We start from the raw sequence: 216,701 nt of genomic DNA on the forward strand, positions 1-216,701 counted from the left end.
TATTTATTGAGCGCTTACTATGTGCAGACCACTGTACTAAGCGCTTGGGAAGTACAAATTGGCAACATATAGAGACAGTCCCTACCCAACAATGGGCTCACAGTCTAAAAGGGGGGAGACAGAGAACAAAACCAAACATACTAACAAAGTAAAATAAATAGAATAGATATGTACAAGTAAAATAAATAAATAAATAAATAGAGTAATAAATATGTGCAAACATATATACATATATGCAGGTGCTGTGGGGAAGGGAAGGAGGTAAGATGGGGGGATGGAGAGGGGGAGGGCAGAGAAACTGAGGTGGGAGAGGTGAGAAGCTGAGGTGGGAGAGCTGAGAAATTGCTCCCCTTTTCTTCTACTCCCCCTCCTCTCCCCATTGTCCTAACCCACTCTCTTGCTCTCCCCCCCCTTCCCCGCCCCACAGCATTTGGGTATATATGTACATATTTCTATTTATAATTCTATTATTTTTATTAATGATGTGCATATATCTATAATTCTATTTATTTATAATGCTGCTACTGACGCCTGTTTACTTGTTTTGATGTCTGTCTCCCCCCTCTAGACTGTGAGCTGGGTGTGGGCAGGGACTGTCTCTCTTTATTGCTGAATTGTGCTTCCCAAGCACTTAGTACAGTGCTCTGCACGCAGAAAGCACTCAATAAAAACGATTGAATGAATGAAGGAAAAACTGAAGTAGAAGAGCTGAGGAACTGAGGTAGAAGAGAGCTGAGAATGAGGTGGGAGAGCTGAGAAACTGAGGTAGGAGAAAAGAGAAACTGAGGTGGGAGAGGTGAGAAATTGAGGTAGGAGAGCTGAGAAACTAGTAGAAGAGCTGAGGAATTGAGGTAAGGAGAGAGCTGAGAATGAGGTGGGAGAGCAGAGAAACTGAGGCAGGAGAGAGGAGAAACTGAGGTAGGAGAGCTGAGAAACTGAAATAGGAGACCTGAGGTGGGACAGCTAAGAAACTGAGGTGGGAGAGGTGAGAAATTGAGGTAAGAGAGCAAAGAAACTAAGGCAGGGAAGCTGAGAAGTTGAGGTGGGAGAGCTGAGAAACTGAGGTAGGAGAACTGAGAAACAGAGGTAGGAGAGTTAAGGAATGGAGGTGGGGAGTGTCACAGAGGGAGAAAGAAAATCATCATCATCATCATCATCATCATCATCATCATCATCAATCGTATTTATTGAGCGCTTACTATGTGCAGAGCACTGTCCTAAGCGCTTGGGAAGTACAAATTGGCAACATATAGAGGCAGTCCCTACCCAACAGTGGGCTCACAGTCTAAAAGGGGGAGACAGAGAACGAAACCAAACATACTAACAAAATAAAATAAATGGAATAGATATGTACAAGTAAAATAAATAAATAAATAGAGTAATAAATATGTACAAACATATATACATATAAACAGGTGCTGTGGGGAAGGGAAGGAAGGAAGATGGGGGGATGGAGAGGGGGACGAGGGGGAGAGGGGGAAATCTCACTTGGAAAGAAGAAAAATGGATAGAAATTAGAAAATTAGCAGACTGTCAGCTTCTTGAGGGCAGAGACTGTGTCTACTATGTCCACTGTCCTCTTGCCAGCGCTCAGTACAGTGCTCTGCACAGAGAAGACTGAAATCTCCTCCAGGGCGAGAATGTGTCTACTCTACTGTTCTCTCCCAAGCGTTCATTCATTCAATCATATTTATTGAGTGCTTACTGTGTGCAGAGCACTGTACTAAGTGCTTGGGAAGTACAAGTCGGCAACATAGAGAGACGGTCCCTACCCAACAACGGTCAAGCGTTCGGAACAGCGCTCTGCACATAGTAGACTGGAAGCTCCTTAAGGGCAGAGATCGAGTCTACTAACTCTACTGTCCCCTCTCAAGCGCTGAGCACAGTGCTTTGCACACAGCAAGTGCTCAATAAGTACCTTGAATTGACTGAGGAGAGAAAACCTTTTCTGCCCCCTGGTTTCACTCTGCACCTCCAGCTGGCCACCACCTGAACAGTAGCGCAACCCCTACCCGTCTTTTTTTTAATAGTATTTGTTCAGGTTTTTAAAATAAGTTTTATGATATTTGGTAAGTGGCTTCTATAGATCACCCGTCTCCATGTTTTGTTTTATAATAATAATAATAATGGCATTTATTAAGCGCTTACTATGTGCAAAGCACTGTTCTAAGTGCTGGAGAGGTTACAAGATGATCAGGTTGTCCCACAGGGGGGCTCACAGTCTTCACCCGTCTCCATGTTTTGTAATAATAATAATAATAATGGCATTTATTAAGCGCTTACTATGTGCAAAGCACTGTTCTAAGTGCTGGAGAGGTTACAAGATGATCAGGTTGTCCCACAGGGGGGCTCACAGTCTTCCTCCCCATTTTTACAGATGAGGTAACTGAGGCCCAGAGAAGTTAAGTGACTTGCCCAAAGTCACACAGCTAATTGGCAGAGCCGGGATATGAACCCATGACCTCTGACTCCAAAGCCCATGCTCTTTCCCACTGAGCCACGCTGCTTCCCTGTTGTCTTGTTGTCTTGTTTTGTTGTCTGTCTCCCCCTTCTAGACTGTGAGCCTGTTTTTGGGTAGGGACCGTCTCTATATGTTGCCGACTTGTACTTCCCAAGCGCTTAGTACAGTGCACTGCACACAGTAAGCGCTCAATAAATATGAATGAATGAATGAATGAATGAATGATGACAATGTGGCAGGAGAGTTTGCGTACGCTGACGAAGTTTAGAGCTACGCCATAAACTGAAGCGTCGAAGTTCATTCAATGCTGTAACCTCCCCAGCGCTTAGAACAGTGCTTTGCACATAGTAAGCGCTTAATCAATACCATCATTATTAGTATTATTACTATTCAACGACATGGGCAACAATGGCATGGGAAAGAGTCAAATGTGGATAATAATAATAATAATAACTATATTATTATATTAACTAATAACTCATTATTATTATGGTATTTGTTAAGCACTTACTAGGTGCCAAGCCCCGTACTAAGCGCTGTAGTGGATACAAGCAAGTCCCATGTGGGGCTCACAGTCATTCATTCATTCATGCAATCATATTTAATAATAATAATGATGGCATTTATTAAGCACTTACTATGTGCCAAACGCTGTTTTAAGTGCTGGGGAGGTTACAAGGTGATCAGGTTGCCCCACGGGGGGGCTCACAGTCTTCATCCCCATTTTACAGATGAGGTCACTGAGACCCAGAGAAGTTAAGTGACTTGCCCAAAGTGACACAGCTGACAAGTGGCAGAGCTGGGATTTGAACCCACGACCTCTGACTCCAAAGCCCAGGCTCTTTCCGAGCCATGCTGCTTCTCTAAGAGCTTACTAAGCTTATTAAGCGCTTACTGTGTTAAGAGAAATGTACTAAGCACTTGAGAAATTACAATAGAGCAATAAAGAGTGACAATCCCTGTCCACAGTGAGCTCATCATCATCATCACCAATCGTATTTACTGAGCGCTTACTATGTGCAGAGCACTGTACTAAGCGCTTGGGAAGTACAAATTGGCAACATCTAGAGACAGTCCCTACCCAACAGTGGGCTCACAGTCTAAAAGGGGGAGACAGAGAACAAAACCAAACACACTAACAAAATAAAATAAATAGAATAGATATGTACAAGTAAAATAAATAAATAAATAAATAGAGTAATAAATATGTACAAACATATATACATATATACAGCTCACATTCATTCAATCGTATTTATTGAGCACTTACTGTGTACAGAGCACTGGACTAAGCGCTTGGGAAGTACAAGTTGGCAACATAGTCACACACAGTCCAGAGGCGGGGAGACAGACATCAATACAAATACACGGAAGTCAATGCAAATAAATAAAATGACGGATCTATACAAATGTGCTGTGGGGCGGGGAGAGGGGGGAATCAATCAATCAATCAATCAATCGTATTTATTGAGCGCTTACTATGTGCAGAGCACTGTACTAAGCGCTTGGGAAGTACCAAGCGCTTGGGGAAGAGGAAAGAGGGCAAGTCAGGGTGACCGGGAAGGGAGTGGGAGAGAAGGAAAAGTGGGGCTTAGTCTGGGAAGGCCTCTTGGTGGAGATGTGCTTTCAATAAGGCTTTAAAGTGGGGGAGCGTCATTGTCTGTGGGATTTGAGGAGGGAAGGCATTCCGGACGGGACTTGGGCCAGGGGTCGGCGGTGAGAGAGGCAAGATAGAGGCCCAGTGAGAAGATTAGCACCAGAGAAGCAAAGTATCCCCACTTTCCAGATGAGAAAATTAGGGCCCAGAGAAGTGAAGTGAGTTGCCCAAGGTCGCACAGCAAAGTGGCAGAACCAGGATTAGAACTCATGACCTTCTGATTTCCAGGCCAGGGCTCTATCTACTACGCCATGCTGCTTCTCAAGTGATCAAAACGTTCATCAAAGACAAGGGCAGAGACTCAAGTTTTTACTGCATGGTAGAAGGCAGTGGTAAACCACTTCCGTATCTATACCTTATAACAATAATAATAGCATTTATTAAGCACTTCCTATGTGCAAAACACTGTTCTAAGTGCTGGGGAGGTTACAAGGTGTTCAGATTGTCCCACGGGGGGCTCACAATCTTAATCCCCATTTTACAGATGAGGTAACTGAGGCCCAGAGAAGTGAAGTGACTTGCCCAAAATCACACAGCTGACACTTGGCAGAGTCAAGATTTGAACCCATGACCTCTGACTCCAAAGCCCGTGCTCTTTTCCACTGAGCCATGCTGCTTCCCTAATCTATTCTGCATCTATCCCCCTGTTTCCTCTGCCCCTCTCCCCCTCCCCATCTCCCCCACCCTACCTCCTTCCCCTCCCCACAGCACCTGTAAATATGTTTGTACAGGTTTATTACTCTATTTTACTTGTACATATTTATTATTCTATTTATTTTATTTTGTTAATATGTGTTGTTTTGTTGTCTGCCTCCCCCTTCTAGACTGTGAGCCCACTATTGTGTAGGGACCATCTCTATATGTTACCAACTTGTTCTTCGCAAGCACTTAGTACAGTGCTCTACACACAGTTAGTGCTCAATAAATATGATTGAATGAATGAATATACCAAGAAAATTCTCTGGATCCACATACCAGAATGACTTTATGGCAGAAGATGGGGCGTTCTGAAGAGGGGGTGTTCATGGAGTCACTATGGATTGGAAACGACTCAACGGCATTTGAATCAATCAATCAATCAATCGTATTTATTGAGAGCTTACTGTGTGCAGAGCACTGTACTAAGCGCTTGGGAAGTACAAGTTGGCAGCATATAGAGATGGTCCCTACCCAACAGTGGGCTCACAGTCTAGAAGGGGGAGACAGAGAACAAAACCAAACATATTAACAAAATAAAATAAATAGAATAGATATGTACAAGTAAAATAAATAAATAGAGTAATAAATATGTACAAACGTATATACATATATACAGGTGCTGTGGGGAAGGGAAGGAGGTAAGATGGGGGGATGGAGAGGGGGACGAGGGAGAGAGGAAGGAGGGGGCTCAGTCTGGGAAGGCCTCCTGGTGGAGGTGAGCTCTCAGTAGGGCCTTGGAGGGAGGAAGAGAGCGAGCTTGGCGGAGGGGCAGAGGGAGGCCATTCCAGGCCCGGGGGATGACGTGGGCCGGGGGTCGATGGCGGGACAGGCGAGAACGAGGTACGGTGAGGAGATTAGCGGCAGAGGAGCGGAGGGTGCGGGCTGGGCTGGAGAAGGAGAGAAGGGAGGTGAGGTAGGAGGGGGCCAGGGGATGGACAGCTTTGAAGCCGAGGGTGAGGAGTTTCTGCCTGATGCGCAGATTGATTGGTAGCCACTGGAGATTTTTGAGGAGGGGAGTAACATGCCCAGAGCGTTTCTGGACAAAGACAATCCGGGCAGCGGCGTGAAGTATGGATTAAAGTGGGGAGAGACACGAGGATGGGAGATCGGAGAGGAGGCCGATACAGTAGGAGAAGGAGAAGAAGATTTGATAAGCGCTTACTATGTGCCAGGCGCTGTTCTAAAAGCTGGGGTTGGGCTGGGGCAAGCTAACTGGGTTGGACTCAGTCCATGTCCCCAGTGGAGCTCACAGTCTTAATCCCCATTTTACAGATGAGGTCACTGAGGCCCAGAGAAGTGAAGTGACTTGCCTAAGGTCACACAGCATACAAGATGCGGCGCTGGGATTAGAACCCAGGTCCTCTGACTCCAAGGCCTGGGCTCGATTCACTAGGCCTCACTGCTTCTCTTTGATTCCCAGCCCCTTGCTTCATCCACTAAGCCTCTCTGCTTCTGAGCATCTACTGTGTGTGGGGCACTGTACTAAGCACTTAGGGAGAATCTATGATCGTGGATTAGTAGACATGATCCCTGCTCTCAAGTCTCCTCTGTGCAGAGCACTGAGCTGAGCACTTGGGAGAGGACAGTAGAGTTGGAAGACCCCTTCTTAAAGCCTCGTCCCACCTTCAGACTCTTATTGAACGTTCTGTACTCTTCGCGTATGAAATATCTCACGGCGTAGTGGAGAGACTATGGGTCTGGGAGCCGGGTCACGGGTTCTAATCCCAACTCTGCCACTTTTCTGCTGGGTGACCTTGGGCAAGACAGCGTGGCTCAGCGGAAAGAGCACGGGTTTGGGAGTCAGAGGTCATGGGTTCAAATTCCAGCTCTGCCACGTGTCAGGTGTGTGGCTTCGGGCAAGTCCCTTAACTTCCCTGTGCCTCAGTTACTTCACCTGTCAAATTGGGATTAAGACCGTGAACCCCATGTAGGACAACCTGATTACCTTGTACCCCCCACCCCAGAGCTTAGAACAGTGCTTGGAACATAGTGAGCACTTAAATGCTATTATTATTATTATTATTATTATTATTATTATTATTATTATTACTTCACTTCTCTGGGCCTCAGTTCCCTCATCTGTAAAACGGGGATTAAGACTGTGAGCCCTATGTGGGACAGGGGCTGTGTCTACCCGAGCGTCCAGGCTTAGAACTGTGCCTGGCACGTAGTAAACACTTAACTAATACTATTATTATTATTATTTTCCTGGCCCGGGGGTCTTACGACCCTGGTCCCTCTTGTCGTGAGACCCTCCGCTGTTCCTCAAATAGCCACCAGAGGGCAGCAAACAAAGGGCCCAGCAGGGAACCACTCCAATCAATCAATCAATCAGTCGTATTTATTGAGCGCTTACTGTGTGCAGAGCACTGTACTACCACCTCTTCCAGGAATTAATTAATCACACAATCAATCGTATTTATTGAGCCTGCTCCGTATTTATTGATCCTGCAGAGACGCCGGGCTGGCTGAGAGACAGAGACTCACAGAAAGACAGAGGGAGAGAGATATGAGCTAACAATCAATGGTATATATTGAGCACTTCATTCATTCATTCATTCATTCATTCATTCAATCGTATTTATTGAGCGCTTACTGTGTGCAGAGCACTGGACTAAGCGCTTGGGAAGTACAATTTGGCAACATATAGAGACGGTCCCTACCCAACAGTGGGCTCACAGTCTAGGAAGGGGAGGCAGAGAACAAAACAAAACATATTAACAGAATAAAATAAATAGAATAAACATGTACAAGTAAAATAAATAGAGTAATAAATACGTACAAACATATATACATATATACAGGTGCTGTGGGGAAGGGAAGGAGGTAAGGTGGGGGGGTGGAGAGGGAGAAGAAGGGGAGAGGAAGGAGGGGGCTCATTGTGGGAAGGCCTCAATCAATCAATCAATCAATCATATTTATTGAGCGCTTACTGTGTGCTCCTGGAGGAGGTGAGCTCTCAGTAGGGCCTTGAAGGGAGGAAGAGAGCTAGCTTGGCGGAGGTGGGGAAGGAGGGGATTCCAGGCCAGGGGGATGACATGGGCCGCTCGGGTGGTCGCGTAACTAGTTAGCATGCCAGAGTCTTGTTCGTTATCGGAATTAACCAGACAAATCACTCCACCAACTAAGAACGGCCATGCACCACCACCCACAGAATCGAGAAAGAGCTATCGATCTGTCAATCCTTTCCGTGTCCGGGCCGGGTGAGGTTTCCCGTGTTGAGTCAAATTAAGCCACAGGCTCCACTTCCTTTGGACAGAGTAATAATAATAATGATGATGGTATTTGTTAGGTGCTTACTATGTGTAAAGCACTGTTCTAAGCGCTGGGGAGATTACAAGGTGATCAGGGTGTCCCATGTGGGACTCACAGTCTTAATCCCCATTTTACAGATGAGGTAGCTGAGGCACAGAGAAGTTAAGTGACTTGCCCAAGTCACACAGCTGACAGTTGGAGGAGCCGGAATTTGAACCCATGACCTCTGACTCTAAAGCCCGTTCTCTTTCCATTGAGCCACAGAGTTTGTAGTCACTATCCCTCCCCTCAAGCAGTATACAGATAAGGGGAGACAGACAATACAATACAATAATTGTATTTATTAATAATAATAATGATGGTATTTGTTAAACACTATGTGCCAATCACTGTTCTAAGCACTGGGGTAGATACAAGGTAATGAGGTTGTCGCACATGGGGCTCACAGTCTTAATCCCCATTTTACAGATGAGGTAACTGAGGCACAGAGAACTATTGAGCACTTACTGTGTGCAGAGCACTGTACTAAATGCTTGGGAGTACTATGTATTTATTTATATTACTTTCTGTCTCCCCTCTGTAATCTCTTTGTGGGCAGGGAACACATCTACCAACTCTGTTATATTGTACTCTCTCAAGTGCTTAGTACAGTCCTCTGCACTTAGAAAGCACTTAATAAATACAGTTGATTGATATGGAGAGCTGAAATGCAAGGCGGGGCAGAGAAAACCCTTCAAGGGTTTAGATTTTTTATGGTATTTGTTAAGCACTTACTATGCCAGGCAATGTACTAAGCGCTGGGGTAGATAGACGCTAATGAGGTTGGATGCAGTCCCTGTCCTGCTTAATAATAATAATAAGAAGAAGAACAAGAAGAATTAAGTGCTTACTATGTGCCAGGAACTATACAAGGTGCTGGGTTGGAAACAAGGAAATTGGGTTGGACACAGTCCCTGTCCCACATAAGGCTCACAGTTTTAATCCTCATCTTACAAATGACGGAAAGGAAATTGGGTTGTACGCAGTCCCTGTCCCACATAGGGCTCACAGTCAATCAATCAATCAATCAATCAATTGTATTTATTGTGTGCTTACTGTGTGCAGAGCACTGTACTAAGCCACTGTGTGCAGAGCACTGTACTAAGCGCTTGGGAAGTACAAGTTGGCAACATATAGAGACAGTCCCTACCCAACAGTGGGCTCACAGTCTAAAAGGGAGAGACAGAGAACAAAACCAAACATACTAACAAAATAAAATAAATAGACTAGATATGGACAAGTAAAATAAATAAATAAATAAATAAATAGAGTAATAAATATGTACAAATATATACATATATGTCTCATCTATTCACTGTGGCATTTCTGTACTCAATCATCTCACTTTGTAAATATTTTTTTTTTTGCAGAACATGACCCCCTTGGTGGAAGTCACAGAGACACCATCCCTAGTTTCAGAGGTTTATAATGGAGGCTTCTGCAACTGTCAAGAGACCTGGGGACTGGACTCCTTGGGTGAGGTTTCCTAGCGCTGGGACATAGTAAGCGCTTAACAAATACCATTAAAAACAAAACAGATTCGCTTTGGCCCCAGAAGCAACTTAGTCAAACTAGAAATTAGTTCTCCAGGGGAGGAGGGAACAGGCCTCTCACAGCCCCATTGATCAGGAAAGGTCAGATGGGGGACAATCAATCCATCATTCAATCAATCAATGGTATTTATTGAGCGCTTACTGTGATCAGAGCCCTGTACTAAGCACGAGGGAGAGTCCAATACAACAGTCTTAATCCTCATCTTACAAATGAGGAAACTGAGGCCCAGAGAAGTGAAGTGACTTGCCCAGGGTCACACAGCAGACAAGCGAGAGAAGCGGCATTAGAACCAGGGAGTCAGAAGGACTCCCAGGCCGATGCTCTAACCATTAGGCCACTATGCATAATATCAGGAAAGCGATTTAACATTAATAGTATTTTCTCATCTACTGTATGAAGAGCACTGAACTACGCACACAAAGAACAAATAAAAGTAGCAAGAGACAATGATCTCTGCCATGAAGGAGAGGCGCTTACAATCTACCATTGAGATGTGAGGAGCTCCCATCTCCTCTTGCCTTCAAGACATCTCTTCTTGGGTGTCAATCAATCAATCAATCGTATTTATTGAGCACTTACTGTGTGCAGAGCACTGTACTAAGTGCTTGGGAAGTACAAGTTGGCAACATATAGAGACAGTCCCTACCCGACAGTGGGCTCACAGTCTAGAACGGGGAGACAGAGAACAAAACCAAACATATTAACAAAATAAAATAAATAGAATAGATATGTACAAGTAAAATAAATAAATAAATAAATAGAGTAATAAATATGTACAAACATACATACATATATACAGGTGCTGTGGGGAAGGGAAGGAGGTAAGACATGGGGGATGGAGAGGGGGACGAGGGGGAGAGCGGGAGAGAGCAGATGGGGGAGGTGTCCTTCCATCACCTCAAAATTGTCCAACATAGAGCTCCTTATCTTTCCTCCCAAACCCTGTCCTCTCCCGAACTTTCCCGTTACTGTAGATGGCACCACCATCATCATCATCATCATCATCAATCGCATTTATTGAGCGCTTACTATGTGCAGAGCACTGTACTAAGTGCTTGGGAAGTACAAATTGGCAACATATAGAGACAGTCCCTACCCAACAGTGGGCTCACAGTCTAAAAGGGGGAGACAGAGAACAAAACCAAACATACTAACAAAATAAAATAAATAGAATAGATATACCACCATCCTTTCTGTCTCATAAGCCCCCAGCCTTGGTGTCATCCTTAACTCCTCTCTCTCATTCAACCCACATACCCAATCCATCACCAATTGCTGTTGGACTCACCTTCACAACATCACTAAAATATGCCCTTTCCCCTCAATCCAAACCGCCACCACGTTAGTACAATCACTCATCCTATCCCAACTAGATTATTGCATCAGCCACCTTGCTGTCCTCCCAACCTCCTGCCTCTCCCCACTCCAGTCCATACTTCATTCACCCTGCTGCCTGAATTATCCTTCTACAGATAAAAATCTCCAGTGATTGCCTATCCACCTCCATATCAAATACAATTTCTCAGCATTGACTTTAAAGCCCTCCATCATCTTGCCCCCTCCTACCTCCCTTCCCTTATTTCCTTCTCCAACCCATCCCACATACTCCGCTCCTCTGGTGCTGCTAACCTTCTCACTAGGCCTCCATCTCGCCTGTCTCGCCCACGTCCCGGCTCCGGCCTGGAAAACACCCTCTCTCCTCAGATCCTACAATGACTCTTCCCCCCTTCAAAGCTTTACTGAAGGCACATCTCCTCCAAGAGGTCTTCTCAGATTAAGCCCTACTTTTCCTCCTCTCCCACTCCCTTCCCCATCACCCTGACTTGCTCCCTTTGCTCCTCCCCCCTCCCCCTGTCCCACAGCACATATGTATAGATCTGTCATTTTATTTATTCATTCATTCATCAATTCATTCAATCGTATTTATTGAGTGTTTACTGTGTGCAGAGCATTTCACTAAGCGCTGGGAAAGTACAATTCAGCAATAAAGAGAGACAATCCCCACCCACACCGGTCTTACAGTCTAGAAGGGGGAAGACAGACATCAAAACAAGTAAACAAGCATCAATATAAATAAGATTATAGATATAAACTCATCAAAACAAGTAAACAGGCATCAATATAAATAAATAGGATTATAGATATAAACTCATCAAAACAAGTAAACAGGCATCACTGATGTCTGTTTACCTGTAGTAATTTCTGTCTCCCCTGCCCAGACTGTGAGGTCGTTGTGGGCAGATATTGACTCTCTTTATTACTGTATTGTACTTTGCCAAGAGCTTAGTACAGTGCTCTGCATATAATAATCACTCAATAAATCAGATTGAATGAAGTAAAAGTCGGCTATCCTATCATGAAACTACTGTGACTTGAATAAATACTGAATTCATTCATTCATTACCCAATTTTTTTTTTTACAACCCCAAAACAAGAAAGAGTTTTCTTATGGTATTTCTTAAGCATGTGCTTTGTCTTACCCTGCCGAGTCGCCTCTGAACCATATCGACACCAAGGACACATCTCTCCCAGAACGCTCCACCTCCATCTGCAATTGTTCTGGTAGTGGATTCAGAGAGTTTTTTTGGGAAAAATCCAAAAGTGGTTGACCATTGCCTCCTTCCACGTTGTTAGCTTGAGTCTCCGCCCTTGACTTTCTGTCATGCCGCTGCTGCCCAGCACTGGGGAGTTTTGGCTTGTAGCAGATTGCCTGCCCCTCGCTAGCCACTGGTCATGCTAGGAATGTAATGGGTAGGCCTCTGCTTCACTCTCCCTCCCATAGTCGAGACTGGTAGAGTACTGGAAACTATTCTGTGGTAAACACTGTTGTAAGCACTGGGGAAGGTACAAGTGAATTAGGTTGGGCACAGTCCCTGTCCCATGTGGGGCTCACAGTCTAAGTAATAGGGAGAACAGAAGTTAGGCACAGAGTAAAGTGACCTAAGTGACACTCAATCACCTTGCCCCCTCCTACCTCCCCTCCCTCAACCCACAGACTTCGCTCCTCTAATGCCAACCTACTCACTGCCCCTTGATCTCATCTATCTCGCCACCCACGTCTCACCCACGTCCTGCCTCTGGCCTAGAATGTCCTCCCTGTTCACATCTGACAGACCACAACTTTCCCCACTTTCAAAGCCTTATTGAAGGAGCATCTCCTCCAAGAGGTCTTCCCTGACTAAACTCCCATTCTTCTTTACCCTCGCCCTTCTGTTTTGCCCTGATTTGCTCCCTTTATTCATCCCTCCCTCAGCCCCACAGCACTTATGTACATATCTATAATTTATTTATTTATATTGATGTCTGCTTCCCCTCTACACTGCAAGCTCCTTGTGGGCAGGGAATGTGTCTACCAATTCTGTTAAAGTGTACTTTCCCAAGGACTTAATACAGTGCTATGCACATGGCAAGCACTCAATGAATATGGTTTATTGATTGAGGGAATAAATTATGGACATGGACATAAGTGCTGTGGTGAATAAAGGGGGCAAATCCAAGTGCCAGGGTGACGCAGAAGGGAGTGGGAGTAGAGGAAATGAGGGCCTAGTCAGTGAAGGCTTCTTGGAGGAGATGGGCCTCTGCAGCCCTTTTCCCAGATTTTGCTTCTGCATCCTTCCCAATGTCCTCCCACCATCCTTCCCAACATCTTTCTAATAATGGCATTTATTAAGCACTTACTATGTGCAAAGCGCTGTTCTAAGCACCGGGGAGGTTACAAGGTGATCAGGTTGTCCCACGGGGGGCTCACAGTCTTAATCCCCATTTTACAGATGAGGTACCTGAGGCACAGAGAAGTGAAGGGACTTGCCCAAAGTCACACAGCTGACAATTGGCAGAGCCAGGATTTGAACCCATGACCTCTGACTCCAAAGCCCGGGCTCTTTCCACTGAGCCACGCTGCTTCTCTAACCGTCCTTCCCACGGTCCACCCAAACTGTCCTCCCCACCATCCACCCAAACTGTCCTCTTCATCGTCCTCCCCACTGTGCTCTTCATCCACACCCACCCTGGGCTGGGGCAGCCTGGAGACCCCCGGGGGTCTCTGCTCTCCATGGGGGTCTCTGCTCTCCACGGTCTCAGGGGACACAGATGCTCTCCAGTCCAGCCCGCACCCTCTGCTCCTCTGCTGCTAACCTCCTCACTGTACCACGTTTTCGCCTGTCCCACCGTCGACCCCCGGCCCATGTCCTCCCCCTGGCATGGAATGCCCTCCCTCTGCACATCCGCCAAGCTAGCTCTCTTCCTCTCTTCAAAAGCCCTACTGAGAGCTCACCTCCTCCAAGAGGCCTTCCCAGCCTGAGCCCTCTTTATCCTCTTCTCCTCCCCATCCCACCCGCCTTATCTCCTTCCCCTCCCCACAGCACCTGTATATATGTTTGTACAGGTTGATTACTCTATTTATTTTACTTGTACATATTTACTATCCTATTTATTTTGTTAATGATGTGCATATGACTTTATTTCTATTTGTTCTGACGACTTGACACCCATCCACATGTTTTGTTTCGTTGTCTCTCTCCCCCTTTCTAGACTGTGAACCCGTTGTTGGGTAGGGACCGTCTCTATCTGTTGCCAACTTGTACTTCCCAAGCGCTTAGTACAGTGCTCTGCACACAGTAATCGCTCAATAAATACAACTGAATAAATGAATGAATGCCATGTCCCTGAATCTGCCAGGATCCCCTGCGCCATGACTGTTCAGAGACCCTCTCGCGCCTCCTCCACCAGCCCCCTTCTGGGGTTCAGCCCTCACCGCCCACCTCCCAGACCCCCACTCGCTGACCCTTCCAACCCTTTTCTGGGATTCACCCCTCATTCTCCGCCCCGGACCCCCATCCCTGGAATGTGGGGGCGGGGGGCTGGCAGACAAACACGAGCCATCAGTTTGGATTGAAGTATTTATAGGGAAGGCAGCGAGAAGAGGCTTCTGGTGGAGGGTGGGAGTGGGGAAGGGGGCTAAGGGAGGGACCTGTTGCGATGGAATGGTCTTCGAGCCCTGGGTGGGTCTTGCCAATGGTTCGGCGGGCAGCGGGGGTCACGGGGCCGACCCTTCTCTGGAATTACCACTGGCAGGGAAGGGAGGAGAGACACAGCACAATAGAGTTACAGGAACGTTTCCGGACATGTCACCCCCCACACACTCAAAAATCTCCAGTGGTTGCCTATCCACTTCTGTATCGAACAAAAACTCCCCACCCTTGGTTTCAAAGCCCTCCATCCCCTTGCCCCCTCCTACCTCATCTCGCTTCTCTCCTTCTCCACCCCAGCGTGCACACTGTTCCTCTGGTGCTGCTAACCTAACTGTGCCTCCATCTCTTCTATCTCACCACCGGCGCCTGGCCCAAGTCATCATCATCATCATCATCAATCGTATTTATTGAGCACTTACTGTGTGCAGAGCACTGTACTAAGCACTTGGGAAGTCCTACCTCCGGCCTGGAACGCCCTCCCTCCTCAAATCCAACACACAGTGACTCACCCCCTCTTCAAAGCCTTACTGAAGGCCCATCTCCTCCAAGAGGCCTTCCCAGACTAAGCCCCACTTTTCCTCATCTCCCACTCCCTTCTGTGTCGCCCAAACTTGCTCCCTTTGCTCTACCCTCCCCTCCAGCCCCACAGCACTTATCATCATCATCATCATCAATCATATTTATTAAGCGCTTACTGTGTGCGGAGCACTGTACTAAGCGCTTGGGAAGTACAAGTTGGCAACATATAGAGACAGTCCCTACCCAACAGTGGGCTCACAGTCTTAAAGGGGAGACAGAGAACAAAACCAAACATGCAAACAAAATAAAATAAATAGAATAGATATGTACAAGTAAAATAAATAAATAAATAAATAAATAGAGTAATAAATATGTACAAACATATATAACTTATGTACATATCTGTCATTTTATTTATTCATATTGATGTCTGTCTATTTGTATTGATGTCTGTCTCCCCACCTTCTGGACTGAGCTCACTGTGGGCAGGGATTGTCACTCTTATTGCTATACTGTACCTTCCCCAGCGCTTAGTCCAGTGCTCTGCACACAGTAATCGCTTAATAAATACTAATGAATGAATGAATGAATGAATGAATAGAGTTAGGGTTGGGGGCCACAGGCAGGGTGGGGTGTCCTGGGGGAGACCTCAAGGGGGGCAACACAGAACCAGGGGAAGCCCTGGTAATAATAATAATAATAATAATAATAATAATTTTGGTATTTGTTAAGAACTTACTATGTGCCAAGCACTGTTCTAAGCACTGGGGGAGATACAAGGTAATCAGGTTGTCCCACATGGGGCTCACAGTCTTAATCCCCAGATGAGGTAACTGAGGCACAGAGAAGTTAAATGACTTGCCCGAAGTCACACAGCTGATAAGTGGAGGAGCCGGGATTAGAACCCATGACCTCTGACTCCAAAGCCCGTGCTCTTTCCACTGACCCACGCTGCTTCTCTAATAGACACCCCAAGAGATGCCCCCAGCTCACCCCTCCATTCATCTGGACCAGGGGCTGGTAGATCCTGGAAGCAGCGTGGCTCAGTGGAAAAGAGCCTGGGCTTTGGAGTCAGAGGTCATGGGTTCAAATGCCGACTCCGCCAACTGTCAGCTGTGTGACTTTGGGCAAGTCGCTTAACTTCTCTGTGCCTCGGTTACCTCATCTGTAAAATGGGGATTAAGACTGTGAGCCCCCCGTGGGACAATCTGATCACCTTGTAACCTTCCCAGCGCTTAGAACAGTGCTTTGCACATAGTAAGTGCTTAATAAATGTCATTATTATTATTATTATTATTATTATTATTATTATTATTATTATTATTATTATCCTCTGGGCCTTCATGGATGGACCATCACAAATTCCCAGATCTCCCCTCTCCATCCCTGACTCTCCTCCCTTGACCAAGCATGTACTGACTAACCTCCCCTGACTCTCCTCAGTGACCCCCATGGACTATCCAACCCCCCCCCCCAACTCTCCCCTCTCCATCCCTGACTCTCCCCCAGTGACCCAGCATGAAGCCTTCAACCCCCCTGACTCTAATAATAATAATAATAATTATGGGAAGTACTTAGTACAGCGCTCTGCACACCGTAAGCACTCAATAAATACAATTGAATTAAGTGTTTACCATGTGCCAGGCACTGTATTAAGCGCTGGGGTGGATACAGATGCAGCGAGGCTCAGTGGAAAGAGCACGGGCTTTGGAGTCAGAGGTCATGGGTTCAAATCCCAACTCCGCCAACTGTCAGCTGTGTGACTTTGGGGAAGTCACTTAACTTCTCTGTGCCTCAGTTACCTCATTTGTAAAATGGGGATCATCATCATCATCATCAATTGTATTTATTGAGCGCTTACTATGTGCAGAGCACTGTACTAAACGCTTGGGAAGTACAAATTGGCAACATATAGAGACAGTCCCTACCCAACAGTGGGCTCACAGTCTAAAAGGTGGAGACAGAGAACAAAACCAAATGTACTAACAAAATAAAATAAATAGAATAGATATGTACAAATAAAATAAATAAATAAATAAATAGAGTAATAAATATGTCCAAACATATATACATATATACAGGTGCTGTGGGGAAGGGAAGGAGGTAAGATGGGGGGAAGGAGAGGGGGACGAAGGAGAGAGGAAGGAAGGGGCTCAGTCTGAGAAGGCCTCCTGGAGGAGGTGAGCTCTCAGCAGGGGATTAAAACTGTGAGCCCCCTGTGGGACAACCTGATCACCTTGTAACCTCCCCAGTGCTTAGAACAGTGCTTTGCACATAGTAAGCGCTTAATAAATGCCATCATTATTATTATACAAGCAAATCGGGTTCAACGCAGCTCCTCGTCCCACACGAGGCTCACAGTCTTAATCCCCATTCTCCAAATGAGGTGACTGGGGCATAGAGAAGTGAAGTGATTTGCCCAAGGCCACACAGCAGCCAAGTGGTGGAGGTGGGATTAGAACCCATGACCTTCTGATTCCCAGGCCTGTGCTGTACACATCTATTCTACTTATTTTATTTTGTTAGTATGTTTGGTTTTGTTCTCTGTCTTCCCCTTTTAGACTGTGAGCCCACTGTTGGGTAGGGACTGTCTCTATATGTTGCTAACTTGTACTTCCCAAGCGCGTAGTACAGTGCTCTGCACATGGTAAGTGCTCAATAAATATGATTGATTGATTGATTGATTGATTATCCACTCTGCCATGCTGACTCTCCCCTCTCCATCCTTGACTCCTGGTCCCCCAGTGACCCAGCACAGAGCCTCCCACCCCCCTGACTCTCCCCTGTCCCCCTCTGACTCTCCCCCACTGACCCCGGATGCTCGGCTCCCATCTCCTCCTCCAGGAGGCCTTCCCAGACTGAGCCCCCTTTTTCCTCTCCCCCTCCCCATCCCCCCGCCCTACCGCCTTCCCCTCCCCACTGCACCTGTATATATGTTTGTACCGATCTATTACTCTATTTATTTTGCTTGTACATAATTACTATTCTACTTATTTTATTAATGATGTGCATGTTTGTACATATTTATCACTCTATTTATTTATTTATTTATTTTACTTGTACCTACCTATTCTATTTATTTTATTTTGTTAGTATGTTTGGTTTTGTCCTCTGTCTCCCCCTTCTAGACTGTGAGCCCACTGTTGGGTAGGGACTGTCTCTAGATGTTGCCAGCTTGTACTTCCCAAGCGCTCAGTACAGTGCTCTGCACACAGCAAGCGCTCAATAAATACGATTGATTGATTGATCTAGATTTATTTCTATTGGTTCTGACGACTTGACACCCGTCCACACGTTTTGTTTTGTCGTCTGTCTCCCCCTTCTAGACGGTGAGCCCGTTGGTGGGTAGGGACCATCTCTATATTTTGTGAGCCCGTTGGTGGATAGGGACCCTCTCTATATGTTGCCAACTTGTACTTCCCAAGCGCTTAGTACAGTGCTCTGCACACAGTAAGTGCTCAATAAATACGACCGAATGAATGACTGAATGAATCTCTGACCCTAGCAGGCCATTGGGACACGGTAAGCGCTCAATAAATACGATTGATTGATTGATTGGGGTCATCGCCTGACCTCAGCCATGTCGTAGTCGTGGACCGGAGCGGGTCGTCGTCCCATGGGGTCGTGTCCGTAGGGATTGTGGGGGGCTGAGGCAGAGGAGGAGGGGGCAGATCCGACCCTGGGGATGTGGAAGGCCCCGGGGGGACTCCCGGCTAACGGGTTGCTGAAGCCCGTCGTCTCCAGCTTCATGTTGTTATTGATCAGACGTTCCCGCTCCGAGTCCTTCCCACCGCTCCGGGACCTGGGAAGGAAGCCATACGTGAACCTTCCCCCGTCCCTCATCCCGCAAGGCCCCTGGCGCAACGCTCCGCACACAGTAGGCACCCGCAAAATGCTCTGCATGCAGTAATAATAACTGTGGTATCTGTTAAGCACTTACTATGTGCCAGGCACTGTACTAAGCGCTGGGGTGAATACAAGCAAATTGGGCTGGCCACAGTCCCTGTCCCACGTGGGGCTCATAGTCTCAATCCTTATTTTACAGAAGAGGAAACTGAGGCTCAGAGAAGTGAAGTGACTTGCCCCAGGCCACACAGCAGAAAACAATAATAATAACGATGGCATTTATTAAGCGCTTCCTATGTGCAAAGCACTGTTCTCAGCGCTGGGGAGGTTACAAGGTAATCAGGTTGTCCCACGTGGGGCTCACAGTCTTCATCCCCATTTGACAGATGAGGGAACTGAGGCCCAGAGAAGTGAAGTGACTTGCCCCAGGCCACACAGTAGACAATAATAATAATAACAATGGCATTTATTAAGCACTTCCTATGTGCAAAGCACTGTTCTAAGTGCTGGGGAGGCTACAAGGTAATCAGGTTGTCCCACGTGGGGCTCACAGTCTTCATCCCCATTTGACAGATAAGGGAACTGAGGCCCAGAGAAGTGAAGTGACTTGCCCCAGGCCACACAGCAGACAATAATAATAATAACGGTGGCATTTATTAAGCGCTTACTATGTGCAAAGCACTGTTCTAAGCGCTGGGGAGGCTACAAGGTAATCAGGTTGTCCCACGTGGGGCTCACAGTCTTCATCCCCATTTGACAGATGAGGGAGCTGAGGCCCAGAGAAGTGAAGTGACTTGCCCAAAGTCACACAGCTGACAATTTCAGACCTATGCTGTTTCCACTAGGCCACGCAGCGCAGCGCTCTGGACACCGTAGGCGCTCAGCACAGCATTCTGGACACACTAGGTGCCCAAGACAGCGTTCTGGATATTGTAGGGGCCCAGCGCAACATTTTGCACACAGTGAGCGCCAGCCCAGGGTTCGGCACGGAGCAGATGGCCTGACTTTTTCAGGCCCCCCGACCCTGCGGCTGCGGGGTCTGAGCCCTGGGCGTCCCCCCCCAGCCCCCCAGCCACTACCTAATGGCCAGCACGACCAAGGCCACGATGGTGCCCAGGAGGAGAGCTCCGCCAACAGAGCCCACGATGGTCAGCACCAGCAGATGGTCTGCAAGAAAGACCCCCGGGAATCAATCAATCAATCAATCAATCAATCGTATTTATTGAGCGCTTACTATGTGCAGAGCACTGTACTAAGCGCTTGGGAAGTCCAAATTGGCAACACATAGACACAGTCCCTGCCCAACAGTGGGCTCACAGTCTAAAAGGGGGAGACAGAGAACAGAACCAAACATACCAACAAAATAAAATAAATAGGATAGAAATGTACAAGTAAAATAAATAAATAAATAAGTAAATAAATAGAGTAATAAATATGTACAACCATATATACATATAGACAGGTGCTGTGGGGAAGGGAAGGAGGTAAGATGGGGGGATGAAGAGGGGGACGAGGGGGAGAGGAAGGAAGGGGCTCAGTCTAGGAAGGCCTCCTGGAGGAGGGCTCGGGGGGTCGCGTAACTAGAAAATCGAGTCCTGCTCCCCGGAGCCCCCTCCCCTCTCCCACCCCCTCTTGGGGGGTCCGGGGGGTGTCGGAGAGCCAGCCCCGGTCTTCATTCATCCATTCAATCGTATTTATTGAGCGCAGAACACTGTACTAAGCGCTTGGAAAGTACAGGTCCAGCGCTCAGAACAGTGCTTCGCACATAGTTTAGACTGTGAGCCCACTCTTTTAGACTGTGAGCCCACTGTTGGGTAGGGACTGTCTCTAGATGTTGCCAATTTGTACTTCCCAAGCGCTTAGTACAGTGCTCAGCAAATAGTAAGCGCTCAATAAATACGATTGATGATAGTAAGCGCTTAACAAATACCAAATTATTATTCTTATTATTACAGTTCGGCAACAGAGACAATCCCTACCCACCCCCAGCTCATCCGTGTCTCCTGCAGCCCCCTGCCCGCCCCCAGCCCCCAGCCCTGACATCACTGCTAGGAGGGGGCTGGGGGAGACCCCCAATTCCCACCACGCCTGGGGGGCTGGGAATGATAATAATAATAATAATTGTGATGGAGAAGGCTTCTCGGCCTTTTGGCTAAGATCAAGTGTAGTATCTGTTCTTATCAGTTTAATATCTGCTTCTAGACTGTGAGCCCGCTGTTGGGTAGGGACCGTCTCTATATGTTGCCAACTTGGACTTCCCAAGCGCTTAGTACAGTGCTCTGCACACAATAAGCGCTCAATAAATACGATTGATTGATTGATTGTACTTCCCAAGCGCTTAGTACAGTGCTCTGCACACAGTAAGCGCTCAATAAATACGATTGAATGAAAGCAGCATGGCTCAATGGAAAAAGCCTGGGCTTTGGAGTCAGAGGTCGTGGGTTCAAATTCCGCCTCCGCCAATTGTGAGCTGGGTGACTTTGGGCAAGTCACTTCACTTCTCCGGGCATCAGTTCCCTCATCTGTAAAATGGGGATGAACCCTGTGAGCCCTCCGTGGGACAACCTGATTACCTTGTACCCCCCCCCACCTCACCAGCGCTTAGAATAGTTCTTTGCACATAATAAGTGCTTAATAAATGCTATTATTATTATTATATAGCTATAATTCTATTTGTTATTACGATTTTGACACCTGTCTACATGTTTTGTTTTGTTGTCTGTCTCCTCCTAGACACTGTGAGCCTGTTGTTGGGTAGGGACCGTCTCTATATGTTGCCGACTTGCATTTCCCAAGCGCTTAGCCCAGTGCTCTGCACACAGTAGGCGCTCAATAAATACGATTGAATGAATGAATGAATGAAGTGACGTCCAAGGTCACGCAGCAGACAAGTGGAGGGGGCAGGATTAGAACCCAGGTCCCCCCCGAATCCCAAGCTCCTGTCCGGCCTCCCCCGCCCCTATAGGCCCGCCCCTATAGGCCCCGCCTCGCTGCACACTCACTTTCTGCGCAGTTGATCCCGGAGTAGCCAAAGTCACACCTGGCGGGACGAAGACCAAAGACCCCAATGAAATAATAATAATAATAATAATAATAATAATGGCATTTGTTAAGCGCTTACTATGTGCAAAGCACTGTTCTAAGCGCTGGGAAGCGGCTGCAGATCCCTCGGCCTCCCTCGGCCTCCCTCAGGGTCAGGGTCAGGGGTCAGGGTCGGAGTCGGGGCCCGGGGGGCTTCGGGCCGAGGGGCCGGTCCGGAGGTGAAGGGCCGGGGTTTGGGGGACGGGCAGAAGGGCTGAGGTGGGGAGTTTTGTTACTATGTTTGGTTTTGTTCTCTGTCTAGTAAGCGCTCAATAAATACAATTGATGATGATGATGATGATGTCTCCCCTTTTAGACTGTGAGCCCACTGTTGGGTAGGGACTGTCTCTATATGTTGCCAACTTGTACTTCCCAAGAGCTTAGTACAGTGCTCTGCACACAGTAAGCGCTCAATAAATACGATTGATTGATTGATTGATTGGGGGGATGCCAGAGTTAACAGCCCCCAAACCTCTGGTTTTGGTCTCAGATCTAGTGCAGCCCAATCCCCAACCAGAACCTGGGGACCCCGGCCCCCCACAACCTAAACCCGAGGACTCCAGTCCCATCACCCCACAACCGTGAACTTCTCTACCCCATCTATCGGTCTGCAAAGTGGTCAGTACGGTGCTTTGCATGTTGTAAGTGCTCAATAAATACGATTGAATGAATGAATGAATAATAATAATAATGATAATAACGGTATTTGTTAAGCACTTACTATGTGCCGTGCACTGTTCTAAGCGCTGGGGTGGATTCAAGCAAATCAGGTCGAACACAGTCCCTGTCCCACATAAGTCTCGATCCCCATTTGCTTTGCACATAGTAAGCACTTAATAAATGCCATCCTTATTATTATCTTTTAGACTGTGAGCCCACTGTTGGGTAGGGACTGTCTCTATATGTTGCCAATTTGTACTTCCCAAGCCCTTAGTACAGTGCTGTGCACATAGTAAGCGCTCAATAAATACGATTGATGATGATGATGAGGTAACTGAGGCCCAGAAAAGTAAAGTGACTTGCCCGAGGCCACACAGCAGACACGTGCAAAGCCGGAATTAGAACCTATGACCTTCTGATTTTGTCTGTACAGATCTTTAAACTCTGCTGTTATTAATTTCAGTCTCTGTCTCCCCACTAGATTACAAACCTCTTGTGGGTAGAGATTGTGACTATCCACTCTATCAATCAATCAATCAATCAATCGTATTTATTGAGCGCTTACTATGTGCAGAGCACTGTACTAAGCGCTTGGGAAGTACAAATTGGCAACACATAGAGACAGTCCCTACCCAACAGTGGGCTCACAGTCACACTCTACTGAACTGGACTCGCTAAGTGCTTAGTATAGTGCTCTGTATCTCAATCAGTGATATTAATTCTCCAGACTGTAAGCTCCTTGTGGGACAGAAACATTTCTAGCAACTCTGTTGTACTGGACTCTCCTAGTGCTTAGTACAGTGCTCTGTATATCAATCAGTGATATTTATTCTCTGGACTATAAACTCCTCATGGGCAGGGAATGTGTCAACTAACTCTGTCGTAGGGGACTTTCCTAAGTGCTTAGTAGAGTGCTCTGTTTATCAATTAGTGATATTTATTCTCTGGACTTTAAGTTCATCTCTGGGCTGTCAGCTCCCTGCGGGCAGGGAACCTGTCTACTAACTCTGCTGTACTCTCTCAAGCACTTAATAGTGCTCTACACACAGTAAGCGCTCAATAGCAGCATAACTCAGTGGAAAGAGCCCAGGCTTGGGAGTCAGAGGTTGTGGGTTCTAATACCGACTCCGCCACTTATCCTCCAAGCTAGCTCTCTTCCTCCCTTCAAGGCCCTACTGAGAACTCACCTCCTCCAGGAGGCCTTCCCAGACTGAGCCCCTTCCTTCCTCTCCCCCTCGTCCCCCTCTCCATCCCCCCATCTTACCTCCTTCCCTCTATTAAATAGATTAATAAATAAATATTACTCTATTTATTTATTTTACTTGTACATCTCTATTCTATTTATTTTATTTTGTTAGTATGTTTGGCTTTGTTCTCTGTCTCCCCCTTTTAGACTGTGAGCCCACTGTTGGGTAGGGACTGTCTCTATATGTTGCCAACTTGGACTTCCCAAGTGCTTAGTCCAGTGCTCTGCACACAGTAAGCGCTCAATAAATACAATTGATTGATTGATTGATTGATTCCTTTCCCCACAGCACCTGTGTATATGTATATATGTTTGTATATATTTATTAGTCTATTTATTTATTTATTTATTTTACTTGTACATATCTGTTCTATTTATTTTATTTTGTTAGTATGTTTGGTTTTCTTCTCTGTCTCCCCCTTTTAGACTGTGAGCCCACTGTTGGGTAGGGACTGTCTCTATATGTTGCCAACTTGTACTTCCCAAGCGCTTAGTCCAGTGCTCTGCACACAGTAAGCGTTCAATAAATATGATTGATTGATTGTCAACGGTGTGACTTTGGGCAAGTCACTTCACTTCTCTGGGCCTCAGTTCCCTCATCTGGAAAATGGGGATTAAGACCCTGAGCCCCACGTGGGACAACCTGATAACCTTGTATTTACCCCAGCGCTTAGAGCAGTGTTTGGCACATAGTAAGTTCTTAACAAATACCATTATCATCATCAGCAGCAAATACCATTGATTGACTGGCTGATTAAGGTCTGCCCATTCTCCCTTCCGAGTCACCTGTGCACTTTGCTCATCCCACCTCCACCGCTTGTCAACTGGGTGACTTTGGGCAAGTCACTTAACTTCTCTGTGCCTCAGTTCCCTCATCTGTAAAATGGGGATTAAGACTGTAAGCCCCACGTGGGACAACCTGATCACCTTGTATCCTCTCCAGCGCTTAGAACAGTGCCTTGCACATAGTAAGCGCTTAACACATGCCATTATTATTATTATTTATTATAAAAACTTCTATTCTCAACCCAGCCTTACAGCATTTATGTCCAAATCCTTGCACTCTGCTCTTTCTGCTCCCTGTAGATCATTTTAATGTGTCTCCCCATTTAAACTGTGAGTTCCCTGTGGGACGGGATCATGTCTACCAACTCTGATGTACTGTATTTTCCCAAGTGCTTAGGTACAGTGCTCCACACGCAGCAGAAGAAGCAGTGTGGCATAATGGTTAGAGCCCAGGCCTGGGTGTCAGAGGGCCTGGCTTCTAGTCCCAGCTCTGCCACTTGTCTGCTAGGTGAACCTGGGCAAATTACTTCATTTCTCTGTGCCTCAGTTCCCTCATCTGTAAAATGGGGATTGAGACTCTGAGCCCCATGTAAGACACGGACTATGTCCAACCTGGTTATCTTATATGTACTCCAGTGCTTAGAACAGGGCCTGGCATATAGTAAGCACTTAAGAAATACCAGGAAAAAAGTAAGGGCTCAATAAATACCACGGATTGATTGAGCCCCTACTACATGCAGAGAACCACATTAAGAGCTTGGGAGACTAAAATACAACAGAGGAGATAGCCACATTCTCTGCCATCCGATTAATCAATCAGTTGTATTTATTGAGCACTTTCTGGGCACACAACACTGTACTAAGTGCTTGGAAGAGTACAAAATAGCAGAGTTGGTAGACATGCTTCCTACCCACAAAGAGTTTACGGTATAGAGGGAGAGACAGACATTAAAATAAATTATGGATGCGGGCTTAACCAGTGGTATTTATTGAGCCCTTACTGAGTGCCGAGCACTGTACTAAGTGCTTGGGAGAGTTCAATGGGGTAGGTAAATACAATCTCTACCCTCAACAAACCTGCCACCTAATCATCAATCGTATTTATTGAGCGCTTACTGTGTGCAGAGCACTGTACTAAGCGTTAGTAAGCAAGCCCTCAGTGAGTACTACTGGCTGACGTTGTGTGTGTTCTATGTGTATTGTTTGTGTGAGTGAGTGTGTGAGTGTGTGTGCATGTGTGTACATCTGTGTGTACGCCTGTGTGTGTGTGTGTGTGTATGTGTGTGTTTGATCTTCCTCTGGCTTTCACTGTCTGGAATGAATCTGGAGAAGCCATGTGGCTTAGCGGATAGAGCACGGGCCTCGGAATCAGAAGGACCTGGGTTCTAAGCCTGACTCCACCACATGTCTGCTGTGCGACCTTGGGCAAGTCACTTCACTTCTCTGTGCCTCGGTTACCTCATCTACAAACTGGGGACAAGACTGTGAGCCCCATGTGGGACAGGGACTGTGTCCAACCCGATTAACTTGTATCTACCCCAGCACTTAGGCCGGTGCTTGGCACAAAGTAAGCACTTAACAAGAATCATCATTACTGGGGATGAAGACTGTGAGCCCCCCGTGGGACAACCTGATCACCTTGTAACCTCCCCAGTGCTTAGAGCGGTGCCCTGCACATAGTAAGCGCTTAACAAATGCCATTATTATTAATATTATTATTATTATTCTCTGTGCCTCAGGTACCTCATCTGTAAATTGGAGTTTAGGATGTGGGATGAGCCCCCGTGGGACAACCAGATCACCTTGTAACCTCCCCAGCGCTTAGAACAGTGCTTTGCACATAGTAAGCGGTTAATAAATGCCATTATTATTATTATTATTATTGTAATTATGATTGTTAGAGTGACAGCTCTCTGAGGGCAGGAAGGGTGTGTGCGTGTCATTGTCTCTGTCGACCGACAACACTCAGTCCAGCCCGGAGAGCTCAGTGGTCGGCTGTGGGTTGGTGGGCTGCTTGGAGTGGGGGTCCCCGGGGTCCTCGGGGCGACTCACGGGCGGCAGTCTAAGCCCTGGAACCTGTAGCCGGGCTGGCAGTGACACACGGGGATCTGACTGTTGTTCTTCGCGCAGTACTTGTTGTTCGCTTCAATACAGTCACTGGAACAGGCTGCAGGAAGAGGGGCAACCATGGGTCGGGTGATGGGGCCACTGGCCCCTACCCTGCCCGACCCCCACGCCCCCACCCCAATCTCCATCCAGGAAAGGTCCATGGCAGGGGGTGAGGAAGACACCAGGGCTGGTGAGGGGAGGTCGGGGGGAAAGGGAGGCAGGGGGGCTCCTGACCTGTGCAGGAGGTGATGTAGGGGTTGGGGGAACTGAGGCCCAGTTTGCATCGGCACGAAGGCCAGCCTTGGTAGTCCTTGCAGATGGTGGTGGCTCTGTCACACATCGAGTTGTCACAGGCCGACAATCCTGGACGGAGAAGCAGAAAGTCAGTCGGTCCCCTCCTTACTGCCCTGCCCCTGCCCCTGTACTCGTCTCTGTGTGTGTGTGTGTGTGTGTGTGTGCGTGTGAGAGACAGAGCTTGTTGTGTGAGTCAGAGGTCATGGGTTCGAATCCCCGCTCCGCCACTCGTCAGCTGTGTGACTGGGCAAGTCACTTCATAATAATAATAATAATAATCATGATGGCACTTATTAAGCGCTTACTATCATCATCATCAATCGCATTTATTGAGCGCTTACTATGTGCAGAGCACATAAGCGCTTGGGAAGTACAAATTGGCAACTATGTGCAAAGCACTGTTCTAAGCGCTGGGGCGGGTACAGGATGATTAGGTTGTCCCACATGGGGCTCACAGTCTTCATCCCCATTTTACAGATGAGGGAACTGAGGCAGAGAGAAGCTAAGTGACTTGCCCGAAGTCACACAGCTGACAACTTAGAACTGAGCAGTTCACAGCTTAGAACTGCTTCACGCTGCTTCTCCACTTCATCATCAATCATCAATCGTATTTATTGAGCGCTTACTATGTGCAGAGCACTGTACTAAGCGCTTAATAATAATGGCATTTATTAAGCGCTTACTATGTGCAAAGCACTGTTCTAAACTCTGGGGAGGTTACAAGCTGATGATGGCATTTGTTAAGTGCTTACTATGTGCAAAGCACTGTTCTAAGCGCTGGGGGGGATACAAGGTGATCAGGTTGTCCCACGTAGGGCTCACAGTTTTAATCCCCATTTTACAGATGAGGTAACTGAGGCCCAGAGAAGTTAAGTGACTTGCCCAAGGTCACACAGCTGACAATTGGCGGAGCTGGGATTTGAACCCATGACCACTGACTCCAAAGCCCGGGCTCTTTCCACTGAGCCACGCTGCTTCTCTATACTCTACTGCACTTCTCTGGGCCTCAGTTCCCTCATCTGTCAAATGGGGATGAAGACTGTGAGCCCCACATGGGACAACTTGATCACCTTGTATCCCCCCAGCGCTTAGAACAGTGCTTCACACATATTATTATTATTACTATTATTATTATTACGGCTTCCTGAGGGTGTGCAAGGGCATATGTGTGCATGTGCAGTTGTGTGGGCGGGTGTCTGCATGTGGGTGTGCTTGTATGTACGTGCACATGTATATAGGCGTGTTCTTGCATGTACGTGTATATGTAGAGAAGCAACATGGTGTAGTGGATAGACCACAGGCTTGGGAGTCAGAAGGTCATGGGTTCTAATCCTGGCTCCCCCACTTGTCTGCTGGGTGACTTGGGGCAAGTCACTGCACTTCTCTGGACCTCAGTTCCCTCATCTGGAAAATGGGGATTGAGACTGTGAGCCCAATGTGGGGCAAGGGACTGCGTCCAATCCAATTTGCTTGGATCCACCCTAGTGCATAGTACGGTGCCTGGCACATAGTAAGTGCTTAATAAATACTATTATTAGTATGTATGCATATACCACAGATTAATTGATTGGTTGATGTGGTGTGTGTGTGTGTGTGTGTTTTTGTGTGTGTGTTTCTAGACTCTGAGACCTTTGTTGGGTAGAGATTGTCTCTATTTGTTGCCAAATTGTCCTTTCCAAGCACTTACTACAGTGCTCTGCACACAGTAAGCACTCAATAAATACAATTGAATGAATGAATGTGCATGTGTTGTGGGGGTTTTGTTACTTTATCTAATCATCACCATCAATGGCATTTATTGAGCACTTACTAGGTCCTTGGGAGTTCTAGACTGATGTTCCTCTAGACTTTAAGCTCCTAAGGGCAGGGAACACGTCCGTCAACTCTGTTATAGTGAACTCTTCCAAGCACATAGTAAAGTGCTCAATAAATATGACTGATTGATAGGTAGTCTTTCGACACTGACCAACTCTTTCACCTGGCTTCTAATTGGCTGTTTTGGCCCTTTTTCTCTCCCCTTACACTGTCCCTACTAACTTTAATATTCTCTCCCAAGCACTCAGTACAGGGCTCTGCACACAGTAGACTGGACTGGAAGCTCCTTGAGGGCAGGGATTGTGTCTACTTACTCTACTGCCCTCTCCCAAGCACACGGTACTGTGCTGGGCACACAGTAAGCGCTCAGTAGATACCGTTGATTTGTGGCCACCCCCTTCTCCTGGGAATGTTGTCCAACCTTGTTTTCACAGACACTCTCTTCTTCTGCTGCTCCTCCTAGCTCTCTGGCCGGTCCCTCTCAATGTCCTTCACAGGCTCCTCCTTTGTCTCCCACCTTCTAACTTTGGGGGTCCCTCAAGGCTCAGTTCTGGGCCCCCTTCTGTTCTCTGTCTGTGCCCATTCCCTGGAGAACTCATTTGCTCCCACAGCTTCAGTTGAAGTTCCCATCTCTATGCGGGTGATTCATTCATTCAGTTGTATTTACTGAACGCTTACTGTGTGCAGAGCACTGTGTTTAGCGCTTGGAAAGTGCAATTCAGCAACAAATAGAGACAATCTCCACCCACCAATGGGCTCACAGTCTAGAAAGGGGGAGGCAGACATCAAAACGAATGAACGGACATCAATAGCATCAATATAAATAAATAGAATAATAATAATAATAATAATGGTATATTAAGCGCTTATTATGTGCAAAGCACTGTTCTAAGTGCTGGTGATCAGGTTGTCCCACGGGGGGGCTCATAGTCTTAATCCCCATTTTATAGATGAGGTAACTGAGGCCCAGAGAAGTTAGGTGATTTTTACAGATGAGGTAACTGAAGCCCAGAGAAGTTAAGTGACTTGCCCAAAGTCACACAGCTGACAACTGGCGGAGCCGGGATTTGAACCCCTGACCTCTGACTCCAAAGCCCGGGCTCTTTCCAATGAGCCACGCTGCTTCCATTAATAAAATAAATAGAATAATAAATTCGTACATAGAGAAGCAGCGCGGCTCAGTGGAAAAAGCACGGGCTTTGGAGTCAGAGGTCATGGGTCCGAATCCCGCCTCTGCCACATGTCTGCTCTGTGACCTTGGGCAAGTCACTTAACTTCTCTGAGCCTTAGTTACCTCATCTGTAAAATGGGGATTAAGACTGTGAGCCCCATGTGGGACAACTTGATCACCTTGTATCCCCCCAGCGCTTAGAACAGTGCTTTGCACATAGTAAGCGCTTAACAAATGCCATCATCGTCAATCATCATCATCATTCACAAGTGCTGTGCGGCAGGGAGGGGGTAGAGAGGAGGGAGGGAGACGGGGCGATGGGGTTGGAAGGAGGAGCAGAGGAAAAGGGAGGCTTAGTCTGGAAAGGCCTCCTGGAGGAGGTGAGCTTTCAGTGGGGCTTTGAAGGGGGGAAGTGTCCTAGTTTGGCGGATGTGATTTTATTTTGTTAGTATGTTTGGTTTTTTTCTCTGTCTCCCCCTTTTAGACTGTGAGCCCACTGTTGGGTAGGGACTGTCTCTATATGTTGCCAATTTGTGCTTCCCAAGCGCTTAGTACAGTGCTCTGCACATAGTAAGCGCTCAATAAATACGATTGATTGATTGATTGATTGAGGAGGGAGGGTATTCCAGGCCAGAGGTAGGATGTGGGCCAGGGATTGACGGTGGGACAGGCGAGAAAGAGGCACAGTGAGAAGGTTAGCGGCAGCAGAGGAGCCGAATCTGCGGGCTGGGACGGAGAAGGAGAGAAAGGAGGTGAGGTAGGAGGGTGCAAGATGATGGACAGCTTTAAAGCCAATAATGAGGAGTTTTTCTTGATATGGAGGTTGATTGGCAACCACTGGAGATTTTTGAGGAGGAGCATGACATGCCTCTCCAGTACTGATCTGCATTTTCGCATCTCCTCCTGCCTTCAGGACAGCTCTTCCTGGATGTCCCTCCCACGTCTCAAGCTTAACATGTCCAAAACAGAGCTCTTGACCTTCCCACCCAAATCGTGTCCTACCCCTGTCTTTCCCATCACTGTAGGCAACACCACTATCCTTCCTGTTTCACAAGCCCGTAATCTTGGTGTAGTCCTTGACTCCTCTCATTTATCCCGGCTCCGCCACTTGTCAGCTGTGTGACTTTGGGCAAGTCACTTCTCTTCTCTGGGCCTCAGTGGCCTCATCTGTAAAATGGGGATTAAGACTGTGAGCCCCCCGTGGAACAACCTGATCACCTTGTAACCTCCCCAGTGCTTAGAACAGTGCTTTGCACATAGTAAGTGCTTAATAAATGCCATTATTATTATTATTCAACCCACATATTCAGCCCATTACTAAATCCTGTCAGTCTGACCTTCACAACACTGCTTAAATCCACCCTTTCATCTCCATCCAAACTGCTACCATGTTAATCCAAGCACTCAGCCTTGACTCTTGCATTAGCCTCCTTTCTGACCTCCCTGCCTCCTGTCTCTCCCCGTTCCAATCCTTATTTCACTCTGCTGCATGGATCATTTTTCTACAAAACCATTCAGTCCACGTTTCCCCACTCCTCCAGACCCTCCAGTAGACTGTGAGCCCACTGTTGGGTAGGGACTGTCTCTATATGTTGCCAACTTGTACTTCCCAAGTGCTTAGTACAGTGCTCTGCACACAGTAAGCACTCAATAAATACGATTGATTGATTGTTCGTCCCCCTCCTCATCAAACCGAAACTCATCACCATCAGCTATAAAACCTTCAATCAGCTTGCCCCCTCCTACCTCACCTCACTGCTCTCCTCCTCCAGCCCAGCCCGTACACTCCACTCCTCTAATGACAAACTTCTCACTGCACCTCCATCTCCTCTATCTCACTGCTGACCTTTCAACCATATCCTGCCTCTGGCCTGGAATGCCCTCCCTTTTTATATCCAACAGACGATCACCCCACCTTCAATCAATCCATCCATCAATCAAAACATTATTAAAAGTCTACTTCCTCCAAGAAGCCTTCCCTAATTAGGCTCTCATGTTCCTCCCCTCCCACTCCCTTCTGCGTCTCCCTTGCACTTAGATTTGCTCCCTTTATTCACCTCTTCCTCAGCCCCACAGCACTTATGTCCATATCCCTCATTCATTTATTTCTATTAATGTCTGTCTCCCCCACCATCATCATCATCAATAGTATTTATTGAGCGCTTACTGTGTGCAGAGCACTGTAGTAAGCGCTTGGGAAGTATAAGTTGGCAACATATACAGACAGTCCCTACCCAACAGTGGGCTCACAGCCTAAAAGACCAGACTGTAAGCTTGATGTGGGCAAGGAATGTATCTACCAACTCTGTTATATTATACTCTCTCAAATACCTAGTACAGTGCTCTGCACACAGTAAGTGTTCAAAAAATACCACTGATTGGTTGATTGATCGATTAACCCTGGTTTCATATGAAACAGTGCAGTGTTCTGGGTTAGCCTGAACATTTTACCTGTATAATCCTTAATATTAGGATTACTTGCTGAGTTTTGTATCATGTCAGCCACAGACTGATTATTGAGTTGTGTGTCGCTAGAAAATATGTTCAGAAACGTGACACTGACAGTGACTGTTTGAGAGGCTCGAAACAGGGCAGCAGACACAGCCTTTCTGAAAAGAAAGAGGACATTGTCAGTATGTTTTGAGGGGAGACAGTACAGTTCCAAGGGACAGGACCTCTAGATTGTAAACTCGTTGTGGGCAGGGAATGTGTCTGTTTATTGTTGTATTGCATTCTCCCAAGTTTTTAGTACAGTGCTTTGCACACAGTAAGCACTCAATAAATATGACAGAATCAATGAATAACCACAAGGGAAGAATACTAGGGAATCCTGAGAAGCAACACTGCCTAATGGTTAGAGTCAGAGGACCTGTGTTCTTATCCTCGCTCCTCCACACATCTGCTGTGTGATCTTGGGCAAGTCCCTTTTTCAGTCAGTCAACTGTATTTGTCAATTGCATTGAGCACTTAGTGTGTGCAGAGCGCTGTACTAAGCACCTGGGAGAAAACAGCGTAACAATAGGCCTACACATTCCCTGTCCACAATGAGCCTACTGTATAGAGGACTTCAATTCACTTCTCTGACCTTCGGTTTCCTTACCTGCACAATAGGGATTCAATCTCTGTTCTCCCTCCCCCTTGGAATGTGAGTCTCATGCGGGACATTCATTCATTCAACTGTATTTATTGAGCACTTACTGTGTGCAGAGCACTGTACTAAGCGCTTGGTAAGTACAAGTCGGCAACATGTAGAGATGGTCCCTATCCAACAACGGGTTTACAGTCTAGAAGTGCCCAACTCAATTATCTTGTATCTACCCCAGCTTTTTGGAAGAAGACAGTGGTAAATCACATCCATATTTTTTTTTACACCAAGCTGGTATATTCTGGAGATGTGTCCTTGGAGTCGCCATGGGTCAGAAATGACAGGACGGCATTTGGCAACAAAAACCTCAGTGCTTAGTAAGGTGCCTAGCACACAGTAAGCACTTAAATGCCATTAAAGAACAACGATAAAAAGCTTTTCTGTGTCTCAGTTTCCTCATCTGTAAAGTGAGGATTCATTCATTCATTCAATCACATTTATTGAGCGCTTACTGTGTGCGGAGCACTGTACTAAGCGCTTGGGAAGTCCAAGTCGGCAACATATAGAGGTTATCCCTATCGAACAACTGGCTCACAGTCTAGAAGGGGGAGACAGACAACAAAACAAAACATGTAGACAGGTGTCAAAATCGTCAGAACGAATAGAATTAAAGCTATATAATAATAATAATAATGGCATTTATCAAGCGCTTACTATGTGCAGAGCACTGTTCTAAGTGCTGGGGAGGATAAAAGGTGATCAGGTTGTCCCACCTGGGGCTCACAGTCTTAATCCCCATTTTACAGATGAGGGAACTGAGGCCCAGAGAAGTGAAGTGACTTGCCCAAAGTCACACAGCTGACAAGTGGCGGAGCCGGGATTAGAACCCATGACCTCTGACTCCCAAGCCCGTGCTCTTTCCACTGAGTCACACTGCTTCTCACATCATTAACAAAATAAATAGAATAGTAAATATGTACAAGTAAAATAAATAGAGTAATCAATCTGTACAAACATATATAAAGGTGCTGTGGGGAGGGGAAGGAGGTAGGGCGGAGGGGGGATGGGGAGGAGGAGAGGAAAAAGGGGGCTCAGTCTGGGAAGGCCTCCTGGAGGAGGTGAGCTCTCAGTAGGGCTTTGAAGGGAGGAATAGAGCTAGTTTGGCGGATGTGGGGAGGGAGGGTCATTCCGGGCCAGGGGAAGGATGTGGGCCGGGGGTCGATGGCGGGACAGGCGAGAACGAGGTACAGTGAGGAGGTTAGCGGCACAGGAGCGGAGGGTGCGGGCTGGGCTGGAGAAGGAGAGAAGGGAGGTGAGGTAGGAGGGGGCGAGGGGATGGACAGCCTTGAAGCCGAGAGTGAGGAGTTTTTGCTTGTTGCGTAGGTTGACAGGCAGCCACTGGAGATTTTTGAGGAGGTGGGGTAACATGCCCGGAGTATTTCTGCACAAAGATAATCCGGGCAGCAGAGTGAAGTATAGACTGAAGTGGGGAGAGACAGGAGGATGGGAGATCAGAGAGGAGGCTGATGCAGAGAGGATTAAATAACTACCTGTTCTACCAACTATTCAGGCTGTGAGCCCCATATGTGACAGGGACTGTGTCTTGACCTGATGATTTTGTATCTACCTCAGCGCTTAACACAATGCTTGTCACATAGTAAGCATTTTACAAATTCCACAATTATTATTATTACAACCTGGACTGCTTGCACACTTACCTGACAACACCTCCCCTTGGCCACCCCAACACGCACACAATACTACCTGCATTCACCTGACCCCTCCACACCCCTACAGACATGCTCAGGCCTGTTTGCACACTGATCGGACACCCCACCGACACTCCCAGACCTAGTCGCACACTTCCACAGACACTCCCAGACCTGCTGGCACACTCCCCTGACACCCCCACAGTCCCTCAAACACTCCCAAGATCTGCTTGCACACTTACCTGACACCCCACACCCCCTCAAACCCTCCCAGACCTGCTTGCACACTCACCTGACTGTTTCCACCTTCACAATCACTGTCTGTCCATAATCACTCTCATTTTTGAACGCAGCAACAAACTGTGAGAGATGAAAAATGGCATTCACTGTAGAAACCCCTCTGGACTCCCCACCTTCACTCCCAAGGACCCCTTGCTTTCACTCCCGCTGCCCCCCAAACCCACGACCTTCAGGCCCCCATGTCCCTCACCTTCAGTCTCTCCCTCTCCCCTGGCCCCTTTCCTTTTGCCCTGGGCCCCTCGATACAACTCACTCCCTTCCTTTGCCCTGGTCCCCCTCCTTCGCCTCTGGCCCCCTTCCTTTGCCTCGGGTCCCCCTCCTTCATTCTTTAGCCCCCCACTTTCATCCCCTGGACAGTTGTCCCCCCTCCTTTGCCCCTGGACCCACCTTTGACCACAGAACTCTCACTTTGGCTCATAGGGCCCCCTGCCTAACTCATTCATTCATTCATTCAACTGTATTTATTGAGCACTTACCGTGTGCAGAGCACTGTACTAAGCACTTGGGAATTACAAATCGGCAACATATAGAGACGGTCCTTACCCAACAACGGGCTCACAAGAGCCTTAATTTCATACCTCTGGACCCCTCCACACCTTCAGGCCCCCCATGTCCCCCCAACTTCAACCACCGAAACTGTCACTTCCCCCATCTTTCAGCCCCCCAGAACCCTCTCCTTCATCCCTGGGTCCCCTCCTTAAGCTCTGGGTCCCCTGCCTTCACATCCTGACAGTTTGTCCCCCTTTTCTTTTTAAAATGGTATTTGTTAAGCACTTATTATGTGTCAGGCACTGTTCTAAGCTCTGCGGTAGATACAAAGTAATCAGGCCGGACACGGTCCACGTCCCACATGGGGCTCACAGTCTCAGTCCCCATTTTAGGGATGAGGTAACTGAGGTCCAGAGAAGTGAAGTGACTTTCCCCAGGTCACATAGCAGGCAAATGATGGAGAGGGATGAGAATCTAAGCCCTTCTGACTTCCAGGCCTGTGGTCTATCTACTAGGCCATCCCTGACCTTTGACCTCACAGAACCCCCACGTTTGGCTCACAGGGCCCCTGCTTTAATACCTCAAAAGCCCTTGCTTTTATTCCTCTTGACCCCTCACCTTCAACTCAACTGGAACCCCACCTTCAGCCCCCTACCTTCACCCCCAGGTCAGATTGCCCTCCTTCTTTGTCCCCAGCTCACCAACCTTCAGGCCCCCACATCCCCCACCTTCAGCCCCCCAGAACCTTCTCCTTCCACCCCAGACTCGTTGCCTCCACTCCCTAGACAGCTCACCCTCATCTTTGGCCCCCGGGCCCCTCTGCCTCCCGCTTTCCTGTCATACAAGCCTCTCAGAGTCCAAGTTTGGAAGGAGAGCAGCGGTCTGATCTCTACTGAGAAGCAGTGGAAAGAGCACGGGTTTTGGAGTCAGAGGTCATGGGTTCAAATTCTAGCTCCGCCACTTGCCAGCTGTGTGACTTTGGGTAAGTCACTTAACTCCTCTATGCCTCAGTTACCTCATCTGTAAAATGGGGATTAAGACTGTGAGCCCCACATGGGACAACCTGATCACCTTGTAACCTCCCCAGTGCTTAGAACAGTGCTTTGCACATAGTAAGCGCTTAATACATGCCATTATTATTATTATTATTATTATTGTTACTGAGAATATGTCTGCCAATTCTGTAATATTACACTCCTTCAAGCACTTGGTACAATGCTCTGCACACAGAAAGTGCTCAGTAAATACCATGGGTTGTTAGATTTTACAGATGAGGGAACTGAAGCAGAGAGAAGTTATGTGACCTGTCCAAGATTATACAAGAGGCAAGGGGCCAAGCCAGGATTAGAATACAGGTTCTCTGACATTCAGTCTTGTGCTGGGTCACTGGAGAGAGTCAGGGATGGACAGGGGAGAGTCAGGGATGTTGGATGGTCTGTGCTGGGTCACTGAGGAGCGTCAGGGTTGGAGAGGGGAGAGTCAGGTCTGTTGGATGGTCTGCGTTGGGTAACTGGAGAGAATCAGGGATGGAGAGGGAAGAGTCAGGGGGGTTAGATGGTCTGTTCTGGGTCACTGGGGAGAGACAGAGATGGAGAGGGGAGAGGCAGGGGGGTCCATGCTGGGTCCCGGAGGAGAGTCAGGGATGGAGAAAGGAGAATAAGGGCGATTGGACAGTCCACCCCTGACCATAAGTGTTGGTGTCCTGATGCCCTATTGGTGACGGAGCCCAGGGTGGTCTGGGCCAATGGACCACTTTCCGAGCACAGCCCAGCCCTGCTGATCCTGTTCTAACCACCAACGCTGCCCCAAACCTGAAAATTCCACAGGAAAACTTACAAACTCCATCAGAGTGTTAAAGAGATCTTGATATTCCTTGCTCTCTTTATTGTGGATCTTGGGGTCATAATTTGATTCCATGTTGACCATTCCAGAGAAACTTCTACCTGAAAACGGAGCAGATAATAACAGTAATTATGGTACTTGTTAAGCACTTAACATGTACCAAGCACTGTTCTAAGCACTGGGGTAGCTACAAGTTAATCAGGTCGGACACAATCCCTGCCCCACATAGGGCTCACACTCTTTATCTCTTTTTTACAGATGAGCCATCTGATGCACAGGGAAGTTAAGTAATTTGCCCAAGGTCACACAGCAGATATGTAATGGAACCAAAATTAGAACCCAGGTCCTTCTGACTCTCAGGCCAGTGCTCCATTCACTAAACCATGCTGCTTCTCCTCCATATCCAGCCTGCCCCATCCTGGCTCCCCCTTCCCCACCCCTGGCTTTCCCTTTTTTTCCCCACAGTATTTGTTGAGCACTTACTATGTTCCAGACACTGTACTAAGCTCTGGGGGTAGATACAAACTAATAATAACAATAATAATAATAATGACATTTATTAAGTGCTTACTATGTGCAAAGCACTGTTCTAAGTGCTGGGGAGGACGCAAGGTAATCACGTTGTTCCCGTGGGGGGCTTACAGTCTTAACCCCCGTTTTACAGATGAGGTAGCTGAGGCCCAGAGAAGTGAAGTGACTTGCCCAAAGTCACACAGCTGATAATTGGCGGAGCCGGGATTTGAATCCATGACCTCTGACTCCAAAGCCCGTGCTCTTTCCACTGAGCCACGCTGCTTCTCTAAACAGGCTGGACACAGTCCATGTCTCATGTAGGGCTCACAATCTTAATCCCTGTTTAACAGATGAGGTAGCTGAGGCCCAGAGAAGTGAAGTGCCTTGCCCAAAGTCACACAGCTGATAATTGGCGGAGCCGGGATTTGAATCCATGACCTCGATTTGAATCCATGACCTCTGACTCCAAAGCCCGTGCTCTTTCCACTGAGCCACGCTGCTTCTCTAAACAGGCTGGACACAGTCCATGTCTCATGTAGGGCTCACAGTCTTAATCCCTGTTTGACAGTTGAGGGAACTGAGGCCCAAAGAAGTATCTCGCCCGAGATCACAGAGCAGACAAGTTGATACTCGTCTCTAGACTGTAAGCTCGTTGTGGGCAAGGGAATGTGTCTACCAACTCTGTTATCTTGTACTCTTCCAAGTGCTTAGTACAGTGCTCTGCACACAGTAAGCGCTCAGTAAATTTAATTGAATGAATGCAGTGCCCTTCAATCAATCAATCAATCAATCAATCAATCGTATTTATTGAGCGCTTACTATGTGCAGAGCACTGTACTAAGCGCTTGGAAAGTACAAATTGGCATCACATAGAGACAGTCCCTACTCGATAGTGGGCTCACAGTCTAAAAGGGGGAGACAGAGAACAGAACCAAACATACCAACAAAATAAAATAAGTAGGATAGAAATGTACAAGTAAAATAAATAAATAAATAAATAAACAGAGTAATAAATATGTACAACCATATATACATATATACAGGTGCTGTGGGGAGGGGAAGGCGGTAAGGCGGGGGGATGGAGAGGGGGACGAGGGGGAGAGGAAAGAAGGGGCTCAATCTGGGAAGGCCTCCTGGAGGAGGTGAGCTCTCAGCAGGGCCTTGAAGGGAGGAAGAGAGCTAGCTTGGCGGATGGGCAGAGGGAGGGCATTCCAGGCCCGGGGGATGACGTGGGCCGGGGGTCGATGGCGGGACAGGCGAGAGCGAGGTACAGTGAGGAGATTAGTGGTGGAGGAGTGGAGGGTGCGGGCTGGGCAGTAGAAGGAGAGAAGGGAGGTGAGGTAGGAGGGGGCGAGGGGATGGAGAGCCTTGAAGCCCAGGGTGAGGAGTTTCTGCCTGATGCGCAGATTGATCGGTAGCCATTGGAGGTTTCACACAGTAAGCTCTCAATAAATGATTGATTGAGAAGTGGGATTCGAAGTCAGGTCCTTGTAACTCCCAGGCTGGGGTCCTATCTACTAGCCCACACTGCTTCTCACCCCCAACCCCCAACCCCTGTCTGCAGGGAAATCCTGAAGCCACAAGGAAAAGAGGCTTTGGGTCACAGGGTTCAGATTTGAGGGGGTGGGCTGGGACAGGAATTCTGAGTTTCCTGGCTGCAGGGTCAATCAATCCATCAGTGGTATTTATTGACGCTTACTAATTAATTAGTTAATTAAATGCAGTATTTGTTAAATGCTTGCTATGTGCCAGGCACTGTACTACATACTGGGGTAGATTCAAGTTAATAATAATAATAATAATTGCATTTATTAAGTGCTTACTGTGTGCAAAGCACTGTACTGAGCACTGGGGAGGTTACAAGGTGATCAGGTTGTCCCATGGTGGGGCTCACAGTCTTAATCCCCATTTTACAGATGCGGTAACTGAGGCCCAGAGAAGTGAAGTGACTTGCCCAAAGTCACAGAGCTGAGAATTGGTGTAGCCAGGATTTGAACCCATGACCTTTGACTCCAAAGCCCATGCTCTTTCCACTGAGCCACGCTGCTTCTCTAAGCCCCATATGGGACAGAAACTGGGTCTGATCTGATTATCTTGTATCTACTCCATGGGGAAACAGCACGGAATAGTGGATAAATCCTGGGCTTGGGAGTCAGAAGGTCACGGGTTCTAATCCCAGCTCCACCAATTGTCTGCTATGTGGCCCTGGGAAAGTCACTTCACTTCTCTGGGCCTCTGTTACCTCATCTGTAAAATGGGGATTAAGACTGTAATCTCCATGTGGGACAGGGACTGTGTCCATCCTGATTTGCTTGTATCCACTCCAGCACTTAGTACAGTGTCTGGCACATAGTAAGTGCCTAACAAATACCACAGTTAGTATTATAATTATTATTTCTTAGAACAATGCTTGACACAAAGTAGGTGCTTAACAAATACGACATTTGTTATTAATATGGTTCAATCTCTCATCCCATAACCCCTCATCTCCTCTCACCTCCAGTGCCTCTCTCTGCCTGAATGTCTCTCCAAGACACCTCCAAGTAAATAGAACTACTCACTGTCCCCCCGCCGCCGTACCCCTATTCTTCCCCCATAACTTTCCCATCTCGGTGGACGGCACCTCCTCCCTCCCACCCCAGAATCCTGCAAACTTGGCATCATCCTCAACTCTCTAGGTCTTAAGCTCACTGTGGGCAGGGAATGTCTCTATTTATTGTTATATTGTCCTCTCCTAAGCACTTAGTAGTTTTGCACACAGAAAGTGCCCAATAAATATGACTGAATCAATGAATGACGCTTTGCCTTCCCTTCCCCACAGCACCTGTATATATGTATCTATGTTTGTACATATTTATTACTCTATTTATTTATTTATTTATTTATTTCATTTGTACATATCTATTCTATTTATTTTATTTTGTTAGTATGTTTGGTTTTGTTCTCTGTCCCCCTTTTAGACTGTGAGCCCACTGTTGGGTAGGGACTGTCTCTGTGTGTTGCCAATTTGTACTTCCCAAGCACTTAGTACAGTGCTCTGTACATAGTAAGTGCTCAATAAATACGATTGATGATGATGATGATGATTCAGCTCTCACAGCTCACCAACTTGCTCCCTTTGCTCTTCCCCCCTCCCAGCCCCACAGCACTTATGTACATATCTGTCATTTTATGTATTTGTATCCATGTCCGTCTCCCGCACTCTAGTCTGTGAGCTTGTTGTGGGTAGGGAATATCACTGCTTATTGCTGTCTTGTACTTTCTCAAGTGCTTAGTACAGTGCTCTGCACACAGAAAGCGCTCAATAAATAAGATTGGATGAATGAACCAACCACTCAGCCCCATGGATCCTTCCTGCACGTTCTCCAGATCCACCCCTTCCTCCCCCGCAAAGCTGCCCCTGGCCTGGACCAGAGTCCGGTCCTGTTTGGGCCGGACTATGTACCGGCCTCCTCCGTGGCCTCCCTGCCTCCAGACTCTCCCGCTCTGGTCTTCATTCGGCCCCGTGGCCTACTGGGCCGTGTCTGTGAAGCACCATCCAGCCCACGTCTCTCCCATCCTCCAGACCCCCCGTCGGCTCCCAGGCTCTCAGCTCCTCATGGGACCCCTAGGCCCCTGCTCGCCTTCTCCCCTCTCTACTCCCACCCAACCCCCCAGCCACCCCGCACTCTCCCTTCGCTCACGCTTCTCTCTCGGCTGATCTTCTCTCCCTCCCTCCCTGCCCACAGCAGAGAGCTCTCCCCTCCTTCAAATCTCTCCCGACACCCCACCACCTCCAGGAAGCCTTCCCTGATTCCTCTCCCACCTCCGTCCCCTCGCTCACACCGCTCCCCTGCCCTGGACCTCCCTCCCTCCCTTCCTCCCTGCAGCATAAAGACCCCAGCTCTCCCCGCATTCAAATCCCTCTTGACCACCCCACCACCTCTGGGAAGACTTCTCTGATTAGTTCTCAGCATCCCCTCCTCCCAACCCTGAGAAACAATGTGTCTAGTGGCTAGAGGCTGGGCCCGGGAGTCAGAAGGATCTGGGTTCTAGTCCTGGCTCTGCCACCTGTCTGCTGTGTGACCTTGGTTAAGACATTTTACCCCCTCCAGGAGGCCTTCCCAGACTAAGCCCCCCTTTTTCCTCTGCTCCCCCTCCCCTCCCCATCACCCTGACTTGCTCCCTTTGCTCTGTCCTCCTCCCCGCCCCACAACACTTGTGTATATACATACATATCTATAATTATAATTCTATTCATTTTTTTTAATGATGTCTATATTCTATAATTCCATTTATTTATAATGATGCTGGTGATGCTTGTTTACTTGTTTTATTGTCTGTCTCCTCCCTCCTAGGCTGTGAGCCCATTGTGGTCTGGGATTGTCTATGTTGCTGAATGGTACTTTCCAAGCCCTTAGTACAGAGCTCTGCAAACAATAAGTGCTCAGTAAATACAGTTGACTGGATTGAATGAATGAATGTAGTCCTCTGAGCCTCAGTTACCTCAACTGTAAATGAGTAAGCGCTTAACAAATACTATTAAAAATACCATGGTTATTATTATCATCATCAATCGTATTTATTGAGCGCTTACTGTGTGCAGAGCACTGTACTAAGCGCTTGGGAAGTACAAGTTGGCAACATATAGAGACCGTCCCTACCCAACGGCGGGCTCACAGTCTAAAAGGGGGAGACAGAGAACAAAACCAAACATACTAACAAAATAAAATAAATAGAATAGATATGTACAAGTAAAATAAATAAATAAATAAATAGAGTAACAAATATGTACAAAAATATATACATATATACAGGCGCTGTGGGGAAGGGGAGGAGGTAAGATGGGGGGATGGAGAGGGCGACAGTATTATTATTACTGCTATTATCATTTTGTTTTACTTCCCAAATGCTTTATGCCCAGTGGGTGCTCAATAAATATTACTTCAATTTGACGATACTTGTTAAGCACTTCCTATGTGCCAGGCAATGTACTAAGCACTGGGGTAGATACCAGAAAATCAAGCTGATCACGGGGGGAGGTAACAGTCTTAATCCCTATTTTACAGATGAGGGAACTGAGGCCCAGAGAAGTGAAATGATTTGCCCAATGTCACACAGCAGAGAAGAGGTGGAGCCGGGATTAGAACCCATGATCTTTTGATTCCCAGGCCCGGGCTGTTGCCACTATACCATGCTGGGGAAAGGGAGAAGAGAAGATCTGGGGGGAAACGGGAGTGGGAGGGGAAAGGCAGAAGATGGGAATGGGGGCCGGAAGGCGCTGCTTACCTGAATAACAAGTTGAACTTTTGAAATACAATCTTTCAGGACACAAGCAGAAACCCGTGGAGTTCAATTTCTGACACAGGGCCTGTCCACAGTCTATAAAATTGCAGGGGTCAGCCTGACCTGGGAGGTAGAATGACCAGAGAAATGTTATCTGGGAAGGGGGCTGAGGTGGGAGTGGTACGGCGGGGCATCCTGGTCTGGCCACCTTCAACGCCCTTCAAACCACCCGCAGTCTCTCAGTCAATCATATTTATTGAGTGCTTACTGTGCAGAGCACTGTACAAAACACTTGGGAGAGCCCGATGCAACAATAAATAGACACATTCCCCGCTCTAAAGAGGGGAAGCTTACAGTCTAGAGCAGGCAGGGGCAGGCCTTCAGTTTACCACCACCCCCAGCCCATGTCCTGCCTCTGGCCTGGAATTCCCTCCCTCCTCAAATCCAAAGGACAATTACTCTCTCCTCCTTCAAAGGCTTATTAAAAGCCCATCTCCTCCAAGAGGCTTTCCCTGACTGAGCCCCCTTTTCCTCTTCTCCCCTTCCCTTCTGCATCCCCCTGACTTGCTCCCTTTCTTCATCCCCCCTCCAAGCCCCACACCACTCTGTCGTTTATTCATTTCTATTATCTGTCTCTCCTTACAGACTGTAAGCTCATCGTGGGCAGGGAATTGTCTGTTTATTGTTATATTGTCCTCTCCCAAGCTCTTAGTACAGTACTCTGCACATAGTAAGTGCTCAATAAATGTGATTGATTGAATGAATGAAGGAATGAATGAGAGACCCGATGACTCTGCCTCCCTGGGAGTGACCCCAATCAGACTGCTCCACCCCTGCTGTCCCGAAAGCCCTGGCCACCCCTCTGGGGCCGCAGGAGAGGGTAGCCCAGCCCCCTTCTACCGAAAAGGAAAAGGGGACCCTGAGAGGATCAGGGAGTTGCCCAGAGGGCTGGGGAGCAATCAATCAATCAATCAATCAATCAATCAACTGTATTTATTGAGTGCTTACTGTGTGCAGAGCACTGTACTAAGCGCTTGGGAAGTACAAGTTGGCAACATATAGAGACAGTCCCCACCCAACAGTGGGCTCACAGTCTAAAAGGGGGAGACAGAGAACAAAACCAAGCATACTAACAAAATAAAATAAATAGAATAGATATGTACAAGCAAAATAAATAATAGAGTAATAAATATGTGCAACCATATATACACATATACCGGTGCTGTGGGGCAGGGAAGGAGGTAAGATGGGGGGGATGGAGAGGGGGACGAGGGGGAGAGGAAGGAAGGGGCTCAGTCTGGGAAGGCCTCCTGGAGGAGGTGAGCTCTCAGTAACTGAGCACTGAGCACTGAGCACTGAGAAGGGTCTTCTGTCTCCCTCCAGCTGTGACCCCTCCCCCACCATTTCCCCTCTTCTGCTGATTCCCTCCTCTCCCCACCATGGAAATGCTCCCCCCCACCCCCAAGAACTGTCCCGGCACTGTTGCAATCCACTAGACTGGAAGCTCCTTGAGGGCAGGGATCGTCTACCTCTGTATCGTATTGTCCTCCCCCAAGCGCTTAGTTTAGCCCACAGTAGGTGCCCAATAAATATCACTGAATGGTTGATGGATTGATGCACCCGGACCCTCCGCTCACGTTTCCCACCTGAGTCCCCGGTAGCACCCGGGGCCTGGACCCCACATTTCACTGGCCTGTGAAAATGCTGCTTTGGCCTCAGTGGCTACTGGAGAGCTCGTGTGGCCAGGATAGGGGTTGGGGAGGGGTCTACTTCACCAGTGTCCGGCGGGACTGCTGGACACAGACTGACCAAATGTCCTGCTACCCCTGATGGGCCGGGTTATCATAGCCCACCTTGGGCCTTTTCAGGGGAAAGGAGAGATGTTCCAGAATTGAGACTGTCTCAGCTACAGCGGGCCTCCTGGGATCCCCCCTCCCCTTCCTGGGCCCTGCATGGCCGGAGTTTTTTCCAGGGGCTTGGGGACAAAACCAGAGCCAGGGACTGGCAGGAAGCTGTTGCGTCACCTGCAGGTGTGGTGCTATCAGGGGTCGTTGTGTTTGCAATTGGAGTTGTGACCTCACTTGAGGTTACGGCTGTAGAGGTTGTGTTGTCTGCAGTTGGAGTTGCGACCGCACTGGAGGTTACGGCTGTAGAGGTTGTGTTGTCTGCAGTTGGACTGGAGGTTACAGCCGTAGAGGTTGCGTTGTCTGCAGTTGGACTGGAGGTTACGGCTGTAGAGGTTGTGTTGTCCGCAGTTGGACTGGAGGTTACGGCTGTAGAGGTTGTGTTGTCCGCAGTTGGACTGGAGGTTACGGCTGTAGAGGTTGTGTTGTCTGCAGTTGGACTGGGGGTTACGGCTGTAGAGGTTGTGTTGTCTGCAGGTGGACTGGAGGTTACGGCTGTAGAGGTTGTGTTGTCTGCAGGTGGACTGGAGGTTACGACTGTAGATGTTGTGTTGTCTGCAGTTGGAGTTGTGACGGCACTGGAGGTTACGGCTGTAGAGGTTGGGTTGCCTGCCGGTGGAGTTGTGACTGCACTGGAGGTTACGGCTGTAGAGGTTATGTTGCCTGCAGGTGAAGTTGTGACCGCACTGGAGGTTATGTCTGTAGAAGTTGTCGTGATTGTTGTCGGAGTTGTGGTTGTAGTGGTGGTCACAATCGTAGTGCTTGAAGACTGAGCTGAGGTGACAGTAACGGTCAAAGTTAGGATTGTTTGGGTTAGAGGAGGATTTCAATCCATAAGGGGAATGTTTATTGAGCCTCTAGTGAGTGCTAGACTCCGTACCAAGCTCTGCTCTCTCCCAGGCGCTCATTCCCGGGCTCTGTACACAGTACAACTAACAGCTCCTTGAGGGCAGGGATCATGTCTACTCACTCTATTTGACTCTCTCAAGCACTTGGTTCACTGATCAGCCCAGAGTAAGCACTCCGTAAACTCAGATTGATTGATTAGTTTGGAGGGGTCCACGATAGGTAAAACATGCATTCCTTGCCCTCAAGGAGCTTGCACTTTTAATGGGGAGACAGAGGGACGGACAGGCAATCAATCAGTAAGACCGACAGGCAGACAGGTGGTCAGATTGACAGACAGTAAGCTGCTAGTGGGCAGGAAACGTGCTACTAACTCTGTTGCATTGTACTCACCCAAGCACTTAATACAGTGTTCAATAAATACCATTGATTGATTGATTTATTGAGCACTTACTGTGTGCAGAGCACTGTACTAAGCGCTTGGGAAGTACAAGTTGGCAAGTATGCTTGGTTTTGTACTCTGTCTCCCCCTTTTAGACTGTGAGCCCACTGTTGGGTAGGGACTGTCTCTATATGTTGCCAAATTGTACTTCCCAAGCGCTTAGTACAGTGCTCTGCACACAGTAAGCACTCAATAAATATGATTGATTGATTGAAACTGTTCAGAGAGTCATTTCTGTCTCCTACTCTAGCTTCCTTCTGTGTCCTATTGCGCTTACCTCAGCCTCAGATCATTAATGTCCAAATCATTAATTTATTTATTTAAATTCATTCATTCTATTGTATTTATTGTGCAGAGCACTGTACTAAGCACTTGGAAAGTACAATAGACGACAAATAGAGACAATCTCTACCCAACAACGGGCTCACAGTCTAGATGGGGGGAGACAGACAACAAAACAAAACAAGTAGACAGGCATCAATAGTGTCAATGTACATAAACAGAATTATAGCTATATACACATTAATAAAATAAATAGAAAAATAAAATAGAATAATAAAATAATATGTATTCATTCATTCATTCATTCAATCGTATTTATTGAGCGCTTACTGTGTGCAGAGCACTGTACTAAGCGCTTGGGAAGTACAAGTTGGCAAGTCGTTCCCTACCCAACAGTGGGCTCACAGTCTAGAAGGGGGAGACAGACAACAAAACAAAACACATATTAACAAAATAAAATAAATAGAATAAATATGTACAAGTAAAATAAATAGAGTAATAAATATGTACAAACATATGTACATATATACAGGTGCTGTGGGGAGGGGAAGGGGGTAGGGTGGGAGGGATGGGGAAGAGGGGGAGAGGAAGGAGGGTATGTACATATTTACACAAGTGCTGTGGGGGCAGGGAGAGGGGTAGAGCAGAAGGAGGGAGTCAGGGCAATGGGGAGGGGAGGAGGAGCAGGGGAAAAGGGGGGTTCAGTCTGGGAAGGCCTCCTGGAGGAGGTGAGCTTTCAGTAGGGCTTTGAAGGGGGGAAGAGTGCTAGTTTGGTGGATGTGAGGAGGGAGGGCATTCCGGGCCAGAGGTAGGACGTGGGCCAGGGGTCAATGGTGGGACAGGTGAGAATGAGGCACAGTGAGGAGGTTAGTAGTGGCAGAGGAGTGGAGTGTGTGGACTGAGATGGAGAAGGAGAGAAAGGAGGTGATGTAGGAGGGGGTGAGGGGATGGAGAGCTTTGAAGTCAGTAGTGAGGAGTTTTTGCTCGATACGAGGGTTGATAGGCAACCACTGGAGATTTTTGACCTGGGGGCAGGAGGGGTGAGGGGTGGGGAGGGAGGAGACATGCCCAGAGAGTTTCTGTAGAAAGATAATCCGGGCAGCAGAGTGAAGTATAGACTGAAGTGGGGAGAGACAGTAGGTTGGGAGGTCAGAAAGAAGGCTGATGCAATAATACAGTCGGGATATGATGAGTGATTTTACTAACAAAGTAGTGATTTGGATGGAGAGGAAAGGGCAGATTTCGGCAATGTTGCGAATGTGAGACCAGCAGGTTTTGGTGACGGATTGGATATGCGGGGTGAATGAGAGAGCGGAGTCAAGGATGACACCAAGGTTGTGGGCTTGTGAGACGGGAAGGATGGTAGTGCCATCCACATGATGGAAAAGTCGGGTAGAGGATGGGGTTTAGGAGGGAAGACGAGGAGCTCAGTCTTGGACGTGTTGAGTTTTAAGCAGCAGGAGGACATCCAGGTGGAGATGCCCTGAAGGCAGGAGGAGATAAGAGCCTGGAGGGATGGAGAGAGAACACAGGAGGAGATGTATATTTGAGTATATCACCCGTGTAGAGATGATAGTTGAAGCCATGAGAGCAAATGAGTGCACCAAGGGAGTGAGTATAGATGGAGAAAAGAAGGGAACCAAGAACTGACCCTTGAGGAACCCCCACATTTAGGGGATGGGAGTGGGGGGAGGAGCCCAGGAAGGAGATTGAGAATGAACGGCCAGAGAGATGAGGAAAACCAGAAGAGGATGGATTCCATGAAGACAATGTCTGTCCTTTCCCCTTGGACTGTAAGCGCCTTGTGGGCAGAGATAGTGCCTACTAACTCATTGTCCTTTCCCCAGTGCTCAGCACAGTGCTTTGCCCACAGTAGATTGTATGTTCTCTAAGAGCTCCCTCCCTTCTTGTCTCCCCAACTGCCATCTTCATCTGTTCACTCTCCAATGGCTTCTTCCCCACTGCTTTCAAACATGCCCAAGTTTCCCCTAGCCTAAAAAACCCCTCCCTTGGTCCCACAGCCCCCTCCAGTTATCATCCCAACTCCCTCCTACCATTCATCTCCAAACTCCTTAAGCGAGTCGTCTATACCTGCCGTCTCATGTTCCTCTCCTCCAATTCTCTCCTTGTCCCCCTCCAATATGGCTTCCATCTCCTTCACTCCAGAGAAACCACCCTCTCTAGGTCACCAGTGATCTCTTTCTTGCCAAATCCAGCAGCCTCTACTCCATCCTAATCTTCCTCGACCTCTCAGCTGCCTTCAACACTTTGGTCCACCCTCTTCTTCTGGAAACATTATCCAACCTTGGCTTCACGGACACTCTCCTGGTTCTCCCCCCATCCCTCTGGCCGCTCATTCTCAGTCTCTTTCACGGGCCCCTCTTCTGCCTCTGACCCCCTAGCTGTGGGGGTCCCTCAAGGGTCAGTTCTGGGTCCCTTTCTATTCTCCATCTACACCCACTCCCTTTTTATCAGTGGTATTTGTTAAGCACTTCCTATGTGCCAAACATTGTACTAAGTGCTGGGGTAGATACAAGCTAATCAGGTTGGACACAGCCCCTGCCCCGCATGGAGCTCACAGTCTTAATCCCCATTTTACTACTACTACTACACTTCTAGACTGTAAGTCCACTGTTGGGTAGGGACTGTCTCTATATGTTGCCAACTTGTACTTCCCAAGCGCTTAGTACAGTGCTCTGCACACAGTAAGTGCTCAATAAATACGATGGATTGATTGATTGATTACTACTACTAATAATAATAATAATTGTAGTATTTGTTAAGCACTTATTGGGTGCCAGGCACCGGGCTAAGCACTGGGTTCAATACAAGCAAATCGAGTTGAACACAGTCCCTGTCCCGTATGGGGCTTCCAATCTCAATCCCATTTTACAGATGAAGGACTGAGGCCCAGAGAAGTGAAGTGATTTCACCTCCCCCGCCCCATCCCCCCGGCCTTACCTCCTTCCCCTCCCCACAGCACCTGTATATATGTATGTATGTTTGTATGTATTTATTACTCTATTTATCTTATTTGTACATACTTATTCTATTTATTTTATTTTGTTAATATGTTTTGTTTTGTTTTCTGTCTCCCCCTTCTAGACTGTGATCCCACTGTTGGGTAGGGACCGTCTCTATAGTTGCCAACTTGTACTTCCCAAGCGCTTAGTACAGTGCTCTGCACTAGTAAGTGCTCAATAAATACGATTGAATGAATGAATGAATGAGTTTGCCCAAGGTCAAATAGCAGACAAGTGATAGAATGGGGATTAGAACCCAGGTCATTTGGACTTTGAGGCCCACACTTTTTCCACTAGGGCAGGCTACTTCTCTTGGAGAACTTGTTCAAATCCATGACTTCAACTACTACCTCTATGCAGATGATCCCCAAATCTACATCTCCAGGCCTGAACTCTCACCCTCTGTGCAATTTTGCATTTCCTCCTGCCTTTAAGATTTCTTTACCTTGGATGTCCCGCCATCATCTCAAACTCAACATGTCTAAAACTGAACTCCTTATCTTCCCATCCAAACCCTGTCCTCCTCCTGACTTTCCCATCACTATAGAGAGAAGCAACGTGGCTTAGTGGAAAAAGGATGGGTTTGGGAGTCAGAGGTTGTGGGTTCTAATCCTGGCTCCTCCACTTGTCAGCCGTGTGACTTTGGGCAAGTCACTTAACTTCTCGGTGTCTCCGTGACTGTGAGCCTCATGTGGGACAACCTGATAACCTTCACGGCACTACTGAGAGCTCACCTCCTCCAGGAGGCCTTCCCAGACTGAGCCCCTTCCTTCCTCTCCCTCTCATCACCCTCTCCATCCCCCCATCTTACTCCTTCCCTTCCCCACAGCACCTGTATATATGTATATATGTTTGTACATATTTATTACTCTATTTATTTATTTATTTATTTATTTTACTTGTACATATCTATTCCATTTATTTTATTTTGTTAGTATGCTTGGTTTTGTTCTCTGTCTCCCCGTTTTAGACTGTGATCCCACTGTTGGGTAGGGACTGTCTCTATATGTTGCCAACTTGTACTTCCCAAGCACTTAGTACAGTGCTCTGCACACAGTAAGCACTCAATAAATACGATTGATTGATTGATTGTATTTACCAGTGTTTAGAACAGTACTTGGCCCATACTAAGTGCTTAATAAATACCATCATCATTACTATTATTATGGCACCACCATCCTTCCTGTCTCAGGCCTACAATCTTGACATCATCCTTGACTCCTCTCTCTCTCATTCAACCCACATATTCAATCCATAATAATAATAATAATGGCATTTATTAAGCTCTTACTATGTGCAAAGTTCTAAATGCTGGGGAGGTTACAAGATGAACAGGTTGTCCCACAGGGGACTCCCAATCTTCATCCTCATTTTACAGATGAGGGAACTGAGGCCCAGAGAAGTGAAGTGACTTGCCCAAAGTCACCCATCTGACAATTGGCAGAGTTGGGATTTGAACCCATGATCTCTGACTCCAAAGCCCGTACTCTTTCCACTGAGCCACGCTGCTTCTCTAAATCCTGTTGGTACAACCTTCACAAACCTGCTGAAATCCACCTTGTCCCCTCCATCCAAACTACTACCATGTTAATAATAATAATACTAATCCAAGCACTTATCCTATCCCGCCTTGATTATTGCATCATTCTCCTTGCTGACCTCCCTGCCTCCTGTCTCTCCTTACTCCAGTCCATACTTCACTCTGCTGCCTGGATCATTTTTCTACAAAAACATTCAGGACATGTTTCCCCAATCCTCAAGGAACTCCAGTGGTTGCCCATCCACTTCCACATCAAACAGAAACCCATCACCATCGGCTTTAAAGCTGTCCATCACCTTGTCCCCTCCTATCTCACCTTGCTACTCTCCTACTGCAACCCAGGCCAAACACTTGACTTCTCTAAACTAAACTTCTCACTGTACCTCGATCTCATCTATCTCACCACTGACGTCTCACTCATGTCTTGCCTCTGGCTTGTAACACCCTCCCTCTTCATAAATAACAGACGATTGCTCTCCCGTCCTTTAAAGACATATTGAAGGCCCATCTCTTCCAAGAGGCCTTCCCTGACTAAGCCCTCTTCCTTTTCTTCCACACTCTTCTGCATTGCCCTGACTTGCTCCCTTTACTCATCCCCGCCTCCCAATCCCACGGTACTTACGTACATATCCGTAATTTATTTATTTACATAAATATCTGTCTCCCTTTCTAGACTGGAAACTTGGTGTGGGCAGGGAATGCATCTCTTATATTGTTATATCATAATAATAATAATGGCATTTGTTAAGCACTTACTATGTGCTTAACACATAGTACTGTACTAAGCGCTGGGGTGGATACAAGGTGATTAGGTTGTCCCATGTGGGGCTCACAGTCTGAATCCCCATTTTACAGATGAGGTAACTGAGGCCCAGAGAAGTGAAGCGAGTTGTCCAAAGCCACACAGCTGACAAGCGATGGAGCCGGGATTACAGCCCATGACCTCTGACTCCCAAGCCTGTGCTCTTTCCACTGAGACACATTGCTTCTTCATACTCTCCCAAGTGCTTAGCACACTGCTCTGCACATAGTAGGTGCTCAATAAGAACGATTGACTGACTAACACTGTTATAATAATAATATTAATAATAATTATGATATTTAAGTGCTTACTAAGTGCCAGGCACTGGGGTCGATAGGGATGCCCTCCCTCCCAACATCCGCCAAGCTAGCTCTCTTCCTCCCTTCAAGGCCCTACTGAGAGCTCACCTCCTCCAGGAGGCCTTCCCAGACTGAGTTCCCTCCTTCCTCTCCCCCTCGTCCGCCTCTCCATCCCCCCCGCCTTACCTCCTTCCCTTCTCCACAGCACCTGTATACATGTGTATATGTTTGTACATATTTATTACTCTATTTATTTATTTATTTTACTTGTACATATCTATTCCATTTATTTTATTTTGTTAATATGTTTGGTTTTGTTCTCTGTCTCCTCCTTCTAGACTGTGAGCCCACTGTTGGGTAGGGACCGTCTCTATATGTTGCCAACTTGTACTTCCCAAGCACTTAGTACAGTGCTCTGCACACAGTAAGCGCTCAATAAATACGATTGATTGATTGATTCATTGATTGATTGCACACTCTCCCAAGTGCTCAGTACAGTGCTCTGTCTGCACTTAGTAAGCACTCAGTACATATCACAGACATATATCAAAGAGGACAAAAGTGGAGGAGGGAATGGGGAGAGAGGGAAGGAAAAGGGGGAAAGGGAGAGAAAGCAGAGAAAGGAAGAGGGAGAAAGACAATAAAAGGAGGAAAGGGGAGAAGGGGGAGAAAGGAAGGGGGAGAAAGGAAGAGAGAGAATGGGGAAAATGTCCTCAGCTCCTCCCCTTCTGTGTCACCTCCACTCACTCCCTTTGCCCTTCCCCCCTCCCCCGGCCACCGCCCCAAAGCACTTATGTAAATATGTATAGATCTAGAATTTCATTTTTTTATACTGATGCTTGTTTACTTGTTTTGATGTCCGTCTCCCCACCTTCTAGGCTGTAAGCCTGGTGTGGGCAGGGTTTGTCTCTCTTATTTGCTGAATTGTATTTTCTGAGCACTTAGTACAGTGCCCTGCACACAGCTACCGCTCAATAAATACGATTGAATGAATGAATGAAGGATAAGGGCAAGAAAGGGAGGAAAAGGGAAAAGAGGGAAAAAGGAAGGGGGAGAAAGAGAGGTAATAATAATGATGGCATTTATCATTAGATTAGCCCACCTTTTAGACTGTGGGTAGGGACTGTCTTTATATGTTGCCAGCTTGTACTTCCCAAGCGCTTAGTACAGTGTTCTACACACAGTAAGCGCTCAATAAATACGATTGATTGATTGATTGATTGATTAGGTAGAGGGAGGTAGGGAGAAAAGGGAAGAAAGTGGGGAGGGGAGAGGAAAGCATGGAGAGGAAAGTTGAGGAAGTGGTTGGAAGAAGGTGAGGGGGAGAGGATAGGCCCCCTTCCCCGGCAGGAGGTCCATGATTCCGGCCCCGTGTCCGGCTCCTTACCCCAGGAAGCCATGGCCAAGGCTAGAAAGCCCAGCAGAAGGCGCCTAGAGACGCCTCTCATGGCGGCAGCTGTGGCGATGTTGGCGGTGGTGGCTGTGGCGGTTGTGGTTGTGATGGTTGCCGTGGCTGTGGAGGCAGGGACAGGAGTGGCAGCAGCTCCTGGGGCCCCTGGAGAGGAAGCTGCCTCTCCCCACCGGCCTGGGTATAAGTACGGCCGCGGTCCAAAGTCTAACGGGGCCGGCGGGGAGGTGACATTGGCCCACAGGCCATCAGGGCCCCGGCCGAGCCCCAAGGAGCCCCGCCCAAGGTCGCACTGGCCCACCCTGGGCCTACCCGGGCCCCCAGCCTTGCTGGATGCCCCCTGCCCTGCCCTGGGCCTCCCTGGACATCATCATCATCATCAATCGTATTTATTGAGCGCTTACTATGTGCAGAGCACTGTACTAAGCGCTTGGGAAGTCCAAGTTGGCAACATATAGAGACAGTCCCTACCCAACGGTGGGCTCGCAGTCTAAAAGGTGGAAGGTGAGAAGAAGTGCCAGCCCAGGAGGACACAGCACTTGGAAGGGAGGAGGAAGAGGAGGTGAAAGGCAGAGAAGGAGTGTGGCCTAGTGGCTAGAGCCCGGGCCTGGGCGTCAGAAGGTCATGGGTTCCAATCCCGGCTAGGCCACGTCCGCTGTGTGACCTTGGGCAAGTCACTTCACTTCTCTGTGCCTCAGTTATCTCATCCGTAAAATGGGGGCCTCAGTTCCCTCAGCTATAAAATGGGGATGAAGACTGTGAGCCCCATGTGGGACAACCTGATCGCCTCGTATCCACCCCAGTGCCTAGAACAGTGCTTGGCACATAGTAAGTGCCTAACCATCATCATTATTACAACCACTTCACCCAGGACGTGCTCAGTAAGTACTCCCACTGCACCCAGGAGGTGCTCAGTAAGTACTATTACTGCACCCAGGAGGTGCTCAGTAAGTTTGCCCAGTGGGGAAAGAGAAGCAGCATGGCCTAGTGGCAAGAACACGGGCTTGGGAATCAGAGGACGTAGGTTCTAATCCCACCTCCGCCACTTGTTTGCTGTGTGACCTTGGGTAAGTCACTTAACTTCTCTGTGCCTCAGTTACCTCATCTGTAAAATAGAGATTAAGACTGTGAGCCCCACGTGGGACAACCTGATTACCTTGTATCTACCCCAGTGCTTAGAATAGTGCTTGACACACAGTACGTGCTTAACAAATACCATAATAATAATAGTAAGGAGAAAGAGAGAGAATGGCACAGCGTGATGGACATAGTGACTCTTCATGCATTTGATTCATTCATTCATTCATTCAATCATATTTATTGAGCACTTACTGTGTGCAGAGCACTGTACTAAGCGCTTGGAAAGTACAATTCGGCAACTTGATGAGACCTGGAGGCCCCTGACTGTCTCTTTGGGGGCATCTTTGCCTTCCTATCACCCCATACTCTCACCCCCGTTGAACTAACTGAGTGTAGAGGCACTGTACTGGCCACCTGCTGACTCTCCCCTCTCCATCTCTGACTTCCCCCAGTGACTGAATATGGACCATACAGCCCCCCAACTCTCCCCTCTCCATCTCTGACTCCCCACAGTGATGAAGCAAGGACCACACAACCCTCCTGACTCTCCCCTCTCCATCCCTGACTCTCCCCAATGACCCAACATGGACTATCCTACACCCTTGACTCTCCCTTCTCCAGCCCTGACTCTCCCCCAACATTCAGCCGATCAATCAGTGGTGTTTATTGAGCACTTATTATGCTCAGAGCACTGCATTAAGCACTTAGGGGAGGATAACAGAGTTTGAAAACTCAATCCTTGCCCACAAGGAGTTTACAGACTTGAAGGGGAGAGGGGCATTGAAATAAATTATACATGGATAGGACATATTCACTCATTCATTCATTCAATCGTATTTATTGAGCATTTACTGTGTGCAGAGCACTGTACTGAGTGCTTGGAAAGTATACGCTGTGGGATTGGAGAAGAGGTGAATATCAAGTACTTATAGGGAAAAAGTCCAGTAGAGACAGGACTAGTAGGGGAAATGAGGGTTTAGTTGGGGAAGGTCTCTTGGAGGAGGTGTGATTTTATGATGGCTTTGAAGGTGGGGAGAGGGTTGGCCTGTCAGGTGTGTAGGGGGAATTTCAGGTTCAGTAGCAGGATGTGGGTAAGAGGTTGGCTGCGAGATAAATGAGATCAAGGTGCAGTGAGTAGGTTGACAATAGAGGAGCAGGGTATGCGGGCTGGGCTGGAGGAGGAGAGCAGCCAGGTGCTGTAAGAGGGGGCAACCTGGTAGAGAGTGTCACAGTCGATCTCTGATCTCCCGTTAAATGTCCCCAAGCCCAACCCCGTGGGAATCTCTCCTCCCCTCTAGACACACATTCAGCCCGGCCTGTGTCTGGGCCCAGTGACTCCGGTGCCCTGCCACAAAGGCTTCAGGAACATGACAGGAGGCACCCGGGCACCTGAGGACCAGCGGACCTTGCCCCGTCTCCCCATGCAAATAGATCCAAGTGCCCATCTCTGTCCCTTCCCTGTCCCTCCCTGTCCCCGTCATCCATGCTTGGCTGGCTGGTTCCAGAGAAGGAGGAAATGATTGGAGAAATAATACAGTTCCTGGCTGGCTCGGGGTTCCTGGAAAGGGAAAGGGAGTGGGAAATCAATCAATCAATCAGTGGGATTTTTTGAACTCTTGCTGTGTGAAGAGCACTGGACTAAGCACTTGGGAGAGTTCAGTACAACAGAGTTGGTCATAATAATAATGATAATAATAATAATTGTGATATTTGTTAAGCACTGGCTTAGTGGCTAGACCCTTGGTCTGGAAGTCACAAGGCCCAGGGTTCTAATTCTGGCTCCACCACTTGTCTGCTGTGTGACTTTGGGCAAGTCACTTCACTTTGAAGCGGCTCGGTGGGAAGAGCACGGGCTCTGGAGTCAGTGGTCATGGGTTCAAATTCTGGCTCCGCCAACTGTCAGCTGTGTGACTTTGGGCAATCAATCAATCAATCAATCAATCGTATTTATTGAGCGCTTACTATGTGCAGAGCACTGTACTAAGCGCTTGGGAAGTACAAATTGGCATCACATAGAGACAGTCCCTGCCCAACAGTGGGCTCACAGTCTAAAAGGGGGAGACAGAGAACAGAACCAAACATACCAACAAAATAAAATAAGTAGGCTAGAAATGTACAAGTAAAATAAATAAATAAATAAATAAATAGAGTAATAAATATGTACAACCATATATACATATATACAGGTGCTGTGGGGAAGGGAAGGAGGTAAGATGGGGGGATGGAGAGGGGGACGAGGGGGACAGGAAAGAAGGGGCTCAGTCTGGGGAGGCCTCCTGGAGGAGGTGAGCTCTCAGCAGGGCCTTGAAGGGAGGAAGAGAGCTAGCTTGGCGGAGGGGCAGAGGGAGGGCATTCCAGGCCCGGGGGATGACGTGGGCCGGGGGTCGATGGCGGGACAGGCGAGAGCGAGGTACAGTGAGGAGATTAGTGGTGGAGGAGCGGAGGGTGCGGGCTGGGCTGGGGAAGGAGAGAAGGGAGGTGAGGTAGGAGGGGGCGAGGTGATGGACAGCCTTGAAGCCCAGGGTGAGGAGTTTCTGCCTGATGCGCAGATTGATCGGTAGCCATTGGAGGTTTTTGAGGAGGGGAGTAATATGTCCAGAGCGTTTCTGGACAAAGATAATCCGGGCAGCAGCATGAAGTATGGATTGAAGTGGAGAGAGACACGATACGATTGATGATGATGATCCCCTCTCCATCCCCCCATCTTACCTCCTTCCCTTCCCCACAGCACCTGTATATATGTATATATGGTTGTACATATTTATTACTCTATTTATTTATTCATTTATTTATTTTACTTGTACATTTCTATCCTATTTATTTTATTTTGTTGGTATGTTTGGTTCTGTTCTCTGTCTCCCCCTTTTAGACTGTGAGCCCACTGTTGGGTAGGGACTGTCTCTATGTGTTGCCAATTTGTACTTCCCAAGCGCTTAGTACAGTGCTCTGCACATAGTAAGCGCTCAATAAATACGATTGATTGATTGATTGATTGATTGAGGTAACTGAGGAACAGAGAAGTGAAGTGACTTGTCCAAGGTCACACAACAGACAAGTGGCAGAGCTGGGATTAAAACCTATGACCTTCTGAATTCCAGGCCCAGGCTCTATCCACAACACCGTGATTTATTTATTTATTCATTTATTTATTTTACTTGTACATATCTATTCTATTTATTTTATTTTGTTAGTATGTTTGGTTATGTTCTCTGTCTCCCCCCTTTTAGACTGTGAGCCCACTGTTGGGTAGGGACTGTCTCTATATGTTGCCAATTTGTACTTCCCAAGCGCTTAGTACAGTGCTCTGCACATAGTAAGCGCTCAATAAATACGATTGATGATGATGATGATGATGATGATATGTTCCCTGCCCACAAGGAGCTTACAGTTGAGAGGGGAAGATGGACATTAATGTAAAATAAATAAACGTCAGACATGGACATAAGTGCTGTGGGGCTGAGGGTGTGGTGAATACTAAGTGCCCAAAGGGCACAGATCCAAGAACAAAAGCAAAGGAGAAGAGAGAGGGAGAGGGTTTAATCGGGGAGGGCCTCTTGGAGGAGTTGGGATTTTTAATAAGGCTTCAAAGATGGGGAGAGTGGTCAAAGATGGGGAGAGCACTGTACTAAGTGCTTGGGAAGTACAAGTTTGCAACATATAGAGACGGTCCCTACCCAAAAGTGGGCTCACAGTCTAGAAGGGGGAGACAGACAACAGAACAAAACATATAAACCAATAAAATAAATAGAATAAATATGTACAAGTAAAATAAATACATAGAGTAATAAATATGTACAAACATATATACATATATACAGGTGCTGTGGGGAGGGGAAGGAGGGAAGACAGGGGGATGGGGAGGGGGAGGAGGTGGGAGGAAGGAGGGGGCTCAGTCTGGGAAGGATATCATCATCATCATCATCAATCATATTTATTGAGCGCTTACTATGTGCAGAGCACTGTACTAAGCGCTTGGGAAGTACAAATCGGCAACACATAGAGACAGTCCCTACCCAACAGTGGGCTCACAGTCTAAAAGGGGGAGACAGAGCACAAAACCAAACATACTAACAAAATAAAATAAATAAAATAAAATAAAATAAATAAAAGGATATGGGGGGAGGGCATTCAGGCAGGTCATGGGCAAGGGGTCAACGGTGATCATAGATGAGATCGAAGTGCAGTGAGTAGTTTGGAGTTAGAGGAGTGGAGTGTGCAGGCTGGGTTGGAGCAGGAGACTAGTGAGGTGAGGTAAGAGGGGGCCAGCGGATGGATGGCTGAAAAGCCGATGACGAGGGGTTTCTGTTCGATGCAGAAGTGGATGGGCAACCACTGGAGGGTCTTGAGACTATGAGGGTCTTTTAGACTGTGAGCCCACTGTTGGGTAGGGACTGTGTCTCTATGTTGCCAACTTGTACTTCCCAAGTGCTTAGTACAGTGCTTTGCACACAGTAAGCGCTCAATAAATACGATTGATTGATTGATTGAGGAGTAGGGAAGCATGGCCTGAAAGATTTTGTAGAAAAATGATCTTTTAGACTGTGAGCCCACTGTTGGGTAGGGACTGTCTCTATATATGTTGCCAATTTGTGCTTCCCAAGCACTTAGTACAGTGCTCTGCACATAGTAAGCGCTCAATAAATAAGATTGATTGATCTTGGCAGCAGAGTGAAGTCTGGACCGGAGCGGGGAGAGGCAGGAGGCAGAGAGGTCAGCGAGGAGGCTGATGCAGGAGTCGAGGAGGATGGAGAGGAAAGAGTGGATTTTAGTGATGTTGTGAAGGCAATCCATCAGTGGTATTTATTGAGTGCTTACTGTGCACAGAGCACTGTACTAAGCGCTCTGCACACAGTGAAGTGTCCTTGAGCAGAGGAGGGAGGACCAGTGTCAGCCAGCAGCTTGGGGACGCTGACGGAGCCTCAAGCTTTGACCCCCTTGGGGCTTCCCTGGCATCTCTGCTGCTGTTGCTGGCCTTAATAATAATGATGATGATGGTATTTGTTAAGCGCTTACTATGTGCCAGGCACTGTTCTAAGCACTGGGGTGGATACAAGCAAATCAGGTTGGACACAATCCCTGTCCTGCCTAGAGTTCCAGTCTCAATCCCCATTTTACAGATGAGGGAACTGAGGCACAAAGAATTGAAGTGATTGGCTTCTAGACCGTGAGCCTGTTGTTGGGTAGGAATTGTCTCTATTTGTTGCCAAATTGTACTTTCCAAGCGTTTAGTACAGTGCTCTGCACACAGTAAGCACTCAATAAATACAATTGAATTGAATGAATGAATTGGCCCAAGGCTGCACAGCAGAAGTGGTGGGGCTGGGATTATCATCATCATCAATCGTATTTATTGAGCGCTTACTGTGTGCAGAGCACTGTACTAAGCGCTTGGGAAGTACAAGTTGGCAACGTATAGAGACAGTCCCTACCCAACAGTGGGCTCTCTCTCCCAGGCTCAGCCTCTAGCCATTAGTCATCAGCCATTAGAGAAGCAGCGTGGCTCAATGGAAAGAGCCCGGGCTATGGAGTCGGAGGTCATGGGTTCAAATCCCGGCTCCGCCAATTGTCAGCTGGTGACTTTGGGCAAGTCACTTCACTTCTCTGTGCCTCAGCTACCTCATCTGTAAAATGGGGACTAAGACTGTGAGCCCCCTGGGGGACAACCTGATCACCTTGTAACCTCCCCAGTGCTTAGAACAGTCCCTTGCACATAGTGAGTGCTCAATAAATAATAATAATAATTGCATTTGTTAAGCGCTTACTATGTGCAAAGCACTGTTCTAAGCGCTGGGGGGATACAAGGTGATCAAGTTGTCCCACAGGGGGCTCACAGTCTAAATCCCCATTTTACAGATGAGGTAACTAAGGCTCAGAGAAGTTACGTGACTTGCCCAAGGTCACACAGCAGACATGTGGCAGAGCCGGGATTCGAACCCATGACCTCTGACTTCAAAGCCCGTGCTTTTTCCACCGAGCCACGCTGCTTCTCTATAATAATAATAATGGCATTTATTATCATTATTAAGCCCTTTCTATGTGCGAAGCACAGTTCTAAGGGCTGGGGAGGTTACAAGGTGATCAGGTTGTCCCTCGGGGGGGCTCACAGTCTTCATCCCCATTTTCCAGATGAGGGAACTGAGGCCCAGAGAAGTGAAGTGACTTGTCCAAAGTCACACAGCTGACAATAATAAATGCCATTATTATTATTATTATTATTATTATTATTATTATTATTATTATTATTATGCCATGCTGCTTCCTAGCCTTCCACAAGAGCGTCACCCCCACCCCCAGGCTTCTCTGACCAGCTGGGGGAAAGGCCCCTGGGGGAGCAGGCCACAGGCTCTGCATTTTCAGAGAGGCTTTGCCCCCTCATTCCTGATTTGGACAATTCCCAATGTTGGGAGGCCCCGATGTCCCAGTTGCCCCTACCCCCGGCCCGGCCTGGACATCAAGGAAGGCCGGAGAGTCGGAGGGCTGAGTGGAAGCTGGCGGGAGGACTGGTGTGGAGACTGGTGAGATGGCTGGTGTGGAGGCTGGCAGGGAGGTTGGCAAAATGACCGGCACTGTGACTGGTGAGAAGGCTGTGAGGAGGCTGGCACGGGGGCTGGTGAGATGACTGGCATGGTGGCTTGTGTGGAGGTTGGCAGGGTGCCCAGGGCAAGAAGGGACGGGGTGGGGATTGTGCAGGGGCTGGTGGGAAGCATGAACAGCAAGGAGGCCAGTGGGAGGGAAAGGAAACCAGGAGTGGGAAGGTTTTGGTGGCTCCCCAGAACCCCAGAAAATAATAATAATAATAATAATAATAATAATGGTATTTATTAAGCGCTTACTATGTGCAGGGCACTGTTCTAAGCGCTGGGGAGGATACAAGGTGATCAGGTTGTCCCACGGGGGGCTCACAGTCTTCATCCCCGTTTTCCAGATGAGGGAACTGAGGCCCAGAGAAGTGAAGTGACTTGCCCAAAGTCACACAGCTGTCAAGTGGTGGAGCTGGGATTTGAACCCACGACCTCTGACTCCAAAGCCCGGGCTCTTTCCACTGAGCCACGCTGCTTCTCAAAAAATGGCTTTTGTTAAGCGCTTACTATTTGCAAAGCACTGTTCTAAGCGCTGGGGGCTACAAGGTGATCAGGTTGTCCCACAGGGGGCTCACAGTCTTCATCCCCATTTTACAGATGAGGGAACTGAGGCTCAGATAAGTGAAGTGACTTGCCCAAGATCCCGCAGCAGGCATGGGGCAGAACAGGGATTCGAACCCATGACCTCGGACTCCAAAGCCCGGGCTCTTTCCACTGAGCCACGCTGCTTCTCTAAAGCATGTGGAAAACCATGTGGATCAGCCAGGGCCACTTAATAATTACAATAATACTAATAATAATGGCATTTGTTAAGCGTTTACTGTGTGCAAAGCACTGTTCTAAGCACTGGGGGCATACATGGTAATCAAGGTTGTCCCACGTGGGGCTCACAGTCTTAATCCCTATTTTACAGCTGAGGTAACTGAGGCTAGAGAAGTTAAGTGACTTGCCCAAGGTCACACAGCAGACATGTGGCAGAGTCAGGATTCGAACCCATGACCTCTGCCTCCCAAGCCCGTGCTTCTTTCCATTTAGCCAAGCAGCTTCTTAGTGTGGCCAGTGGACAGAGGGGAGGGCCGGGGGTCAGGCACCCCGGGGTTCTTGGCCCTGCTCTGCCCTGTGCCTGCTGCGTGAACTGCCGCTAGTCACGGAACCTCTCTGGGCCTCAGTTTCCTCTTCTACACAATGGGCCAAAGATCCCTCACTGTCCCTCCCACTTAGACGGGGATTCCCAGGAAAAGGCAGGGCCCATGTCCCATCTGATCGTCCCCAGGCTGGGCAAGGTTGCCCACAGTTTTGACACCTGTCTACACATTTCGTTTTGTTGTCTGTCTCCCCCTTCTAGACTGTGAGCCCATTGTTGGGTAGGGACCATCTCTATATGTTGCCGACTTGTACTTCCTAAGCGCTTAGTAATAATAATAATAATGATGGCACTTATTAAGCGCTTACTCCCCTTTTAGACTGTGAACCCACTGTTGGGTAGGGACCGTCTCTATATGTTGCCAACTTGTACTTCCCAAGCGCTTACTACAGTGCTCTGCACACAGTAAGTGCTCAATAAATACTATTGATTGATTGATTACTATGTACAAAGCACTGTTCTAAGCACTGGGGAGGTTACAAGGTGATCAGGTTGTCCCGGGGGCGCTCATTTTACGGATGAGGTAACTGAGGCCCAGAGAAGCTAAGCGACTTGCCCAAAGTCACACAGCTGACAATTGGCGGAGCCGGGATTAGAATCCATGACCTCTGACTCCAAATCCCGTGCTCTTTCCACTGAGCCACGCTGCCGGTGCTCTGCACCAAGTAAACGCTCAATTAAAAAAAAACAAACCCTCCGCGACTGCCCCAGAGGAGCCCGGTGGGTACAGGGGAGGGGGTGACTGGCAGGTGGCAGAGAAAGAGACTTTGCCCAGGGGCAGGGTCATGCTGGGGTATTTGGGGGGCTGGAGGAGTCGCCCCTTTCTGCCTCTTACCCCGGACACCTGTCTGGTCATAAAGGAGCAGGCCTCTCCCCTCTCCCCCGGTTTATTAGGGGAAATAAAGCTGACCACACCCGGCCCTAAAGTGAGTAATTCCCCACCCCAACCCCTGCTGATCTGCCTGGGAAAACCCAGCTTTCCACTCCACTAGCCACCTGGCCTGGACACTCGGACATTTATTCATTCATTCTATCATATTTATTGAGCACTTACTGTGTGCAGAGCACTGTACAAAGCGCTTGGGAAGTACAAGTTGGCAACATATAGAGACGGTCCCTACCCAACAACAGACTCACAGTCTAGACGGGGGACACTAGCCTGGTAGAAGGGGCTACCCTTCCTGACCCTCTGGAGATCTGGATGCCCCTCCCTGGGCTCATCAATCAATCAGTGGTATTTACTGAGCACTTACTTCGTGTAGAGCACTGTATTTATTTTACTTGTACATATCTATTCTATTTATTTTATTTTGTTAGTATGTTTGGTTTTGTTCTCTGTCTCCCCCTTTTAGACTGTGAGCCCACTGTTGGGTAGGGACTGTCTCTATATGTTGCCAATTTGTAATTCCCAAGTGCTTAGTACAGTGCTCTGCACATAGTAAGCGCTCAATAAATATGATTGATGATGATGAGAGACACACAATGATGCTCCCTCGCTTCAAAGCCTTATAGAAGGCCCATCTCCTCCAAGAGGCCTTCCCTGACTAAGCCCTCCTCTCCTCTTCTCCCTCTCCCTTCTGCGTCACCCTGACTGGCTCCCTTTATTTATCCCCACTCCCAGCTCCACACCACGTATGTCCAGACCTGTAATTTTATTTATTTCTACTAATGTCTGTCTCCCCCTCTAGATTGTAAGCTCTTTGAGGGCAAGGAATGGGTCTGTTTATTCGGTAGTGTGCTCTCCGAAGCCCCTAGAACAGTGCTCAGCACATGGTAAGCACCCAATAAATACGACTGAATAAATGATTGAATACAGTATAACAGAATTAGTGGACACATTGCCTGCCCATACCGAGCTTACAGTCTAGTTGGGGAGATCATCATCATCATCATCATCATCATCATCATCATCATCAATCGTATTTATTGAGCGCTTACTATGCGCAGAGCACTGTACTAAGCGCTTGGGAAGTACAAATTGGCAACATATAGAGACAGTCCCTACCCAACAGTGGGCTCACAGTCTAAAAGGGGGAGACAGAGAACAAAACCAGACATACTAACAAAATAAAATAAATAGAATAGATATGTACAAATAAAATAAATAAATATAAATAGAGTAATAAATATGTACAAACATATATACATATATACAGGTGCTGTGGGGAGATGGACATTAAATGAATAATTTAGCACATATAATTTAAAGATCAGAGAAGCAATGTGGCCTAGTGTATAGAGCATGGAGTCAGAGGTGTCTGGGTTCTAATCCCGGCTCTGCCGATTGTCTGCTGTGTGACCTTGGGCAAGTTGCTTGACTTGTCTGTGCCTCAGTTCCCTCATCTGTAAAATGGGGATTGAGACTGTGAACCCCATGTGGGACATAAACTTTGTCCAACCTGATTAGCTGGTATCTATTCCAGGGCTTGACTCATAGTAAACGCTTAACAATTAACCATCATCATTATTCTTGAGAAGCAGCGTGGCCTAGTGGATAGAGCATAGCCTGAGAGTCAGAAGGTCATGAGTTCTAATCCTGATGCTACCACTTGTCTGCTATGTGACCTTGGGCAAGTCACTTCACTTCTCTGGGCCTCAGTTACCTCATTTGTCAAATGGGGATTGAGATTGTGAGCCCTACCTGGGCTAAGGACTGTGTCCAGCTCAATTTGCTTGCATCCACTCCAGCGCTTAGTATAGTGCCTAGCACATAGTAAGTGCTTAATGAATACCATTATTATTATTATTATTATTATTATTATTATTATTATTATTATTCATAGGTGTTGTGGTGTTGGGGGTGGGGTGAATATCAAATGTCCAAAGGTCACAGATTCAAGTTCATAGATGCCATAGATTACTCGCTTTATTTTATTAATGATGTGTATAGATCTATAATTCTATTTACCTATTTTGATGGTACTGATGCCTGTCAACATGTTTTGTTTTGTTGTCTGTCTCCCCCTTCTAGACTGTGAGCCCGTTGTTGGGTAGGGACCGTCTCTATATGTGGTTGACTTGTACTTCCCAAGCGCTTAGTACAGTGCTCTGCACACAGTAAGCGCTCCATAAATACGATTGGATGAATGAATGAATGCTCTGCACACAGTAAGTGCTCAGTAAATATGATTGAATGAATGAATGAATAAAAAAGGGCATGTTCACTGTGTGGAAAGCACATGAGTAGCAGCATGGCTCAGTGGGAAGAGCGTGGGCTTTGGAGTCAGATGTCATGGGTTCAAATCCCAGCTCTGCCAATTGTCAGCTGTGTGACTTTGGGCAAGTTACTTCACTCCTCTGGGCTTCAGTTCCCTCATCTGTAAAATGGGGATTAAGAGTGTGAGCCCCCCGTGGGACAACTGGATCACTTTGTAACCTCCCCAGCGCTTAGAACAGTGCTTTGCACATAGTAAGTCTTTAATAAATGCCCTTATTATTATTATTATTATTAATAATAATAATAATCATCACGGGTGATTATTACTTTACATAACAATAAATCACTTTATACAGCAATAAACAGACACATTCCCTGCCCACAAGGAGCTTAACAATGCTTTGAAGGTGGAAAGAGTTCCAGGCCAGGGGGAGGATTTGGGAAAGGGGCTCACCCTGACCATGATTGATTGATTGATCGATCATCATCATCAATCGTATTTATTGAGCGCTTACTGTGTGCAGAGCATTGTACTAAGTGCTTGGGAAGTACAAGTTGGTATATATGTATATATGCATATATGTATATATGTATGGTATATATGTGTATATGTTTGTACATATTTATCACTCTATTTATTTATTTTACTTGTACATATCTATTCTATTTATTTTATTTTGTTAGTATGTTTGGTTTTGTTCTCTGTCTCCCCCTTTTAGACTGTGAGCCCAATGTTGGGTAGGGACTGTCTCTATATGTTGCCAATTTGTACTTCCCAAACGCTTAGTACAGTGCTCTGCACATAGTAAGCACTCAATAAATACGATTGATGATGATGATGATGAAGTTGGTAACATATAGAGACAGTCCGGAATAAGTCTCAAGGCTCCAGGGCTTTTAGATTTTGTGGGGGGACACCCTGAGCCCAAGGCCCTGGGCGGCAGCCCCTAAATCAACCCATATTTGGTATGTATTGAGTGCTTACTTCACGCAGAGCACTGTACCAAGCGCTTGGGAGAGTTCGCTATAGAAGTCGCATGGTGTAGTGGAAAGAGCACAGGCCTAGGAATCAGGAGGTCATGGGTTCTAATCCGGGACTGGCCCTTGTCTGCTGTGTGACCTTGGACAAATTACTACACTTCTCTGGGCCTCAGTTACCTCATCTGGAAACTGGGGATTGAGACTGTGAGCCCCACATGGGACAGAGACTGTGTCCAACCCGATTTGCTTGTATCCACCCCAGCGCTTAGTACAGTGCTGACACAAAGTAAGCGCTTAAGAAATACCATTGTTATAATAATAATGGGAAGCAGCGTGGCTCAGTGGAAAGAGCCCGGGCTTTGGAGTCAGAGGTCGTGGGTTCAAATCCCGGCTCAGGCACTTGTCAGCTGTGTGACTCTGGGCAAGTCACTTCACTTCTCTGTGCCTCAGTGACCTCATCTGTAAAATGGGGATAAGACTGTGAACCCCCCGTGGGATGACCTGATCACCTTGTAACCTCCCCAGCACTTAGAACAGTGCTTGGCACATAGTAAGTGCTTAATAAATGCCATCACTATTATTATTATTATTATTATAACAGAGTGGGGAGATACGTTCCCTACCCACAAGGAGATGACAGTCTAGAGAGGGAGACAGACATTAATATAAATGAATGAATAAATGATGATAATAATAATAATGATGATATTTGTTAAGTGCTTACTATGTGCCAAGCACTGTTCTAAACGCTGAGGTAGATACAAGGTAATCAGGTTGTCCCACGTGAGGCTCACGATCTTAACCCCCATTTTACAGATGAGGGAACTGAGGCACAGAGAAGCCAAGTGACTTGCCCAAGGTCACACAGCGGACAAGGGGCGGAACTGGGATTAGAACCCATGTCCTCTGACTCCCAAGCTCAGGCTCCTTCCACTAAGCCATGTGGACATAAGTGCTGTGGGGCCGAAGGAGTGGTGAATGAAGGGAGCAAACCCAAGTGTGAGGGTGACGCAGAAGCCTGAGGGAGAAGCAGAAAGCAGAGCTTAGTCAGGGAAGGCCTCTTGGAGGAGGTGGGCCTTCAGTAAGTCTTTGAAGCGAGGGAGAGTCACTGTCAGTCAGTTATGAAGAGAGAAGGAGCTCCAGGCCATAGGCAGGACGCGGGTGAGAGGTCAGCAGTCATCATCATCATCAATCATATTTATTGAGCGCTTACTATGTGCACAGCACTGTACTAAGCGCTTGGGAAGTACAAATTGGCAACATATAGAGACAGTCCCTACCCATCAGTGGGCTCACAGTCTAAAAGGGGGAGACAGAGAACAAAACCAAACATACTAACAAAATAAAATAAATAGAATAGCTATGTACAAGTAAAATAAATAAATATATAAATGATAGAGTAATAAATATGTACAAACATATATACATATATACAGGTGCTGCGGGGAAGGGAAGGAGGTAAGATGGGGGGATGGAGAGGGGGACGAGGGGGAGAGGAAGGAAGGGGCTCAGTGTGGGAAGGCCTCCTGGAGGAGGTGAGCTCTCAGCAGGGCCTTGAAGGGAGGAAGAGAGCTAGCTTGGCGGATGGGCAGAGGGATTGGGGGCATTCCAGGCCCGGGGGAGGACGTGAGCTCTCAGCAGGGCCTTGAAGGGAGGAAGAGAGCGAGCTTGGCGGATGGGCAGAGGGACTGGGGGCATTCCAGGCCCGGGGGATGACGTGGGCCGGGGGTCGATGGCGGGACGGGCGAGAACGAGGTACGGGGAGGAGAACGAGGTACGGTGAGGAGTCAGTTAGATGAGAACTGGAGTAATCTGTCCAGCCTGATCCCACCGTCTGGACATTGTGTTTTGTCAAGAGAGTCTCCTGGAGCCTCAGAGAGGCTAATTTCCGAGGAAGCAAAGAGAGGCATTGTCGCCTAACGGACAGAGCACTGGTTTGAGAATCAGAAAGATGTGGGCTTTAATCCCATCAGGCAAAAGCTCCTCGCCCTGGGCTTCCAGGCTGTCCATCCCCTGGCCCCCTCCTACCTCACCTCCCTTCTCTCCTTCTCCAGCCCAGCCCGCACCCTCCGCTCCTCCGCCGCTAATCTCCTCACCGGGCCTCGTTCTCGCCTGTCCTGCCATTGACCCCCGGCCCACGTCTTCCCCCTGGCCTGGAATGCCCTCCCTCTGCCCATCCGCCAAGCTCGCTCTCTTCCTCCCATCAAGGCCCTACTGAGAGCTCACCTCCTCCAGGAGGCCTTCCCAGACTGAGCCCCCCTCCTTCCTTTCCCCCCTCCTCCCCCTTCCCATCCCCCCCAGCTTACCTCCTTTCCCTCCCCACAGCACCTGTATATATGTATATATGTTTGTACGTATTTATTACTCTATTTATTCATTTTACTTGTACATATTTATTCTATTTATTTTATTTTGTTAATATGTTTGGTTTTGTTCTCTGTCTCCCCCTTCTAGACTTTGAGCCCACTGTTGGGTAGGGACTGTCTCTATATGTTGCCAACTTGTACTTCCCAAGCGCTTAGTACAGTGCTCTGCACACAGTAAGTGCTCAATAAATAAGATTGATTGATTGATAGGGCAGGGGGGATGAGGAGGAGGAGAGGAAAAAGGGGGCTCAGTCTGGGAAGGCCGCCTGGAGGAGGTGAGCTCTCAGTAGGGCTTTGAAGGGGGGAAGAGGGCTAGCTTGGCGGATGTGTGGAGGGAGGGCATTCCAGGCCAGGGGGAGGACGTGGGCCCGGGGTCGACGGCGGGACAGGCGAGAACGAGGCACAGTGAGGATGTTAGCGGCAGAGGAGCGGAGGGTGCGGGCTGGGCTGGAGAAGGAGAGAAGGGAGGTGAGGTAGGAGGGGGCGAGGTGATGGACAGCCTTGAAGTCGAGAGTGAGGAGTTTTTGCCTGATGCGTAATAATAATAATAATGATGATGATGGTATTTGTTAAGTGCTTACTATGTGCAAAGCACTGTTCTAAGCGCTGGGGGATACAAGGTGATCAGGTTGTCCCAGGTGGGGCTCACAATCTTAATCCCCATTTTACAGATGAGGTAACTGAGGCCTTTTAGACTGTGAGCCCACTGTTGGGTAGGGACTGTCTCTATATGTTGCCAATTTGTACTTCCCAAGCGCTTAGTACAGTGCTCTGCAAATAGTAAGCACTCAATAAATATGATTGATGATGATGATGATTAGAACCCATGACCTCTGACTTCCAAGTCTGTGCTCTTTCCACTGAGCCACGCTGCTTCTCTAGACTGTAAACTCATTGTGGGGAGGGAATGTGTCAGTTTGTTGTTTTATTGTACTCTCCCAAGCACTTAGTATAATGCTTTGCACACAATAAGAGCTCAATAAATATGACTGAATTGACTTGAATGGAATCATCCTTTTTTTTTAAGTGGCATTTGTTAAGCACTCACTATTTGGCCAGTACTGTACTAAGCACTGGGGTAGATAAAAGCTAAGCAGGTTGGACCCAGTCCCTGTCCCAATCTTAATCCCCATTTGATAATAATAATAATAATAATGGCATTTTATTAAGCGCTTACTATGTGCAAATCACTGTTCTAAGCGCTGGAGAAGTTACAAGGTAATCAGGTTGTCCCATGGGGGCTCCCAGCTTTAATCCCCATTTTACAGATGAGGTAACTGAGGCACAGGGAAATTAAGTGCCTTGCCCAAAGTCACACAGCTGACAATTTGCGGAGCCGGGATTTGAACCCATAACTTCTGACTCCAAAGCCCGTGCTTTTTCCACTGAGCCAAGCCGCTTTCCTCATTTGATAGATGAGGAAACTGAGGCACAGAGAAGTGACTTGCCCAAGTTCACCCAGAAGACATATGGTGGAGCTGGGATTAGAACCCAGGTGCTTCTGACACTCAGGCCCAGGCACTAACCACTAGGCCAAACTGCTTCTCTCCCACTGTTGGGTAGGGACTGTCTCTATATGTTGCCAACGTGTACTTCCCAAGCGCTTAGTACAGTGCTCTGCACACAGTAAGCGCTCAATAAATACGATTGATTGATTGATTGATCTACGAGGCAACACTCCTTCTCCATTCACTAGCTCACGCTGCTTCACGCTGCATATTGTGAGGCCCCTGTATCGAGTGGTCCATTCATTCCTTCATTCATTCAATCGTATTTATTGAGCGCTTACTGTGTGCAGAGCACTGTACTAAGCGCTTGGGAAGGACAAGTCGGCAACATATAGAGATGGTCCCTACCCAACAGCGGGCTCACGGTCTAGAAGGGGGAGACAGAGAACAAAACAAAACATGGAGACGTGGAGACATGGAGACATGGAGACAGGTGTCACCAAGATTCTTTGCCTGTTCTTTGCAAGATTCTTTGCCAACTTGTACTTCCCAAGCGCTTAGTCCAGTGCTCTGCACACAGTAAGCGCTCAATAAATACAATTGAATGAATGAATGAATGGAAACCCACTAATCCCAGCTCTGCCACATGTCAGCCACGTGACCTGGGGCAGGTCACATCACTTCTCTGGGCCTCAGTTCCCTCATCTGTAAAATGGGGATGAAGACTGTGAGCCCCATGTGGGACGGGAACTGTGCCCAACCCAATTAACTTGTACCTACCCCAGTGCTTAGACCAGTGCTTGGCACATAGTAAGTACTTAGCAATGCCATTATTATTATTATTATTGATATTATTATTATTATTATCGTCAGGGGACAAGCAATCTCCTCCCCTGTTCTCTCTCCCTCCCTCCAGGCTTGCATATCCTCCTGCCTTCAGGACCTCTCCACCTGGCTGTCCTCTCTCCACCTAAACCTCAAAATGTCCAAGACTGAGCTCCTCATCTTCTCTCCCAACCCCTGCTCCCTGACTTTCCCATCACTGCAGACGGCACTACCATCCTTCGCATCCCATAAGCCCGCGACCTTGTTGTCATCCTCGACTCCGCTCTCTCATTCACCCCACACATCCAATCCATCACCAAAACCTTCCGGTCTCACCTTCACGACATCTCCAAGATCCCCCCTTTCCTCTCCATCCAAACTGCTATCTTGTTGGTACAATCTCTTATCCTATCCCGACTGGATGACTGCATCGGCCTCCTCTCTGATCTCCCATCCTCCTGTCTCTCCCCACTTCAGTCTATACTTCACTCTGCTTCCCGGATCATCTTTGTGCAGAAATGCTCTGGGCATGTTACCCCGCCTCCTCAAAAATCTCCAGTGGTTGCCTAACCACCTCCACAGCAAGCAAAAACTCCTCACCCTCGGCTTCAAAGCCCTCCATCACCTCGCCCCCTCCTACCTCACCTCCCTTCTCTCCTTCTCCAGTCAGCCCGCACCCTCTGCTCCTCTGCCGCCTTACCTCCTTCCCCTCCCCACATCACCTGTATATATGTATATATGTTTGTACGTATTTATTACTCTATTTGATTTGTACATATTCTATTTATTTTATTTTGTTAATATGTTGTGTTTTGTTCTCTGTCTCCCCCTTCTAGACTGTGAGCCCACTGTTGGGTAGGGACCGTCTCTATCTGTGGCCAACTTGTACTTCCCAAGCGCTTAGTACAGTGCTCTGCACACAGTAAGAGCTCAATAAATACTATTGAATGAATGAATGAATGCCGCTGCTAATCTCCTCACTGTACCTCGTTCTTGCCCGTCCCACCGTCGACCCCCGGCCCACATCCTACCCCAGGCCTGGAATGCCCTCCCTCCACACATCTGCCAAACTAGCTCTCTTCCTCCCTTCAAAGCCCTTTTAGAGCTCACCTCCTCAGTGCAAGCGCTTAGTACAGTGCTCTGCACATAGTAAGCGCTCAATAAATACGATTGATTGATTGATTGATTCCCACACTGAGCCCCCCTTTTCCTCTGTTCCTCCTCCCCTCCCCATTGCCCCCACTCCCTCCCCCTTCCCCTCCCCACAGCACTTGTGTACATTTGTACATATTTATTATTCTATTTATTTTATTAATTTTATTAGAACAGTGCTTTGCACGTAGTAAGCACTTAACAAATGCCATTATTATTATTATTAATGATGTGTATATAGCTATTATTCTATTTATTTATATCGGCGCCTGTCTACTTGTTTTGTTTTGTTGTATGTCTCCCCCCTTCTAGACTGTGAGCACGCTGTTGTGTAGGGATTGTCTCTATTTGTTGCCGAATTGTACTTTCCAAGTGCTAGTACAGTGCACTGCCCACAGTAAGTGCTCAATAAATACAACTGAATGAATGAATCTCACACCTAACTCTATCCCCTCCCTCACCAATTCTCGCTCCAGTGAGCCAGCACGGTCCATCCCACATCCTTGACTCTTTTCTCTCCATCCCAGCCTCTCCTTGTATCCTATGTTCTGGGAATCAGGTGTGTGGCATCCCTAGACCTGAATTAATTAATAGTGTCTTTGGCCTCACCTCATTTGAGTGGGACTGTCTCTATATGTTGCCAATTTGTACTTCCCAAGCGCTTAGTACAGTGCTCTGCACATAGTAAGCGCTCAATAAATACGATTGATGATGATGATTTGAGTGGCAGCCCCGTCAGAGGACAGGCCTAGCTTGCAAGCACCGTTTTGGGCACTGCACAGTTGCCAGTGGGCGCTCAGCGGATAACGTTACTGTGCTACTTAGTAGTTGCTCCACAAATAAAATAGAGCTGGATACCGGTGTGGGGTAGGAGGGGACGGGTGCAGGGAGGAGCCCAGGGGACCAGAGACACAGAGGAGAAGCACAGTGGTGTAGTGGATCATCATCATCATCAATCGTATTTATTGAGCGCTTACTGTGTGCAGAACACTGTACTAAACGCTTGGGAAGTCCAAGTTGGCAACATATAGAGACGGTCCCTACCCAACAGCAGGCTCACAGTCTAAAAGGGGGAGACAAAACCAAACATACCAACAAAATAAAATAAATAGAATACGAGCATGGGCCTCAGAGTCGGAAGCACACTTGTCTGCTGTGTGACCTTGGGTAAGTCACTTTACTTCTCTGGGCCTGTAGTTACTTCATCCCTTCCCCACAGCACCTGTATATACGTATATATGTTTGTACATATATATTACTCTATTTATTTATTTATTTTACTTGTACATATCTATTCTATTTATTTTATTTTGTTAATATGTTTGGTTTTGTTCTCTGTCTCCCCCTTCTAGACTGTGAGCCCACGGTTGGGTAGGGACTCTCTCTATATATTGCCAGCTTGTACTTCCCAAGCGCTTAGTACAGTGCTCTGCACACAGTAAGTGCTCAATAAATACGATTGATTGATTGATTGATTCATCTGTAAAAAATGAAGATTAAGGGTGTGAGCCCCTTGGGGGACAGGGACTGTGTCCACCTGATTACCTTGTATTTACCCCACTGCTTAGACCAGTGCTTGGCACGGAGTAATGCATAAAAAGTACCATAATTATTATTATTTGACAGCTGAGGGAACTGAGGCCCAGAGAAGTGAAGTGCCTTGCCCAAGGTCACACAGCAGACAAGTGGTGGGGCCGGGATTAGAACTCATAACCTTCTGATTCCCAGAGCCGGGCTCTGTCCACTACCCCGTGCTGCTTCTCAAATGAGGATGAAGACCGTGAGCCCCACGGGGGACAGGGACCGTGTCCAACCCGATTTGTCCGTATCCACCCCAGCGCTTAGTACAGTGCCTGGCGCATAGTAAGTGCTTAACAAATACCACTTTTAGTATGAATTTTTATCGCCACAGGGAACCAAGAGCAGACGGACATCGGTCCGGTGGCCCGGGGCTTCTGGTCAGCCCGGCACGGACAGAGCGGGCCTCTGTACTTCCCAAGCGCTTAGTACAGTGCTCTGCACACAGTAAGCGCTCAATAAATACGATTGATTGATTATGTGGCTCTTGCCAGCTGGCCCCACCGGGGCCTAGGAGCCACCCTCCCCTGTCGAAGTCCCCGCCGAGACTGACTCGGTCAGGTGATCAATCAATCAATCAATCAATCGTATTTGATGACTGTCAGGCACACTCTGCATGCCAGGGGTGAGGAAGGGAGAGGACCGACAGCCTGAAGAGTGGGGACCATGGCTTATAATAATAATAATAATAATAATAATAATAATAATAATAATAATAATAATAATAATAATGGTATTTGTTAAGCGTTCTAAGCGCTGGGGAGATTATAAGGTGATCAGGTTGTCCCACGTGGGGCTCACAGTCTTCATCCCCATTTTACAGATGAGGTCACTGAGGCACAGAGAAGTTAAGTGACTTGCCCAAAATCATACAGCTGACAAGTGGCAGAGCAGTTGCCCGGAGGCTGGGCAACAACAAATATAGTATTTGTTAGACACTTGCTATGGGCCAAACTTCCCGCTCAGGAGGGCACCCGGAGAGTTTTCAGACCTCTACCTGTCTCGGCTACAATAACGATGGTATTTATTATGCGCTTATTATTTATTTTATTTTGTTAGTATGTTTGGTTTTGTTCTCTGTCTCCCCCTTTTAGACTGTGAGCCCACTGTTGGGTAGGGACTGTCTCTATATGTTGCCAATTTGTACTTCCCAAGCGCTTAGTCCAGTGCTCTGCACATAGTAAGCGCTCAATAAATACGATTGATTGATTGATTGATTATGTGCGAAGTACTGTTCTAAGCGCTGGGGGGTATACAAGGTGATCAGATTGAGGGGGAGTCAAACGGAGGCCTGTCCAGTCCATTCCTAGATTGGGCAGTGGCTAGTGGGAGGAAGGCCATAGCCCACTGTTGAGTAGGGGCCGTCTCTATATGTTGCCAAGTTGTACTTCCCAAGCGCTTAGTACAGTGCTCTGCACACAGCGCTCAATAAATACGATTGAATGAATGAATGAATGAATGAATGAAAACTCTCCCACGCTGGGCAGCAGCGGCACCAGAGAGAGTCCAGGGAGGAGATTCAAGTTTACTGCCCAGAGGAGGTGATGGTCAACTAGAGAAGCAGTGTGGCTCAGTGGAAAGAGCCCGGGCTTGGGAGCCAGAGGTCATGGGTTCAAGTGGCTCCGCTACTTGTCACCTGTGTGACTTTGGGCAAGTCACTTCACTTCTCTGGGCCTCAGTTCCCTCAACTGTAAAATGGGGATGAAGAGTGTGAGCCCCGTGAGGGACAACCTGATCACCCTGTATCCCCCCCAGCGCTTAGAACAGTGCTTGGCACATAGTAAGCGCTTAACAAATGCCATAATAATAATAATAATAACTTCCGGATTTTGACCAAGAAAACTCTCTGGGTCCACTACCAGAACGATAATCATTTTTAGACTGTGAGCCCACTGTTGGGTAGGGACTGTCTCTATATGTTGCCAACTTGTACTTCCCAAGCGCTTAGTACAGTGCCCTGCACACAGTAAGCGCTCAATAAATACAATTGATGATGATGATGATGATGATGATATTTGTTAAACGCTTGCTATGTGTCAAGCCCTGCTCTAAGCGCTGGGGTAGATACAAGATAATCGGGTTGTCCCACGTGGGGCTCACAGACTTAATCCCCATGTTACAGATGAGGTCACTGAGGCACAGAGAAGTGAAGTGACTTGCCCAAAGTCATATAGCCCACTGTTGGGTAGGGACTGTCTCTATATGTTGCCAATTTGTACTTCCCAAGTGCTTAGTACAGTGCTCTGCATACAGTAAGCGCTCAATAAATACGATTGATGATATAGCTGATAAGTGGCAGAGCCGGGAATAGAACGATGGCAGATGGAGAACAGGGCGTTCTGGGAGAGATGTGTCCGTGGCGGCGCTATAATAATAATAATAATGATGGTATTTGTTAAGTGCTTACTATGTGCAAAGCACTGTTCTAAGCGCTGGGGAGTTTACAAGGTGATCAGGTTGTCCCACGGGGGGCTCACAGTTTTAATCCCCATTTTACAGATGAGGCAACTGAGGCACGGAGAAGTGAAGTGACTTGCCCAAAGTCACACAGCTGACAAGCGGCGGAGCCGGGATTTGAACCCATGACCTCTGACTCCAAAGCCCGGGCTCTTGCCACCGAGCCACGCTGCTTCACACGGGTCCGAAATGACTCAAACGCTTAAGACAACGGGCCAAGCACTGTTCTAAGCGCTAGGTCGATCCAAGTTAAGCAGTTTGGACGCGGTTTCCGTGCCACCTAGGGCTTGCACTCTTGATCTCCATTTTTCTTCTTCGTGGATTCACCCCCTTCAGAACATCCCGTCTTCTAGCATAAGATCGTTCTGATATGACTAATAACAATAATAATAATTGTGGGATTTGTTAAGCGCTCACTACTATGTGCTCTGCCCCGTGTCTGCTGTGAGACCTTGGCCAAGTCACTTCACTTCTCTGGGCCTCAGTTCCCTCATCTGGAAAATGGGGATTAAGAGTGGCGGGATTAGAATCCGCATCCTCTGACACTCAAGCCCGTGCTTTTTCCACTAGACCGCACTGCTTTTCTGAGGCCGGGTGGATGGAAGACAGAAACAGGGACAGCGTCATGGCCAAGCGAACAGAGGATCTGGCTTCCCTCTAGACTGTAAACTCCCCCTGGACACAGAACGTGTCTGCTAATCCTTTGGATTGGACTCACCCAAGTGCTTAGTACAGTGCTCTGCACATACTAAATGCTTGATAAATACCACTGATTGACTGATTCTAATAATAAAAATAATAATAATGGCATTTATTAAGCACTTACTATGTGCAAAGCATTGTTCTAAGCGCTGGGGAGGCTACAAGGCAATCAGGTGGCGGGGCTCACAGTCTTCATCCCCATTTTCCAGATGAGGTCACTGAGGCACAGAGAAGTTAAGTGACTTGCCCAGAGTCACACAGCTGACAGTTTGCGGAGCTGGGATTTGAAGGCCTGGCTCTGCCACTTGTCGCCTGTGTGACGTTGGGCGAGTCACATGGCATATTGGATACAGCCTGGGCCTGAGCATCAGAAGGTCGTGGGTTCTAATTCTGACCCCACCACGTGTCTGTCGTGCTACCTTAGGTAAATCACTTCACTTCTGTGGGCCTCAGTTGCTTCATCTGTAAAATGGGGCTTGAGACTGCAAGCTGCATGTGGGACAGGATTTGTTCGTATCCACCCCAGCGCTTAGTACGGTGCCTGGCACATAGTAAGCACTTAACAAATACCAAAACCATTATTATTATCATTCCCTCAGGCTCAGTTGCCTCATCTGCAAAATGGAGATTAAGACTGTGAGCCCCCCGTGGGACGTGGACTGCGTCCAACGTGATTAGAACAGTGCTTGGCACATAGTAAGCGCTTAATAAATGCCATCATCATCAATAGTATTTATTGAGCACTTACTATGTGCAGAGCACTGTACTAAGCGCTTGGGAAGTACAAATTGGCAACATATAGAGACAGTCCCTACCCAACAGTGGGCTTACAGTCTAAAAGGTGGGCTCACAGTCTAAAAGATTATCAAGAATCTACCCCAGTATTTTGTTCAGTGCCTAACACATAATAATAATAATAATAATGGCATTTATTAAGTGCTTACTATGTGCAAAGCACTGTTCTAAGCTCTGGGGTGGATACAAGGTGATTAAGTTGTCCCACAAGGGGCTCACAGTCTTCATCCCCATTTTACAGATGAGGCAACAGGCACAGAGGAGTTAAGTGACTTGCCCAAAGTCACACAGCTGACAACTGGCGGAGCCGGGATTTGAACCCATGACCTCCGACTCCAAAGCCCGTGCTCTTCTCCACTGAGCCACGCGGCTTCTCTAGCGAGCGCTTAGCAAATAACATATTAAAAAAAATGCTTAATGAATATAATTTTTAAAAAAGCCAAACTGACTGGTGTTTCGGTTTTATTGGCTCTGACTAGAACGCCAGAAGACCTTCCCCAGGACCCACCAGGGCAGACCCCGGCCCTAATTCATGCCCTGTGGGGGGGTGGGGGTGACACGTGGTTTAAATAACCCGCACGGACTGGATTCACACCCGCCCTCCCGTGCACACGGCGTGCACACGGCGTGCACACGGCGTGCACACGGCATGCGTACACGGACAGCAGACCCGCACAGCGAGGGCCGAAATGGGGCGATTTGGGGGACGGGGGCATCGCGGACCTTGTTCTTCCCCGCCTGCCCGACACCGAACCAAAGGAAGCTCCTTGGGGGACTGGGGCCCTGGACCGCTCCTCTTCTACAGTGCCAAGTGCTTACAACAGTGCTCAGCACACAGTAGGCGCAAGCACAGTGCTCTGCCCAAAGTAGGCTCCAGGGTAGTGCTCCACACTCAGTGGGTGTCCGGTACAGTGCTCTGCACACAGTAGGAGCCCAGAGCGGTGCTCTGCACAAAGTAAGGGCCCGGAATAGTGCTTTCGCACACCATAGGAGCCCAGGACGGAGCTCTGCCATGCAGTAGGTGGCCAGTACAGTGCCCTGCACACATAGGCATAAGGGACAGAACTTTGCACATAACAGGTGGCCAGTACAGTGTTCCGCACACAGTAGGTGGCCAGTACAGCCATCCCATGCTTGGGGCTGGGGGGAGATGGCAGGCCCAGCTCCAGGATGGATCTTGGACCCCAGAGGGAGGCCGAGGGGGGGGTGGGGGGGGGTGGGCTCTTCCCCGGCCTGCGTCCCGGGGAGACCCCCAGGCCTCCTGAGCTGGGCAGGGCATCTTGGGCACCCCAGGGCTCACGGCCCCACCTGGCCGGGCAGGGGTCCCGCCGATGCCCCTCCCGCCAAGCTCCTTGCCCCCAACTGGCCCTGAGGGAGTCCGACGCAAGCCACCCGCCCACATCTGGCCCCTTCCCAAGGGTTGCTCATCCTCCTTCCCTGACCCGGCCTGGTCCTCCCCATCACCGCCATCCCGGGGGTCAGCACATCCACAAGGCAAGGAGACCACCTGACCTGCCTTCTGCGGGGTCAGCACGCCCTCGAGGTGTGGAGACCACCCAGCCCCCTCCATGCCTGCGGTCAGCGCATCCACCGGCTGAAGAGACCCTCCGGCCCACCCCTCACCGTCCCCAGGGTCAGTGCATCATTCATGGAGCTGCTGGGATGGCTTGGCCAGGGTCCCCAAGGTCTTCTCGGACAGCAAATCCACAAGGTGTGGAAACCACCAGGCCCGGGCCTCTCCATCCCCTGGGGTCAGCGCGTCCTGGAGCTGAAGAGGCGGCCCGGCCGGGGTCGCCACCATCCCCGGGGCCAGGGCATCCTGGTGGCCGGGAGACTAGAAGTAATCTCTCCTGCGGCTGTCGTCGCTGACAAAGGACAGGTTGTACTGGCCGGGGTAGACGCAGGAGTGCCGGGAGCCGGGGCCGCCAGGGAAGGCCGGGAACTGACCATTCTGCTGCTCTGGGTCCGAGCTCCTCAGGTGGGCGGGCTGGGGGGGGGACACACAGAGACGGGGGCAGCGTCAGAGACAGGGCCAGACATCAGAGATTCATTCATTCATTCATTCAATCGTACTTATTGAGCGCTTACTGTGTGCAGAGCACTGTACTCAGCGCTTGGGAAGTCCAAGTTGGCAACATATAGAGGCGGTCCCTACCCAACAGTGGGCTCACAGTCTAGGTAGGGGGAGACAGAGAACAAAACAAAACATATTAACAAAATAAAATAAATAGAATAAATATGTACAAATTAAATAAATAGAGTAATAAATACGTACAAACATATATACAGGTGCTGTGGGGAGGGGAAGGAGGTAAGGTGGGGGGGGATGGGGGGAGAGGAAGGAGGGGTCTCAGTCTGGGAAGGCCTCCTGGAGGAGGTGAGCTCTCAGTAGGGCTTTGAAGGGAGGAGAGAGCTAGCTAGGCGGATGTGCGGAGGGAGGGCATTCCAGGCCAGGGGGATGATGTGGGCCAGGCGTCGACGGTGGGACAGGCGAGAACGAGGCACGGTGAGGAGATTAGTGGCAGAGGAGTGGAGGGTGTGGGATGGGCTGGAGAAGGAGAGAAGGGAGGTGAGGTAGGAGGGGGGCGTGGTGATGGACAGCCTTGAAGCTGAGGGTGAGGAGTTTCTGCCTGATGCGCAGGTTGATTGGTAGCCACTGGAGATTTTTGAGGAGGGGAGTAACATGCCCAGTGAGTTCTGCACAAAGATGATCCGGGCAGCAGCATGAAGTATGGATTGAAGTGGGGAGAGACAGGAGGATGGGAGATCGGAAAGGAGGCCGATGCAGTAATCCAGTCGGGATAGGATGAGAGACTGAACCAGCAGGGTAGCAGTTTGGATGGAGAGGAAAGGGCGGATCTTGGCGATGTTGTGAAGGTGAGACCGGCAGGTTTTGGTGATGGATTTGATGTGAGGGGTGAACAAGAGAGAGGAGTCGAGGATGACACCAAGGTTGCGGGCTTGTGAGATGGGAAGGATGATAGTGCCATCAACAGTGATGGAAAAGTCAGGGAGAGGGCAGGGTTTGGGAGGGAAGATAAGGAGTTCAGTCTTGGACATGTTGAGTTTTAGATGGCGGGCAGACATCCAGATGGAGATTTCCTAGAGGCAGGAGGGATGCGAGCCTGGAGGGAGGGAGAGAGAGCAGGGGCAGAGATGGAGATTTGGGTGTCATCAGCGTAAAGATCAATCAATCAATCAATCAATCGTATTTATTGAGCGCTTACTATGTGCAGAGCACTGTACTAAGCGCTTGGGAAGTACAAATTGGCATCACATAGAGACAGTCCCTACCCGATAGTGGGCTCACAGTCTAAAAGGGGGAGACAGAGAACAGAACCAAACATACCAACAAAATAAAATAAGTAGGATAGAAATGTACAAGTAAAATAAATAAATAAATAAATAAACAGAGTAATAAATATGTACAACCATATATACATATATACAGGTGCTGTGGGGAGGGGAAGGCGGTAAGGCGGGGGGATGGAGAGGGGGACGAGGGGGAGAGGAAAGAAGGGGCTCAATCTGGGAAGGCCTCCTGGAGGAGGTGAACTCTCAGCAGGGCCTTGAAGGGAGGAAGAGAGCTAGCTTGGCGGATGGGCAGAGGGAGGGCATTCCAGGCCCGGGGGATGACGTGGGCCGGGGGTCGATGGCGGGACAGGCGAGAGCGAGGTACAGTGAGGAGATTAGTGGTGGAGGAGCGGAGGGTGCGGGCTGGGCAGTAGAAGGAGAGAAGGGAGGTGAGGTAGGAGGGGGCGAGGTGATGGAGAGCCTTGAAGCCCAGGGTGAGGAGTTTCTGCCTGATGCGCAGATTGATCGGTAGCCATTGGAGGTTTTTGAGGAGGGGAGTGATATGTCCAGAGCGTTTCTGGACAAAGATAATCCGGGCAGCAGCATGAAGTATGGATTGAAGTGGAGAGAGACACGAGGATGGGAGATCAGAGAGAAGGCTAGTGCAGTAGTCCAGACGGGATAGGATGAGAGCTTGAATTAGCAGGGTAGTGGTTTGGATGGAGAGGAAAGGGTGGATCTTGGCAATGTTGCGGAGCTGAGACCGGCAGGTTTTGGTGACGGCTTGGATGTGAGGGGTGAATGAGAGAGCGGAGTCGAGGATGACACCAAGGTTGCGGGCTTGTGAGACGGGAAGGATGGTAGTGCCGTCAACAGAGATGGGAAAGTCAGGGAGAGGACAAGGTTTGGGAGGGAAGACAAGGAGCTCAGTCTTCGACATGTTGAGCTTTAGGTGGCGGGCGGACATCCAGATGGAGATGTCCTGAAGGCAGGAGGAGATGCGAGCCTGGAGGGAGGGGGAGAGAGCAGGGGCAGAGATGTAGATCTGGGTGTCATCAGCGTAGAGGTGATAGTTGAAGCCGTGGGAGCGAATGAGGTCACCAAGGGAGTGAGTGTAGATTGAGAACAGAAGGGGACCAAGCACTGAACCTTGGGGAACTCCCACAGTAAGAGGATGGGAGGGGGAGGAGGAGCCTGCAAAAGAGACTGAGAAAGAACGACCGGAGAGATAAGAGGAGAACCAGGAGAGGACGGAGTCTGTGAAGCCAAGGTCAGATAACGTGTTGAGGAGAAGGGGGTGGTCCACAGTGTCAAAGGCAGCTGAGAGGTCGAGGAGGATCGAGGAGGATTAGGACAGATGATGTAAAGATGATAGTTGAAGCCGTGGGAGCGAATGAGTTCATCAAGGAAGTGAGTGTAGATCGAGAACAGAAGGGGACCAAGAACTGACCCTTGAGGAACCCCTACAGTAAGGGGAGGGGAGGGGGAGGAGGAGTCCGCAAAGGAGGGTGAGAATGAACGGCCGAAGAGAAGAGGAGAACCAGGAGAGGACAGAGTCTGTGAAGCCAAGATTGGATAGCGTGTTGAGGAGAAGGGGGTGGTCCACAGTGTCGAAGGCAGCTGAGAGGTCGAGGAGGATTAGGGTAGAGTATGAGCTGTTGGATTTGGCAAGCAGGAGGTCATTGGTGACCTTTGAGAGGGCAGTTTCCATGGAATGTAGGGGATGGAAGCCAGATTGGAGGAGGTCGAGGAGAGAGTTGGTGTTGAGGAATGCGAGGCAGCGTGTGTAGACGACTCATTCAAGGAGATGAGAGTCCGATGCAGAGACAGGGACGGGGTCAGAGATGGAGCTAGAACCAGGCCCCGGAGATGAGACAGAGTCAGTGACGGAGATGGTGTCAGAGACGGAAGCAGTGTCAGAGACAGAGACAGCATCAGAGACAGTACTAAGCACCAGAGATGAGAGTCAGACACAGAGACAGGGACAGCATCAGAGGTGAAGACAGGGTCAGAGGCGGAGACAACAGCAGAGACAGCACCAGGTACTGGAGACGAGACCGAGTCGGTGACAGAGGCGGGGACAGCGTCAGAGACAGAAAGGGCACCAGGTACTAGAGATGAGACAGGCATCAGTGACAGAGATGGCATCAGAGACAGTGCCAGTCAACAGAGACGAGATAGGGACAGAGACAGGGAGAGAGGCAGAGACAAAGCAAGGGTCAGAGGCAGCTACAGAGAAAGAAGCAGAATCAAAAGCAGAGTTCAGAGGTGTCAGAAGCAGGGCCAGAGATCAGTCAGAGATATCGGCGGGGTCAGAGTCAGAGACAATGTCAGGGTCAGAGGCGACTTCAGAGACAGAGAAGAGAGGCAGAATCGGCAGCAGAGACAGGGTCAGAGACAGAGGTGGGGTCAGAGATGGGGTCAGGGTCTGGAGGAGTGTCGGAACAAATGGATTCCAACCCCCCCCCACTGCCCACCCCCAGCCCCCTGACCCCTAACCCCCCAGCAGGAACACAAGGAAAACCAGGTCCTCCCGCTTGCCCGAGCCTGTAGAAGAGAAGGCTGATGGGAGATGAGGGGGAGAGAGGGAGAGAGGAAGGACAGGGGAGAGACAGAGACAGAGAGACAGAGCAAATCCCCCCCCCCCCCCCGCCCTTTTAGACTGTGAGCCCACTGTTGGGTAGGGACTGTCTCTATATGTTGCCAATTTGTACTTCCCAAGCGCTTAGTACAGTGCTCTGCACATAGTAAGTGCTCAATAAATACGATTGATGATGATGATGAGAGGGAAGGAGCAGGGTGGCCTAACGGATAGAGCCTGGGAGTCGGAGGACCTGGGTTCTAATCCCGGCTCTGCCACCTGTCTGCCTTGTGACAACCTGATAACCTTGTATCCTTCTCCAGCCCAGCCCGCACCCTCTGCTCCTCTGCCGCTAATCTCCTCACCGTTAGGCCTCGTTCTCGCCTGTCCCGCCATCGACCCCCGGCCCACCTCATCCCCTGGGCCTGGAATGCTCTCCCTCTGCGCATCCACCAAGCTGGCTCTCTTCCTCCCTTCCAGGCCCTACTGAGAGCTCACCTCCTCCAGGAGGCCTTCCCAGACTGAGCCCCCTCCTTCCTCTTCCCCTCGTCCCCCTTTCCATCCCCCCATCTTACCTCCTTCCCTTCCCCACAGCACCTATATATATGTATGTACATATTTATTACTCTATTTATTTATTTATCTTACTTGTACATATCTATTCTATTTATTTTATTTTGTTAGTATGTTTGGTTTTGTTCTCTTTGTTTGTTTTGTTTGTTAGTATGTTTGGTTTTGTTACACTGTGGACCACCCCCTTCTCCTCAACATGTTATCTGACCTTGGCTTCACAGACTCCGTCCTCTCCTGGTTCTCCTCTTATCTCTCCGGTCGTTCTTTCTCAGTCTCTTTTGCAGGCTCCTCCTCCCCCTCCCATCCTCTTACTGTGGGGGTTCCCCAAGGTTCAGTACTTGGTCCCCTTCTGTTCTCAATCTACACTCACTCCCTTGGTAACCTCATTCGCTCCCACGGCTTCAACTATCATCTCTACGCTGATGACACCCAGATCTACATCTCTGCCCCTGCTCTCTCCCCCTCCCTCCAGGCTCGCATCTCCTCCTGCCTTCAGGACATCTCCATCTGGATGTCCGCCCGCCACCTAAAGCTCAACATGTCGAAGACTGAGCTCCTTGTCTTCCCTCCCAAACCTTGTCCTCTCCCTGACTTTCCCATCTCTGTTGACGGCACTACCATCCTTCCCATCTCACAAGCCCGCAACCTTGGTGTCATCCTCGACTCCGCTCTCTCATTCACCCCTCACATCCAAGCCGTCACCAAAACCTGCCGGTCTCAGCTCCGCAACATTGCCAAGATCCGCCCTTTCCTCTCCATCCAAACTGCTACCCTGCTCGTTCAAGCTCTCATCCTATCCCGTCTGGACTACTGCACTAGCCTTCTCTCGGATCTCCCATCCTCGTGTCTCTCTCCACTTCAATCCATACTTCATGCTGCTGCCCGGATTATCTTTGTCCAGAAACGCTCTGGACATATTACTCCCCTCCTCAAAAACCTCCAATGGCTACCGATCAATCTGCGCATCAGGCAGAAACTCCTCACCCTGGGCTTCAAGGCTGTCCATCACCTCGCCCCCTCCTACCTCACCTCCCTCCTCTCCTTCTCCAGCCCAGCCCGCACCCTCCGCTCCTCCACCACTAATCTCCTCACCGTACCTCGCTCTCGCCTGTCCCGCCATCGACCCCCGGCCCACGTCATCCCCCGGGCCTGGAATGCCCTCCCTCTGCCCACCCGCCAAGCTCGCTCTCTTCCTCCCTTCAAGGCCCTGCTGAGAGCTCACCTCCTCCAGGAGGCCTTCCCAGACTGAGCCCCTTCTTTCCTCTCCCCCTCGTCCCCCTCTCCATCCCCCCGTCTTACCTCCTTCCCTTCCCCACAGCACCTGTATATATGTATATACGGTTGTACATATTTATTACTCTATTTATTTATTTATTTATTTATTTATTTATTTATTTATTTTACTTGTACATTTCTATCCTACTTATTTTATTTTGTTGGTATGTTTGGTTCTGTTCTCTGTCTCCCCCCTTTTAGACTGTGAGCCCACTGTTGGGTAGGGACTGTCTCTATGTGATGCCAATTTGTACTTCCCAAGCGCTTAGTACAGTGCTCTGCACATAGTAAGCGCTCAATAAATACGATTGATTGATTGATTGATTGATTGATTCTCTGTCTCCCCCTTTTAGACTGTGAGCCCACTGTTGGGTAGGGACTGTCTCTATATGTTGCCAACTTGTACTTTCCAAGTGCTTAGTACAGTGCTCTGCACACACTAAGTGCTCAATAAATATGACTGATTGATTGATTGATTGATTGTATCTCCCCCAGTGCTCAGAACAGTGCTTGGCACATAGTAAGCGCTTTAATACCATCATCATCATTACAAGCTAATCAGGTTGGTTACAGTCCCTGTCCCACAGGGGGCTTGCAGCCTTAATCCCCACTTTACAGATGAGAGAACTGAGGTCCAGAGAAGTGAAGTGACTTGCCCAAGGTCACACAGCAGACATGTGACAGAGACGGGATTAGAAACCACATCCTCTGACTCTCAAGCCCGTGAGCAGCACAACTGGCTTCTCTCCGGCCCGGCCCTGGCCCGCCACGTGACCTTGGATAATCCCATTGCCCTCTCTGTTCCTCCACGTATGAAAAATAATAATAATAATTATGGTATTTGTTAAGCGCTTACTACATGCCAAGCACTGTTCTAAGCACTGGGATAGGTACAAGGTAATCAAGTTGTCCCCCATGGGGCTCACAGTCTTAATCCCCATTTTACAGGTGAGATAACTGAGGCACAGAGAAGTTAAGTGGCTTGCCCAAAATCACACAGCAGATAGGTGGCAGAGCCGGGATTAGAACCCATGTCTTCTGACTCCCATGCCCGGGCTCTTTCCGCTAAGCCATGCTGCTTCTCTAAGGAATCAGGCCTCGGTTCCTCCTCTGTAAAACGGGGGCAAGATAATAATAATCATCATCATCAATCGTATTTATTGAGCTCTTACTATGTGCAGAACACTGTACTAAGTGCTTGGGAAGTACAAATTGGCAACATACAGAGACTGTCCCTACCCAACAGTAATAATAATAATGATGGCATTTGTTAAGCGCTTACTACGTGCCAAGCACTGTTCTAAGCGCTGGGGGGGATACAAGGTGATCAAGTTGTCCCACGTGGGGCTCACAATCTTAATCCCCATTTTACAGATGAGGTAACCCGGGCCTGGAATGCCCTCCCTCTGCCCATCCGCCAAGCTAGCTCTCTTCCTCCCTTCAAGGCCCTGCTGAGAGCTCACCTCCTCCAGGAGGCCTTCCCAGACTGAGCCCCTTCCTTTCTCTCCCCCTCGTCCCCCTCTCCATCCCCCCCTTCTTACCTCCTTCCCTTCCCCACAGCACCTCTATATATGTATATATGTTTGTACATATTTTTTTACTCTATTTATTTATTTATTTTATTTGTACATATCTATTCTATTTATTTTATTTTGTTAGTATGTTTGGTCTTGTTCTCCGTCTCCCCCTTTTAGACTGTGAGCCCACTGTTGGGTAGGGACTGTCTCTATATGTTGCCAATTTGTACTTCCCAAGCGCTTAGTCCAGTGCTCTGCACATAGTAAGCGCTCAATAAATACGATTGATGATGATGATGATGAGGCCCAAGATCACACAGCAGACATGTGGCATAGCCAGGATGTGAACCGACGACCTCTGACTCTCAAGCCCGGGCTCTTTCCACTGAGCCACGCTGCCTCCCGACGCCTCGCCTCTCAGGGGGCAGGGGCCGGGGTACGTACAGTGTAGTAGACGTCGGTCATGTTGAGGAGGCTCTTGGTGCTGCCTCCCCCTCCGCAGCCTCCGCCGCCACCTCCTCCGGCCCCGCCGCCTTCGTGCATCTCGAAGGCCTCGCGCCCCCACGGTGGGACCCGGGCAGCCTCGGCCCTGTCCGTGTACGGGCACAGCGGGCACTCGCTGCTCTTCACAAACAGTTTGCTCACGTCGTTCTTGCTCTTCCTGCGGGCGAGACGGAGAACCTACGGCGCCGGACCCCAGCATCCCCATCTTTTCGACTGTGAGCCCACTGTTGGGTAGGGACTGTCTCTATATGTTGCCAATTTGTACTTCCCAAGCGCTTAGTACAGTGCTCTGCACACAGTAAGCGCTCAATAAATACGATTGTTGATGATGATCCCCAGCCTCCTGCCTCCTGGCCCCGGCATCCCCGGCATCTTCTAGACTGTGAGCCCACTGTTGGGTAGGGACCGTCTCTCTATGTTGCCAACTTGGACTTCCCAAGCGCTTAGTACAGTGCTCTGCACACAGTAAGTGCTCAATAAATACGATTGATTGATTGATTGATTAGTACAGTGCTCTGCACACAGTAAGCGCTCAATAAATATGATTGAATGAATGAATGAACGAGGCTGGAGTGATGGGCCGGGGATCAATCAATCAATCAATCATATTTATTGAGCGCTTACTGTGTGCAGAGCACTGTACTAAGAGCTTGGGAAGTACAAGTTGGCAACATATAGAGACGGTCCCTACCCAACAGGGGGCTCACAGTCTAAAAGACTAAGCGCTAATAATAATAATAATGGCATTTATTAAGCGCTTACTATGTGCAAAGCACTGTTCTTAGTGCTGGGGACGTTACAAGGTGATCAGGTTGTCCCATGAGGGGCTCACAGTCTTCATCCCCATTTTCCAGATGAGGGAACTGAGGCACAGAGAAGTGAAGTGACTTGTCTAAAGTCACCCAGCTGACAATTGGCAAAGCCGGAATTTGAACCCATGGCCTCTGACTCCAAAGCCTGTGCTCTTTTGCACTGAGCCACACTGCTTCTCACTGCCCCCAGAGCCTCCGGCCTCATTCATTCATTCATTAAATTGTATTTATTGAGCTCTTACTGTACTAAGCACTTGGGAATCAATCAATCAATCAATCGTATTTATTGAGCGCTTAGTGTGTGCAGAGCACTGTACTAAGCGCTTGGGAAGTACAAGTTGGCAACATCTAGAGACGGTCCCTACCCAACAGTGGGCTCACAGTCTAAAAGGGGGAGACAGAGAACAAAACCAAACATACTAACAAAATAAAATAAATAGAATAGATATGTACAAGTAGAATAAATAAATAAATAGAGTAATAAATATGAACAAACATATATACATATATACAGGTGCTGTGGGGAAGGAAAGGAGGTAAGACGGGGGGATGGAGAGGGGGACGAGGGGGAGAGGAAGGAAGGAGCTCAGTCTGGGAAGGCCTCCTGGAGGCGGTGAGTACAAGGAGGGGGAGACAGACAACAAAACAAAACATGTATATGTGTAGACATGTATATATTTGTGGGCGTGTGTGTGTGTGTGTGTGTGTGTCACACTGTCCTTCAGCAGTTTTCATGAGGCAAAATCTCATCCAGGCTTTCCAGTTTGGCTAATCATCATCATCAATCGCATTTATTGAGCGCTTACTGTGTGCAGAGCACTGTACTAAGCACTTAAATAAGCGCTTAATAAGACCAATACTTGGCCACAGCTCTCTTCCACCTAGTCTCTTGCTCGACTAAATACGTCTGCCCCATACTGGGGTCTGTAAAGATTCAAGTTTGCCCGACAAAGAACAGGACAATGAACTTGAATTGCCTGGAGCTCCAATACAGAAAGTTTCTAGATTTCCCAGATGATTTTTCTCACAGGATTTTCCACCATTTTTATTTGACCACTTGAATTTAGAGACTGCATTTATTGAGCGCTTACTGTGTGCAGAGCACTGTACTAAGCGCTTGGGAAGTACAAGTCGGCAACATATAGTGACGGTCCCTACCCAACAACGGGCTCACAGTCTAGAAGGGGGAGACAGACGACAGAACAAAACATGTGGACGGGTGTCAAGTCGTCAGAACAATAGAATTACAGCTAGATGCACATCATTAACAAAATAAATAGAATAGTAAATATGGACAAGTAAAATAGAGTAATAAATCTGTACAAACATATATACAGGTGCTGTGGGGAGGGGAAGGAGGTAGGGTGGGGGGGGATGGGGAGGAGGAGAGGAAAAAGGGGGCTCAGTGTGGGAAGGCCTCCTGGAGGAGGTGAGCTCTCAGTAGGGCTTTGAAGGGAAGAAGAGAGCAAGCTTGGCGGATCTGTGGAAGGAGGGCATTACGTTTTCTCCCCCTTCTAGACTGTGAGCCCACTGTTGGGTAGGGACCGTCTCTATATGTTGCCAACTTGTACTTCCCAAGCGCTTAGTACAGTGCTCTGCACACAGTAAGGGCTCAATAAATACGATTGAATGAATGAATGAATACGGGCCAGGGGGAGGACGTGGGCTGGGGGACAGGCCTCAGTGCCTCCAGACCCTCAGCCTCCTCACCCTGAATGCATACATTTGGGCATGCCCATCCGCAATCAATCAATCAATCATATTTATTGAGCGCTTACTGTGTGCAGAGCACTGTACTAAGCGCTTGGGAAGTACAAGTCGGCAACACATAGAGACAGTCCCTACCCAACAGCAGGCTCACAGTCTAGGAGGGGGAGACAGAGAACAAAACCAAACATACTAACAAAATAAAATAAATAGAATAGATATGTACAAGTAAGATAAATAAAAAATAAATAGAGTAATAAATATGTACAAACATATATACATATATACAGGTGTGTGCATATATCTGCACACACACACACGCTCGCAAACCCACAACCACACACTGCTGCACAGACATTTTCACACCCTTGGTGATAATAATAATAACGGCATTTGTTAAGCGCTTACTATGTGCAAAGCACCGTTCTAAGCACTGGGGGGAATACAAGGTGATCAAGTTGTCCCACGTGGGGCTCACAGTCTTCATCCCCATTTTACAGATGAGGCCACTGAGGCCCAGAGAATAATAATAATAATGATGGCATTTGTTAAGCGCTTACTATGTGCAGAGCACTGTTCTAAGCGCTGAAATGTATGCGGTGGTAAAGTATACAGTTAACGTGCTGATGATGATGGCATTTACTAAGCACTTACTATGTGCAAAGCACTGTTCTAAGCCCTGGGGGGCTTCAAGGTGATCAAGTTGTCCCACGTGGGGCTCACAGTCTTCATCCCTATTTTACAGATGAGGCCACTGAGGCCCTGAGAATAATAATAATAATGATGGCATTTGTTAAGCGCTTACTATGTGCAGAGCACTGTTCTAAGCGCTGAAATGTATGCGGTGGTAAAGTATACAGTTAATGTGCTGCTGCTGATGGCATTTACTAAGCACTTACTATGTGCAAAGCACTGGTCTAAGCATTGGGGAGGTTACAAGGTGATGAGGTTGTCCCACGGGGGGCTCACAGTCCTCATCCCCATTTTACAGATGAGGGAACTGAGGCCCAGAGAAGTGAAGTGACTTGCCCAGAGTCACCCAGCTGACAATTGGAGGAGCTGTTATTTGAACCCATGACCTCTGACTCCAAAGCCCGGGCTCTTTCCACTGAGCCGCGCTGCTTCTTGGTGGCCACACACCATCACTCCTACACCGTACCTCGTTCTCGCCTGTCCCGCCATCGACCCCCGGCCCACGCCATCCCCCGGGCCTGGAATGCCCCCAATCCCTCTGCCCATCCGCCAAGCTAGCTCTCTTCCTCCCTTCAAGGCCCTTCTGAGAGCTCACCTCCTCCAGGAGGCCTTCCCAGACTGAGCCCCTTCCTTCCTCTCCCCCTCGTCCCCCTCTCCATCCCCCCCATCTTACCTCCTTCCCTTCCCCACAGCACCTGTATAGATGTATATATGTTTGTACATATTTTTTACTCTATTTTATTTGTACATATCTATTCTATTTATTTTATTTTGTTAGTATGTTTGGTCTTGTTCTCTGTCTCCCCCTTTTAGACTGTGAGCCCACTGTTGGGTAGGGACTGTCTCTATATGTTGCCAATTTGGACTTCCCAAGCGCTTAGTCCAGTGCTCTGCACATAGTAAGCGCTCAATAAATACGATTGATGATGATGATGATCTTCAAATGCCCCTTTGGGACCCCCTGGCTGCTGGAATGATCAGCCAGTCCTGCCACCCTCTCCCCAGGCCCCTCGCCCCTTCTCCTGGTGCCCCCTGGCACCATCCCCTCCGCCCCGATGCCCCTCGCCCGGCCACGGGCACACTCACCGACAGCAGGTAATGATGAGGGCGATGGCTAGGGCCAACAGCAGGGCACCCCCCGCAGCTGCGACCACCACGGCGACCAGTTGGTAAGCTGGGAGGGCGACAGGAGGAGGGGGAGCATTGGACAATTGAAGAATTTTCTAGATGGTGAGCCCGTTGTTGGGTAGGGACCATCTCCATATGTTGCCAATTTGTACTTCCCAAGCGCTTAGTACAGTGCTCTGCACATAGTAAGCGCTCAATAAATACAATTGATTGATTGATTGATAGTTGCCAATTGGTAATAATAATCATAACGATGGCATTTATTAAGCGCTTACTATGTGCACAGCACTGTTCTAAGCACTGGGGAGGTTACAAGGTGATCAGGTTGGCCCATGGGGGGCTCACAGCCTTAATCGTTCATTCATTCATTGATTCAATCGTATTTTTTTATTCATCATCATCATCAATCGTATTTATTGAGCGCTTACTATGTGCAGAGCACTGTACTAAGCGCTTGGGAAGTACAAATTGGCAACATCTAGAGACAGTCCCTACCCAACAGCGGGCTCACAGTCTAAAAGGGGGAGACAGAGAACAAAACCAAACATACTAACAAAATAAAATAGAATAGATATGTAGAAATAAATAAATTAAATAAATAAATAGAGTAAAAAAATATGTACAAACATATATACATATATACAGGTGCTGTGGGGAAGGGAGGGAGGTAAGATGGGGGGCTCACAGCATTAATCGTTCATTCATTCATTCATTCAATCGTATTTTTTTATTCATCATCATCATCAATCGTATTTATTGAGCACTTACAGTGTGTAGAGCACTGTGCTAAGCGCTTGGGAATGGGATAGTATATCATATATTACAGTACGGTATAGTACAGTAGAGAGAAGCAGTGTGGTTCAGTGGCAAGAGCCCGGGCTTTGGAGTCAGAGGTCAGGCGTTCAAATCCCGACTCCACCGCTTGCCAGTTGTGTGACCTTGGGCAAGTCACTTCACTTCTCTGGGCCTCAGTTCCATCTGTAAAATGGGGATGAAGACTGTGAGCCCCACGTGGGACAACCTGATCACTTTGTATCCCCCCCAAGCGCTTAGAACAGTGCTTTGCACATAGTAAGCGCTCAATAAATACGATTGATGATGATGATGATGATGGAATGATCAGCCAGGCCCGCCTGGCTTAACAAATGCCAACATTATTATTATTATTTATTAAGCACTTACTATGTGCAAAGCACTGTTCTAAGCACTGGGGAGGTTACAAGGTGATCAGGTTGTCCCACGGGGCGCTCACAGCCTTAATCCCCACTTTACAGATGAGTAACCGAGGCCCAGAGAAGTGAAGTGACTTGCCCAAAGTCACACAGCTGACAATTGGCGGAGCCGGGATTTTTTTTTAATAGCATTTATTAAGCGCTTACTATGTGCAAAGCACTGTTCTAAGCACTGGGGAGGTTACAAGGTGATCAGGTTGTCCCACGGGGGGCTCACAGCCTTAATCCCCACTTTACAGATGAGTAACTGAGGCCCAGAGAAGTGAAGTGACTTGCCCAAAGTCACACAGCTGACAATTGGCCGGGATTTTTTTTTAATAGCATTTATTAAGCGCTTACTATGTGCAAAGCACTGTTCTAAGCGCTAAGGAGGTTACAAGGTAATCAGGTTGTCCCACGTGGGGCTCACAGTCTTCATCCCCATTTTCCAGATGAGGTAACTGAGGCCCAGAGAAGTGAAGTGACTTGCCCAAAGTCACACAGCTAAGTGGCAGAGCCGGGATTGGAACCCACGACCTCTGACTCCAAAGCCCGGGCTCTTTTCCATTGAGCCACGCTGCTTCTCCCAAGTGCTTAGTACTTCCAAGTACTTCCCTTAGTACTTCCCAAGTGCTTAGTACAGTGCTCTGCACACAGTAAGCGCTCAATAAATAAGATTGAATGAATGAATGAATGACAACCGGGGCGGGGAGCAATGGTGTACCCCACTGAACCCTGCATCCCTCCAAGCCAGTCTCCCCCACCTGTACTCTTCAAGTGCTCAGCACAGCACCCTGAAAACAGGGGGTGCTCAGCACAGGCTCAGTGGAAAGAGCCCGGGCTTTGGAATCAGAGGTCATCGGTTCAAATCCTGGGTCCGCCAATTGTCAGCTGTGTGACTTTGGACAAGTCACTTAACTTCTCTGTGCCTCAGTTACCTCATCTGTGAAGTGGGGATTAAGACCGTGAGCCCCTCGTGGGACAACCTGATCACCTTGTAAACTCCCCAGCGCTTAGAACAGTGCTTTGCACATAGTAAGCGCTTAATAAATGCCATTATTATTATTCTTCTGCCCATAATAATAATAATGGTATTTGTTAAGCACTTACTCTGGGCCAGGCACTGTTCTAAGCGCTGGGGTAGATACAAGATAATTGGGTTGGGTTCGGTCCCTGTTCCTCTTAGGGTTCACAGTCTTAATCTTAATTGGGGGAAGCAGCACAATTTAGTGGGCAGAGCATGAATTTGGGAATCAGAAGGTCATGGGTTCTAATCCCAGCTCTGCCACTTGTCTGCTGTGTGACCTTGGACGAGTCACTTCACTTCTCTGAGCCTCAGTTCCCTCATCTGTAAAGTGGGGATTGAGGCTGTGAGCCCCACAGGGGACAGGGACTGTGTCCAACCAGATTTGCTTGTCTCTATCCCAGCGCTTAGTACAGTGCCTGGCACAGAGTAAGCACTTAACTAATACCATTATTATTATTAGTAGTAAGCACTTATCTAGTACCATTACTATTATTATTAACCCCCATCTTACAGATGAGGGAACTGAGGTCCAGAGGATAAGTGACTTACCCAAGGTCACACAGCAGACTAGTGGTGGAGCATTCATTCATTCAATTGTGTTTATTGAGCGCTTACTGTGTGCAGAGCACTGTACTAAGTGATTGGGAAGTACAAGTTGGCAACAGATAGAGACGGTCCCTACCCAACAATGGGCTCACAGTCTAGAAGGGGGAGACAGACAGCAAAACAAAACATATAGACTGGTGTCATCATCATCATCATCAATCGTATTTATTGAGTGCTTACTATGTGCAGAGCACTGTACTATGTGCAGAGCAGGTGTCAAAGGCAGGGATTAGAACCCATGACCTTCTGAGTCCCAGGCCCGGGCTTCATGCTGGAGAAGCAGCGTGGCTCAGTGGAAAGAGCCCGGGCTTTGGAGTCAGAGGTCATGGGTTCAAATCCCGGCTCCACCAACTGTCAGCTGGGTGACTTTGAGCAAGTCACTTCACTTCTCTGGGCCTCAGTTACCTCATCTGTAAAATGGGGATTAAAACTATGAGCCCCCCGTGGGACAACCTGATCACCTTGTAACCTCTCCAGCGCTTAGAACAGTGCTTTGCACATAGTAAGCGCTTAATAAATGCCATTATTTATTTTATTTTTTTTTTTAAATGGGGATTAAAACTATGAGCCCCCCGTGGGACAACCTGATCACCTTGTAACCTCCCCAGTGCTTAGAACAGTGCTTTGCACATAGTAAGCACTTTGCAAATACCATCCTTATTATTATTATTATGCTGCTTCCCAGTTCACCACTCTGCCCTACCATAGGTGCCCAGTACAGCGCCCTGCAGCCAGGGGACAACCAGCACAGTGCTCTCCACAACAATAAGCACCCAACTGAGGGCTCGGCATCCAGCGGACATTCAGTAATAATAATATAATAATGATGGCATTTATTAAGCGCTTACTATGTGCAAAGTACTGTTCTAAGCGCTGGGGAGGTTATAAGGTGATCAGGTTGTCCTATGGGGGCCTCACAGTCTTAATCCCCATTTTACAGATGAGGGAACTGAGGCCCAGAGAATTTAAGTGACTTGCCCAAAGTCACACAGCTGACAAGTGGTGGAGTGGGATTCGAACCCATGACCTTTGACTCCAAAGCCCGGGCTCTTTCCACTGAGCCACGCTGTACAGCGCGACAAATGGAGTAGGTGCCCAAAATGGCATGCTGGACACAGGAGGTGATGATGATGATGATGATGATAATAATAATAATAATAATAATGGCATTTATTAATTGCTTACTATGTGCAAAGCACTGTTCTAAGCGCTGGGGAGGTTACAAGGTGATCAGGTTGTCCCACGGGGGGCTCACAGTCTTAATCCCCATTTTACAGATGAGGGAACAGAGGCCCAGAGAAGTTAAGTGACTTGCCCAAAGTCACCCAGCTGACAGTTGGCGGAGCCGGGATTTGAACCCATGACCTCTGGCTCCAAAGCCCGGGCTCTTTCCACTGAGCCATGCAGTACAGCGCTATGGATGGAGCAGGTGCCCAAAACGGCATGCTGGACACAGGAGGTGATGATGATGATGATGATAATAATAATAATAATAATGATGGCATTTATTAACTGCTTACTATGTGCAAAGCACTGTTCTAAGCGCTGGGGAGGTTACAAGGTGATCAGGTTGTCCCACGGGGGGCTCACAGTCTTAATCCCCATTTTACAGATGAGGGAACTGAGGCCCAGGGAAGTGAAGTGACTTGCCCAAAGTCACCCAGCTGACAGTTGGCGGAGCCGGGATTTGAACCCATGACCTCTGGCTCCAAAGCCCGGCTCTTTCCACAGAGCCATGCGGTACAGCGCTATGGATGGAGCTGGTGCCCAAAATGGCATGCTGGACACAGGAGGTGATGATGATGATGATGATGATGATAATAATAATAATAATGATGGCATTTATTAAGCACTTACTATGTGCAAAGCACTGTTCTAAGCGCTGGGGAGGTTACAAGGTGATCAGGTTGTCCCACGGGGGGCTCACAGTCTTAATCCCCATTTTACAGATGAGGGAACAGAGGCCCAGAGAAGTTAAGTGACTTGCCCAAAGTCACCCAGCTGACAGTTGGCGGAGCCTGGATTTGAACCCATGACCTCTGGCTCCAAAGCCCATTACCCTTTCCACTGAGCCACGCTGGATGATGATGGCATTTATTAAGCGCTTACTCTGTGCAAAGCACTGTTCTAAGCACTGGGGAGGTTACAAGGTGATCAGGTTGTCCCACGGGGGGCTCACAGTCTTCATCCCCAGGCGAGGGAACTGAGGCCCAGAGAAGTGAAGTGACTTATCCAAAGTCACCCAGCTGACAAGTGGCGGAGCCGGGATTTGAACCCATGACTTCTAACTCCAAAGCCCGGGCTCTTTTCCACAGAGCCACGTTGCTTCTCTAAGGTGTTCAATACATCTCACAGAGTAAAAGGGACGTCCAGCCCGCAGCTCCAGCAGAGACCGGAGTGGCCCGGTCATGCCCCCCGCCCCGTCCCCACTTTCTCCCTCCCCTCGCACCCAGACTTACGGTTGCCACAGTTGAGTCCACCGAGGCCGAAGGGGCAGCTGCGGGGGTTGGAAGGGAGAGAGGTTAGGGTCATCATCATCATCATCATCATCAATCGTATTTATTGAGCGCTTACTGTGTGCAGAGCACTGGACTGAGCGCTTGGGAAGTCCAAGTTGGCAACATATAGAGACGGTCCCTACCCAACAGTGGGCTCACGGTCTAAAAGGGGGTGACAGAGAACAAAACCAAACATACTAACAAAATAAAATAAATAGAATAGATATGGACAAGTAAAATAAATAAATAAATAAATAGAGTAACAAATATGTACAAACATATATACATATACATAGGTGATATACATATATACAGGTGATATACATATATACAGGTGGAGACCACCCAGCCTCCGCTCCAGGAAAAGACACCCGGATTTGGGGGGTGGGAGGGAAGGGATGCCAGGGGGAAGGGGATGAGGGGATGGGCGGACTGGAGGCCTTCCCAGACTGAGCCCCTTCCTTCCTCTCCCCCTCGGCCCCCTCTCCATCCCCCCCATCTTCCCTCCTTCCCTTCCCCACAGCACCTGTATATATGGATATATGTTTGTACAGATTTATTACTCTATTTATTTATTTTACTTGTACATATCTATTCTATTTATTTTATTTTGTTAGTATGTTTGGTTTTGTTCTCTGTCTCCCCCTTTTAGACTGTGAGCCCACTGTTGGGTAGGGACTGTCTCTATATGTTGCCAACTTGGACTTCCCAAGCGCTTAGTCCAGGGCTCTGCACACAGTAAGCGCTCAATAAATAGGATTGATTGATTGATTGATTGACTGATTGATTGGTTTGGGGGGCAGGGGCCGTTGCCCCTTCCTTCCTCTCCCCCTCGTCCCCCCTCCATCCCCCCCATCTTACCTCCTTCCCTTCCCCACAGCACCTGTATCTATGTATATATGTTTGTACATATTTATTACTCTATTTATTTATTTATTTATTTATTTATTTATTTTACTTGTACATAGCTATTCTATTTATTTTATTTTGTTAATATGTTTGGTTTTGTTCTCTGTCTCCCCCTTTTAGACTGTGAGCCCACTGTTGGGTAGGGGCTGTCTCTATATGTTGCCAACTTGGACTTCCCAAGCGCTTAGTCCAGTGCTCTGCACACAGTAAGCGCTCAATAAATACGATTGATTGATTGGTTGATTGGTTTGGGGGGCAGGGGCCAGGGCCCCTTCCTTCCTCTTCCCCTCGTCCCCCTCTCCATCCACCCCATCTTACCTCCTTCCCTTCCCCACAGCACCTGTATCTAGGTATATATGTTTGTGCATATTTATTACTCTATTTATTTATTTATTTATTTATTTATTTATTTATTTTACTTGTACATAGCTATTCTATTTTATTTTGTTAATATGTTTGGTTTTGTTCTCTGTCTCCCCCTTTTAGACTGTGAGCCCACTGTTGGGTAGGGACTGTCTCTATATGTTGCCATCTTGTACTTCCCAAGCGCTTAGTCCAGTGCTCTGCACAGAGTAAGCGCTCAATAAGTACGATTGATTGATTGATTGATTGGTTTGGGGGGCAGGGGCCGGGGCCCCTTCCTTTCTCTCCCCCTCGCCCCCCTCTCCATCCCCCCATCTTACCTCCTTCCCTTCCCCACAGCACCTGTATATATGTATATATGTTTGTACAGATTTATTACTCTATTTATTTATTTATTTATTTTACTTGTACATATCTATTCTATTTATTTTATTTTGTTAGTCTGTTTGGTTTTGTTCTCTGTCTCCCCCTTTTAGACTGTGAGCCCACTGTTGGGTAGGGACCGTCTCTAGATGTTGCCAACTTGGACTTCCCAAGCGCTTAGTCCAGTGCTCCGCACACAGTAAGCGCTCAATAAACACGATTGATTGATTGATCGATTGGTTTGGGGGGCAGGGGCCGGGGCGCCCCCATACCTCACACAGGTCTGGTTCTCCAGCCGGAAACCGTCTTCACAAGCTGCGAGACAACGTTGGCCGTGTGAGCGGGGAGGTGGGCCCGGGGCCCAGAGAGGTTCTGCGGCCTGCCCGTGGTCACACAGCAGGCCGAGGGGAGGGCAGGAACCGAACCCGGGGCCCTGCTCCCCATCCCCCTCTCCAACTGGGATCACCTCCACCCACTGATCCATCCACCCCATCCACCTGTCAGTCAGTCATCTGTCCCGTCCACCCCAACTCCATCCAAGAACAGTGCTTTGCACATCTTAAGCGCTTAATAAATGCCATCATCATCATTATTATTATTATTAACCCTCGCCCACTCCACCCAGCTAGTTGTCCGGGCCACCCCACGGGGGTCTTCCCAGCCCCTTCCCGCCCGGACCCCTGCAGGAGTGGTCCATCTCGCTGATCTGGAAGTATCCGTCCCGACAGCGGCAGAGGGGCAGCCCGTCCACGTCCGAGCAGACTGCGGTCTCCCGGTCGCAGGCCGGATTCTTGCTTCTGCACAAGCTCCCAGCTGCAGGGAGAGGCACGGGTGGGGCATTGATAATGACCAATCATTAATTGTTAATAATTAATAATCAATCAATCAATAATTAATAAGCTCCCCCTTCTAGGCTGTGAGCCCGCTGTTGGGTAGGGACCTAATAATTAATAATCTCCCCCTTCTAGAGTGCGAGCCCCTTGTTGGGTAGGGAGCGTCTCTCGTGTGGCTTAGTTGGCTTCGCCAATTGTCAGCTGTGTGACTTTGGGCAAGTCACTTCATCATCATCATCATCATCATCATCAATCGTATTTATTGAGCGCTTACTGTGTGCAGAGCACTGTACTAAGCGCTTGGGAAGTGGGTAGGGACTATATATGTTGCCAACTTGTACTTCCCAAGCGCTTAATACAGTGCTCTGCACACAGTAAGCGCTCAATAAATACGATTGATTCATCAAAAAACAACCATCAACAGACATTCCCCGCCCACAGGGAGCTGACAGTCCCAGGGAGGAGACAGATTCATTCATTCATTCATTCAATTCTATTTATTGAGCGCTTACTGGGTGCAGAGCACTGGACTAAGCGCTTGGGAAATCCAAGTTGGCAACATCTAGAGACGGTCATTCATTCATTCATTCAATTCTATTTATTGAGTGCTGACGGTGCAGAGCACTGGACTAAGCGCTTGGGAAGTCCAAGTTGGCAACATCTACAGACGGTCATTCATTCATTCATCATCATCATCATCAATCGTATTTATTGAGCGCTTACTGTGTGCAGAGCACTGTACTAAGCGCTTGGGAAGTACAAATTGGCAACATATACAGTCCCTACCCAACAGTGGGCTCACAGTCTGAAAGGGGGAGACAAAACCAAACATACTAACAAAATAAAATAAATAGAATAGATATGTACAAGTAAAATAAATAAATACATAAATAGAGTAATAACTATGTACAAACATATATACAGGTGATGTGGGGAAGGGAAGGAGGTAAGATGGGGGAGATGGAGAGGGGGAATTGAATTCATTCATTCAATTCTATTTATTGAGCACTGACTGGGTGCAGAGCACTGGACTAAGCGCTTGGGAAGTCCAAGTTGGCAACATCTAGAGACGGTCATTCATTCATTCATTCAATTCTATTTATTGAGCGCTGACTGGGTGCAGAGCACTGGACTAAGCGCTTGGGAAGTCCAAGTCGGCAACATCTAGAGACGGTCATTCATTCATTCATTCATCCAATTCTATTTATTGAGCGCTGACTGGGTGCAGAGCACTGGACTAAGCGCTTGGGAAGTCCAAGTTGGCAACATCTAGAGACGGTCATTCATTCATTCATCCAATTCTATTTATTGAGCGCTGACTGGGTGCAGAGCACTGGACTAAGCGCTTGGGAAGTCCAAGTTGGCAACATCTAGAGACGGTCATTCATTCATTCATTCAATTCTATTTATTGAGCGCTGACTGGGTGCAGAGCACTGGACTAAGCGCTTGGGAAGTCCAAGTTGGCAACATCTAGAGACGGTCATTCATTCATTCATTCATTCAATTCTATTTATTGAGCGCTGACTGGGTGCAGAGCACTGGACTAAGCGCTTGGGAAGTCCAAGTCGGCAACATCTAGAGACGGTCATTCATTCATTCATCCAATTCTATTTATTGAGCGCTGACTGGGTGCAGAGCACTGGACTAAGCGCTTGGGAAGTCCAAGTTGGCAACATCTAGAGACGGTCATTCATTCATTCATTCATCCAATTCTATTTATTGAGCGCTGACTGGGTGCACAGCACTGGACTAAGCGCTTGGGAAGTCCAAGTTGGCAACACCTAGAGACGGTCCCTACCCGACAGCGGGCTCACAGGCTAGAAGGGGCAGACAGACAACAAAATAAAACACGTGGACGGGTGCCATCAGAATAAATTGAAGCAGCATGGCTCAGTGGAAAGAGCCCGGGCTTTGGAGTCAGAGATCATGGGTTCAAATCCCGGCTCTGCCAATTACCAGCTGTGTGACTTTGGGCAAGTCGCTTAACTTCTCTGTGCCTCAGTTCCCTCATCTGTAAAATGGGGGTTAAGACTGTGAGCCCCTCGTGGGACAACCTGATCACCATGTAACCTCCCCAGCGCTTAGAACAGTGCTTTGTACGTAGTAAGCGCTTAATAAATGCTATAAAAAAAAAAAATAGACCGATCCGGCTCCGACCCCCTCTGTCCCAGCCCCGGCCGCCCCCCAAGGCCCTGGCCCACCCCTCCCCGCCATTCCCCTCCACCCCCAGCTGTCACTCACGCTGGAAGAGCTGTCCCAACCAGCCGAGTCGGTGGCAGTAGTGGTCCGTGGCCTGGTCCCGCTCCCGGGCCCGGGCAGGACCGGAGGGCTGACAGGAGGAGGCGGCGGCCCGCATCTGCTCGGCCAGCTTGAACACGGTAACGCTGGAGGCCAGGGAGAAGGAGGCCTGCACCCACACCACCAGGATCCCGCTGGGCTCCCTGCGGGCAGAGGGACGTGGGGGCGGTGGGCGGAGGGCAGGTGGTCACACCTGGGCCACTTCCCCGTAGCCCCTCTCATTCATTCATTTATATATAATATAAATATATAAATGAATTTTATATATATATATATATTTATTTATTTATTATTTAAATTTATAATTTATTTATTATATATATTTATATATATATAATAGGCATTTGTTAAGCGCTTACTATGTGCAAAGCACTGTTCTAAGCCCTGGGGAGGATACAGGGTGATCAGGTTGTCCCACGTGGGGCTCACAGTCTTAATCCCCATTTTACAGACGAGGTCACTGAGGCCCACAGAAGTTAAGTGACTAGCCCCAGATCACACAGCAGACATGTGACTGTGAGCCCACTGTTGGGTAGGGACTGTCTCTATATGTTGCCAATTTGTACTTCCCAAGTGCTTAGTCCAGTGCTCTGCACATAGTAAGCGCCCAATAAATACGACTGATGATGATGATGTGGTGGAGTCGGCATTCGAACCCATGACCTCTGACTCCAAAGCCCGGGCTCTTTCCACTGAGCCACGCTGCTTCTCTAAGACTGTGAGCCCACTGTTGGGTAGGGACCGTCTCTCTATGTTGCCAACTTGTCCTTCCCAAGTGCTTAGTACAGCGCTCTGCACACAGTCAGCGCTCGATAAATACGATTGATTGATTCATTCATTCATTCAACTTCTCCGAGCCTCAGTTCCCTCATCTGTAAAATGGGGATTAAGACTGTGAGCCCCCCGTGGGACAACCTGATTACCTTGTATCCCCCCCTCCAAGTGCTTAGAACAGTGCTTGGCACATAGTAAGCGCTTAACAAATGCCATCATCATTATTATTATTATTATTGGGAGAGGACAAAACTCTGCCACACGTCGGCTGCGTGACCTTGGGCAAGTCACTTAACTTCTCTGAGCCTCAGTTCCCTCATCTGTAAAATGGGGATTAAGACTGTGAGCTCCCCGTGGGACAACCTGATTACCTTGTATCCCCCCCCACCAAGTGCTTAGAACAGTGCTTGGCACATAGTAAGCGCTTAACAAATGCCATCATCATTATTATTATTATTGGGAGAAGACAAAACTCTGCCACACGTCGGCTGCGTGACCTTGGGCAAGTCACTTAACTTCTCTGAGCCTCAGTTCCCTCATCTGGAAAATGGGGATTAAGACTGTGAGCCCCCCGTGGGACAACCTGATTACCTTGTATCCCCCCCTCCAAGTGCTTAGAACAGTGCTTGGCACATAGTAAGCGCTTAACAAATGCCATCATCATTATTATTATTATTATTGGGAGAGGACAAAACTCTGCCACATGTCGGCTGCGTGACCTTGGGCAAGTCACTTAACTTCTCTGAGCCTCAGTTCCCTCATCTGGAAAATGGGGATTAAGACCGTGAGCCCCCCGTGGGACAACCTGATTACCTTGTATCCCCCCCTCCAAGTGCTTAGAACAGTGCTTGGCACATAGTAAGCGCTTAACAAACGCCATCATCATTATTATTATTATTATTATTGGGAGAGGACAAAACTCTGCCACATGTCGGCTACGTGACCTTGGGCAAGTCACTTAACTTCTCTGAGCCCCAGTTCCCTCATCTGTAAAATGGGGATTAAGACTGTGAGCCCCCCGTGGGACAACCTGATTACCTTGTATCCCCCCTCCAGTGCTTAGCACATAGTAAGCGCTTAACAAATGCCATCATCATTATTATTATTATTATTGGGAGAGGACAAAACTCTGCCACACGTCGGCTGCGTGACCTTGGGCAAGTCACTTAACTTCTCTGAGCCTCAGTTCCCTCATCTGGAAAATGGGAATTAAGACTGTGAGCCCCCCGTGGGACAACCTGATTACCCTGTATCCCCCCCCAAGTGCTTAGAACAGTGCTTGGCACATAGTAAGCGCTTAACAAACGTTATCAAAAAACAACCATCAACAGACATTCCCCGCCCACAGGGAGCTGCCAGTCCCAGTGGGGAGAGAGATTCATTCATTCATTCATTCATTCAATCCTGTTTATTGAGCGCTTACTGAGTGCAGAGCACTGCACTAAGCGCTTGGGAAGGACAAGTTGGCAACATAGAGAGACGGTCCCTACCCAACAATGGGCTCACAGTCTAGAAGAGGTCGGCGTCCAGTACAGGGCCGAGCACCCAGCACGGAGCCCGGCCCTGTAGCAGCGTGGCTCAGTGGAAAGAGCCCGGGCTTTGGAGTCAGAGGTCATGGGTTCAAATCCCGGCTCTGCCAATTGTCAGCTGTGTGACTTTGGGCAAGTCACTTCACTTCTCTGGGCCTCAGTTACCTCATCTGGAAAATGGGGATGAACACTGTGAGCCCCCCGTGGGACAACCTGATCACTTTGTAACCTCCCCAGTGCTTAGAACAGTGCTTTGCACATAGTAAGCACTCAATAAATGCCATTATTATTATTGCAGAGAAGCAGCGTGGCTCAATGGAAAGAGCACAGGTTTTGGAGTCGGAGGTCATGGGTTCAAACCCTGGCTCCGCCAATTGTCAGCTGTGTGACTTTGGGCAAGTCACTTCACTTCTCTGGGCCTCAGTTACCTCATCTGGAAAATGGGGATTAACACTGTGAGCCCCCTGTGGGACAACCTGATCACCTTGTAACCTCCTCAGCTCTTAGAACAGTGCTTTGCACATAGTGAGCGCTTAATAAATGCCATTATTATTATTATTATTATTATGGGTTCAAACCCTTGCTCTGCCAATTGTCAGCTGTGTGACTTTGGGCAAGTCACTTCACTTCTCTGGGCCTCAGTTACCTCATCTGGAAAATGGGGATGAACACTGTGAGCCCCCCGTGGGACAACCTGATCACTTTATAACCTCCCCAGTGCTTAGAACAGTGCTTTGCACATAGTAAGCACTCAATAAATGCCATTATTATTATTGCAGAGAAGCAGCGTGGCTCAATGGAAAGAGCACAGGTTTTGGAGTCGGAGGTCATGGGTTCAAACCCTGGCTCCGCCAGTTGTCAGCTGTGTGACTTTGGGCAAGTCACTTCACTTCTCTGGGCCTCAGTTACCTCATCTGTAAAATGGGGATTAACACTGTGAGCCCCCGTGGGACAACTTGATCACCTTGTAACCTCCTCAGCGCTTAGAACAGTGCTTTACACGTAGTAAGTGCTTAATAAATGCCATCATTATTATTGTTACAGGGCCGAGCACCCAGCACGGAGCCTGGCCCGGGGCTCAACCTACTCACCACTGGAGCTCTGCAAAGTGCTTAGCACACAGTCAGCACCCAGCACAGGTGCCTCACTACAGTGCTCTGAACCCGGCATTCTCCACACAGTGGGTACCGAGCATGGTGCTCAGCACAGGGTGGGTGTCCTGTACAGTGCTCATCACAGAATAGGTGCTCTGTACAGTCCTTGGCACAGAGTAGGCACTCTGCACAGCGCTCAGCACAGAGTAGGTACTCTGCACGGTGTTCAGCACAGACTGGGTGCCCTGTACGGAGCTCATCACAGAGTAGGGGCTCTGCATAGTGCTCAGCACAGAGTAGGCACCCTGCAAAGTGCTCAGCACAGAGTAGACGCCCTGCAAAGTGCTCAGCACAGAGTAGCGCTCTCTAAGTACTGTCTTTCATAATGGAGGGTGGCGAGGTTTGGCAGGTGCCAAACTGAGCTGGGCTGGGAGGACCCGGATTCGAATCCTGCCTCGAGCGGAGATTCCTCACTGGCCTCTTCTGTTTCTGTTGTGCTGTCATTTTGATGATGAGGAGGATGATGATGATGATGATGATAGACTGTGAGCCCACTGTTGGGTAGGGACTGTCTCTATATGTTGCCAATTTGTACTTCCCAAGCGCTTAGTACAGTGCTCTGCGCATAGTAAGCGCTCAATGAATACGATTGATGATGATGATGCTGATAATGGCATTTATTAAGTGCTTACTATGTGCAAAGCACTGTTCTAAGCACTGGGGAGGTTACAAGGTGATCAGGTTGTCCCACGGGGGGCTCACAGTCCTCACCCTCATTTTACAGATGAGGTAACTGAGGCCCAGAGAAGCGAAGTGACTTGCCCAAAGTCACACAGCTGACAGTTGGCAGAGCCAGGATTTGAACCCATGACATCCTTATGACATGAGGATGGCATTTGTTGAGCGCTTATCATGTGCCAAGCACTGTTCTAAGCGCTAGGGTAGATAGAAGGTAATCAGGTTGTCCCACGGGGGGCTCACAGTCTTAATCCCCATTTTACAGATGAGGTCACTGAGGCCCAGAGAATAATAATAATAATAATAATAATAATAATAATAATAATAATGTTCATATCTGTTAAGCTCTTACTATGGGCCGAGCACTGTTCTAAGTGCTGGGGTAGATAAAGGGTAATCAGGTTGTCCCAAGTAAGGCTCACGGTCTCAATCTCCATTTTACAGACGAGGTAATCAAGGCCCCAAGAAGTTAAGCACTTGCCTAAAGTCACACAGCTGACAAGTGGCGGAGGTGGGATTAGAACCCACGACCTCTGACTCTCAAGCCCAGGCTCTTTCCACTGAGCCACACTGCTTCACTAGGCTGCTTTTCTTCGTGTGTCTGACTCCCTCCCCCAGCCTGGGGCCTTCTTAGGTGCCAGGGACTATCTAATAATAATGGTATTTGCTAAGCGTTTACTACATGCCAGGCACTGTACTAAGCGCTGGGATGGATACAGAAAATTGCGTTGCACCTAGCCCCTGTCCCACGTGGGCCTCACAGTCTCAATCCCCATTTTACAGATGAGGGAACTGAGGCCCAGGGAAGGGAAGTGACTTGCCCGAGGTCACACAGCGGACAAGTGACAGAGCCAGGATTAGAACCCGTGACCTTCTGATTCCCAGGCCCGGGCTCTATTTACTGAGCGCCCACTAGGTGCAGAGCACTGGACTAAGGCTTTGGGAGAGTGTAGTAACAACAATGTTGGCATTTGTTAAGCGCTTACTATGCGTAAAGCACTGTTCTAAGCGCTGGAGGGGGGGATACAAAGTGATCAGGTTGTCCCATGTGGGGTTCACAGTCTTAATCCCCATTTTCCAGATGAGGTAACTGAGGCTCAGAGAAATTAAGTGACTTGCCCAAGGTCGCACAGCAGACATGTGGCAGGGGCGGGATTCGAACCCATGACCTCTGACTCCAAAGCCCGGGCTCTTTCCACTGAGCCACGCTGCTTCTCAGAGTTTAGGTAAACATAATCTCTGCCCTCAAGGAGCTGACAGTATACTGAGCGTAGAGCACTGTGCTAAGCACTGTATATACTGTATTTATGTCTATATGTTTGTACGTATTTATTACTCTATTTTATTTGTACATATTTATTCTATTTATTTTATTTGGTTTATATGCTTTGTTTTGTTGTCTGTCTCCCCTTCTAGACTGTGAGCCCGCTGTTGGGTAGGGACCGTCTCTATATGTTGCAAACTTGTATACTTCCCAAGCGCTTAGTCCAGTGCTCTGCACACAGTAAGTGCTCAATAAATACAACTGAATGAAAAGCACTTGGGAGAGCCAATAGAGTAAAAAGATACGATCCCTGCCCTCAAGAAGCTGACAGTCTAATTCTCACCCATGTCTAATTCTTCCCCCAGGTCCGAACACAGTGATCTGCGCACGGAGAGTGCTCAATAAATAGATGAGAGGCGGCGGGGAAGTCAGAAGGGTCTGGGTTCTAATCCTTTTCGCCACCAATCTGCTGTGTGACCTTGGGTAAGTCACCTTGCCTTAGGAGAAGCGGCAAGATGGAGTGGCTAGAGCCCAGGCCTGGGAGAAAGGAGGTCATGGGTTCTAATCCTGGCTCCGCCACTGGTCTGCTATGTGACCTTGGGCAAGTCACTTCACTTCTCTGGGCCTCAGTTCCCTCACCTGGAAAATGGGGATTGAAACGGGGGCCCCACCTGTCTACATAATAATAATGGCATTTATTAAGCGCTTACTATGTGCAAAGCACTGTTCTACATGTTTTGTTTTATTGTCCGTCTCCCCCTTCTAGGCTGCGAGCCCATTGTAGGGTAGGGACTGTCTCTATATGTTGCCGACCTGTACTTCCGAAGTGCTTAGTACAGTGCTCTGCACACAGCGAGCACTGTGATTTGTCCGTATCTGCCCCAGTGCTTAGTACAGTGCCTCACACAAAGTGCTTACCAAATACCACAATTATTATTATTATTATTAGTCTCTGGGCCTCAGTTACCTCAACTGTAAAATGGGGATGAAGAGTGAGCCCTATTTGGGACAGGGACTGTGTCCAACCTAACTTGAATCTACCCCAGTGCTTAGAACAGTGCTTGGCACATAGTAAGCACTTTACAAGTACTGTAATAATAATAATAATGGCATTTATTAAGCGCTTACTAGGTGCCAAGCACTGTTCTAAGCGCTGGGGAGGTTACAATCAATCAATCAATCAATCAATCAATCGTATTTATTGAGCGCTTACTATGTGCAGAGCACTGTACTAAGCGCTTGGGAAGTACAAATTGGCAATGCATAGAGACAGTCCCTACCCAACAGTGGGCTCACAGTCTAAAAGGGGGAGACAGAGAACAAAACCAAACATACCAACAAAATAAAATAAATAGGATAGAAATGTACAAGCAAAATAAATAAATAAATAGAGTAATAAATATGTACAACCATATATACATATATATACATACATATTACAAGGAGATCAGGGTGTCCCACGGGGGGCTCACAGTCTTCACCCCCATTTTACAGATGAGGGAACTGAGGCACAGAGAAGTGAAGCGACTTGCCCAAAGTAATCATTATTATTATTGAGTGCTTACTCCGCGCAGCACACTGTACGCTTAGAACAGTGTTCGGCACTTGGAACGGTGTTTTGCACAGAGTAAGCGCTTAGTACAGTGCTCTGCACATAGTAAGCGCTCAATAAATGCGATTGATGAATAAATGCCAATATTATTATTACTTGGGAGACTACAGCAGGAGAGGACACATTTCTTCCTCTGTGTAATGGGGAGGAGACCCCTGCCCCCTCAGGGGCACCGGAAAGGTGGGCCAAAGCTGCTGCTGGGCCGCACTGGCAATGGGCTCTGCTGAGTGACCTTGGACAAGTCATTTCACTTCTCTGTACCTCAGTCATCTCTGCCACTTGTCTGCTGTGTGACCTCGGGAAAGTCACTTCGTTCCTCCGCGACTCAGTTACCTCATCTGTAAAATGGGGGGATGGAGACTGTGAGCCCCATATAGGATAACCTGATTACCTTGTATCGACCCCAGCGCTTAGAATCAATCAATCAATCAATCGTATTTATTGAGCGCTTACTATGTGCAGAGCACTGTACTAAGCGCTTGGGAAGTACAAATTGGCATCACATAGAGACAGTCCCTACCCAACAGTGGGCTCACAGTCTAAAATGGGCTCACAGTCTAAAAGAACTTAGAACAGTGTGCGGCACATAGTAAGCGCTTAACAAATACCATCATTACTGTCATTATTACCTGAAAAATAGGGATTGAGACTGTGAGCCCCACGCAATAATAATGGCATTTATTAAGCGCTTACTATGTTCCAAGCGCTGCACTGTTCCAAGCACTGGGGGGGATACAAGGTGATCAGGTTGGGCCGCATGGGGCTCACGGTCATCAGCCCCATTTTACAGATGAGGGAACTGAGGCTCCGAGAAGTTAAGTGACTTGCCCAAGGTCACACGGCAGACGTGGCGGAGCCGGGATTCAAACCCATGACCTCTGACTCCAAAGCCCGGGCTCTTTCCATTTAGCCACGCTGCTTCTCTGTCCCATATGGGACAGGGACTGTGTCCAACCTTATTACCTTGTATCTACCCCAGCGTTTGGAACAGTGTTTGGCACATGGTAAGCGTTTAACAAGTACTCTAATTATTATTATTATTATTACTTTTTTTATGGCATTTATTAAGCGCTTACTATGTGCAAAGCACTGTTCTAAGCGCTGGGGAAGTTACAAGGCAATCAGGTTGTCCCTCAGGGGGCTCACAGTCTTAATCCCCATTTTACAGATGAGGTAACTGAGGCCCAGAGAAGAGAAGTGACTTGCCCAAAGTCACACAGCTGACATTTGGCAGAGCCGGGATTTGAACTCATGACCTCTGACTCCAAAGTCCGGGCTCTTTCCACTGAGCCACGCTGCTTCTCTAACTATACTTCTATACTTCCCTATACCTCAGTTACCTCATCTGAAAAATGGGGATTAAGACTGTGAGTCCCATGTGGGAAAGGGACTGGGTCCAACATGATTAGTTTGAATCTACCCCAGCACTTAGAACGGTGTTTGACATATAATAATAATAATAATTATGGTATTTGTTAAGAGTTTACTATGTGCCAAGCACTGTTGTAAGCACTGAGGTAGACACAAGATAAACAGGTTGTCCCACGCTCTTAATCCCCATTTTACAGATGAGGGAACTGAGGCCCAGAGAAGTTAAGTGGCTTGCCCAAGGTCACACAGCAGACAAGTAATAATAATAATGATGATGATGGCATTTATTGAGTGCTTATTATGTGCAAAGCACTGTTCTAAGCACGGGGGAGGTTACAAGGTGATCAGGTTGTCCCACGGGGGGCTCACAATCTTAATGCCCATTTCACAGATGAGGTAACCGAGGCCTAGAGAAGTTAAGTGACTTGCCCAAAGTCACACAGCTGACAAGCGGCAGAGCCGGGATTTGTCTCCCCCTTTTAGACTGTGAGCCCACTGTTGGGTAGGGACTGTATATGTTGCCAATTTGTACTTCCCAAGCGCTTAGTACAGTGCTCTGCACATAGTAAGCGCTCAATAAATACGATTGATGATGATGATGATGATGATTAGAACCCACATCCTCCAACTCCCAAGCCTCTGCTCTTTCTACTAGTAAGTGCTTAACAAATACCGTGATTATTATTTAACCTCTGCGGGCCTCAGTCCCCTCAATTCTGTAAAATGAGGATGAAGACCGTGAGCCCCCTGTGGGACAGGCACTGTGTCCACCTGATTACCTGGTGTCTACCGCAGCGCTTAGAACAGTGCTTGGTGCATAGGAAGTGCTTAACAAATACCCCAATTATATCTATTAGAATAGAACATATCTATTCTATTTATTTGATTTTGTTAGTATGTTTGGTTTTGTTCTCTGTCTCCCCCTTTTAGACTGTGAGCCCACTGTTGGGTAGGGACTGTCTCTATCTGTTGCCAATTTGTACTTCCCAAGCGCTTAGTACAGTGCTCTGCACATAGTAAGCGCTCAATAAATACTATTGATTGATTGATTGATTGATGATGATGATGACTACGTACCTGGTGACCCGAACGGTGCAGCTGGCAAACCCCGGCAGCGGGGTGAGGAGGTCCATCAGCTGAAAAGACAGGGAGAGGGGGTCGGGGGGAAGACGGGAGTGGAGAGGGGGACCCCTCGACCCCCTCGAACCCAGACCCCAGCCTCCTTATCTCCAACCCTTCTGTCCCCAGCCCCACTTATCCCCAGTCTTTCATTCATTCAATCTTCTTTATTGAGCGCTTACTGTGTGCAGAGCTCGGAAAGTACAAGTACAGTCCTCCCAGCCCCTGGCCCCCCTGCCTCAAGCCCTGTTCCCCTAGCCCCCCAAGACCTCCTGTCTCCAGCCCCCCACTATCTGTTTCCTCAGCGCCCCTGCCCCACCACAAATCCCCCTGTCCCCATCCCCGGTCCCCCAGCCCCCTGACCTCCCCAGACCTCCTGTCCCTAGTCCCCCTGACCCCCAGCCCCCCAGCCCTCCTCTCTCCAGCATCCCCTGCTACCTGTGCCCCCAGCCCCCCAAGATCTCCTGTCTCCAGCCCCCCACTACCTGTTCCCCCAGCTCCCCTGCCCCTCAAGATGACTTCCTGTCCCCAGCCTCCCAGCCCCGAAAAACCATCTTCCCCTGCCTCCAGTCCCCCAACCCCTCCAAACCCCCTGTCCCCTACCCCCAGTCTCCCATCTGACCCCCCCAGACCTCCTGTCCCCAGCGCCCCCTGCTACCTGTTTCCCCATCCCCTTGTCCCCCCCAAGACTCCCTGCCCCAGCCCCCCTGCCCTCACAATAATAATGATAGCATTTATTAAGCGCTTACTATGTGCAAAGCACTGTTCTAAGTGCTGGACAAACTCCCCATCCCCTACCTCCAGTCCCCCAGTCCCCCTGGCCCTTCCAGACCTCCTGTCTCTAGATCCCCTGCCCCCTCAAGACTCTCCATCCCCAGCCCCCCACTACCTCTGCCCCCAGCCCATCGCCCCGGAACTCCCTGCCCCATCATCATCATCATCATCAATCGTATTTATTGAGCGCTTACTATGTGCACAGCACTGTACTAAGCACTTGGGAAGTACAAATTGGCAACATATAGAGACAGTCCCTACCCAACAGTGGGCTCACAGTCTAAAAGGCCCACGTCATCCCCCGGGCCTGGAATGCCCTCCCTCTGCCCGTCCGCCAAGCTAGCTCTCTTCCTCCCTTCAAGGCCCTATTGAGAGCTCACCTCCTCCAGGAGGCCTTCCCAGACTGAGCCCCTTCCTTCCTCTCCCCCTCGTCCCCCCTCCATCCCCCACTTCTTACCTCCTTCCCTTCCCCACAGCACCTGTATATATGTTTATATGTTTGTACATATTTACTACTCTATTTATTTATTCATTTATTTTACTTGTACATATCTATTCTATTTATTTTATTTTGTTAGTATGTTTGGTTTTGTTCTCTGTCTCCCCCTTTTAGACTGTGAGCCCACTGTTGGGTAGGGACTGTCTCTATATGTTGCCAGTTTGTACTTCCCAAGTGCTTAGTACAGTGCTCTGCACATAGTAAGCGCTCAATAAATACGATTGATGATGATGATGAAAAGGGTGGGCTCACAGTCCCCCAATCTCCACTCACTCCCTGTCCCCTGTCCCCAGTCCCTCAGCCTCCCAAGACTTCCTGTCCCAAGCCCCCCACTACCTGTTCCCCCAACCCCCTGCCCCCCAAAGATTCCCTATCCCCAGCACCCCCACTACCTGTTCCTCCAGCCCCCGTAAGACCTCTTGTCCCCATCCCCTCTCTGCCCCCCATGAACCCCCTGTCCCCTGCTTCCAGACCCCCAGGCCCTCTGCCCCCCAAAAAACCTCAGTCCCCTACCCCCAGCCCCCAATTCAACCTGCTTCTCCAGACTTTCTGTTCCCAGCACCCCCCTGCTCCCAGTTCTCCCAGCCCCACCATCACCGGGCCCCTTGTCCCCAGCCCCTGAGACAGCCCCCAAGCCCCCTTGATCCCTGGACCCTCGCTTCTCCAGTCCCCCCGCCCTGCAGCCCTGGGACCCCCATCCCCTCCTCGGGCCTTACCAGGGTGCGGACCTCCTTCTCCAGGCGGCGTAGTCCCGAGGGCACCCCGGGCCCCTCCGGCCCGGGACCCGCAGACACGTTGTCGGAGCTCAGCCGCACGACGCCCACGAAGGCACGCACTGGGAATGGTATAGACAAACCAGGGAGAGAGCCGGGAGGCCCGTCAGGCCCAGACCTCGGCCCAGTGGCCCACGACCCGGTGGCCCCACAACCTCCTGCAAATGGCAATCTTGGCCCACACCCCAATATTCATTCATTCAATCATATTTATTGAGCACTTACTGTGTGCAGAGCACTGTACTAAGCCCTCAGCCTGGTAGCCCGAGGCCCATGAACCAGCAGCCCATAGTAATAATAATAATAATAATAATTATGGTACTTGTTAAGTGCCTATTATGTGTCAAGCGTTGTTCTAAGCTTTGGGGGAGATACAGATAGGTTGGACACAGTCCCCATCCCACATAATAATAATAATGATGGCATTTATTAAGCACTTACTATATGCAAAGCACTGTTCTAAGCGCTGGGGAGGTTACAAGGTGATCAGGTTGTCCCACAGAGGGCTCACAGTCTTCATCCCCATTTTACAGATGAGGTAACTGAGGCACAGAGAAGTTGTGACTTGCCCCAAGTCACATGGCTGGCAATTGGCGGAGTCAGCATTTGAACCCATGACCTCTGACTCCAAAGCCCGGGCTCTTTCTACTGAGCCACACTGCTTCTCATAATAATAATGATAGCATTTATTAAGCGCTTACTATATGCAAAGCACTGTTCTAAGCGCTGGGGAGGTTACAAGGAGATCAGGTTGTACCACGGGGGGCTCACAGTCTTCATCCCCATTTTACAGATGAGGTAACTGAGGTACAGAGAAGTTAAGTGACTTGCCCCAAGTCACACAGCTGGCAATTGGCGGAGTCGGGATTTGAACCCATGACCTCTGACTCCAGAGGCCGTGCTCTTTCCACTGAGCCATGCTGCTTCTCTGATGGGGCTTCCCAGGCCTTCCCAGACTGAGCCCCCTCCTTCCTCCCTCCCTCCTCCCCCTCGCCATCCCCCCCGCGTTACCTCCTTCTCCTCCCCACAGCACCTGTATATATGAATATATGTTCATATGCATTTATTACTCTATTTATTTATTTATTTTATTTGTACTTATTTATTCTATTTATTTTATTTTGTTAATATGTTTTGTTGTCTGTCTCCCCGTTCTAGACTGTGAGCCCGCTGTTGGGTAGCGACCGTCTCTATATGTTGCCAACTTGTACTCCCCAAGCCCTTAGTCCAGTGCTCTGCACACAGTAAGCGCTCAATAAATACGATTGAATGAATGAATGAATGGGGCTCACAGGCTCAATCCCCGTTTTAAGGATGAGGGAACTGAGGCCCAGAGAAGTGAAGTGACTTGACCAAGATCACACAGCAGACATGTGGCAGAGCCGCATTAATAATAATAATAATAACGATGGCATTTATTAAGCACTTACTATGTGCAAAGCACTGTTCTAAGCGCTGGGGAGGTTACAAGGTGATCAGGTTGTCCCTCGTGGGGCTCACAGATTTAATCCCCATTTTCCAGATGAGGGAACTGAGGCCCGGAGAAGTTAAGTGACTTGCCCAAAGTCACTCAGCTGACAATTGGTGGAGCCGGGATTTGAACCCATGACCTCTGACTCCAAAGCCCATGCTCTTTCCTACTGAGCCACGCTGCTTCTCACGCTGCATTAGAACCTGTATATATGTATATACATATTTATTACTCTATTTATTTTACTTGTACATATCTATTCTATTTATTTTATTTTTTTAGTATGTTTGGTCTTGTTCTCTGTCTCCCCCTATTAGACTGTGAGCCCACTGTTGGGTAGGGACTGTCTCTATATGTTGCCAACTTGTACTTCCCAAGCGCTTAGTACAGTGCTCTGCACACAGTAAGCGCTCAATAAATACTAATGATTGATTGATTGATTGATTAGAACCCATGACCTTCTGACTCCCAGGCTCGGATTTTAGCCACTAGGCCAAGCTGCTTCTCTAGCCCATGACTCAGTGGCCCTGCCAACTCGCCAACCCACACTCAGACCGATATCTTCTCTGCTCTCACCACTTCTCCGCGGTGTCTAATCTCATGCTCCCTCAACTACCATTTAGTGCTCAATGACAGAAGCAGCACAGGCTAGTGGAAAGAATTATAATTCGATTTATTTCTATTGATGCCTGATTACTTCTTTTGATGTCTGTCTCCCCCCCTTCTAGAGTGTAAGCCCGTTGTGGGTAGGGATTGTCTCTCTTTGTTGCTGAATTGTACTTCCCAAGCGCTTAGTACAGTGCTCTGCACGCAGTAAGCATTCGATAAATACAATTGAATGAATGAATGAATGAATGAATGAAAGAGCCCAGGCTTGGGATTCAGAACATTAATAATAATAATAATAATGGCATTTATTAAGCGCTTACTATGTGCAAAGCACTGTTCTAAGCGCTGGGGTAGATACAAGGTAATCAAGTTGTCCCACGTGGGGCTCACAGACTTAATCCCCATTTTCCAGATGAGGGAACTGAGGCCCAGAGAAGTGAAGTGACTTGCCCAAAGTCACACAGCTGACAAGTGGCGGAGCTGGGATTCGAACCCATGACCTCTGACTCCAAAGCCCGGGCTCTTTCCACCGAGCCACGCTGCTTCAGAAGACCTGGGTTCTATTTCTGGCTCTGCCACGCATCTGCTGGGTGACCTTGGGCAAGTCATTTCACTGGGTCTCAGTTTCCTCAACTGCAAAGTGGGGCTTCAATATGATTATTATTATTCTCTGGGCCTCAGTTACCTCACCTTGTATCCCCCCCGGCGCTTAGAACAGTGCTTTGCACATAGTAAGCGCTTAACAAATGCCATCATCTTCATCTGTAAAATGGGGATTAAGACAGAGAGCCCCACTTGGGACAACCTGATCGCCTTGTATCCCCCCCAGCGCTTAGAACAGCGCTTTGCACATAGTAAGCGCTTAATAAATGCCATCATTATGATTATTATTATTCTCTGGGCCTCAGTTACCTCACCTTGTATCCCCCCCAGCGCTTAGAACAGTGCTTTGCACATAGTAAGCGCTTAACAAATGCCATCATCATCATCATCATCTGTTCTCTCTCTTATTTAGACTGTGAGCCCCAGGAGAAACGTGACCGGAGAAGCAGTACAGCCTAGCGGATAGAGCTCAGGCCTGGCAGTCAGAAGGACCTGGGTTCTAATTCTGCCTCAGGCCCGGGAGTCAGAGGATCTGGGTTCTAATTCCGGGCTCCACCACCTGCCTGCTGTATGACCCTGGGCAGGTCACTTCATTTCTCTGTGCCTCGGTTTCCTCCTCTGATAATGGGGGTTGGAGCCCTCAGACTGTGAGCCTCAGGTGAGACAGGGATAATAATAATAATGATGTTGGTATTTATTAAGCGCTTACTATGTGCCAATCACTGTTCTAAGCGCTGGGGTAGATACAAGATAATAATAATAGCATTTATTAAGTGCTTACTATGTGCAAAGCACTGTTCTAAGCGCTGGGGTAGATACAAGATAATAATAATAGCATTTATTAAGTGCTTACTATGTGCAAAGCACTGTTCTAAGTGCTGGGGAGGTTAACAAGGTGATCAGGTTGTCCCACGGGGGGCTCACAGTCTTCATCCCCATTTGACAGATGAGGGAACTGAGGCCCAGAGAAGTGAACTGACTTGCCCAAAGTCACATAGCTGATAAGTGGCGGAGCCGGGATTTGAACCCATGACCTCTGACTCCAAAGCCTGGGCTCTTTCCACTGAGCCATGCTGCTTCTCAATCAGGTAATCAGGTTGTCCCACGGGGGGCTCACAGTCTTCATGCCAGTTTGACAGACGAGGGAACTGAGGCCCAGAGAAGTGAAGTGACTTGCCCAAAGTCACACAGCTGACAAGTGGCGGAGCCGGGATTTGAACCCATGACCTCTGACTCCAAAGCCTGGGCTCTTTCCACTGAGCCATGCAGCTTCTCAATCAGGTAATCAGGTTGTCCCACGGTGGGGCTCACAGTCTTCATCCCCATTTGACAGATGAGGGAACTGAGGCCGAGAGAAGTGAAGTGACTTGCCCAAAGTCACCCAGAGCCGGGATTTGAACCCACAACCTCTGACTCCAAAGCCCGTGCTCTTCCCACTGAGCCACGCTGCTTCCCCTCAGATGATCAGATCATCCCGGGTCTGCCCCAATGCTTAGCAAAGTGTTTGGCACCCAGGAAGAACTTGATATCATCATTTTAGACTGTGAGTCCACTGTTGGGTAGGGACTGTCTCTATATGTTGCCAATTTGTACTTCCCAAGCGCTTAGTACAGTGCTCTGCACATAGTAAGCGCTCAATAAATACGATTGATGATGATCATCATCATCTTCATCATTACTGTTATTATCGTAAGCTCCTCAAAGACAAGGGCATTTCACTGAATTCCACTCCTCTCACATACAGGCCGCCCCCACCACCACAGTGCTCTGCACACAGTAATTAATTAACTGATTAATAATGGCATTTATTAAGCGCTTACTATGTGCAGAGCACTGTTCTAAGCGCTGGGGAATTTACAAGGTGATCAGGTTGTCCCACGTGGGGCTCACAGTCTTCATCCCCACTTTACAGATGAGGGAACTGAGGCCCAGAGAAGTGAAGTGACTTGCCCAAAGTCACACAGTTGACAAGTGGTGGAGCTGGGTGGTCTAGTGGATAGAGCCCGGACCTGGGATTCAGAAGGACCTGGGTTCTAATTCCGGCTCTGCCCCTTTTCTGCTGTGTGACCTTGGGCAAGTCACCTCACTCCTCTGGGCCTCAGTTCCCTCATCTGCAAAATGGGGATGAAGACTGCGAGCCCCATGTGGGACAGGGACTGATTTGCTGGTACCCACCCCAGAGCTTAGTACAGTGCCTGGCACATAGTAAGCGCTCAACAAATACCACAATAGGCACTGAATGCATAGCAAGTGCTCAGCCCAGTGGTCCGGCCAAAGAAGATGAGCCCCCCACTTCTAGACCGTGAGCCCACTGGTGGGTAGGGACCGTCTCTATATGTTGCCAACTTGTACTTCCCAATCAATCAATCAATCAATCAATCAATCGTATTTATTGAGCGCTTACTGTGTGCAGAGCACTGTACTAAGCGCTTGGGAAGTCCAAGTTGGCAACATATAGAGACAGTCCCTACCCAACAGTGGGCTTACAGTCTAAAAGGGGGGAGACAGAGAACAAAACCAAACATACTAACAAAATAAAATAAATAGAATAGATATGTACAAGTAAAATAAATAAATAGAGTAATAAATATGTACAAACATATATACATATATACAGGTGCTGTGGGGAAGGGAAGGAGGTAAGATGGGGGGATGGAGAGGGGGACGAGGAGGAGAGGAAGGAAGGGGCTCAGTCTGGGAAGGCCTCCTGGAGTAGGTGAGCTCTACTTCCCAAGCGCTTAGTACAGTGCTCTGCACACAGTACGTGCTCAATAAATACGATTGATTGATTGATTGTACTTCCCAAGCGCTTAGTCCAGCGCTCTGCACACAGTAAGCGCTCAATAAAGACGATTGAATGAATGAATGAAAGATGCTCAGCACAGCCGCCTGCCCACGGGAGGCTCTGAGCGTCTGTTCACCGTCGGCACTCAGCACGGCAGTCCACCCACGGTAATAATAATAATAATGATAATAATAATAATAATAGCATTTATTAAGCGCTTACTATGTGCAAAGCACTGTTCTAAGCGCTGGGGAGGTTACAAGGTGATCAAGTTGTCCCAGGAGGGGCTCACAGTCTGAATCCCCCATTTTCCAGATGAGGTAACTGAGGCTCAGAGAAGTAAAGTGACTTGCCCCAAGTCACCCAGCTGACAAGTGGCAGAGCCAGGATTTGAACCCATGACCTCTGACTCCAAAGCCCGGGCTCTTTCCACTGAGCCAAGCTGCTCAGTAGGCGTTCAGCAGAGCAGCCTCCCCATGCCTCCCCAAGCGCTTAGTACAGTGCTCTGCACATAGTAAGCGCTCAATAAATCATCATCATCATCATCATCAATCGTATTTATTGAGCGCTTACTGTGTGCAGAGCACCGGACTGAGCGCTTGGGAAGTACAAGTTGGTAACATATAGAGACAGTCCCTACCCAACAGTGGGCTCACAGTCTAGAAGGGGGAGACAGAGAACAAAACCAAACATCCTAACAAAATAAAATAAAATAAAATAAAATAAAAATAAAATAAAATAAAATAAAATAAAATAAAAATAAAATAAAATAAAATAAAATAAAATAAAAACAAAAACGATTGATCATCATCATCATCAATCATATTTATTGAGCGCTTACTATCAATCAATCAATCAATCAATCAATCGTATTTATTGAGCGCTTACTATGTGCAGAGCACTGTACTAAGCGCTTGGGAAGTACAAATTGGCATCACATAGAGACAGTCCCTACCCGATAGTGGGCTCACAGTCTAAAAGGGGGAGACAGAGAACAGAACCAAACATATCAACAAAATAAAATAAGTAGGATAGAAATGTACAAGTAAAATAAATAAATAAATAAATAAACAGAGTAATAAATATGTACAACCATATATACATATATACAGGTGCTGTGGGGAGGGGAAGGCGGTAAGGCGGGGGGATGGAGAGGGGGACGAGGGGGAGAGGAAAGAAGGGGCTCAATCTGGGAAGGCCTCCTGGAGGAGGTGAGCTCTCAGCAGGGCCTTGAAGGGAGGAAGAGAGCTAGCTTGGCGGATGGGCAGAGGGAGGGCATTCCAGGCCCGGGGGATGACGTGGGCCGGGGGGTCGATGGCGGGACAGGCGAGAGCGAGGTACAGTGAGGAGATTAGTGGTGGAGGAGCGGAGGGTGCGGGCTGGGCAGTAGAAGGAGAGAAGGGAGGTGAGGTAGGAGGGGGCGAGGTGATGGACAGCCTTGAAGCCCAGGGTGAGGAGTTTCTGCCTGATGAGCAGATTGATCGGTAGCCATTGGAGGTTTTTGAGGAGGGGAGTGATATGTCCAGAGCGTTTCTGGACAAAGATAATCCGGGCAGCAGCATGAAGTATGGATTGAAGTGGAGAGAGACACGAGGATGGGAGATCAGAGAGAAGGCTAGTGCAGTAGTCCAGACGGGATAGGATGAGAGCTTGAATTAGCAGGGTAGCGGTTTGGATGGAGAGGAAAGGGCGGATCTTGGCAATGTTGCGGAGCTGAGACCGGCAGGTTTTGGTGACGGCTTGGATGTGAGGGGTGAACGAGAGAGCGGAGTCGAGGATGACACCAAGGTTGCGGGCTTGTGAGACGGGAAGGATGGTAGTGCCGTCAACAGAGATGGGAAAGTCAGGGAGAGGACAAGGTTTGGGAGGGAAGACAAGGAGCTCAGTCTTCGACATGTTGAGCTTTAGGTGGCGGGCGGACATCCAGATGGAGATGTCCTGAAGGCAGGAGGAGATGCGAGCCTGGAGGGAGGGGGAGAGAGCAGGGGCAGAGATGGAGATCTGGGTGTCATCAGCGTAGAGGTGATAGTTGAAGCCGTGGGAGCGAATGAGGTCACCAAGGGAGTGAGTGTAGATTGAGAACAGAAGGGGACCAAGCACTGAACCTTGGGGAACTCCCACAGTAAGAGGATGGGAGGGGGAGGAGGAGCCTATGTGCAGAGCACTGTACCAAGCGCTTGGGAAGTACAAATTGGCAACATATAGAGACAGTCCCTACCCAACAGTGGGCTCACAGTCTAAAAGGGGGAGACAGAGAACAAAACCAAACATCTTAACAAAATAAAATAAAATAAAATAAAATTAAAATAAAATAAAATAAAATAAAATAATATAAAATAAAATAAAATAAAATAAAAATAAAAAAATAAAATAAAATAAAAACAAAAACGATTGATCATCATCATCATCATCAATCGTATTTATTGAGCGCTTACTGTGTGCAGGGCACTGTACTAGTACAAATTGGCAACATATAGAGACAGTCCCTACCCAACAGTGGGCTCACAGTCTAAAAGGGGGAGACAGAGAACAAAACCAAACATCCTAACAAAATAAAATAAAATAAAATAAAATAAAATAAAATAAAAATAAAATAAAATAAAATAAAATAATTAAAATAAAATAAAATAAAATAAAATAAAATAAAATAAAAATAAAATAAAATAAAATAAAATAAAATAAAATAAAAACGATTGATGATTGATGGTTGGCGCTCAGCACAGCGGTCAGCACAGTGGGCATCAGGCTCACTGAGCGTTTGTCTTGGTGCTCTGCCCCCCCGCCCCGTACCCACCCTGGGGTGGGTTTCCAGGCTTACCCAGGCGGCAGAGACCCTCCTCCATCTGGTAGCCCACCGGGCAGGAGCAGACGAAGCCCCCCTGAGTGGGGCTGCACAGGGTGGGCGCCGGACAGGGGTTTGACAGGCACCAGGCTCGCTCTGCGGGAGACACACCATCGCTCAATCATCATCAGTCATATTTATTGAGCGCTTACTGTATGCAGAGCACTGTACTAAGCACTTGGGAAGTACAGGTTGGCAACACATAGAGACAGTCCCTACCCAACAGTGGGCAATCAATCAATCAATCAATCAATCAATAAGCAGCAGCACGGCTTAGTGGCGAGATCCCGGGCTTGGGATTCAGAGGACGTGGGTTCTAATCCCGCCTCTGCCCTTTGTCTGCCGCGTGGCGATGATGATGATGGCATTTATTAAGCGCTTACTCTATGCACAGCACTGGGGAGGTTACAAGGTGATCAGGTTGTCCCGCGGGGGGCTCCCAGTCTTCATTCCCATTTTCCAGATGAGGGAACTGAGGTCCAGAGAAGTCAAGTGACCTGCCCAAAGTCACACAGCTGACAATTGGTGGATCCTGGATTTGAACTCATGGCCTCTGACTCCCAAGCCCCTGCTCTTTCCACCGAGCCACGCTACTTCTCACGCTGTGTGACCTTGGGCAAGTCGCTTCACTTCTCTGGGCCTCAGTTACCTCATCGGGAAAATGGAGATCAAAAGTGTGAGCCCCACATGGGACAACCTGACTAAATTGTAACTACCCCAGCGCTTAGAACAATAATAATAATAATGATAATAATAATAATAATGGCATTTATTAAGCACTTACTATGTGCAAAGCACTGTTCTAAGCGCTGGGGTAGATACAAGGTAATCAAGTTGTCCCACGGGGGGCTCACAGACTTAATCCCCATTTTCCAGATGAGGGAACTGAGGCCCAGAGAAGTGAAGTGACTTGCCCAAAGTCACACAGCTGACAAGTGGCAGAACCAGGATAGAACAGTGCTTGGCACATATTAAGCGCATAAGAAATACCATTATTATTATTATTAATCCATCAATCAGTGGTATAATAATGATGGCATTTATTAAGCACTTACTATGTACAAAGCACTGTTCTAAGCACTGGGGAGGTTACAAGGTGATCAGGTTGTCCCGCGGGGGGCTCCCAGTCTTCATCCCCATTTTCCAGATGAGGGAACTGAGGCTCAGAGAAGTCAAGTGACTTGCCCAAAGTCACACAGCTGACAAGTGGCGGAGCCGGGATAGAACAGTGCTTGGCACATATTAAGCGCATAAGAAATACCATTATTAGAGAAGCAGCGGGGCTCAGTGGAAAGAGCCCGGGCTTTGGAGTCCGAGGTCATGGGTTCGAATTCCGGCTCCACCACATGTCTGCTGTGTGACCTTGGGCAAGTCACTTAACTTCTCTGAGTCTCCGTGACCTCATCTGTAAAATGGGGATTAAGACTGTGAGCCCCACGTGGGACAACCTGATCACCTTGTATCCCCCCAGCGCTTAGAAGAGTGCTTTGCACATAGTAAGCACTTAATAAATGCCATCATTATTATTATTATTATTATTATTTACTCAGCGCTTACTGTGTGCAGAGCACTGTACTGTGTACTCGGGCGAATACATCTTGATCTCATCTATGTCCCGGCCATCATCTCGCCCACGTCCTGCTTCTGTCCCGAAACGCCCTCCCTCCTCATATCTGATAGACGATGACTCTGCCCCCTTCAAAGACTTATCGAAGGCCCACCTCCTCCAAGCAGCCTTCCCTGACTAAGCCTCCCTTTCCTCTTCTCCCACTCCCTTCTGCGTCACCCTGACTCACTCCCTTTTCTCCTCACCCCCAACCTCGGCTCCACACCATTTACGTCCATATCCCCCTCATTTATTTCTATTAACGTCTGCTTGTTGTGGGCAGGGAATGTCACCATTTATTGTCACCTTGTAATAATAATAATAATAGCATTTGTTAAGTGCTTAGTAGAGAATCAGCGTGGCTCAGTGGAAAGAGCATGGGTTTTGGAGTCAGAGGTCATACTGTGAGCCCGCTGTTGGATAGGGACCGTCTCTATATGTTGCCAACTTGTACTTCCCAAGCGCTTAGTACAGTGCTCTGCACACAGTAAGCACTCAATAAATATGAACTTCACTTCTCTGTGACTCAGTTACCTCATCTGTAAAATGGGGATGAAGACTGTGAGCCCCCTGTGGGACAACCTCATCACCTTGTAACCTCCCCAGTGCTTAGAACAGTGCTTTGCAATCAATCAATCAATCAATCAATAGTATTTATTGAGTGCTTACCGTGTGCAGAGCACTGTACTAAGCGCTTGGAAAGTACAAGTTGGCAACATATAGAGATAGTCCCTACCCAACAGTGGGCTCACAGTCTAGAAGGGGGAGACAGAGAACAAAACCAAACATATTAACAAAATAAAATAAATAGAATAGATATGTACAAGTAAAATAGAGTAATAAATATGTACAAATATATATGCATATATATATATATATATACATACATACACTTTGCACAGAGTAAGTGCTTAATAAATGTCATTATTATTATTATTATTACTATGTGCAAAGCACTGTTCTAAGCACTGGGGAGGATACAAGCTGATCAGGTTGTCCCACATGGAGCTCACAGTCTTAATCTCCATTTTCCAGATGAGGTCACTGAGGTACAGAGAAGTAAAGTGACTTTCCCAAGGTCACACAGCTGACAATTGGTGGAGTCGGTATTTGAACCCATGACCTCTGACTCCCAAGCCCGTGCTCTTTCCATTGAGCCACGTTATTTTCCCAAGCGCTTAGTGCAGTGCTCTGTAAGCACAGTAAGCGCTCAATAAATACAATTGAAGGAATGAATGAATTGTATACTCTCCCGAGCACTTAATCCAGTGCTCTGCACCCAATAAGCGCTCAATAAATACAATTGAATGACTGACTACAATATCATCAATCATCAATCGTATTTATTGAGCGCTTACTGTGTGCAAAGCACTGTACAATACTATAATTCTATTTATTCTGATGGTATTGACTCCTGTCTACTTGTTCTGTTTTGTTGTCTGTCTCCCCCTTCTAAATTGTGAGTCCGTTGTTGGGTAGGGACTGTCACTATATGTTGCCGATTTGTACTTCCCGAGCGCTTAATACAGTGCTCTGCGCACAGTAAGCGCTCAATAAATACGATTGAATGAATGAATGAATACAACAGAGTTGGTAGACTAATTCGTTGCCCAGAAGGCGCTTGCCAACTAGAGGGGGAGGCACACATGGCCTAGTGGGTAGATTTTAGGCTTGGGAGTCAGAAGGTCATGGGTTCTAATCCCGCTCTGCCACTGGTCTGTTGTGTAACCTTGGCAAGCCACTTCACTTCTCTGGGCCTCAGTTCCCTCATCTGTAAAATGGGGGTGAAGACTGTGAGACCCATGTGGGACAGGGACAACCTGATTTGCTTGTATCCACCCCAGCGTTTAGTACAGTGCTTGGCACATAGTAAGTGCTTAAATGCCACAACTATGATTATTATTTTAGTTGTGATAATAATAATAGTAGAAATAAATAAATGATGGATATAGACATAAGTGCTGTGGGATGGAGGGAGGAGGGAATAAAGGGTGAAAACCCAAGAGCAAAGGTGACACGGAAGAGAGAGGAGGAAGCCTTCTTGGGGAGGGGGAAGGGGTTGTGCTGGGCTCACCTTTTGGGGGTCCTTGCAACGGGGGGGACAGGGGTGTGAAGGAAACAATAATAACAATAATAATTTTGGTATTTGTTAAGCGCTTACTATATGCAAAGCACTATTCTATTACTCTATTTATTTATTTATTTTACTTGTACATATCTATTCTATTTATTTTATTTTGTTAGCATGTTTGGTTTTGTTCTCCGTCTCCCCCTTTTAGACTGTGAGCCCACTGCTGGGTAGGGACTGTCTCTATATGTTGCCAATTTGTACTTCCCAAGCGCTTAGTACAGTGCTCTGCACACAGTAAGCGCTCAATAAATACGATTGATGATGATGATGCTCTAAGCGCTGGGGAGGATATAAGGCTATCAGGTTGTCCCATATGTGGCTCACAATCTTAATCCCCATTTTACAGATGAGGTAACTGAGGCCCAGAGAAGTGAAGTGTCTTGCCCAAAGTCACACAGCTGACAAGCGGCGGAGCTGGACTTGAACCCATGACCTCTGACTCCCAAGCCCGTGCTCTTTCCACTGAGCCACGCTGCTGCCTTCCATCAATCAATCCCCAATAACCACCCCCACCCAACAATTAACAAGCAGCGTGGGCTACTGCAGAAACCCCGAGTCTGGGAGGCAGAAAGACCCGGGTTCTAATCCCGCCTCTGCCACGTTCTTGGCTGTGTGACCTTGGACAAGTCACTTTTCTGCACCTCAGTTTTCTCAAATGTAAAATGGGGTTATCTATTCTCCCTCCTGCTTGGACTGTGAGTCCCAGGAGGGACAGGGATGTGTCCAACCTAATTAACTTGTACCTTTCATTCATTCATTCAGTCGTATTTATTGAGCGCTTACTGTGTGCAGAGCACTGTACTAAGCGCTTGGGAAGTACAAACTGGTGACATATAAAGACGGCCCCTACCCAACAGTGGGCTCACCATCTAGAAGGGGGAGAATGGCATTTATTATTATTAATAATAATAATAATAATAGTATTCATTCATTCATTCTATCGTATTTCTTGAGCGCTTACTGTATGCAGAGCACTGGACTAAGCGCTTGGGAAATAGAAGTTGGCAACATATAGAGACAGTCCCTACCCGACAGCGGGCTCACAGTCTAGAAGGGGGAGAATGGCATTTATTATTAATAATAATAATAATAATAATAGCATTCATTCATTCATTCAGTTGTATTTATTGAGCACTTACTTTGTGCAGAGCACTGTACTAAGCGCTTGGGAAGTAGAAGTTGGCAACATATATACCTACACTGGCGCTTAGAACAATGTTTGACTCGTAGGAAGTGCTTAACAAATACCATAAAAAAAAAAATCTAACCACCTCCCCACCAACCAATCAATCAATATTAAGGATCAAACTGCCTCTCCTCAATCAATAATAATGGTGGTATTTGTTAAGCATTTACTATGCGCCAAGCACTGTTCTAAGCACTGGGGTAGATACAAGGTAATCAGGTTGCTCCCGGGGGGCTCACAGTCATAATCCCCATTTTACAGATGAGGGAACTGAGGCCCAGAGAAGTGAAGTGACTTGCCCAAAGTCACACAGCTGATAAGTGGCAGAGCCAGGATTAGATCCCATGACCTCTGACTCCCAAGCCTGGGCTCTTTCCACTAAGCCACGCTGCTTCTATATGTTGCCAACTTGTACTTCCCAAGCGCTTAGTACAGTGCTCTGCACACAGTAAGTGCTCAACAAATACGATTGAATGAGTGAATGAATGAATGAATGAATGAATGAATGAATGAATGAATCAGTGATCATCGGCCATCCATGGCCTCCCAATCCATCGACTCTAAGTATCCTCATCCCCTCGTCCCCCTCTCCATCCCCCCATCTTACTTCCTTTCCTTCCCCACAGCACCTGTATATATGTATATATGTTTGTACATATTTATTACTCTATTTATTTATTTTACTTGTACATATCTATTCTATTTATTTTATTTTGTTAGTATGTTTGGTTTTGTTCTCTGTCTCCCCCTTTTAGACTGTGATCCCTCTGTTGGGTAGGGACTGTCTCTATATGTTGCCAACTTGTACTTCCCAAGCGCTTAGTACAGTGCTCTGCACACAGTAAGTGCTCAACAAATACGATTGAATGAGTGAATGAATGAATGAATGAATGAATGAATGAATGAATGAATGAATCAGTGATCATCGGCCATCCATGGCCTCCCAATCCATCGACTCTAAGTATCCTCATCCCCTCGTCCCCCTCTCCATCCCCCCATCTTACTTCCTTTCCTTCCCCACAGCACCTGTATATATGTATATATGTTTGTACATATTTATTACTCTATTTATTTATTTTACTTGTACATATCTATTCTATTTATTTTATTTTGTTAGTATGTTTGGTTTTGTTCTCTGTCTCCCCCTTTTAGACTGTGATCCCTCTGTTGGGTAGGGACTGTCTCTATATGTTGCCAACTTGTACTTCCCAAGCGCTTAGTACAGTGCTCTGCACACAGTAAGCGCTCAATAAATACGACTGAATGAATGAATGAATGAATCAATGATCATTGGCCATCCGTGGCCTCCCAATCCATCGACTCTAAGTATCCTCTTCCCCTCGTCCCCCTCTCCATCCCCCCATCTTACCTCCTTCCCTTCCCCACAGCACCTGTATATATGCATATATGTTTGTACAGATTTATTACTCTATTTATTTATTTATTTTACTTGTACATATCTATTCTATTTATTTTATTTTGTTAGTATGTTTGGTTTTGTTCTCTGTCTCCCCCTTTTAGACTGTGATCCCTCTGTTGGGTAGGGACTGTCTCTATATGTTGCCAACTTGGACTTCCCAAGCTCTTAGTACAGTGCTCTGCACACAGGAAGCGCTCAATAAATGTGATTGATGATGATGATGATCCAATTGCCTCCCTTCCAATTAACAATAATGAACAAAAACTTCGTCAGTGACCAGTCACCTCTCCACCAGTCAATATTAACTATCAAACCCCCCCCCCGCCCCTTCGGTGAGTCATTAACTGCTTCCCCACTGATAAACATTAATAATCAAACCACCGTCCCAACAAATCGATCATTAACCATCAAACCACGTCTCCACCAATCAGCATTGAAGATAATAATTAATGATGGTATTTGTTAAGCTCTTACTATGTGCCAAGCACTGCTCTAAGCCCTGGGGTAGATACAAGGTCATCAGGTTGTCCCACGTGGGGCTCACAGTCTTAATTCCCCTCTCCCCCTCGTCCCCTTCTCCATCTCCCCCGTCTTACCTCCTTCCCTTCCCCACAGCACCTGTATATATGTATATATGTTTGTACGTATTTATTATTCTATTTATTTATTTATTTATTTTACTTGTACATATCTCTTCTATTTATTTTATTTTGTTAGTATGTTTGGTTTTGTTCTCTGTCTCCCCCTTTTAGACTGTGAGCCCACTGTTGGGTAGGGACTGTCTCTATATGTTGCCAACTTGTACTTCCCAAGCGCTTAGTACAGTGCTCTGCACATAGCAAGTGCTCAATAAATATGATTGATGATGATGATGATATATGTTTGTCCATATTTATTACTCTATTTATTTATTTATTTTACTTGTACATATCTATTCTATTTATTGTATTTTGTTACTATGTTTGGTTTTGTTCTCTGTCTCCCCCTTCTAGACTGTGAGCCCGCTGTTGGGTAGGGACTGTCTCTATATGTTGCCAACTTGTACTTCCCAAGCGCTTAGTCCAGTGCTCTGCACACAGTAAGCGCTCAATAAATACGATTAATGATGATGACTGTATATGTTGCCAACTTGTACTTCCCAAGTGCTTAGTACAGTGCTCTGCACACAGTAAGTGCTCAATAAATACGATTGATTGACTGATTGATTAATTCATATTTTACAGATGAGGTAACGGAGGCACAGAGAAGTGCGGCGGCTTGCCCAAGGTCACACAGCAGAAAAGTGGCGGAAGCGGGATTAGAACCCACGACTTCCGACTCCCAAGCCCGGGCTCTTTCCACTGAGCTGCGCTGCTTCCCTCAGATTGGTTCCCCATCAATCAACTTTGAAATCAAACCACCTCTTCATCAGTCAATATTAAAAAGCCAACCGCTTCCCATTAATTTAATCATCATTAACTATCAGACAGGTTTTCCCTCCAATCAACATTAATGATCAAACTGCCTCCCCAACAATCAGCACATGGGCCTGGGACTCAGAAGGTCCTGGGTTCTAATCTCACCCCACCACTTGTCTGCTGCGTGACCTTGGGCAAGCGTGGTTTAGGGGAAAGAGCTCGGCTTTGGGAGTCAGTGGTCGTGGGTTCTGATCCCGCTCCGCCACTTATCAGCTGGGTGACTTTGGGCAAGTCACTTCACTTCCCTGTGCCTCAGTTCCCTCATCTGTAAAATGGAGATTAAGACTGTGAGTCCCACGTGGGACAACCTGATTACCTTGTCTCTACCCAAGCACTCTTCTATTTGCTTAACAAATACCATCATTATATCATCATCATCATTCAAGCGCTTAGTACAGTGCTCTGCACATAGTAAGCGTTCAATAAATACGATTGATGATGATCATTATTATCATCATTAATATCATCAATAATATCATTATTATACCATCATTATTATTATTATTCTCTGGGCCTCAGTTTCCTCACCTGTAAAATGGGGATGAAGACTGTGAGTCCCGTGTGGGACAGGGGCTGTGTCCAACCCAATTTGCTTGCATCCACCCCAGCGCTTAGTACAGTGCCTGGCGCATAGTAAGAGCTTAATGAATACTATAATTAATTAATTAATATTAATGATCTCCCCCTCTTGACTGTAAGTACAGTGCTCTGCACACAATAAGCGCTCAATAAATACGATTGAATGAATGGGGGCAGGGACGTGTCTACAGCTCTGTTGTACTGAAGTCTCCCAGGTGCTCAGTACAGTGCTCTGCACACAGATTTCATTCACTCATTGTCGTATTTGTCGAGCGCTTACTGTGTGCAGAGCACTGTACTAAGCTTGGAAGAGTGCAATATAACAATAAACAAGACACATTCCCTGCCCACAATGAGCTGACAGTCTAGAGGATAAGTGTCTGATAAATACCACTGATTGAAAGATCAAACCATTTCCCAATCAGTCAGCATTAATGATTAAACCACCTCCCAAACAATCATTAAATTAATATTAGCAATCAAAGCCTTCCCCATCAATCAGTAAATCTGCACAATCTAACCACCTCCTCATTTCTCATTACAAGAAGCAGCATGGCTTAATCAATCAATCAATCAATCGTATTTATTGAGCGCTTACTGTGTGCAGAGCGCTGACCTAAGCGCTTGGGAAGTCCAAGTTGGCAACATATAGAGACAGTCCCTACCCAACAGTGGACTCACAATCTAGAAGGGGGAGACGGACAACAAAACAAAACATATTAACAAAATAAAATAAATAGAATAGATATGGACAAGTAAAATAAATAAACATTAAGAGCCTGGGCTCGGGAGTCAGAGGATATGGGTTCTAATCCTGACTCGGCCGCATGTCTGCAGTGTGACCTTGGGCAACCACTTCACTTCTCCGTGCCTCAGTTACCTCTTCTGAAAAACGGGGATTAAGACTGTGAGCCCCATGTGGGACAACCTGATTAGCTCATATCTACCCCAGCGCTTAGAACAGTGCTTGGTACTTAGTAAGTGCTTAACAAATACCATTATTACTATTATTACTCTATCAAGAGTCCAGATCAAACCACCGACTTCATCAATCAGTTCATAAATTTTAACAATCAAACCCCCGCCCTTGAGTCCTGGGCTGTGGGCCAGCGCTATGTACTGGATGCCTACTGAAGGCCAAGCGCTGTCAATCAATCAATCAATCAATTGTATTTATTGAGCGCTTACTGTGTGCAGAGCACTGTACTAAGCGCTTGGGAAGTACAAGTTGGCAACACATAGAGACGGTCCCTACCCAACAGTGGGCTCACAGTCTAGAAGGGGGAGACGGAGAACAAAACCAAACATATTAACAAAATAAAATAAATAGAATAGATATGTACAAGTAAAATAAATAGAGTAATAAATACGTACAAACATATACACATATATACAGGTCCTGTGGGGAAGGGAAGGAGGTACATTCATTCATTCATTCGTATTTATTATTATTATTATTGTTAATAATAATAACAATAATAATAATGGCATTTATTAAGCACTTATTATGTGCAAAGCACTGTCCTGAGCACCGCTGCGAGCTGGGCCGGAGCTGGGACCATGTTTCCTGCCCTCGTGGGGTTTATGGTCCCATGGGTCAGGAGTGCGAATCCTGATGGAATTGGGACTTGGGAACAGCCAGGGGATTGATGGGGGTGGAGGTTGAGGAGGGAGGGAGGAAGGGGGAGAGGGGACGGAGGAGGAGAGGAATGAGAGGAAGGGTTGAAGGACAGGGAAGGGAAAGAGAAGGAAGAGGTGGAGAAAGACGAGGAGGAGGAGGAGGAAGAGATGGAGAGATGAGGAGGAGGGAGAGGAAGAAGAGGAGGAGGAGGGGAGGAGGAGAAAGGGGGGGGGAACGAAGAGGAAGAAGGGGAGGGGCCCACCCAATTGGCTTATATCCACCCAGCGCTTAGTACAGTGCCTGGCATTCATTCATTCATAGAGAAGCAGCATGGCTCAGTGGAGAAGAGCCCGGGCTTTGGAGTCAGAGGTCGTGGGTTCATATCCCGGCTCTGCCAAATGTCAGCTGTGCGACTTTGGGCAAGTCACTTAGCTTCTCTGTGCCTCAGTTCCCTCATCTGGAAAATGGGGATGAAGACTGGGAGCCCCCTGTGGGACAACCTGATCACCTTGTAACCTCCCCAGCTCTTAGAACAGTGCTTTGCACATAGTAAGTGCTTAATAAATGCCATTATTATTGTTATTATATTTATTGAGCACTTACTGTGTGCAGAGCACTGTCCTAAGCGCTTGGGAAGTACAAGTCGGCAACATATAGAGACGGTCCCTACCCAACAAAGGGCTGTGCTTAACAAATACCATAATAATAATAATAATAATATCAAGAAGCAGAGTGGCACAGTGAAAAGAGCTCGGGCCTGGGACTCAGAACTCGACCACCTCTCTTCAAAGCCCTACTGGGAGCTCCCCTCCTCCAGGAGGCCTTCCCAGATTGAGCCCCCTTTTTCCTCTCCCCCTCCCCATCCCCCCACCCTACCTCCTTCCCCTGGTATATATGTATATATGTTGTATATATGTATATATATACACTTGTATATATGCTTGTACAGATTTATTACTCTATTTATTTTACTTGTACATATTTACTATTCTATTTATTTTGTTAATGATGTGCATCTAGCTTTAATTCTATTTGTTCTGACGATTTTGACACTTGTCTCCATGTTTTGTTTTGTTGTCTGTCTCCCCCTTCTAGACCGTGAGCCCGTTGTTGGGTAGGGACCGTCTCTATATGTTGCCGACTTGGACTTCCCAAGTGCTTAGTACAGTGCTCTGTACACAGTAAACGCTCAATAAATACGATTGAATGAATGAATGAATGAATGGGTGCTAATCCTAGCTCCGCCCCTTGCCTGCTGTGTGACCTTGGAAAAGTCACTTCACTTCTCTGGGCCTCAGTGACCTCATCTGGAAAAATGGGGATTGAGACTGTGAGCCCCATGTAGGACATGGACTGCATCCAACCTGATTTGCTTGTATCTACCCCAGCGCTTAGTACAGTGCCTGGCACATGGTAAACGCTTAACAAATACCATCATTATTTTATTTTTTTAAGAAGAGGGGGAGGGGGAGGAAGGGGAGGAGGGGAAGAGGAGGAAGAGGAAGAGGACAAAGGGGGGAGGAGGGGAAGGAGGAAGTGATAATAATAATAGTGACATTTATTAAGCGCTTACTATGTGCAAAGCACTGTTCTAAGCCCTGGGGAGGTTACAAGGTGATCAGGTTGTCCCACGGGGGCTCACAGTCTTCACCCCCATTTTACAGATGATGTAACTGAGGCCCAGAGAAGTGAAATGACTTGCCCAGAGTCACACAGCTGACAGTTGGTGGAGCCGGAATTTGAACCCATGACCTCAGACTCCAAAGTCCGTGCTCTTTCCACTGAGCCACGCTGCTTCTCTATAAGTGACGGAGGGGAGGAGGAAGAGTGGGAGGAGGAAGAACTGGGGGAGGAAGTGGAGGAGGGGAGGAGGAGGAAGGAAGTGGAGGAGGGGAGGAGGAGTTTAGTACAGTGCCCTGCATACAGTAAACACTCCCGCCACCCTTTACTCATCTCCTACTCCCTTCTGCATCGCCCTGGGTTGCTCCCTTTTTCTTTTCCCCCCCTCCCAACCCTACACCACTTATATCCATCTTACCTCCTTCCCTTCCCCACAGCACCTGTATATATGTATATACGTTTGTATATATTTATTACTCTATTGATTTATTGATTTATTTATTTATTTATTTTACTTGTACATATCTATTCTATTTAATTTATTTTGTTAGTATGTTTGGTTTTGTTCTCTGTCTCCCCCTTTTAGACTGTGAGCCCACTGTTGGGTAGGGACTGTCTCTATATGTTGCCAATTTGTACTTCCCAAGCGCTTAGTACAGTGCTGTGCACACAGTAAGTGCTCAATAAATACGATTGATGATGATGATGATGATGATCCATCTCCCTCATTTATTCATTCATTCAGTCGTATTTATTGAGCACTCACTGTGTGCAGAGCACTGTATTAAGCGCTTGGGAAGTACGAATCGGCAACATTGATTTCTATTCATGTCTGTCTCCCCCTCTAGACTGTCGGCTCACTGTGGGCAGGGAATGAGTCCTGTTATTCTTCTATTGTCCTCTCCCAAGCGCTCAATACAGTGCTCTGCACACAGTAAGTGCTCAATAAACACGATTGAATGAAAGAAAGAATAAATACCATTGACTGAGTGAATGAATGAGGAGGAGGACACAGATGGGGACACTGAGGCCCTGTGAGGTCTTGCAGACTGAGCCCCCATTTCATCATCAATCGTATTTATTGAGCGCTTACTATGTGCAGAGCACTGTACTAAGCGCTTTTCCCCAGACTGAGCCCCCTTTTTCCTCTCCTCCTGCCCATCCCCCCCGCCCTCCCTCCTTCCCCTCCCCACGGCACCTGTATATATGTTTGTACAGATTTATTACTCTATTTATTTTCTTTTTACATATTTACTATTCTATTTATTTTATTTTGTTAATATGTTTTGTTTTGTTGTCTGTCTCCCCCTTCTAGACTGTGAGCCTGCCTTTGGGTAGGGACTGTCTCTATATGTTGCCAACTTGTACTTCCCAAGTGCTTAGTACAGTGCTCTGCACACAGTAAGCGCTTAATAAATATGATTGAATGAATGAATGAATGAATGAATGTCTACATGTTTTGTTTTGTTGTCTGTCTCCCCTTTCTGGACTGTGAGCCCGTTGTTGGGTAGGGACAGTCTCTATATGTTGCCAAGTTGTACTTCCCAAGCGCTTAGTACAGTGCTCTGCATACAGTAAGCGCTCAATAAATACGATTGAATGAATAAATGAATGAAAGGTCATCAGGTTGTCCCACATGGGGCTCACATTCTTAACCTTAATTCTTAGAGAAGCAGCGTGGCTCAGTGGAAAGATCACGGGCTTTGGAGTCAGAGGTCATGGGTTCAAATCCCACTCCGCCACTTGTCAGTTGTGTGACTTTGGGCAAATCACTTAACTTCTCTGAGCCTCAGTTACCTCATCTGTAAAATGGGGATTAAGACTGTGAGCCCCACGTGGGACAACCTGATCACCTTGTATCCCCCCCCGCCCCCCCCCCCCCCCCCCCCCCCCCCCCCGGCGCTTAGATCAGTGCTTTGCATATAGTAAGCACTTAACAAATGCCATTATTATTATTATTACTTAACTTCTCTGTGCCTCAGTTACCTCATCTGTAAAATGGGGATTAAGATTGTGAGCCCCACATGGGACAACCTGATCACTTTGTATCCTCCCCAGCGCTTAGAACAGTGCTTTGCACATAGTAAGCGCTTAACAAATACCAGAATTATTATTATTATTATTTTTAATCACCATTTTACAGATGAGGGAACTGAGGCCCAGAGAAGTGAAGTGGCTTGCCCAAGGTCACACAGCAGACAAGTGTCAGAGCTGGGATTAGAACCCACGACCTCTGACTCCCAAGGCCAGGCTCTTTCCACTAAACCACACTGCTTTCTCAATGCCGACCTCCTTCCCTACCCCACAGCACCTGTATATATGTATATATGTTTGTACATATTTATTACTCTATTTATTTATTTTACTTGTACATATCTATTCTATTTATTTTATTTTGTTAACATGTTTGGTTTTGTTCTCTGTCTCCCCCTTTTAGACTGTGAGCCCACTGTTGGGTAGGGACCGTCTCTATGAGTTGCCAACTTGTACTTCCCAAGCGCTTAGTACAGTGCTCTGCACACAGTAAGCGCTCAATAAATACGATTGATGATGATGACCTGCTCTCTGTCCATCAACCTCGTCCAGCTGACCTCCAACTCCTCGCCCACGTCCTCCCTCTGGCCTGGGACTCCTTCCCCCTCCATATCTGACAGACTCCAGCTATCCTTCCCTTCAGCGCTTAGTGCAGTGGCTGGCACGTAGTTAAGTGCTTAACGAATACCATTATTATTATTATTATTATTATTATTATTATTATTATTATTATTATTATTCAAAACCCTCCCAAAAAATCACATCTCTTTCAGGAAGCCTTCCCTGACTAAGCCTTCATACTGGATGGGCAGGGAACGTGCCTGCTGATTCTGCTGTACAGTAATAATAACAATTAGGATATTTGTTAAGCGCTTACTATGTGCCAAGCACTGTTCTAAACAGTGAGGTAAATACAATGTAATCAAATTGTCCCACATGGGGCTCACAGTTTTCACCCCCATTTTACAGATGAGGGAACTGAAGCCCAGAGAAGCAAAGTGACTTGCCCAAATAATAATAATAATAATGTTGGTATTTGTTAAGCGCTTACTATGTGCCAAGCACTGTTGTAAGTGCTGGGGGGGATATAAGGTAATCAAGGTTGTCCCACGTGGGGCTCACAGTCTTCATCCCCATTTTACAGATGAGGGAACTGAGGCACAGAGAAGCAAAGTGACTTGCCCAAATAATAATAATAATAATGTTGGTATTTGTTAAGCGCTTACTATGTGCCAAGCACTGTTCTAAGCGCTGGGGGGGGGGATACAAGGTAATCAAGGTTGTCCCACGTGGGGCTCACAGTCTTCATCCCCATTTTACAGATGAGGGAACTGAAGCCCAGAGAAGCAAAGTGACTTGCCCAAATAATAATAATAATAATGTTGGTATTTGTTAAGCACTTACTATGTGCCAAGCACTGTTCTAAGCGCTGGGGGGGAATACAAGGTATAATATAATAATAATAATATTGGTATTTGTTAAGTGTTTACTATGTGCCAGGCACTGTTCTAAGCGCTGGGGAGGGGGGGGGGGATAAAAGGTAATCAAGGTTGTCCCACGTGGGGCTCACAGTCTTCATCCCCATTATCCAGATGAGGGAACTGAGGCACAGAGAAGTTAAGTGACTTGCCCAAAGTCACCCAGCAGATAAGTGGCGGAGCCAGGGTTCTGACTCCCAAGCCCGGGCTCTTGACACTAGGCCGGGCTGCTTCTCTACTGTACTGTCCCAAACGTTTAGTATAGTGCTCTGCACCGAGTAAGCGCTCAATAAATACAACTGACTGACTGAGAGTGAGTGTGGCTGAAAAGGCCACTCTTTTAGACTGTGAGCCCACTGTTGGGTAGGGACTGTCTCTATATGTTGCCAACTTGGACTTCCCAAGCGCTTCGTACAGTGCTCTGCACACAGTAGGCGCTCAATAAATTACGATTGATGATGATGATGAAAAGGCCAATATGGGACGCGCCGTCCCTGCCGCACTGGACACACAATAAAGGCTGTTCCTCGTTGGGATTAATGCCCGCAGAGCCTGGCACTGTTTTCTCTTTGGCTTCCTTCCCAGACTGAGCCCCTTCCTTCCTCTCCCCCTCGTCCCCCTCTCCATCCCCCCCATCTTACCTCCTTCCCTTCCCCACAGCACCTGTATATATGTATATATGTCTGTACATATTTATTACTCTATTTATTTATTTATTTTACTTGTACCTATCTATTCTATTTATTTTATTTTGTTAGTCTGTTTGGTTTTGTTCTCTGTCTCCCCCTTTTAGACTGTGAGCCCTCACTGTTGGGTAGGGACCGTCTCTATATGTTGCCAACTTGGACTTCCCAAGCGCTTAGTCCAGTGCTCTGCACACAGTAAGCACTCAATAAATACGATTGATTGATTGATTGATTCCTCGTCTCTCTGGGCGGGCGAGGCTTTTGGAGGAAGAGAGCGGCTGCCTGAATGGTGGCCCTGCGCCAGTCCGTTCTCGGCCATGGGCTTCCGGCTGGGCCGCGGCCCTGTCTGAGCTCTGTGTTAAGCGCTTAGTACAGTGCTCTGCACATAGTAAGCGCTCAATAAATACGATTGATGATGGTGTTGCCGTGGCTTTACCACGCTAATCCCGGCTCCGTCACTTTCCTGCTGTGTGACCTTGGGCAAGCGACCTAACGCCCCAGTTTCCTCAGCTGTAAAAATGGGTATCCTATTCCCTCCTACTTAACAATAATAATAACAGTATTTGTTAAACACTTACTATAATAATAATAATAATGGCATTTTATTAAGCGCTTACTATTTGCGAAGCACCGTTCTAAGTGCTGGGGGGATACAAGGTGATCGGGTTGTCCCATGGGGGGCTCACAGTCTTCATCCCCATTTGGCAGATGAGGGAACTGAGGCTCTGAGAAGTTAAGTGACTGGCCCAAGGTCACACAGCAGACATGTGGCGGAGCTGGGATTCGAACCCATGACCTCTGACGCCAAAGCCCGGGCTCTTTCCACTGAGCCACGCTGCTTCTCCCTACTATGTGCCACGCACTGTTCTAAGCGCTGGGGTAGATACAGGGTAATCGGGTTGTCCCACGGGGGGCTCACACTTTTAATCCCCATTTTCCAGATGAGGTCCAGAGAAGTGACTTGCCCAAGGTCACACAGCAGGCAAGCGGCGGAGGTGGGATTAGAACCCACGTCCTCTGACTCCCAAGCTCAGGCTCTTTCCATTAGCCACGTTACTTAGATTGTGAGCCCCATGTGGGAAAGAGACGGTGTCCAAGCTTTTAACCTTTTACCTACCCCTGCGCTTAGAACAATTCGTGAAGCGTTCCATATTTAGACTGCGAGCCCACTGTTGGGTAGGGACTGTCTCTATATGTTGCCAATTTGTACTTCCCAAGCGCTTAGTACAGTGCTCTGCACATAGTAAGCGCTCAATAAATACGAATGATGATGACGATGATGATATTTTTAGCCCTACTGAGAGCTCACCTCCTCCAAGAGGCCTTCCCTTTTTCCTCTCCTCCTCCCCATCCCCCCTGCCCTACCTCCTTTCCCTCCCCACAGCACCTGTATATATCTTTGTACAGATTCATGACTCTATTTATTTTACTTGTACATATTTCCTATTCTATTTATTTTATTAATGATGTGTATATAGCTATAATTCTGTTTATAGCTATATAAGCTATATACCAGGAGGCCTTCCCAGACTGAGCCCCTTCCTTCCTCTCCCCCTCGTCCCCCTCTCCATCCCCCCCATCTTACCTCCTTCCCTTCCCCACAGCACCTGTATATATGTATATATGGTTGTACATATTTATTACTCTATTTATTTATTTATTTATTTATTTATCTTGTACATTTCTATCCTATTTATTTTATTTTGTTGGTATGTTTGGTTCTGTTCTCTGTCTCCCCCCTTTTAGACTGTGAGCCCACTGTTGGGTAGGGACTGTCTCTATGTGTTGCCAATTTGTACTTCCCAAGCGCTTAGTACAGTGCTCTGCACATAGTAAGCGCTCAATAAATACGATTGATTGATTGATTGATTATTTATTCTGATGGTATTGACACCTGTCTACTTGTTTTGTTTTGTTGTTTGTCTCCCCCTTCTAGACCGTGAGCCCGTTGTCGGGTAGGGACCGTCTGTATAGGTTGCCAACTTGGACTTCCCAAGGGCTTAGTACAGTGCTCTGCACACAGTAAGCGCTCAATAAATACGATCGAATGAATGAATGGATGAATGAACAATGCTTGGCACATAGTAAGCACCCAACTATTACCACAGTACAGTGCTAAAAGTCAAGCAACATAGCCTAGAGGACGGAGCACAGGCCTGGAAATCAGAAGGACCCAGGTTCTAATCCTGCCTCTGCCACTTGTCTGCTGTGTGACCTCGGGCAAGTCACTTTGATTCCCTGTGCCTCAGTTTCCTCATCTGTAAAAATGGGCATTCAATCCTACTCCCTCCTACCTAAACTGGGATCCCCATATGGAGACTGTGAGCCCACTGTTGGGTAGGGACTGTCTCCATATGTTGCCAATTTGTACTTCCCAAGCGCTTAGTACAGTGCTCTGCACATAGTAAGCGCTCAATAAATACGATTGATGATGATGATGATGATGAAAGGAACTGCGTCCGAACTGACAACCTTCTATCAACCCCAACGCTGAGAACAGCGTTTGGCACATAGTAAGTGCTTAAAAAATATAATTAATATCATTATTTTTATCTCCCCGGTGCTTAAAACAACGAGAAGCAATGTGGCCTAGTAGATTGCACCCGGGCATGGGAGCCAGGAGAACCTGAGTTCTAATCCCACCTCCGCCTCTTGTCTGCCGTGTGACCTTGGACGGGTCGTTTAACTTCTCAGTGCCTCAGTTATCTCATCCGTAAAATAGGGATTAAGACTGTGAGCCCCATGAGGGACAATCTGATGACCTTGTAACTCCCCCAGCGCTTAGAACAGTGTGCGGCACATGGTAGGTGCTTAACAAATACCATCATCATTATTATAAGGACTGTGTCCAAACCGATTAGCTTCTATCTACCTCAGCGATTAATACAGTGTCTGGCGCAAAGTAAGCGCTTAATAAAAGCCATGAAAAAGCAATGCTTGGCACATAATACAATGGCACAACACTTGGCACATTGGAGAATAATAATTATAATAATAATAATGGCATCTATTAAGCGCTTACTATGTGCAAAGCACTGTTCTAAGCGCTGGGGAGGATACAAGGTGATCAGGTTGTCCCACGGGGGGCTCATAGTCTTCATCCCCATTTTCCAGATGAGGGAACTGAGGCACAGAGAAGTTAAGTGACTTGCCCAAAGTGAGAAGCAGCGTGGCTCAATGGAAAGAGCTCGGGCTTTGAGGTCAGAGGGCAGGAGGTTCAAATCCCGGCTCCGCCACTTGTCCGTTGTGTGACTTTGGGCAAGTCACTTCACTTCTCTGTGCCTCAGTTCCCTCATCTGTCAAATGGGGATGAAGACTGTGAGCCCCCCGTGGGACAACCGGATCACCTTGTAACCTCCCCAGCGCTTAGGACAGTGCTTTGCACCTAGTAAGCGCTTAATAAACGCCCGTATTATTATTATTAACCACTTAAAACATTCTTGTTATTACTATTGTCATCATTTTTACTCCACACTCCAAGCTCCGGGTACCCCGATCTCCGCTCTCCATGCGACGGGTCTCCCGCTGTCCCTCATTCTAAGCGCTTAGTACAGTGCTCTGCACACAGTAAGCGCTCAATAAATACAATTGATTGATTGATTGATCCTGCATCAGCCTCCTCGCTGACCTCCCCGCCTCCCGTCTCTCCCCACTCCAGTCCGGACTTTGCTCGGCTGCCCGCGTCATTTTTCTACAAAAACGTTCAGTCCACGTTTCCCCACTCCTCAAGGCCCTCAAGGGGCTTCCCATCCCAGAGAAGCAGCGCGGCTCAGTGGAAAGAGCCCGGGCTTTGGAGTCAGAGGTCATGGGTTCGGATCCCGACTCCGCCACATGTCTGCTGTGTGATCTTGGGCACGTCACTTCACTTCTCTGGGCCTCAGTCCCCTCATCTGTAAAATGGGGATTAAGACTGTGAGCCCCACGTGGGACAACCTGATCACCCTGTATCCTCCCCAGCGCTTAGAACAGTGCTTTGCACATAGTAAGCGCTTAACAAATGCCAATTATTATTATTATTATTATTATCCTCCGCAACAAACAGAAACTCCTCACCATGGGCTTTAAAGCTCTCTACCACCTCGCCCCCTCCTACCTCACCTCTCTTCTCTCCTTCATCATCAATCGTCAACCATCATCTCACCTCCTCCAGGAAGCCTTCCCAGACTGAGCCCCTTCCTTCCTCTCCCCCTCGTCCCCCTCTCTATCCCCCCATCTTACCTCCCTCCCTTCCCCACAGCACCTCTATATATGTAGATATGTTTGTACATATTTTTTTACTCTATTTAATTTATTTGTACCTATCTATTCTATTTATTTTATTTTGTTAGTATGTTTGGTTTTGTTCTCTGTCTCCCCCTTCTAGACTGTGAGCCCACTGTTGGGTAGGGACTGTCTCTATATGTTGCCAATTTGTACTTCCCAAGCGCTCAGTACGGTGCTCTGCACATAGTAAGTGCTCAATAAATACGATTGATGATGATGATGATGATGATCATCGTCAATCATCATCATCATCTCCTTCATCATCAATCATCAATCTCCTTCTACGCACGCTCTGCTCCTCTAATGCCGCTAACCTCCTTCCTGGGCCTCCATCTCATTTATCGCGCTGCCGACCTCTCGCCCACATCCTGCTTCGGGCCTCGAACCCACTTCCGCCAAACAACGACTCTCCCCCCATTCAAAGCCTTACTGGAGGCCCACCTCCACCAAGAAGCCTTCCCTGACTAAGCCCATTTTTCTTCCTCTCCCACTCCCTTCTTCACTGTCCTGACTTGCTCCCTTTATTCATCGCCCCTCCCCGCCCCACACCACTTCGTCATTTATTTCTTTATATTCATGTCTGTCACCCCAAGACGGTAATCTCGTTGTGGTCATCATCAATCATATTTATTGAGCGCTTACTCATCATCATCATCATCAATCGTATTTATTGAGCGCTTACTATATGCAGAGCACTGTACTAAGTGCTTGGGAAGTACAAATTGGCAACATATAGAGACAGTCCCTACCCAACAGTGGGCTCACAGTCTAAAAGGGGGAGACAGAGACCAAACATACTAACAAAATAAAATAAATAGAATAGATATGTACAAATAAATTAAATAAATAAATAGAGTAAAAAAAATATGTACAAACATATATACATATATACAGGTGCTGTGGGGAAGGGAAGGAGGTAAGATGGGGGGATGGAGAGGGGGACGAGGGGGAGAGGGAGAGCTTACTATGTGCAGAGCACTGTACTAAGCGCTTGGGAAGTACAAATTGGCAACATAGAGAGACAGTCCCTACCCAACAGTGGGCTCACAGTCATGGTCAGGGAATGCGCCCGTTATATTGTTATATCGTCCTTTCCCAAGCGCTTAGTACAGTGCTCTGCACATCGTATTCACTCTCAATAAATATAATAATAATAATGGCATTTATTAAGCTCTTACTATGTGCAGAGCACTGTACTAAGCGCTTGTCTTGCGCACTTATGGTGTGCAGAGCACTGTACTGGATTCTTAAGGTCGCTGGGAATCGATTCCTCACACATTCTCCCTGCCAATAATAATAATAATAATGGCATTCATTAAGCTCTTACTATGTGCAGAACATTGTGCTAAGCGCTTGTCTTGCGCACTTATGGTGTGCAGAGCACTGTACTGGATTCTTAAGGTTGCTGGGAATCGATTCCTCACACATTCTCCCTGCCAATAATAATAATAATAATGGCATTCATTAAGCTCTTACTATGTGCAGAACACTGTACTAAGCGCTTGTCTTGCACACTTATTGTGTGCAGAGCACTGTACTGGATTCTTAAGGTCACTGGGAATCGATTCCTCACACATTCTCCCTGCCAATAATAATAATAATAATGGCATTCATTAAGCTCTTACTATGTGCAGAACACTGTACTAAGCGCTTGTCTTGCGCACTTATGGTGTGCAGAGCACTGTACTGGATTCTTAAGGTCGCTGGGAATCGATTCCTCACACATTCTCCCTGCCAATAATAATAATAATAATGGCATTTATTAAGCTCTTACTATGTGCAGAACACTGTACTAAGCGCTTGTCTTGCGCACTTATGGTGTGCAGAGCACTGCACTGGATTCTTAAGGTCGCTGGGAATCGATTCCTCACACATTCTCCCTGCCAATAATAATAATAATAATAATAATGGCATTTGTTAAGCGCTTACTATGTGCAGAGCACTGTTCTAAGCGCTGGGGCAAGGTGATCAAGTTGTCCCACATGGGGCTCACAGTCTTAATCCCCATTTTACAGATGAGGCAACTGAGGCTCACAGAAGTTAAGTGACTTGCCCAAGGTCACACAGCAGACATGTGGCGGAGCCGGGATTCGAACCCATGACCTCTGACTCCAAAGCCCGGGCTCTTTTCCACTGAACCACGCTGCTCCTCCTTATCCTCCTCCTCCTGCCCATCCCCCCGTGCTCCTTGGAGTGTCTAGATAATACTAATATAATAATGATAATGGCATTTATTAAGCGCTTACTATGTGCAAAGCATTGTTCCAAGCACTGGGGAGGTTACAAGGTGATCATCATCATCATCATCAATCGTATTTATTGAGTGCTTACTATGTGCAGAGCACTGTACTAAGCGCTTGGGAAGTACAAATTGGCAACATATAGAGACAGTCCCTACCCAACAGTGGGCTCACAGTCTAAAAGGGGAAGACAGAGAACAAAACCAAACGTATTAACAAAATAATATAAAATAAAATAAATAAAATAAAATAAAATAAAATAAATAAATAAAAGGTGATAAGGTTGTCCCACTGGGGGCTCACAGTCTTAATCCCCATTTTTACAGATGAGGTAACTGAGGCACAGAGAAGTTAAGTGACTTGCCCAAAGTCACGCAGCCAACAATTGGAGGAGCTGGGATTTGAACCCATGACCTCTGACTCCAAAGCCCGGGCTCTTTCCACGGAGCCATGCTGCTTCTCAATAAATATGATTGACTGAGTGATTCTCCTCAATCAATCAATCAATCGTATTTATTGAGCACTTACTGTGTGCAGAGCACTGTACAGAAGGGCCACCCAGAGAAGCTTTTAAGATGGCAGAGTTTGGGTGCCAGGAGATGCCCATGGCACATGTCTTACAAACCCTATTGCTTATTATTGTGGTCATGGGTTCTAATCCCGGCTCTGCCACTTGTCTGCCGTGTGACCCTGGGCAAGTCCCTTCACTTCTCTGGGCCTCAGTTCCCTCAGCTGTAATATGGGGATTGAGAGTGTGAACCCCATGCGGGACAGGGACTGTTTCCAACCTTATTCGCCTGTATCCACCCCAGCGCTTAGTACAGTGTCTGGCACATAGTAAGCGCTTAACAAATACCGCAATTATTATTATTACTTAACCAGTCATTCATGTACATAGCCCCTTTACCTCCTTTTCCCGCATCTAATTTATTTTAATGTCTGTCTCCCCGCCACACTGGAGGGGAGGGATCGTGTCTACTCATTCAATTAATCAATTATATTTATTGAGCACTTCCCCTGTGCAGAGCACTGTACTAAACACTCAGGAGAGCACAATATAACACTATAATTGTACTCTTCCATGGTCTATCTTCATTGTTCTGCCCGTAATAGGCTGTCAGCTCCCTGACAGCAGGGATTGTGTCCACTGACTCTAGTGTCCTCTCCCATGTGCTCATCATCATCAATCGTATTTATTGAGCACTTACTATCTGCAGAGCACTGTACTAAGCGCTTGGGAAGTACAAATTGGCAACAAAATTGGCAACACCGTGCTCAGCACAATGCTCTGCACAAAGTAGACTGTCAGCCCCTTAAGGGCAAGGATGGGGTCTACTAATTCCCCAAGCGCTCAGTCCAGAACTCTGCACATAGTAGACGGGAAATTCCTCCAAGGCAGGGATTGTGTCCAATCAATCAATCAATCAATCGTATTTATTGAGCGCTTACTATGTGCAGAGCACTGTACTAAGCGCTTGGGAAGTACAAATTGGCATCACATAGAGACAGTCCCTACCCAACAGTGGGCTCACAGTCTAAAAGGGGGAGACAGAGAACAGAACCAAACATACCAACAAAATAAAATAAGTAGGATAGAAATGTACAAGTAAAAGTCTTCTCCCAAGTGCTTAGTACAGTGTTCTTCACACAGGGGCTCAGTAAGCGCTACTGATGGACTGACCGATCGCCCCCCACTTCTCCCGTGCATGCTTGGGGCTATGAAGCATACCTGTGTCCAGTGTGGTAGATGCCCCTGTGGGACTGGAGGGAGAAGTCTCCGTCTTGGGTGGTGGGGTGGCAGGGTGGGCGTTCTCCGTGGTTAGGGGTGCAGGTGGCACATCTGGGGCACCTGGAGCAGGAGTTTGGCCTCCCGAGACCCCCGCACCTGGGTCTTGGGGGGTGGAAGGTGACTGTGGGGTCTCAGTCTGAGGCCGGGGGCTGGCCGAGGGGGCGGGGGTCCGGGCTGTGGGCATGGGGGGTGGGATCTCAGGCCTCGTGGTGGGGGGTGGGTGCCCAGGTGTCGCTCGGGGGGTCGGAGCCACTCCTGGGGTCCCAGGAGGAAGGGTTGGGGTAGGATGTGGGGTTAGGGTGGTACGGGTTGGGGGCATCTGGGGGGCTGTGGTGAGAGCAGGGGGCCCATCTGTGTTAGGTGGAGGTGAGGAGGTGGGGGTCCCCATGGCTGTGAAGGCCCGGGGGTCATGGGTCTCCTCGGAGGCCGTGGGCAAGGGGGAAGGACGCTGGGTGGATGGGGTGGCCGACCCCATCGGGGGTGTTGGGCTGGGCTTGACCAGTGACCCCCAGACCGTCGACACCGCCCGCAGACCCAGAGCTGTGGAGGTTTCGGAAGCCGAAGTCCCCCGGGGTGGGTTGCCGGGGGTGCCGCTGACCGGTTCTGGGGAGAGGGACATCACCGGAGGTGGTCCAGAGCGGGAAGGGGCCTGCACCGACGGGGAGGTAGAGGTGGGAGGCCCGGTCTCGGGACGGGGGGACGAGGCAGGGGGTGGGCTTGGTCGGGCCTGCTCGTGGGGCGTGGGGAGAGAGGTCGGCGGAGGCTGTGTTGGCGTGAGGCCGGGGCCGGGCCCTGGGTAGGCCGTGGTGCCCGGGGGACCAGGGAGGGGGTCTGGAGTGTGACCGGTCTGGGGGTGCAGAGCAGTGGTGACTGCCACGGTCCGGCCGGGGTGGACTGAACGGTCATCGGGGGTCCGCTCCGTCCCCAGGGGTCCGGTGTGTCTGGTGGGCCGCGGCGCCTTCTCCGCTGCCCGCCGGGTCGTGGATGAGGCGTCCACGTGGGGCCGTGAGGCCTGGCGTCGGTCAGCGTCCGAAGGGAGAGATGGGGTCGTGGGGTCGGCGTCCGCCCCGCAGCGCAGGGTGGCGGGGTCAGCGTCCGGACCGTGGTCCCCGGCGTCCGGGCCGCCCGTTGGTTCACAGCTCCGGCTGGGCCCTGCATCCCAAACCGGTCACATTAGGCCGCGGGCCCCACCCCTCTTCTCCCCATTTCACAGAAGGGGAAACCGAGGCCCAGCTCTGCCCACCCCACCCTCCTCTATTTCCCACTCTCTCCCTGCCCTGCCGCTGTTGTGATCTTACTGGAAAGAATCATCATCATCATCATCATCATCATCAATCGTATTTATTGAACGCTTACTGTGTGCAGAGCACTGCACTAAGCGCTTGGGAAGTACAAGTTGGCAACACATCATCATCATCATCATCATCAATCGTATTTATTGAGCACTTACTGTGTGCAGAGCACTGCACTAAGCACTTGGGAAGTACAAGTTGGCAACACATCATCATCATCATCATCATCAATCGTATTTATTGAGCGCTTACTGTGTGCAGAGCACTGCACTAAGCGCTTGGGAAGTACAAGTTGGCAACACATCATCATCATCATCATCATCAATCGTATTTATTGAGCGCTTACTGTGTGCAGAGCACTGTACTAAGCGCTTGGGAAGTACAAATTGGCAACATATAGAGACAGTCCCTAGTCCCTACCCAACAGTGGGCTCACAGTCTAAAAGATGGTATAATGATGGTATTTAATGATGGCATTATAATGATGGCATTTATTAAGCGCTTACTATGTGCAAAGCACTGTTCTAAGCGCTGGGGAGATTACAAGCTGATCAGGTTGTCCCACGGGGGGCTCACAGTCTTAATCCCTGAGCGTGGCTCAGTGGACAGAGCCCGGGCTTTGGAGTCAGAGGTCATGGGTTCAAATCCCCGCTCCGCCAATGGTCAGCTGTGTGACTTTGAGCAAGTCACTTAACTTCTCTGTGCCTCAGTTCCCTCATCTGTAAAATGGGGATGAAGACTGTGTGCCCCCCGTGGGACAGCATGATCACCTTGTAACCTCCCCAGTGCTTAGAACAGTGCTTTGCACATAGTAAGCGCTCAATAAATGCCATCATTTCTTTTAGACTGTGAGCCCACTGTTGGGTCGGGACTGTCTCTATATGTTGCCAATTTGTACTTCCCAAGCGCTTAGTACAGTGCTCTGCACATAGTAAGTGCTCAATAAATACGATTGATTGATTAATCCCCATTTTACAGATGAGGGAACTGAGGCACAGAGAAGTTAAATGACTTGCCCAAGGTCGCACAGCTGACAAATTGGCGGAGCCGGGATTTGAACCCATGACCTCTGACTCCAAAGCCCGGGCTCTTTCCACTGAGCCACGCCGAGCTCTTACTGTGTACCAAGCACTGCACTAAGCGCTTATTACATAGAATAGTTATTACATATCTATTCTATTTATTTTACTTTGTTAGTATGTTCGGTTTTGTTCTCTGTCTCCCCCTTTTAGACTGTGAGCCCGCTGTTGGGTAGGGACTGTCTCTATATGTTGCCAACTTGTACTTCCCAAGCGCTTAGTCCAGTGCTCTGCACACAGTAAGCGCTCAGCAAATACGATTGATGATGATGATGATGATGGTGGATACCAGCAAATTGTGTTGGACACAGGCCCTGTCCCACACGGGGCTCACAGTCTCCATCCCCATTTGACAGATGAGGTCACTGAGGCCCAGAGAAGTGAAGTGAACTGCCCAAGGTCACACAGCAGGCAGGTGGGATTAGAACCCTCATCCTCTGGCTCCTAAACCAAGGCTCTTGCCACTAGGCCATGCTGACAGGGTCAAAGGAGGTCAACCCGTCCATCCCCCTGCCTCGGGCAACTCCCCAGTGAAGTTGGCGGTTCAAGAGGAGCAGCGGGGCATAGCCCGGGCCTGGGCGACAGAAGGTCATGGGTTCTAATCTCCGCTCTGCCACTTGGCAACCTTGGGCAAGCCACTTCACTTCTTTGGGCCTCAATTCCCTCATCTGTAAAATGGGGATGGAGATTGCGAGCCCCGTTTGGGACAGGGACTGTGTCCAACCCGATTTGCCTGTATGTACCCCAGCGCTTAGTACAGTGCCTGGCACATAATAAAATAATAATAATAATGGCATTTATTAAGTGCTTACTATGTGCCAAGCACTGTACTAAGCACTGGGGAGGTTACAAGGTGATCAGGTTGTCCCAAGGTGGGGGCTCACAGTCTTCACCCCCATTTTACAGATGAGGGAACTGAGGCCCAGTGAAGTGACTTGCCCGAAGTCACTCAGCTGACAATTGGCAGAGGTGGGATTTGAACCCATGACCTCTGACTCCAAAGCCGGGGCTCTTTCCACCGAGCCACGCTGCTTCTAAGCGCTTAACAAATATCATCATCATCATTGTTATTATATGTTATATATGTTTGGACATATTTATTACTCTATTTATTTTACTTGTACATATCTATTCTATTTATTTTATTTTGTTAATACATTTTGTTTTGTTCTCTGTCTCCCCCTTCCAGACTGTGAGCCCACTGTTGGGTAGGGACCGTCTCTATATGTTGCCAACTTGTGCTTCCCAAGCGCTTAGTACAGTGCTCTGCACACAGTAAGCGCTCAATAAATACGATTGATTGATTATTATTATTATTCTGTCCATGATGGTCAAAGTCTCTATATGTTGCCAATTTGTACTTCCCAAGCGCTTAGTCCAGTGCTCTGCACACAGTAAGCGCTCAATAAATACGATTGATTGATTGATTGATTATTATTATTATTCTGTCCATGATGGTCAAAGTCTCTATATGTTGCCAATTTGTACTTCCCAAGCGCTTAGTCCAGTGCTCTGCACAGAGTAAGCGCTCAATAAATACGATTGATGATGATGATGATGATGGGGGGTGGGGGAGGGAGATGGAGGGAATTTTCACCTCCTTGATTCCCAGCTTGCCCATCCATGCCCCCGACTTGCCCCCCGATTAATTTCACGACCTTCGCCCGTCCAGGCAGCCCACCTTCCATCCCACCCCCATATTCTTCCTCCTCAGCTTCCTCTTCCTGGGGGATGGCGGGGCGCTGAGATCATCATCATCATCAATCGTATTTATTGAGCGCTTACTGTGTGCAGAGCACTGTACTAAGCGCTTGGGAAGTCCAAGTGGGCAACATATAGAGACGGTCCCTACCCAGCAGTGGGCTCACATCATCATCATCATCATCATCAATCGTATTTATTGAGCGCTTACTGTGTGCAGAGCACTGTACTAAGCGCTTGGGAAGTACAAACTGGCAACATATAGGGACAGTCCCTACCCAACAGTGGGCTCACAGTCTAGAAGGGGGAGACAGAGAACAAAACCAAACATACTAACAAAATAAAATAAATAGAATAAATATGTACAAGTAAAATAAATAAATAAATAGAGTAATAAATATGTACAAGCATATATACATATATACAGGTGCTGTGGGGAAGGGAAGGAGGTAAGATGGGGGGATGGAGAGGGGATCATCATCATCAATCGTATTTATTGAGCGCTTACTGTGTGCAGAGCACTGTACTAAGCGCTTGGGAAGTCCAAGTGGGCAACATATAGGGACAGTCCCTACCCAGCAGTGGGCTCACAGTCTAAAAGGGGGGGACAGAGAACAAAACCAAACATACTAACAAAATAAAATAAATAGAATAGATATGTACAAGTAAAATAAATAAATAAATAGAGTAATAAATATGTACAAACATATATACATATATGTACAAACATATATACATATATACATATATGTACAAACATATAGACATTCATTCATTCATTTGATTGCATTTATTGAGCGCTTACTGCGTGCAGAGCACTGTACTAAGCGCTCGGGAAGTCCAAGTTGGCAACATCTAGAGACGGTCCCTACCCGACAGCGGGCTCACAGTCTAGAAGGGGGAGAGAAGCAGCGTGGCTCAGTGGAAAGAGCCCGGGCTTTGGAGTCAGAGGTCATGGGTTCGAATCTCGACTCCGCCACATCTGCTGTGTGACCTTGGGCAAGTCACTTAACTTCTCTGAGCCTCAGTTACCTCATCTGTAAAATGGGGATTCATTCCTTCATTCAATCATATTTATTGAGCGCTTACTGTTTGCAGAGCACTGGACTAAGTGCTTGGGAAGTACAAGTTGGCAACTTATAGAGACGGTCCCTACCCAACAACGGGCTTACAGCTGTGAGCCTTAGTTACCTCATCTGTAAAATGGGGATGAAGACTGTGCGCCCCCAGTGGGACAACTGGATCACCTTGTATCCCCCCCAGAGCTTAGAACAGTGCTTTGCACATAGTAAGCGCTTAACAAATGCCATGATTATTATCATTATTATTATTATATACATATATACATATATATTTTAGACTGTGAGCCCACTGTTGGGTAGGGACTGTCTCTATATGTTGCCAACTTGTACTTCCCAAGCGCTTAGTACAGTGCTCTGCACACAGTAAGCGCTCAATAAATACGATTGATTGATTGATTGATTATTATTATTATTCTGTCCATGATGGTCAAAATCTCTATATGTTGCCAATTTGTACTTCCCAAGCGCTTAGTACAGTGCTCTGCACACAGTAAGCGCTCAATAAATACGATTGATGATGATGATGATGATATGAGATCCAAACAGCCGGACATCACCCCTAATCCCTGGCCCCCCATCCACCACCGCCACCCCAATTCCCCCTCCTCAGGACTCATGTATATATGAGTATATACTGTACTTCCCAAGCGCTTAGTACAGTGCTCTGCACATAGTAAGCGCTCAATAAATACGATTGATGATGATGATGATGATATGAGATCCAAACAGCCGGACATCACCCCTAATCCCTGGCCCCCCATCCACCACCGCCACCCCAATTCCCCCTCCTCAGGACTCGTGTATATATGAGTATATACTGTACTTCCCAAGCGCTTAGTACAGTGCTCTGCACATAGTAAGCGCTCAATAAATACGATTGATGATGATGATGATGATATGAGATCCAAACAGCCGGACATCACCCCTAATCCCCGGCCCCCCAACACCACCGCCACCCCAATTCCCCCTCCTCAGGACTCGTGTATATATGAGTATCTACTGTACTTCCCAAGCGCTTAGTACAGTGCTCTGCACATAGTAAGCGCTCAATAAATACGATTGACGATGATGATGACTCACCTTCCGACGTGCCCGGCGGGACCGTGGGACCCTCAGCCGGGCCTGGGGCCGCGGCGCTGGTCACCCCGGGGAGCCGGGTAGCGGTCTCTTGTCGGCTGGGCAGGGTCGTCGAGGTCAGGCTGACCCCGGGCAGCTCCTGGGGCGTCCACTCTACTCTCGGCCCGGCTTCTGGCGCTGGGGGAGAGTCCAAGCCGTCGAACGGCAACCTCCGGCGGCCTCCCGCCTCGGCCGGGCCTTCCCCGTCCCTGGGTCAGCCGGCCCCCTCCCCGCCCCGCTCACCTGGGGAGCGTCCAGTTGGGGTCCGAGCCGTGGCCCCGGAGGTCGGGGGTCCAGTCAAGTCCACCACCGTCCCCGCCAAGATGGGGCGACTGGGGCCCGAGGTCCGGCCGGCCGGCGAGGGCCAGGCGGAGGCAGGGAGGCCGGAGGCCCCAGTGGGCGGGTTGGTGGTGGCGTTGGCCTCCCCGCCGGGTGTCAAGGAGTGCAGGGTGCGAGTCACGCGGGACCCCGGCGTCCACTCTATCCTGTCCGACAGAGCAGGCGAGGCCCCGGGCTCCTGCCTCGTGCTGGGCCCTGGAGCGGGACAAAGAACAGCAAATTCACCAGCCCGGCCATCCGGGGCGATGGACTCTCCGGTTGGACACCCTACTGTCAATCAATCAATCAATCAATCAATCAATCAATCGTATTTATTGAGCGCTTACTATGTGCAGAGCACTGTACTAAGCGCTTGGGAAGTACAAGCACTTGGGAAGTACAAGTACAAGTACAAGTACTGTCCACCTCTTGGCTACCAGGCACTGTACTGGGCGTCAACCAGAGCAGGCACTGTACTGGATGTTGGATGAGAGCAGCGCTCTATGCTGGATTTATTTATTTTATTTTATTTATTTATTTTATTTTGTTAGTATGTTTGGTTTTGTTCTCTGACTCCCCCTTTTAGACTGTGAGCCCGCTGTTGGGTATGGACTGTCTCTATATGTTGCCAATTTGTACTTCCCAAGCGCTTAGTACAGTGCTCTGCACATAGTAAGCGCTCAATAAGTACGATCGATTGATTGATTGATTGACCGCACGGGGAGATGGACTCTCCGGTTGGACACCCTACTGTCAATCAATCAATCAATCAATCAATCATATTTATTGAGCGCTTACTATGTGCAGAGCACCATACTAAGCGCTTGGGAAGTACAAGCGCTTGGGAAGTACAAGTACAAGTACTGTCCACCTCTTGGCTACTGGGCACTGTACTGGGCGTCAACCGAGAGCAGGCACTGTACTGGATGTTGGATGAGAGCAGCGCTCTATGCTGGATTTATTTATTTTATTTATTTATTTTATTTTATTTATTTATTTATTTATTTTGTTTTGTTTGGTTTTGTTCTCTGTCTCCCCCTTTTAGACTGTGAGCCCGCTGTTGGGTAGGGACTGTCTCTAGATGTTGCCAATTTGTACTTCCCAAGCGCTTAGTACAGTGCTCTGCACATAGTAAGTGCTCAATAAATACGATTGATTGATTGATTGATTGACCGCATGGGGAGATGGACTCTCCGGTTGGACACCCTACTGTCAATCAATCAATCAATCAATCAACCATATTTATTGAGCGCTTACTATGTGCAGAGCACTGTACTAAGCGCTTGGGAAGTACAAGCGCTTGGGAAGTACAAGTACTGTCCACCTCTTGGCTACCGGGCACTGTACTGGGCGTCAACCGAGAGCAGGCACTGTACTGGATGTTGGATGAGAGCAGCGCTCTATGCTGGATTTATTTATTTTATTTATTTATTTTATTTTATTTATTTTATTTTATTTATTTTATTTTGTTAGTATGTTTGGTTTTGTTCTCTGTCTCCCCCTTTTAGACTGTGAGCCCACTGTTGGGTAGGGACTGTCTCTATATGTTGCCAATTTGTACTTCCCAAGCGCTTAGTACAGTGCTCTGCAACATAGTAAGCGCTCAATAAGTACGATTGATTGATTGATTGATTGACCGCACGGGGAGATGGACTTTCCGGTTGGACACCCTACTGTCAATCAATCAATCAATCAATCAATCATATTTATTGAGCGCTTACTATGTGCAGAGCACCGTACTAAGCGCTTGGGAAGTACAAGCGCTTGGGAAGTACAAGTACAAGTACTGTCCACCTCTTGGCTACCAGGCACTGTACTGGGCGTCAACCGAGAGCAGGCACTGTACTGGATGTTGGATGAGAGCTGCGCTCTATGCTGGATTTATTTATTTTATTTATTTATTTTATTTTATTTATTTATTTATTTATTTTATTTTGTTAGTACGTTTGGTTCTGTTCTCTGTCTCCCCCTTTTAGACTGTGAGCCCGCTGTTGGGTAGGGACTGTCTCTAGATGTTGCCAATTTGTACTTCCCAAGCACTTAGTACAGTGCTCTGCACATAGTAAGTGCCCAATAAATACGATTGATTGATTGATTGATTGACCGCACGGGGAGATGGACTCTCCGGTTGGACACCCTACTGTCAATCGATCAATCAATCAATCAATCATATTTATTGAGCGCTTACTATGTGCAGAGCACCGTACTAAGCGCTTGGGAAGTACAAGCGCTTGGGAAGTACAAGTACAAGTACTGTCCACCTCTTGGCTACTGGGCACTGTACTGGGCGTCAACCGAGAGCAGGCACTGTACTGGATGTTGGATGAGAGCAGCGCTCTATGCTGGATTTATTTATTTTATTTATTTATTTTATTTTATTTATTTATTTATTTATTTTGTTTTGTTTGGTTTTGTTCTCTGTCTCCCCCTTTTAGACTGTGAGCCCGCTGTTGGGTAGGGACTGTCTCTAGATGTTGCCAATTTGTACTTCCCAAGCGCTTAGTACAGTGCTCTGCAACATAGTAAGCGCTCAATAAGTACAATTGATTGATTGACTGATTGACCGCACGGGGAGATGGACTCTCCGGTTGGACACCCTACTGTCAATCAATCAATCAATCAATCAATCATATTTATTGAGCGCTTACTATGTGCAGAGCACCGTACTAAGCGCTTGGGAAGTACAAGCGCTTGGGAAGTACAAGTACTGTCCACCTCTTGGCTACCGGCACTGTACTAGGCGTCAACCGAGAGCAGGCACTGTACTGGATGTTGGATGAGAGCAGCGCTCTATGCTGGATTTATTTATTTTATTTATTTTATTTTATTTTATTTTATTTATTTATTTATTTATTTTGTTAGTACGTTTGGTTTTGTTCTCTGTCTCCCCCTTTTAGACTGTGAGCCCGCTGTTGGGTAGGGACTGTCTCTAGACGTTGCCAAATTGTACTTCCCAAGCGCTTAGTACAGTGCTCTGCACATAGTAAGTGCTCAATAAATACGATTGATTGATTGATTGATTGACCGCACGGGGAGATGGACTCTCCGGTTGGACACCCTACTGTCAATCAATCAATCAATCAATCAACCATATTCATTGAGCGCTTACTATGTGCAGAGCACTGTACTAAGCGCTTGGGAAGTACAAGCGCTTGGGAAGTACAAGTACTGTCCACCTCTTGGCTACCGGGCACTGTACTGGGCGTCAACCGAGAGCAGGCACTGTACTGGATGTTGGATGAGAGCAGCGCTCTATGCTGGATTTATTTATTTTATTTATTTATTTTATTTTATTTATTTATTTTATTTTGTTAGTACGTTTGGTTTTCTTCTCTGTCTCCCCCTTTCAGACCGTGAGCCCGCTGTTGGGTAGGGACTGTCTCTAGATGTTGCCAATTTGTACTTCCCAAGCGCTTAGTCCAGTGCTCTGCACATAGTAAGCGCTCAATAAATACGATTGATGATGATGATGATGATGATGGATGTCCAACTGAGAGCAAAGGCGCTGTACTGGATGTCAACCGAGTGCCGGACACTCTACAGGATGTCAGCGGAGCACTGTACTGGATGTCAATTCAGCCCCACTTTTCCTCAGCTCCCTTCCGCGTCACCCTGACTCGCTCCCTTTGATCTTCCCCCTTCTCCCTGCCCCGCAGCCCTTAGGTATAGATCATCATCAATCGTATTTATTGAGCGCTTACTATGTGCAGAGCACTGTACTAAGCGCCTGGGAAGTACAAATTGGCAACATATAGAGACGGTCCCTACCCAACAGTGGGCTCACGGTCTAAAAGATCAATAATTCTATTTATTTCTATTGATGCCTGTTTATTGGATTGAAGTCTGTCTCCCCCTCTCTAGACTGTGAGCCCGGTGTGGGCAGGGAAAATCTCTTTTTATTGTTGTATTATGCTTTCCAAGTGCTTAGTACAGTGCTCTGCGCACAGTAAGCTGTCGATAAATACAATTGAATAATAATAATGATGATGGCATTTGTTAATCAATCAATCAATCAATCGTATTTATTGAGCGCATACTATGTGCAGAGCACTGTACTAAGCACTTGGGAAGTACAAATTGGCAACACATAGAGACAGTCCCTACCCAACAGTTGTTAAGCGCTTACTCTTTGCAAAGCACTGTTCTAATCAATCAATCAATCAATCGTATTTATTGAGCGCTTACTGTGTGCAGAGCACTGTACTAAGCGCTTGGAAAGTACAAGTTGGCAACATATAGAGACAGTCCCCACCCAACAGTCTAAAAGGGGGAGACAGAGAACAAAACCAAACATACTAACAAAATAAAATAAATAGAATAGATAGGTATTGTAAGCACTGGGGAGGATACAAGGTGAGCAGATTGTCCCGCGTGGGGCTCACAATCTTCATCCCCATTTTACAGATGAGGTAACTGAGGCACAGAGAAGCTAAGTGACTTGTCCAAGGTCACACGGCTGACAATTGGAGGAGCCGGGATTTGAACTCATGACCTCTGACTCCAAATCCCGGGCTCTTTCCATTGAGCCAAGCTGCTTCTCGGCATGAATGAATGAAAGAGCAGGGCTATACTAGACGTCATACTGAGAGCAGGGCACTGTACTGGATGTCAACTGAGAGCAGGGCTCTACACTGGATTGTCTGACTGAGAGCAGGGCACTGTACTTGTCTGCCCTTAACAAATACCATCGTTATTATTATTATTATTACTAGACATTTGACTGAGAGTGGGGCACTGTACTGGATGCCTGGCTGAGATGAGGGCACTGTACTGGATGTCAACTGACAGCAGGGCTCTACACTGGATTGTCTGACTGAGAGCAGGGCACTGTACTTGTCTGCCCTTAACAAATACCACCGTTATTATTATTATTATTGTTACTAGACATTTGACTGAGAGTGGGGCACTGTACTGGATGCCTGGCTGAGATGAGGGCACTGTACTGGATGTCAACTGACAGCAGGGCTCTACACTGGATTGTCTGACTGAGAGCAGGGCACTGTACTTGTCTGCCCTTAACAAATACCACCGTTATTATTATTATTGTTACTAGACATTTGACTGAGAGTGGGGCACTGTACTGGATGCCTGGCTGAGATGAGGGCACTGTACTGGATGTCAACTGACAGCAGGGCTCTACACTGGATTGTCTGACTGAGAGCAGGGCACTGTACTTGTCTGCCCTTAACAAATACCACAGTTATTATTATTATTATTACTAGACATTTGACTGAGAGTGGGGCACTGTACTGGATGCCTGGCTGAGATGAGGGCACTGTACTGGATGTCAACTGACAGCAGGGCACTGTATCGGATGACAACTCGGAGCAGCGTACTGTACTAGAGAAGCAGCGTGGCTTAGTGGAAAGAGCTTGGGCTTGGGAGTCAGAGGTCATGGGTTCAAATCCCGACTCCGCTGCTTGTCATCATCATCATCAATCGTATTTATTGAGCGCTTCCTGTGTGCAGAGCACTGTACTAAGCGCTTGGGAAGTACAAATTGGCAACATATAGAGACAGCCCCTACCCAACAGTGGGCTCACAGGCTAAAAGGGGGAGACAGCTGTGTGACTTTGGGCGAGTCATTTCACTTCTCTGGGCCTCAGTTACCCCATCTGGAAAATGGGGATTAAGATTGTGAGCCCCACACGGGACAACCCGATCGCCTTGTATCCTGAACAGTGCTTTGCACGTAGTAAGTGCTTAGCAAATACCAAAATTATTATTATTATTATGGATGCCTTAGTGAGAGCAGAGCACTGTACTGGATGCCTACTGCGGGGAAATGGTGTAGCCTAGTGAAAAGAACACAGGGCTGTGAGTCAGAGGACCTGGGTTCTAATGCTAGCTTGTCCACGTCTGCTGTGTGACCTTGGGCAAGTGGCTTAACTGCTCTGTGCCTCAGTTTCCTCATCTTTAAAATGGCAAATCAATACTGTTCTCCCTCCTACTTAGACCGTGAGCCCCATTTGGGACAGGGACTGTGTCCAACCTGCTTGGTACAATGCCTGGCACCTAGTAAGTGCTTAACAAATGCCATTATTATTTTCGTTATAAATAATAAGCGCTTAGTACAGTGCTCTGCACACAGTAAGCACTCAATAAATACGATTGATGATGAATAATAATTTTTAAATCATTATTATTTCTGTGTGCAGAGCATTGCGTTGGATGTCTACTGTGAACAGAGCATTGTACCTGATGTACAGTGCCTGGCACATAGTAAGCGCTTAAGAAATACCATAATTATTTTTACTGGAATAGAGTGATATACCAGATGCCAATTCTATGCATAGCAGTGAATCGAGCTGTGTGCTGAGTGCTGTGTTGGGCGTCTACTATATGCAGAACACTGTATTCATTCAATCATACTTATTTAGCACTTACTATGTGCAGAGCACTGTACTAAGCGCTTGCCTTGCGCACTTATTGTGTGCAGAGCACTAGACTGCACTCTTAAGGTGGCTGGGAATCGATTCCTCACACATTCTCCCTACCCATCCCCTGTGCTCCTTGGGGGTGTCTAGATAATAATAATAATGGCATTTATTAAGCGCTTACTATGTGCAAAGTTTTATTTTATGTTATTTTATTTTGTTAGTATGTTTGGTTTTGTTCTCTGTCTCCCCCTTTTAGACAGTGAGCCCACTGTTGGGTAGGGACTGTCTCTATACGTTGCCAACTTGGACCTCCCAAGCGCTTAGCACAGTGCTTTGCACACAGTAAGCGCTCAATAAATACGATTGATGATGATGATGATGCAGAGCACTGTACTAAGTGCTTGTCTTGCACACTTATTGTGTGCAGAGCACTGTACTGCACTTTTAAGGTTGCTGGGAATCTATTCCTCACACATTCTCCCTGCCCATCCCCTGTGCTCCTTGGGGGTGTCTAGATAATAATAATAATGGCATTTATTAAGCACTTACTATGTGCCAAGTTTTATTTTATTTTATTTTATTTTGTTAGTATGTTTGGTTTTGTTCTCTGTCTCCCCCTTTAAGACTGTGAGCCCACTGTTGGGTAGGGACTGTCTCTATATGTTGCCAACTTGGACTTCCCAAGCGCTTAGTACAGTGCTCTGCACACAGTAAGCGCTCAATAAATATGATTGATGATGATGATGATGCAGAGCACTGTACTAAGTGCTTGTCTTGCGCACTTATTGTGTGCAGAGCACTGTACTGGACTCTTAAAGTCGCTGGGAATCGATTCCTCACACATTCTCCCTACCCATCCCCCTGTACTCCTTGGGGGTGTCTAGATAATAATAATAATGGCATTTGTTAAGCGCTTACTATGTGCAAAGTTTTATTTTATTTTATTTTATTTTATTTTATTTTATTTTATTTTGTTAGTATGTTTGGTTTTGTTCTCTGTCTCCCCGTTTTAGACTGTGAGCCCACTGTTGGGTAGGGACCGTCCCTATATGTTGCCAACTTGTACTTCCCAAGCGCTTAGTACAGTGCTCTGCACACAGTAAGCGCTCAATAAATACGATTGATGATGATGATGATGCAGAGCACTGTACTAAGTGCTTGTCTTGCGCACTTATTGTGTGCAGAGCACTGGACTGGACTCTTAAGGTCACTGGGAATCGATTCCTCACACATTCTCCCTGCCCATCCCCCCGTGCTCCTTGGGGGTGTCTAGATAATAATAATAATGGCATTTATTAAGTGCTTACTATGTGCAAAGTTTTATTTTATTTTATTTTGTTAGTATGTTTGGTTTTGTTCTCTGTCTCCCCCTTTTAGACTGTGAGCCCCCTGTTAGGTAGGGACTGTCTCTATATGTTGCCAACTTGGACTTCCCAAGCGCTTAGTACAGTGCTCTGCACACGGTAAGCGCTCAATAAATACGATTGATGATTATGATGATGCAGAGCACTGTACTAAGTGCTTGTCTTGCGCACTTATTAGACTGTGAGCACACTGTTGGGTAGGGACTGTCTCTATATGTTGCCAATTTGTACTTCCCAAGAGCTTAGTACAGTGCTCTGCACATAATAAGCGCTCAATAAATATGATTGATTGATTGATTGATTGATTGTACTGGACTCTTAAGGTCTCTGGGAATCGATTCCTCACACAGTCTCCCTACCCATCCCCTGTGCTCCTTGGGGGTGTCTAGATAATAATAATAATGGCATTTATTGAGCGCTTATTATGTGCAAAGCACTGTTCTAAGCGCTGGGGAGGTTACAAGGTGATCAGGTTGTCCCAAGGGGGGCTCACGGTCTTCACCCCATTTTACAGATGAGGTAACGGAGGCCCAGAGAAGTGAAGTGACTTGTCCAAAGTCACGCAGCTGACACTTGGCAGAGCCGGGATTTGACCCCGTGACCTCTGACTCCAAATCAATCAATCGTATTTATCGAGCGCTTACTGTGCGCAGAGCACTGTGCTAAGCGCTTGGGAAGGCCAAGTTGGCAACATATAGAGACGGTCCCTACCCAACAGTGGGCTCACAGTCTAAAGGACTCCTAAGCCCACCCTTCGCTGGCCACTCACCCGCGTGGACCGTGGCTGCCGTGAGAGCTGCCCCTCGAGGGGGCTGGGTGGAGGACCCCGGAGCGCGCGATTCTTGGGGGGTCGTAGATCGGGGTCTCCCCGGGGATGAGTCCAATACATCAGCCGCCCCGGAAGGGATGGTGGAGACGCCGCCGGTCTGTACTAGAGGCCTGGGGGCTCCGTCGCTGGTCGTGGATCTGGGGGTCCCATCCCCATCGCTGATTGAGGGGTCGGGGGTCCCATCCCCATCGCTGATTGAGGTGCTGGGGGTCCCATCCCCATCGCTGATTGAGGGGTCGGGGGTCCCATCGCTGGCCTTGGCTGCGGGAGCGAACGTCGATGTGGTGGTTCTGCCTCCATCACTCACTGAGACGTGGGGGGCTCCATCGCTGGACGAGGCCATGGATGTGGATCTGGGGGTCTCATCACCATCGCCAACTGAGGTGTTGGGGTCTCCACCGCTGGGCACCGAGGTGGCACTGGACGCTCCATCTCTGGCTCCGTCCGCCGGCGTGGCCCAGGTGGTCTCCTCTCCATCGCCGGGCGTTGGGGCCCCGTGCCCGTCGCCGGCTGCGGCCGTCGCGGCGACCACGGTGGCCGGCCACGCCAGAAAGCCACTTCCCACTGCCATCGGGCTGCTGGGCAGGACACCCTCTCCGGTGACTGAAACGAAAAAAAGCCACGTTGATTCGAGACTGGAAGCTCGTTGTGGGCAGGAAATGTCAAAAAAAGCAACATCAGCATCATCGATCGTATTTATTGAGCGCTTACTGTGGACTAAGCGCTTGGGAAGTCCAAGTCGGCAACACATAGAGACAGTCCCTACCCAACAGCGGGCTCACAGTCTAAAAGGGGGAGACAGAGGACAAAACCAAACATACTAACAAAATAAAATAAATAGAATAGGAATGTACAAGTAAAATAAATAAATAAATAAATAGAGTAAACCTTGATCCTCCCCCTCTAGACTGGAAGCTCGTTGTGGGCAGGAAATGCCAATCCAACCCACTCTGCTGTACTGGATTTTCCCAAGTGCTTCATCATCATCATCATCATCAATCGTATTTATTGAGCGCTTACTGTGTGCAGAACACTGTACTAAGTGCTTGGGAAGTCCAAGTCGGCAACATCTAGAGACAGTCCCTACTCAACAGTGGGCTCACAGTCTATAAGGGGGAGACAGAGAACAAAACCAAACATACTAACAAAATAAAATAAATAGAATAGATATGGACAAGTAAAATAAATAAATAAATAAATAAATAAATAGAGTAAACCTTGATCCTCCCCCTCTAGACTGGAAGCTCGTTGTGGGCAGGAAAGGCCAATCCAACCCACTCTGCTGTACTGGATTTTCCCAAGTGCTTCATCATCATCATCATCATCATCAATCGTATTTATTGAGCGCTTACTGTGTGCAGAGCACTGGACTAAGCTCTTGGGAAGTACAAATTGGCAACATATAGAGACAGTCCCTACCCAACAGTGGGCTTACAGTCTAAAAGGGGGAGACAGAGGACAAAACCAAACATACTAACAAAATAAAATAAATAGAATAGGAATGTACAAGTAAAATAAATAAATAAATAGAGTAAACCTTGATTTTCCCCCTCTAGACTGGAAGCTCGCTGTGGGCAGGAAATGCCAATCCAACCCACTCTGCTGTACTGGATTTTCCCAAGTGCTTCATCATCATCATCAATCGTATTTATTGAGCGCTTACTGTGTGCAGAGCACTGTACTAAGTGCTTGGGAAGTACAAATTGGCAACATATAGAGACGGTCCCTACCCAACAGCGGGCTCACAGTCTAAAAGGGGGGGACAGAGAACAAAACCAAACATACTAACAAAATAAAATAAATAGAATAGATATGTACAAGTAAAATAAATAAATAAATAAATAAATAAATAAATAAATAAATAAATAAATAAATAAATAAATAGAGTAAACCTTGATTCTCCCCCTCTAGACTGGAAGCTCACTGTGGGCAGGAAATGTCATATATAACCCACTCTGCTGTATTGGATTTTTCCCAAGTGCTTCATAATAATAATACTAATGACTGTGGTATTTGTTAAGCGCTTACTATGTGCCAAGCACTGCTCTAAGAACCGGGGTAGCTACAAGGTAATCAGGTTGTCCCACGTGGGGCTCACAGTCTTCACCCCCATTTTACAGGTGAGGGAACTGAGGCCCAGAGAAGCGAAGTGACTTGGGGCGTAGCCGGCATTAGAACCCACATCCTCTGACTCCAAGCCCGTGCTCTTTCCGCTAGGCCATGCTGCTTCAACAATGTGATATCTGCTTATATGATGGCATTTATTAAGCGCTTACTACGTGCAAAGCACTGTTCTAAGCGCTGGGGAGGTTACAAGGTGATCAGGTTGTCCCACAGAAGGCTCACAGTCTTAATCCCCATTTTACAGATGAGGGAATTGAGGCCCAGAGAAGTGAAGTGACTTGCCCAAAGTCACACAGCTGACAGTTGGCGGAGCCGGGATTTGAACCCATGACCTCTGACTCCAAAGCCCGGGCTCTTTTCCATTGAGCCACGCTGCTTCAGTGGAAGCACTTGTTAAGCAATTTGTTAAGCAATTTCAATGTGCCGGGCACTGTACTAAGCACTGGGATAATAATAATAATAATAATAATAATGATGGCATTTGTTAAGTGCTTACTATGTGCAGAGCACTGTTCTAAGCACTGGGGAGGATACAAGGTGATCAGGTTGTCCCACTTGGGGCTCACAGTCTTAATCCCCATTTTACAGATGAGGTAACTGAGGCCCAGAGAAGTGAAGTGACTCGCCCAAAGTCACACAGCTGGCAATTGGTGAAGCGGGATTTGAACCCATGACCTTGGACTCCAAAGCCCGGGCTCTTTTCCATTGAGCCACGCTGCTTCAATGGAAGCACTTCTTAAGCAATTTGTTGAGCAATTTCAATGTGCCGGGCACTGTACTAAGCGCTGGGATGGATACGAGCAGATCGTGTTGGACACGGTCCCTGTCCCACGTGGGTTTCACTGTCTCAATCCCCATTTTCCAGATGAGGGAACTGAGGCCCAGAGAAGTGAAGTGACTTGCTGAAGGTCACCCAGCAGATAAGCAGCATGGCTCGTTGGAAAGAGCACGGGCTTGAGAGTCAGAGGTCATGGGTTCAAATCCCGCTCTGCCAATTGTGAGCTGTGTGACTTTGGGGAAGTCACTTCACTTCTCTGTGCCTCAGTTACCTCATCTGTAAAATGGGAGTGAAGACTGTGAGCCCCACGTGGGACAATCTGATTACCTTGTATTCTCCCCAGCGCTTAGAACAGTGCCTTGCACATAGTATGCGCTTAACAAATGTCATCATCACTTATGTATATATCTATAATTCTATTTATATTGATGCCTGTTTACTTCCTTTTAGACTGTGAGCCCACTGTTGGGTAGGGACTGTCTCTATATGTTGCCAACTTGGACTTCCCAAGCGCTTAGTACAGTGCTCTGCACACAGTAAGCACTCAATAAATATGATTGATTGATTGATTGATAAGTGGTAGAGGCAGGATTAGAATCCATGACCTCCTTTCTCTCGGGTCCATGCTGTGAGCCAGGCACTGTTCTAAGCCTGTTGAAGACTGTGAGCCCGCCATGGGACAACCTGATCACCTTGTAACCTCCCTAGAGCTTAGAACAGTGCTTTGCACATAGTAAGTGCTTAATAAATGCTATTATTATTATTATTATTAGCTCTCTTCCTCCCTTCAAGGCCCTGCTGAGAGCTCACCTCCTCCAGGAGGCCTTCCCAGACTGAGCCCCTTCCTTCCTCTCCCCCTCGTCCCCCTCTCCATCCCCCCCATCTTACCTCCTTCCCTTCCCCACAGCACCTGGATATCTGTATATATGTTTGTACAGATTTATTACTCTATTTATTTATTTGACTTGTACATAGCTATTCTATTTATTTTATTTTGTTAGTATGTTTGGTTTTGTTCTGTGTCTCCCCCTTTCAGACTGTGAACCCACTGCTGGGTAGGGACTGTCTCTATATGTTGCCAATTTGTACTTCCCAAGCGCTTAGTACAGTGCTCTGCACATAGTAAGCGCTCAATAAATACGATTGATGATGATGATGATGATGATGATTATTATTAAGCACTGGGGTGGAGACAAGCAAATCAGGTTGGACACAGTCCCTGTCCCCCATGGGGCTCACAGTCTCAATCCCCATTTTACAGATGAGGGAACTGAGATAAGCTGCGTGGCTTAATGGATAGACTGCGGGCCTGGGAATCACAGAGTCATGGGTTCCAATCCCGGCTCCGCCATCTGTCCGCTGTGTGACCTTGGGCAAGTCACTTCACTTCTCTGGGCCTCTATTACCTCATCTGTAAAATGGGGATTCGGATTGTGAGCCCAACGTGGGACAGGAATTGTGTCCTCCTCGATTTGCTTGTATCCACCCCAGCGCTTAGAATAGTGCTTGGCATGTAGTAAGTGCTTAACACACACCATAATTGAACTTAGTTGGAGGGCTAGGCGGGGGAGCTCGTTAGCACTCATCATCATCATCATCATCAATCGTATTTATTGAGCGCTTCCTATGTGCAGAGCACTGTACTAAGCGTTTGGGAAGTACAAATATACACAACTCTATATGAATATATATGAAGTACACTCATATACACAACTCTATATGTTGCCAACTTGTACTTCCCGATCAATCAATCAATCGTATTTATTGAGCGCTTACTGTGTGCAGAGCACTGTACTAAGCGCTTGGGAAGTCCAAGTTGGCAACATATAGAGACAGTCCCTACCCAGCAGTGGGCTCACAGTCTAAAAGGGGGACACAGAGAACAAAACCAAACATACTAACAAAATAAAATAAATAGAATAGAGATGTACAAGTAAAATAAATAAATAAATCATCATCATCAATCGTATTTATTGAGCACTTACTATGTGCAGAGCACTGTACTAAGCACTCGGGAAGTACAAATTGGCAACATAAATAGAGTAATAAATATGCACAAACATATATACATATATACGAAGTGCTTAGTACAGTGCTCTGCACACAGTAAGCCCTCAATAAATACGATTGATTGATTGATTGAACTCTACGCAATGACTCTCCCCTGCTTCAAAGCCTTATTCATTCATTCAATCGTATTTATTGTGCGCTTACTGTGTGCAGAGCACTGTACTAAGCAGCGCGGCTCAAGAGAAGCAGCGTGGCTCAGTGGAAAGAGCCCGGGCTTTGGAGTCAGAGGTCATGGGTTCAAATCCCGGCTCCGCCACTTGTCAGCTGTGTGACTTTGGGCAAGTCACTTAACTTCTCTGGGCCTCAGTTCCTTCATCTGTAAAATGGGGATTAAGACTGTGAGCCCCACGTGGGACAACCTGATCCCCTTGTAACCTCCCCAGCATTTGGAACAGTGCTTGGCACATATTTTCTTACTATTTATTTATCTTACTTGTACATATCTATTTATTTTATTTTGTTAGTATGTTTGGTTTTGTTCTCTGTCTCCCCCTTCTAGACTGTGAGCCCGCTGTTGGGTAGGGACTGTCTCTATGGGTTGCCGACTTGTACTTCCCAAGCGCTTAGTACAGTGCTCTGCACACAGTAAGCGCTCAATAAATACGATTGATTGATTGATTGATAGCGCTTAATAAATGCCATTATCATTATTATTATTATTATTATTATTATTAAGGGATGTACGCACACCTCCTCCAAGAGGCCTTCCCTGACTAAGCCCCCCTTTCCTCTTCTCTAGCTCCCTTTGTTTTTCCCCCCTTTCCCCGCCCCACAGCACTTATGTCATTAATTTATCATCATCATCATCATCAATCGTATTTATTGAGCGCTTACTATGTGCGGAGCACTGTACTAAGCGCTTGGGAAGTACAAGTTGGCAACATATAGAGACAGTCCCTACCCAACGTCTGTCTCCCTGTCTAAACCGTAAGCTCGTTGTAGCCAGGGAATGTGTCTGTTCACTGTTGTCCTCTCCCAAGCGCTTAGTACAGTGCTCTTCACACAATAGACACTCAATAAATACAACTGATGAATGAATCTGTGTATACCCATGTAATAATAATAATAATAATAATGGCATTTTTTAAGCACTTACTATGTGCAAATCAATCAATCAATCAATCAATCGTATTTATTGAGCACTTACTGTGTGCAGAGCACTGTACTAAGCGCTTGGGAAGTACAAGTTGCACAAGTCCAATGTGCAAAGCACTGTTCTAAGCGCTGGGGAGGTTACAAGGTGATCAGGCTGTCCCTCAGGGGGCTCCCAGTCTCAATGCCCATTTTTACAGATGAGGTAACTGAGGCCCAGAGAAGTTGTGACTTGCCCAAAGTCACACAGCTGACGATTGGCAGAGCCGGGATTTGAACCCATGAACCCATCAGTAATGAAAACAGAAATATTTGTTAAGTGCTTACTAGGTACCAGGCACTGTACTAAGCGCTGGGGTGGATACAAGCAAATCGTGTTGGACACAGTCCCTGTCCCACGTGGGGCTCACGATCTCAATCCCCATTTTACAGATGAGGTACCTGAGGCCTAGAGTAAAGTGACTTGCCCAAGGTCACACAGCAGACAAGTCCCCTTCTAGACTGTGAGCCCGCTGTTGGGTAGGGACTGTCTCTATGTTGCCAACTTGTACTTCCCAAGCGCTTAGTACAGTGCTCGGCACATAGTAAGCGCTCAATAAATACGATTGATGATGTTGATGATGATGATGAAGTGGCTAGCGCCCAAGGCCGGAAGTCAGAAGGCCATGGGTTCTAATCCCGGCTCCGCCACATGTCTGCTGTGTGACCTTGGACAAGTCACTTCGCTTCTCCGGGCCTCAGTTCCCTCATCTGTAAAATGGGGATGGAGACCGTGAGCCCCATTTAAGACAGGGAGACTGCGTCCAACCCGATTTGCTTGCATCCATCCTAGCGTTTACAACAGTGCCCGGCACATGGCAGCGTGGCTCAGCGGAAAGAACAAGAGGTCATTGGTTCGAATCCCGGCTCTGCCGCTTGTCAGCCGTGTGACCTTGGGCAAGCCACTTCACTTCTCTGTGCCTCAGTGACCTCATCTGGAAAATGGGGATTAAGACTGTGAGCCCTACGGGGGACAACCTAATCGCTTTGTATCCCCCCTCAGAGCTTGGAACAGTGCTTCACACATAGTACACACATTTCACACACATATATGTTGCCAACTTGTCCTTCCCAAGCGCTTAGTACAGTGCTCTGCACACAGTAAGCGCTCAGTAAATATGACTGATAGTAAGTGCTTAACAAATAGCACCATTATCAGTAGTAAGCTTTTAGACTGTGAGCCCACTGTTGGGTAGGGACTGTCTCTATATGTTGCCAGCTTGTACTTCCCAAGCGCTTAGTACAGTGCTCTGCACACAGTAAGCGCTCAATAAATACAACTGATTGATAGTAAGCGCTTAACAAATACCACCATTATCATTAGTAATAAGCTTTTAGACTGTGAGCCCACTGTTGGGTAGGGACTGTCTCTATATGTTGCCAATTTGTACTTCCCAAGCGCTTAGTACAGTGCCCTGCACACAGTAAGCGCTCAATAAATACAATTGATTGATAGTAAGCGCTTAACAAATACCACCATTATCATTAGTAGTAAGCTTTTAGACTGTGAGCCCACTGTTGGGTAGGGACTGTCTCTATATGTTGCCAATTTGTACTTCCCAAGCGCTTAGTACAGTACTCTGCACACAGTAAGCGCTCAATAAATACGATTAATGATGATGATGATGATAAGCCCCTAACAAATGCTATTATTATTCTCTGGGCCTCCATTACCTCATCTATAAAATGGGGATTGAGAATGTGAGCCGCACTCGGGTCAGGGCCTGTGTCCCCCCCAATTTGCTTGCATCCACCCCGGCGCTTAGAACGGTGCCTGGCATGTAGTAAGCGCTTAACAAATACCATCATTATTAAAAACCTTCATTCATTCATTCATTCAATCGTATTTATTGAGCGCTTACTGTGTGCAGAGCACTGGACTAAGCGCTCGGGAAGTCCAAATTGGCAACATAGACGGTCCCTACCCGACAGCGGGCTCACAGTGTGGAATTATTAGACTGGAGAAGCCGCGTGGCGCAGTGGAAAGAGCCAGAGGTCACGGGTTCAAATCCCGGCTCCTCCACTTGTCAGCTGGGTGACTCTGGGCAAGTCACTTCACTTCTCCGGGCCTCGGTGACCTCATCTGGAAAATGGGGATGAAGACTGGGAGCTGCGGGGAAGGGAAGGAGGTCGGCATTGAGAAAGCAGTGTGGTTTAGTGGAAGGAGCCTGGCCTTGGGAGTCAGAGGTCGTGGGTTCTAATCCCAGCTCCGACACTTTGCTGTGTGACCTTGGGCAAGCCACTTCACTTCTCTGGGCCTCAGTTCCCTCATCTGTAAAATGGGGATTAAAAATAATAATAATAATTCTGGTATTTGTTAAGCACTTACTACGTGCAAAGCACTGTTCTAAGCGCTGGGGGGGATACAAAGTGATCAGGCTGTCCCACGTGGGGCTCACAATCTTAATCCCCATTTTACAGATGAGGTAACTGAGGCACAGAGAAGTTAAGTAATAATAATAATGGCATTTGTTAAGCGCTTACTATGTGCAAAGCACTGTTCTAAGCGCTGGGGGGGATACAAGGTGATCAGGTTGTCCCACGTGGGGCTCACAGTCTTAATCCCCATTATACAGATGAGGTAACTGAGGCCCAGAGAAGTGGGCCTCATATATGTGGGCCTGTATATATGTATATATGGTTGTACATATTTATTACTCTATTTATTTATTTATTTATTTATTTATTTTACTTGTACATTTCTATCCTCTTTATTTTATTTTGTTGGTATGTTTGGTTCTGTTCTCTGCCTCCCCCTTTTAGACTGTGAGCCCGCTGTTGGGTAGGGACTGTCTCTATGTGTTGCCAATTTGTACTTCCCAAGCGCTTAGTACAGTGCTCTGCACATAGTAAGCGCTCAATAAATACGATTGATTGATTGATTGACTGATTGAGGCTCAGAGAAGTTAAGCGCTTAATAAATGCTATCGCTATTATTAGAATTATTAAGTGGCAGAGCGGGGGATTCGCACCTCAGACCTCCAGACCCTAGGCCTGGGCCCCGTCCACCGCGCCGCGCGGCTTCTCCACTTCGGTCCGTATCCGGAATCTATTTATTTTTGGGGGGCCGGGGGCGGGCGGGGGCCCGGGAAGGGTCCCGGGGGGCCAGGCGAGGCCGGGGCCGGGCTGTCGGCCCGGAGAGGAAGCGGGCGGAGGCCTCCGAGGCCAGGAAAGAATTCATATCCAAGAAAACATATCCTGGAGGCCGGACCGGGATGGGGAGCGGGCCGCAGGAGATTAAATTTTTATTTATTTATTTATTTATTTATTTGTTATTTTTATTAATAAACATATTTAAACATATTTAAACATATTTAATAAACATATTTATTACTCTATTTATTTATTTATTTATTTATTTTGCTTGTACATTTCTATCCTATTGATTTTATTTTGTTGGTATGTTCGGTTCTGTTCTCCGTCTCCCCCTTTTAGACCGGGAGCCCGCTGTTGGGTAGGGACTGTCTCTATGTGTTGCCAATCTGTACTTCCCAAGCGCTTAGTCCAGTGCTCTGCACATAGTAAGCGCTCAATAAATACGATTGATTGATTGAGTGATTGAGTGATTAAAACAAAGATTTAGACTGTGAGCCCACTGTTGGGTAGGGACTGTCTCTATGTGTTGCCAATTTGTACTTCCCAAGCGCTTAGTCCAGTGCTCTGCACATTGTAAGCGCTCAATAAATACGATTGATGATGATGATGATGAAAACAACGTGGCCTTGTGGTTACACCCCGGGCCTTTGGGTCAGGAGGTCGTGGGTTCTAATCCCATCTGCTGCGAGACCTTGGGCAAGTCAGCCCACTGTTGGGTTGGGACTGTTTCTATATGTTGCCAATTTGTACTTCCCAAGCGCTTAGTACAGTGCTCTGCACATAGTAAGCGCTCAATAAATACGATTGATGATGATGATGATGATGATGATTGAGACCCAAGGCATCGTGGCTCGGTGGAAAGGACGCGGGCTTTGGAGTCAGAGGTCATGGGTTCGAATCCCATCTGCCGCGGAGACCTTGGGCTAGTCACTTGCTTGATTGAGACCCAAGGCATCGTGGCTCGGTGGAAAGGACGCGGGCTTTGATGATGATGATGATGTTGGTATTTGTTAAGCGCTTACTATGTGCAAAGCACTGTTCTAAGCGCTGGGGGGGACACAAAGTGATCAGGTTGTCCCACGTGGGGCTCACGGTCTTCATCCCCATTTGACAGATGAGGTCACTGAGGCTCAGAGAAGTGAAGTGACTTGCCCCAGGTCACACAGCAGACATGTGGCGGAGCTGGGATTCGAACCCATGACCTCTGACTCCAAAGCCCGTGCTCTTTCCACTGAGCCACTCTGCTTTGGAGTCAGAGGTCATGAGTTCGAATCCTGACTCTGTCACATCATGATGATGATGATGATGATGATGATGATGGTACTTGTTAAGCCTTTTAGACTGTGAGCCCACTGTTGGGTAGGGACTGTCTCTATATGTTCCCAATTTGTACTTCCCAAGCGCTTAGTACAGTGCTCTGCACATAGTAAGCGCTCAATAAATACGATTGATTGATTGATTGATTGATTGATTGATTGATTAAGCGCTTACTATGTGCAAAGCACTGTTCTAAGCGCTGGGGGGGATACAAGGTGATCAAGTTGTCCCATGGGGGGCTCACAGTCTTCATCCCCATTTTTACAGATGAGGGAACTGAGGCTCAGAGAAGTGAAGTGACTTGCCCAAGGTCACACAGCAGACTTGTGGTGGAGCTGTGTGTCTGCTGTGTGACCTTGGGCAAGTCACTTAATAATAATAATAATAATAATGTTGGCATTTGTTAAGCACTTACTATGTGCAAAGCACTGTTCTAATTGCTTGGGGGCATACAAAGTGATCAGGTTGTCCCACGGGGGGCTCACAGTCTTAATCCCCATTTTACAGATGAGGTAACTGAGGCTCAGAGAAGTTAAGTGACTTGCCCAAGGTCACACAGCAGACATGTGGCTGAGCCGGGATTCGAACCCGTGACCTCTGACTCCAAAGCCCGGGCTCTTTCCACTGAGCCACGCTGCTTCTCGGAGCCTCGGTTCCCTCATCTGTAAAATGGGGATGATGACTGTGAGCCCCACAAGGGACAACCTGATCACTTTGTATCCCCCAGCGCTTAGAACAGTGCTTTGCACATAGTAAGTGCTTAACAAATGCCATTATTATAAGCGCTTAGTACAGTGCTCTGCACATGGTAAGTGCTCAATAAATACGATTGATGATGATGACTGTGAGCCCCACGTGGGACGGGGCGGTGTCTAACCCGATTCGCTTTATCCACCCCAGCGCTTAGAACAGCGCTTTGCACATAGTAAGCGCTTAATAAATGCCATCATTATTATTATTATCTGTAAAATGGGGATGGAGACCGTGAGCCTCCCGTGGGACAGGGACTGTGTCCAACCCGATTGGCTTGTATCCACCCCAGTGCTTAGTACAGTGCTGGGCACATAGTAAGCATTTAACAAATACCATCATTACTATCTACCCTGGCACATAGTAAACGTTTAACAAACGCCCATCATTATTATCTTGGAGAAGCAGCGTGGCTCCGTGGAAAGAGCCTGGATTTGGGAGTCAGAGGTCATGGGTTCTAATCCCGGCTCCACCACTTGTCAGCTGTGTGACCTTGGGTAAGTCACTTCACTTCTCTGGGCCTCAGTTCCCTCATACGTAAAATGGGGATTAAGACTGTGAGCCCCAGTGGGACAACCTTGATTACCTTGTATCCCAACAGCACTTAGAACAGCGCTTGGCACATAGTAAGCGCTTAACAAATACCAACATTATTATTGTTATTATTTTACTGGGGATACACAGCAATCAGACTGAATGAATTAATGACCCCCACCTCCTGGGACCCAAGACCCTCCCTCCCCACGACCTCTGACCCTGGAGACCCCCTGACCCTGCCATCTTCTAGACTGTGAGCCCACCGTTGGGTAGAGACCGTCTCTAGATGTTGCCAACTTGTACTTCCAAAGCGCTCAGTACAGTGCTCTGCGCACAGTAAGCGCTCAAGAATTACGATTGAATGAATGAATGAATATTTATTTTTATTTATTTTATTTGTATGTACTTATTCTATTTATTTTATTTTGTTAATTTGTTTTGTTTTGTTGTCTGTCTCTCCCTTCTAGACTGTGAGCCCACTGTTGGGTAGGGACTGTCTCTAGATGTTGCCAGCTTGTACTTCCCAAGCGCTCAGTACAGTGCTCTGCGCACAGTAAGCGCTCAAGAAATACGATTGAATGAATGAATGAATGAATATTTATTTTTATTTATTTTATTTGTACATACTTATTCTATTTATTTTACTTTGTTAGTATGTTTGGTTTTGTTCTCTGTCTCCCCCTTTTAGACTGTGAGCCCACTGTTGGGTAGGGACTGTCTCTATATGTTGCCAATTTGTACTTCCCAAGCGCTTAGTACAGTGCTCTGCACACAGTAAGCGCTCAGTAAATACGATTGATGATGACGATGATGATGATGACCCAGGCTCCGTCCCGCTCCGGGCTCCCAGTCAGAGACGGACGGAGAGCAGGGACCTCGTCCCCACCCCCCAGATGAGGTAACTGAGGCCTATAGAGGTTCAGTGACCGGCCTGGGGTCACCCATTCATTCATTCATTCATATTTATTTATTTTTGATGGCATTTATTAAGCGCTTACTATGTGCAAAGCACTGCACTAAGTGCTGGGGAGGCTACAAGGTGATCAGGTTGTCCCACGGGGGGCTCACAGTCTTAATCCCCATTTTACAGATGAGGGAACTGAGGCCCAGAGAGGTGAAGTGACTCGCCCAAAGTCACACAGCTGACAATTGGCGGAGCCGGGATTCGAACCCACGACCTCTGACTCCAAAGCCCGGGCTCTTACCACTGAGCCACGCTGCTTCTCGAGCGCTTACTGCGTGCAGAGCACTGTACTAAGCGCTTGGGAAGTGCAAGTTGGCAACATATGGAGAGGATCCCTACTCAGATCGAGTTGGACACATTCCCTGTTCCACGTGGGGCTCACGGTCTCCATCCCCATGTTACAGATAAGGGAACTGAGGCACAGAGAAGCCAAGTGATTTCCCCAAGGTCACACAGCAGACAGGCGGAGGAGCAGGGATTAGAACCCATGACCTTCGGACTCCCAGGACCATGCTCTATCCGCTAGGCCATGCTGCTTTCTTCCTTCTCCTCCTCCTGCTCCACCTCTTCATCATCAATTGTAAGCGCTTAGTACAGTGCTCTGCACATAGTAAGCGCTCAATAAATATGATTGATTGATTTATTGAGCGCTTACTGTGTAGATTTTATAGATTTACTGTAAGTCTAAAGACGGTTGGTTCCCAGTCTAGAAGGGAGTATATATATATATATATATATACCTGTATACCTGTATATATGCATATATGTTTGTACATATTTATTAGTCTATTTATTTATTTATTTTACTTGCACCTATCTATTCCATTTATTTTATTTTGTTAATATGTTTGGTTTTGTTCTGTCTCCCCCTTTTAGACTGTGAGCCCACTGTTGGGTAGGGACTGTCTCTATATGTTGCCAATTTGTACTTCCCAAGCGCTTAGTACAGTGCCCTGCACATAGTAAGCGCTCAATAAATACGATTGATGATGAAGCAGCGTTGCTCAGTGGAAAGAGCACGGGCTTTGGAGTCGGAGGTCATGGGTTCGTATCCCGACTCCGCCACATGTCTGCTGTGTGACCTTGGGCAAGTCACTTAACTTCTCTGAGCCTCAGTTACCTCGTCTGTAAAATGGGGATTAAGACTGTGAGCCCCACGTGGGACAACCTGATCACTTTGTATCCCCCCAAGCGCTTAGAACAGTGCTTTGCACATAGTAAGCGCTTAACAAATACCAACATTATTATTATTATTATTATGAAGAGCGCTTGTACTAAGCGCTCCTCTTCTTCCTCCTCCTCTCTTCTTCTTCGTCCTTCTCCTCCTCCTTTTTCCCTCCACTCTTTTCCTCCTCCTCTCTTCTTCCTCCTTTAACCTCCCCCTCATCCCTTTTTCCTCCTCCTCTCTTCTTCCTCCTCCTCCTCCCCCCTGCCCACCCAGTATTCCCAAGCAAACAAAGAGGCAGGAAAAGGAAACGGCAGGGCGGGAAGGGGGGACCGGGAATTCCCAGAGCCCCTGTCCCGCCACTGCCCTGGGCTCAGCGGGCACAGCCTTTTCGGGTCACCAAGCGATGCCCCCTTGGCTGCCAACTGGCTGGCAAAAAGTTCGGCCAGGCGGGATATATCTATTCTATTAATTTTATTTTGTTAGTATCTTTGGTTTTGTTCCCTGTCTCCCCCTTTAGAGAAGCAGCATGGCTCAGTGGAAAGAGCACAGGTTTTGGAGTCCGAGGTCATGGGTTCAAATCCTAGCTCCGCCAATTGTCAGCTGTGTAACTTTGGGCAAGTCACTTAACTTCTCTGGGCCTCAGTTACCTCATCTGTAAAATGGGGATGAAGACTGTGAGCCCCTCGTGGAACAACCTGATCACCTTGTATCCCCCCAGCGCTTAGAACAGTGCTTCGAACATAGTAAGCGCTTAACAAATGCCATTTTCTTTTTATCAGAGAAGCAGCGTGACTCAGTGGAAAGGGCCCGGGCTTTGGAGTCAAAGGTCATGGGTTCAAATCCCGGCTCCGCCACTTGTCAGCTGTGTGACTTTGGGCAAGTCACTTAACTTCTCTGGGCCTCAGTTACCTCATCTGTAAAATGAGGATTAAGACTGTGAGCCCCCTGGGGGACAACCTGATCACCTTGTAACCTCCCCAGCGCTTAGAACAGTGCTTTGCACATAGTAAGCGCTTAATAAATGCTATTATTATTATTATTATTATCATTATTATTATTAGACTGTGAGCCCACTGTTGGGTAGGGACCGTCTCTAGATGTTGCCAACTTGGACTTCCCCAGCGCTTAGTCCAGTGCCCTGCACACAGTAAGCGCTCAATAAATACGATTGATTGATTGGTTCTCCCAGGATCTATAAAGAATAATAATGGTGGGACTTGTTCATTCATTCACTCATTCAATCGTACTTACATATTTATTACTCTATTTATTTATTTATTTTACTTGGACATATCTATTCTATTTATTTTATTTTGTTAGTCTGTTTGGTTTTGTTCTCTGTCTCCCCCTTTTAGACGGTGAGCCCGCTGTTGGGTAGGGACCGTCTCTATATGTTGCCAACTTGGACTTCCCAAGTGCTTAGTACAGTGCTCTGCACACAGTAAGCGCTCAATAAATACGATTGATTGATTGGTTCTCCCAGGATCTATAAAGAATAATAATGGTGGGACTTGTTCATTCATTCACTCATTCAATCGTACTTGCATATTTATTACTCTATTTATTTATTTATTTTACTTGTACATATCTATTCTATTTATTTTATTTTGTTAGTCTGTTTGGTTTGGTTCTCTGTCTCCCCCTTTTAGACTGTGAGCCCACTGTTGGGTAGGGACTGTCTCTAGATGTTGCCAACTTGGACTTCCCAAGCGCTTAGTACAGTGCTCTGCACACAGTAAGCGCTCAATAAATACAATTGATTGATTGATTGATTCTCCCGGGATCTATAAAGAATAATAATGGTGGGACTTGTTCATTCATTCACTCATTCAATCGTACTTACATATTTATTACTCATTTATTTATTTATTTTACTTGTACATATCTATTCTATTTATTTTATTTTGTTAGTCTGTTTGGTTTTGTTCTCCGTCTCCCCCTTTTAGACTGTGAGCCCACTGTTGGGTAGGGACCGTCTCTATATGTTGCCAACTTGGACTTCCCAAGCGCTTAGTCCAGTGCTCTGCACACAGTAAGCGCTCAATAAATACGATTGATTGATTGATTGATTGATTCTCCCGGGATCTATAAAGAATAATAATGGAGGGACTTGTTCATTCATTCATTCATTCACTCAATCGTATTTATTGAGCGCTTACTGTGTGCAGAGCACTGGACTAAGCGCTTGGGAAGTCCAAGTCGGCAACAGATAGAGACGGTCCCTACCCAACAGCGGGCTCACGTTCATTCATTCATTCATTCAATCGTATTTACTGAGCGCTTACTGTGCGCAGAGCACTGGACTAAGCGCTTGGGAAGTACAAGTTGGCAACAGATAGAGACGGTCCCTACCCAACAGCGGGCTCACGTTCATTCATTCATTCATTCAATCGTATTGATTGAGCGCTTACTGTGTGCAGAGCACTGGACTAAGCGCTTGGGAAGTCCAAGTCGGCAACATGTAGAGACAGTCCCTACCCAACAGTGGGCTACTTACAATAATAATAATGATGGTATTTGTTAAACGCTTACTATGTGCAAAGCACTGTTCTAAGTGCCGGGGAGGTTGCAAGGTGATCAGGTTGTCCCACGGGGGGGCTCACAGTTTTAGTCCCCATTTTACAGATGAGGGAACTGAGGCACAGAGAAGTGAAGCGACTTGCCCAAAGTCACACAGCTGACAGTTGTTATGTGCCGGGCACTGTTCTAAGCGCCGAGGTAGATACAAGTTAATCAGGTTGGACACAGTCCCTGTCCCACGTGGGGCTCACAGTCTCAATCCCCATTTTACCGATGAGGTAACTGAGGCACAGAGAAGTGAAGTGACTTACCCAAGGCCTCACAGCAGACGAGTGGCGGAACCTGGATTAGAACCCACATCTTCTGACTCCCAAGCCTGTGCTCTTTCCATTAGGCCACACTGTCTCCCCCTCTAGACTGTGAGCTCGTTCATTCATTCATTCATTCATTCAATCGTATTGATTGAGCGCTTACTGTGTGCAGAGCACTGTACTAAGCGCTTGGAAAGTCTAAGTCGGCAACATATAGAGACGGTCCCTACCCAAAAATGGGCTCACAATCTAGAAGGGGGAGACAGACAACAAAACAAAACATTTAGTCAGGTGTCAAATCATCAGAATAAATAGAATTAAAGCTAGATGCACATCACTGACAAAATAAATAGAATAGTAAATATGTACAAGTAAAATAAATAGAGTAATAAATCTGTACGAACATATATACAGGGGCTGTGGGGAGGGGAAGGAGGTAGGGCGGGGGGGATGGGGATGGGGAGAGGAAAAAGGGGGCTTTAAGTGCTTACTATGTGCCAAACACTGTTCTAAGCGCTGGAATAGATACAGGTTCATCATCATCATCATCAATCGTATTTATTGAGCGCTTACTATGTGCAGAGCACTGTACTGGGCACAGGCTGGGCACAGTCCCACTGTTATCCCCATTTTACAGATGAGGGAACTGAGGCCCGGAAAAGTGAAGTGACTTTCTCTCTCTCTCTCTCTCTCTCTCTCTCACACACACACCCTTTATGCAAATGACTCCCAAATAATAATAATAATGATGATTGCACTTATTAAGCGCTTACTACGTGCAAAGCACTGTTCTAAGCGCTGGGGAGGTTACAAGGTGATCAGGTTGTCCCACGGAGGGGTCACAGTCTTAATCCCCGTTTTACAGATGAGGTCACTGAGGCGCAGAGAAGTGAAGTGACTGGCCCAAAGTCACCCAGCTGACAAGTGGCGGAGGTGGGATTTGAACCCGTGACCTCTGACTCCAAAGCCCGGGCTCTTTCCCCTGAGCTACGCTGCTTCACTCAATCAGGGGTATTTATTGCGTGCTTATTCTGGGCAGCACACTATACTGAACACTTAATGATAATAATAATAATAATAATAATAATAATGGCATTTATTAAGCGCTTACTTTGTGCAAAGCACTGTTCTAAGCGCTGGGGAGGTTACAAGGTGATCAGGTTGTCCCACAGGGGGCTCACAGTCTTCATCCCCATTTTACAGATGAGGGAACTGAGGCACAGAGAAGTGAAGTGACTTGCCCAAAGTCACCCAGCTGACAAGTGGCGGGGCTGGGATTTGAACCCGTGACCTCTGACTCCAAAGCCCGGGCTCGTTCCCCTGAGCTACGCTGCTTCACTCAATCAGGGGTATTTATTGCGTGCTTATTCTGTGCAGCACACTATACTGAACACTTATTATTAATAATATTATCATTAATTAAGTATTGTTAATTGCGGCATTTGTTAAGGCTTACTCTGTGCCAGGTACTGTACCCCCACACTCAGAATAGCCCTTGGCACATAGTGAGCGCTTAATGAGTACCATAAGTATTATTAATCATTCGTTAATTCAATCTTATTTATTGAGTGCTTATTGGGCGCTGAGCACTGTACTAAGTGCTATTATTAGCACTGCTAGAGAAGCGCTGGGGGGATACAAGGTGATCAGGTTGTCCCACGGGGGGCTCACAGTCTTAATCCCCACTTTACAGATGAGGGAACTGAGGCTCAGAGAAGTAAAGTGACTTGCCCAAAGTCACACAGCTGACAATTAGCAGAGCCGGGATTTGAACCCACGACCCCTGACTCCAAAGCCCGGCTCTTTTCACTGAGCCACGCTGCTTCTCATTGGGCAAGTGACTTCACTTCTCTGTGCCTCAGTTCCCTCATCTGTAAAATGGGGATTAAGACTGTGAGCCCCACGTGGGACAACCTGATCACCTTGTATCTCCCCAGCGCTTAGAACAGTGCTTTGCACATAGTAAGCGCTTAACAAATACCATCATTATTATTCTCATAGTAAGCGCTTAACAAATACCATAATTATTATTATACACAGACACCGATTCACACACTGACAGACACACATATGGAAACAGAGATCCACACTCATACACACAGACACACAAATGCCATAATTACTATTATACACAGACACCGATTCACACACTGACAGACACATATGTGGAAACACAGAGATCCACACTCATACACACAGACACACAAATGCCATAATTACTATTATACACAGACACCGATTCACACACTGACTGACACACATATGGAAACACAGAGATCCACACTCAGACATACATACACACAGACACACAAAGACCATAATTGCTATTATACACAGACACTGATTCACACACTGACAGACACATATATGGAAACACAGAGATCCACACTCAAACATACATACACACAGACACACAAACACCATAATTACTATTATGCACAGACAGCGATTCACACACTGACAGACACATTTACGGAAACACAGAGATCCACACCCAGACATACGTACACACAGACACACAAATACCATAATTACTATTATACACAGACACCAATTCGCACACTGACAGACACATATACGGAAACACAGAGATCCACACTCATACATATACACAGACACACAAAGACCATAATTACTATTATACACAGACACCGATTCACACACTGACTGACACATATATGGAAACACAGAGATCCACACTCAGACATACATACACACAGACACACAAAGACCACAATTACTATTATACACAGACACCGATTCACACACTGACAGACACATATACGGAAACACAGAGATCCACACTCAGACATACATACACACAGACACAGAAAGACCACAATTACTATTATACACAGACACCGATTCACACACTGACAGACACATATACGGAAACACAGAGATCCACACTCAGACATACATACACACAGACACACAAAGACCATAATTACTATTATACACAGACACCGATTCACACACTGACTGACACAAACACGGAAACACAGAGATCCACACTCAGACATACACACACACAGACACACAAATACCATAATTACTATTATACACAGACACCGATTCACACACTGACTGACACAAATACGGAAACACAGAGATCCACACTCAGACATACATACACACAGACACACAAATACCATAATTACTATTATACACAGACACCGATTTACACAGACAGACACATATATGGAAACACAGAGATCCACACTCAGATATACATACACACAGACACACAAAGACCATAATTACTATTATACACAGACACCGATTCACACACTGACTGACACAAATACGGAAACACAGAGATCCACACTCAGACATACATACACACAGACACACAAATGCCATAATTACTATTATAAACAGACACTGATTCACACACTGACAGACACACATATGGAAACACAGAGATCCACACTCAGACATACATACACACAGACACACAAATACCATAATTCCTATTATACACAGACACCGATTCACACACTGACTGACACATATACGGAAACACAGAGATCCACACTCAGACATAGATACACACAGACACACAAATACCATAATTACTATTATAAACAGACACCGATTCACACACTGACTGACACATATACGGAAACACAGAGATCCACACTCAGACATACATACACACAGACACACAAATACCATAATTACTATTATACACAGACACCAATTCACACACTGACAGACACATATACGGAAACACAGAGATCCACACTCAGACTTACATACACACAGACACACAAATACCATAATTCACAGACACCGATTCACACACTGACAGACACATATACGGAAACACAGAGATCCACACTCATCAATCGTCATCAATCGTATTTATTGAGCGCTATGTGCAGAGCATTGTACTAAGCGCTTAAGACATACACACATACATACATACATACTCAGACACACATACATACACACAGACACACAAATACCATAATTACTATTATAAACAGACACCGATTCACACACTGACTGACACATATATGGAAACACAGAGATCCACACTCAGACATACATACACACAGACACAGAAAGACCACAATTACTATTATACACAGACACCGATTCACACACTGACAGACACATATACGGAAACACAGAGATCCACACTCAGACTTACATACACACAGACACACAAATACCATAATTCACAGACACCGATTCACACACTGACAGACACATATATGGAAACACAGAGATCAGCACTCAGACATACATACACACAGACACACAAATACCATAATTACTACTATACACAGACACCAATTCGCACACTGACAGACACATATACGGAAACACGGAGCTCCACACTCAGACATACATACACACAGACACACAAATACCATAATTACTATTATACACAGACACCGATTCGCACACTGACAGACACATATACGGAAACACAGAGATCCGCCCTCAGACATACATACACGCAGACACGGAAACACACAGCTGCACACTCCGACATATACATACAATGACCCAGACACACACACGCACACACACATACACACATGGAAACACAAAGCTACACACTCAGACATACCCATACATTAACTCCCACACTCACCCAGACACACTCGGAAACACAGAGATACACACCGAGATACCCGGATAGTAACACACACAAGCACACACTGACCCAGACGCACAGCCCCTACAGGAACACAGAGCGGCACAGACCCACACCCACACTGACACAATAATAATAATAATAATAATGGCATTTGTTAAGCGCTTACTACATGCAAAGCACTGTTCTAAGCGCTGAGCACTGTTCTAAGAGACAGACGCTGACACAGACACACCCTTGGAAACACAAAGGCACATATACAGATACCCAGACGTCAGAGCTCTCCCAGAGGAGAGCTCACCTCCTCCAGGAGGCCTTCCCAGACTGAGCCCCTTCCTTCCTCTCCCCCTTGTCCCCCTCTCCATCCCCCCCATCTTACCTCCTTCCCTTCCCCACAGCACCTGTATATATGGATATATGTTTGTACATATTTATTACTCTATTTATTTTACTTGTACATATCTATTCCATTTATTTTATTTTGTTAGTATGTTTGGTTTTGTTCTGTGTCTCCCCCTTTTAGACTGTGAGCCCACTACTGGGTAGGGACTGTCTCTATATGTTACCAACTTGGACTTCCCAAGCGCTTAGTACAGTGCTCTGCACACAGTAAGCGCTCAATAAATACGATTGATGATGATGATACACCCTTGGAAACACAAAAGCACGTATACAGATACCCAGACGTTTATTTATTTATTTATTTTGCTTGTACATTTCTATCCTATTTATTTTATTTTGTTGGTATGTTTGGTTCTGTTCTCTGTCTCCCCCTTTTAGACTGTGAGCCCACTGTTGGGTAGGGACTGTCTCTATGTGTTGCCAATTTGTACTTCCCAAGCGCTTAGTACAGTGCTCTGCACATAGTAAGCGCTCAATAAATACGATTGATTGATTGATTGATTGATGCCCCAGACACACACACACACACAGCTGCACAGACCCACACCCACACTGAGGATGACACATACGTGCCTAGGATAACACAGAGACGGCCGCCAATATACACACACGTGTGGACCCACAGAGTTACACAGGTCAGGCCGTCGCAATCAATCAATCAATCGTATTTATTGAGTGCTTACTGTGTGCAAAGCACTGTACTAAGCGCTTGGGAAGTACAAGTTGGCACCAACCGTCAGTCCACCCTGACCAAGACAGGGTCACTCAGCCCCTCACGCTCGGACCCTGAAGGGGTCAGACCGAGGGGTCAGAGGTCAGGGGTCAGGGGAGGAGGCCGAGACGATCCCGGTTTTTCCAAATCCTGGTTTTTCCGGCCTGGTCCTCCCCGGGGCCCCAGCTGGGCCTTACTCTGGGTGGGAACGCTCTTCCGTTTCCTGGCCGATCCCGCTTCCTGGACCCAGGGTGAGCTCAGCCTCCATCCTCCGCCCACTCCTCCTTCCCTCCGGCCTCGTCCACCCCTCGTCCACCTCCGCGACCCCCCGGCTCAGCCCCGCAACTGACCCAACGATGCTATTTATTGAGTGCTGGGAGTCAGGAGGTGGTGGGTTCTAATCCCGACTCTGCCACGTCTCCGCTGGGTGGCCTTGGGCAAGTCACTTCACTCCTCGGAGCCTCAGTTCCCTCATCTGTAAAATGGGGATTAAGACTGTGAGCCCCACGGGGGACAACCTGATCACCTTGTATGCCCCCCCCAGCGCTTAGAACAGTGCTTTGCACATAATAATGCCATTATCACATATTAGAGAAGCAGCGTGGCCCAGTGGAAAGAGCCCGGGCTTTGGAGTCAGAAGTCAGGGGTTCGAATCCCGGCTCTGCCACATGTCTGCTGTGTGACCTCGGGCAAGTCACTTCACTTCTCTGAGCCTCAGTTACCTCATCTGTAAAATGGGGATTGACTGTGAGCCCCACGTGGGACGACCTAATCACGTTGTATCCCCCCCAGCGCTTAGAACAGTGCTTTGCATATAGTAAGCGCTTAACAAATGCCATTATTATTATTATTATTATTATTATTATTATTATATTACATTACTTCACTTCTCGGGGACTGAGTTCCCTCATCTGTAAAATGGGCGTTAAGACTGTGACCCCTGTGTGGCTTATAGTAAGCCACGTGCTTACTATACAGCACATAGTAAGCGCTTAACAAATACCCTGATAATAATAATAATAATACGATGCACAGAGCACTTTGTGGAGCATTCGGGAGAGTATAGCATGGCAGAGTTGTTAGACGTAATTTCTAACCTGATCACCTTGTGACCTCCCCAGCGCTTAGAACAGTGCTTTGCACATAGTAAGCGCTTAATAAATGCCATCATTATTATTATTATTACTATTATTATTCACATGGCACTTCATTCATTCCTTCATTCAATCGTATTTATTGAGCGCTTACAGTGTGCAAAGCTCTTGGGAAGTACAAGTTGGCAACATATAGAGACGGTCCCCACCCAGCAGTGGGCTACTTATAATAATAATAATGATGGTATTTGTTAAGCGCTTACTATGTGCAAAGCACTCTTCTAAGCGCTGGGGAGGTTGCAAGGTGATCAGGTTGTCCCACGAGGGGCTCACAGTTTTAGTACCCATTTTACAGATGAGGGAACTGAGGCACAGAGAGGTGAAGTGACTTGCCCAAAGTCACACAGCTGACAATTGTTTGTTAATATGTTTTGTTTTGTTCTCTGTCTCCCCCTTCCAGACTGGGAGCCCACTGTTGGGTAGGGACTGTCTCTATATGTTGCCAACTTGTACTTCCCAAGCGCTTAGTACAGTGCTCTGCACACAGTAAGCGCTCAATAAATGCGATTGATTGATTGATTGATTGCCGGGCACTATTCTAAGTGCTGAAGTAGGTACAAGTTAATCAGGTTGGACACAGTCCCTGTCCCACGTGGGGCTCACAGTCTCAATCCCCATTTTACAGATGAGGTAACTGAGGCACAGAGAAGTGAAGTGGCTTACCCAAGGCCACACAGCAGACGAGCAGCGGAACCTGGATTAGAATCCACATCCTCTGATTCCCAAGCCTGTGCTCTTGCCACTAGGCCACACTGGTCTCCCCCTCTAGACTGTGAGCTCTTTCATTCATTCATTCATTCAATCAATCGTATTTATTGAGCGCTTACTGTGTGCAGAGCACTGGACTAAGCGCTTGGGAAGTCCAAGTCGGCAACACCTAGAGACGGTCCCTACCCAACAGCGGGCTCACAGTCTAGAAGGGGGAGACAGACAACAAAACAAAACATATTAACAAAATAAAATAAATAGAATAAATATGTACAAATAAAATAAATAGAGTGATAAATCCCTACAAAAATATATCCATGTATACAGGTGCTGTGGGGAGGGGAAGGAGGTAAGGCGGGGGGATGGGGAGGGAGAGGAAGGAGGGGGCTCAGTCTGGGAAGGCCTCCTGGAGGAGGTGAGCTCTCGGTAATAACAGTAATAATGATAGCATTTATTAAGCGCTTACTATGTGCAAAGCACTGTTCTAACCACTGGGGCTGTTACAAGGTGATCAGGTTGTCCCACGGGGGGCTCACAGTCTTCATCCCCGTTTTACAGACGGGGTCACTGAGGCCCAGAGTAGTTAAGTGACTTGCCCAAGGTCACACAGCAGACATGTGGCGGAGCCGGAATTCGAACCCATGACCTCTGACTCCAAAGCCCGGGCTCTTTCCACTTGAGCCACGCTGCGGGGGATGCGTCCGCCGACTCTGTTGCATTGGACTCTCCCAAGCGTTTAGTACAGTGCTCTGCACACAGTAAGCGCTCAGTAAATTTGATCGATTAATTGATTCTCTGGGCCACAGTTGCCTCTTCTGTAAAATGGGGATTCAATCCCTGCTGTCCTCCTCTTCAGACCGTGAGTCCCCTGTGGGACACGGACCGTGTCCAACCTGATATATTTGCATCAACTCCAGCGCTTAGAACAGTGTGTGGCATTCAGTCCTATTTATTGAGCGCTGACTGTGTGCAAAGCACTGCACTAAGCGTTTGGGAGAGTCCAGTATAACAATAAACAGACAGATTTCCTGCCCACAATGAGCTTACAGTCAAGAGGCTGTATATGTTGCCAAGTTGTACTTCCCAAGCGCTTAGTCCAGTGCTCTGCACACAGTAAGCGCTCAATAAATACTATTGAATGAATGAATGAAAGAGGCACGTAATCATTGAATGATTAATAAATACATCGCTTACTAAATACCACTGAATGATTGACAATCACGCAACCCCTGTCCGCGATACGCTTACAGGCATCGGTGTGGTGGGGGCTGGGGGGAAACAGGGGCAATGAACCCCAGTGTACAGAGGGGGAAACTGAGGCTCAGAGAAGCAGCGTGGCCCAGTGGAAAGAGCCCGGGCTTTGGAGTCAGAGGTCGTGGGTTCAAATCCCGCCTCCGCCACTTGTCAGTTGTGTGACTTTGGGCAAGTCACTCCACTTCTCCGTGCCTCAGTTACCTCATCTGGAAAATGGGGAGACTGTGAGCCCCTCATGGGACAACCTGATCACCTTGTAGCCTCCCCAGTGCTTAGAACAGTGCTTGGCACATAGTAAGCGCTTAATAAATGCCATCATCATTATTATTATTATTATAAGATGAGAGACATGCCTGTGGTCTCCCGGCAGGAAGGCAGATCCCAGGTTTCATTCATTCAGTTCATCATCATCATCATCATCAATCATATTTATTGAGCGCTTACTGTGTGCAGAGCACTGTACTAAGCGCTTGGGAAGTACAAATTGGCAACATATAGAGACAGGCCCTACCCAACAGTGGGCTCACAGTCTAAAAGGGGGAGACAAAACCAAACATAGTAGCAAAATAAAATAAATAGAATAGAATAGATATGTACAAGTACATATTCAGTTGTATTTATTGAGTGCTTATTGTGTTGCAGAGCACTGTACTAAGCGCTTGGGAGAGTGCAATATAACAATAAACAGACAGATTCCCTGCTCAGGGGGGGAGAATAATAATAATAATAATAATAATGATGGCATTTGTCAAGCGCTTACTATGTGCAAAGCACTGTTCTAAGCACTGGGGGGTACAAGGTGATCAAGTTGTCCCACATGGGGCTCATAGTCTTAATCCCCATTTTAGACTGGAGGAGGAAGGGGAGGTCTCCAGACGGAAAGGTGTGAATGTGAGAAACAGTGGCCTACTGGCAAGAGCCCGGGCTTGGAAGTCAGAGGACTTGGGTTCTAATCCTGGCTCCGCCACTCGTCTGCTGTGTGACCTTGGGCAAGTCACTTCACTTCTCTTCACTTCCACTTCCACTTCCACTTCTCGTCCCCCTCTCCATCCCCCCATCTTAACCTCCTTCCCTTCCCCACAGCACCTGTATATATGGATAGATGTCTGTACATATGTACTACTCTATTTATTTACTTATTTATTTATTTATTTTACTTGTGCAGATCTATTCTATTTATTTTATTTTGTTAGTATGTTTGGTTTTGTTCTCTGTCTCCCCCTTTAGACTGTGAGCCCACTGTAGGGTAGGGACTGTCTCTATATGTTGCCAATTTGTACTTCCCAAGCGCTTAGTACAGTGCTATGCACATAATAAGCGCTCAATAAATATGATTGATGATGATGATGATGATGACTTGGGTTCTAATCCTGGCTCCGCCACTCGTCCTCTGTGTGACCGTGGGCAAGTCACTCCACTTCTCTTCACTTCTCTTCACTTCCACTTCTCGTCCCCCTCTCCACCCCCCCATCTTACCTCCTTCCCTTCCCCACAGCACCTGTATATATGGATATATGTTTGTATATATTTATTACTCTATTTATTTATTTTACTTGTACATATCTATTCTATTTATTTTATTTTGTTAGTATGTTTGGTTTTGTTCTCTGTCTCCCCCTTTTAGACTGTGAGCCCACTGTTGGGTAGGGACTGTCTCTATATGTTGCCAACTTGTACTTTCCCAAGCGCTTAGTACAGTGCTCTGCACACAGTAAGCGCTCAATAAATACAATTGATGATTGATGATATATCTGTACAGATTTATTACTCTATTTATTTTACTTGCCCATATTTACCATTCTATTTATTTTGTTAATGATGTGCATCTAGCTTTAATTCTATTTGTTCTGACAATTTTGACACCCGTCTACATGTGTTGTTTTGTTGTCCGTCTCCCCCTTCTAGACTGTGAGCCCGTTGTCGGGTAGGGACCGTCTCTTTATGTTGCCGACTTGGACTTCCCAAGCGCTTAGTACAGTGCTCTGCATACAGTAAGTAGCATGGCTCAGTGGAAAAAGCACGGGCTTTGGAGTCAGAGGTCATGGGTTCAAATCCCGGCTCCAATCAATCAATCAATCAATCAATCAATCAATCATATTTATTGAGCGCTTACTATGTGCAGAGCACTGTACTAAGCGCTTGGGAAGTACAAATTGGCAACACATAGAGACAGTCCCTACCCAACAGTGGGCTCACAGTCTAAAAGGGGGAGACAGAGAACAAAACCAAACATACCAACAAAGTAAAATAAATAGGATAGAAATGTACAAGTAAAATAAATAAATAAATAAATAAATAAATAAATAGAGTAATAAATATGTACAACCATATATACATATATACAGGTGCTGTGGGGAAGGGAAGGAGGTAAGATGGGGGGATGGAGAGGGGGACGAGGGGGCCACCACTCGTCAACTGTGTGACTTTGGGCAAGTCACTTAACTTCTCTGGGCCTCAGTTCCCTCATCTGGAAAATGGGGATGAAGACTGTGAGCCCCACGTGGGACAACCTGATCACCTTGTAAATTCCCCAGCACTTAGAGCAGTGCTCTGCACATAGTAAGCGCTTAATAAATGCCATAAAAAAAGTAAGCGCTCAATAAATACGATTGAACGAATGAATGAATGAATGAGTCACTCCTCTCTTCCGAATCCCGTGGGCTCGACCTTCACAGCATCAGTAAAACTCATCCTTTCCTCTCCACCCAAAACGGCTACCCCATTAATCCAATCTTTCGTCCTATCCCGCCATGATTACCGTATCAGCCTCCTCGCTGACCTCCCTGCCTCCCATCTCTCCCCACTCCAGGCCAGACTTCACTCGGCTGCCCGGATCATTTTTCTACAATAACGTTCAGGACGTGTCACCCCACTCCTCATAGGCAGAAACTCCAGACCCTGGGCTTCAAGGCTGTCCATCACCTCGCCCCCTCCTACCTCACCTCCCTTCTCTCCTTCTATAGCCCAGCCCGCACCCTCCGCTCCCCCGCCGCTGATCTCCTCACCGTTAGGCCTTGTTCTCGCCCGTCCCGCCATCGACCCCCGGCCCACGTCCTCCCCCGGGCCCGGAATGCCCCCAATCCCTCTGCCCATCCGCCAAGCTCGCTCTCTTCCTCCCTTCAAGGCCCTACTGAGAGCTCACCTCCTCCAGGAGGCCTTCCCACACTCAGCCCCCTCCTTCCTCTCCCCCTCCTCCCTCTCTCCATCCCCCCCGCCTTACCTCCTTCCCTTCTTCACAGCACCTGTATATATGTATATATGTTTGTACGTATTTATTACTCTACTTATTTTACTTGTACATATTTATTCTATTTATTTTATTCTGTTAATACGTTTTGTCTGTCTCCCCCTTCTAAAAAAAAATGATGGCATTTGTTAAGCACTTACTCTGTGCCCAGCACTGTTCTAAGCGCTGGGGGGATACAAGGTGATCAGGTTGTCCCATGTGGGGCTCACAGTCTTCATCCCCATTTTACAGATGAGGTAACTGAGGCGCCGAGAAGTTAAGTGACTTGCCCAAGGTCACACAGCAGACATGTGGTGGAGCCGGGATTCGAACCCATGACCTCTGACTCCAAAGCCCGGGCTCTTTCCACTGAGCCACGCTGCTTCCCTTCCTTCTAGACTGCGAGCCCACTGTTGGGTAGGGACCGTCTCTATATGTTGCCAACTTGTACTTCCCAAGTGCTTAGTCCAGTGCTCTGCACACAGTAAACGCTCAATAAATACGATTGATTGATTGATTGAATGATTGCCAACTTGTACTTCCCAACCGCTTAGTCCAGTGCTCTGCACACAGTAAGCGCTCCATAAATACGATTGATTGATTGATTGATTGACTGCCAACTTGTAGTTCCCAACTGCTTAGTCCAGTGCTCTGCACACCTCCTTCCCTTCCCCACAGCACCTGTATATATGTATATATGGCTGTACATATTTATTACTCTATTTATTTATTTATTTATTTTACTTGTACATTTCTATCCTATTTTATTCTGTTGGTATGTTTGGTTCTGTTCTCTGTCTCCCCCTTTTAGACTGTGAGCCCACTGTTGGGTAGGGACTGTCTCTGTGTGTTGCCGACTTGTACTTCCCAAGCGCTTAGTACAGTGCTCTGCACATAGTAAGCGCTCAATAAATACGATTGATTGATTGATTGATTGCACACAGTAAGCGCTCAATAAATACGATTGAATGAATGAATGAATGAATAGGCCTTCCAGTGGTTTCTCATCCACCTCCGCATCAAACAGAAATTCGTCACCGTTGGTTTTAAAGTCGTCCACCACCTCGCCCCCTCCTACCTCACCTCCCTTCTCTCCTTCTCCAACGCAGCCCACACAGTTCACTCCTCCAGTGCTAAACTTTTCACTGGGCCTCCATCTCGCCTATCTCGCCGCCAACCTCGGGCCCACATCCTGCCTCTCGCTTGGGACGCCCTCCCCCCTCATATCCAACAGACGATCACACTCCCCCACCCCCCCTCCTCCTCGAAAGCCTTATTGAAGGCCCGTCTCCTCCTCCTGTATATATGTATATATGGTTGTACATATTTATTACTCTATTTATCTATTTATTTATTTATTTTACTTGTACATTTCTATCCTACTTATTTTATTTTGTTGGTATGTTTGGTTCTGTTCTCTGTCTCCCCCTTTTAGACTGTGAGCCCACTGTTGGGTAGGGACTGTCTCTATGTGATGCCAATTTGTACTTCCCAAGCGCTTAGTACAGTGCTCTGCACATAGTAAGCGCTCAATAAATACGATTGATTGATTGATTGATAGAGAAGCAGCGTGGCTCAGTGGGAAAGAGTCGGAGGTCATGGGTTCAAATCCTGGCTCCACCACTTGTCAGCTGTGGGACTTTGGGCAAGTCACTTAACTTCTCTGGGCCTCAGTTCCCTCATCTGTAAAATGGGGATGAAGACTGTGAGCCCCCCCGTGGGACAACCTCATCACCTTGTATCCCCCCCAGCGCTTGGAATAGTGCTTTGCAATCAATCAATCAATCAATCAATCGTATTTATTGAGCGCTTACTATGTGCAGAGCACTGTACTAAGCGCTTGGGAAGTACAAATTGGCATCACATAGAGACAGTCCCTACCCAACGGTGGGCTCACAGTCTAAAAGGGGGAGACAGAGAACAGAACCAAACATACCAACATAGCACATAGTAACCGCTTAATAAATGCCATCATTATTATTATTATCTCCTCCAAGAGGCCTTCCCTGACTGCACCCTCCTTTCCTCTTCTCCCACCCCCTTCTGCGTCCCCCCGACTTGCTCCCTCTATCCATCCCCCCTCCCAGCCCCTTATGTCCATCTCCCTCATTGATTTATTTATATTCATGTCATCTCCCTCTCTAGTCTGTAAGCTCACTGAGGTCAAGGAATGTGTCCGAGAAGCTGTGTGGCTCAACGGAAAGAGCCCGGGCTTTGGAGTCAGAGGTCATGGGTTCAAATGCCGGCTCCGCCAATTGTCAGCTGGGTGACTTTGGGTAAGTCACTTAACTTCTCTGGGCCTCAGTTCCCTCATCTGTAAAATGGGGATGAAGACTGTGAGCCCCCACCGTGGGACAACCTCATCACCTTGTATCCCCCCCAGCGCTTAGAACAGTGCTTTGCACATAGTAAGCGCTTAATAAATGCCATCATTATTATTATCTCCTCCAAGAGGCCTTCCCTGACTGCGCCCTCCTTTCCTCTTCTCCCACCCCCTTCTGCGTCCCCCCGACTTGCTCCCTCTATCCATCCCCACTCCCAGCCCCTTATGTCCATCTCCCTCATTGATTTATTTATATTCATGTCCATCTCCCTCTCTAGTCTGTAAGCTCACTGAGGTCAAGGAATGTGTCCGAGAGGCTGTGTGGCTCAATGGAAAGAGCCCGGGCTTTGGAGTCAGAGGTCATGGGTCATTAAGCGCTTAGTACAGTGCTCTGCACATAGTAAGCGCTCAGTAAATACGATTGATGATGATGGGTTCAAATGCCGGCTCCGCCAATTGTCAGCTGGGTGAGTTTGGGTAAGTCACTTAACTTCTCTGGGCCTCAGTGACCTCATCTGTAAAATGGGGATTAAGACTGGGAGCCCCCCGGGGGACAACCTGATCACCTTGTAACCTCCCCAGCGCTTAGAACAGTGCTTTGCGCATAGTAAGCACTTAATAAATGCCATCATCATTATTATTATTATTATTATTACTTCATCTGTAAAATGGGGATTAAGACTGTGAGCCCCCCGTGGGACAACCTGATCACCTTGTATCTCCCCCAGCGCTTAGAACAGTGCTTTGCACATAGTAAGCGCTTAATAAATGCCATTATTATTATTATTATTATTATTATTATTATTATTATTATTATTACCTCATCTGTAAAATGGGGATGAAGACTGTGAGCCCCCCGGGGGACAACCTGATCACCTTGTAACCTCCCCAACGCTTAGAACAGTGCTTTGCACATAGTAAGCACTTAATAAATGCCATCATTATTATTATTATTATTATTATTATTATTATTATTACCTCATCTGTAAAATGGGGATTAAGACTGGGAGCCCCCCGTGGGACAACCTGATCACCTTGTAACCTCCCCAGCGCTTAGAGCAGTGCTTTGCACATAGTAAGTGCTTAATAAATGCCATTATTATTATTATGATTATTATTATTATTATTACTGCTCTATTGTACTCTCCCAAGCGCTTAGTACACTGCTCTGCATACAGCACAGGCTTGGGAGTCAGAATACGTAGGCTTCCCCACTTGTCTGCTGTGTGACCTTGGGCAAGTCACTACATCTCTCTTTGTCTCAATGACCTCATCTGCAAAATGGGGATTCGGACTGCGAGCCCCATGTCCTACCCAGTTACCTTGCATCTACTCCAGCGTTTAGAACAGTGTTTGGCACCTAGTAAAGCACTTAATAAAATACCATATTTATCAAAATACCATACAGGTCTGAAGAACTCCCCCTCCCCTTCTGGACTGTTCTCCCCGCATAAGCTCATTGTGGGCAGGGAATGTGTCTGTTTATTGTGCTCAATAAATGCAACTGACTGATTAATTAATTAATTAATGATGGCATTTATTAAGCGCTTCCTACATGCACAGCACTGCTCTAAGCGCTGGGGAGGTTACAAGTTGATCAGGTTGTCCCAAGGGGGGCTCGCCGTCTTAATCTTTATTTTACTTGTACATATTCATTCTATTTATTTTATTTTGTTAATCTGTTTGGTTTTGTTCTCTGTCTCCCCCTTCTAGACTGTGAGCCCGCTGTTGGGTAGGGACCGTCTCTAGATGTTGCCGACTTGGACTTCCCAAGCGCTTAGTCCAGTGCTCTGCACACAGTAAGCGCTCAATAAATACGATTGATTGATTAATCCCCATTTTACAGATGAGGTAACTGAGGCACAGAGAAGTGAAGTGACTTGCCCAAAGTCACACAGCTGACAACTGGCGGAGCCGGGATTTGAACCCATGACCTGTGACTCCAAAGCCCGGGCTCTTTCCACTGAGCCACTTTAGGTTGTTTAAGCCAAGCCAAGCTCGCTCTCTTCCTCCCTTCAAGGCCCTACTGAGAGCTCACCTCCTCCAGGAGGCCTTCCCACATTGAGCCCCTTCCTTCCTCTCCCCCTCGCCCCCTCTCCATCCCCCATCTTACCTCCTTCCCTTCCCCACAGCACCTGTATATATGTATATATGTTTGTACATATTTATTACTCTATTTATTTATTTTACTTGTACATATCTTTTCTATTTATTTTTTGTTAGTATGTTTGGTTTTGTTCTCTGTCTCCCCCTTCTAGACTGTGAGCCCACTGTTGGGTAGGGATCGTCTCTATATGTTGCCAACTTGTACTTCCCAAGCGCTTAGTCCAGTGCTCTGCACACAGTAAGCGTTCAATAAATACGATTGATTGATTGATTGATTGATTAATGTCAACCTACCCAATATAACCCAATCTCATCTGTCTCGCCACTGACGCCTTGCCTACATTCTGCTTCTGGCCAGGAATGCCCTCGCTGTCTCGCTGTTCAAATCCCTGCACAGGGAAGGTTTCTACTAACTCTGTTCTTTCAAACGTTTAGCATATAATAATAATAATAATGATAATAATAATAATAATAATAATAATAATAATAATAGCATTTGTTAAGCACTTACTACGTGCCAAGCACTGTTCTAAGCGCTGGGGTGGATACAAGGTAACAGGTTGTCCCAAGTGGGGCTCAACGTCTTAATCCCCATTTTCCAGATGAGGTAACTGAGGCACAGAGAAGTTAAGTGACTTGCCCAAAATCACCAGCTGATAAGCGGTGGAGCCGGGATAAGAACCCGCGATTTCTGACTCCCAATTCCGTGTTCTTGCCACTAAGACACGCCGGAATAGTACAGTGCTCCGCAAATGGTAGGCGCTCAATAAACACAACTGGTCGATTGATTTAGTCCAGTGCTCTGCACACAGTAAGCGCTCAATAAATACGATTGATGATGATGATTAAGGACCGAATCTAGGCTATAAAGTGGAAAATGCAATCCAGACGCGGCCTCGCCACTGGCTTTGAAGAAGCCGGGGCTCAGGAGCTTGGGCTCCAGCACATTCTGGGGCGGCCCAACCAATCCGTCAATCAATCGTATTTATTGAGCACCGACAGTGTACGGAGCACTGTACTAAGCGCTTGGGAGAGTACAATATAACAGACACGTTCCCTGCCCACAGTGAGCTTACAGTCAGACCTTAATGACGGATAGGGACATAAGTGCTGTGGGGCTGGGAGGCGGGGGTGAATAAAGGGAGGTATTTATTAATAGAGTAATAGTATTATGCTATATATTATTATATTTATAGAGTAATAGTATTATCACACTATTTATTTATTACTCTATTTTATTTGTACATACTTATTCTATTTATTTTATTTTGTTAATATGTTTTGTTTGGTTCTCTGTCTCCCCCTTCTAGAATGTGAGCCCGCTGTTGGGTAGGGACCGTCTCTAGATGTTGCCAGCTTGTAATAATAATAATAATGATGGCAGTTGTTAAGCGCTTACTATGTGCAAAGCACTGTTCTAAGCGCTGGGGAGGTTACAAGGTGATCAGGTTGTCCCACAGGGGGGCTCACAATCTTAATCCCCATTTTACAGATGAGGTAACTGAGGCCTAGAGAAGTGAAGTGACTCGCCCAAAGTCACACAGCTGACAATTGGCACAGCCGGGATTTGAACCCATGACCTCTGACTCCAAAGCCCGGGCTCTTTCCACTGAGCCACGCTGCTTTCCCAATAATAGTACAATAGTATTATTACTCTATTTATTTATTACTCTATTTTATTTGTACATATTCATTCTATTTATTTTATTTTGTTAATAGGCTTTGTTTTGTTGTCTGTCTCCCCCTTCTAGACTGTGAGCCCACTGTCGGGTAGGGACCGTCTCTAGATGTTGCCAACTTGGACTTCCCAAGCGCTTAGTACAGTGCTCTGCACACAGTAAGCGCTCAATAAATACGATTGATGATGATGGTTGTACTTCCCAAGCGCTTACTGCAGTGCTCTGCACACAGGAAGCGCTCAATAAATACGATTGAATGAATGAATGAATGAGGAAGTCAGGGTGATACAGAGGGAGTGGGAGACGGGGAAAAGCAGGGCTTAGTCAGGGAAGGCCTCTTGGAGGAGGTGGGCCTTCAGTAAGGCTTTGAAGTGGGGGAGAGTCATTGCCGGACATGAGGAGGGAGGGCGTTCCAGGCCAGAGGAAGGACGTGGGTGAGAGATAAGCAGTGAGATGGAGGTTGGTAGGAAAAATATTCCTCCAGAGAATATTCTTCTGAAAACAGTGCTTTGCACATAGTAAGTGCTTAATAAATGCCATTATTATTATTATTATAAGCAGCGAGATGGAGGTTGGTAGGAAGAATATTCCTCCAGAGAATATTCCTCTGAGAACAGTGCTTTGCACATAGTAAGTGCTTAATAAATGCCATTATTATTATTATTATTATTATTATAAGCAGCGAGATGGAGGTTGGTAGGAAGAATATTCCTCCAGAGAATATTCTTCTGAAAACAGTGCTTTGCACATAGTAAGTGCTTAATAAATGCCATTATTATTATTATTATTATTATAAGCAGCGAGATGGAGGTTGGTAGGAAGAATATTCCTCCAGAGAATATTCCTCTGAGAACAGTGCTTTGCACATAGTAAGCGCTTAATAAATGCCATTATTATTATTATTATTATTATTATTATTATTATTATTATTATTATAAGCAGCGAGATGGAGGTTGGTAGGAAGAACATTCCTCCAGAGAATATTCCTCTGAGAACAGTGCTTTGCACATAGTAAGCGCTTAATAAATGCCATTATTATTATTATTATTATTACTATTATTATTATTATTATAAGCAGCGAGATGGAGGTTGGTAGGAAGAATATTCCTCCAGAGAATATTCCTCTGTACCCCAGAACTCTCCCTCACCCCTGACTCTCCCCTGTCCATCCCCGACTCTCCCCGGTGACCCAGCAGTGACCATTCAACCCCCCTGACTCTCCCCTGTCATCATCAGTTGTATTTATTGAGCGCTTACTGTGTGCAGAGCACTGTACTAAGCGCTTGGGAAGTCCAAGTTGGCAACATATAGAGACAGTCCCTACCCAACAGTGGGCTCACAGTCTAAAATTAAGATTGTGAGCCCCGCTGTATATATGTTTGTACATATTTATTAGAGAAGCAGCGTGGGTCAGTGGAAAGAGCTTGGGCTTCGGAGGCAGAGGTCATGGGTTCAAATCCCGCTCTGCCACTTGTCAGCTGTGTGACTTTGGGCAAGTCACTTCACTTCTCTGGGCCTCAGTTCCCTCATCTGTAAAGTGGGGATTAAGACTGTGAGCCCCCCGTGGGACAACCTAATCACCTTGTATCTCCCCCAGCGCTTAGAACAGTGCTTTGCACATAGTAAGCGCTTAATAAATACCATTATTATTATTATTTATTTTACTTGTACATATCCATTCTATTTATTTTATTTTGTTAGTATGTTTGGCTTTGTTCTCTGTCTCCCCCTTTTAGACTGTGAGCTCACCGTTGGGTAGGGACTGTCTCTATATGTTGCCAACTTGTACTTCCCAAGCGCTTAGTACAGTGCTCTGCACACAGTAAGTGCTCAATAAATACGATTGATTGATTGATTGATTGATTGACAACCTCATCACCTTGTAACCTCCCCAGCGCTTAGAACAGTGCTTTGCACATAGTAAGCGCTTACTAAATGCCATCATTATTATCATTACTGTGTGCAGAGCACTGTACTAAGCGCTTGGGAAGTACAAGTCGGCAACGTATAGAGACTGGGGAGGGTCCCCTGTCCGGGGAGACTCTCTCCGCTGTCTGTCTTTTAGACTGTGAGCCCACTGTAGGGTAGGGACTGTCTCTATATGTTGCCAACTTGTACTTCCCAAGCGCTTAGTACAGTGCTCTGCACACAGTAAGCGCTCAATAAATACGATTGATTGATTGATTGATTGGATGGGACCCCCCATATTGTCAAGCGAGACCCTCTCCAGTTGTCCAGATGAGCCCCTCCTCCCCTCCACTGCTTGGAGTGACCCTCTCCACTCTCTGGACGAGAGAGACCAGCAATCAATCAATCAATCAATCAATCGTATTTATTGAGCGCTTACTATGTGCAGAGCACTGTACTAAGCGCTTGGGAAGTACAAATTGGCAACACATAGAGACAGTCCCTACCCAACAGTGGGCTCACAGTCTAAAAGCAAAACCAGCAAAACCCTCTCCGCTGACTTGATGGACCCCCCCCCCGCCCCCCCCACCTTTCAATAATAATAATAATAGGCATTTGTTAAGCGCTTACTATGTGCAAAGCACTGCTCTAAGCGCTGGGGAGGATTCAGGGTGATCAGGTTGTCCCACGTGGGGCTCACAGTCTTAATCCCCATTTTACAGGTGAGGTAACTGAGGCCCAGAGAAGTTAAGTGACTTGCCCAAGATCACACAGCAGACATGTGGTGGAGTCGGGATTCGAACCCATGACCTCTGACTCCAAAGCCCGGGCTCTTCCCACTGAGCCACGCTGCTTCTCTTCTTCTTTTCAACTGTCTAATGAGACCCTTCCCACTGTCTGAATGGGACCCAACTTATGTCATGTTAACTTATGTTGCCAACTTGTACTTATGTGGCCAACTTGTACTTCCCAAGCGCTTAGTCCAGTGCTCTGCACACTGTAAGCGCTCAATAAATACGATTGATTGATTGATTGATTGACCCCTCCTCACTATCCGGGAGGGACCCCCCTCCAACTCTTCAGTGAGATGATAATAATGGTAACTTACTATGTGCTAAGCACTATTCTAAGTTCCGAGCACTGTTCTAAAGTGCTGGATCCTCTCCACTGTCGGGGCGGGACGCCCCCCACTCACTTCCCAGTGAAACCCACCCCACTGTCCAGTCACCGACACCCCCCAAACCACTGTCCACTGGCCCTACTGAGAGCTCACCTCCTCCAGGAGGCCTTCCCAGACTGAGCCCCTTCCTTCCTCTCCCCCTCGTCCCCCTCTCCATCCCCCCATCTTACCTCCTTCCCTTCCCCACAGCACCTGGATATATGGATATATGGTTGTACATATTTATTACTCTATTTATTTATTTATTTATTTTACTTGTACATTTCTATCCTATTTATTTTATTTTGTTGGTATGTTTGGTTGTTCTCTGTCTCCCCCTTTTAGACTGTGAGCCCGCTGTTGGGTAGGGACTGTCTCTATGTGTTGCCAATTTGTACTTCCCAAGCGCTTAGTACAGTGCTCTGCACATAGTAAGCGCTCAATAAATACGATTGATTGATTGATTGATTGATTGATTGTCCAGAGAGATTCTCACCATTGTCCAGGTGGGCCCCCCAAAAAAAAAAACCTACTGTCCGGTGAGACCCTCTCCACTATCCAGGCGGGACCCCCTACTCACTGTCCAGTGAGACCCTCTCCGCTGTCCGGACGAGAGCCCCCCACCACTCACTGTAAGGTGAGACCCTCTCCACTGTCCAGACGGGACCCCCCACCCCCCCTCACTGTCCGGTGAGACCCTCTCCGCCGTCCGGGCGGGACCCCCACCCCCCCTCACTGCCCGGTGAGGCCCTCTCCAATGTGCAGACGGGACGCCCACCCCCCTCACTGTCCGGTGAGACCCTCTCTGCTGTCCGGATGGGATTCCCACCCCCTTCACTGGCCGGTGAGACCCTCTCCGCCGTCCGGACGAGACCCCCAAGCCCCTCACTGTGCAATGAGACCCTCTCCTCTGTCCGGACGGGATCTCCCACCCCCCTCACTGTCCGGTGAGACCCTCTCCGCTGTCCAGACGAGACCCTCCACCCCCCTCACTGTCCGGTGAGACCCTCTCCGCTGTCCGGATGAGACCCCACCCCCCTCACTGTCCAGTGAGACCCTTCCCTCTGTCCGGACGAGACTCCCACCCCCCTCACTGTCCGGTGAGACCCTCTCCGCCTTCCGGACGAGACCCCCAAGTCCCTCACTGTCCAATGAGACCCTCTCCTCTGTCCGAACGGGACTCCCCAACCCCCTCCCTGTCCGGTGAGACCCTCTCCTCTGTCCGGACGACACCCCCACCCCCCTCACTGTCCGGACGACACCCCCACCCCCCTCACTGTCCGGTTAGACCCTCTCCCCTGTCCAGACGAGACCCCCAAGCCCCTCACTGTCTGGTGAGGCCCTCTCCTCCATCCGGACGAGACCCCCACCCCCCTCACTGTCCGGTGAGACCCTCTCCACTGTCCGGACGAGACTCCCACCCCGCTCACTGTCCAGTGAGACCCTCTCCTCCGTTCGGACGAGCCCCCCAAACCCCTCACTGTCCGGTGAGACCCTCTCCTCCGTCCGGACGAGGCCCCCACCCCCCTCAATGTCCAGTGAGACCCTCTCCTACGTCCGAACGAAACCCCCAAGCCCCTCACTGTCCGGTGAGACCCTCTCCCCTATCCAGAGGAGCCCCCACCCCCGTCACTGTCCGGTGAGACCCTCTCCTCCACCCAGACGAGCCCCCACGCCCCTCAATGTCCGGTGAGTCCCTCTCCTCCGTCCGGACGAGCCCCCCACCCCCTTCACTGTCCAGTGAGACCCTCTCCTCCATCCGGACGAGACCCCCACCCCCTTCACTGTCCAGTGAGACCCTCTCCTCCATCCAGACGAGCCCCCACCCTCCTCACTGTCCGGTGAGACCCTCTTCCCTGTCCAGACGAGCCCCCCACCTCCCTCACTGTCCGATGAGACCGTCTCCTCCATCCGAACGAGCCCCCCCACCCCCTTCACTGTCCAGTGAGACCCTCTCCTCCATCCAGACGAGTCCCCACCCCCCTCACTGTCCGGTGAGACCCTCTCCCCTGTCCAGACGAGACCCCCAAAGCCCCTCACTGTCCGGTGAGACCCTCTCCTCCATCCAGACGAGCCCCCACCCCCGTCACTGTCCAGTGAGACCCTCTCCCCTGCCCAGACGAGCCCCCCCCCTCACTGTCCGGTGAGACCCGGACGAGATTCCCACCCCCCTCACTGTCCGGTGAGACCCTCTCCCTTGTCCAGACGAGCCCCCCCACCCCCCTCACTGTCCGGTGAGCCCCTCTCCTCCATCCAGACAAGCCCCCACCCCCCTCACTGTCCGGTGAGACCCTCTCCTCCATCCGAACGAGACCCCCACCCCCTTCACTGTCCAGTGAGACCCTCTCCCCTGCCCAGACGAGCCCCCCACCCCCCCTCACTGTCCAGTGAGACCCTCTCCCCTGTCCAGACGAGCTCCCACCCCCCTCACGGTCCGGTGAGACCCTCTCCTCCATCCGAACGAGACTCCCACCCCCCTCACTGTCCGGCGAGACCCTCTTCCTTGTCCAGACGAGACCCCCACCCCCCTCACTGTCCGGTGAGACCGTCTCCTCCATCCGAACGAGCCCCCCCACCCCCTTCACTGTCCAGTGAGACCCTCTCCCCTATCCAGACGAGCCCCCACCCCCGTCACTGTCCGGTGAGGCCCTCTCCTCCGTCCGGACGAGACCCCCACCCCCTTCACTGTCCAGTGAGACCCTCTCCCCTGCCCAGACGAGCCCCCCCACCCCCCTCACTGTCCAGTGAGACCCTCTCCCCTGTCCAGACGAGCTCCCACCCCCCTCACTGTCCGGTGAGACCCTCTCCTCCATCCGAACGAGACTCCCACCCCCCTCACTGTCCGGCGAGACTCTCTTCCTTGTCCAGACGAGACCCCCACCCCCCTCACTGTCCGGTGAGACCCTCTCCTCCGTCCGGACGAGACTTCCACCCCCCTCACAGTCCAGTGAGACCCTCTCCTCCGTCCGGATGGGACCCCAAGCCCCTCACTGTCCGGTGAGACCCTCTCCCCTGTCCAGACGAGACCACCAAGCCCCTCACTGTCCACTGAGACCCTCTCCCCTGCCCAGACGAGGCCCACACCCCCCTCACTGTCCGGTGAGACCCTCTCCCCTGTCCGGACGAGCCCCCCACCCCCCTCACTGTCCGGTGAGACCCTCTCCTCCATCCAGACGAGCCCCCACCCTCCTCACTGTCCGGTGAGACCCTCTCCTCCATCCGAACGAGACCCCCACCCCTTCACTGTCCAGTGAGACCCTCTCCCCTGTCCAGACGAGACCCCACCCCCCTCACTGTCCGGTGAGACCCGGACGAGATTCCCACCCCCCTCACTGTCCGGTGAGACCCTCTCCCCCATCCAGACGAGCCCTCACCCCCTCACTGTCCGGTGAGACCCTCTTCCCTGTCCAGACGAGACCCCCAAGCCCCTCACTGTCCACTGAGACCCTCTCCCCTGCCCAGACGAGGCCCACACCCCCCTCACTGTCCGGTGAGACCCTCTCCCCCGTCCGGACGAGACCCCCCACCCCTCTCACTATCCAGTGAGACCCTCTCCCCTGCCTAGACGAGCCCCCCACCCCCCTCACTGTCCGGTGAGACCCTCTCCTCCATCCGAACGAGCCCCCCACCCCCTTCACTGTCCGGTGAGGCCCTCTCCTCCGTCCGGACGAGCCCCCCACCCCCTTCACTGTCCAGTGAGACCCTCTCCCCTGTCCGGACGAGACCCCCCACCCCTCTCACTATCCAGTGAGACCCTCTCCCCTGCCTAGACGAGCCCCCCACCCCCCTCACTGTCCGGTGAGACCCTCTCCTCCCTCCGAACGAGCCCCCCACCCCCTTCACTGTCCGGTGAGGCCCTCTCCTCCGTCCGGACGAGCCCCCCACCCCCTTCACTGTCCAGTGAGACCCTCTCCCCTGCCCAGACGAGCCCCCCACCCCCCCTCACTGTCCTGTGAGACCCTCTCCCCTGCCTAGACGAGCCCCCCACCCCCCTCACTGTCCTGTGAGACCCTCTCCTCCATCCGAACGAGCCCCCCACCCCCTTCACTGTCCGGTGAGGCCCTCTCCTCCGTCCGGACGAGCCCCCCACCCCCTTCACTGTCCAGTGAGACCCTCTCCCCTGCCCAGACGAGCCCCCCACCCCCCTCACTGTCCAGTGAGACCCTCTCCCCTGCCTAGACGAGCCCCCCACCCCCCTCACTGTCCGGTGAGACCCTCTCCTCCATCCGAACGAGCCCCCCCCCCCCTTCACTGTCCGGTGAGGCCCTCTCCTCCGTCCGGACGAGACCCCCACCCCCTTCACTGTCCAGTGAGACCCTCTCCCCTGCCCAGACGAGCCCCCCACCCCCCCTCACTGTCCAGTGAGACCCTCTCCCCTTTCCAGACGAGCCCCCACCCCCCTCACTGTCCAGTGAGACCCTCTCCTCCATCCGAACGAGATCCCCACCCCTTTCACTGTCCAGTGAGACCCTCTCCTCCATCCAGACGAGCCCCCACCCTCCTCACTGTCCGGTGAGACCCTCTCCTCCATCCAGACAAGCCCCCACCCCCGTCACTGTCCGGTGAGACCCTCTCCTCCATCCGAACGAGACCCCCACCCCCTTCACTGTCCGGTGAGACCCTCTCCTCCGTCCGAACGAGCCCCCACCTCCCTTACTGTCCGGTGAGACCCTCTCCCCTGCCCAGACGAGCCCCCCACCCCCCTCACTGTCCGGTGAGACCCGGACCAGATTCCCACCCCCCTCACTGTCCGGTGAGACCCTCTCCCCTGCCCAGACGAGCCCCCCACCCCCGTCACTGTCCGGTGAGCGGTCTGGGCGGCGCTCACCGGGGTCCGGTCCGGGCGGGCGGGTCCCCCGCTGTCCACCGCCGTCCGGTCCCGGCGGGGAGGCCCGGGACAGGCCCGGGACGGGCAGGAGCAGGAGCAGGAGGAGCAGCCGGGGCCGGGCCATCGGGGACCTACTGAGCGCCGACACTGTACTGAGCGCCGGGCGGAGGACCGCGGCTACCACCGGCCGGACACGTGTCCGGCCCACGGCGACCCCCCGGGCGAGAGGGGAGGGGGGGGGGTCTGCCTCCTGATAGAGTGGACTCGCCCGAGCGCTCAGCACAGTGCTCTGCACGCAGAGAGCGCTCAGTCCATACCACGGATCGATTGGGGAGGGGGGGAAGGGGGAGGAGGGGCGGGACGGGGGGGGGGGGCGGAGCAGCGGGAGGAAGGGGAGGAGGAGCAGCAACGGATGAAGGAGGAGGAGGAGGAGGGGGAGTGGGTCCGCTTCGTCCTGTACTGGACTCTCCCCAGCGTTTAGTAATCCTCACCATCAATCGTACTTATTGAGCGCTTACTAGGTGCAGAGCGCTGTGCTGATCATCCTCATCATCAATCGTATTTATTGAGCGCTTACCATGTGCAGAGCGCTGTACTGATCATCCTCATCATCAATCGTATTTATTGAGCGCTTACTAGGTGCAGAGTCTTCATCCCCATTTTCACAGATGAGGGAACTGAGGCTCAGAGAAGTGAAGTGACTCGCCCAAGGTCACACAGCAGACTTGTGGTGGAGGCGGGATTCGAACCCACGACGTCTGACTCCAAAGCCAAAGCGCTCAATAAATACAAATGTCAATAGAGAAGCAGCGTGGCTCCGTGGAAAGAGCACGGACTTTGGAGTCAGAGGTCGTGGGTTCGAATCCCGGCTCTGCCTCTTGTCAGCTGTGTGACTTTGGGCAAGTCACTTAATAATAATAATAATAATGGCATTTATTAAGCGCTTACTATGTGCAAAGCACTTCTCTGGGCCTCAGGTACCTCATCTGGAAAATGGGGATGAAGACTGTGAGCCCCCTGTGGGACAACCTGATCACCTTGTATACCCCCAGCGCTTAGAGCAGTGCCTTGCACATAGCGCTTAATAAATGCCATTATCATCATCATCAATCGTATTTATTGAGCGCTTACTGTGTGCAGAGCACTGTACTAAGCGCTTGGGAAGTACAAGTTGGCAACATATAGAGACAGTCCCTACCCAACAGTGGGCTCATTCAGTCGTATAAAAAAAATACGACTGAATGAATGAATGAGGAGGAGGAGCGGGAGTGGGCGGGGCCCCAGGGGGATTCATTCATTCATTCAATCGTATTTATTGAGCGCTTAGTGTGTGCAGTGCACTGTACTAAGCGCTTGGGAAGTACAATTTGGCAACATATAGAGACGGTCCTTGCCGAACAGCGGGCTCACAGTCTAGAAGGGGATAATGATGATGATGATGGTATTTATATGTTGCCAATTTGTACTTCCCAAGCGCTTAGTACAGTGCTCTGCACATAGTAAGCGCTCAATAAATACGATTGATGATGATGATGATGATTTGTTAAGCGCTTACTATATTCCAAGCCCTGTTCTAAGCGCTAAGGGCAGCGTGAGAAGCAGCATGGCGCAGTAGAAAGAGGCCGGGCTTTGGAGTCAGAGGTCATGGGTTCTGATCCCGGCTCCTCCACTTGTCTGCTGTGTGACTTTGGGCAAGTCACTTCACTTCTCTAGACCTCAGTTCCCTCATCTGTAAAATGGGGATGAAGACTGCGATCCCCACGTGGGCCAACCTGATCACCTTGCAGCCCCCCCCCCCCCCCAGCGCCTACAGCAGTGCTTCGCCCCTAGTAAGCGCTTAACAAATACCATTATTATCATTATTAGGGGGATACAAGGTGATCAGGTTGTCCCACGGGGGGGCTCACAGTCTTCATCCCCATTTGACAGATGAGGGAACTGAGGCCCAGAGAAGTGAAGTGACTTGGCCAAAGTCACCCAGCTGACGAGTGGCAGAGCCGGGATTTGAACCCACGACCTCTGACTCCAAAGCCCGGGCTCTTCCCACTATGGGAGGGGCGTTTGGAGGAGGGGGCGGGGCCTCGGGAGGAGGGGCGGGGCCTCGGGAGGAGGGGCGGGGCCTCGGGAGAGAGGGAGGGGCCTCGGGAGGAGGGAGGGGCCTCAGGGAGAGGGCGGGGTCTCAGGTGGAGGGGCGGGGCCCCAGGGGAGAGGGAGGGGCATCAGGAGGAGGGAAGAGCCTCAGGGGAGAGGGAGGGGCCTCAGGAGGAGGGGAGGGGCCTCAGGAGGAGGGAAGAGCCTCAGGGAGAGGGGAGGGGGCGGAGCCTCAGGGAGAGGGGAGAGGGCCTCAGGAGGAGGGAAGAGCCTCAGGGGGAAGGGCGGGGCCTCACGGGAGAGGGAGGGGCCTCATGAGGAGGGGCGGGGCCTCAGATGGAGGGGCGGGGCCTCGGGAGAGAGGGGTGGTTATCAGGAGGAGGGGCGGGGCCTCAGGAAGAGGGAAGAGCCTCAGGGAGAGGGGCGGGGCCTCAGGGGAGAGGGGGGGGCCTCAGAGGGAGGGGCGGAGCCTCAGGAGGAGGGAAGAGTCTCAGGGGGAAGGAGGGGCCTCATAAGGAGGGGCGGGGCCTCAGGAGGAGGGAATAATAATAATAATAATAATAATAATAATAATAATAATAATGGCATTTATTAAGCGCTTACTATGTGCAAAGCACTGTTCTAAGCGCTGGGGGGGATACAAGGTCATGAGGTTGTCCTACGTGGGGCTCCCAGTCTTCATCCCCACTTTCCAGATGAGGGAACTGAGGCCCAGAGAAGTGAAGTGACCTGCCCAAAGTCACACAGCTGACAAGTGGCGGAGGCGGGATTTGAACCCATGACCTCTGACTCCAAAGCCCGGGCTCTCTTCCACTGGGCCGCGAGGGGGGCGGGGCCTCAGGGGGATGGGGGGGCATCGGGGAGAGGGAGGGGCCTCATGAGGAAGGAAGAGCCTCAGGGAAACGGGCGGGGCCTCAGGGGAGGGGGGGGGCCACAGGAGGAGGGAAGAGCCTCGGGGGGAGGGAGGGGCCTCAGGAGGAGGGGCGGGGCCTCAGGGAAGGGGCGGAGCCTCAGGAGGAGGGAAGAGCCTCAGGGGAGGGGCGGGGCCGCAGGGGAGAGGGCGTGGCCTCAGGGGGTGGGCGGGGGCTCAGGTGAGAGGGCGGGGCCTCCGGGGGTTGGGCGGGGCCTCAGGGCAGAGGGAGGGGCCTCAGGAGAAGGGGTTGGGGCCTCAGGAGAAGGGGTTGGGGCCTCAGGGGAGAGGGCGGGGCCTCAGGGGGAGGGGGAGGGGCCTCAGGGGAGAAGGGCGGGGCCTCAGGGGAGGGGGAGGGGCCTCAGGGAAGGGGGAGGGGCCTCAGGGAAGGGGGAGGGGCCTCGGGGTTCGGGGCCTCGAGGGAGGGAGGGTCCTGAGGAGAAGGGGGAGTGCGAAGGCCGGAGGGGGGCGGGGAAAAAGGGGGTGTCAGGGGGACGTTTCCGGTTCCCTGGAGGTCCGGATTAAATAATAATGATAACAATTATAATAATAATAATACTTGTTAAGCGCTTACTCTGTGCCCAGCACTGTTCCAAGCGCTGGGGTGGATACAAGGTGATGAGGTTGTCCCACGGGGGGCTCCCAGTCTTCACCCCCATTTTACAGAGGAGGGACTTGAGGCCCAGAGAAGTGAAGTGACTTGCTCAAGGTCACACAGCAGGCAGGTGGCGGAACGCGGGATTAGAACCCACGACCTCCGACTCCCAGGCCCGGGCTCCACCCCCTAGGCCATGCTGGGCCCTCTAGGTAGGAAGGAAGGGGGCTGGGGGTTGGGAGAGAGAGAGAGCCTGGGCTTTGGAGTCTGAGGTCATGGGTTCTAATCCTGGAGTCTGAGGTCATGGGTTCTAATCCTGCCTCCACCAATTGTCAGCTGTGTGACTTTGGGCAAGTCACTTCACTTCTCTGGGCCTCAGTGACGTGGCTCAGTGGAAAGAGCACGGGCTTGGGAGACAGAGGTCATGGGTTCAAATTCCGACCCCGCCAATTGTCAGCTGTGTGACTTTGGGCAAATCACTTCACTTCTCTGGGCCTCAGTGACGTGGCTCAGTGGAAAGAGCACGGGCTTGGGAGACAGAGGTGATGGGTTCAAATCCCGGCTCCGCCAATTGTCAGCTGTGTGACTTTGGGCAAATCACTTCACTTCTCTGGGCCTCAGTGATGTGGCTCAGTGGAAAGAGCACGGGCTTGGGAGACAGAGGTCATGGGTTCAAATTCCGACCCTGCCAATTGTCAGCTGTGTGACTTTGGGCAAGTCACTTCACTTCTCTGGGCCTCAGTGACGTCGCTCAGTGGAAAGAGCACAGGCTTGGGAGACAGAGGTCATGGGTTCTAATTCCGACCCTGCCAATTGTCAGCTGTGTGACTTTGGGCAAGTCACTTCACTTCTCTGGGCCTCAGTGATGTGGCTCAGTGGAAAGAGCACGGGCTTGGGAGCCAGAGGTCATGGGTTCAAATTCCGACCCCGCCAATTGTCAGCTGTGTGACTTTGGGCAAATCACTTCACTTCTCTGGGCCTCAGTGACGTGGCTCAGTGGAAAGAGCACGGGCTTGGGAGACAGAGGTCATGGGTTCTAATTCCGACCCTGCCAATTGTCAGCTGTGTGACTTTGGGCAAGTCACTTCACTTCTCTGGGCCTCAGTGATGTGGCTCAGTGGAAAGAGCACGGGCTTGGGAGACAGAGGTCATGGGTTCTAATTCTGACCCCGCCAATTATCAGCTGTGTGACTTTGGGCAAATCACTTCACTTCTCTGGGCCTCAGTGACGTGGCTCAGTGGAAAGAGCACGGGCTTGGGAGACAGAGGTCATGGGTTCAAATTCCGACCCCACCAATTGTCAGCTGTATGACTTTGGGCAAATCACTTCACTTCTCTGGGCCTCAGTGACGTGGCTCAGTGGAAAGAGCATGGGCTTGGGAGACAGAGGTCATGGGTTCTAATCCCGACCCTGCCAATTGTCAGCTGTGTGACTTTGGGCAAGTCACTTCTAACTTCTCTGTGCTTCAGTGACCTCATCTGTAAAATGGGGATTAAGACTGTGAGCCCCATGTGGGACAACCTGATCTCCTTGTATCCTTCCCAGCGCTTAGAATAAATAATAATAAATAAATATTGATGGCATTTATTAAGCACTTACTATGTGCAAAGCACTGTTCTAAGTGCTGGGGAGGTTACAAGGCGATCAGGTTGTCCCATGGGGGGCTCCCAGTCTCAATCCCCATTTGACAGATGAGGTACTGAGGCACAGCGAAGTGAAGTAATAATCATAATAAATAATGATGGCATTTATCAAGCGCCTGCCATGTGCAAAGCACTGTTCTAAGCGCTGGGGAGGTTACAAGGTTGATCAGGTTGTCCCACAGGGGACTCACAGTCTTAATCCCCATTTTACAGATGAGGTAACTGAAGCACAGGGAAATGAAGTGACTTGCCCAAAATCACACAGCTGACAATTGGCAGACCAGGGATTAGAACCCATGACCTCTGTCTCCCACGGGGGGCTCATCATCAATCGTATTTCATCATCAATCGTATTTATTGAGCGCTTACTATGTGCAGAGCACTGTACTAAGCGCTTGGGAAGTACAAATTGGCAACATATAGAGACAGTCCCTACCCAACAGTGGGCTCAGTCCTCATCCCCATTTTACAGATGAGTGCTTTGCACATAGTAAGCGCTTAACAAATGCCATCATTTATTTGATTTTTATTTTTTTTGAATGGGGATGAAGACTGTGAGACCCCCGTGGGACCACCTGATCACCTTGTAACCTCCCCAGCGCTTAGACCAGTGCTTTGCCATCATTATTATGATTATAGGAGGAGGAGGAGAAGCAGGGGAAGGGGCCGCAGGGTCCAATCCTTCAACTTCATCCGGGCAGCGAAGGCCTGGATGAGCTCAGGGTCTGGTATCTGTTGCCAATTTGTACTTCCCAAGCGCTTAGTCCAGTGCTCTGCACATAGTAAGCGCTCAATAAATACAATTGATGATGATGATGGTGGTGGAGAGAGGAGGGAGGGGGTCTCCTCCAGCCCCTCTGACCCCCGACCCTGCTTCCTGCTAAGCCGAATTCAATCAGGAAGGGGGAGGATGCAGGGGAGGGGGCCGGGAAGGGAAAGAGAGAGGATGGAGAGAGGAGGAGAGAGACAGAATGGGGAGGGGGCGCAGAGGGAGGAGGAAAGTATCCTCGTTGTGAGCAGAGAATAATAATAATTATTAATTATTATTAATAATAATAATTATTAATAATATTATTATTATGGTATTTGTTGAGCATTTACTACTACTATTATATATGTATATATGTTTGTACATCATCAATCGTATGTATTGAGCGCTTACTATGTGCAGAGCACTGTACTAAGCGCTTATTTATTAAGTACGTAATTAATACATATTATGTATAATTAATTAATAATTATACATAATTATAATTATGATTAATTAATAGGTGCATAATTAATTATAATTAATTGATATGTACATAATTAAGTACATATCCTCCTGAACTGATTTCCATAAGTTCTCAAGTGGTCACAGGGAGCCACGGCGAGAGGAATGTTGGGCAAGGGCCATTTTACAGATGAGGTAGCTGAGGCCCGGAGAAGTGAAGTGACTTGCCCAAAGTCACCCAGCTGACAGTTGGCAGAGCCAGGATTTGAACCCATGACCTCTGACTTCAAAGCCCGTGCTCTTTCCACTGAGCCACGCTGCTTCTCTACTTGTACTTCCCAAGCGCTTAGTACAGTGCTCTGCACACAGTAAGTGCTCAATAAATACGATTGAATGAATGACTCCCCATCCCCGCCTGCCTTACCTCCTTCCCCTTTTAGAAATAGTATCAATCAATCAATCGTATTTATTGAGCGCTTACTGTGTGCAGAGCACTGTACTAAGCGCTTGGGAAGTACAAATTGGCAACATATAGAGACAGTCCCTACCCAACAGTGGGCTCACAGTCTAAAAGGGGGAGACAGAGAACAAAACCAAACATACTAACAAAATAAAATAAATAGAATAGATATGTACAATTAAAATAAATAAATAAATAAATAGAGTAAAAAAATATGTACAAACATATATACATATATACAGGTGCTGTGGGGAAGGGAAGGAGGTAAGATGGGGGGATGGAGAGGGGGACGATTAATAATACGATTAATAATAAATAATAAATACGACTGATTGATTGATTGATTGATTGAAAAGTGGGGCTTAGTCTGGGAAGGCCTCCTGGAGGAGATGGGCCTTCAGTAAGGCTTTGAAGATGGGGGAGAGACATCGTCTGGCGGATTAGAGGAGGGAGGGGATTCCAGGCCAGAGGCAGGACATGGGCCAGGGGCCGGCAGGGAGGCAGGAGAGATGGGGGCTTTGCACACAGTAAGCGCTCAATAAGTACAATTGAATGAATGAATGAATGAGGCCTTCCCAGACTGAGCCCCTTCCTTCCTCTTCCCCTCGTCCCCCTCTCCATCCCCCCATCTTACCTCCTTCCCTTCCCCACAGCACCTGTATATATGTATATATGTTTGTACATATTTATTAAATACTCCTTCCCTTCCCCACAGCACCTGTATATATGTATATATGTTTGTACATATTTATTACTCTATTTCATTTGTACATATCTATTCTATTTATTTTATTTTGTTAGTACGTTTGGTTTTGTTCTCTGTCTCCCCCTTTTAGACTGTGAGCCCACTGTTGGGTAGGGACTGTCTCTATATGTTGCCAATTTGGACTTCCCAAGCGCTTAGTACAGTGCTCTGCAAATAGTAAGCGCTCAATAAATACGATTGATGATGATGATGAATGGAAAGAAGAGAGGCGGAAGGAAGGGAGGAGAGAAGGAAATGATGATGATGGCATTTGTTAAGTGCTATGTGCCAAGCACTGTTCTAAGCGTTGGGGAGGATCCGAGGTGATCAGGTTATCCCACGTGGGGCTCACAGTCTTCATCCCCATTTTCCAGATGAGGTCACTGAGGCTCAGAGAAGTGAAGTGACTTGCCCAAGGTCACACAGCAGACATGCGTCTGCAGCGTGGCTCACTGGAAAGAGCCCGGGCTTTGGAGTCCGAGGTCATGGGTTCCAATCCCGGCTCCGCCAATTTGGGTGACTTTGGGCAAGTCGCTTCACTTCTCTGGGCCTCAGTTCCCTCATCTGTAAAATGGGGATTAAGACTACCCCTCCCCCTCGTCCCCCTCTCCATCCCCCCATCTTACCTCCTTCCCTTCCCCACTGCACATGTATATATGTTTGTACATATTTGTTACTCTATTTATTTATTGATTTTACTTGTACATATCTATTCTATTTATTTTATTTTGTTAGTATGTTTGGTTTTGTTCTCTGTCTCCCCCTTTTAGACTGTGAGCCCACTGTTGGGTAGGGACTGTCTCTATATGTTGCCAATTTGTACTTCCCAAGCGCTTAGTACAGTGCTCTGCACACAGTAAGCGCTCAATAAATACGATTGATAATGATGACGCCTGTGAGCCCCCCGTGGGACAACCTGATCACCTTGTAAACTCCCCAGCGCTTAGAACAGTGCGTTGCACATAGTAAGCGCTTAATAAATGCCATCATCATTATTATTATTAGGTGGCGGAGGCGGGATTCGAACCCATGACCTCTGACTCCAAAGCCCGGGCTCTTTCCGCTGAGCCGAGGGTGGAGGAGAGGACAGAGGAGGAAGGGAGGAAGAAGGAGGAGGAGGGAGGAGAAGGGGGAGGAAGAGAGACTGTGAGCCCACTGTTGTGTAGGGACTGTCTCTATATGTTGCCAACTTGTACTTCCCAAGCGCTTAGTACAGTGCTCTGCACAGGGTAAGCGCTCAATAAATACGATTGATGATGATGAGAGAACAGAGGAGGGAGGAGGGAGGAATGGAGGCTAGAGGAGGGGAGAAGAAAGGAGAGAAGGGAGGAGAGATGAGCGGAAAAGAGGGTGGAGAGGAGCAGAGGAGGGAGAAAGGGAGGCTTGAGGAGGGGAGAGGAGAGGAGAGGGGGGAGGAAAGGACGGAGCTCAGCGCTTAGAACAGTGCTTTGCACATAGTAAGCGCTTAATAAATACCATTATTATTATTATTATTATTATGTTGGAGGGGGGTGAGAGGTCTCTGTCTCCCCCTTTTAGACTGTGAGCCCACTGTTGGGTAGGGACTGTCTCTATATGTTGCCAATTTGTACTTCCCAAGCGCTTAGTCCAGTGCTCTGCACACAGTAAGCGCTCAATAAATACGATTGATGATGATGAGAGAACAGAAGAGGGAGGAGGGAGAAATGGAGGCTAGAGGAGGGGAGAAGAAAGGAGAGAAGGGAGGAGAGATGAGCGGAAAAGAGGGTGGAGAGAGGAGGGAGAAAGGGAGGCTTGAGGAGGGGAGAAGAGAGGAGAGGGGGGAGGAAAGGACGGAGCTCAGCGCTTAGAACAGTACTTTGCACATAGTAAGCGCTTAATAAATGCTATTATTATTATTATTATTATTATTATTATTATTATTATTATGTTGGAGGAGGGTGAGAGGTCTCTGTCTCCCCCTTTTAGACTGTGAACCCACTGTTGGGTAGGGACTGTCTCTCTATGTTGCCAATTTGTACTTCCCAAGCGCTTAGTCCAGTGCTCTGCACATAGTAAGCGCTCAATAAATACGATTGATGATGATGAGGAGGAGGAAGGAAGGACGAGGGAGGGAGGGAGGAAGGAGGAGCGAAGGGGGAGAGAAGGGAGGAGAAGAGGGCGGAGGGAGGAGAAGAAGAGGGAGAAAGGGAGGCTTGAGGAGGGGAGAAGAGAGGAGAGGGAGGAGGAAAGGACGGAGCTCAGCGCTTAGAACAGTGCTTTGCACATAGTAAGCGCTTAATAAATGCCATTATTATTATTATTATTATGTTGGAGGGGGGTGAGAGGTCTCTGTCTCCCCCTTTTAGACTGTGAGCCCACTGTTGGGTAGGGACTGTCTCTATATGTTGCCAATTTGTACTTCCCAAGCGCTTAGTACAGTGCTCTGCACATAGTAAGCGCTCAATAAATACGATTGATGATGATGAGAGAACAGAAGAGGGAGGAGGGAGGAATGGAGGCTAGAGGAGGGGAGAAGAAAGGAGAGAAGGGAGGAGAGATGAGCGGAAAAGAGGGTGGAGAGAGGAGGGAGAAAGGGAGGCTTGAGGAGGGGAGAAGAGAGGAGAGGGGGGAGGAAAGGACGGAGCTCAGCGCTTAGAACAGTGCTTTGCACATAGTAAGCGCTTAATAAATGCCATTATAATTATTATTATTATGTTGGAGGGGGGTGAGAGGTGGCAGGAAGGAAGGATGGAGGAGGGAGGGAGGAAGGAGGAGCGAAGGGGGAGAGAAGGGAGGAGAAGAGGGCGGAGGGAGGGGAAGAAGAGGACAGAAGAGGGGGGTGGAGGGAGGTGGAGGAAAAAAGGAGGAGGGAGGAGGGAACCGAAAACGAAACGCAGGCCTCCGCTTCCAGGCCAGATCAACTTTCCTTTGGAACCGCACCCGATCCCTGGGGATGGCAGCGGGGCCGGGGGAGGGGAAGCCAAGGCCTTCAGGCCAGCTGGACTTGGATGGCCCTCAAACTCAACCAGGCCAAAACCGAGCTCCTCATCTTCCCACCCAAACCCCCGTGACTTTCCCCTCCCTGCGACAATCATAATAATCAATCAATCAATCGTATTTATTGAGCGCTTACTATGTGCAGAGCACTGTACTGAGCGCTTGGGAAGTACAAATTGGCCACACACAGAGACAGTCCCTACCCAACAGTGGGCTCACAGTCTAAAAGGGGGAGACAGAGAACAGAACCAAACATACCAACAAAATAAAATAAATAGGACAGATATGTACAAGTAAAATAAATAGACAAATAAGTATGTACAAACGTATATACATATAGACAGGTGCTGTGGGGAAGGGAAGGAGGGAAGATGGGGGGATGGAGAGGGGGACGAGGGGGAGAGGAGGGAAGGGGCTCAGTCTGGGAAGGCCTCCTGGAGGAGGTGAGCTCTCAGCAGGGCCTTGAAGGGAGGAAGAGAGGGAGGGCATTCCAGGCCAGGGGGAGGACGTGGGCCGGGGGTCGATGGCGGGACAGGCGAGAACGAGGTACGGTGAGGAGATTATCATAATAATGATAATAGTGGTGTTTGTTAAGCGCTTACTAGGTGCCAGGCACTATACTAAGCGCTGGGGTGGAGACAAGCAAACCGGGTTGGACACAGTCCCTGTCCCGAGTGGGGCTCACGGTCCCAATCCCCAGTTTATGGATGAGGGGATCGGGGCCCAGAGAATAATAATAATAATGTTGGTATTTGTGAAGCGCTTACTATGTGCAAAGCACTGTTCTAAGCGCTGGGGTAGATACACGGTAATCAGGTTGTCCCACGAGGGGCTCCCAGTCTTCATCCCCATTTTACAGATGAGGGGACTGAGGCCAGCCAGAGAAGGGAAGTGTTGGCCCAAGGTCGCACAGCAGACGGGCGATGGAGGCTGGATTAGAACCCACAACCTGCTGAAGCCCAGGCCTCAGAGAAGCAGCGTGGCTCAGTGGAAAGAGCCCGGGCTTTGGAGTCAGAGGTCGTGGGTTCAAACCCCGGCTCCGCCAATTGTCAGCTGTGGGACTCTGGGCAAGTCACTTTGCTTCTCTGGGCCTCAGTTCCCTCATCTGTAAAATGGGGATTGACTGTGAGCCCCCCGTGGGACAACCTGATCACCTTGTATACCCCCAGCGCTTAGAACAGTGCTTTGCACATAGTAAGCACTTAATAAATGTCATTATTATTATTACCCACTGCAGCATGCCGCTTCTCTAGCAGCGTGGTTCAGTTTAAAGAGCGTGGACTTTGGAGTCAGAGGTCATGGGTTCGCATCCTGGCTCTGCCACTTGTCAGCTGTGTGACTTTGGGCAAGTCACTTCACTTCTCTGGGCCTCAGTGACCTCATCTGTAAAATGGGGATGAAGACTGTGAGCCCCCTGTGGGACAACCTGATCACCTTGTATACCCCCAGCGCTCAGAACAGTGCCTTGCACATAGTAAGCGCTTAATAAATGCCATTATTATTATTATTATTATTCTCTAACAACATCAGCCTCCCAAGCTCACAAACTCGAGAAGCAGTGTGGCTCGGTGGAAAGAGCACGGGCTTTGGAGTCAGAGGTCATGGGTTCGCATCCTGCCTCTGCCACTTGTCAGCTGTGTGACTTTGGGCAAGTCCCTTCACTTCTCTGGGCCTCAGTGACCTCATCTGTAAAATGGGGATGAAGACTGTGAGCCCCCTGTGGGACAACCTGATCACCTTGTATACCCCC

The 216,701-nt window shown here is 48.0% G+C and overlaps 3 protein-coding genes and 1 non-coding gene across 4 annotated transcripts; 1 reads left to right on the forward strand and 3 right to left on the reverse strand.

Annotated features, from left to right (window-relative positions):
* Positions 1–14,608: 14,608 nt before the first annotated feature.
* MUC13 (mucin 13, cell surface associated) lies at positions 14,609–32,760 on the reverse strand. Its single transcript, XM_038747284.1, has 7 exons — positions 32,614–32,760; positions 27,117–27,245; positions 26,826–26,940; positions 22,003–22,040; positions 20,080–20,167; positions 18,728–18,956; positions 14,609–14,731 (listed from the first exon to the last, which is right to left on the reverse strand). Exons 1-7 carry the CDS (start codon positions 32,657–32,659, stop codon positions 14,726–14,728), a joined length of 651 nt encoding a protein of 216 aa, XP_038603212.1. The 5' UTR covers positions 32,660–32,760; the 3' UTR covers positions 14,609–14,725.
* Positions 21,133–21,332, forward strand: LOC119937019. Its single transcript, XR_005453904.1, has one exon. It is a non-coding gene; the product is annotated as a U2 spliceosomal RNA (small nuclear RNA).
* A 2,484-nt stretch (positions 32,761–35,244) lies between the features above and the next one.
* Positions 35,245–79,747, reverse strand: LOC119932558 (uncharacterized protein PB18E9.04c-like). The gene is made up of 8 exons (XM_038751892.1): positions 79,690–79,747; positions 79,478–79,545; positions 78,762–78,915; positions 53,891–54,016; positions 45,390–46,043; positions 43,369–43,488; positions 37,582–37,688; positions 35,245–35,316 (listed from the first exon to the last, which is right to left on the reverse strand). Exons 1-8 carry the CDS (start codon positions 79,745–79,747, stop codon positions 35,245–35,247), a joined length of 1,359 nt encoding a protein of 452 aa, XP_038607820.1.
* On the reverse strand, positions 78,604–204,545 carry HEG1 (heart development protein with EGF like domains 1). Its single transcript, XM_038752134.1, has 15 exons — positions 204,336–204,545; positions 161,439–162,101; positions 152,851–153,141; positions 152,572–152,745; positions 146,278–147,489; positions 122,204–122,323; positions 113,861–113,979; positions 111,830–111,888; positions 102,314–102,513; positions 99,917–100,051; positions 99,511–99,553; positions 97,565–97,602; positions 92,220–92,307; positions 87,862–88,078; positions 78,604–80,164 (listed from the first exon to the last, which is right to left on the reverse strand). The coding sequence occupies exons 1-15, from the start codon at positions 204,457–204,459 to the stop codon at positions 80,012–80,014; spliced, it is 3,636 nt and encodes a 1,211-aa protein (XP_038608062.1). The 5' UTR covers positions 204,460–204,545; the 3' UTR covers positions 78,604–80,011.
* Positions 204,546–216,701: the final 12,156 nt, after the last annotated feature.

This window comes from Tachyglossus aculeatus, chromosome 1 (genome assembly GCF_015852505.1).
Source record: "Tachyglossus aculeatus isolate mTacAcu1 chromosome 1, mTacAcu1.pri, whole genome shotgun sequence".
Taxonomy (NCBI): domain Eukaryota; kingdom Metazoa; phylum Chordata; class Mammalia; order Monotremata; family Tachyglossidae; genus Tachyglossus; species Tachyglossus aculeatus.

Excerpts from the sequence above, each read along its gene's own strand:
- MUC13 (XM_038747284.1), bottom strand. The coding sequence starts at position 32,659 with ATGATACAAAACTCAGCAAGTAATCCTAATATTAAGGATTATACAG. Across the intron at positions 22,041-26,825 it reads CAGGGCTTAGACTGCCGCCC|GTGTGACTTTGGCTACTCCG; the intron begins GTGAGTCGCCCC and ends TCGTCCCGCCAG. Across the intron at positions 18,957-20,079 it reads TTGGTCGTGCTGGCCATTAG|GTCCCGGAGCGGTGGGAAGG; the intron begins GTAGTGGCTGGG and ends CTTCCTTCCCAG.
- LOC119932558 (XM_038751892.1), bottom strand. The coding sequence starts at position 79,747 with ATGGAGGGGGCTGGGTGGTCTCCACACCTCGAGGGCGTGCTGACCCCG. Across the intron at positions 43,489-45,389 it reads TGATAGCACCACACCTGCAG|GTCAGGCTGACCCCTGCAAT; the intron begins GTGACGCAACAG and ends TCTACCTCCCAG. Across the intron at positions 35,317-37,581 it reads TTAACACTCTGATGGAGTTT|TTTGTTGCTGCGTTCAAAAA; the intron begins GTAAGTTTTCCT and ends CATCTCTCACAG.
- HEG1 (XM_038752134.1), bottom strand. The coding sequence starts at position 204,459 with ATGGCCCGGCCCCGGCTGCTCCTCCTGCTCCTGCTCCTGCCCGTCCCG. Across the intron at positions 162,102-204,335 it reads CCCGCCCGGACCGGACCCCG|TCACCGGAGAGGGTGTCCTG; the intron begins GTGAGCGCCGCC and ends TTTTCGTTTCAG. Across the intron at positions 99,554-99,916 it reads GATGGACCACTCCTGCAGGG|CTTGTGAAGACGGTTTCCGG; the intron begins GTCCGGGCGGGA and ends GTTGTCTCGCAG.